Source organism: Dipteris shenzhenensis, chromosome 6 (assembly GCF_047967505.1).
Source record: "Dipteris shenzhenensis isolate YYH24624 ecotype China chromosome 6, Dip_SZ_1.0, whole genome shotgun sequence".
Taxonomy (NCBI): Eukaryota; Viridiplantae; Streptophyta; class Polypodiopsida; order Gleicheniales; family Dipteridaceae; genus Dipteris; species Dipteris shenzhenensis.
Genome location: NC_141601.1, coordinates 17,833,997 through 18,122,354, shown reverse-complemented (window position 1 = coordinate 18,122,354; position 288,358 = coordinate 17,833,997). Strand labels below are relative to the sequence as shown.

The window sequence follows — 288,358 nt, the reverse complement described above, 5'->3', positions numbered from 1 at the left end:
ATGAGACAATATCATATTGCCACCCATCGATAGCATGTGACAAGACAATACCACATAGTGCAAATTTCTTATCCCACCCTAAACTGCAAATTGCAATAAAAAAACAAGAACACATTCATAATACAATGAGACATTCAAAACCCACTATTAGCATCATTTCCACAATTCACGAGTCACTATCCTCATCATGTTCATCATCAATGTCCTCATCTTCAGACCCATGTGAAAGGTGAATATTATTTCCCTCATCTTCATCTGATTCATCCTCCTCGTCACTATCCTCCTTAGATGTTGCACCACTAGTCCCTTCCTCATCCTCTTCTTGGGTTTCGGGATCTGTAACAACGATGGGACTGCTTTAGGTTGGATAGTATCAGGTGGGATATCCCATGTCCATTTTGGAACTTTCTCCTCATATCCCACATCTCCTAATGTTTCCAACATTTTATGATTGGCATAGATGTACACTAACTTCTCAGCCTGATCCTCTAGAAATCTATTTTAGAAAGTACCATGATTGTACTTGTAATGACTCCAGTTTCTTTTTGAGCCCGAGTTTTGTCTGAGAAAGAACCCTCATTGCAATCGAGCATAGAAGCTCACATGTGCCACCATTCATCATCCACCATTTCCAAGCAGATGTAGTTTTTGCCAATGTTGAACATCGCTTAATGCAAACAACCACTCCTTGCATTGATACTTGGCTAACTCGTTACAACAGAAACTCATGGTTTTGGGGATAATACTATTGCACGACCTTATGAAAGTCATGCATAACAATTGGAATCTCTTTGGGCTTCATATTCCACCACTCAGGGTCTAAAAGGTACCCAACAATATGCAAGAGACACTACTACACACGGATCCTATTGCAACGTTTACGTACCGACGTTTAGCGCCCGCTTAGCGTTAATCGTCGGTATGAAAAGCGGGTTTCGTAAATCGTCGCTATATAGCGACTATTGCTGAAAGTCGCTATATAGCGACACTGATACAAAATATTATAGTGACGTTTTTACAGAGAGGTTTTTTTTTTTAATAGGCCTTAAAAGTTAGTTTTTTCCAATGACAAATTTTTTTAAATTTTCATACATGTTTGAGCTCATAGAGAATAAAAAAATGAGAGCATGTACATCAAGCCTTTGAAGCTCATATATTCATGTCCAAGTTTGAGATGAGAAAAATCAAATAAGAGCATTTACATCAACTATTTCATCTTGAGCCAAGTCTAAGGCGCCAAGCAAGTCTATCTCCAACTCTATACCGAGTTGATCTCCTATATCATCATCGTACTCTAGCATCGTATGTTCACCTAAAAGTATTTGATCATCTTCTTCAATAAAGCTTAAGTGTGGTGATTGATCTTGATGATTGTTGTCTTCTTCATCAATATCGTGATCTCCATTCTCCTCCCGTGCGATGTCATTATGCGCATCTTCCTCTTGGCTCATATGATGATCTACATCTTCTTCGCTAGATTCATCAATTGGATCCGGCATTGGTAGTGGCATCTCCATATCCACATCTCGATCTTCAAAAATTTGCTTACTTCGTGGTGCAACTTGGATCACGTACCACCATCTTGGATCAGAATGATCCGGATGAAAAACCACCTATATTGAAGATGGGTGCCAAATGTTGTCAATTATATATATATCAATGGACTTTAAAAACGAAAGCTTCGACTAATTAAATCATAAGTATGCACCTGCTCAGAGTGCTCGGGAAGAACAAAAGTATCACTTTCATCGGTCCAATGTTTGGTGGAGTCTATTGCAAAGAGACCGCTACTATCTTTTCTCACTGTCGCATGGGGACCGTTGTAAGTAGTTCTAAACCATTTTACATCAAGAATGAAAATAGTAAATCGTCTGAAATCAATTTCATAGATGTCGCGTATGGTTCCACAATAATCCAACTGTGAGGAGAGAAGATTGGTATCCGAAGCACTTGCTCGGCTATCTTGTGTGAAGTTAGCCATGACTCCACAATCATACGTGACTCTCTTTGAATCGATGCGTTCCACGCAAAAATGTCGTCCATATGACCATAATGCATTGTACTTTTTGTACTGTAAAAGAGCATCATTAAAACAATGAAGATGCACCTATTTTATAGCATATATTGCCACAAATAATACTTAATTACATCAAGAGATAAGAAACTTACATGCACCATACATCCAGATGATAACTCTCGCTCGTGCTCGTTTATTGTCTCTCCATCACATTCGGCTTTACATAGAGCCAGTTGTAGCCAATCAAGTGACATGTGAGTAGGGAGAAGAGCCAGATCTCGTGGATATGGTTGTGATCACCTGTACATTACTCTAAATCTCGTCGTTGCATTTATTATTTCTGCTTTGGCCACTTCATATCTCTCAATCCACTTCTGCATCTCAGGGCTATTGAGGATACAAAACTTATTGAATTTCTCCGTTTGCTCTTCGCTCATCTTTCTTTCAATCCCTTTTCCTTGGGGAACCTCGCTAATGATGCGATCATCATCCTTGTTGTGCCAAGCTTGCGGCATATCAGGATCCGTGGATGTAAGAAACTCTGTGATATATACTAATGACTCTTGCACAAGCCATCCCTTTGCCATGCTTGCTTCCAGTCTTGCTCTTTGTCTTACAAACCCCTTTAAAGTTTTCATAAACCGCTCGAGAAAAAACATCCATTGATTATGAACGGTACCTGCTATAGCCACCTCATCAGCTATGTGCACAAGCAAGTGGACTTGAGTTGTCATAATAAGGGATCCAAGAGATGATTGATTTGTAACTGACCCCAATAAGGAAGCTCCTGAAAGATCGATAGCCTCTTCATACTAGGAGGAGGTTCCTCTCCATTCGCTCTCCAAGCTTGAATCCAATCACTTGCCTTCAAATATGATGGTGGTGGATCAAGCTGACCTCCACGTGCGAGATGGTCGAGCGGAAGGTATCGAGCATGACCTTCATAAACATTTTTCCTCATATGTTTGGAGTAGTGCGCAAGCGATTTCAGAGCCGGTCCACAAACGGGACAAGCATGGTACCCACTTGTAACAAGTCCTACACGTGTGCATGAATGTGTTAGTACAAGACATGCGTGCAAAAGAGAGTAAAAAAAGCATAATCCCTCATTGTACATGTAAAGACACAACCACGTACCTGCGCACTCTCCATATCCTGGGTAGTCATGCATGGTCCACATCAAGATACCCCTGACCAAAATATCATTGGTATGTCTAGGAGCTCTGGAAATATCAAAGACCTGCACTCCTCTCCATAATATCTGTAACTCCTCTATCAAAGGTGCCATGTACACATCCATGTTTTTTGCCTTGTACTTTCCTGGCACAAGTAGTGCAAGCATGAGGTGTCCCTTTTTTATTGTTAGCCATGGTGGGATATTTTAATTCACCACGACTATGGGCCATGTCGACCAAGATGTCGAGCGTAACTTGAAAGGATTCACGCCGTCCATGGCTAGCCCAAGATGTAAGTTGTGTGGCTTCCTCGCAAAGTTCGGCCACTGATTATCTACGTGCTTCCAAGCTGCACAATCTGCGGGAATCCTCAATGTGTGATCAGTGGACCGATGAGATGCATGCCATGTCATCAACTCTGCTATGGATTTACATCGAAACATGTGTTGTATTCTTGCAATGATGGGAAAGTGTCTTAAGACCTTTACCGATATCCGCTCACCCTACAAGTCATCTCTATATCATTGTTCCCCACACTTTGGACAACTAGCCAAATCTCCATGCTCACAATGAAAGAGAATACAATCATTACGGCAAGCATGGATGGTATCATAATCCATACCCACCATTGTTAGCATCTTTTTCGCTTCATCTCTTGATGCGGGCATGGTATTTGGTGCAGGCAACATCTTCTGGAGCAACCTATGACAAAGACACTATCCAAATGATGATTCTCAAAACAAACAATATCCAAATAATGAGTCAAATTAATGCAAGGGCTAACCTCATTAAGGCCGAGACACTTGTATCCGACCACCCATACTGTACTTGTAGATTCAAGATTGAGAGACAAGCACGTAGTTTAGACATCCTAGCACCCTCGTACAATTGTGTTGATTGCAACTCTCGCATTTTGACCTCAGACTCTGACAACACATGTGCGTGGGATGTAGTGCCCCTAAAAATGGAATCCATCATGTCGACCATACCCTCGTCGTCATCCGAAAGACTATAGTCTTGTTGAAAGTGAGAAGGTATATGTGTACCCTCATCACCCTCCTCATCCTGTTTTAAGATTTCGTGTAAATATAAGATCTTCTATTTCCTGGTATACAATAAGATATACAATAAGATTGCGAACTTAAATAGCTTTGACTTACCGATGATCCATCAACATGTACAACCCCAACCGGGGGTACTGGTTCTGGCTCCTCCCCATACATCCGCAAGTGACGCATGATAATATGACATTGATGTCGTACTTCTTGCTTGCAATGAGTGCAATGACAGTATAACCTCTCCGTAAGCCACTTCGTGCTCCCGGGCGTTGGCGCATCATCGGACGAGCTTCCACTCGTCCCTTCCATCTACACTTATAAAATCACAACATAAGCATGAAGAGGAGATATTGACAATTATAAAATAGCATGTTTGAGCTTCTCTTGAGGCCACATAAAAAAAGTGACAGTAAGCGTCGCTATATAGCGACGCTCTGTTCCGTCGCTATATAGCGACGTTTTTAATTAAAAACGTTGCTATATAGCGACGAATAAGCGTCACTATATAGCGACGCTGTGGGTTAAAACCCGAAACACTAAACGCACGGCGTTTTCTTCAAACTATTCCCTAATCTCTCAAGTAAGCAACCCAAAATCTCCTCCCACCTATTTTCGACGACCTCCCACCTATTCCAAGCAACCTCCCACTCTATTTTCCACTCCTCACCCTTCTCCTACCTCTTGTACTCCCTCTTTATCCTTTTCCCTCTTTGGTTTCTTGAAAGGAAGTTCTTCAAGAGGTGAGTTTGTTTCAACAATGTAGGTTGTTTGTTTGTTAGCTTTAGTTTTGTGAGTGTTTCTTCTTGTATTGCTAAACCTGTAAACTAGTTTTCATGCTTGTTTTGAAAGGATTGAAACAAAAAACGAGATTTCAAGAAAGAAAGAAAACTCACCTCTTTTTTCTGTATTTCTCTTCCTTCTCTTTCTCCTTGTCTCCTCAATCTCCTCCTTTCCTTGTCTCCTCAATCTCCTCCCTTCAAGAAGTTGCTTTTGTAATCTCCTCCTTCCACTAACATCTTATTTGAAAAAATGGGTTGTTTTTACTCTTTTGTAGGGCCAGTCCACTACACCGAGCGGGACATACTATTTCAAGTAAGTGCTTCCTCTTTTTTCCATTTATTATTTCTGTTATTTGCATTGGCCTGTAGCTAGTGCCTTAAGCGCTAGCTGCAGTGATGGGCATAGGAACCCTCTCTTCCCCTCCTACTCTTTCCTTCTTCCCCCTTCTCTTATTCTCCTTTTCCCCCCTTCTCTTTTTTCCCTCTTCTCTTATTCTCTCTTTCCCCCTTCTCTCTTTCCCCTTCTCTCTTTCCTTTCCCTCTTATTCTCTATTTCCTTTCCCTCTTATTCTCTTATGCTTATGCTTCTCTCATTCCCCCTTCTCTCTTTCCCCCTTCTCTATTTCCCCCTTCTCTCATTCGCATAAGCTCATGCTCATGCATGAGCATAAGCATGAGCTTATGCTTATGCTAATGCTTAAGCATAAGCATAAGCTCATGCTTATGCTCATGCATGAGCATGAGCTTATGCTTAAGTTTCCCCCTTCTTTATGCTTCTATTTCCGCATGAGCATAAGCATGAGCTTATGCTTATGCTTATGCTTAATGAGCACGAGCTTATGCTTAATTTTCCGCATAAGCTCATGCTTATGCATGAGCTTATGTGGAAATAGAGAATGAGAGAAGCATAAGCTCATTCTCTATTTCCGCATAAGCTCCTTCTCTTTTTCCACATGAGCATAAGCTCATGCTTATGCTCATGCATGAGCATGAGCTTATGCTTAAGTTTTCGCATAAGCTCATGCTTATGCATGAGCTTATGTAGAAATAGAGAATGAGAGAAGCATAAGCTCATTCTCTATTTCCGCATAAGCTCCTTCTCTTTTTCTGCATGAGCATGAGCTTATGCTTAAGTTTCCGCATAAGCTCATGCTTATGCGTGAGCTTATGCGGAAATAGAGAATGAGAGAAGCTTATGCTCTATTTCCGCATAAGCTCCTTCTCTTTTTCCGCATAAGCTCCTTCTCTTTTTCCGCATGAGCATAAGCATGAGCTTATGCTTATGCTTATGCTTGTGCATAAGCATAAGCATAAGCTCATGCTTATGCTCATGCATGAGCATGAGCTTATGCTTAAGTTTCCGCATAAGCTCATGCTTATGCGTGAGCTTATGCGGAAATAGAGAATGAGAGAAGCTTATGCTTCTCTCATTCTCTATTTCCGCATAAGCTCCTTCTCTTTTTCTGCATGAGCATAAGCATGAGCTTATGCTTATGCTTATGCTTGTGCATAAGCATAGGCATAAGCTCATGCTGATGCTCATGCATGCGCATGAGCTTATGCTTAAGTTTCCGCATAAACTTATGCATATGCATGAGCTTATGCGGAAATAGAGAATGAAAGAAGCTTATGCGGAAACTCATTCTCTATTTCCGCATAAGCTCCTTCTCTTTTTCCGCATGAGCATAAGCATGATCTTATGCTTAAGTTTCGGCATAAGCTCCTTCTCTTTTTCCGCATGAGCATAAGCATAAGCTTATGCTTATGCTTGTGCATAAGCATAAGCATAAGCTCATGCTTATGCTCATGCATGAGCATGAGCTTATGCTTAAGTTTCTGCATAAGCTTATGCTTATGCATGAGCTTATGCGGAAATAGAGAATGAGAGAAGCTTATGCGGAAACTCATTCTCTATTTCCACATAAGCTCCTTCTCTTTTTCCGCATGAGCATAAGCTTATGCTCATGCATGAGCATGAGCTTATGCTTAAGTTTTCGCATAAGCTCATGCTTATGCGGAAATAGAGAATGAGAGAAGCTTATGCGGAAACTCATTCTCTATTTCCGCATAAGCTCCTTCTCTATTTTCGATGCTTATGCTTAAGCATAAGCATAAGCATAAGCTCATGCTTATGCTTATGCTCATGCATGAGCATGAGCTTATGCTTAAGTTTTCGCATAAGCTCATGCTTATGCATGAGCTTATGTGGAAATAGAGAATGAGAGAAGCTTATGCGGAAACTCATTCTCTATTTCCGCATAAGCTCCTTCTCTATTTCCGATGCTTATGCTTATGCTCATGCATGAGCATGAGCTTATGCTTAAGTTTCCGCATAAGCTCATGCTTATGCATGAGCTTATGCGGAAGTAGAGAATGAGAGAAGCTTATGCGGAAACTCATTCTCTATTTCCGCATAAGCTCCTTCTCTATTTTCGATGCTTATGCTTAAGCATAAGCATAAGCATAAGCTCATGCTTATGCTTATGCTCATGCATGAGCATGTGCTTATGCTTAAGTTTTCGCATAAGCTCATGCTTATGCATGAGCTTATGTGGAAATAGAGAATGAGAGAAGCTTATGTGGAAACTCATTCTCTATTTCCTCATAAGCTCCTTCTCTATTTCCGATGCTTATGCTTAAGCATAAGCATAAGCTCATGCTTATGCTCATGCATGAGCATGAGCTTGTGCTTAAGTTTCCGCAGAAGCTTATGCTTATGCATGAGCTTATGCAGAAATAGAGAATGAGAGAAGCATAACCTCATTCTCTATTTCCCACTCTATTTCCCCCTTCTCTCATTTCCCCCTTCTCTCCTTCTTTATTTTCACATAAGCTCATGCTTATGCTTATGCGGAAATAGAGAAGGAGAGAAGCATAATAAAGAATGAGAGAAGCATAAGCATAAGCTTATGCTTCTCTCCTTCTCTGTCTCTGCATAAGCTCATTCTCTATTTCCGCATAAGCTTATGCTTATGCTTCTCTCATTCCCCCTCATCTCTTTCCCCTTCTCTATTTCCCCCTTCTCTCATTCTCTATTTCCTCATTCTCATTCTTTTCTTTTCTTTCCATCTTCTTTCCCTCTTTCCTTTCCCTCTTCTTTCCTTTCCCTCTTCTTTCTTCTTGCCTATGCCTATGCCTATGTTTGTTTTTTTGCTTTCTGTTTTCGTGTTTGTGTCTATGTTAGACATGGGATCACGTCGCTCATCCGACGAGTACGGACAGCCTCACAGGAGGAGAGCTCACGATCTATATGCTCCAGAGGACTTTGATTCCTCTCAGGCGACTACCCCGAGGAATCGACTCCTCTCGGACCTAGCACTACGACTACCCCTGGTCTGACTCCTCTTCCATGTAGCACTGCGACTACCCCTCGGGGAACTCCTTTGCTAGCCACGCATGGCTTTGTCGAGAGGCCCGACGAGTTTGTAGTGCAGATGAGCAATGAGTATTCTTCTCTCTACTCTCTTAGAAGACCTCAGCAATTCCTTCCCCTACACCGACGGGTGGACGTACTGCCCAGCCATCCCCTCGCGCCCCTTCGATCGCGGGATCATCACCTGTGCATGCCTCTCGCAAGGGAAGTAAGAGTAGGATGGGCGGCTCATGTTGTGCTGACTCGGGAGATGTAGACGAGTCAGCACACTCACGCTCCTTTAGGTCTCCACTTGGTCCGGAGACACAGTATTAGTCAGATCCCTTTCCCTCTCCTACTCCCACTGCTACTCCTTGCTCCGGAAGCGCTTGCGTAGCTTCCACTCCTTCAGAATCTGCTACTGTCAGTCCCCCTTACTCATCAGGGGATCTCTCCTATCAAATCACATCTGCCGGAGAGATAATAGAAGATAAAAAGGGCAAAGCAGTGATGGCCGCCATGAGGAGGTTGATGAGTCATCACTTCAAGAGCGGCATAAATACCGATTGGTGGTATCAAGATGCCCAAAAGAAGCAGGCGGTGATCGATGAGTTAAAACAAAGATACCCTAATCCGCCAAAGGTGGAGTTTAATGATGATTATATGCGAGAGCACATGGGTTTGGTCCTGAAGCATCGTAGATCAACCTTGCGTACTTCCATTACAAAGGGGTTGGCTAAACCCAGCTGGGCAGACAAAGCTGATTGGAAGTACTTCAAGAAGAAACATAGGGACCATCCTGAAATGTTCGAGGGTCAGAGGAGGGCTGCGAAGAGACGGCTGGACGTCGTAGGTACTTCGCACTCTCTTCGCACTTTGGTGCAGGCGGATGGTATGCGTTCGAAGCAACCATGGTAAGTCTACTTCTTCCCATTTAATGTATTGTTCTATTTGTTTTACTTACATATTACATGCACTTTAGCTAACTCTAACTCTCGTAAATTGGATCCACAGCAAGCTGTGATGGGTCGTCTTCCTATAGATGCAGAGACGCGACGCGCATTTCGGATAGGAACAAAGCCGTGGATCCTTTGCATCATGTTGTGAATCTGAATTTGTCTACTAATGCAAAACCTTCTCAATTTGGTATGCTAGTTTGTTGAGCAAGAGGCAATGGGAGCGACGGCCGATTGGGCTAAGGTGGCTGCTCGCACGGTATAAGTTTACTCCTACTTGTAATCTCACTTTTTAATTTAAGTTCCAATCTAATTTTTGATTTATATGGTTCACTCTTAGGGTCAAAGCTCAAGCGTCCCATCATCGGAGGCAAGCGATCAACAGGGCCAAGGATCGGACATAGGTGGCGACGACGAGGGAGAAGACGCAGGTGTCGAGGACCAAGGAACAGGCCAACAAGACGAAGATGATTCGGATTGGTAGTAGCATTTTGTATATCCGCTCGTTTGAGCAATTTCGTATTGCCCTTTTGACAGGGTAATTTTGTTACAAACACTGTTGTATATGTCCAACATGTATATGCATTTGTTACTCATCATTTCACAAGAACAATTTTGTATCACCCTACAAGCAAGGGAAATTTTGTTATAAAAAACTTTCTTTTGAAATTACAAAAAAAAAAAAGGATTAGTGGGGCTAAACAGGACCAAAAGAAAGCCCTGTTTAGCCCCACTAACCCTTTTTTTTTACTTCTGTTAATCGTCGCTATATCGCGACGATGAACAGTGTCGCTATATAGCGACGTTTGCCAGTGTCGCTATATAGCGACGCTTTATAGCGACGCTCCTTTTCCGATGCTTTTAGTGACACTTATAGCGACGTTTGCGCCCGTGGAAAAAAAAAGTTTTAATGTAAAAAGCGTCGGTATTTCCATCGAAAAATGGCCTATGCCTTGTAGTGAGATTGTGAGCTTGCTCCCATCAAGGCCTAAACAATTCCCACAATTCCTTGCATTTTGTAGGATTAAATGGGATTCTCTCATTCTATTGGCCTCGACGAGTAGGGGGCTTCCTCGCAATAAGAGCTTGCTCAATACTCCAAAAGCGCATCCATGTTTTTTTGATTGTTGATGCATTTGAGTCCAAAGCCCTAAGTGCATATAATACAAGTTTCATAACATTAGCAGTATCCTCAAACCGTTTCCATAATGTAGGGGATCCCAATGTTTCTTTCAAGTCATGCATTTTCTCCTTTGTTACCCTATCAGTCAACTATGACATCCATCATTCAAATGCATCACAATGAAATGTCTCTATAAGAAAACTCCTATTTTTCACTAGGGATTGCAAAGTGTAGAAGTACATAGCAAATCTTGTGGTTGTTGGCAATTGCAACATGGTAGAACCATCATGAGACATAAAGGTTGATTTGAGACATTGGATGTCTCAAGCCTCACAAACTATCTCTTTGAACCATGGCACTTGTTTATACCAATATTTCAATGAAAGATTTAAAGTTTGCGTGTAACACATATATGCATATAGATTGGTATACTCCCTTTGCAATATTCTACCCATCTTTTTACAACTCTAGGCATTATCCATGACAACATGCACAACCTTTTCAAGGCCTAACTCTCTTATAACCTTTGATAATACACCAGCTATATATGTCCCCAACTTCTTTACATGTGATGCATCAATTGACATGTGGAAGGCCTCCCCACATGGTGATATAACAAACACATTCAATAAAGCATGGTGTTTTATGCTTGTCCACCTGTCTAAGACAATTGTGGATCCAGTGTTATGCAGTTGCTCGAAAAGCTACAATTTACATGCTCTTTCTCTTCTGCATATGCCTTTTCTAACAATGCCATACGAAATGTGTGGTATGAAGGTGGCTTGAAGCCCGTTGGTCCATAGTTAGCAATGCAATTCCATGTAGCTCTCATATCATCATTATCGACCATACCTAGTGGATATCCTGACCACAAGATTGATCTACCAAGAGTCTACCAAGTACATATTGTGCATTCTCCAAATCTTGAATCCAGATGCTCTCAACTATCGTGGGTTGCCTAAAGTTAGGAGTTGCAGTTGTCAATCTAGCTTCACTAGCCATAGGTGGAGATCTATCTTGGATGCTCGTATCCACACAAGGAGTTCTAGCATGCGAGCCTACGACACTTGTACTTCTGTCACCGTGTATGCTTACAAACTCTGCTCCACTTACACCTTGACTTTCCCAAATTGATCTTCTTTGGATTTTTTCAGAAGATTGCAACTTCTCTGTCAAGGTGCGAGCTACTACAATAGCTCCTAGGGCCACTAAATGCTCTTTCTTGAGTCACCAAGCAAGTGACCCCTTATGCGAGGTGGTCCCTAAGACTTTGCATTCCACAATACTTGAATTTCCACTCAATGTAGTCACAAACATTAATGACAAAGCCCCATTTGGACCATGTAACTTACGTTTTTCCCCCTGTGCATGTGGAACACCTCTTTGAGAGGATTGTGATAACTACATAAATCCTCTCCCTGTATCTTAGTTAACAACCTCACAGAGGGGATCAAGCGTTGGGGTAGTGCCTATTTTTGAGATGAGATCCTCTTTTGCAACTCCTTGTTCAACCTCGAGAACATTATCAGGCATATGAATACTGGCATGGGCATGACTCAATGCATCCACGGTTTGCCTAGTCACAACTCGCATCTTGAATATTATGGACAAGCATTTCTAGTTTTAGGCATTTCTGGTTGTGCATTCAAAGTCGCAACATGTGCCCTATTTCTTCTCAAATCATTGCCATCTTGTCTCCCCCTTCTCTCCATGCCTTAGCTTAAGACTCCTCACTAACAATTGCATTCATTGGCACTCATGATCATGGTCCACAAGTTTCCAAAATGCAAGGAGTCAGAGTATAGACCACTCTCAAGAACATACAACAAACACTCACATCCACTATCCCTCGTGTTCATGGTTGACAATTTCCCCAAGATGCAAGGAATAGGAAGAGAAAACCATACCCACAAGTATAATGAATGCTAACACACCCTCCCCCACTTATCCTTACCACTATTCAGATCCAAATCGTGGTTCACTTTCTTTCTAAACTTACCAAAGGGTTTATCGGGATATGAACCACAATCGGATCAAATGACGAGCCTCTACTACCATTTCTACCAATATATAGCACTGGGCTGTGCGGGAAACTGTGAATCTGCAACCCATAATATTGTCGGTACTTAAGATACTACCGGTGGTAATATAGCTAATACCACCAGTAATATAGTATTTCCGCCGGTTTAAATATCGATGGTAATATAAACTACTGGGAGAATTAATATTACCATCGGTAATGTGCTTATTACAACTGTTTATATGAGTACTATCGATGGTATTTTTATCCGGTTTCTCAGTGATTTTTTTCGGTAAACAACGTGATCACGTTGTTTTCACGCTACTTTAAAGTGTAATTAATGAATGGTAATAACCCCTTAATGCAAACGTGAAAACATGAACGTAATCCTTGTGGACTTCTGATCAATTTAGTGGAATGTGGTAGATAAATAGATTGTGTGGGATAGAATTTCAAACAGATTGTGAAATGTTGGATTTCTAATAAATAGATTGTGTGGGATAGTTTTGTAATAATGTGCTTAAGAAAGCCATTTGGCCCATTGGACAACTGCTGCCAACACTCCAAATTTCTTTTTTAATCACACTAATTTAACCATGTAATTTTTAATATTACATTTTGTAATATTTTGTATTATCTGGGAAAGTCTTTGACCAATATTGGGATGAGTTGTTTTTTTGATAGATATGTCCATCAAAAAGGTTATAGGCTTGGCATGTAACACCTATAAAAAAATAGCAAAAGTATAACACAAATAAAAAGTTTCATACCCATAGATACTTATGTGGTTTTTTTTTAAATCCGAGTCATTACCCTGTTCTAATCATCTACTTGCTCACCTTCCTCTCCTCCTTCTTCATCGACCTCTACCCCCTCAACATAGCAAACCACCTTGAGACCTTCACCATTCTCCTCCCCATCATCATCAACAACACCACCTTGAGTCCTTCACCATCCTTAATGGGCATCCCCATTAAAGGGGTGTGATGGAATGTAATGCTCAATCCTTCTTCGATTCCCCAGAATCAGCATCTTGAGGGAAGATGTTGAGAAAAAATTCTCAACATCATGTGATCATATGTGCATAGCACTAACCCAATAGGGTGCTATAAAGGAAAGGGTTATATGCCCTAACCCTAACCCTAACCCTAAAAGGGTTTGTATATATTCTACATTTTCAACTAAACCTAGTGTACAATTAGTCATTTTTGGTGTGCTCTCTAGCTGTGTCCTCTCTCCTCATCTCCACTCATCTCCTCTCCCCTCTTCACATTTTGTCATGGTATCAAAGCATCCTTGCCTTTCGCTAAGGCATCGCAATCTGCGAATGTGAGAGATTGATTGAGAGTTCTCGAGTGATTGTAATTTCATTACATTCTCTTCCATTGAGAGAATTTCCATCCATTTGGTGAGTTATTTCCATCATTTGAGTTAATTCCGTAAGAACACCTTTTCGTTAGGTTTCCTTTTTGGTTTCCCTAGAAATTTTTAGTGCTTCTTTTTTGTCTTCCTTTCTTTCTTGGTTTCCCTAAACACATTGATATGCCCCATAGTTAATCATTTAATTTGGCTTATGACCCTAGTTTACAATAGGGTCACAAGCCAATCTTTTATATCCTTAAACATTATCATCATGTAGAGTATATAGGATTTTTAACTCATTTTTTGGGCATGTATGAATGTGAATACAAATTCGTTATGATGGTATATAAATGTGAATACAAATCCGTTATGATGGTAAATAAATATTACCCAAGCTAGTTGTCCACAATGAAGTATATCATTTTAAAGAATCCACCTTGTACATTGTTGACACCAAAATAAATCATGGAAGAAAAAGTTATTTCCTAAAGCTTGGTTGACTTGCTAATGGGAAAGAGAGACTCAAATTAACTGGTACCTCCTAATTAGTAAATAAATTGCACATTAAAGTCACATTAGAATTAATAGAGATCCATTACATGGAGCAACATGGAGAACCAAGAACACAATTTCTAGAAAGATTACTTTCATCTTCTTATTCTATTGACTTTGCACAAGGAAATTTAGAACAAGGATCCATGCAAAGAAGGTGGGTGATGTCAAAGATTGACTTTCATATCCTTATGCTATTGACTTTGCACATGGAAATTTGGAACAAGATTCATGCAAAGAAGGGGGGTGATGTCAAAGATGCAAGCTTGCTAACAAGGCAGGTTTAAACTTCTGTTGTCAATTGATATTATTGTGTGGGCAACTATCATGGATTTTAGCTTCCTAGGTTGCTATGCTTAAAGAACATTACTTTGGATGATATATGTGGTCACCATTTGTAGCTTGCTAGGACATATAAAAATATTCATATTCAACAGTTGATAAATATTGTTCACTAAGTTATTTACGATTATGTTTTGAAAAGTGATGCATTTTTCTAATCTTGATTACATAGTCAAAAGGAATGACTAAGAACCAAAAAGAATTTTAAAGTAGCTAAATTTTTTATGATGCTATGCTTTAAGGAGGTTGTCAAATATATTCACATTGAAAGGATATATTCTATGTGTGCATTGGGAAAAAATTTGTTTGTATTTTAATAGCTTATGGGTGCCAAATATGATCATTTTTAAAACAATATTTTTATGTAGAAACGTCCTTCTTCAATCAAGGAAAGTAGTTTAAAATATGAGCATTGTCAAAAAACATGGAACGACTTAGAAGGTGTACATGATAATAAGTCCCCTATGTCTTCAAAATACCTTCATGGGGCCAATTAATTAGTGAGACAAAGTAGCAAGATAGGCGAAAGGACAACCTTGAGGGCTAATCAAACTAGGGGCAAGAAAGGGGCTCATGAGGTTCATCATAACACAAGATCGTAATCCTTGTACCATGATGCAATTAGAGGGATTTATCCCTTCCCTACTCATTGTTCTACATCTACTGGTACCCCCTAAATAGATAAAGGAGTTTGTATACATTATTCATAGAGGCTTATCTATATGGGGCACATGGTCTTGGGTTTAGACCTTAGTGACTAAAGATCTTCCACATGATTAAAGAAGTTCTTCCAAAATCTACTAAAATGACTATAGCTATGAAACTTCTCGTCGCCTTTGTGCATTTTGGTGAATTGATTATTGGCCATAAAAATTGTTCATTCCCTCACCTTGTTTTATTTGTGCAAATGTTTTAAATAGGGCAAACAAGAGAGGTTAATCAAAATGAATATGTGTGGACACGTTAATACAAATAGGGATGGGCTAGAACTTAAGTAAGATCAAATATCAGTGCTAAAAATGAAAAAAGGGAAAAGTCATAAGACTCAATCCCTAGTACTTATGCAAAATGGCTTAAGCATTTGGATCTCGTTGGCATTTGTAGCACAACTTTCAAATGAATATTATTTGAAAGGGTTGCAAACCGATTTCGAGCATTAATTTGAACCAAAACAAATCTAACAATGCCCATGGTAATTTCTATATGGAAGTATATGATGCGTTATTTATGTGGCATTATGTCATATACCAAACCTAAGATTCTCAAGGTTAGTTTCATTGAAAGAACTTATTGTAACCAATGATAAATTGTACCAATGACTAGAACATTTTGAATTAAACCTTAATTGAATACTCACCATATAATTTCTCTATATGAGAAAAACCTAAGATGTTCAAGGTTAGTTTCATTGAAATAACTTATTGCAACCGATGCTAAACTGTACCAATGACTTGAACATTTGAATTAAAGCTTAACTAGATACTGTTGGGATATCTCAAGGTGTATGCCTCAGGCACACCTTATGTTTCTATGTGTGAGTGCTAGAGGCACAGTTAGGTGCCCACAAGCTATAATTGCTCTTGCTCTAGGTGATGATTATATACACACCATATCTCTGACTTAGAGTCTCCTTCGGAAGCTTGGCAGAAGCTAGACATGATTTTTGGTGCAAGCTCTCACATCTCTAAACTATCACTTAAAATCTCTTTCTTTGAATTAAAGATGGCAAGTGATACTACTTTAGCAGCTCATGTCAACTATATGCGGAGTCTTATGACTCAATTAGCTTCTATCAACTCTCCTATCACCCCTGATGATGCTATGGCAGTGTTACTTAAGAGTATGCCTGAAGGTTTTGATCACATTGTTAGCACTTTGAAGAATCTTCCCAATCCTAACCTTGAAGGCATTATCTCTGCTCTCCAAGAAGAAGAAAGGCATATGGAGCTAAGGAAAGGCAATGACACTGCTTATGTTATGAAATTCAAGAAGGGCAAGTATACTCCTTGCAATCACTGTGGAAAGACAAATCACCTTTCAAAGGACTGCTTCAAAGTTAATCCATGCAAGCACTGTGGCAAGAACAACCATAATGAGAAGTTTTGCAGAGCCAAAGCAAAGACAGAAAATGCAAATCTACTTACAGTTAATGAGCCTCCACAAGATGAGGCATCCTTTGAAGATTATGCATTTTAAACACATCTCTATGTATGCTCCAGATCTCTCTTTTTATGTCAAGGTACTCAGCCTGAATAGTCCTCCAAAATGAATGAAATAAACTATTGTGTTTTTGTGTGTTTTGTAAACACCTCTGGTCACCTTATGATGTAGGCCATGTGTATGTTTTGCTCCATGGTACCTCCTGCAGACATTGTGTGCATGTACATGCAGGGGAGATAACCATTGGAAGGTCTTTCTGTATCCCTTTTTGTTTACCTTACACCCAAGGGAATCCTTGCTAGCATGAGAACCTAGCCATAGATTAATCCTTGACCACCATGAGATGGCATGAGAAACTATGAGACTAGATGTATCCTTGACATAGCCTGAGGCATTTCCTTGAGGGGGGGTTTGTTGGGATATCTCAAGGTGTATGCCTCAGGCACACCTTATGTTTCTATGTGTGAGTGCTAGAGGCACAGTTAGGTGCCCACAAGCACAGTTAGGTGGTGGAAGAGCCACATAGGATGATTGAGAGAATCTAGGAGCAGATTGAGGAGATGATTGTGGAGCTCTGAAGTCATCAGTGATGTCAGTGAGCATGTATGAGGTGCCTACTTAAGGACCTCACTCTTCTTCATTCTACAAGCAAGCAAGTAATGCAAGTATTCTGAGTTTGTGTCCACTCTTTCCTTTCCTTTCAGCCTTCCAACAGATACTCACCATATAAGTTCTCCATATGATAAAAATGATTATTAATTCCACCTTGTTGATTAATTCAACCACTAATTACATTTTTTTACCCTTTCTATACCAACAAAGCCATTTTTCACTGATTTGTGCATACAAAATTGGTAAAGCACCTTTTTTAAGGAAAACGTGTGCAAGCCACTCATGAGGAATGGATTAAGCTTTAACAACGGGCACATGAGAATTGGATTTCACTTGATTGACTAATTCAACCATCAAGGGTCTTTTTTTAACATTTTCTATACCAAGGGAGCAATTTTTCACTAGTTTAATGAACCCAAGTGAATAAAAGGGATTTGAAATGGGCAACAAGTATGAAAGGCACTCATAATAAACGGGTTTTGGATTGTGGAAAGGCCACATGATTTGGCCATATAGAATGGGCAAGGACCCTTGAGTCATCCAACCAGTGTGCAAAGTCCTTATTACCTTTGGGATTGATTTTGTGGCAAGGAAACACCAACATTGGGTTCCACTTGCCCTCTTATTTAATCGTAATGACCTTTTACACTTTCCATACAAGGAAGCCCTTTTTGAATAGTAAAGAAGTGAGTGTAACTCCCTCATAATAGATGTGATCAATCTTGTGGCAAGGCCACATGACCACTTTATTGCTTGATCCAACCATAAACACGCTTTTTTCACTCATTTGGGTGTATGGCATGGGTAAAGGGCCTCAAGTTGGAAAATGAGTGTAAAGGCCCTTGTATCAGATGGGATTGAGCTTTATGCAAGGACACATGAGCATCAAATTCCACTTGGAATATAGTGTACAAGGCTCGGGGGGGTCACTATGTATAAACCCTCTATATCACGTGCGTTCAAGGCCTATATTTAAAGTCCCTTATCTGTAAAAATTTTCATTAATAAAATGTACCCCTTTTCTATACAAATCTGTAAATTTTTTCCAAAACTATTTTAAATAATCCCTTATGTATATTTATTTCTGTAAATTTTAGAAATAAAAAAAATCCTTTTGTTGAACTCACGTGATAGGGTTACATATGATGAGTGACCCCCCCGAGGTACAAGGCCCTCATAACGAATGAGATTGATCCTTATGCAAGGACACATGAACATCAAATTCAACTTGCTTGTCTAATTCAATTTTCTCACACTTTCTATTCTAAGGAAGCCATTTTCCACTTGTTTGGCTAACTTAAGTAAAGAGAGTCAAATTGAGTTTGCAAGTCCTTTAATTTTTACCATATATACATGATTAATGGCTTAGAATAAATTCTTCTACCGGATATACATGAGTGACAAGAATAGTAAGATTCCAATCCATATCAAGAAGTAATAATTAAGAAGTCACCATATGAGCCCTTGGAAAACTTACCTTTTTTTGGGGGGTGCATAAAGAGGTTATTATATTAGCATGTCAAAATATTTTTACATAATTTCCATCGTATCAAAAAGCCCCTCTAAGGAGGTGATCTACAAATACCAGCACAGTGCTGAATGTAGCCAAAAGCTCTGAAAGAAGAAAGGATACTGCAGAACACATGAGATTCTCTAAGGATAACCACCATCTTGTAAGAGTCAACCTACAAGTAAGAGTCATCTAAACCAACTCCTCTTTCACTTTAGGATAGTCAAACTTACTATGGTAACTGAAGTTCTCCTCATGTTCATCAAGCTCTTTATAAAGCTGTTGCTACATCTGATGAAGGTTCACAAAGTCCCTCTTAAGTCTTCTTTCTCCCTATTTCACCAAGACAAAAGGAGAGCTTTAGCATCAAATTGAATAGAATTCAATTGAATATTATTTCTTTCGTCCCCTCCCCTTAAGGACTTGCACAATCTAAAATGAGTTTTTCTAGTCCTGGTTTGTTAGTAAGATAGATAGAAAATAGAAACCAGATATAAACAGTGGTTTAGCACTAGTTTCCTTCCAACGAGATTAGCTTGGGAGCCCCTCCACTTGGGTAGACTCTTTTTGAATTTTGTGAGAAATCAATCCCACATGTCCATAGTTATGTCAAAGCCCATGGGGATTCCTAGAAGTATGAAAATTTGACCTTTGAGGATCTTTTTGCACCCTAAATTGTCAAGCCCTCCCTAATCCTCTCAACTCAAAGTGGCATACCTAGTTTTGGCATGGTTGATCACTGGCATAGAGGCTTGGCAAAAATGGTTGATCGTTGACACAAGAGACTTCGCAAAATTGTTGAGACACTCTAAACTCACTAATGTGCTGAGCAGTATTAATAGGTGTAAGATTAGTATCATCTACAAACTATTAGTTTACCAACTCTTTCCTTGTAGGTAGCTCAATTCCCTTAATGAGACTCTCTTCCACCCTTTTGTCTAGCATCCAACCTAAGGAATCAACAGCTACAACAAAAAGTAGAGGGTCAAGCAAGATACGTATTAGAATATGAGTCACCTAATCCCATGTCCTAAAGGGCTTGGATCATAGAATTCCAATCGAATCTATCATATATTTTGTCAAAGTCAACCTTCAAGAAACAAATGCCTTGACCCTAATGCTTGGCATGTTCACACCTTTCTATAAGTTTATGATTGCCTGTAAAAGGTGTCTACCATTGATAAAGCCTTTCTTCTCTTTCCTGATCCAATTCTTCATCCTCATCTGGATCCTAAGGGCAAGTGCTTTGGTTGTAACTGCAGTTCAACATTGCCAGGGGTCTCTAGTTCTTGATTTCATGCTTATTTCCTTCTTAAGGAATGAGCTTGATGATTCCAACATTGTGGTGGCTAGGTAAAACTTGAGTCCTAATGCTCTCCTCCTAGACCCTCAGGAGGTAAGGCCCAACTAGATCCCCAATCACTTTATAAAATTCAATGGGAAGGCCATTTTCCCCTTGGGTCTTTCCATCTAGAGATAGAGGAGTTTCCATGCAAGATTTGTCAAAATTCTGCACTGACTTGCTACCTTGCACAAATCCCTCTTTCTTAGCATCATTTGTCTAAACAACAGTAGATAATAGACCGTGGAAGTGAAATTCAATAAAATCTAGATTATCCTGACGATTAGAGGCATGATATGAGGAGTTAATCCTTAACAGAGGAACTCCTGCATATAACTCTCGGGGGGGTCACTCATCATATGTAACCCTATCACGTGAGTTCAACAGAAGGATTTTTTTTATTTCTAAAATTTACAGAAATAAATATACATAAGGGACTATTTAAAATAGTTTTGGAAAAAATTTACAGATTTGTATAGAAAAGGGGTACATTTTATTAATGAAATTTTTTACAGATAAGGGACTTTAAATATAGGCCTTGAACGCACGTGATATAGAGGGTTTATACATAGTGACCCCCCCGAGATATAACTCGACATTACGTAGAAAGGCTTGCCGTGTATTAAAACTCAGTTATACTGAATCAAAAGCCATTTTGTAGATATTTTAGACTATGTATAATGTGCCAAAATACTTTCAAAGCTTTAAAATAGTTTTTGTGTTTTTATGGTTGGATGGTATTCATTGTGCAAGTTCCAAAGAATTGCCACATAGGTGTAGTCACATAGGTGTAGTATAGCTAGCTACTACAGTAGTGTGTGTGAAATATCAACATCAGTATATACAGAGCATGATGTTTCAATGATCATAGTACAGATAGATGCTTACTCAAGAAAGAGTGGGATGTGGGAAAAGGCAAGCCTCCAGATGATTCTACTCGTGTGTATTTTTTATAATTGTTGGAAACATGGTGGAGAGAGAGAGAGAGAGAGAGAGAGAGAGAGAAGAGAGAGAGAGAGAGAGAGAGAGAGAAGGTTAGGGTGTGAGGAAATGATGCTCAAATGAAGACATGACAAAAGGCTTTCATTCATTGATCAAGTATGACAAGACAAGTGAAGTACAAGCCTTATATAGGCTACTCACTCACACACTAGTACCTAGTGCATATGGGATAAGTCCCATGATGACACGTGCAGGCACTAATACATGACTCACACACATAGACTAGTAGTACACATCAACACACTCTTTGGCTATGATATCTCCAACACCCCCCTTCAGAGCAAAGAGTGTGAGACCCAACTATCCAATACCTCCCATGTGATAGTGACTTCTTAGTCAGCTTGCGACCGGCAAGGGCAAACCATCACTTGTCATCCCCCTTACTCTGAACTGGGCAATCAGTACCATCAACCAAAGTAAAAGACAATACATTCATTTGGAGACAACCCAGAACAAAGTACCTCTTATTGAGTCCAAATACATTCACTTTAGAGGGACAACTCAAGGCTGAGAACCTTTATTTGACTCAATACACACACACATAGCATAGGGGCCTAGAAAGCCCAATCTTGGTCAAATGGATCCTCGTCGTCAAGAGAGAGGCCGTGAACCTCAACTCTCTTATAAATCCATCACGTGGATTTCAAGTCAATAGCTAAGCAGATTTGGAGTCACCTCGACACCTTTGGTGGTAATAAAATCACCAACTCTAATAGAGTGATGAGTTGAATGATTATCTAGCCCGATTTCAATCTCTTGTTCAACAACTCTCAAGTTTGAAAAGTGTCCCTGATGTTGAAGATAAGATGGCTGTCCTTATAAAGAGTATGCATGGAATTTCTCACTTTGAGCACACTCTTGAGATCCTTCGTCTTGCCACTACCACGTTTGATGATATAGTGGCACTCCTAATTAAGAAGGACCGTTGCAATAAGGAAGCCGCTCTTGCCTCTCCTGTTGATCATGCATTTGCTTCCACAAGCAAATGGAAGACCAACAAGAACATCATTTGCAGATTTTACAGGAGGAAAGAACACACTGAAGCCCATTGCTTCAAGAAGAAAGCACATGAACAAGAGAAGCATCATGCCAATCTTCTGGCTGAAGACCAAGCTGAACTTGAAGAGTCCTCGGAGGAGATACATGTAGCTATAGCCGGCTAAGCAAAGACCAATGAGGGCAATGGCCTTTGCATTCTGCTGCTTCCAAATCCTTTGGTGTTGTTGATCAAGTAACTCAACTTGGTCATCCTCAACAACATCCCAAACTCCTTCACACATAAGCAACAATTGCATCTTGGTTTGCCACGTGTGAAAGCCTTCCCCCTTGAAATTCTCCATGAGGAGGGAACTTGAAGACAACTAAGTCATGATTGAAGAGGACTTCATGAAGGCGGGCAATAGCCTAAGAAATGCTTGAATAAATGTGACCAGCAACTTGTGAATGTTCTTTGCAAAACAAAACAAAAAACTTGTGAATGGCCTCGGAGGCTCCAAAATGCAATAGCAACCTCCACGTTGCAAGACAACTGAAGAGGTGCTCCTGTAGATAATTGAAGCACTTGGTCGAAGGCTTGAAGGACTCCAAAATACACACGTAGGTCCAAAATGTGTAGGGCGGTTGATGTGGATGGCTAAGCAATAGCTGCAGGTGCTCCAGATGCAAAGGCGGGTCTCAAAATCTGCAAAGCAGCTCAGCAAGGCACTCCAAAGTGCTGGAGCAGGTCACGACAGTAAAAGTCGGCTGGTATATGTATGCTGGAGTGCTGGAAATAGCTCAGAAGTGGCTCTGTTGTTGGAGGCAGTTATGCAATAGCAATAGCACATAAGACGTCAATTTTGGCAATGAAAAGCTCCAAAAATGGCCCTGAAGGTCCACCCGTGCAAGCACAATGAACCGACCAACAAGTAAGGAGGCCGCCTAGACAATGTAGAGCACTCAAGACAGCTCCTAGGAAATCTAGATGGAGGCGGCAGGCTATGAAGACTCTAAGCTGATGCAAACGGGTGCAAGGAGGAGGTGAATAGAGGCAAGATAAGCTGAGAGGAAGAAATAGCTAGAGGCAAAAATGAACAAGGGGCAAAATGGAGCAGGGGTTGAGGTGGCTACAGGCTGCACGAAGAAGGGCTGAAGCAAAATTAGGGTTAGGGCTAGGGTGAAGTAGCAGCTATGGAAGGTGGCTCTGATACCATGTTAGAAACATGGTGGAGAGAGAGAGAGAGAGAGAGAGAGAGAGAGAGAGAGAGAAGATTAGGATGTGAGGAAATGATGCTCAAATGAAGACATGACAAAAGGTTTTCATTCATTCATCAAAAAATAAGTACAAGCCTTATATAGGCTACTCACTCACACACTAGCACCTAGTGCATATGGGATAAGTCCCATGATGACACTTGGCACTCACACATGACTCACACACATAGACTAGTACTAGAGCACCTAGTACTACACACCAACACACTCTTGCTATGATATCTCCAACAATAATGGAGTGCTTGTATAGGGAAAGAGGTGCCTCCTTCCATAGTGTAATAGAAAATATTTATCATATACTAACTTTATAAATAATTCATCATTGGTTCATTTTATACGACTCATTGAAGGGGTATTTGCACTAAAAGAACAAGGTCTTTATGCTTCAATTGCAGAATAACCTGGGAAGGAAACATCTAGAATCCCCTTGCCCTTTAACAAGGGTAGACAAAATGCCTTTGGTAACACAGACAAATAATTACAGGAAGGAGGCATCTACCAAGGGAATAGGGGGTGACCTACCAAGGGAATTGAAAACTTGGAAAGAATCTCTCTATGTAGCAGCTTTTCGAGATGAGGAAATAAGCCCCTCAAGTCTTTCAATTAATGGCAGGGTTTCTTCTATTCTATCTAAACTGTGCATTATCTCTATGAGCAAATCCAATATTCCACCAAGTCCCAGATTATTCTTGCCCAATTGTTTCTCTTTTATATGAAGAGCCCTCTGTGCAAGGGTTAGCGCTTCATCATTTTTTCCCCTTGAATGTAAAATTGAAGCCAATATGTTACAAGCTTCTCCTACAAAATAGAAAGCAAACATTCAATGTTAATACTTCTTATGAGCACCCACATGAAGGAAACAGGATTGCTATCTTACAAGCATTTAAGACTTACCCATTAGTGGATTTTCCATTGGATAATTATTTTCTCGGATGCTAAGAGCTTGGCATGCGAGAGCCTCAGCTTCCACTTGTTTTCCTAGATGATGCAGAGTTGTTGCTAAGAACTCCAAAGGGACTAATGCCTGGGGAGCTAATGGTCCCAAACTTGTGGTAATTAATTTCAAGCTGTGCCTTAGCAATGGTTCACATTTATCAAACTTCTCATCATGAGCATAAGAAGTTGCCAAATTTTGGAGGTGAACCACTAGCCGTGGACTACTAGGTCCAACCACCTTTTCTTTTTCACGCAAATTTTCTTCCCATAGTTCCTGAGCTTTTTCCTTCCTGAAGAAATTCATAGATAAAAAGATGATAGTTACCATGTGCCTTTGTAGAATTAAATCATTTAAAAGCACCTGAAAAATATTGGTTGCAGTATAAGACAAATTCCAAACCTAAATTAAAAAGGGGTATGTTAGGAACTCAGCAACAATCTAAAATGAACTGGAACCAATGTGGCTTCTCCAGCTTTGCTCTTGAAACTTTTATCTCGGCCGATAGAGTTTTTCTCTGAAGCCAAAGAACCTAAACAGACAGTTTGAATAAATATTTCCAAGCTTATTGCATACATTATCGAGATGGAGGATGAGGCTACATCGGAGATTATTCCTTGTAGACCTCATGACCTGCTATGAGAGATGGATTCCTTGATGGATGAAACGGTCTAATCTCTAACTACGGTTAGTGATTAGATAGGGTTTTGTCACTTAGACAAAACCCTCGTCTCTTTCATTGAACTTCACATTAGCTTAGTACACTTCAGGAAATGAATTACGTTCAGCTCACTCTGTCCATTTTGCTCACTATTGCTCTTGCTTCCTTTCTTTCTCACATTTGGTATCCGAGCAGGTCCTTCCTGCCCGTGCTTAAACTGCTCCATCACCCGCAAGCTCGACCTCTAGCTCCTGCTCCTGCTCGTCCGTACAGTCCGTACAACTATACAGATTCCCGTCCATACACCTGCAGTGACATCGTCCGTAGTTCGTCCTTACACCTGCAACAACATCATTCGTACAGCCCGTACCAACTCCCACACACATTTCATACAGTTCCTTCACCGGGCCACCGTCTGTACATCTGTTGTACGCCCGTACAGTTGCTGTGCATCGTCAGTACCTGCAGTTGGCCATACATCTGTGCCTCGCATCCCGTACAGCTACATCTTTCGTCCATACTGCCATACAACTACTCCAGCAAATTCGTCGCGGCCGTACAGCTTGCAGGGACACCTGCATTCCGTACAGTCCATACATCCGTACAGGTGTACAGATTTCAATTGTACAAGCATCCGTACAGTTTGGAGCATTGGTACCTTGAGCAGTTTTCTTTTGCAGGGGCATTTTGGAAAGCGTGCTTTTGACAAGAATTTGTCACATTTGTGCATTTAGCCATTGTTTGGCTCAGCTTTTGGGAGCACATTTGGAGCTTTAGCAGACATTGTAGTTAATATGTAGGTTTTGAAGAGATTTGGAGCTTTTGTAATTAGATTGCAATTTTCTCACACAGGAGGATAAGTTGGATGGCACCAACTACTCCTTGGGACATTTTCATGGTTCGCAATATCTTAGTTGGCAGACATGTTTAGGATTATGTCAATGGAGATGAAGCAAGACCAGATACTACAACTGGAGGCAGGGATAGAGGTCAAAATGCAGCATAAGTAGTTGGAGCTACTGCTCTAGGAGCTCCCACAGTAGAGCAGAAAAGATGGGACTCGAGAGATGCACAAGCTCTTTCAGTGATTTCTCTCTGACAAGAGGTTCATTATACCTCACATTGGATCATGCAAGACATCAATGGTAGCTTAGGAGATACTAGAGAGTATGTTTGCAACAAGAAATGATGCCAGAGTTTCCTTTCTGAAGAGAGAGCTTTCTCATACGCATATGGATGAGGAAGATTCCATGAATTCTCACCTCACAAAGCTTCAAGACTTGAGGGAACAATTGCTGAATATTGATAAAATCATTCCAGATTCATAGATGATTACCACCACTCTGAATTCTCTTCTTGAGTCCTATCTCGGTTTCCAAACCTCACTGAATTTGTCATTGAGGGGAGGTAGTAATCCTCTCTCCTTTCACGAGTTGGTAGGACTTCTATTACAAGAGGAGCAAACACACAGAAATATGGCAACCCGGGCTGGCGAGCATGCCATGCTTTCCAAGTTCAAGCCCAAGGGTGAAGGGAAGCAAAAGTCACATGCCAATCAGCCCGCACATCAACATAGAGCTGATTCAGGACAGTGCTCTTATAGGGCTAAGGGTGATGCAGATAAGCAAAAAAAGAAGGGCAGTTGTCACTATTGCAAGGAGCCAAGTCATTCTATTGGAGAATGCAAGAAGCGCATGGCTAAAGAGAAAAAAAGGGATTCAAGTATGGCTGTGTCAGATGCATCAGCTCCTCATGTTGCAGCCAACTTTGTGGAAGAGCACTATGTCTTTCTGTCTTGCACCTCAGATTTTTTAGTGGGCAGTTTAGATGCTACAGCCACTAATGATGATGACCCTTATGCTTTTTTGACTTGCAGCTATGATCCTTCAAAGGATGCATGCTCTCTCAGTGTCAATGAGACACTGAATACTTGGTATTTTGATAGCGGTTCTTCAAAGCACATGACTTCCAAGAAGAGTCTTTTTGTATCTCTGCATCCTCCACCTACCAAAAAGAAGGTGACTTGTGCAAACAATTCTTCTTATCAGTGTGTGGAGTGGGAGACATTATTCTCACATCCACTGATGGCATAGATTTCAGAATTTCAGATGTACTCTATGTGCCGGGCATAAAGAATAATTTCAGGTTGTTTTTTATGATGATAAGTGCACATTCAGAGACACAGAGAATGACTATGCTTTGATGTTGTCTTGCACTTTGTATCGCGGTCTTTTTCAGCTTGATCTATATGAAAAAAGATTCGATCTTGCATTATCAGTACGCACTCCCACTGCTGCGATGTAGAATGAGGAGTTATGACATGCCAGGTATGGGCACATGAGCTATGGCAGCTTAATCACACTTCAGAGGCATGTTATGTTTGATGCACTACCTCCTTTAAAGTCACCTCCTCCTCATGCATGTGAAGGTTTGGCAAGATGCATAGACTTCATTTCAAGAAGGATGGTGCAGTGAAAGCTACACAAAAATTACAGCTTATTCATAGTGATGTTTGCAGTCCCATGAGGACACCTGCTTTTAGGGGTTATCTTTATTTTGTTACATTCATAGATGACTTCACCAACTACACTTGGGTCTATGGTCTCAAGGAAAAATCAGAAGTGTTTATGCAGTTCAAACAAGCAACCTCCTAGATTTAAACTTTCTGGCAATGCACTTCAGTGCCAAGATAGATGCATTCCTGGCAAGGGAATACACAATAGTCCCACGGAAAGCACCCTCTACATCAAGAAGGATGGGGGGGATATTTTGGTCATCATTCTTTATGTAGATGACATGCTTCTCACAGGGTCTAGTGAGGATATAATTGCAGATCTCAAAGCTAAGTTGAAAGCTGAATTTGACATGACAGATTTGGGCATGTTAAATTTGTATTTGGGGATCTAGTTTATACAAGACAAGCGTGGCATCGTTATGTCTCAATCCAAGTATGTGCAGAACCTCTTGGATAGGTTCAACATGCATGATTGTAAGCCTTTTTCCAATCCCGTGGAGCTAGGGCTAAAGCTTACTATGTATGATGCAAGTGAATCAGTGGATGTCACACTTTACACCCAAGCTATTGGATGCCTCATCTACTTGTGCAATACACGGCCCGATATTCAGTATGCAGTATCTCAAGTGAGCATATATATGCACAGGCCAAAGACAACACATTGGCATGCTGTAAAATGCATCTTCAAATATTTGCAAGGCACAAAGTATTTTAGCTTGATGTTTCCCAGGGGGGGTGACTTGCAGATGCATGCTTATAGTGATTCAGATTGGGCTGGAGACTATGATACCAGGCAGTCCACTAGTGGTAATTGTTTCTTTTTGGGCAACGCTTGCTTTTCTTGGCTGAGCAAGAAGCAATCTACAGCAGATTACACATCCGGGCGTAGCAAGATACCATGGCTAGCACTATCCTCTTCTATGGCACTTGCAGCAGGGGGAAATCAGAGCTGTTGGTATGCACGCACAGAGAGATGGTTTGTAGGACTAGGGCTCCATACGGATAGACTACCTCCTTTCCAGTATAGCATGGATGCTCCTCTCTCTTCCCTCCTATCACACAAGGTCAACCAGGTTATCCGTGAGGATCTACTATAGCTACACACATTCCGAACTTGGTTGGGTCCGAGTGATCTTCTAGTGAAGCTGGGGCTTTTACAGAGATCACTTCCTACATATCACAGCGGAGGGTTTCATTGATCCATCAGGATACAAATAGATTCACTTACCCCACTCACTGAGGATCTCCCTTGGGTAGTTCCATGTCTCTTCACACAGACTTCATATCGAGAGCGGCCGAGCAGAGCAATTACCCAAGGAGAGGTGCATATACACACTGTGTGACATGCAGGACGTTGAGGCAGAGGAGCACTTCATCTTCAGGTGTCCTATTTACTATGAGATCCGAGGGTGTTTCTACTACCTCTTCAGAGATAGTTATGGGATGCTGACCCGTGTCCTCTCCTATCCAAACTAGCGATGCTTGGCTGGTTTCATTCATGAGATACTCAAACACCGCGATAGGATACTCTGAGCATGGAGACATGAGCAGACTTCTCCCTTGACTGATACCTCTCAAAGCTCTATCACGAAATTCTTTCAGCCAGATCACATAGACCCCCTCGAGGTGAGACCTTAACATGACCGTGACCCAGAGCCTGTGAGCCGACAGCTTAGACAAAGGGTTGACTCACAGATCACACTTGGGGACATCCCCTCCTTGTTTGGAGCCCAACCGATGGGGGTCACAGTGGCCTTGGTTAGACATAGAGATATGACCAGGAGATGTACCAGGACTGCACCCTTCAGGGGGTGACAACATTCTATTGCTCACCTCATGCCTCCACTTCCACAGCCTCATCCACCCTGATGTCCTATTGCTGACGATGATGATGATGATGATACAAAGTTCCAGACATCTTCACCAAAGCACTTCCACGTGAGAAGTTTGAGGCATTTTGCAGTGCCCTAAACTTATCTCCTTTTGGTGTTTGATCACCACCTTGTACACAACATTGGCACTGCAGGCGGGTGTTAGAATTATTATTATATTCTAGGCAATGGCCAATGTAATGTAATAAGTGGGTTAGGGACACTTTTCCCTCTTACCCTAACCACAGTACATGATGGCAAAGCAGTCAATGCTTCCCATGTCGAGAAAAGCCAACAGCAAAACACAATAGGGTGTGCAAAACAAAAACCATGGGGACATCCGATCGTTACATGACTGTGGAGCTTTGTGATGATGAGCCTACCACGATGGATTAACACCCACATAACTTGAAAGTTTCCTCAACACCCAAGGCAAAGGAATATATCCATTTCCTTTTGACCCTAGTGGCATCGTGCATGATGAAGTATGTCGTTTTTACAACAAGGGGCCTTGGTGCCTAACCATCACTTACAATTTTGAGGTCAAATCTATTTTTTTGAGGATGGATGGATTGTAATCAAGGACAAGATTGGCCCAAGTTAGTGACAGTTAGGCTAATTTTTCTAGGGGATGTTTAGGCCTAAAGAGGACAAAAAGGAGATATAGTGGAGAGGACTATACAAGTCCACCCCCCACCCTTTGCACTAACTTTTTGATGTGACATCTATCTATCTACTCTCTTTCTTTCTCCCACCTTCCTTCTCCTACTTGCTCTCTCTCTCTCTCTCTCTCTCTCTCTCTCTCTCTCTCTCTACGGAGGGGGTCCCACATAGTTCACTACCTCATAGGATCTCCTACCTTCCCCTCACATACTACTACTTTCTTTGTCTCACCACCACCTCCACGAGTAGATCACACTTATCTGTTTTTTAGAATTTCCACACCACTACCCACATCACACAGTACCTATCATGGCATACACTTTGACCACACACTCAAGCCCGCATACTCTGCTTGCCTCACCGATGACATACATCACATACTGCTCCTCCGTGAGGCTGCCTTACATAACTTTCCACACACCACTCGATCCACACGCCCTCCACCTCTTGATTTAGTACCTTGCAATAGTTGGTACAAAGGCATGTAAGGCTTCATGTGAACACCTCCAATTTGAAACAAAACATCAGCTTCCAAGAGAGACAAAAACGATGTGTGAGTACCACCGCCTAGTTCGCCAGAAGAAGCAAGCCTTCGTCTACCAGAACAAAGAGGAGTTACTAAACATTTTGTTTAGTAACAACTCTAAATACTTTGGCAGAGGTTCCTCGAATGGGGAGCCCCATCCCCTCTCATAGACACCAAAACCTGGCACTCCTACGCATGCATGTTATACGATGTCCCTAACTAGCACCCAACTTCTCACATGTACCACACCCCACTTCATGCACACTTTTAACAGTCGGTGGTGTCAAACACGTAGCTTGGAAGCTAAACAATGGCCGAGCATGAGGGCCTAAGCACTGAGTTCATTGCTTATGGGATAGTTACCCTAGCCAAATCTCTTCAATAAAATAGTTCGCATAGGCTTCCCACATACCTGTACTCTTAACACCATCACACCCATTCACAAGACATCAGATCCCATGATTCCTAAAAGCTACACAACCATTATGATTGGACATGTTATGTCAAAGATCTATGTGTCAGTACTCAAGAAGAGGTTGGCCTAGTTGTAGGGCTTTGCGGTGTCTCCACAAGGCTTTTAACATGGTGCCGTCGGCTCATCAAACACCTACACGAGTCAAGATAGGATCAGGAGATGATCTGGGCAGTCATGGTACATTATGAGAGAGTCTCGGGTAGAGTTCAGACTGGTGCAGGATGGACAGAGGAGTGGCTAGCACTGTCTTCCTCTATGGCTCTATCAGATGCAGGTGACCATCGGTGTTGGTTTGCACACACAGTGAGGTGGCTTGAGTGACTAAGGCTTCACATGGACAGGCTTCCCCCCTTCCAATACAACATTGATGCGCGGTTATCCCCACTACAATATCATGAGGCCAACTAGGTCATACATGAGGATCTTCTACTACTACACACATACCGAACCTGGTTGGAACCAAGTGAGCTCCTAGTGAAACTCCGCTTCTACAGAGATCATTGCCTACGTATCTCAAATGAGACGTTTATTGTGCCACAGGGATATACGCATATTCATTTACCCCATTCATTGAGGATCTCTATTGGGTAGTTTTGAGTCTCGAAACATAGCTCCATATTGAGAGTGGTAGAGTAGACAGTTTACCCAGAGAGAGACCTATATGCACATTATGTGGCCTATAGAAGATTAAGTCCAAGGATCATTTCATACTGAAGATTAAGTCCAAGGATCATTTCATACTCAGGTGTCCAGTGTACTATGAGATCCCCGACTTTATGACATCCCAAATCAGCTAGTCCCTAACCTCTCACATACGCCACGCCCCACATCCTGTAGTCTCTTCACTAGCGGGGGGTAAAGGATGCCGTAATGAAACTTCATAATGGCCGAGCGAAGGATCATGAGGGACAATGCACTCAATTCATTGCATATGGGATCAACCTCCTAGCCCCAATCTTAGCAAAGCTCTTTAATGAAGCTGTTTGTTTGGGGTTTCCATGTAGCTAGACCACTAACAATGCTCACCCATCCACAAGGCAGGGGATCCCATGAGCCCGGAGAACTACAAGACCATTATGATTGCACATGTCATGTCCAAGATTTAGGCATCAGTACTTGATTTCGAGGTCAGCAGTTTTGCGGAGTGTCGAGGACTTAGAACAGCAAGACAGGCTAGATTTTGGCATGATCATGGAACAATGGACCACATTCTCATGCTCAGGTGTATCTTGGAGGAGGCGAGGGCACGGAAGTAGACCGTTTACTATTGCTTTGTGGATTTCCACAAGGCATTTGACACGGTTCAAAGAGCCCACCTCATACAATGCCTACAAAATTTGGGTTATGACCAAGAGATCATTTGGGCTATCATGGCACTTTATGAGAGAGTTTCAGGTAGAGTCCGCCGGGCAGGATCTAGGTGGACAGACAAGATCATGAGCACTATTGGGATCAAACAAGGGTGTCCATTACTCGTCCATTATCACCTACCTTGTTTGGCTTCTACATTGACGAGCTTGAGACAGTGATGCAGACACAAGGGGGGTTGGTTGCTCTCTTGCGGACACTCTGATCTGGATATTTCTTTATGCAAATGACATGGCTCTTCTATCTTCCTCAGTAGTGGGGCCCTAGACACATCTTGATGCACTACAATCCTTTTGTGACTCTCATGATTTGAAGGTCAACCTGGGTAAAACCAAGGTTATGATCTTCAATACAGTGATGCAGACACAAGGGGGGTTGGTTGCTCTCTTGCGGACACTCTGATCTGGATATTTCTTTATGCAAATGACATGGCTCTTCTATCTTCCTCAGTAGTGGGGCCCTAGACACATCTTGATGCACTACAATCCTTTTGTGAGTCTCATGATTTGAAGGTCAACCTGGGTAAAACCAAGGTTATGATCTTCAATACATCTCGAGCCATCATGCGTTAGGAGCAATTCACATTTGATGGGTCATCTATCGAGATAGTTTCATCATACAATTACCTTGGGGTCATCTTCACTATGAGACTTGCTATGCAAGCACACTTGGGTAGAGGACATGCTTCATTGGCCAAACTAGAGAGGGACTGCTTCCGCTCGCACTTTCAGGATCCATGGACCAAGGGGTTACTTTTTGACTCCTTGGTCTGTCCAGCAGGGATGTACAACAGTCCATGTTGGGGGCCAGACTTGTTGGATATAGAGTGGGCCTGTGTGGAGCGGCTATAGATTCTCATGTTATCACGAATGATTCGTGGTAAGCCATCCGTTCCTCACCAAATCATTCAGGATGAGTTTGGGTCACCCCCATTACAGCTAGATGCTACATTTGAGGTCATCACATATTTGTACCGAGTCAAGGAGTATGGGAATTACACCTCTGGGCATAGCAGGCTACCATGGCTAGCATTGTCCTGTTCTATGGCACTTTAATTCCAACTTATAACTTAGTGTTGAGTTTTTCTTTATGATCCAGAATGATCCGTAGTATCGTGGCCGTAGTTTAGAAAACACTCACTTTACTGTCTTGTAGAGATTTGGAGCCACGAAATAACAGCACCATTTCACCATTATTGAATTGGAGATGATGTCTGCATTTATTAGCGGACTGTTGATACCGCTCTTGCACTTTACTCATTTGGTCCCTAACTTGCAGTAGAATATCTTAGATTTCTTGAACAATATGATCAGCTAAGGCCATTGATGTTGTGTGGCTTACACAGACACACTCAAGAAAGGCATTACTTTTGAAGGAAAGTTTCTCCTACCCAAGAAAGCTGGAAATACTTTTGCAAGCCTATTCCATTAAGGATCCTTTGCTACAGCCCATGTTAGGATCAAACTAAATACATGTTCTATGAAGCAATGACAATATGCACACAACAAATATTGGCAAAGGTGACTGTTAAATCAAAAGCTCAAGTGTCCCTGTCTGCACTTCTCTCTATGAATACTCAGAAAAGTAGCTGATCCATCTAGATCTTTCTGGGACAATATGGCAAACAGATACAATACCAATGAAACTTTTCATTAGAATTTACCTTTGCATGTAGATCTCTGTGTCATCTACATTCTTCTCTTCCAAGAGTGTGTGACCAAGGTGTAAGAGGGGAGCAACTAAATCTTCACTTGATGTACCTTTAGAGTTCTCAATTATGAGAATGATGTGCTTATATATGTCTATTCCCTTTTCCCTTTGCCCTAAATCATTATATGCTGAAGCCAGGACCCAATAGAGTACTGCACAGATTGGGGCTGTTTTTACCTGAAGAAAGGGAGTACAAAGGACAGTAAGAAACGTGGTGACAACTCATTAGTTAGGACTCACTGATTTCTCTCTCTCCTTTGAGACCCAAACTGCATGAGATTTAGTCACTGCCCAATAAAACATGTTGGAGGCTTAGTATAAGAAAACCCACCACAGGAAACTCGACACCCCCATTACTTTTAATAAAAAATTCTTAGAGCTTTCATCAGATAAACATGCTCAAAGCAAAATGCCATGTTATGTGACAAGGAGAATTCCTGGAAATCCATCTTCTATGGAACAAGAGAGAAAACTAAGAGCATCGTAGAAGCATTACACTATAGCAGCTTTTGGCTTTCCTTTGTGCTTGATGCACTCGTCAACCACAGAAATCGATGCAAATTCAATTTTTCTGTATACCCAATTGTTGCGACCATGCTAACTGCATACTATGGAGTGTGCTGAATATGCCCTAGGAACAGGCATAGGAATAGCACTTCTAGGTTATCCAACAGCTCAAATAAGCATGCCATCAAAATTTTCATGGTAATCATACAAAAAACATCCTCGAAGTCTTACACATTCATGCTAACAAATCCAAACTTCCAAGGAAAATGCAGCACTACATTTTCTATAAATGACCTCAATTGAGAAAGGCATCCTATGCGACTCGAGAGCACTTTCTTTGAAGAACCACAGTAATTCCAGCTGCCTAGAATGACATCTTTTATTCTTTATCTGAAAAATCAAGCATCTCTTTACCGGAACACAAATTCAAAACTGAAAAGCGCTTCAAAAGCGAGTCTGAAAATATATTCTTCCAAGGGATTTTGAAATAGGCATTTGGTATATTGGGACATCCGTAGACAAAAGATGGATGAGAAAGTTCATGACTATGTGGATAAGTTTCACGATACTTTTTTGACCATTTAAACACTTCAATAAAGGGCAATAATGCAAAACATTTGTCAGACTAAGGTGCACATTCCTGCATCTCAAACTTTTAAGGATGCATTGGAGGACCCTTAACCATTGAAGGTTGAAAGACTGCTCTCTCTAAATTCTGCAAATCATCTTGTGTGATACCAATTGTACCTCTTTGAAGGAATATTGTAGGGGAAAGGTGTCCTTGATTTTGTAGGGGAAAGGTGTCCTTCATTTTGACCATGCTATCTCATGCAAAGTGTCATTAGTTGCTTCATTAACCATGAGCTCTCAATAATGCCTTGAGACGCATGTATTGTAATTTGTATGTTGCAAATTGTCACCAATTGATGCTTCATGGGATACCCCCATCTGAGAAAAAGACGAGCTGTGTCCTGTGCATCTATGGTACCCTTGCATGTAATAAGCATGACAAATTTGCCAAACTTATCCACAATGGTCAGGCACATGGTCTTCTTGGTACCAATCGCTGGTGGAAGGTTTGTAAAAAAATCTATGCTAATCTGCACAAAAGACTGATTTGGAATCTCAAGAGGCTGGAGTAGTTTTGCCAGCTTCTTGTGGAAAACCTTCACTTGTTGGCACACCTAGCAATGAGATACATATTGATGAAATCATTCCGTAAATGTGGCCAGGAGGATTTGCAATGGATCTTCTCAAGAGTGCCTATACCCCTATGTGTCCATCGGCTATGGAATCATCCATATCATAGAGGACGGTGGCACGGTATGGGGGCAACACACAAAGGCATCCTTTGAAGAACAATCACCCATCATGTATAGCATAATCATTGGGTCAGTCATCAAGCATGACTTTGTACCAATGCACCTGAAAATATGGATCAGTATGGTACTGGTACGTTTCGCATCTCTGCTAGAGAGGACTCTTGCACTATGAAGATGGACCTGACCATTACCCATCTATTGAGAGCATCTGCCACGACATTCTCTGGCCCTAATTGATAGTCGATCACGCCACCAAACTGCTGAAAACTCTGGCTTTATCTAGTCTGGTGGTTTGACCACTTAGCAGCTGGCATGGTCTGAAGCCAGGCTTAATGATATGTGTGAGCTGTGAAATCTGAAGCCACTGCGAGGCCTAATGATCTGTGAAAACAGTAAAATCTCGGCCATATAGAAAATGTTTCCATGTCATGAGGGCAATCAACTTGCGTCCCTCAAATACAACTGGGTGGCAGTTCTGCTCCAGGGTGCTCCAATAGCATAGTTGCCGCCTTCAGTTCGTACATCAAAGGGTTGATCCAATTGTGCCAATGCTAGGCATGGAGATGTGGTAACTGCCTCTTTCAACTGGGGCGGAGGCTGATAGAGCTACGAGAGTGAAGGTGATGGCCTACTTTTTGGCCTTCACTCCTCGTAAAAGGTCAACGTACGCATATGGATGCAACTATGGAGTAGACTTCTCTATGAAAAATTCATTATGATCTTTCTACTTAATATAGGGGTGACATTGAAAACCCTCTCTCAATCTAACTTCATGAAAGGGTTTCTCCAAAGAAACCTCATTGAAGCAAGCCATTAAGGTAGTTTTGCCAGCGAAACACCTTTGAAGTAGGTCATCCAAGGTAGTTTTGCTGGCGAAACTACCATGGAAAGCACTTTTAAAAGTGGCATAACTTTCCCATCCAATGTCCAAATATAGTCATTCTTCCCATCCAATGTCCAAATATAGTCATTCAACCAGTCAAATTGATTGAAAATTCCCATTTGAGCACATCTATGGGGTTATGCTTTGGAAAATCTTGCATATATAGTATTAAATATTACATGTATTTTATGAGAGTGATATATAAGTCCAAGTTAATACTTATTTATAGTAATTTAAAATTCTTTAGAAACATATCCATAAATATCTTATTATTTATGCTATTAAAACACTAGAAAGCTCTTGTCATATTGATATAAATGTGTTTAGTAAGTAATTATATATCTACACACACACACGCGTGTGCACATGCACACACACACACACACACACATATAAAATAACTTTTTAAAGGTAATAACAAGGGTACAAAGGATGTCTATGAGTAAGAAAATTTATGTTATGTAAAAATGAATGAGTGACTATTCTGTATATTTTTATGATAAAGGGATCTAGTTTTATTGAAAATAAAAGTGTTAAAACCATGTTTCTTAAAGAATACAAATGGACCTCTTGAAAAACACGCTCGGATAAACATGCTCATAGTTTTGGCTTGTAAAATTGATGCATCTTGTGGAGGCTCTGGTCATCGTTATTGGCACCACTGTAGATTCAGTGCTCCTGCATATTCAGCTTGTGGATATTGCTTTTGGTGCATCCATCCTTAAGGGCACGTATGAGGTCAACAATGATGCGAGGATTCTCAACCTGGAGACGAAGTTGTACAACATGCATATGGATGAGGGGGATTCGGTATAGAGCACATCGCTAAGATTGTCACCAACCTTCGAGTTCTCCAAAGGGCGGTAAATCCGAAATTATGAGCAAATCATTTATTCACAACCACTTAGAAAATTCAAGATAGCAAACAAATAAACTTCCAACACACAATCGAAGAGCTAGAATGCCCCTGGTCCACCAGATTGGCCCCAAAATCATTGGCGCTCCTTGCGGTATTTCTTTAATTATATTTAGTGAGATCAAAATACAGCAAAGCCTCGACTTTGCACAACACCCGAGAGATCAATCAACTAAATACTCAAGCAGCCTTACCGCGGCTCGCAAAGGCATCAAAACCCAATGCAAATTCCACGCCATCTGCTGGCAGAAACCTATGGGCAATCTCGGGCAAGAGTAGGGCATCCAACAACTAAAATACCTAGTATCTGGCAACCTCTGGCTCACCAAACCCTGTTGAACCAAGCCAGCTAGGCAGAAACCAAAAAGGACACAAGCATGGCAGGAAAAATCATCAGCAACACCCCTAGAGAGGAAAAACGCAGCAAAATGATCTCTTCTTAGCACCCCTCTGTCTCCTAGCAGCCCAATCTTAGTAGGCGAATTGAACTAGAAGCTTTCTGGCACCCTAGCAACCTATTCCGCAACCAACCTGCTTGAGAATCCTAGAAGAAACCTGGAAGTGGAGAAATTGATAAGCAGCAAATCTAACAGCCTCGGAAGGCCTCTGCCAGGTGCGATGCGATAGATCCACCTATCAGGGAGCAAGTCGAGCTGCCTCGAAGCTACAAACAGCCCTAGAAAGATGCAAAATCAGTATACATGGACTGGGAAGGTCCTGAGAGAGATGCGAGTGAGTTCTAGGGGCTCTGGAAAGCATAGTTAACAAGTATGCAACAAAAATGGGCTGCTCCCATGTAGAACAAAATTTGTCCGCCTTGGAAGAGTGGATGATGCAATTTCTTGCCCTACAATCACTTTGTCCAAGAATAGCTGCCTTTGCTTGCCTTGCAAGTCTTCTAATTTTTACCCCTCTATAACCCACTTGCCCCTTGCCCTTGGCCCTAGGAATTAATGCACTAGGTTAGCCTTTTAACCACTCTAAGGCTTGGGATATCACACGTAAATTCTAATAACTAGAATCACACCCCCGTGACATACCCCCCTCTTGGAACTAGTAGCAAAGATGGATTCCATACGGTTCTTGAAATCACTAGTGACACTCAGCAGATGGAACATTAGGGGAGAAATGGGGTCTCAAAAGGGCCTCCCATTAGTGTTTCCTAATTTCAAGGAATTAGAGAGAGATTTGAGGTGTACCAATGAGAGTGCTCCTTTGTGTGGGGCAATGGTATGTTGATGTGTACAAAAGGCCATGTTGAGCATTTATGGGTGGGTATACATCTCACCCATGGTCTAGACCTTGATCTTCACTCCTAGCCATTGATCTCATCTACAATCCAAGGGATACATTCAAATTTGGGGTAGAACAATTCTAGCCATAAGATCAAGGTCTAGATCCAAGGGATACCATCAAAGGATAAAGGGATTAAATCTAAACTCTTGAAAAAGGGAAGGATCTAATGGATGCGATCAAAAAAGAAGGGCCATCCATCAAGAAATAGATCCAAGGGTGGAGATGCAAGAAAAAGGCACTAGAATTTGGGCCCTTGATTCCATCAAGATCTAGTAGAGGAGATGGATGCAAAAGGCACTAAAATCTGGGCCATCCGGCAATTGATGAGCCACCACTTGAAGAGTGGCGTAGCTACTGACTGGCGGTACCAGGATGATGAAAAGAAGAAGGCAGTCATCGAGGGATTAAAAAGATAATACCCTAACCCCCCAAACTAAGAGTTCAATGAGGATTACATGCGAGAGCCCATGTGCTGTCTTGAAGCATCGTAGGTCAACCTTGCGAACTTCCATCACAAAAGGGAAGGCTAAACCCAGCTGGGCAGACAAAGCTGACTGGAAGTTTTTGAAAGAGTATAGGGACTAACCCCAAAATTTTGACAGTCACAGGAGGGCTGCGAGGAGACGGTTGGACACCGTAGGTGCTTCACACTTTGGTGCAGGCAGATGGTTGTCATTCGAGGCAAGGGTGGTAAGTCTACTTCTTCTCATTTAATTTATTATTCTATTTGTTTTATTATATATTGCATGCACTTTATCTAACTCTCATAAATTGGGCCCAGAATAAGCTGTGATGGGTCACCTTCCCACAGACAAAGAGACAAGATGCACATTTCGCATAGGAGAGAAGCCGTGGTTTATTGAGATGGAGGCACTGGGCGCGACAATCGATTGGGTTGAGGTGGTAGATCGCACGGTATAAGTATAATAAGCTGCGATGGGTCGCCTTCCCACATAAACAAAGAGACAAGATGCGCATTCCACATAGGGGAGAAGCCATGGTTTATTGAGATGGAGGCACTAGGAGCAACAGTCGATTGGGCTGAGGTGGTTGCTCGCACGGTATAAATCTACTCCTACTTGTAATCTCACTCGTCCAATTTTTTTATTCTTTAAGTTCCAATCTAATTTCCAATCAATATGGTTTCAATCTTAGGGTGTAAGCTTGAACATCCCATCAGCTGAGGTGAGCGATGATGATGAGGAGGCAACTCTCGAGGTATTTGGCTTACATGGCTTCGACGAGGGCCAAGGATCAGGCCAACGTGACGACGATGATGATTTGGATGAGCAATAGTAGTATTAGTATTAGTAGTAGTTTGTATATACTTTGGCATATATATGCTTTTGTATGTCGACTCATTTGAGCGATTTTGTATCACCCTTTTTGAAAGGGAAATTTTGTAACAAACAAGGTTGTATATACTTTGGCATGTATATGCTTCTGTCTCTTGGCTTGTTTGAGCGATTTTCTATCACCCCTTTCACAAGGGAAATTTTGTAAACAAGGTTTGAGAGTTTTATCTCGCATGTGTGCTTGTAAACATTCTTTTGTAATGCAAAAAAAAAAACATTAGTGGGACAAAACAGGGCTTGATGTGGCCGTACTTAGCTCCATTAATGTTTTTTTTTTAGTTCTATTAAGGATTGCTATATAGAGACGCTTTACCAGTGTCGCTATATAGCGATGTTTACTAGAGTCGCTATATAGCAATGCTTATATAGCGACATTTCGATGTTAATAGCGACGTAAATAGCGACCTTTGCGCTCATCAAAAAACACGAGAGGCTTCATTGAGCCCTTATACAGGCATTCACCTCACATTCACTTGCCCTGTGTGGACCTTAGCAAGTATAGCATTGGATCGGGGGCCTTTGTGCCATGGAGTTCACATCTTTTGCCCTTGCGGCCATGGGCACTGTCTAGAACACTGGGACGTGTTGATTATCATGTAAGAGGTAGTGACTTATGATGCCACTTCCCTCCTAATAAGGGGCATTAGGATGAAAGAGGAGATGCAACAAGCTGTGGTTTATGATGGCATTGAGAAGACTGCTTGCACCGTCGTATCAGATGGATGGAAGGATGTCAGCAAGCGACCATTAATTAACGTCATGGTTGTGACGTTCAAAGGGGAGGCTTTCCAACAGTCAATTAATACAAGCGGTGAGGCTAAGATGGGAGAATTCATTGCAGAGCAATTAAGTAGATACATTAAAGAAATTGGTCCTAACAATATTATTCAGTTGATCACTGATAATGCCAAGAATTGTCAAAAGGCTGGGAAAATTATAAATTGCAGATATCAACGTATATGGGCATCGCCATGCTCATGCCACTGTCTAAATTTAGTCTTGGAGGACTGGTACAAAACACCTGAGACAAGCTTCTTCAAAGTTACTATGGATGAGGCACGAAAGGTCGTGTTGTACTTTCTTAACCATGAGCGACTACTAGGCATATTCAAGACTAAACAACCTGCGAGTCACCCGCTAGAGCTTCTAAAGCCAGGTGAGAAGCAATTTAGTCTTGGAGCACTGGTACAAAACACCTGAGACAAGCTTCTTCAAAGTTACTATGGATGAGGCACGAAAGGTCGTGTTGTACTTTCTTAACCATGAGCGACTACTAGGCATATTCAAGACTAAACAACCTGCTAGTCACCCGTTAGAGCTTCTAAAGCCAGGTGAGAAGTTCTTTGGCACAAACTATATAATGATGGAGTGGTTGTTAAAGTAGCAAGCACGGTATCTCAACATACAAGATTTCATATCCTTCCCAATCGGACAATCCAGGCTGTCACACATGCCGATTGGACATGTACCACATGGTACAAGAATGTTATCGGCAGTGTTTATTGATGCCCTAATAATTACCGATGGACCACGGACCGTGTAGGCCAACTGATACCGCACGGTGTTTTCCATCATGGTATCGTGTGGTAAGAGCATGTATCGCACATTGGTATCTGGTCGTCAGCCAGTGTAAAGAACCTCATTTTTTTGCATTTAGGGTGTTAGGACGTGATCTTTAGTCAAAAAGTGTGTATTTTTATCTTTTAAAATGTACTTTTTAAATCCTTGGGAGAGTTGGTGCATGAAATTAAGTTTTTTGTAGATAGATGAATTGATTCCTTGCATCTACATGATAGCAATCAAGTTGTAACATCGATTATGAAGGCAATTCACAATGTACATGCAAAAAAAGGTCGCCTACCACCAACTTTGAGAAAGATGATAATTGATGGTGAGAAAATAAGAATGCACTCATGTTCACATTCTTCTCAATGCTAGTTTCTCACTCGTTTCTCATCAAATCTTCAATAAGGTTGAATGTGGATTTTTGTATGTTGGGCACACACATGAGGATATCGATCAGGTTTTTAGCACAGTCTCAAGAGAGCTTAAATGCAAGGATGTGGAGACAATAGATGACTTGGTAAGAAGATGTGGGAGGCAAGTTGGTGGTCATAAGGAAAGTAAGGTATGTGAGAGGCTGGAAAGAATGTATGATTGGAAGAGCTTCATTCTATCTTACATACAAATGGGTGGTGACGCATTGACATGTCATACCAATCCACACTACTTTCATTTTTATTAAAGGATGAAAAACCAGTAATGCAGTATCCTCATGATACAAAATGAGAACCTGAAGAACCTTACAGTCTCTGAGCTTCAATTCTCAGCGAGGAAATGTATCCAACATGGGCTCCTGTACAAGAATTCAATGAGAGATCTAAATGTGAAATAGAAGGATTAAAAGCATTTATTACATACAAAGAGGAAATAGGCTTCGGAGATATCGTGATTTGAAGCCTACTTGGAGAGAACACACCTCCACTATAATTAACAAGACACACAAATTAATAAAGGACCTTGATAGAATGCGAGGCTCAAAGGATGTTGAGGAAGAATGCAATTTATTTTGGCCAAATGTTCATAACGATTTGTGACCAAATCCAGTATTTGAAAATGAATTTGTATCAAGACTCCCACATCCATATTGTGGACTGAAGAAGAGATCAAAGTTCATGCCACAAGTAGATATAGAGGTTGATTGTTTTGTTGTGGTTCGACCATCGGATGATGAATAAGAGAATGTGAAGTTTTGGGTTGCAAAAGTAATTGACGTGCAAAGAGATGATCAAGGGAGAGCTACAGCATTTACAATGGTGTGCTATGAACCAAAGGGCAGGAAGGAGAATATGGATAACAACACATTGTATACTAATGGTATAACAAAGAATTGGTTCCCAAATGATGAACCGGTCTCGCAAGTTTCAACAAAGACAATCATAGTGTCTTGGCATTCAAGGGCAAAGAAATCAAAGAAGTCCATGGGATATGAGGTAGAAGGAAAAATAAAAATACCGCATCAAAGTATTTAGCATATACATGAATTTTTAAGGATGCTCACCATGGAGGACTTGTAGAAAGAGAGAGTGCAAATGAAGAATTTGTATTTAAGTCCATTGAATGATTGGATACTAGGCAAGAAGCCAATCAATTATTGTGTAGGCTAGGTGTAGTGCTGAGTCATCACCTCCTCTGTCAAATGAGAGTCAATGCAGATGTCACCCGAGGGGCAAGGCTTGGCAAGACAACAGGGAGATAATGCAGATAGCACCTGGCAAGCGACAAGCGATAAGACAATGGGAGGTCAATACAGATGGCACCAAAGGCTCTTTGAGAGCAAAAATTTTGTAAACATATGATATATCATTTTATACAAAGACCCCAGCTACTGAGAGTAGGATTTCTTGTAAACATATGATAGCTATAATTGCTATAATTATTTGGTTCAATACAAAACTTGGGTCTTCTGGCATGTCTTTTTTCTATTAAAAAGCTTTCAATTTGTGCATATTGCAAGTGACAATGTTCTTTACATTAAATATTTAAGTCTCCTTTCATGAATTTATATTATCACCTTAAGGAAAAATGTTAAAAATAATTAAATTAATAAATATCTTAGGAAGAACTTGAATTTCTAAAACAGGATTCTTTTAAACAAAATTCTTGCATGTTAGTGCAAAAGTGTAGATTGAAAAAATAAGATTTTTATGTGAATATGATAGTGCCATAGTGAACTTTTGATTTGGAAAGGATATTTTCACGAAGTAAACTTTTGATTTGGGAAGGATATTTTCACAAAGTAAACTTTTCATTTGGGAAGGATTTTTGGGCTTCGTCCAAAAACAATAGAAAAAGTCCAAAATTAATGAAATAGGTATTTTCATCTTTTTAGGTCACAACTCACCCTTCTTTACTCATTCCTCTCCTATAGCTCCACTATCAAAGCTTCAAGTTAAGCTTGAAACAATGAGCAATGGGTAGATGACGATAGAAGGAAAGTGCAATGCAAAAGCGTACCTTGAACTCTCTTTATAATTCTTACCTTACTTTTTATTGTAAAAATCCTAGTATAAATATTTATTTTAAAGAAATTCAATCCTCTCTTAAGAATTGACTTTTTCTTAACTTATTAATAATTTAAATATACAAAAAACCATGAAAATTATATATATGTATACATAATATTAATTAATTAATTTATGTTTATATTTATATAGTTAAGGTCCATGCATGAGATTAATTTACCATTAGAGTCTTCTAAAATCTCCAAGACTTAATAATGGTGTTAATAAACACCCTTTAGAGTTTTGGAACTTTAAAATCACCAAGACCTAATATTGGTGCCAATAAACACCTTTCAAAGTTTCAGAAAGCAACATCGGTATAATCTCAAAGAACTTTATAAACACCTTGCAATAACTATTACAAAGGTTTTTTAAGATGTGTTTGCATGGAGTGAAGCACACATCTTCAAATGACGCATCTTAATGGAGAGCGAAAGAGAGGGAAAGAAGGAAAAGGAAAGGGAAGGGGGAGAGGGAAAGAGAGGGGGAAGCCTCAGGGAAGGAAAGAAGGTAAGGGAAGAGCGAGGGGAGGACGGAGAGAGAGGGGGGGGGGGGGCAGAGAGGCAAGGGGAGGAGAGGGGAGAGGGAGAGGGAAGAGAGGATAGGGTAGCTCTCTCGCTGCCGTGGTAGCTGCAAAAAAATATTTTTTTTCCTTTTTTTTGCGCAACCCCTTGCATTGCCACGAGGAAGGAAAGAAGGAAAGGGGAAGAGCGAGGGGGGGGGGGGAGAGAGAGAGAGAGAGAGAGAGAGAGGTGGGGGGGAAGGGGTAGGAGAAGAGAGAGGAGAGGAAAGGTGAGGAGAGAAGGGAGGAGAGGTCTCTTGCATTGTTGCGGTAGCAAGCAAGAATTTTAACTAGATAAAAGGAGAGGGTAGGGGTGGGTGATGGGGGGGAGGGGAAAGGGTGGGGCTAAGTTGTGTCCAAGAAAGAAGGGTAGGGGAAGAGAGAGGAGAGAAAAGGGAAAGGGGGAGAGGAAAGGGGAGGAGGGAAGGGAGGAGAGGTCTCTTGGGTTGTCGCGGTAGCAAGCAAAAATTTAATTAGTTAGATAAAAGGAGAGGGTAGGGGTGGGGGAAGGGGAAAGGGCTGAAATGTGAGGCCAGCTTGGCCGAATCTATATGGTGGAGCCGAGCCTTTAGGTGGGAGCCGTTCACCCTCCATGACCTCCTGCGAGCCTGCAGTATGTACAAAAAAGGTATCAAAACGTGGGAGGACATATGGAACTCAAAGGCAACTGGCTGGAGCCTGGTACTCTCTTGAGCATCTCTGCCTCAGGCTCACGCTGAGTCAGGGTGAAGCCGACTTGTTGGCAGCCATCGTGGAGCGTATCCTAGATGACTGGCCAACGAATTGCATAAGCGCAATGGACAGTCGTCAAAATTAGTGGATCATGGGGGGCAGAACTAGGCTCAATCGCATCACGGTGGCAAAGACAATATACAGGAACTTGGCGGTGAAAGAGCCATAGTTCTCGTTTCTCAACAAGAAATGGCATGTGAGAATAGGACTAGATTGGTGGCAAAACAGGTTTAGAGAAATTTGGAAGCACCGTTTAGCAGGGAAAGTGAGCTTCATGTTGTGGAAGATCACAAATCATTGGCTTCCAGTCTGTGGCTCACTTGTGAAGAGGATTCCCATCTCCTCGCTTTGCCCGATGTTGTGTGGTAAGGTTGTGGAAGCCTTGAAGCATCTTTTTTGGTCCTGTCTCTCATTCTAATCACGTGATTTTTAGAAGAAGGTCGTGTGGAAGGCCTCAAGTCTATACATTGTATGGACGAGTAGCTTCACCCCTACTACCGGCTAGGGACCCCTCTCTCTCTCTCTTATATAGACCCATCGGTCTTTCGTAGACTTTAATAAACACTCTCTCTCACTGTCTCTCTCTCTACTATGTTTCAATTACTTCTTCACATTTCTCAACAGCAACCTTGAATAGATGACCAAAATGCTACATTGAAAAACAAAAACATTAATTTTAAAAAGAGAGGTTAAGGTGAAGCTTATATTCTCTCACCCCCTCCATCCACATCGCAATCCGTCATCGTCATGCAATCCGTAGCAACCCGTGGACAAGCAGTGTGAAGACGTTTGTGTTGCAATCCCTGGCCTTGCTGGCCTTGAAGGCGTATCTTGCTGAAGACGTGTGCTGTTATCCCTGGCGATCGATCTCAAGCTCCCATCTTTGAGATGATCATAGCGGCAGATCTCAAGGGCTAATTCCATTTTAATGTCATTGTGCGGCTAACTTGGGGAGCTTCCGTAGTTACATCATCTTAACATCGAATTGTGGGGTTCACACTTCAAAGGGAATAGGAAGCAGGAGGAGGAGCAGGCTACAAAAGCCATTGTTCGAAGTCATTTTTGGCCTGCCTTGTAAAGGTAGGCTATGTTGACAAAAATTTTTGGCCTGCCTTTGTAAAGGTAGGCTATGCCTTTGTAAAGGTAGGCTATGTTTGATTGACAAAGTAAGAATTGAATTAAGAATGTGTTTGATTGAAAAAGAAAGAATTGAATTAAGAAGGTGCCGCGTGCGTGTCTACTCTCCAAGTTTTCGTAGAGTAGAAGGAAGAGAGAAATAACCTAATTTCAAACCCTCGGAAACATTGGCAACGCTCAAAAAGAAGTCATGCTCGCTGTTCTTGCTGATGGTTGATTGATAGTGCTTTAGGGGTGCCACCAACTTTCTATCGTCCACAATTAGAAGAAGAAATGTTCATGTCACGCTTGTTATGAAGAGAACCTTCTAGATGAAGAAACATTCTTGTGTGCGTTGCATCCAAACGGAAAAGAAACCATGCAGGCGGGAACTTAGGAAACGGCAAACACGGCCTGAGGGCTTCAGATTGTGAAGTCGGATTGTGACCTGTCGCTAGAAGAGACCGATCATCACCCAAATAGACCTGAAGAGGTGCCAAAAGGGGCTCGTGAGGCTCCAGTGTCAAGGTACCAAAGAATAATGATTCGTTGCGTTACAGTTCTCTTACTAAGGCTCCACGTTCAATGCTCTGGTTGAGTGATCTGTGTCCATTCGTCCACCCGTGACCCGAATCCTGAGGGCCCAAACGCGTAGTACACTGTTGAATAACTCAACAAAAACTGAAAAGCCTCTTGTAAGACATTAATTAGTACACTGTACTACTGAAGTTTGAACCTCTCTCACGTCAATATTTAACAAATCAACAGACCACGTCACCACTAGAACATCCAGAACTTGGAAAAAGCCGTTTCATTAAATGTACAGTTCTAATGTCCGACTGACTCGCTATCGCAGATTACAACGCGTATGCGTGAAGGTTGGCTAGACAGTTGGCTTGGAACGGTACTCCTGTGCCGCCTACAAATGTCTATACTTTATTCACGAACAAACATCAACACGGAGCTCTTCGCTATTATTGATCTATAAACTTTTGCCATTCACTTGTTCGGGTTCTCTCTAGAACTTTTCACGTACGTTTAATTCTGAAGCAACTATACCTCGATCGACCGTCCATGGCTGCTCATCACCTCCTGCACTACGTTCTTCTCCTCCTCGCGTTTCCAAAGGTCTACGATGCTACCACACTCATTGATTCTATCATTCCTCCTTGGCTTCATGCGTATGGCGAGACTCCCAACATCACCTTGACAGTGTCTTTTGCGGGCACTACGGTTGAAGAGAATGGACAGCTGCTATCGCTCAATCAGACCCGATTCACGCCACGCGTGCAAATCTCTGGTCCAGATGCCGAACCTGGAGCTGGTTATACATTTATCATTGTGGATCCGGATGCGTTCAATCCTAATACTCCTGTCCTAAAAAGCGTCGTACATTACATCGTTTCCAATATTCCGGGCTCAACTCTGACTTCCCAAGGTGAAGCAAACACGTATCTCTAATTAAATTAACTGTTTAAGTGATTCTATCCTTACAACTACGGCTTTCAGCTTAACTTCGACTCTGCGAAGTGCAGGCGCATTAATGTTAACGACATGTTCTCGCCCTTGACTAATCGTAAGTTATGTTGACGCATCCATCACAGATGTGGCAAAAACAGGAACTGTAGTATTGCACTATGTGCCGCCCGCGAAGCCATTGGCGTTTCCAACTCCTTATGGAACTCACCGTTATTACAACCTTCTTTTCAAACAGGTTTCATTACACGACCCTTGCGTACGTTTATGGTATTGTTCGATGTCAATATGTCTGAGTATGCGTTCTTAGTTCTACGATGGTATACTATAACTTTCTGCTGCATTACTCATGTGACAGGAACATCGGCACGAGCCAATCAAGAACATAACTACCTCGTTGCCGTATGCGTTCAGCACCAAGAATTTTACACAGCATTACAACTTGGGTTATCCTGTGGCAGGATTGGTATTTACTATCAACCTCAACGCCTAGACAAGGAAACGGTTGAGGTTTTGTTCACCATGAGAGTCTATAATTGGCCATGAAATTCTGAGAAGTTGAAAATGATGTCAAACTTTCAAGTCATCGGTCTTCATACATTTTCATTTCAAAAAATAATTCGCGCGAAAATGATGTCAAACTTTCAAGTCATCAGTCTTCATACATTTTCATTTCAAAAACAATCCCTAACAAATGGATGACTCTAAAACACACATTTCTTGCCAATACATTATTGCCCATAGAAGCATGCATTCGAGTTGTAGCAAAAGTTGCTAAATATTTTAGCATCACCTTACATCCATCAAAGAATAGTATGCATCCGGGCAAAGGGAGGCATGGCAGACAAAGGCCTACTAAACTATTAATTTATTAAAAGATATTTTACTTGTGCAACATCGAGCTACATATTTTTTTTAGCTTTTAATTTTCAATGTACTTGCATGAATCTGAACTTCATGTGCCAGAGAATGAAATGAAGTCTAAGATCAACAAAAATGGAGAAATATGGAGTTTAAATTTTGATATAATATACAAACACTTTATGTCAGTAATGGTAACTACGCTAATGGATAGTAGATGATATTTAAGGATCAAGGATATGCCAAAATGCAATTGAAAGCAAATGGAGAGAGAGAGGGAGAGAGAGAGCAACTCTGTACAATACAATTCACAAAAGAATGGATAGTTAATATACAAACCCCATTAGGATTTCCATTACTAATCTTGCATAAGCCACTAACTCATATTAATTGATATGTAGTCCATACACACCAATAAGCAATCAATGCTCACCGTTTTTTAGTCAATTTCCCCTGCTTCGATCTACTTATATATCATATTTATTTATGTAATATTTATATACATAGGTGTAAATAGAGCCGCGTTTTATTCAGATAAATAGAGTCGGTTCATCCCAATAACACCCTTCCCAACCAGATTTGTGATTGACAAAGTTAATCTAGATCATGATCTTAGTTATGTAATGTTGTTACATGTTTCTTGTTCTAGCCTCCACCACCTGATAGGACAATACTAGATAGTACTTTGCATTATAATAGTGGATTGTGTAGTGGGATGTGTATTATTTAACATAATATTAGATTGTTTTAGAAAAGTCTATAGGTAGCTATATCATGTGCACTCCTCTCTCTCTCCCTCTCTCACTTCCACTATCATGGTATCAGAGCACCAAGTGTTCCCACTCCCTTCATGAGTGTCAAGCCCTCCTTCGGTGAGGCATGTTCCAATGAGAGAAATTTTTGTCAGAGAGGGTGTAAGCCCTTGTCCATCAAGTCATAAGCCCTCCATTTGAGGCATCTTCTTCATTACACTAGCTCTTCATGTAGAGATTCTTCTCCTCTCTGTTTTGGTTTAGAAATATCAGGAATCTGCTTCCTAGAGCTCGAGATATGGTCTCTTGAGCGATCATGTAATGTATGAGGTTTATTTCATGAGAGATGTGTAAGGTTCTATTTCCAGGAATTTTCCTCCTCAACTCTCTCTCCAAAGGAAGGTAGCAAGAGCTGTATAACAAGGGCTCTAGTCCACGAGCCAATTTTGCAAACAAGAGGCTCAGAAGCTCCCGACCTCTCATCTACATGGCCTTACTCCTATAAGGCAGCCACTCCAACAACAACCTATTTTGTAGAGCTCCTAAGGTTGGCCAACCAAGCTTCCAAGTCAAGCAACACCTTCAACACAGTGCCTGCAGAGTGATGCCTTGGCCAAATTCAGCCATCAACGAGCTTCCTCCTTTGACATGATTGCAGACACACTTAGATACCATGGCTCTTGAGGCGCAGCCCAAGGAGCAAGCAAGTAGCAAAGACTTCCTCTCAACTAGCTCGCTGACCCTGCAATAAAGGCTCCTATGCCATAGCCGCCATACTCTCAGTTGCCATCAATGAAGGAGCGCAACCCAGTCTTCAATGACCTTTCATGCATATCATCCCACGGTCGACCTTCCATGCAAATAGTAGCACTCAATGCAGGTGCAAAGAAATGGCACCACATCTTCTACTAAGCCTCACTACCATAGACTCGTCTCCAAGCACTATGCTTGTGTGGCACTCAGTGCAGTCCTAGCCTCTCCATGTCAACACAGAGTCCACATCAACAATTCCTCCTATGCACTGAGTGCCATACAAGAACACTCTTTGTATTATGCATGTGACCTCCCATTGCCATGTCACCACATGTGCCACATCATTATTTTGGCACTCCCTTGGACAAAGATTTGGCATATATTTCAAATGGCCATAACTTTTGATCTAGAGAACTTTTGCAGTGGTCCAAAAAGAAAAATTGCTTGCCAAATCATGATGTACGTGCTGAGCACCTTAGATTTTCCATCTGACATTTCTACATGTCAACATCATTAAATCTTCATCATCAAAACCATCTCCTAATCCATTGTAGCACACCCAGCACATAAAATGAATCCAAATAGAATTCATTTACTACATTTTGCACTTTGAGGTGTATTCTAGATGTAGACTAGCATCGCCTTAGAGGAGATCCAACTCCACAAAGCCAAGTCATCCATTGCCACATTACCCGATTAGTTCCAAGCGGCATCAGTCCCTTTAGTTCTATCATTGGTGTACACACTCACACATTTGGCGCTAGCTCAATCTCTTGGCATTCGGTAGTTCAACATGTCAATTTGACACTTGTCAGTAATCTTCCTCAGATATGTATAGGATTGTTGCACATTTGCACACACACATGCCATCCATGTAAAGTCACACATTGTTGACTATTTTATGGCATTGGTTCCCACACATATCCAACCATCAGCCTTGTACAACCTCTTGGCTACTACGGACATGCAGTTGTCATCTTCATTTTATAGGCTTGATCTTTGGCATACACATGTTCTCACATGACTTGGTTTTGACCGTTTAGCATAAGCCCCTTAGTGGCAGCTCTATTACGGTGTTCTCATGGGTAGACTCTCTCGCCAATACACAGTTTGGCCTCTTGGACAAAGCACGAGTGCGACCAGGAGGTAGTTCAATAAGAACCCATGTACCTTTAGAGATCAAAGAATCATATTCAGCTTCCACGGCCTCTTGCCATTGACTTTTTTGTGCAGAAGAGATAGCTTCTATATAAGTAGTAGGGTCTTCATGAGCAACCATTGCATGATCAATGATTTCAAAGTCATCAACACAATCATGAGTAGAACCATGTTCAAAATCAATAGGCAGATCAACATAAATATCAACAGTATCATCAGAGGCATGTGTATGTGCAGGATCCAAATCAAAATTGTCAACACATTGCTCTGTAGATGGAGTAGCAGTGATGCCATCAGATGAATGAGTAGTAATGACATCAAAAGTAGAATTAGTATCAAATAGAAAAGGAAAGGCAGAAAGTAAGGACTCAGTGTCCTCTGCATCCTCAGTAGACCATGCCCCTCCCATTAACTGCTCATTGAATATGGCATCACGATTGATTATCACCTTCTTAGAAGAGGGATCATAGAATTTATAACCTTTAGCATTCAGAGATAATCTAGAATGAAGGAGCATACATTGCATAGCATCAAGAGAAGTGCGATTCTTATGCTCTGCACGAGCATTTTGTTGAGGAGAGTATGGAACAGTATCTCAGGGGGGTCACTATGTATAAACCCTCTATACCACGTGCGTTCAAGGAATATTTCTAAAATCCCTTATCTGTGTAAATTTTTCATTAATAGAATGTACCCCTTTTCTATACAAATCTCTAAATTTTTTCCAAAACTATTTTAAATAGTCCCTTATGTATATTTATTTCTGTAAATTTTAGAAATAAAAAATATCCTTTTGTTGGACTCACGTGATAGGGTTACATATGATGAGTGACCCCCCCGAGAACAGTTTATTCACGATGGATGCCACACTCAATGCAATAATCATTAAAAAGATTAGAAATATATTCTCCACCATTGTCACTACGAAGGGTCTTGATCCGAAAACCAATACGAAGTTCTGCAGCAATTTTATATTGCTTGAATACTGATAAGGCCTCTGACTTATGTCGCAAGAGAAATGCAGTTGTATATCTTGACCAACTGTCAATGAAAGTGATGAAATACCTGTAGAAAGACTTGGATGGAGGAAAAGGTCCACATACATTAGTGTGAATAAGATCCAATAAAGCATGTGAATGAGTTGAAGTAGATGCATGAAAGGGTTTTCGATGATGCTTGCTAAGAGCTCAATATTCACATAGGCCCATGTGAGGACAAGTTGGAGATTCATACCATCCACAAGATCATGACGATTTATAGCAAGTAGCTTGGCAAAATCCAAATGAACAAAACGATGATGCCATAGCTTGCAATCCAAATCACCAGGGGCTGTAACCACATTAGCAATATCATCATTTAAGGAAAGTTGAAAGAGGTTACCATTCTGAGGAGCAACTGCTATGGTATGTCCATCTTTTTCAATCTGACACTGTGTGTGGTCAAAGCCAATAAAGAGACCAAGATCAACAAGTTGTGCAACAGAAAGAAGATTTCTCTGAAGATCTGGAACATGGAGAACGCCTCGCAATACTCTTGTTGAAGAAAAAGTGCCAAGATATAAATCTCCAACGCCCATGACTTGACAAGTAGTGTCATCAGCAAGATAAACCAATTTCTTGTGAGGAAGAGCATGATAATTATGTAACCATTGAGATTGATATGTCATATTACCAGTAGCACCAGCATCAACGTTAAAAGTGGAACCATCTCGAACATGAAGTATCGTTTCTAGGGAGACATCATAACATATATGATTTGCCTCTTGATGCATATGGGCATCTTGTTGTTGAGCAGCATATGCTTGAGTACGTTCGCGATCGTAACGCCTCTTATAACACCAAAAGGATGGATGATTTCCGCCACAATATTCACAAGGAGAATTATTGGATAAGCGAGGTTGCTTAGTGGTAACACCATATTCCTTATCATATTTCCGAGCCCAACAATTAGAGATAACATGACCATGCTTATCACAGTAAGAACAATGTTTCTCAGGATATTTGAGACGAGAAGAATTGCCACCTCTATATGGATGACCACCACGTCCATAACTACCACGTCCATATTTGAAGAAAGGAAGCTTGCGAGCAACACAAGCTGTCTCTGAATCTGCATCATCCATGGTTATCATCACAGATTCATGAGGGTCTTTACGACGCTCGCGTCATTGAGCATACTCAATCAAAGAAATACATGTTTGATCAAAATCAATCTCGTTTTTGTTGGAAAGGATGGTAACAATATTATCATATAATGGATCCTGGACTGTGTCAAGAAGATAGGTCACCAATTGATTTCATGGAACAGGTGGACCAGCAGCAGCAAGTTGATCTACGATATTCTTGAATGAGTCAATATGAGTTGTCATAGGAGCTCCAACTTTGTACGGAGTGCTCAAAATATTACGAAGATAAAGAATCTCTGTGACAGATTTCTTCTCAAAAGTAGAAACGAGATATTCCCATATTGCATGAGAAGAAGGAAGGGCAAATACATCCAACATAAGAGAATCATGTAGAGCAAATAAAATATACCCACGAGCTGCTTTATCACGAGAATGCCAATCAACAAAGTCAGATCTCCATTGCTCAAAGAGAAGGCCTTGAGTCACAAGAGCATGATTCGGAGTTGCATCAACAGGTTGGGGTGGACAAACGAGATCACCAAGAACAATATCTGAAAGATTATCACCTTCAAGTATCAATAACATCTTCACTTTCCAACCAGGAAAACCGTGTCCTTGAAATAGAGAAACAGATCGTTGGCCAAAAGGATCGTGTCCTTGAAATAGAGAAACAGATCGTTGGCCAAAAGGAAAGCCATTGACGATTATAGACGTTGCCATCATACTGCGGGAGAATATGTTTGTCAGAGCTCACATCAATAATCAAGAATACAATGGTCGCTCTAAAAATATAAAACTCGAGATACCCCAAAAAAGGATAGAAAGTGGGATGGGAGTATACTAGAAATAGCATGCATGCCAAGAAAGAGCTTTGCTAGTTGATCATGAAAGCACGATATTTTTGAAGAAAAGCAGAACTTGTTGATCATGAAATGGAGGTATTTTTGGCGACAAGCACTATGATCATGCGGATCACGAAACCAATACGTTTATCACGAAGCCACGAGATTCTTGGCGAAAAGCAATACGAGCGTGCTGATCACGAAACCAAGAAAAAAGTAGTCGTCATAAAAACTGACATAACTTTCTGCTCCGGAGTCCGATTAGGGCGTTTAAGTGCTCAGAACGAAGAGCACGACGAGAGCTACATTTGCAAATCAATCTATGATCCATTTGCCACTGATTACTTTCTCAAATTCGCACGAGAATACCTCCAAAAAACCACATCAAGTTAGACATGTCAAAATCGACAAGAGAAAATAAGTGATGAGATACTGAAAGCACTGTGTAATCAAATCAACTAATACTTCCTGTCTTTCTTCATTACAGTGAGCATACAATAGCAAAATCTTTGTAGCTCTGATACCATGTTGAGAGAGAAGAAGAAGAAGAGATGATAGACACACCAAATAGACTCCCAAAGACTCTCAGGGGGGTCACTAGGTATAAATGCTCTATATCACCTACGTTCAAGGCCTATTTCTAAAATCCCTTATCTGTAAATTTTCATTTAATAAAATGTACCCCTTTTCTATACAAATCTGTAAAATTTTCCCGAAATTGTTTTAGATACTCCCTTATGTAAATTAACTTTTGTAAAATTTAGAAATTAAAAATGTCCTTTTGTTGAACTCAAGTGATAGGGTTACATATGATGAGTGACCACCCTCGAGCAACTACTACATCCCACTTCTTATAGGTTTTGACCCAATGATCCTTGAATGCTTCCTCAACCTTGTGATTAGGTATTGCGCACTGCAACACAAAGTATGGGTCATCTTCCTTATTCTCCCAAAGGTAGCAACAACTATAAACTTATCCCCATCTTCTAGATAGTCAGTGAGGTCATGGAAACTCTCCCTAAACTATGGCGAGTCATTGTTTGTCTCTCCATTGTTTGTTACTCCATCTAAAAGTAGAAGGAAAACTTCAACTCACTCCCATGTCCTTACAGTTGCAATGTTCTCATAGTTGTCATGATCCCCTATGATGCACAAATTGCAAAAAACCAGAAAGTCTTCTTGTTTTGATCAGGTGGTTGTTTGAAAATCCCCATATGCTATGCAAACTACAAACTCCTTCAATTTTCTCACAATCGTGCTGGCTTATCCTTCATCCCCTTTCACTTCATGGAACACCCTATGCACTACACTATTCTTAAGGCTTTGTTTATAGTATGTTGAATGCATGCCTATGGAGAGGTTGGCTGTGAGCCATGCTACAACATCATGGGCATCATTGAAATTTTCTTGAGGGCATGTGAATTGGGGTTTAAAAAGAGCTCGCTTTATAATAGCCCCACATCAATCATGTTCACCCTTGCAATGGCTAGACCCAAATAAATCCCACATCATGTCTAGACCGAGACCCAGATAAATTCCACATCATGTCTAGATTGGTCATGGATTTGAACCTTGAGACAAAGTAGAATCCACGAGCTGATTTAAATTGATAGGCAGCACCATCCGACCACACCCAATGTTGTTTTATATTCTTTGCATGGGGATCTTCTTTTTTTAGCCATTCCAAGTAGAAAAGCATGCTGCATAAATAAGGTGTTATGTTCCCTATCATCCAAAATGTGGAAATGGTATGTGCATTACACTAACTTGGACTCCTATGAGTCAGCAAGAAGATTGGCATCAGTCATAGAGGAATTAAGAAATTGACTGTAAGTGATATGCACAGAAATTGTTATTTGCTTGTTGGACTAGTGAGCACTTTGTATCTCATCTTGTTCTTGAAATGAATAATTTTCTTTAAAATCTATGATAGACAATAGTGTCATGGGATGGCAAGGCACATCTTGAACTGCTTATCTGGCCAGTTGGTCATGAAATTATGAAGCACATATTTTGGGGTGGATTGAACCAAGTGACCTATAAGCTCCCTCGACCGAGTGCTCTTATATACGATAGTAGCCATCTCTTTTTATTGGATCCTTCAACATTGATTTTAGAGCAACAGGGTTGTCTTCCCTCATTTCATTTGGATAGACATGAAATTGCCTCTTCTTCAGCTTCAGACTGCAATGCTTGCATGTGCCACGAATACATTTAATGCAGTGCCACTCACGGTCTCCCTTTGGACAGACCATTGGCTCCCATAGCGACCTTAGGCTACAAAACTTGGTCTCCCTTTGCATGGAGAAATGCTCCAACATGACCTACTGATCCCAAGTCATTCATAGCTTGCCGAATTCTATGTGTGTTTTGCAAGCTTACAATGCTCAAAGCTCCTCTCCCCATTTGAAATGTCAGGATTCTAATCCATAGACTTGAGATACAACTCCATTTGATGACCCAACATGTCGGAACAATAGTACATCGAGCCCCATTTATGCACTACTATGAGAAAAACAAAACAAAATATAGTACATGCAAAAATGCAGTCTAATTAAACTAATCAACCTACGGGAAAACATATAATGAATCTAATAATGAAACTAATCAAGCTACTAGAAAAATAAAACAATTTCAACCACCGTGCTAGTTTAGGACAATCATAATTTCAACCACTGGGTCACGTTTAGGATATGGTCATAATTTCAATCCTCAGGATGGTTTAGGACAAGGTCACAATTTTAACCATAGGGATGGTTTAGGACAGTCACAATTTCAACTACCGGGCTAGTTCAACTTGACGATCACAACTTTATATATTAGACAATAACAAGTATATTGCTTTTCTTTTCTAAAATTTACAATTAGAAAATAATAAGATATTGCTTTTCATTTTTGAATTTTCCAATTAGACAATACCAATATATTTCTTTTCATTTCTTTATTTTTGTTTAATAACAATCTCAATCAATAATGACTATATAAACTAGCATCGAGCTGGTTTAGGACAATCACATTCAGTCCAAGCCATCTCGGTCTAGAAATTAAGTGGTATATGACCCAAACAGTAGAAATTCTAATGTGCTAGTTTAGCCTGATGGTCACAACTTCACATATTAGACAATAAAAAGTACATTGATTTTCATTTCTAAATTTCACAATTAGAAAATAACAATATATTGCTTTTCATTTCTGAATTTCACAATGATACAATACCAATATATTGCTTTTCATTTCTTTATTTCTATTCAATCACAATTTCAATCCATAATTGCTGTTTGACTTGAACCATCACCGGGATAGTTTAGAATAATCACATTAAGTCCAAGCCATCCTGATCTAGAAATTAAGAGGTATATGACCCAAACAGTAAGAAATTAAAGTTAACTAATTTAAGCACTAAGAAATACAATTTTTTCAACCATTGAGCTAGTCAACAACTAATTAGTTCAACCACGTTGGTTCAGGACAATCACATAACTGGTGTTTAAGCCAAAATAGCCATGGTTGCATGATGTTCCAACCACTGGGAGGGTTTAGTAAAATAACAATATATTGCTGCTTTGTTGCAAAATATATTGCTATTAATTTATGTTCAACCACGTTAGTTCAAGACAATCACATAACTGGTGTCTAAGCTAAACCATGATGTTCTAACCACTAGGCTGGTTTAGGAAAACCACATTGAGTCCAAGCTAGCGGTGACACAAAGTTGGGGGTAATAAAACGTCACGCACCTCTTCACTTCCTACTACTTCCAATCTTAGTGACAGAGATCTTTATCACTGGCAAAGAAACATTAAAAAGAAGCTTTTATTCCAAGAGACCACACCATACTTTCCTCCCTTTGATGAGAATGGAGATGGTAACATCCCAAGTGATGTTGTACTCAAGCATAGGGAGAAGGAAAGGATTGGTGGAGGCCATAATCTTAGCAAGCCGGTCTACACCAAAGATAAGAGTGGTACGTTGTTGAAAGAAGATCTTGCAGATGGACATGACATGAAATGATATATATTGAGGAGTTTGAAGGGGCTGATTGGGTCTCTAACATCTAATAAAAAAACTAAAGATTTATAATGATGCTCCTTGAAGAGAGCTTCGCAGTAATATAAGTTTTGTCCAAATCAAACCATAGACAACAAGTTATGAGAAAAACACTGACATGGGGTCAAACAACCATGAAAACCACACACTCCTTCTACTGGTCCCTACTTGGGAGAATACTCCTTCCATGCATAGAATTTATCAATGATCTAAAGCCCATAGAGGTCGTCTAGGAGAGGGGAAAGAATGCCCTTCATGGCTTGGGAAACAGGTGGACCATGTGCACACAATGAGTGGCCGAGTAAGCACTTTGAAGACTTTGAAAGGAAGAAAAGAACAATGGAAGGAGAGAAGACTCAAGCGAGGTAATCTGAAGTGACCTTCATTTCCAATAGAGTGAGACTCTACTCAAATACAACTCCATATGCTATACATGCAAGGGAGAAAAAGAGGTCTCATACATACAAGAGGGAGCGGGAGCTCCAAGACTACTCATAGTAAACTAGAGAGATATGGACTCAAGAGTCTACATAAGAGGATATCTACGAGAGAGAGAGAGAGAGAGAGAGAGAGAGAGAGAGAGAGAGAGAGAGAGGAGAGAGAGAGAGAGAGAGATCATGGGAGAGGCTTGAGGAGACTAGAATTATAGCAGCATGAAGTTCAATGGTGGAAAAATGTTGATCAAGGGAGAGGAGGGCTCTTTTTATAGAGATTTTGTCACCCTCCTTCACCCATTTACAATTGTTGCCTATAGATTCCTTTCCCCATCAATCACATAACCTATATTTCACCATCCATGTCCTTTTTGGCTACTCTTACCATGTGTCCCATCAAAAGATGCTCAAAACTCTTAAAATATTGAGAAAGTCAGGAGTCTCCTCACATGGAGCCCATAGGGACCCTCTCTTTTCCATATGTCCACATCCTCCTTATTCCACATAGGAATTCTAGAAGGATTCCTCTTGACTCCACATTCTTCCACACTCCTCCACATGCCTTCCACATGCTTGGCATGTGATTTCTCTTATATTATTGGAACACATGGACATGAGACCCACCTCTTTATATGACTCATTCTTCCTATTTTCTAAAAACCCCATAATATCCCATACAGAAATAACTCTCACCCCATACCAAGGTATTTATCATTCATACACATGTTATTTACAATGATCGATTTTACTCATCCTCTCAATCCCCATACAATATCTTAGAAAATAGAAATAAGTGAGAGCCGCTAGGCTATCACTTGATACTCAAACCCTCATCAAACATAGATAAAAATAATACTAATGCCAAATAAACTATATCAATTTTTGGCATCACACCTTTCTGCTCCTAGCAGATCATCTCTAGTAACAAAGAGGGTTTGTTGGCCCTCAAGGTGGTCGAGCATAGAAGAATTGAAGGCGATACTCATTGGTGCGTCCAGGTATCACCATGCCATCACTCAACATCCTCAAGCTTATAGGTTCTATTAGTGAACTTCGCGCGGTCAAGCTAAAAAAATATGCAGCCTATGTTCAACAACATGTCTTCATTTCCTCAATGGGTTGCATTGCCACATCCTCGTTTACGTTGAAACTATGCATTTTTGTAAATAATGCTTCCATGGTAGCTCGCTCCTTTGGATCATTCCTACAAAGCAAGTTCCCACAGTCAACCAATCTCCCTAATAGCGAAAGTTAGAGAGGGAGAGAGAGAGGAGTGCACATGATATAGTTACTTGTACACTAAGTTGTATTGAACATGAACATGAAGATATACATGTGAACCCCTTAGGGTTAGGGTTAGGGTTTACCACTATTCCTCTAGGGGTATGGTGCAATTTACACCATCCTCAATGAGTCCTCAATGGCCCCTCTTAAATTGCACTTGGTAAGTAGAGGGCATATGTACAATTGGTGGATTTCATTTGGTGCATATGATAGCATCCAAAAATGAAAAGAAAACTGAAAATAATTATAGTATGTGCGTATGTGAGCACAGTGACTGTAGTGGAAGCATGTAGAAGGAGTACAACTAACAATCCTATACATAAGGTGGATTTCTCCCTCTTAGGTTGTGGGTCATCCTTTGACTTTGGGAATAAAACCTAGAAGATAGGCCAAAAGAAAGAAGAAGGAAACACGTAGAAAGTAAAGTCCACCCAAATCAAAGGCTGGTCGATCAAAAGATGACTGCGTGAAGAACAGTGTGTATGGGTGCATGCTAAACATGTCAAGGCTCAACATGTCGAGGCTGAACATGTCATAAGTCACTATGGATTGTCCAGTTGCTCTATAAAAGAGGCATCTGAATCTCAAGCTACTCGATTTAGCCATGAAGAAGTGATCCAATAGGTTGTGATATATGATGGTGCGACCAACCCAAAAGAACTAACAACAATCATGTAAGGTATGCTATAGTAGAACTATAATCTCTGTCAAATGGTGCGATGTAAAGAAGACCACATAGTTAATGTGGATAGAGTGATCAAGGGGTTGCAAATCTGTGGCCGACGAAGGTGTAGGTATGATATTTTTCTCTATTGATGAAGAGGCTCGTACAAATGACAAGGTACGACAACCTGTTGGACCTGTATGCTTAGCTATCATGAGCTGAAGGTCTTCTGATGTGTGCATGGCTAAACATCCATCAACATGGGATGTAACATCTATCATAGGCTCGTCAAGAAGGAGTTGATAGTATAAAGGCCTAGAAGCATGAAATACAATTGAAAAAACATAAGATGTCCCCAAGTACCGAATGCTGATATGAAGGGACTGATCTATAGTCTTGGATCTAACCAGTGACCACTAATCAACATCAGTAAGGAGTGTATATGGCAGCCATAAGTGCATGTTGAAACATTGAGCTATGGCTGAACTTGATAATGTCCACTACACTGGGGCAGGACTGCATTGATGCATAAATATCCTCATGCTGAGGAATGATCTCCTAATCAAAGGTGGTGATAATTGGATCCAAGGGTGGTGTAATGCAACATGACTGAGCCGATGCTGGAATGTCTTATAGATTGATGTGATGATCTGGAAAGCTCATGGAAACTGTGTCTATAGGATGCTCCATGTGTAAGAGGTGAAAGCATTAGGAATCGATGCTAGAATGAAATCACATGGGAGCTGAATGTAAGTGGGTTTATCAAACCAAAACTAAAGCTGATGGTTCTTTTGACAAGTTTAAAGGTCGTCTGGTTGCAAAAGGATACTCACAAATTACAGGAGTTGATTATCATGATATTTTTCACCCGTTGTTCGTAGCACAAGTATTCGGGTGCTCTTGGCTTTTGCTACTCAATTTGATTTGTAGATTCATCAAATGATGTGAAAACTTATTTTCTTAATGGAGATCTTAAAGAGGATATTTATATGGAGCAACCAGAAGGGTTCATACTTCCCAGTCAGGACCATCTTGTTTGTCGCCTTCATCGTGCTCTTTATGGTCTAAAGCAAGCTTCCCATTCTTGGTACATGAAAATTGATCAGTTTCTAACATCTCAAGGTTTCAAATCTTGTTTCTCTGACCCCAACTTATATGCCAAACATGATGGTGCTCTTTTTGTCATTCTTTCCCTTTATGTAGATGACACCATACTTGTTTCCAACAATCTCGATTTCTTGCAACATGTCAAGAAAATCTTATCCTCAGCATTTGATATGGTTGATCTTGGTGACATTCATTCATGTCTTGGTATTCAAGTTCAGCGATCTCGTCATAAAGGAATTTTGCTACTTCGACAAACAAAATTCATTCAAGATGCAGTTCAAAGGTTTGGCTTGACGAATGCTCACTCTGCGACCACTCCTTGTCTTGTGAGCTCTATCAAAAATACTCGATTGACTCATGATGTTGAGGTTTCACATCAACCCTATGCCAATCACATTGGTCTGCAACAAAACGTGTTCTCAAGTGCACTTTTGATTTTGGATTAGTTTATCGACATCATACAGAATCATCTTATGTGATGTCTCTTGATCTTTTGGGATATACAGATGCAAATTGGGCAAGCTCTCACTTCTCTATGTAGTCTATAAGTGGTAATTGCTTCTTGATCAATGGTTGCTTGGTCTCTTGGGCAAGTAAGAAGCAATGTTGTGTTGTTGTTTCTACCACAGAATCTGAGTATGTAGCAGCTTCTCTAGTAGCTCGAGAATTGGTTTGGCTACGACAATTGCTTGCAGATATTGGTCATCCTCCATCATCCAGTACTCCTCTCAGATGCGATAATCAAAGTGCCATAAGTCTGGCTAAAGACTATGTTCAGCATAACAAATCCAAGCATTTTGTTGTTCATTACCATTACGTCAGACATGAAGTGAAGAAAGGGATGATAATGATTGAACATTGTCCCACTTCGCATATGATTGCAGATATTCTCACCAAAGGACTTAGTGAGGCACGCTTCACAGTGCTACGATCAAAACGCTCAAATACTAAGGTTCTCGTTTCAAAACGATCCTAACTTCAAATGAGCTCTCCATTTTATCCAATGTAGCTAAATTTGCAGAATGGGTCTCTGTCATAGCTTGTATTCTATGTTTACGGTCATTCTGCTTTTCCATGGTGTCTTTAAAGCTCTTGTGCTCATGAGATTCTTCAATCAAATTTAGAGGTGGTTGCATTGCTGAAGTAGAAGGGAGTGCCTCCATATTGACTTCATCCATTTCTTCTCCCTCTATTGCCTGTAAACAAATATGAGAGATTAGATTCATTATCCTTAAATTTAAATCTTATTTAAAAAATTGTATTGAGTTGAGAAATAGAGAGTTCGTACCGCTAAGTATTGTCGTAGTGGCCTTTTTTCATAACCCTGCGAGCCATAATTATCAAAGAAGGCATCATCACGTTTCTCTTCATCCACCAACCTCTCTCTGAACGGGTCATGTAAGTCCATCTTCTCATCATCATCAACTGGGACATTATGATCTTCAAGGTAATCATCCATGTCATCAATGTCCTTGTGGTCTATCTCTTTTTCATAGCCTGTGGTTAGATCTGCTTGAAGCTGAAAATAAGCCATGAAATGCTTGTTTTTAATAATATATGTGGAGTTGCCTTTTTTGAGGAGATCCTCAAATAAATATCCCATCCTGCACAAGGTGACCTCCCAACCTGCCGGTAGCAAATTCTCCATCATGGTAAGCAAGAGACTCCCACTTCTTGCAGGACTTCCATAGTTGTTTTTTTGATAATGTATGGACCTGGGAATATCTTGCTCTTCTAGCATCAATCTCAAATTATTTGAATTCCCTCTTATGTCCTTTTGGAAGGAGTGATCAGGGTTGGGACTCCGCATACACAAAAAGAATGATTCAAGAGATTGAATCGCTATGCCACATTCTCTCTTGCCTCTCTTTGCTACATAAACACCACTATAGATCTTCAAATCTGATGAATATGCTCGCTCTAGAGTAACCTGCATGGCTTGTTTGTCTTTTTTATCAACAAAAATGACAATGTTGCAAATTGCCACTTTGCTAATGGTGGTATATCTATTCTATCAATGAACTTATGGATATCATCGCTAGAAACTTCATTGATAAAGAATAGTTGTGGCTTATCCCATGCTGACTCATTCTTGATGAAGTCATCTTCTAAGACTCCCCTGAAGTTCACAAGCTTTCCAGACTCTGCCACAACCTCTACATTGAATTGAAAGCTTTGGTGCATATATGTTGGCATCCTTATCTCGTTGATTAATCTTTCCACATATGCAACAACCTGTTGTGGGATTTCTATTCTCATATAAGAGGTTACTATTTTTGACCCATCTTCATCCTTTTTAATCCACCTATTTGCCCATAGCTTTACCTTGGGTGTTGACAAAGAAGCTATATGCTTGACCACATTATAGTCAATGTTACAATGAGTAAGTGGAATTCGTTTCTCTGACAACAAATACTTAATGGCACTATGCATTGCATCATGCCTCACCTGTACATTGATGCATTCTTCCATGCAGTGGTCTTTGTCTTTTTTTCCAAAAAACCATTCTTTCTTTAAAATTTTTTGTGCTGCCATGGATGCATACTTATCAGGTAAGTACTTTATAGGCCTCCACATCCTTGCCATCAACTCCTTCTTATCCATTACCTTTGACTTTCCAAGGATAAACAAAGGAGCTTCATAGGTCAACTGTCCATGCTCACAAGCAATGCACATTTCAAGCATCTCATTGAACACTTCAACAAGACGAAATATGATAGAAGTGTAGTTGGCATATCTGTCCCTCACCACCTTGTGGCTTGTCATATTTTCTTCTCGCTCTTGAGTTCCCCTAGGCACAACTACACTCAAAGAAGTATAGAAGTTCGTGAGTGTGTCGGCGTCTGCTTTTGTGACCTTTCGCTTCAAATTAGGATTTGGAGAACCAAATGTTGTCCATATAACCCTTGCCTTCTGTAAGACCTCTGATGTTGAGGATATCTTACGCTTTCCATGGACATAATGATTAAGTCTTTTGGACTCAATTAAATACTTGATCTCATGCTTGAATATACAGATTGTTGCAGGATAATAATGGAATGAACTTATCTTTGCAAATTGTTCTGAAGTGAGTCTTTTGACCTCCTTTGCTTCCTTTGTGATCTGATTACAAGCATAAGCCCAATGTTGACCATCAATGGGCTGGAATCTACAATGAAGGAGGAATTCCTTCTTTGCTTCCTTTAGCATATTCTCACCTTGTGCCTCTTCGCCTTGTTCATGTGGAATATTCTTAAGAGTGTCTTTAAAGAATCGACTGAAGGTTTCCTCGAAATGTGTAGGCCTTGTAAATGTTATTTGATCCAGAAAACTATTTTTGATTGGACAAAACATTATTGAGCGTAGGACCACATTGCTTACCACGGGTTTCTTACCATCTCTTAAAGCCTCGTATATTTGCAGTGCATAGGATATATCAAGGCTTCGGCTATTAGTAAAGACAGCTGTAGCTTCCACATCTTTGGCATTCACAAACCACGTCCTTTGACCCCAGATATATCCCACATCATCATCTGTAATTGCTTCATTAAGATGCAGATTAAGATTTTTGATTGATGTGAGTTCATCCTGATCATCTTCAGCCTTGGGTTCTGAGTCTTCTTCATCTTTCTCTTCTTTTAACCATTTTTCATCCACATTATCTCTCTCTACAGTGGGACGATGCCTTTTTTTACTGCTTGGAACCGTGGCTCTTACAGTACTAGCCTTTTGCATTTCATGTCGTGGTTTGCTAGCGAGAGCTTCTAGCATAACTGCAGTGGATCGACCTTGATTAGGAGGGTGCCGTAAAAGGTTATATAAGTCCCTAAAAGTAGAATCTCGGGGATCAGGTGCGCTCAAAGCACTTCCTGGCCACATGATGAACTGGAAAGAAGAAAAAAAGACGATTATTGATGAGCTGAGAAGAAAGGGGAAGGGAAGAGAGGATTACTATCGGAGCACATCTATAGACGTGTCTGATTAGCAAGGGTTTGTAACTATTGTGTGCTATATTGGCTGGAAATAAAGATTGCCCGCTAACACCAACTTTTGTTTAGATACTCCATCTTTTATCGTTTACCATATTGGTCCCACCTCAAGATCAATAACCTGCTTGATCCCATGCATGTCTTTAAGAATGTGGCATCTACCATTTGGGAGCATTTGAATGGGACGCTAGATTCCGTAGGCATAAGGGAGGATCTACGTACCACAGGGAGGATGCGTGAAGCTTGGCCACAAGAGAGACCAAATGGGCATGTTTGTTTACCTCGTGCACCGTGGATGTTATCAAAGCTAGAGATGGCAACGGTGAAGCGCGCTATTACTACAATTCGTACTCCCACTGGATGCGTGAGGTGTTTGAAGGGAGCCTTTACAAAGAGCAAGAAAAGAGGTGTAGAGCAATTATATGGCTTGAAATCTCATGATTGGCACAAGATGCTCCAAGTAAGTATTTTATGTTCATAATATCTTTTTCCTTTCAAATTTGTGAGTGAATAATTATAAGCAACTAATCAACCTCCTCGTGGGTTCAGTTCATACTACCTACTAGCATTTCACATAGTGCATCGAAGGACGTGAAAGATTGTATTTACAAGATGGGCACGCTTGTGAGGTACTTTACATGATACAAAATATGATGCGTATCAATGCTCCATGCAAGTTTGAATGCATATTGCTAATATGCTGTACTTTTTCATTTCTAGGTATGTGAGCTCAAAGGAAATAGATCCCACCACGCTTGAGAATGCTCGAGTTATGTCAGTGGAGGTGGTTTGTTTAGTGGAGGAGACATTTCCACGTTCTATTCTCACAAGCCAACTACATCTTATAGTGCATTTGGTGGATGAGATTGCTATATGCGATACTATACATGCACGATGGTTGTTCTTCCTCGAGTGCTTCATGAAGACCTTGAAGGGCTTCATGAGACAAAATGCAAGACCCGAAGGTAGCATGGCCGAGGGTTGGTTGGTACAAGAGTCACTTGTATATATTTCTGAGCTTCTTGTTGATGTGGATAGCTCTCTCCCACGACCATGGAGAGATGATGAAGACCTAAGGATGACCTCTATTGTGCCTCAAGGGAAAGGACGCAACAAAGTAATAGACACGGAGTTGCATAATAGTATCAATCTCTATTGCAATGCTTAATAGTGATGTGATGAAAAGATAGGTGACAAGATACGAGGATGCAAAGGCAAGAAGACAAGAAGAAAGGGCCCTCTTTCGTACACACCACATATCTCCTTTGTTGCCATACCCTCAGTATCTAAGAGCACTTCCAAAGGATATTCATGTGGATTGGCTACTTGATGAAATGGAGAAAGCAGAGAAAGACGAGGGGATGCATATCACAATGGAAGAATGGGAGTATGCTAGGGGATGCATGAGCAAGGTCGGTATATAGAATGTTATGCATAAGTTAGGAGCTTTCAATAATTTAGATTGCTTATTTAATTGATTTTTTCTTGGTGTAGTGCACTATGTTCAATGCTATATGGTGTGAGGGCAAGCATTTTCGAACACAACAGATTGATGATAAGAGAAACACACAAGATTGCGGCGTCATTGCTAGCTTTGAGGGAGCCAATGGAGCCATGGATGATTATTGTGGCATAATCCAAGATATTATTAAGCTTGACTTTCGACGCTTCTTTGTGTATGTTTTGGATGTAAAGTGGTTTAAGGACGTGGTGGAAAGAGGCCCTAATGCAACAATCAAACGCCATGCAAGTGGCTTTGTAACTATTGACTCCACAAAGTTTTGGCAAAGTAGGAAGGACACACTAGTACCATGTGTTCCAATAATTTAAGAGAGATCACATGCCAAGCCTGTGGAAGGCATGTGGAGGAGTGTGGAAGAATGTGGAGTCAAGAGGAATCCTTCTAGAATTCTATGTGGAATAAGGAGGATGTGGACATATGGAAAAGAGAGGGTCCCTATGGGCTCCATGTGAGGAGACTCTTGACTTTCTCAATATTTTAAGAGTTTTGAGCATCTTTTGATGGGACACATGGCAAGAGTAGCCAAAAAGTACATGGATGGTGAAATATGGGCTTATGTGATTGATGGGGAAAGGAATCTACAGGCAGCAATTGTAAATGGGTGAAGGAGGGTGATAAAATCTCTATAAAAAGAGCCCTCCTCTCCCTTGATCAACATCTCTTCCACCATTGAGCCTCATGCTGCTATAGCTCTAGTCTCCTCAAGTCTCTTCCATGATCTCTCTCTCTCTCTCTCTCTCTCTCTCTCTCTCTCTCTCTCTCTCTCTCTCTCTTAGATATCCTCTTATGTAGACTCTTGAGTAGTCTTGGAGCTCCCACTCCCTCTTGTATGTATGAAACCTCTTTTTCTCCCTTGCATGTATAGCATATGGAGTTGTATTTGAGTAGAGTCTCACTCTATTGGAAATGAAGGCCACTTCAGATTACCTCCCTTGAGTCTTCTCTCCTTCCATTGTTCTTTTCTTCCTTTCAAAATCTTCAAAGTGCTTACTCGGCCACTCATTGTGCGCACATGGTCCACCCATTTTCCAAGCCATGAAGGGCATTCTTTCCTCTCCCTAGACGACCTCTATGGGATTAGGATTGTTGACAAATTCTAAGCATGGAAGGAGTATTCTCCCAAATCGGCACCACTAGAAGGAGTGTGTGGTTTTCATGGCTGTTTGACCCCATGTCAGTGTTTTTCTCATAACTTGTTGCTCTATGGTCTGATTTGGACGAAACTTATATTATGCGAAGCTCTCTTCAAGGAGCATCATTATAAATATTTCATTTTTTATTAGATGTTAGAACAAAAATCTATGACTCTCTGTGTATGACTATGTTTTTTTCAGACAATTTTTACCCCCTTCTAGTAAAATGCCCGTAACTTTTGAACCGCTTCTCTATTTCTTATAAAACATATATCAAAGCGAAGCCCATTTCAAGGTTCATTGCATTACTATATGTGTTTGAATATTTGATATCATGTCTCTACTAAAAGTTATAGGCCTTTGTGTTTGATAACAGTTTGCAGAGTGTTTTGAGATACCTGTAGAGGTCTCTATGAAGGAGGTGCAATGTTTCCCTGGAACCTACCCATCCGACCCAATCAGCCCCTTCAAGCTCCTCAATATATATCATTTCATGTCATGTTCATCTAAAAGATCTTCTTTCAACAACATATCACTCTTCTCTTTGGCGTAGACCGGCTTGCTAAGATTATGGCCTCCACCAATCCTTTCCTTCTCCCTATGCTTGAGTACAACATCACTTGGGATGTTACCATCTCCATTCTCATCAAAGGGAGGAAAGTATGGTAACCGTGTGGTCTCTTGGAATAAAATCTTCTTTTTAATGTTCCTTTGCCAGTGATAAAGATCTCTGTCACTAAGATTGGAAGTAGTAGGAAGTGAAGAGGTGCGTGAAGTTTTATTACTCCCAACTTTGTGTCACAGCTAGCTTGTACTTAATGTGATTTTCCTAAACTAGCCCAATGGTTGGAACATCATGGTTTAGCTCAGACACTAGTTATGTGATTGTCCTGAACTAATGTGGTTGAACATAAATTAATAGCAATATGTTTTGCAATAGAGCAGCAATATATTGTTATTTTACTAAACCCTCCTAGTGGTTGGAACATCATGCAACCATCGCTATTTCAACTTAAACACTAGTTATGTGATTGTCCTGAACTAACGTGGTTGAACTGATTAGTTGTTGACTAGCTCAGTGGTTGAAAAATTTATATTTCTTAGTGCTTAAATTAGTTATCTTTAATTTCTTACTGTTCGGGACATAAACGTCTTAATTTTTAGATCGGGATGGCTTGGACTTAATGTGATTATTCTAAACTATCTTGGTGATGGTTCAAGTCAAAGAGCAATTATGGATTGAAATTGTGATTGAATAGAAATAAAGAAATGAAAAGCAATATATTGGTATTGTATCATTGTGAAATTCAGAAATGAAAAGCAATATATTGTTATTTTCTAATTGTGAAATTTAGAAATGAAAATCAATGTACTTGTTATTGTCTAATATGTGAAGTTGTGGACCATCAGGCTAAACCAGCACATTAGAATTTTCTACTGTTTGGGTCATATACCACTTAATTTCTAGACCGAGATGGTTTGGACTGAATGTGATTGGTGCTAGTTCATACAGCAATTACTGATTGAGATTGTTATTAAACAAAAATAAAGAAATGAAAAGATATATATTGGTACTATCTAATTGGGAAATTCAAAAATGAAAAGCAATATATTATTATTTTCTAATTGTAAAATTTAGAAAAGAAAAGCAATATACTTGTTATTGTCTAATATGTAAAGTTGTGGCCGTCAAGTTGAAGTTGAAATTATGGTTGTCCTAAACCATCCCTATGGTTAAAATTGTGACCTTGTCCTAAACCATCCTGATGATTGAAATTATGACAATATCCTAAACCAGCCCAGTGGTTGAAATTATGATTGTCCTAAACTAGCGCGGTGGTTGAAATTGTTTTATTTTTCTAGTAGCTTGATTAGTTTAATTATTAGATTCATTATATGTAACTATATTAAGCTAATCTAAGGGTTGAAATTCTTTTGTTTTCCTATAGGTTGATTAGTTTAATTAGACCGCATTTTTGCATGATGTTTAATTAAAGGATGTCTAGGTCTACAGATAAATTTCACATCATGTCTACAGGTGGTCTACAGATAAATCCCACATCATGTCTAGACCGAGACCACCTGGTTTGTACAGCATATGGGGCTTTTCAAACAACCACCTGATCAAAACAAGAAAGCTTTCTTGTTTTTTGCAGTTCGTGCATCATAGGCGATCACGACAACTGTGAGAACATTGTAACTGTGAGGACATGGGAGCAAGTTCAAGTTTTCCTTCTACGTTCAGATGGAGTAACAAACAATGGAGAGACAAACAATGACTCGCCATAGTTTAGGGAGAGTTTCCATTACCTCACCGACTATCTAGAAGATGGGGATAAGTTTACAGTTGTTGCTACCTTTGGGAGAACAAGGAAGATGACCCATACTTTGTGTTGCAATGCGCAATACCTAATCACAAGGTTGAGGAAGCATTCAAGGATCATTGGGTAAAAACCTATAAGAAGTGGGATGTAGTAGTTGCTCGAGGGGGGTCACTCATCATATGTAACCCTATCACTTGAGTTCAACATAAGGACATTTTTAATATCTAAATTTTACAAAAGTTAATTTACATAAGGGAGTATTTAAAACAATTTTGGGAAAATTTTACTGATTTGTATAGAAAAGGGGTACATTTTATTAAATGAAAAATTTACAGATAAGGGATTTTAGAAATAGGCCTTGAATGCAGGTGATATAGAGGGTTTATACCTAGTGACCCCCTTGAGAGTAGTTGGCACTTTTTGGTATAAAAAAACATCCAAGAGAGGCCACAATTACATTATGTTACATAAGAGTCCTCAAACTTTTGTGTATTCTCATCTAGTAAGAGCTATTAAGTTCTAGATGCAACTTGTGCCACAACAAAAGAATGGCAAGAGTGTCTTCAAATTGGATTTAGACACGCATGAGCACATCATGGAGTGTCTTGGAGTAGTGGACGAGGATGACTAAGATAGTACTAAGAAAATGTATTCTTACTGCAAGGAAACAGTATTCCACTTATCCTAGAAAATGGAAAATGTATTTGGGACAATGCTTCTTTTAGTAAATCCCAAACAAAAACTGCACTTGTTTTTGTAATTGTTTTAGTAAATCCCAAATGATAAATCCCACGCTTGTTTTTAATATATCCCAAACAACCGTTGTGCTTGTTTTTGTAAATCCCATAGCTAATCCACAAATCCTAAATGAATGAATTGTAGAAGCAAACCACCACGTTGGTGGTAGTTAATATACTAGTGTGCAACTAACCACCATGTTGGCAACCATCTATCTTGCACTACCACCATGCTATCCTAAAATGGATTGTAGTAGTTTGCCATTCTGGCTTGTCGACTGCATCTTTGAAGTACACTAGCTCTTCTATAGCCATGGTGGTGGTCATAAGAGCATAATTAGTGGTTTCAACCTAAATTGCTTTGCCTTTCTGAGCATATGTCAATCTGGCTGGTGGTGTGCTTTCCCTAGTAGACCGTTTGAGTTATGGTGGTTCTTCTTGGGGTACTTTTGGCAATTCTTGCTCTTCTTCATCAACCTTTTCTATAGATGATTGTGTAATTGGTGCATCTATCTCCTGTGTATTTGAGGCTTTCCATTCTAATTCCTCATCAAAGATTACATCTCTGGAGCTAATGACCTTTCAGTTGATGGGATCATACAACTTGTATGCTTTGTTGTCTTCACTATAGCCAACCATGATGCATTTACGTGAAATCGAATCCTTTTTTTTTTTTTTAAAGAAAAAGTCGAATTCAATTTTTTGTGATGGTCGTCATGTATGTGGGTATATGCTATGCAACCAAATATGCAGAGATTCCCAATGCATGGCTTGTGTCTAGTGAAATGCTTCATAAGGTGTCATACCTTGAAGAATCAGTTCGGTCAAAAGCCAATTAAGCAAGAAGTTTGTAGTGGCTATTACTTCTACTGAATACTAATTCGGAAGATGCTTCTCACTGAGCATTGCCCTAGCACTATTTGCTAAAGTACAATTCTTCCTTTCAGCTCTTGCATTCTACTAAGGAGTATCTACATAAGTGAATTGTCTTCGGATGCCGTGACTTCTGTAAAAGTTCATGAATGCTAAAGACATGTATTCACCTCCTCTGTCTGATCACATGACTTTGATCTTTCTGCCTGTCTGGTTTTCTATCATGGCTTTGAATTCTCGAAATCTTGAAAAGACTTCATATTTCTGTTTCCGAAAGTAGACCCAACAATATCTACTATGGTTGTTAATGAAAGTCAAGTAATAAAGTGAACCATTGATGCTATGGGTCTGTGCATAACCCATACATCTGTGTGAATCAAATCAAGAATACCTCATGCTTGAGAGGTAATTCTCCCAAAGTTGGCTCGCTTTTGTTTACCAATGCATGCTTCGCAAACTTTTCCAAGAAATTGAATCTTTGGAATTCCAATTGCCATATTCTAATTTTTTAGCTCTATACTTTAATCTTTCTGCCTGTCTGGTTTTCTACTATGGCTTTAAATTCTTGAAATCTTGAAAAGACTTCAGATTTCTCTTTCAAAAAGTAGACCCAACAATATCTAATGTAGTTGTCGATGAAAGTTAAGTAGTAAAGTGAACCATTGATGCTATGGGTCTATGCATAACCCATACATCTATGTGAATCAAATCAAGAATACCTCATGCTCGAGAGGTGATTCTACCAAAGTTGGCTCGCTTTTGTTTACTGAAGCAACATGCTTTGCAAACTTTTCCTAGAAATTGAAGCTTTGGAATTCCAATTGCCCTATTCTAATTTCTGAGCTCTATCAATATTTTGAAATTGATATGTCCATATCTGTTGTGCCATTTTGTGAAAAGTGGCATTTGTTGTGGGGTTGAGCTGACATGGCATGCAGATCTAGAACTGTAGCTAGCATTTTGAACAAGCATCCTTCCTTTACTGCTTTTCCGACTAGCTGATATCCTCTGGATTTGTCTTTGATAGTGCATTCATCTCTATCAAAGATGACTCGATAGTTGTGTTCCATCATTTAACCTACTAACAAGAGGTTCTTGCTGAGTTTCGAAACATAGAGTACGTCTTTCACCAATCCTTTCGTACCAGTGAAATTGTTCATAGGGACAATGCCTTCCCCTTGAACTAGATTCAGTGTATTATCTATCGTGCAGATGACATTCTTCTATCCTTCTAATGGTTTCATCTCTGTGAACCATTCCTAATGCTTTGTCATATGAGATGATGCGCCACTGTCGATATACCAAGGATCTTGAGCTGGTTGGTCGACTTGACAATTGAATTCCTCTTTTGAATTGCAAGCAATGTCAAGAAACACTATTTCAGTCTTCTACATATCCTGCTTGCAAAACATATTCTTGGGTTCATTGGCATAATGATGATTGTGACTGGAATGTCCACCATGATGATTTCCTCTTCCTTGGAAGTTACCTTGATTGTTGCTGGATTGACCGCCTTGGTCAGACTGTTTCTTGTGGCAATCTCTTTCATAGTGTCCAAACTTATGACAATAGTTGCACTGAATGTTTGACACGTTGATGGATGCATTCCTTTGTCCTTGGAATCTTCTTCGGTTGGAATGATTTTCTCTTTGTTTTGTTGATGCTAATGTTGATGAGGATGATGGTGATGCTGGTTTTGACTTTGATGATGACTTTGTTGCTGATGAGATGACCATTTCACTGGAATAATCTACCTCTACCTCTACCTCTGCCTCTACTTTTATCTGAAGCTGTGAATGCTTGATCATTAGAATGACCTTTGCATGCATGAATAGCTTGCGTCCTGAGTTCTTCACCAAGTAAAATTGACTGGAGCTCTTGCAGTGTTGGAATTTGCTGTTGAATTTATCATATGAGATGATGCACCGCTCTATCAATGTACCAAGGATCTTGATCTAGTTTGTCAACTTGACAATTGAATTCCTCTTTTGAATTGCAAGCAATGTCAAAAAACACTATTTCAGTCTTCTACATATCCTCGCTTTTGCAAAACATATTCTCAGGTTCATTGGCATAATGATTGTGACTAGAATGTCCACCATAATGATTTCCTCTTCCTTGAAAATTCCCTTGATTGTTGTTGGATTGACCTCCTTGGTCATACTATTTCTTGCGGCAATCTCTTTCATAGTGTCCAAACTTATGACAGTAGTTGCACTGAATGTTTGACACATTGGTAGATGCATTCCTTTGTCCTTGGAATCTTCCTCGGTTAGAATGATTTTCTCTTTGTTGTTGATGCTAATGTTGATGAGGATGATGCTGATGCTGATTCTGACTTTAATGATGACTTTGTTTACTGATGATGAGTTTGTTGTTGCTGATGATGACCACTTCACTGGAATGATCTACCTCTACCTCTACCTCTGCTTTTATCTGACGCTGTGAATGCTTGATCATTAGAGTGACCTTTGCATGCATTAATGGCTTGCGTCCTAAGCTCTTCACCAAGTAAAATTGACTGGAGCTCTTCCAGTGTTAGAATTTGTCGCCGTTGAATAGAAATACTCTGGACTAGATTCTCGTATCCCTCTCTTCAGGATGACTTGAACCATTTCAGCTGGATTCATGGTCTCTCCTATTGCTCCGAGTTAATTGTTGTTATCCTTGATCCTGAGTACATAAGCAGGACCGATTTCACTACTATTTCAAAAACTCTGGTTGATCTAGTTTCTCAATGTGAGAATCTTGGAAGTGTTCTTAGACTCATAAAGAGTTGCAAACATGACCCATGCTTATTTTGATGTCTTGATTGTGTTGAGCTATGCTAGCATGACATCTTGCACATTCTGCTGGATCAGATGACATACACTTTGTTGGAGCCGTAGTCGTGTGTTGCAGGGCTGATGGGCAGAAGCTTGAAGGTGCTGCAATCCAGAGGAGCTGTGGGAGGCTGAGAGTCATGATTGTTGGAGAGGCCGCCTGTTGTGTCAAGAGCTGCTGTGGAAGCCTGGTGCTACTAGAGCTTGACGTAGGAGCTGTCTAGTGGAGCTATTACTTGGCTAGAGCAAGTCATTGGTGACATTGGCGGCGCTATGGATGTTTTGAGTTGCTAGGAGTCGGTCGTCTCTGAGTGCATGTGTGTTGGTGGAGGCTACATTATTGTGCCAATTGAAGGAGTCGTGCCCGTGAGGTATTGAGTCTATTGAGGAGATCCTGGGTAAGACCATTGCATGCAGCTCGTCGGTGGTGAGTAGAGCTGTGTGGCGATGGCGATGGCGAGCTCAAGCATGGCTATGCCTTTGGTACTTGTTGGCGCAGCTTGGAGAAGGTTGGAACTTCCGTTTCCTGTGTAGTTGCGAGAGCTGTAGGATAAGCCTTTGTAGTGGAGCTGGTCCGTCACACGTGGAGCCCTTTGCAGTGAAGTGGAGCTTCCCTTTAGAGGTTGATGTGGCTTGGCCATTTGCTAGTCACCCAGGAGATCCCGTTGGAGATGAGGCGTTGTGGCTGTCCGTGAAGAAGTGGCTGGGCAAAGCTTTGCTAGGAGCTGGCTGTTGTAGATAGCAAGGGATCTGTGAATGCTCTTGCTTTGTATCTACCGGAAGGCGAGGCCAAATCTCTCTCACGCATGCATAAAAGAGAAGAATATATCTCTCATGCAATGAAGAAAATATCTAATAAGAATCCTCAAGATATGTAAGGAGATTAACCGAAATCTCTCTATCACCCTAAGGAAATTGATATGGGCGAATACATTGAGTGCAAGAAAAATGATCCATAAAGAGCACGATCAAATTTCACTTCTAGAGGGATGAAGATTAGATCTTGAGGCAAAGCTTGAGGAGAGTGACATTATGGTGAAAATTGAAATGACAACATAGGAGAAGAGAAACATGGAATCATGCATGAAAAGAGTGAAATTATTGAGAATGCCGAATTCCCAAGTGTCAAAGCAATAGATAACAAGATATGAATTTCCAAATTTGGGACCAACTCCGAGTTATTTCTTAGTTCAATTGTCTAGATAAAGAAGAAAATAAAAATGGTACACACTAAGATGCCAATAATCTCACGATTAGAGAGAGATCAAGGCTATTAGCTGTAGAAGTTCTATTGTCTAGATAAGGAAGAAAATAAAAATGCTAGACACTAAGATGCCAATAATCTCACGATTAGAGATAGATCAAGGCTTTAAGTTGTAAAAGTTGGTTAATATCTTAACCCTTTGACTTTGATGCTCCAAGGTATCCAAAGAAATCTGTCAACTACAGCTTAACAAGTTTAAACATGATTGAGTAAAGGGATTCTCTCAATATGCCTCAAGTGATTAAAGTTGCTATAGAACCACCATGATGTTGTGTTGGAATTGAGATAAAGATTGAGACATTTGAATCCAAAATTGTCTCTATATAGGGTCTAAATTTATTAGCAACAAGGAAATAGGTATGAGAAAGATGGAATTGGATTGATAATAATATAGGTATGTGAAACATGAAATAGGCATGAGAAAGATGGAATTGGATTGATAATGATATAATTGCATTGGTGAGTTCAAGATGGTCGAAGCAAGTATAGATAGATGCAACACTAAAGATTTGGCTAAACAAGATGAAGAAATTTTATGTTTCAAAGTTCTTAATGAGAGGAATGAATGAATTAGCATGTATACTAAAGGTCTTTTCACATGCTCTAATAGTCAAATAGAGATGATCCAAAAAGAGGAAGGATTAGATAGGCAAAATGTCTCTAAACCTCTCTTTAATGAATGAAGTTTGCCATCAAGCTTGTCACTCATGTATGCTCTCTGATTAAAAATCTATAAATTCTTTTGGAAATTTTTTATTTGGGTGTATGTATTTGTTATATATGTTACAGCTCATATATGCAACTCATGGTAGAAGGATTTCAAGATGCAGAGTCTTACAACATGGGACAAAGAGAACATGGAAAATCCCTATCCCTAATTCCAATCCTACGAGGTAAGTTTATACATTCTCATGTACTTATGTTCAATACATTATACATTATAGGTTTTTATAGCGTACTGTTCCACTCACTCTCCCCCTTGTCTCCTATTCACTTTCACATGATATCAAAGCCTCGGCACCAATAGGTACTATATGCTTGATGAATGTCAAAAGATGTCATGTGGTGTTTGTGTTGTCTTCCAATGGGGCTTGTTTTTGCACTCCACCTTCGCATGCCTTTTCTTGCCAATGGGAATTGCATGTGTAGCACTCACTACCCATCTCCATCTTCGTCAAGTCACATGAGCTTTTTTTTCATGAGCTCTTTTTTTTCCAAAATTTCATGTGTTGTTTAACTTGCAAGGCTCCAACCTAGCATTGCCTCACTCACAAGTTCTAGAAGGAGTTTAAGAGAAATTTTGGTTCAAGAAACTCATGCTTTTGAAGAAGTTATGACCAATTTTGTATAAAACCTATTTTGAGATTTTGTATATGCTTTATATGATGTTTTGTAAAGGCCTTTCTTTGCCTCCAACTCATTCTATAGACTCTAATTAGCACCTAACATCATCAAAGTATTGAATGTAGTGGTGTCTCCCATCCTCACTACTAAACAAAGTCTCATGTCCCATCATATCCTTCTTGTCTATCACTACAACACAATGCCTTTCTTGTCCATGCACCTTTTGAAAGGAGACTCTAATTTTTCTAGATGCATTTCTTTGGAAGAATTTGGAAAATTTCCTAGTGCTACAAGTTGGAATAATTTGTAGATGCTCGCTTTCCTGGAATTACAAGTGTATCAAATCTGCAAACTTCCCACTAACCCCCAACTATGGCAATCATCTCCTCTATCTCCCAAATGCTCTTTCTTCTTCAACCCGACATGAAAATGAAAATGAAGCACACTCTAATAAAAGAGCTCAACAGGTACTTAATCTAGTCAATGTCAATGTCAAGGACATCATAATCAAATTATCAAGAAAAAGACATTACATTGTACAACATGTAACATAGTAGGTTTATTAAAAGAAGGGCATTTTTTAGTTTGAGTGACTAAGCCTTATATGTCACTTACAAACAAGAAGGTCACTTACAAACAAGAACGATTTTAAAAATACTTTTTAAATATAATTATGGTACATAAATGTATTGAGGGTACTCTTTATTTCAAAGTTACAACATATGCACATATGGAACAAGGGAAATAATTATACAAAAAATATTACATTTTAAATATAGGGTTATTTTAAAATGTCTGCTTCTTACATGGTTTTTTATAGAGTGACCACTCAATGCAAAAAAAAGTCAATAATCATAAGGCTTGAAAATCAACTCAACAATGCAAGGAACTTATTAGGTGATATAGGTCCAAATTAACTTATCTGACTAAAATTATTTCAAACTAATCAATATTAATTGTCTATAAAACAAAGAATAAAAGGCTACTCGGAAGGGTTTAGGAAGGATTACAATTAGTTCTTATGTCTCAATATTCACATGCAAAAAATTCAAAGAATTTAGGAACTATTAGGTGGCTTGATTCAAGTGCATACAGTCATATGTCTAATGCACAAGAATGGTTTTCATGAATGCATCCAAATAAGAATGAAAAAGAAAATATAATCATGGGAGACAAGACCTGGCATAAGATTGAAGGTAATAATTTCATTAACATTTTCTCATTTGTGTTACTTCATCATTCATGAACATCATTTTTTATCCCAAATATCTTGAGAATAATGTCATGATGTTGGTAATAGAAAAAATGACCAATAGAGTCAGATGTATATACCATTGATACATTCCACATTCCACATTACCGGTAGTAATATCAGGAGCATTGGCAACTTGGTCTAGTATTACCACTGTTAGTGATATTAATATTGTTGGTATTACTGATGGTAGTATGGCTTTTTTCGGGTTTCCATGAGTTTCCTACTTACTAAATCATTGCAAGAGATGGAATCACACTTCACTAGATAATATTGTATTCCATAGCTCCTGCACCTAGCATGTTCGGTAAGGTAGACTACCATAATGGTTGCAGAAGTGGTATTAGCCGGAAAAGAAATCAAGACAAGAGGCTAGAGGATAAGTATGGCGACGCTCAAGGGCCATAGAGGAAAGGAGAACGTGAGGGTGAAACGTTATCATGGGAGGGGAAAAGGGATTAGAAGGGGAGGGAATGAAGAGGGAGACTATGGCACAAGGGAAAAGGGAGAGGGGGAAGAGAAGCATGTACATGATGAGAGGAGGAATGTAAAGATGGAGACATCAAGGGAAGAGGGCCATGATTTATTTGAAAGAAAGGGAAGGGGGAAATCAAAGTACTAGCTAGGTGGCTTTATAAGAATGAGCGTGTCTCATCAAGGAATAGCCCCCTCCTTTTATAGCCAAGAGAGGGGGTCTCTCCCAATAAATGCATCCTCCCACATGCATGGTGTGTGTGGAAAAGTCTCCCATGTGGGCTAGGCGATTATGCACTCTCAATTGTGTGCAACAACCTTTGCCTCATTTTTCCACATAAATCAAGCCCCATATCTCAAGTCTATGATACTCCGTTGGTCTCTCCCCAATTTTATAATACGTTCAAACCTCTAGGAGGACAAGTGGAGGGTTGGCACAAGGAATCTTGCCACCTCATCCTACTTTCCCCATTATTTAGCTTGCATTCTTGGACCTTCTATACCTCCCCCACATGGGCCTATCCTATATGGAGGGAATAACCCAATATAATATCCATCTCCACCTATTTTATATTACTTCTCCCATGGACTTTGGGCCATATCTCACTAAATGTAGCCTAGGTGGAGGGGTGGCACATGGAGGAGCCATGCCACCTTACATTTTATAATATTACTACCATGGATTAATGCACTCCATATTTTATTATACTATTGCCACACATACAAACACACACACATATTAATGCCTTTTTCCTTAGATAAATTTATCCATAACAGTGGTCGACTACTCCAATATGTGGTGTATTGGTATAAGGGTTTGCTACGCTTAGCCTGGATGTTTGTATGTTTAATAATTCACTGTATCATTAATCTACTAGAGCAACAAGTTGTGGGCGTTAAAGGTCACTGTGCCTTAACCCCGGTTATGTACAGTACTCAAACACACATATAAATGAATGAAAAAGAAGATTAGGGTGGTTCTGCACCCACCAAAACTTGTGTGGCTCTCTGTCTCTCTCTCTCCTTCTTCCGTTCTTGCTTCCGTTGAGAGCACTCTCAACTGGTATCAGAGCCCGGGTAATCTAGCTGAGCGTGCGTGAATGCTTGGAAGCTTAGCAGCTCTGTGGGAGGAAGGAAAAGCTCTGTGGGAAGCTTTGTGGGCAACTTTACTTGCATCCGAGTGTGTAGAGACCTTGGAGGAACATTTGGAAAAGTCACTTTGGCTTTGCGAAGTGTTTTTGAGAGCCTGTTAAGAGCTTTCAAAGAAAAAGTCGTTTTTTGAGCTTTTCCCTGTTCCGTTCGATGACAGAGACTCCATATTGACTTGTAGAGGCAACTATTGCTTGCTTTTGGTGTCCACATTACTTCAGGAGCTTGGAAACACCTTCATTCTTGAATCCGGGATCATTTCATTGGATTTCTGACTCACTGTGTCAGTTTCTGCGTTTTTACCCGGGTGTTGGAACTCAAGTTTGGAGCAACCATTTACAGATCTGTCAGTTCCGGTGGACTCAGGAGGTCCTAAAACTTCTATGTTGCTCATCATTCGCACTCCGGTGGAGTTTACAAATAGCTCTATTTCCAAAAACGTTTTTCAGTCCGTGTGTTGGACCCAGTGATTGAGACCACGGTTTCCAAAACCGTCTGTCCCATTGCGTTCCGGATGCCCAAAAACCCCTACCTATCAATTCTTGCGTGATTCGGTGGAGGATTTTCAGAGTTATAAATCTCTATGTATTCGATTTCGTCTCTCTGTTATGCATTTTTCATACTAAGGTTTTGAAACCTTAGATTTATGCCACATGGCAGTGGATAAGTATTGACTCCCATTTCTCACTCATCGGTTGGGATTTTGGAGTTCTGGCAGAAGAGAGATATTTGCAGATTTTCTTGCTGAGTCCAATTATGCAATGGCACCCATGTTTTGAGGCATCTCAGGTTCTATTTTCAGTAGCGCTCATTACCGTGGGACTATGATTTCTTGAGCATACCTTATGCAGATCACTCTGGTTGTAGTTTGAGCAGTGTGCGCTCATTCGTGGTGTGCATTGGGTTGCAGTGGATGATTTATAGGCCATTTGGATGCATTGCGGTCCTTATTGGATGCGCTGATAGGCACAAATTGCCTTGTGGGATGCTATTTTTTATGGACGCTTTGCACATGGATGCTATTTTATGCTAAGGGACAGCTTTGAAACATTGCAGGTGATGCATTGATAGTGCTATGCTCTCTTGGATGAGACATTATTGATGCATATGCCAGTGGACAGTGTTTATGCTTGAGTCATTTGGCACTTATTGGCATTTTCTTTTGGGCCAAATTTGCTCATATGGATGCATAGTATATGCACATGCGTCAGATGCATCTTTTGATGCTTTGAGCTTTGAGTTGTTTGTGATATTTCAGTCTATTGTGGCATACACATTTGGGTGCACTTGGTATTTGGTGTGATTCTCTCTTGAGGCACTAGCATTTGGGATTTTGCTTTATTTGCATCATGGCATCCTCTTCCATGTTTGAAAAGGAGTTTTTCAACATTAAAAAGTTTGATGGGACAAACTTTTCTTTGTGGAAAGAACAAATAAGGGATGTGCTTATTCAAAAGAAGCAGATTAAACCCTTGGTAGGGATTGAAGCTAAGCCTGCAAATATGTCTGAGGATGATTGGAATGACTTGGATGCATTAGCAAAGTCTACTATTAGACTTCATCTTGCAGAGTCAGTTTATTTCACAGTAGTAAATGAGCAGACTACGGAAGATTTGTGGAAGAAACTGTGTGCCACTTATGAGAAGGAAACTGCCTCTAATAAAGTTTACCTCATGAAGAGGTTGTTTGAGCTGCAGATGAAGGAAGGGGTCTCCATTGCTTCTCACTTGAATGAATTCAATATTATTTTCAGCGAGCTTCAGGCTCAGAAGATGAATTTTGATGCGGAGACTAAGACAATATTTCTCTTATGCTCATTACCATCCTCATGGGATACCTTCCGTACAGCTGTCAGTAACTCTGCACCTTGTGGAGTACTAAAATTTGATGATGTTGTGGGTAGCTTGTTGGCCGAGGAGATTAGACGGAAGTCTATAAATGGCAACAAGCAGGATGCAGCCTTAAATGTGCAAAGGGGTAGATCACAGCTCAGGGGGAAGTCCCAAGAAAGAGGAAAGTCTCATAGCAAATCCAGGGCACGAAACATTGAGTGTTACCACTATGGCAAGAAGGGCCATATGAAAAAGGATTGCTACAAGCTGAAAAGAGAGCAAAAGGATAAGAAAAAGAATGCAAATTGGGGTGCAAATCAAAAGGAAGAGAGTCCAAGGGAGGACAAAGGAAAAGTGAAGATCGAGGAGATCAATGCAGTCACACATGTTAGTGACAATGATGTTCTCTTCATGTCTACTTTATCTGTAGAGTTGCTTACCACTTCAGATGATGCATATTCCCAGGATTGGATTTTGGATTCTGGTGCTTCATTCCATGTTACTCCCCATAGGGAATGGTTCTCCACTTATGATAGTGGAAAGACAGGTTGTGTGCATCTTGGAAATGACTATGCATGTGACATAGTGGAAGCAGGTGACATAAAGTTTTCTTTTGCAAATGGGTCTGCATTTGTTTTGAAACATGTGAGACATGTGCCTAAGCTGACCAAGAGTCTTATTTCAGTGGGTCAGCTAGATGATGCTGGTTTTCACACCACTTTTGGCTTTCAGAGTTGGAAAATTCAGAAGGACTCTATGCTTTTGGCCAGGGGTGCCAAGTGTGGGACTTTGTATCCCTTACATGTATCAGGGGTATTTGATCATGTTGTTGCAATAACCGAGCAGCCAAGCACTTCTTTGTGGCATTGCAGGTTGGGGCACATGAGCCAGAATGGAATGAAACTCTTATGCCGTTTGGGTTATGTACCGCATTTGAGTTTCTCTGATTTTGAATTTTGTGAGCACTGTCTCTATGGGAAGCAGACTAAATCAGCCCATAAAAGAAGGGGAAAGAAAGAGTTTGAAAAGCTTGATTTGGTGCATTCAGACGTATGTGGTCCCATGCCTACATGGTCATTAGGCGGGGCTGAATACTATGTGACATTCATTGATGATGCAACTAGGAAAGTGTGGGCTTATGCTATAGCTCGGAAGAGTGATATGTTCCAGGTATTTCAGAAATGGCTAGCCTTGGTTGAGAATCAGTCAGGTAGAACGCTTAAATGCCTACGGACTGACAATGGTGGAGAGTATCTCTCTCATGACTTTCAGCATTTCTATGATACACGTGGGATTAAGAGGGAGCTCACATCCCCTCGTACTCTAGAGCAAAATCCAGTTGCAGAAAAGATGAACCGTACCATTCAAGAAAGGTTGCAATGCATGCTTTCCAATGCAAGTCTTTCTGGTGGTTTTTGGGCTGAGGCAATGAAGACTGCAGTGCATGTGATCAATAGATCACCTAGTAAGAGTTTGGATGGTGGTATTCCTGAAGAGGCATGGAGTGGCAAGAAGCCCTCTTACTCTCATTTGCGTATATTTGGGTGTGAGGCATATGCACATGTGCCAAAAGAGCTTCGAAAGAAGCTAGATCCTAAGTCTAGGAAATGCATCTTTCTAGGTTATGGTGAAAGTGGAGAGATGGGCTATCGTCTCTGGGATCCAGAAGCAAAGAAGATCATACGCAGCCATGATGTGGTCTTCAATGAGAAGAAGATGCATAAGGCACCCATGAGGGATGTGGAAATGAGGAGAATCACTTTCCAGGATGTGAATCCACCTGCATATGTTGATAGACAGCAAGCTGTCCATGCACCAAATGTGCAAGAAATGGAACCACCAAGTACTCCTACAGGTATAGAATCAAGGGTAGATGATGGATCATCTATTGGTGGAAATGATGAGCCAAATGTGGCTGATATGCAAGTGGGACAGCAAGCTGAAATGCCCTTGAGAAGATCATCTAGAGTGTCTAGACCGCCTGATAGGTTTGTTCCAGGGGTAGACTATGTGATGCTTACTGATTGCGGGGAGCCTTCTTGCTACAAAGAGGCTATGATGCGTGAGGATCAACGCAAGTGGGAGTATGCTATATGCAATCAGAGTCGAGTTCACTTATGAAGAATAAGACTTGGGACTTGGTTTCTTTGCCACATGGAAAGAAAGCATTGCCATGTAAATGGGTCTACAAAATGAAGGTCACAGGTGATGATGTGCCTAGGTACAAGGCTCGTTTGGTTGCTAAAGGGTTCAAGCAAGAGAAGGGTGTGGACTTTGATGAGATATTCTCTCCGATTGTGAAGATGACCACACTTAGATGCATGCTTGGACTAGTGGCATTAGAGGATATGGAGCTTATGCAGATGGATGTCAAGACAGCTTTCTTGCATGGGGATTTGCATGAGGAAATTTACATGGTGCAGCCGGAAGGCTTTGAAGAAAAGGGCAAAGAGCATTTAGTTTGCAAACTAAAGAAGAGTCTCTATGGTCTTAAGCAAGCACCTAGAGAATGGTATCAGAAGTTTGATGCTTTCATTCGGTCCCAGGGTTTTAGAAGGAGTGAAATTGATCACTGCCTCTACACTAAAAGGGCTAAGGATAATAGCCTAATAATCTTGGCACTATATGTGGATGATATGCTATTGGCTAGCAAGAACACTTATGAGCTAGATGCATTAAAGGCCAAGTTGCATGAGGCCTTTGATATGAAGGATTTGGGACTTGCAGGTCATATTCTTGGTATGCGCATCACGCGTGATCGGAGTAGGAAACTCCTTTGGCTTTCACAAAAAGAGTATGTTACAAAAGTATTACAGCGTTTCAATATGGAGGGGGGGAAGGCAGTGAGTACTCCATTGCCTCCATATGTGAAACTGAGTCATACAGATAGTCCCAAATCAGATGAGGAAAGGGCCATGATGGCCAAGGTTCCTTATGCATCAGCAGTTGGGAGTCTTATGTATGCTATGATAGCTACTAGACCAGACATTGCATTTGCAGTGGGAGTTGTTAGTCGGTATATGGCTAATCCAGGAAAGAGGCATTGGGAGGCAGTTAATTGCATTATGAGGTACATGAAGGGTACCAAGCATTTGCTTTGGTAGAGGAGACATGCGTGTACTTGGGTACACAGATTCAGACTATGCAGGGCATGTGGATAGTAGGAGATCCACTTTTGGTTATGTGTTCACCTTTGTAGGTGGTGCAGTGTCGTGGATGTCTCGCGCACAGAAGTGTGTTGCTTTGTCTACCACAGAGGCTGAGTATGTTGCAGCCACAGAGGGTTGCAAGGAGGCTATATGGCTTGATCGGCTAGTGGGAGATTTGGGGATTCATACAGGTGTACCGACATTGCATAGTGATTCCATGAGTGCTATTCAGCTAGCACAGAATCCAGTCTTTCATGCAAAGACCAAACACATTGAGGTCAGGTACCATTTCATCAGGGAGGTACTTGAGGACAAGCGCATAGAGCTTGTCAAGGTTCATACAGATGATAACCCTGCAGATATGCTGACGAAGAGTCTACCTAGTCAGCGGTTTGAGTATTGTCGTGTATTGATGGGCATTGGATAGTATGCTCACTAGTCGTTCTCTCTTAAAGGCACATTGTCCTTTAAGTGGGAGGTTGTGGGGGTTAAAGGTCACTGTGCCTTAACCTCGGTTATGTACAATACTCAAACACACATATAAATGAATGAAAAAGAAGATTAGGGTGGTTCTGCACCCACCAAAACTTGTGTGGCTCTCTGTCTCTCTCTCTCCTTCTTCCGTTCTTGCTTCCGTTGAGAGCACTTTCACAAGTGGCATAGCTCTTGTGAAGAGAACGTAGCCTGGTTTGAGGAAGTCCGACATCTAAAAACCGAAAGAAATGCAAACCAAGCCAGAGTTGCATAATAAGATCATAGCTCTACGTGCCCAACTAATGAGCCTGGAGGACCTCAACACATGGTTGTAGCAAGAGGCCCACTATGCACGTGCAGCACTGATCAGAGATGCGAGCATGGATGTGCGGTTAGTTGTTTTTCGGCATCCATCTTGTCAACCATATGCCGTGCAACCTCTTCCCTCCGATAGCCCAAACAAATTTTTGTGTCCAATATGCCAGTGTTCGTTTGATAACTCAATTGGCTATTATGCTCTTTCTTGCAGCCACAAATTTCATATTTATTGTCTAGTAGATTATGTGCTGACTAGATCTATTTGTCCACTTTGTAAAGCCCAACTATCAATGGCGTTGTACATGGTGTTGGGCTTAGGACATCTATATCTAGGACCATGACTTTCACCACTTTACAATGTATACATTCTCTATGATGGAAATATATGACTTTGTTTTAAGTTATATGCTCTTTCAAGTTTATATGGTTGCAATTATGAATGAATAAAGTAATAAGTAATTGAAATTTATAGAATAAAGTAGGTTGGAATTAAAGTTTATTGAACTTCCATCCGATTGGCAAACTAGAAATCCTAAAACAATATGTAGGTTTCAATATTTTAAATAAATCCTTCCTAGATTTATTTTTCCTTAGTTAGTTTATGATGGATTGTATGTTATAAAAAATCCCTTCAATAAGCTCATGTATTAACATATATGCCAAGCAATGTTTCACTACTAGAAACCTATATTCTCATTATAGGATATCGAGGTGTTATGAGATTTCCCCTTATTTGATGTCCATGAGAAAATGGCAAATGCATATTTTCTACATAATTGGAATTGAGATGCAATGGGTAATGGAAGAAATAAGCTTGTGAGGAAAATTTTGTAATTGTGGTGATAAGTGAGAAAAAAGTCTTGATTTCACCCAAATGAAAAATGAAATTAATTGTATGTATGTTCCATTCTAAAATATAAAAGAAAAGAGATAACTAGCATATTGTTAAATCTTAAGATGTTGAGAGAATGGACAAATAGTTGAGAATTCTCAATGTTGACCTAGTGTTGGAGCATGGTGTGTGTGTGGGGGAAGGGGGAACACTATCTATGTGTGACATAGCATGTGAGAATATTATTAATTCTCTTCTCTTACATCTTAAGTACTTACATATTTTGCAGCATGCATATCATGTAAGAGAAATACTATTGATTCGATCATGTGACAAACTATATAAAGTAACCTTAAAAGCACAAGCCTTTATTAATTCTCCTATACACATGCTAGCACTATTTTAAAATCCCCCTAGAGCCTGTAACTTTTAACTAGATTTTGAGATGCCCTCATATATTGTACACATCTATGAATTTGCACTTTATATCTTGCATTAAAATGCTTAAACCTAAATGAAAAATCATTTTCTATTTGCCATTGAAAAATAGTTATATGCACTTTCATCACAAGCTCTCTCTCTCTCTCTCTCTCTCTCTCAATTAAAAATAATCTTGAAAGTCATTAAAAAATAATGTTACCAAAGACAAGAAATATCACTTTGCATATGCTTCTTCCGCACGTCATCGCATAGGCTTCTTTTGCCTATGATGGTCAGTGGTATGCCAGTTGCCATGCTCTTGAGCAAAAGAACCCGGTCAAGAGCAATAAAATTAGCATTACCACCCAGAGGACTATGTGATGGTGACAAGGAAGAATCAAATCTTCAAATCTAGAGCTCTAAGCACAAGACATTTACAATGCATGATGAGACAATACCATACTGCCACCCATCGACAACATGCATGATGTGACATAATAAAATCTCTCTCTCTCTCTCTCTCTCTCTCTCTCTCTCTCAATCAATCAAAACTTACCTCAAAATTCATCCAAAAAGAATGTTACCAAAGACAAGAAATATCACTTTGCATATGCTTCTTCCTCACGTCATTGCATAGTAGGCTTCTATTGCATATGATGGTGAGTGATATGCTAGTTGGCGTGCTCTTGAGCAAATGAGCCTGGTCAAGAGCACTACAATTGGAATTACACCCATAGGCCTATGCGATGGCATCAAGGAAGAATCAACTCTTCAAAGCCCAAACACTAAACACAAGATATTTATAATGCATGATGAGACAATATCATATTGCCACCCATCGATAGCATGTGACAAGACAATACCACATAGTGCAAAATTCTTATCCCACCCTAAACTGCAAATTGCAATAAAAAAACAAGAACACATTCATAATACAATGAGACATTCAAAACCCACTGTCAGCATCATTCCCACAATTCATGAGTCACTATCCTCATCATGTTCGTCATCAATGTCCTCATCTTTAGACCCATGTGGAAGGTGAATATTATTTCCCTCATCTTCATCCAATTCATCCTCTTGATCGCTATCCTCGTTAGATGTTGCACCACTAGTCCCTTCTCATCCTCTTCTTGGGTTTCTGGGATCTGCAACAATGATGGGACTGCTTTAGGTTGGATAGCATCAGGTGGGATATCGCATGTCCATTTTGAAACTTTCTCCTCATATCCCACATCTCCTAATGTTTCCAGCATTTTATGATTGGCATAGATGTACACTAACTTCTCAGCCTAATCCTTTAGAAGTCTATTTTAGAAAGTACCATGATTGTACTTGTAATGAATCTAGTTTCTTTCTGAGCCCGAGTTTGTGTTTGAGAAAGAACCCTCATTGCAATTGAGCATAGAAGCTCACATGTGCCACCATTCATCATCCACCATTTCTAAGCAGATGTAGTTTTTGCCAATGCTTGAACATCGCTCAATGCAAACAACCACTCCTTGCATTGATACTTGGCTAACTTGTTACAACAGTTTGCAAACTCATGGTTTTGGGGATAATACTGTTGCACGACCTTATGAAAGTCATGCATAACAATTGGGATCTCTTCGGGCTTCATATTCCACCACTTAGGGTCTAAAAGGTACCCAACAATATGCAAGAGATTGTGAGCTTGCTCCCATCAAGGACTAAACAATTCCCACAATTCCTTGCATTTTGTAGCATTAAATGGTCTTCTCTCATTCTATTGGCCTCGACGAGTAGGGGGATTCCTCGCAATAAGAGCTTGCTCAATACTCCAAAAGTGCATCCATGTTTTTTTTATTGTTGAAGCCTTTGAGTCCAAAGCCCTAAGTGCATATAATACAAGTTTCATAACATTAGTAGTATCCTCAAACCGTTTCCATAATGTAGGGGATCCCAATGTTTCTTTCAGGTCACGCATTTTCTCCTTTGTTACCCTATCAATCAACTATGACATCCATCATTCAAATGCATCACAATGAAATGTCTCTATAAGAAAACTCCTATTTTTCACCAGGGATTGCAAAGTGTAGAAGTATGTAGCAAATCTTGTGGTTGTTGGCAATTGCAACATGGTAGAACCATCATGAGACATAAAGATTGCTTTGAGACATTGCTTTAATCGTATTAACTTCAAGATGTCTCAAGCCTCACAAACTATCTCTTTGAACCATGGCACTTGTTTATACCAATATTTCAGTGAAAGATTTAAAGTTTGCATGTAATACGTATATGCATATAGATTGGTATATTCCCTTTGCAATATTCTACTCGTCTTTTTACAACTCTAGGCATTATCCATGACAACCTGCACAACCTTTTCAAGGCCTAACTCTCTTATAACCTTTGATAATACACCAGCTATATATGTCCCCAACTTCTTTACATGTGAGGCATCAATTAACGTGTGGAAGGCCTCCCCACGCAGTGAAAAGCTACAATTTATGTGCTCTTTCTCTTCTACATATGCCTTTTCTAATAGTGCCATACGAAATGTGTGATATAAAGATGGCTTGAAGCCCACTGGTCCATAGTTAGCAATGCAATTCCATGTAGCTCTCATATCATCATTATCGACCATACCTAGTGGATATCCTGACCGCAAGATTGATCTACCAAGTACATATTGTGCATTCTCCAAATCTTGAATCTAGATGCTCTCAACTATCATGGGTTGCCTAAAGTTAGGAGTTGCAGTTGTCAATCTAACTTCACTAGCCATAGGTGGAGATCTATCTTGGATGCTAGTATCCACACAAGGAGTTCTAGCATGTGAGCCTACAACACTTGTACTCCCATCACTGTGTATGCTTACAGAGACTCTGCTCCACTTACACCTTGACTTTCCCAAATTGATTTTCTTTGGATTTTTTCAAAAGATTGCAACTTCTTTGTCAAGGTGCGAGCTACTATAATAGCTCCGAGGGCCACTGAATGCTCTTTCTTGAGTCACCAAGCAAGTGACCCCTTATGCGAGGTGGTCCCCCAGATTTTGTATTCCATAATACTTGAATTTCCACTCAACGTAGTCACAAACATTAATGACAAAGTCCCATTTGGACCATGTGACTTATGGTTTTCCCCTTGTGCACGTGGAATACCTCTTTGAGAGGATTGTGATAACTACATAAATTCTCTCCCTATATCTTGGTTAACAACCTCACAGAGTGGATCAAGCATTGGGGTAGTGCCTATTTTGGAAATGAGATCCTCTTTTGCAACTCCTTGTTCAACCTCAGGAACATTATCAGGCATATGAATATTGGCATGGGCATGACTCGATGCATCCACAATTTGCCTAGTCATAACTCGCGTCTTGAATATTGTGGACAAATGACTAGCATAAGCATGATAGGTCTCCAATCAGCCAAAGATTCACAAATTTTCTTTTTTGGAAGGAGTTTAACAAGACCTCTCTTCCATGTGTTTCGCATTTTCTGATTTTGTCAAGCAGAGTTCACCATATGTAGCAATGTATGCTTCAAAAGAGGCCAATAATCTAGAAAAAACTCAACTGTAAGACCATCCCATCCTGGAGATTTCCATCTACCATAGGGTTTGATTGCATCTGGCAATTCCCTCTCAATAAAAGGTTCCTCCAATTCCAAAGCTTGAGTAGTGAAAATAATAGGAGAAACATGCTGTAAAAGTGAATTTCTTGCAGACAGAACCTGCTGCAAGGGAGAATCTGCAGAACCAAACTGCTGAGAGAAATGATGGACATAAACAGAAGCAAGCTGTGACCATGATGTGCCTTAGCTTAAGACTCCTCACTAACAATCGCATTCATTGGCACTCATGATCGTGGTCCACAAGTTTCCAAAATGCAAGGAGTCAGAGTATAGACCACTCTCAAGAACATACAACAAACACTCACATCCACTAGCCCTCGTGTTCATGGTCTACAATATCCCCAAGATGCAAGGAATAGGAGGAGAAAACCACACCCACAAGTAAAATGAATGCTGACACACCCTCCCCCACTTAGCCTTACCACTATTTAGATCCAAATCGTGGTTCACTTTCTTTCTAAACTTACCAAAGGGTTTATCGGGATATGAACCACAATCGGATCAAATGACGAGCCTCTAGTACCATTTTCACCAATATATAGCACCGGGCTGTGCGGGAAACTATGAATCTGCAACCCATAATACTGTCGGTACTTGAGATACTATTGGTGGTAATATAGCTAATACCACCGGTAATATAGTATTACTGCCGGTTTAAATACCGGTTACCATCAGTAATGTGCTTATTATGGCCGTTTATATGAGTACTATTGGTGGTATTTTTATCCGGTTTCTCGGTGATTTTTTTCGATAAACATGATGACGTTGTTTTCATGCTACTTTAAAGTGTAATTAATGAATGGTAATAACCCCTTAATGCAAACATGCAAACATGAAACATGAACTTAATCCTTGTGGACTTCTGATCAATTTAGTGGAATGTGGTAGATAAATAGATTGTGTGGGATAGATTTTCAAACAGATTGTGAAATGTTGGATTTCTAATAAATAGATTGTGTGGGATAGTTTTGTAATAATGGGCTTAAGAAAGCCATTCGGCCCGTTGGACAAGTACTGCCAATACTCCAAATTTATTTTTAATCACACTAATTTAACCATGTAATTTTTAATATTACATTTTGTAATATTTTGTATTATCTGGGAAAGTCTTTGACCAATATTGGGATGAGTTGTTTTTTTTATAGATATGTCCATCAAAAAGGCTTGGCATGTAATGCCTATAAAAAAATAGCAAAAGTATAACATAAGTAAAAAGTTTCATACCCATAGATACTTCTGTGGTTTTTTTTGGGATCTGGGTCATTACCCTCTTCTAATCGTCTGCTTTCTCACCTTCCTCTCCACCTTCTTCATCAACCTCTACCCCCTCAACATTAGTAAAACCCACCTTGAGACCTTCATCATTCTCCTCCCCATCATCATCAGTAACATTCACCTTGAGTCCTTCACCATCCTTATTGGACATCCCCATTAAAGGGGTGTGATGGAATGTAATGCTCAATCCTTCTTTGATTCCCCAAAATCATCATCTTGAGGGAAGGTGTTGAGAAACAATTCTCAACATCATGTGATCATAGCATTAACCCAATAGAGTGCTATAAAGGAAAGGGTTAGATGCCCTAACCCTTAAAGGGTTTGTATATATTCTACATTTTCAACTAAATATAGTGAATAGTTAGTCATTTGTGGTGTGCTCTCTAGCTATGTCCTCTCTCCTCATCTCCACTCTTCTCCTCTCCCCTCTTCACATTTTGCCATGGTATCATAGCATCCTTGCCTTTCGCTGAGGCATCATAATCTACAAATGTGAGATATTGATTGAGAGTTCTCGAGTGATTGTAATTTCATTACATTCTCTTCTGTTGAGAGAATTTCCATCCATTTGGTGAGTTATATCCATCATTTGAGTTAATTCCATAAGAACACCTTTTCATTAGGTTTCTTTTTTGGTTTCCCCAGAAATTTTTAGTGCTTCTTTTCTATCTTTCTTTCTTTCTTAGTTTCCCTGAACACATTGATATGCCCCATAGTTAATCGTTAAATTTGGCTTATGACCCTAGTTCACAATAAGGTCACAAGCCAATCTTTTATATCCTTAAACATTATCATCATGTAGAGTATATAGGATTTTTAACTCATTTTTTGGGCATGTATGAATGTGAATACAAATTCGTTATGATGGTAAATAAATGTGAATACAAATCTGTTATGATGGTAAATAAACATTACCCAAGCTAGTTGTCGACAGTGAAGTATATCATTTTAAAGAATCCACCTTGTACATTGTTGACACCAAAATAAATCATGAAAGAAAAAGTTATTTCCTAAAGCTTGGTTGACTTGCTAATGGGAAAGAGACTAAAATTAATTGGTACCTCCTAATTAGTAAATAAATTGCACATTAAAGTCACATTAGAATTAATGGAGATCCATTACATGGAGCAACATGGAGAACCAAGAACACAATTTCTAGAAAGATTACTTTCATCTTCTTATTCTATTGACTTTGCACAAGGAAATTTAGAACAAGGATCCATGCAAAGAAGGTGGGTGATGTCAAAGATGCAAGATTGACTTTCATATCCTTATGCTATTGACTTTGCACAAGGAAATTTGGAACAAGATTCACACAAAGAAGGGGGGTGATGTCAAAGATGCAAGCTTGCTAACAAGGAAGTTTTAAACTTCTTTTGTCAATTGGTAATTTTATTATTGTGTGGGCAACTATCATGGATTTTTGCTTCCTAGGTTGCTATGCTTAAAGAACATTACTTTGGATGATATATGTGGTCACCATTTGTAGCTTGCTAGGACATATAAAAATATTCATATTCAATAGTTGATAAATATTATACACTAAGTTATTTACGATTGAGATTTTGAAATGTGATGCATTTTGCTAATCTAGATTATATAGTCAAAAGGAATGACTAAGAACCAAAAAGAATTTTAAAGTAGCTAAATTTTTTATGATGCTATGCTTTAAGGAGGTTGTCAAATATATTCACATTGAAAGGATATATTCTATGTGTGGATTGAGAAAAAATTTGTTTGGATTTTAATAGCCTATGGGTGCCAAATATGATCATTTTTAAAACAATATTGTTATGTAGAAACATCCTTCTTCAATCAAGGAAAGTAGTTTTAAAAATGAGAATTGTCAAAAAACATGGAACGACTTAGAAGGTGTACATGATAATAAGTCCCCTATGCCTTCAAAATACCTTCATGGGGCCAATTAATTAGTGAGACAAAGTAGCAAGAGAGGGGAAAGGACAACCTTGAGGGCTAGTCAAACTAGGGGCAAGAAAGGGGCTCATGAGGTTCATCATAACACAAGATCATATCCCTCGTACCATGATGCAATTGGAGGAGGGATTTATCCCCTTCCCTACTCATTGTTCTACATCTACTGATACCCCCTAAATAGATAAATGAGTTTGTATACATTATTCATAGAGGCTTATCTATATGGGGCACATGGTCTTGGGTTTAGACCTTAGTGACTAAAGATCTTCCACATGATTAAAGAAGTTCTTCCAAAATCTACTAAAATGACTATAGCTATGAAACTTCTCATCGCCTTTGTGCATTTTAGTGAATTGATTATTGGCCATAAAAATTGTTCATTCCCTCACCTTGTTTAATTTGTGCAAATGTTTTAAATAGGGCAAACAATAGAGGTTAATCAAAATGAATATGTGTGGACATGTTAATACAAATAGGGATGGGCTAGAACTTAAGTAAGATCAAATATCAGCACTAAAAATGAAAAAAGGGAAAAGTCATAAGTACTCTCTTCAAATAAATGATATGACATTATAGCTTGGATGTTATGAAAGACCAATCATGTACTACTTGTGCGAGATTCTCATAAAAGAGTGAATAAAAGAGAACAAGGTTTTGAATGACTATATTATTGGGGCTACAATAAAATTTCTTTGAGAGGCCTCATACTCTCTATGCCTCATACTTTCTTTGAAAGGCCTCATACTCTCTATGCCTTGCATATTCTTGATACTAGTTTCGGTAGAAAAACTAAGCAATATTTTGCACAGGACGTAATTATGAGTATTCACAATTCATGAAACACATTTGCCCAAAACAAAATTTGTCAAGTTTCCCCCTTTTATGGAAGGTGAGCATTTTAAACACAAAGGCAACTCCAATAGATTTCTCTACATATCGTAATCTCGCTAATGTAGGCCAACAGCCTTGTAATGCTTCTTTCTGTTGTTGCGCATATCGTGAATAGATAGTTTAGTTGTACTTTTGGTAAACAAATATTGGGGTACCTTAGACTCAATCCCTGGTACTTATGCAAAATGGCTTAAGCATTTGGATCTCGTTGGCATTTATAGCACAACTTTCAAATGAATATTATTTGAAAGGGTTGCAAACCAATTTCGAGCATTAATTTGAACCAAAACAAATCTAACAATGCCCATGGTAATTTCTATATGGAAGTATAGGATGATGTGTTATTTATGTGGCATTATGTCATATACCAAACCTAAGATTCTCAAGGTTAGTTTCATTGAAAGAACTTATTGTAACCAATGATAAATTAAACCAATGACTAGAACATTTTGAATTAAACCTTAATTGGGTACTCACCATATAATTTCTCTATATGAGAAAAACCTAAGATGCTCAAGGTTAGTTTCATTGAAATAACTTATTGCAACTGATGATAAACTGTACCAATGACTTGAACATTTGAATTAAAGCTTAACTAGATACTCACCATATAAGTTCTCCATATGATAAAAATGATTATTAATTCCACCTTGTTGACTAATTCAACCACTAATTACATTTTTGCCCTTTACCCATGCCGTACACCCAAATGAGTGAAAAAAGCGCGTTTATGGTTGGATCAAGCAATAAAGTGGTCCTGTGGCCTTGCCACAAGATTGATCACATCTATTATGAGGGAGTTACACTCACTTCTTGACTATTCAAAAGTGGCTTCCTTGTATGGAAAGTGTAAAAGTCATTACGGTTAAATAAGAGGGCAAGTGGAACTCAATGTTGGTGTTTCCTTGCCACAAAATCAATCTTAAAGGTAATAAGGGCTTTGCACACTGGTTGGATATGGCCAAATTTGACCTTTGAGGATCTTTTTGCACCCTAAGTTTTCAAGCCCTCCCTGACCCTCTCAACTCAAAGTGGCATACCTAGTTTTGGCATGGTTGATCACTGGCATAGAGGCTTGGCAAAAATGGTTGATCGCTAACACAAGAGACTTCGCAAAATTGTTGAGACACCCTAAACTCACTAATGTGTTGAGCAGCATTGATAGGTGTAAGATTAGTATCATCTTCAAACTGTTGGTTTACCAACTCTTTCCTTGTAGGTAGCTCAATTCCCTTAATGAAACTCTCTTCCACCCTTTTGTCTAGCATCCAACCTAAGGAATCAACAGCTACAACAAAAAGTAGAGGGTCAAGCAAGATATGTATTAGAAAATGAGTCACCTAATCCCATGTCCTAAAGGGCTTGGATCATAGAATTCCAATCCAATCTATCATATTCCTTGTCAAAGTCAATCTTCAAGAAACAAATGCCTTGACCCTAGTGCTTGGCATGTTCACACCTTTCTATAAGTTTATGATTGCCTCTAAAAGGTGTCTACCGTTGATAAAGCCTTTCTTCTCTTTCTTGATCCAATTCTTCATCCTCATCTGGATCCTAAGGGCAAGTGCTTTAGTTGTAACTGCAGTTCAGCATTGCCAAGGGTCTCTAGTTCTTGATTTCATGCTTATTTCCTTCTTAAGGAATGAGCTTTATGATTCCAACATTGTGGTGGCTAGGTAAAACTTGAGTCCTAATGCTCTCCTCCTAGACCCTCAGGAGGTAAGGCCCAACCAGATCCCAAATCACTTTATAAAATTCAATGGGAAGGCCATTTTCCCCGGGGTATTTCCATCTAGAGATAGAGGGGTTTCCATGCAAGATTTGTCAAAATTTTGCACCGACTTGCTACCTTGCACAAATCCCTCTTTCTTAGCATCATTTGTCTAAACAACAGTAGATAATAGACCGTGGAAGTAAAATTCAATAAAATCCAGATTATCCTGACGGTTAGAGGCATGATATGAGGAGTTAAGCCGTAACAGAGGAACTCCTGCATATAACTCGACATTACGTAGAAAGGCTTGCGATGTATTAGGACTCAGTTATGCTGAATCAAAAGCCATTTTGTAGATATTTTAGACTATGTATAATGTGCCAAAATACTTTCAAAGCTTTAAAATAGTTTTTGTGTTTTTATGGTTGGATGGTAGTCATTGTGCAACCAAAGAATTGCCACATAGGTGTAGTATAGCTAGCTACTGCAGTAGTGTGTGAAATATCAACATCAGTATACAGAGCATGATGTTTCAATGATCATAGTGCAGATAGATGCTTACTCGAGAAAGAGTGGGATGTGGGAAAAGGCAGGCCTCCAGATGATTCTACCTATGTAGTTTTTATAATTGTTGGAAACATGGTGGAGAGAGAGAGAGAGAGAGAGAGAGAGAGAGAGAGAGAGAGAGAGAGAAGGTTAGGGTGTGAGGAAATGATGCTCAAATGAAGACATGATAAAAGGCTTTCATTCATTGATCAAGTATGACAAGACAAGTGAAGTACAAGCCTTATATAGGCTACTCACTCACACACTAGTACCTAGTGCATATGGGATAAGTCCCATGATGACACGTGGCACTAACACATGACTCACGCACATAAACTAGTACTAGATCACCTAGTACCACACATCAACACACTCTTTGGCTATGATATCTCCAACACCCCCCTTCAGAGCAAAGAGTGTGAGACCCAACACGCAAGAGTAGACCGATCCCCCCTCCCGTAATATTACAAAGAGCAAGTCCAACTATCCAATACTCCCATGTGATAGTGGCTTCTCAGTCAGCTTGCGACCGGCAAGGGCAAACCATCACTCGTCATCCCCCCTTACTCTGAACTGGGCAGTCAATACCATTAACCAAAGTAAAAGACAATACATTCATTTGGAGACAACCCAGGACAGAGTACCTCTTACTGACTCCAAATACATGCAATTTAGAGGGACAACTCAAGGTTGAGAACCTTTATTTGACTCAACACAAAGCATAGGGGCCTAGAAAGCCCCAACCCTGGTCAAATGGATCCTCGTCGTCATGAGAGAGGCCGTGAACCTCTACTCTCTTATAAATCCATCACGTGGATTTCAAGTCAATAGCTAAGCAGATTTGGAGTCACCTCGAGACCTTTGGTAGTAATAAAACCACCAACTCTAATAGAGTGATGAGTTGAGTGACTATCTAGCCCGGTTTCAATCTCTTGTTCAACAACTCTCAAGTTTGAAAAGTTTCCCTCATGTTGAAGATAAGATGGCCGTCCTTATGAAGAGTATGCATGGAATTTCTCACTTTGAGCATACTCTTGAGATCCTTCGTCTTGCCACTACCACGTTTGATGATATAGTGGCACTCCTAATTAAGAAGGACCGTTGCAATAAGGAAGCCGCTCTTGCCTCTCCTGTTGATCATGCATTTGCTTCCACAAGCAAATGGAAGACCAACAAGAACATCATTTGCGGGTTTTGCAGGAGGAAAGAACACATTGAAGCCCATTGCTTCAAGAAGAAAGCACAAGAACAAGAGAAGCATCATGCCAATCTTCCGGCTGAAGACCAAGCTGAACTTGAAGAGTCCTCGGAGGAGATACATGTAGCTATAGCCGACTAAGCAAAGACCACTGAGAGCAATGGCCTTTGCATTCTGCTACTTTCAAGTCCTTTGGTGTTGTTGATCAAGTAACTCAACCTGGTCATCCTCAACAACATCCCAAACTCCTTCACACATGAGCAACAATTGCATCTTGGTTTGCCACGTGGGAAAGCCTTCCCCCTTGAACTTCTCCACGAGGAGGGAACTTGAAGACAACTAAGTCATGATTGAAGAGGACTTCGTGAAGGCGGGCAGTAGCCTGAGAAATGCTTAAATAAATGTGACCAGCAACTTGTGAATGTTCTTTGCAAAACAAAAAAAAAAAACTTGTGAATGGCCTCGGAGGCTCCAAATTACAATAGCAACCTCCACGTGTGCAAGACCGCCGAAGAGGTGCTCCTATAGATAATTGAAGCAGTTGGTCGAAGGCTTGAAGGACTCCAAACTACACACGTAGGTCCAAAATGTGCAGGGCGGTTGATATGGATGGCTAGGCGATAGCTGCAGGTGCTCCAGATGCAAAGGCGGGTCTCGAAATCTGCATAGCGGCTCAACAAGGCACTCCAAAGTGCTGGAGCAGGTCACCACAGTAAAAGTCGACTGGTATATGTATGCTGGAGTGCTGAAAATAGCTCGGAAGTGGCTCTGTTGGAGGCGGTTATGCAGTAGCAACAGCACATAAGACGTCAATTTTGGCAATGGAAAGCTCCAAAAATGGCCCTGAAGGTCCACTCGTGCAAGCACAATGAACCGACCAACAAGTAAGGAGGCCGCCTAGACAACGTAGAGCACTCAAGACAGCTTCTAGGAAATCCGGATGGAGGCGGCAGGGTATGAAGACTCTAAGCTGATGCAAACGGGTGCAAGGAGGAGGTGAATAGAGGCGAGATAAGCTGAGAGGAAGAAATAGCTAGAGGCAGAAATGAACAAGGGGCAAAATGGAGCAGGGTTGAGGTGGCTGTAGGCTGCACGAAGAAGGGCTGAAGCAAAATTAGGGTTAGGGCTAGTGAAGTGGCAGCTATGGAAGGTGGCTCTGATACCATGTTAGAAACATGGTGGAGAGAGAGAGAGAGAGAGAGAGACAAGATTAGGATGTGAGGAAATGATGCTCAAATGAAGACATGACAAAAGGTTGAGGTGGCTGCAGGCTGCACGAAGAGGGACTGAAGCAGAATTAGGGTTAGGGCTAGGGTGAAGTGGCAGCTATGGAAGGTGGCTCTGATACCATGTTAGAAACATGGTGTAGAGAGAGAGACAGAGAGAGAGAGAGAGAAGATAAGGATGTGAGGAAATGATGCTCAAATGAAGACATGACAAAAGGTTTTCATTCATTCATCAAGTATGAAGTACAAGCCTTATATAGGCTACTCACTCACACACTAGCACCTAGTGCATATGGGATAAGTCCCATGATGACACGTGGCACTCACACATGGCTTACACACATAGACTAGTACTAGATCACCTAGTAGTACACACCAACACACTCTTGCTATGATATCTCCAACAATAATGGAGTGCTTGTATAGGGAAAGAGGTGCCTCCTTCCATAGTGTAATGGAAAATATTTATCATATACTAACTTTATAAATAATTCATCATTGGTTCATTTTACACGACTCATTGAAGGGGTATTTGCACTGAAAGAACAAGGTCTTTATGCTTCAATTGCAGAAGAACCTGGGAAGGAAACATCCAGAATCCCCTTGCCCTTTAACAAGGGCAGACAAAATGCCTTTGGTAACACAGACAAATAATTACAGGAAGGAGGCATCTACCAAGGGAATAGGGGGTGACCTACCAAGGGAATTGAAAACTTGGAAAGAATCTCTTTATGCAGCAGCTTTTCGAGACGAGGAAATAAGCCCCTCAAGTCTTTCAATTAATGGCAGGGTTTCTTCTGTTCTATCTAAACTGTGCATTATCTCTATGAGCAAATCCAATATTCCACCAAGTCCCAGATTATTCTTGCCCAATTGTTTCTCTTTTATATGAAGAGCCCTCTGTGCAAGGCTTAGCGCTTCATCATTTTTTCCCCTTGAATGTAAAATTGAAGCCAATATGTTACAAGCTTCTCCTGCAAAACAGAAAGCAAACTTTCAATGTTAATACTTCTTATGAGCACCTACATGCAGGAAACAGGATTGCTGTCTTACAAGCATTTAAGACTTACCAATTAGTGGATTTTCCATTGGATAATTATTTTCTCGGATGCTAAGAGCTTGGCGTGCGAGAGCCTCAGCTTCCACTTGTTTTCCTAGATGATGCAGAGTTGTTGCTAAGAACTCCAAAGGGACTGATACCTGGGGAGCTAATGGTCCCAAACTTGTGGTAATCAATTTCAAGCTGTGCCTTAGCAATGGTTCACATTTATCAAACTTCTCATCATGAGCATAAGAAGTTGCCAAATTCTGGAGGTGAACCACTAGCCGTGGACTACTAGGTCCGACCACCTTTTCTTTTTCACGCAAATTTTCTTCCCATAGTTCCTGAGCTTCTTCCTTCCTGAAGAAATTCATAGATAAAAAGATGACAGTTACCATGTGCCTTTGCAGAATTAAATCATTTAAAAGCACCTAAAAAATATTGGTTGCAGTATAAGACAAATGCCAAACCTAAATTAAAATTGGGTATGTTAGGAAGTCAGCAACAATCTAAAATGAACTGGAACCAATGTGGCTTCTCCAGCTTTGCTCTTGAAACTCTTATCTCGGCCGGTAGAGTTTGTTTCTCTGAAGCCAAAGAGCCTAAACAGACAGTTTGAATAAATATTTCCAAGCTTCTTGCATACATTTATGGGGTTAATCCAATGCTCAGCACTCTAGACTGATCTTGATGGATAATGTAATTTGCAGGGGATCAGTTTCAGATGTTTCCATGAATAAGAGCACGATATAACAAGAGCAGAAACTTATATATTTTTCTTACATATTTTGCGCTTGGACATTCTATTTAGTGGTCTTTAGGCAGAAAACATTTTAGATAGTACGCTTCCTCCCTAACTCTCCTTAGGAAACTTCCTCTAGCAGCTAATTGCAGAATGCTAGTCTTTTCTAGAAGATCTTTTTCGAAACGTACTTCTATATTTACTTAGCCCCACATGGAAGTTTATTTTGCATTAATTTGAGCCCCTCAATTCATGAAGAGCCTAAAGGCCTATCCTTAAATTCCCATCTTGAAACTCGGGAGTGGTGGTCCCAATAAGATCGTGCATCTCTTTTACCTTTTAGTCCCAGGAGTCCATCATCTCCAAGGAGAAGTGCCTGTCCTATCATTCCCTTTTTTCCGTTTGATTATTACCTTTCATAATTGTGGATGAGGCGTGATACGTTAATGGTTTTAAAGCAATACAAACATCATAGCAGCAGCTAAAGAATGTAGTCCTGGCCATCCTTTCTGCTATGTTCACATCCAAAGACACTTGATGTAGCATAATTTGTGTTACAAAACTGGGTTCCAAGTAAGAATTTATTGGGAAAACCCCAAAATCTAGCAAAAAAGAGTTTGCCAATCACCCCTTAGTCCCCTGCTTATACAATGCAAAGTCTATAGGACCTGTCCTTCTTGGGAACAAGAATAACTCGGGTTACACAAGGGGATGAAGAAGGCTTAATGTAGCCTAAAGAGAGCCATTCTTCAAGCTGTCTTTTAATCTCTTCATTTTCCAAAGGGCTAGACACGTAGAGAGGTCTATGGAGAAAAGATGAGCCTCGTATGTGTCATGTGCATGGTGTACCTAGGGTTGGATAGCAAGTGAACGTGGGTTACGGGATAGCATAGGGCTGAATGGCTATTTTTAGCCAAGATTGCTATATATAGAGATTGATTCATATATAGTGCTCGCTTTATATGGAGGGAGCTATTCATAGCATTGAGCTATCTATAGTGGGTTTCCTTCTATATAGAGGCAGGGCCAGCACTATTGTGTAGTTCAGTTGAGCGCTTGAACCCAGGCCCGGACTGCGGCCATCTACATGGTGGATCATAGGTGGTGTATCGAGGGTTCTCTGGACAGGCTCAGGTGGTATGGTACACCTGGGTAAGATAGGGGCCTATGGATGAGTCGAGCTCTAGCCCACGTGCTCGGGGGTGGTCAAGCGGATCGAGGCGCCTGTGCTATGATTCTAGTTGGCTTGAGCATGAGATTCCAGGTTAGTGATAGCGTCAGATCTTGCGGGGTCGTGTTTCCAACACAAGGTCTGTAGAAAAGATGTCTTCCAGGTACGCTTGTTGAGATTGCTCTTGCAAATATGAATTTCAGTTCATGTATGGGCTAGAACGTTGGCTGATGATGCGCGCTCTTGATTGGGAGAGTTGTGGAAGAAATAGACGTCCATAGGCTGTGTGCTCTCTCTCAATTGCTACGTGTTTGGTAATTGTGATTCCCTGAGAAGGGTAGGCGTTGAGAAGGTTGGACGATATCAGCAAGAGATATGAGGATGGATCGTTTCTGACCTATAACTTCCCACGCTTGGGTTGTTCATGTGATTGGCTGTGTGGGGACACGTGAGAGTGGGCTGGTTAGGGAGTCTAGGTTCTCGTGGATGAGATACCTACCCTGGAGAACTAGATTTGCTGCAGCTGAGAAGTACGAGGAAAGAGAGTGGCTTGTCGAGGAGATCCGGGCATCAAAGACGGGGGCGATATGATTAGGGCAGGCGCTTGGCTTTGGGAAGGAGTGTATGGCCTGATTTTAGCGCGTTTTGGCTATTTTTGGCTGGCTGGAGAAAAGCGGGACCAGATCTATTAAAAGCGAGACTGTTTTTTGGTCACAAAAGCAGATTGTTGTTTTGTTTTTCTCTAGCAAGGAAAGCACTTGCTCTAAATCAAGCACCCACCCTAAATTCGCCTAGCTTTTGATGGCCCTTCCTAGCTATTTATATACCCGGGATTCCTCTCTCTCTCTCTCTCTCTTCAACACTTCAGCGCATGAAGACGAATTTCCCACCCTCTTTCCGTCTGAGATCAGCCTATCAGATTCCGCCATTTTTCTTGCTATCCTCTACCTGCCTTCTTCCTTGACTCCACGCAGCACTAGATTCTCTTTTGCTAGTGTGAAGAGCACGTGTTTGGAGGCGGCTGTTTTTCTTCTAGTCCCTCTCCCGTGCAAGATATTTTCCAGCCATGGAAGGACATCAAAGTAACGAGACACCTACGTTGGATTACTGTTTTATCGAGATGGAGGACGAGGCTACATCGGAGATTATTCCTTGTAGACCTCATGACCTGCTACGAGAGATGGATTCCTTGATGGATGAACTCTGTCACTACTATAAAACCCCTCAGTGCTAGAAATGTGCTGAAGAAGGCTCGTGTTGTTCTAAATGTAGACAACTTGTTTTAGAGTATTTGTACTGCTTCTGAGTTATTGAGAAGCAAGGAAGAAGTTGAAATCCTCAGTTTTGACAAACACCCAATTATTTTTGGCTCGACTGAGATCTGAGGCCTCTACTAATGTCTTTTCAGAGATAGCTTCGGGGCGCTCTCCCGCTTCCTAAGTCCTCTTTATTCCAGACCAGAGATGTTTGGCCGCCTTCATCCATGAGGCAGTCAGACCAATATTGATAGCGCTTACTCAGATCACAAAGACAAGGGTGGGGCACACTGGCATATTCTTCTCAGAGTATGATCACAGAGTTTTTCCATCCGAACGGCACAGTGCACAGGCTATCACCTCGCGGGCCTTTGACACAGGCATGACCCAGAGCCGACGACATGACATATCCGACAGAGAAAGGACACACAAATTACACTTGGAGACCTCCCTTCCATGCTCAGGGTTGGAGTGCGAACGACAGGGGTCACCGTAGCCCTAGTCAGACACGAAACCACTGTCAGGGACCACACCGGACCGCACCCACAAATAGTCGACAACACTCTATGATCTATCTCTGACTTTATACTAGCACTGCCCCACCGGTCACTAGGTCCACCATGATCTTCTTCCTTGAAGGGGGAGGGTCTCGTATCTGCGATATTGGACCGGATCTCATTTTATATTTGGATGACACATGATCAAGTGTGGATGGTCATATTGATGTTCTGTTATGACTCTGTACTATTGATGTTCTTATGGCTATGTCGCATTTAGCAGTTAGCATGGGTGTTGATGCTTGCTTAGTAGCTCCAACCTTTCAGCTTGTTGTATCAGGTTTCTCACAGTCTCATAGATCCATCGGCCTTTCAAAGACTTTAATAAACTCTTCCCCCCCCCCCCTCTCTCTCTCCCCCCCCCCAACCGCCATCTGTAACTCTCCGTACCTCTCTCTCCTCCTATCCGTACAAGCTGTCGCCCGTCAGCAGCAGTGCATCAGCAACAGCTCGTACTTCTCCGTCAGCAGTCCGTACCTCTTCGTACTTCTCTCAACAGTCCGTACCTCTCCGTCGGCAGTCCCTACCTCGCAGCAAACACACTAACCCTAACCCAAGTTGGGTTAAACCCCCGACCCAACCAGGGGGTTCAATAGACAGCCAATTATGGATTGGCCTACCCTCTCCTTCAAGTCTCCCTCAACTCCTTCAACCTCCATCAGGATTCGGTACTCCACAATTGCAGCCATGACACCCCCTCCATATGCACGGAATTACCAACAACAAGACTCAAAACGACCCATCCTTGGGCAACAAGATCAGATTTTTTATCTGCAGCAGGCAGTGAGAGAGCTACAATTGGAACTGGCAGAAATAAAGGCTCGACTTCACATTCAGGAAGGGCCTAGTAAGCAAGCAGTAATTGATGAGGCTGTAAAATCTTGAAAGGATTACCCCCCTACTCCGCAGCTAGTCTCTACATTCAAAGATCTTGTTCACATTGAAGTATAAACTGCTAAGAAGAAAGTGACTGTGGAAGTGGACACCAAAGCAAGTAAGTCTGATATTCAAGCATAGATTAAAGAACACGAAGCTAGATGTGATAATGGACTAAAGATTAGAATAGGGGGACTCCCAGAAGATTGGTACAAAGAGGAGGACACATATAGTGAAATATTGACAAAGATCAAAGCAAGCTTGCCCAACATTGAATGGGTGGATGATGATGAGCAGGATGAGGACGACTCCACGCCAGCTTCTATTATGCACTATAAAGGTCATGCAATCCTTACACTGAAGTCAAAAGATACGTGGATCAAGCTTCTTTGACAATCTTACAAGTTAAAGGGTACCAAAGTATGGATAGCATAGGAGCTTACACAAGCTCAACTCAAGAATAAGGCAACTGAATTAGCTAAAGTCAGGGCTGCTAGAAAGGGTGGAAAATGGACAGTTTACCGTGAAGGCGTAGCCCTAATCAAAGAGTTTAAACCAAAACCAACAGAAACTCAGTCTTAAACTGATGTATGGCTGTTTACACTTTCAGACTATTATGTAGGTACTCTAAAATAATGGGGGTTGCATTTGCACTCCTTGGGAGCTGCCATGTGCCCTCCCTAAAGCAGATGTACTAGAGGGTTTCTTGCTGTCCCATAGACCTTTTGGTCTCTAGTGGACGTTAAGAGACTCTCTCTCTCTCTCTCTCTCTCTCTCTCTCTTTCTAGAAAAAAAGTTTGTATACAAATAAGGTTAGGTCAAGTCCCTCTTGTTAGAATTATAGATATAATTCAGCAGTGACCAATGTAATATAATAAGCTAGTTAGGGGCACTTTTCCCTCTTTAAGAGGTTTTTCCCCCTAACCGCAGTTAGTTCACTAACTATGGTTAGTGACTACTAAGGTTTTGTCACTAGGACAAAACCTTATCTTTCACTCATTGAGTTGTACTCTCACACTCTTCTATTGCAACTCAGCTTTCAGCTTCCAAGCTTCCAGCTCTCACTCTCTCTTGCTCTCTCTCACTCACCATCTCCTCACATTTGGTATCAGAGCGGGTTCAAGAGCTCCGTGCTTCCTGCTCCCTTCAGCTCCTACTCTTTGCCTCTAGCTCCAACCTCCCCGTTCAGCTCCAGCTACAGTCTGCGACACCTCGTCCGTACAATCCGTACGACTGTACGGAATCCTGCCGTACAGTTCCGCCGTATAGCGTACTACTCCGCCGTACAGATCTGCTCGCCGTACATCGTCGTCCGTACTCCATACGCCATACATCATCGTCCGTACAGCGCCGTGCAGATCTGCTCGCCGTACTCCGTCGTCCGTACAGCATCTGTCCTCTGCAATCCGTACATTCATACGGTCATCCGTACAGGTCTTCAGTGCAGAGTTTTATTTCTGCAGGCATTGTTTGCAGACAGCCATTGTTTGGCTCAGTATTCTGGGAGTACATTTGGGGCATTTTGTATGTTGCAGACATTTCAATCCAAGTGTAGTTTCGGAGCTACACTTGGAGCAAAAATTACAGATTTTGTCTGAAATTTGGGGCTTTCAGTTCTGCAGTCCAATTTCTTGAAGAAATTTGGGGATTTTGTGATTACACTGCAATTTTGCAGTAAAATTTGGGGCTTTTGCAGACAAAGCGCAATTCTTGCAACATTTGGGGCTTTTGTTCAATTTGCCCCGTTCGGTTGCAATTTCAGGCCTATTTTGGGGCTTTTGTGTTGGGAGAGCAATTTTTGGAGTATTCAGTTCATACTGCCTTTCTTGGAGTGTTTGAAGCACTTTTGGCAGATTTTGGAGAGTTTTTGATGCTTGGACAGATTTCTGACAGTGCATGTATAGAAATCTAAGTTGCATTTACAGCCCGTGCTTGGCTGTGTTTTTTGGGAGTTGTGCATTTCATTCCCAGTAAGGAAATTCAACTTTGTATCTGCTTCAATCTTTTTCTCAGATATGGCCCATCAAAATCAGAATGAGTTCCAGTTCGGTGGTCTTTCACAGGAAGACAAGTTGGATGGTACCAACTACTCCCTCTGGAGTTTCATGGTACGCAATATTCTGATTTCTCGCAATTTATGGGATTATGTCAATGGGGATGAGATCCGACCAGCAGATATTGCACCTACTACCCCTCCCCAGCAAGGAGGTGGAAGAGGTCGTGCACAGGGTGCAGCTGCAGGGACAAGTTGTTGGTGCAGCTACTGTCACTACTCCAGAGCAGAAGAGATGGGATTCACGGGATGCCTTAGCTTTGTCATGCATCTCTCTTTCAGTAAAAAGATTTATCATTCCGCATATCCGGTCGTGTAAGACCTCCAGGGTAGCGTGGGATATTTTGGAAAGCATGTATGCAGCTCGGAATGATGCAAGGGTATCTTTCTTGAAAAGAGAGTTAGTAATACACATATGGAAGAGGGTGACTCCATGTCAGTCCACCTCACAAAGCTACAGGATCTCAGAGAGCAATTGTTAAACATAGATGAAATTATTTCTAATTCAGAGATGATTACAACCACTCTGAATTCTCTTCCTGAGTCTTATCTCAGCTTTCATACCTCGCTGAACTTATCATTGAGGGGGGGTGCAAATCCTCTCACTTTTCATGAGTTGATAGGACTTCTGCTTCAGGAAGAGCAAACCAGGAAAAATTTGGCTTCACGTGCAAGTGAACAAGCCATGCTCTCAAAATTTAAAGGGACAGGCAAAGACATCAGTAAATCAGCCTTCCAGTGGGTCAGGACAGCCTTCACAAAAGGCTAAAAATGATGCAAGTAAGCCCAAGAAGAAGGGTTTTTGTCACTACTGCAAAAAGCCAGGTCATCACATAGCAGAATGCAGGAAAAGGCTTGCAAAAGAAAAGAAAAACAGCTCAGGTATGGCTGTTTCAGATTCAGCTCCTCATGCATCTGACAGTGGGGATGCTGCAACCAACTTTGTTGGACAGGATTATGCCTTTTTATCTTGCATTTCAGATTCTAGGTTGGCTGTTCCAAATGCTCGGGATAGTACAGCCACTTGCAGTGATGATACATATGCATTTTTAACTTGCAGTTATGACTCTTCTACAGATGCATCTGCTTTCAGTGTCAATGAAACACTGAACACTTGGTATTTTGACAGCGGTGCATCCAAGCACATCATTTCTAGGAAGTGTCTTTTTACTTCCTTGCATCCACCTCCCGTTGGTAAGAAAGTCACTTGTGCCAACAACTCATCATATTCAGTACGTGGCACAGGAGATGTTGAGCTCACAGCCATTGATGGCTTAATTTTCAGACTTTCAGATGTCTTATATGTGCCTGGCATAACCAAAAATCTCCTTTCAGTGTCCACTCTTAACAGAGGTGGATTTCAGGTCATCTTTGAGGATGACAAATGTGCTGTCCGAGACAGGGAAGCTGACTATGCCTTAAGGTTATGTGGTACTCTGCTGTGTGGGCTTTTTCAGCTTGATATTTTTGAGAAAAGAGCAGCCCATGCTCTTGCAGTTTCTACCCCTACAGCTGCCATGCAGAATGCAGAATTATGGCATGCCAGATATGGCCACATGCATTACAACAGCTTGATGACACTTCAGAAGTTTTCCATGGTTGATGCATTGCCACCTCTTGAGATACCTCCTCCACATGCCTGTGAAGGGTGCATTTTAGGCAAGATGCATAGATTCCCCTTCAAGAAGGATGGTTCAGTTAAAGCTGTCCGCAAATTACAGCTTATACACAGTGATGTCTGTGGTCCCATGAGGACTCCATTGTTGGGTGGTCATCTCTACTTCGTTACATTTATTGATGATTACTCCAATTTTACTTGGGTTTATGGTCTGAAACAGAAATCTGAAGTGTTCACGGTGTTTAAACACTTTTCAGCCATGGTTGAAAATGAAACCGGACTCAAGATATAGACATTGCGCACAGATAGAGGTGGGGAATACTTGTCTGCAGAATTTGATGCTTTTCTGAAAGGCAAGGGTATTGTGCATCAGCTCACAGTCAGGCTGACCCCTCAGCAAAATGGCAAAGCTGAGAGGAAAAATAGAACCCTCATGGAGATGGACAAATGTATGCTGAAAAGCAAACACATGCCTCACAAATTCTGGCTAGAGGGTTTGATGTGTGCCAATTACATTTTGAATCGGGCTCCCACTAAGGCTTTACAAACAAAAACTCCTTATGAGATCTAGAATGACAGGAAGCCTTCAGTGAATCACTTCCGAGTCTTTGGATGCCTTGCTTATGCTCATGTGCCAGTTGAATTTAGGCACAAGTTGTCAGATAAAGCCATCAAATGCATATTTGTTGGCTACAGTGCAGAAAGCAAGGGGTACCGTCTCTACAATCCTGCTACACGCAAGATCATAGTAAGTAGAGATGTGATATTTTCTGAAAATTCAGCTCACACTCAGGCTGAATTTCAAATGCCTTCGTCTTCAGAGGATGTCTTTGAGGGGTTGCTACCCATTGCCTTGGGTTCCCCTGCTGATTTTCCTGATGCAAATCAGAATTTACAGCAACCTCCAGATGCTTCAGTTCCGCCACAGGATGTCTTGCCCCCTCCACAGGCAGTGGAACAGGTGGTGGAGCAAGAAATTGCAGACATACATGCAGCAAAAACAGTCCCAAACTGGCTGTTACAGACTCTCAGGTAGAGTAAAATTGATGCTCCGTTATCTGGCAGGACTCGCAGTGCAGCAAGGCACATGGAAGGTGCTAATTCAGTGGAATCAGCATATGCAGGTACTCTCCTTGATGAGGAGGAGCCTGCCACATTCGAAGAGGCAAAGGATAATGTGCATTGGATGAATGCCATGCACGATGAGTTGCAGTCCATTGCAAAAAATCAGACTTGGGATGTTGTAGACTTGCCACAGGGTAAACATGCCATTGGCACACGATGGGTTTTCAAGGTCAAATGGAAGCCAGATGGCTCCATTGACAGATATAAGGCAAGGCTGGTTGCTAAAGGCTATGCTCAGAAAAAGGGCATAGATTATGAGGAGACATTCGCTCCTACATCCCGGATGACCACCATCCGATCAGTTATTGCAATGGCTGCACATTTTGAGTGGAATGTTCATCAGTTGGACATAAAAACAGCCTTCTTAAATGGGGACTTGCTGGAAGAGGTGTATATACCTAGATGAATCCAGGAACAATCCCAAACTCATCCTCTAAAAACACAACATAGTGCAGTTTCAATCTCATGATAGTCACTCACAAGGTTGAAAACCATAAACTCCATCATGCATAGCAGGGACTAGCTACTATGACATCCCCACTGACGTCATCAGCGCCCAACAGTGGGTGTAGACCATAGTATAAAAATATGCTCTCACACATACAAATCCACACACCCACACATACTTGAGCATCCATTTATACAAAGTCTTCGTACTGAGTTTCTGTCGGCACTCCGGAGGTGAAGGGCAGACTCAGCCATGATGAAGGCTAGCACTAAAGGAGAAGGCTAATCAAAAGGTAGTCCGAAATCTCTTCATTCAAGCTACAACTGCTTGTGAAGTCTAAACATTTTCATTTTAGTCTCTCCCCAACGAGCATCTAAATCTAAATATAGCTGATAGGGCAACGCACCATTTAAGATGGAAAGAATTATCACAATACCAGCAGGCCGCAACTTGGACAAAAACTTCACAAGGTGAAATTTGCATGTCCGCTAATACGGCAGAAGCATATACCTAGATGAATCCAGGAACAATCCCAAACTCATCCTCTAAAAACACAACATAGTGCAGTTTCAATCTCATGATAGTCACTCACAAGGTTGAAAACCATAAACTCCATCATGCATAGCAGGGACTAGCTACTATGGCATCCCCACTGACGTCATCAGCGCCCAACAGTGGGTGTAGACCATAGTATAAAAATATGCTCTCACACATACAAATCCACACACCCACACATGCTTGAGCATCCATTTATACAAAGTCTTCGTACTGAGTTTCTGTCGGCACTCCGGAGGTGAAGGGCAGACTCAGCCATGATGAAGGCTAGCACTAAAGGAGAAGGCTAATCAAAAGGTAGTCCAAAATCTCTTCATTCAAGCTACAACTTGCTGGAAGAGGTGTATGTCAAACAACCTCCGGGCTTTGAAATTACAGCAAATGCACTTCAAGTATGCAGGCTCAACAAAGCTTTATATGGGCTGAAACAGGCCCCTCGTGCATGGTATGCCAAGATACATGCCTTTTTGACCAGCAAGGGGCTGCGCAATAGTCCTACTGAGAGCACCCTCTACATCAAGATGGATGGGGGGGAAATTTTAGTCATCCTTCTTTATGTCGATGACTTACTGCTCACAGGGTCCAATGAAGAAAAAATTGCAGATTTCAAAGCTGATTTGCAGACCAACTTTGACATGTCAGATTTGGGGCTGCTTCACTTTTATTTGGGGACCCAGTTCTCTCATGAGAGACGTGGCACTTTTATTTCTCAGTCCAAGTATGTTCAGAAACTCTTGGACAGATTTAACATGCATGAGTGTAAGCCCATAGCCACTCCCATGGAGCCGGGGCTGAAACTCACAATGCATGATGCAGGAGAATCAGTTGATGCCACACTTTACAGTCAGGCTGTTGGATGCCTCATATATCTCTGCAACACTAGACCTGATATTCAGTTTGCAGTATCTCAGGTGAGCAGGTACATGCACAGCCCAAAAACTATGCATTGGCAGGCAGTTAAGCGCATCTTCCGTTATTTGCAGGGCACAAAGTCTTTTGGCTTGCTATTTCCCAGGGGGGGTGACTTGCAGATGCATGCCTACAGTGATTCAGATTGGGCTGGTGATTATGACACTAGGCAGTCCACTAGTGGCAATTGTTTCTTTTTGGGTAAATCTTGCATTTCCTGGCTGAGCAAGAAACAATCTACAGTGGCTACCTCATCGTGTGAAGCTTAGTACAGGGCAGCTTTCACAGCAACAGTTGAATGTGTCTGGCTGTGACGTCTATTTGCTGATCTTCATCTGTCTTTGGAGGGTCCTTCTCCAATTCTCACTGATAGTCAGAGTGCCATTGCAGTGGCAAAGAATCCAATGTTTCATGCTCGCACGAAGCACATTGAGGTTCACTATCACTACGTCAGAGAGAAGTTGCATGCAGGAGAGATCAGTATGATCTTTATGTCCACACATGACAACGTTGCAGATATTTTCACCAAAGCACTACCACGTGAAAAGTTTGAGGCATTTCGTAGTGCCATGAACTTATATCCGTTTGGTGATTGATCAGCCTTGTACATGACATTGGCACTGCAGGGGGGTGTTAGAATTATAGATATAATTCAGCAGTGACCAATGTAATATAATAAGCTAGTTAGGGGCACTTTTCCCTCTTTAAGAGGTTTTTTCCCCTAACCGCAGTTAGTTCACAAACTATGGTTAGTGACTACTAAGGTTTTGTCACCATAGTTTTTTCCATACGTTACCATACGCATACGTCATACGAGTACGGAAGTATGATTGGAGTATGGTTCAGCCCTTGGGGCTGAAACATACGTGACCCTAGTTTTATCCAAAAAATTTCAGAAAAATATAGATTGATCATTGATCATTGTACACATTAAATTGACATAGAGGTATTAAACTGAAACTTGAAACTTGTATAATTGTATTAATTTTAAAGTCATCACTCATGAGTCATGAGTCGTGAATCGTGATTCTTCATTCATGAAAGATTCATGAAAGACTCTAGCCTCCAGAGACCGTAGTCATCTGGATTCTAGATTTTGATACATCATAGATGGAATCATAGATCATAGATCAATAATCAATACTACACCAAAAGGTCCAAAACATCATGATCAAACTTCAAAGGAAGTAGGTACACCGTATTAGTAACTACACCAAAACATGAAAGGCAAAACATCATAAAGAAAAGGCTGCTAGTGTGCCACAGCCTCAAGCTGCATCTTCATTCTCATCCTCTTGCTCATCCTCATCCTCATCATCATCTAATCAATGCCTGCACCCTCCTCATCCTCCTCCTCCTCCTCATCACTATCATCCTCATCTGCCTCGCCATGGAACTCCAAAAGACTAGAGCTGCTTGAAGCTGCAGCAACATCCATCGTTCCTGTAAGTGTAACAATAGGGGCTGCAATGTCTTCTCCCTCTGTATCTGCTTGCCTCGCTAGCAGCCTATCATCATCCTTCTCCTTGTTGATCATTTCTAGGGTCACTTCTATCTTCTCAAATCCCCTTTCCTTGATTTTGGAAATGAGACGCAAATTAGTATGGATGTATACTAATTTCTCGGTATTCTTTGGAAGCAGCCTATTCCTTCTTTTAGTATGGATAAGAGAGAATGTGCTCCAATTCCTCTCACAAGGAGAAGCACATGTGCCTTGCGAGAGCACTCGAAGAGCTAACCGCTGTAAATTTGGTGTGTGAGCCCCAAATGTCTCCCACCATTTCACCCCTTGGTGCATTCTCTTTTCTTTCTTTGCAATCGCACGAGCAAATGTGCCTGACATGGATTTGTAAATATCCAACTCATCACATAAGGTGCCTTGGCTGTCAACATCATACTTGGTGTACCGCTGTATGGCATCCATCCACCCATCGTGCACCTCCTTGTCACTATCTGGATTTTTCTCTCTCCAAATAGGATGGAGAACAAACGCTGCCGCATGCAATGGAGAATGCATCATATTCCACCTGTCAACACATAAGGCTCTAACATCAGCCAGCTTTGAGGATTCAATCCCATCAATAGTTGCCATCTTCTCGACCATCCGATCAGTGAGTTCATATACAAGTCCCATGGTAGCCCCTTCCCTATCAGCCAGGCGAAGGATCTTCAAAATAGGTGCACAAAGCTTCACAATGAGTCTTGCATCTTGCCAAAATGAAGCACCCAATATAATAGAAGACACCTGTTGTGCTTTCACAGTGCGTGACACCTTCTTCTTGCAATACTCATCATTGACAACCATGCGACGCAATCCATTGTATACCCTCTCATCCAACAAGTTTGCTAACATGATAAACATGTAAGCAAACCGTGTTTGTGCTGGCTTCACCAATTCCTTCTTGCTGAATTTTCTATACATTGCTAACACGGTGTGTTTCCGGGTAACAAATGTCACAATCATGTTAGCATGTACCAACACTGGCTTCACCCATGGAAGCTTTCCAATGTCCTCAAACAAGAGGTCAAGGCAATGGCATGTGCATCTAGTATAGAAAATGTGAGGCCACTCTTTCTCCACCAATTCTCCTGCCCGCACACAGTTAGATGCATTGTCCATACACACCTACACCACATTTTCAGCCCCAACATCAAGAATGGCATCTTTCAGTATCCCAAAGATGTACTCCCCTAACTTATACTGCCCACTTGTGTCCACGGACTTCAAGAAGGCTGAACCAAATATGCATGAGACCATAATATTGATTATAGGCCGGCGTCGAGTGTCGGACCAACCATCACAAGTTATGGTGCAGCCATATTTTTTCCACTTATCCCGAAACTGTAGCATCTCTTGATCTATGCATACTGCTTCATTAGTTAGCTCCGTTGTGCGCAAAACATTGTAGGATGGAGGCTTGAAGGTAGGCCCAACTTGGCCAATGGCACGAACCATCTCCAAAAAATAAGGGCTCCTCACCTTCCAATGAGGAATATCCTCTGCAAAGAAAAAACGACGGAGAGCAATGTATGCATCCTTCCGTGCTTGTGACTCCCATGCCTTTTCCAAGGTTCCCTTTGACATCTTCAACTTCTTTTGCTTTGGCTCATATGCACTGCCAGATGCATTTCCACTTGCAGTACCACTCACTGAGGCATCTCCCAAATCAGCCACATCTTCAACAAGCTGTTTTGCAGCAGTTTTTAGGGCCACCTTTGCCTGCAATTTTCGACAAGTATCTTTCACATTTTCAGGAGGAGCGGTACACTTGTCAACCCCCAAGCCTGTGAGCCCAAGAAAATGTGCCCTTATACGGGTCGGTCCTCCATCCCATGAATGAGGGCAATATTTACATTTACAAGTGAATTGGCCCTTCCCCAAAGGCTTTAAGGCCTCTACAAATTCCCATTCTGGTCCTTTTTGTCTTCCCATTTGTAGATCTACAAGCTGCAGATTTGCAAAAGAGGGCAAATAAGGCATTGGGCAAAGGAACAATTTCCAAAGAGGGCTTGAAGTCCTTGCAGGCTGCCCTGTTAGATGGCATCAACTAAAGAGAGAGCACTTGCTGCAAAACAGGAAGAAAAAGCAGCCATTGCATTTACCTTGACACTTGGAGCAGGTAGAGCATAGAGGCAAGCTGCGGGCTGCAACTGTACGGTGACCACTCACCTCCAAAGCAAGTAGAAGAGGGCAAAGGGCTGTCTAAATAGAGGGCAGCAAGGTGCTGAAGAAGAGGGCAAACTGAAGAAGAGTGAAGGGCTGAGGGGACTCGGGAGTCGGGACTGAAGAAGAGGGCAAAGGGCTGCCTAAATAGGCTCTTGAGAAGAGGGCAAAGGGCTGCCTAAATAGAGGGCAGCAAGGTGCTGAAGAAGAGGGCAAAGGGCTGCAGCCTGCCTAAATAGAGGGCAAACGTCTGCCTAAATAGGCTCTTCAGGCAGCAAGGTCGATGTGCAGCCTGCAGGCAGAGAGTCGCTCGACGGTGAACAGTGAATCGTGATTGGAAATTCGTACGTACGGCCTTTCTTGGGATTCGGGAGCCTTCACAAGGATGTCGTACGGATTCGAACATAGCAGCCAAGCAATAATATAAGGTACGCATCCCGATTCCCCCCCCCCCCCAAAAAAGTCACGTACGGAAATCCGTACGGACGTCCGTACGGAAAAAATGACCGTACGCGTACGGATGCAACAGTGTTTGTCACTAGGACAAAACCTTATCTTTCACTCATTGAGTTGTACTCTCACACTCTTCTATTGCAACTCAGCTTTCAGCTTCCAAGCTTCCAGCTCTCACTCTCTCTTGCTCTCTCTCACTCACCATCTCCTCACCCCTCTCCCTACTATATTAACTCAACGGACACTACCTATGTGTTAGAATTATTATTATATTCTAGGCAGTGGCCAATGTAATGTAATAAGTGGGTTAGGGGCACTTTTCTCTCTTAGAGGCTTTTCCCCCTAACCACAGTCTAATCTCTAACTACGGTTAGTGATTAGATAGGGTTTTGTCACTTAGACAAAACCCTCATCTCTTTCATTGAACTTCACTTCAGCTCACTACACTTTGGGGAATGAACTACGTTCAGCTCACTCTCTCCATTTTTGCTCTTGCTTCCTTTCTTTCTCACATTTGGTATCAGAGCAGGTCCTTCCTACCCGCCCCATCGCCCGCAAGCTCGACCTCCAACTCCCACTCCTACTCGTCCGTACAGTCCGTACGACTATACGGATTTCCGTCCATACACCTGCAGCGACGTCGTCCGTACTTTGTCCTTACACCTGCAACAACGTCATCCGTACAGCCTGTACCAGCTCCCGCATGCATTCCGTACAGTTCCTTCGTCGAGCCACCGTCTGTACATCTGTTGCATGCCCGTACATCTGCTGTGCATCATCAGTACCTACAGCTGGCCGTACATCTGCGCCTCGTGTCCTGTACAGCTACATCTTTCGTCCATACTGCCATACAACTGCACCAGCAGATTCGTGGCAGCCATACAGCCTACATTTTCGTACATCTACTCCAGGTCCGTACGAGCTAACGTACAGTCCGTACACCAGATGTTGCACAGTCCATACATCTGCGCCACTATTCCATACAGGGACGCCTGCATTCCGTACAGTCCATACATCCGTACAAGTGTACAGATTTCGACCGTATAGGCATCCGTACAGTTTGGAGCATTGGTACCTTGAGCAGTTTTCTTTTGCAGGGGCATTTTGAAAGGCGCGCTTTTGACAAGCATTTGTTACATTTGTGCATTTAGCCATTGTTTGGCTTAGCTTTTGGGAGCACATTTGGAGCTTTAGCAAACATTGCAGTTAATCTGCAGATTTTGAAGAGATTTGGAGCTTTTGCAATTACACTGCAATTTTGCAGTGAAATTTGGGCTTTTGCAGGTAGAGTGCAATTTGTGCAACATTTGGAGCATTCATGTCATTTTTCCTCTTTTGTATGCAATTTCCCATAAGAAATTGGAGCTTTTGCATTTGGGTTGCAATTTTGTGGGTAAAAAAGCATTTGGAAGTCTACAAGCAATTCTGGACTCAGTACGAGTCAATTTGCAGACTTTTGCTACTTTTTTGCAGATTTTTGGACATTCAGCAGAGCATTGAGGTGCATTCTAAGCCTTGGATAGGGTGTGACAGTATTTGTCATTGTGGGCAGATTTTCTTTGCAGATTTTATTTGTGCATTTGACATCCCAGAAAGGGATTTTACTTTGTCAGTTTGCTGTGCTTTTTGAGTTTATCTGGCATAAATGGCTCAAAACAATCCCAATGAGGTGTTCGGAGTTCTCACACAGGAAGATAAGTTGGATGGCACCAACTACTCCTTGTGGAGTTTCATGGTTCGCAATATCTTAGTTGGCAGACACGTTTGGGATTATGTCAATGGAGATGAAGCAAGACCACATACAGTGGCTACACCTGTCACTCCTACAGGTGGAGGCAAGGGTAGAGGTCAAAATGCAGCACAAGTAGTTGGAGCTGCTGCTCCAGGAGCTCCCACAGCAGAGCAGAAAAGATGGGACTCTAGAGATGCACAAGCTCTTTCAGTGATTTCTCTCTCTGACAAGAGGTTCATTATACCTCACATTCGATCATGCAAGACATCAATGGCAGCTTGGGAGATACTAGAGAGTATGTTTGCAGCAAGAAATGATGCCACAGTTTCCTTTCTGAAGCGAGAGCTTTCTCATACGCATATGGATGAGGAAGATTCCATGAATTCTCACCTCACAAAGCTTCAAGACTTAAGGGAACAATTGCTGAATATTGATAAAATCATTCCAGATTCAGAGATGATTACCACCACTTTGAATTCTCTTCTTGAGTCCTATCTCGGTTTCCACACCTCGCTGAATTTGCCATTGAGGGGAGGCAGTAATCCTCTCTCCTTTCACGAGTTGGTAGGACTTCTATTACAGGAGGAGCAAACACGCAGAAATATGGCAACCCGGGCTGGCGAGCATGCCATGCTTTCCAAGTTCAAGCCCAAGGGTGAAGGGAAGCAAAAGCCACATGCCAATCAGCCCGCACATCAACATAGAGCTGATTCAGGACAGCCCTCTTATAAGGCTAAGGGTGATGCAGATAAGCAGAAAAAGAAGGGCAGTTGTCACTATTGCAAGAAGCCAAGTCATTATATTGGAGAATGCAAGAAGCACATGGCTAAAGAGAAGAAAAGGGATTCAAGTATGGCTGTGTCAGATGCATCAGCTCCTCATGATGGGGGAGATGTTGCAGCCAACTTTGTGGAAGAGCACTATGTCTTTCTGTCTTGCACCTCAGATTTTTTAGTGGGTAGTTTAGATGCTACAGCCACTAATGATGATGACCCTTATGCTTTTTTGACTTGCAGCTATGATCCTTCAAAGGATGCATGCTCTCTCAGTGTCAATGAGACATTGAATACTTGGTATTTTGATAGCGGTGCTTCAAAGCACATCACTTCCAAGAAGAGTCTTTCTGTATCTCTGCATCCTCCACCTACCAAAAAGAAGGTGACTTGTGCAAACAATTCTTCTTATCAGTGTGTGGAGTGGGAGACATTATTCTCACATCCACTGATGGCACAGATTTCAGAATTTCAGATGTACTCTATGTGCCAGGCATAAAGAAGAATTTGCTTTCAGTGTCCTCTCTCAATAAAGGATGATTTCAGGTTGTTTTTTATGATGATAAGTGCGCAGTCAGAGACAAAGAGAATGACTATGCTTTGATGTTGTCTGGCACTTTGTATCGGGGTCTTTTTCAGCTTGATCTATATGGAAAAAGATTCGATCTTGCATTATCAGTAAGCACTCCCACTGCTGCGATGCAGAATGCGGAGTTATGGCATGCCAGGTATGGGCACATGAGCTATGGCAGCTTAATGACACTTCAGAGGCATGTTATGGTTGATGCATTGCCTCCTTTAGAGTCACCTCCTCCTCATGCATGTGAAGGTTGCATCCTTGGCAAGACACATAGACTTCCTTTCAAGAAGGATGGTGCAGTGAAAGCTACACGGAAATTACAGCTTATTCACAGTGATGTTTGCGGTCCCATGAGGACACCTGCTTTTAGGGGTTATCTTTATTTTGTTATATTCATAGATGACTTCACCAACTACGCTTGGGTCTATGGTCTCAAGGAAAAATCAGAAGTGTTTATGCATTTCAAACACTTTGTGGCTATGGTTGAGAATGAGACAGGACTCAAGGTGCAGACACTTCGCACAGATCGAGAAGGAGAGTATATGTCTCATGAGTTTGAGGCATTTTTTAAGAAGAAAGGTATCACGCATCAGCTTATAGTGAGGCTTACACCTCAACAGAATGGCAAAGCTGAGCGAAAGAATCACACTGCTATGGAGATGGTGTTGGGATATCTCAAGGTGTATGCCTCAGGCACACCTTATGTTTCTATGTGTGAGTGCTAGAGGCACAGTTAGGTGCCCACAAGCACAGTTAGGTGGTGGAAAAGCCACATAGGATGATTGAGAGAATCTAGGAGCAGATTGAGGAGATGATTGTGGAGCTCTGAGATCATCAGTGATGTCAGTGAGCTTGTATGAGGTGCCTACTTAAGGACCGCACTTTTCTTCATTCCATAAGCAAGTATTCTGAGTTTGTGTCCACTCTACTCTTTCCTTTCAGTATTCCAACATGGTATCAGAGCCCTTTGATCCCCCTTGAGCCCATTTCTGCCACATCATCATCTTCTTCTTCATCTTCTTCTTCTCCATTTTCCTCTTTCTTCCCAAAATCTTTGAGAGCTTGGTTCTCCATCTACAAACAGCCATTGCCCAAACCCTCTGAGCTGGAAACTCCTCTAGTATGGGCGAACTTCCACCTGCAAGCAATTGAAGAAAAAACGTCTGTGGTGGCTGCCATTCTCCAAACAGCGAATTTCTTCTGTTGCTCAATACTCCCTGCCTACTCCGCCATTGCCTAAGCCCTCTTAGGAGTAGATGGGCAACCTCAAGACGAAGATTTTGAGCCATTTTTCAGGTCATTTGGTTCAGTAACGAGGGAGAAATCGTCAAAACTCAGTTTCAGCCTATAGCAACTCTCCCGGGCAAAAGTGCGCACCATTTCGTCCAACCTCTGTGCTGGACCTTCTCTAGCTTTCTTTTGCTTCAAAAAGCCCTCTTTTCCTTGCTTTGAAGAGTGAGCTACAAGCCCTCCAAGTTCAGCTTTTCAGTTTTGACAGTTTTGGACAAGTTTTTGAAGATGATGCTACATAAAATGCTACTCTAGCATTTCTGGTTTTTTGAAGCTTTCAATAACTTCAGTACAAGTGTGGATTCAGTTTTGTTTTGACTTGCTAGACCTGGTTTTGATTGGAAAGTATTCATTTTAGCCACTTCTATGAAGCATGTAAGTGAAAGCATCATTGTTTGAAATTTGGTCACAAGACTTTGCTACATTAAATGCTTATATTTTGAAGCATTTCAATTGTTATTCTAAGCCCTGTAAGAGAGAAGACACTACCCAATTCTTCGGTTAGAGCCTCTCATGGCTTGCTTATGCAAAATATGTGAAAAGCCAAAACATAAAGCAATGTCTTGTTATGCTACAAAGGATGAAAATGCCAACCTGACTTCCTTGTTGAAGATTGCCAAAACAATGGTTGCCAAAAAGGAAGCAACTACAGAGATCTACCCTCTCATGGAACTTTTATTTGACTCCAAGTACAAGAAAAAGATGAAGGTCAGATACCTAAGATATGCTTCTCTACACAACTATGGAGATGACAAGATAATTGTTCTCTTGAAGGATATGACTTTCAGATCCACTTGTTCTATCATAGTACCATCTTATAAGGCACTAGACACTGCCCATGTGGTAAGACCTTGCCTTGACATGGATATTTTGCCTCCACAAGATGAGGCATCCCATGAAGATTATGCATTTTAAATCATCTCTATGTATGCTCCAGATCTCTCTTTTTATGTCAAGGTACTCAGCCTGGATAGTCCTCCAAAATGAATGAAAATAAACTACTGTGTTTTGTGTGTTTTGTAAACACCTCTGGTCACCTTATGATGTAGGCCATGTGTATGTTTTGTTCCATGGTACCTCCTGCAGACATTGTGTGCATGTACATGCAGGGGAGATAACCATTGAAAGGTCTTTTTGTATCCCTTTTTGTTTACCTTACACCCAAGGAAACCCTTGCTAGCATGAGAACCTAGCCATAGATTTATCCTTGACCACCATGAGATGGCATGAGAAACTATGAGACTAGATGTATCCTTGACATAGCCTGAGGCATTTCCTTGAGGGGGGGTTTGTTGGGATATCTCAAGGTGTATGCCTCAGCCACACCTTATGTTTCTATGTGTGAGTGCTAGAGGCACAGTTAGGTGTCCACAAGCACAGTTAGGTGGTGGAAAAGCCACATAGGATGATTGAGAGAATCTAGGAGCAGATTGAGGAGATGATTGTGGAGCTCTGAGATCATCAGTGATGTCAGTGAGCTTGTATGAGGTGCCTACTTAAGGACCTCACTTTTCTTCATTCCATAAGCAAGTATTCTGAGTTTGTGTCCACTCTACTCTTTCCTTTCAGTATTCCAACAGATGGATAGATGCATGCTTACAAGTAAGTTGCCTCACAGATTTTGGCTTGAAGGCCTCATGTGTGCCAACTATATCTTGAATCGGGCTCTCACAAAGGCTTTGAAGACAAACACTCCCTATGAGGCATGGCATGGGAGAAAGCCTTCAGTGGACGATTTCAGAGTTTTTGGTTGTGTTGCATATGCCCACCTGCCTGTGGAGTTTTGACACAAGTTGTCAAATAAGGCACTTAAATGCAGTTTTGTGGGATATAGTTCACAAAGCAAAGGCTATCGTCTCTACAATCCTGCTACACGCAAGATTTTTGTGAGTAGAGATGTTATATTCTCTGAAAATTCAGCACATACACATGCTGAATTTCAGATTCCAGCTTCTTCAGATGATGTGTTTGAGGGGATGCTTCCTATAGCATTTGGCTCCCCCGCTGAAAATCAGAATTTACAGTAACCTCCTCCTGATCCACATGCCCGATTCAGCCACCGGCTGATTTTGTACCTCCACAGGGTGTGGATGAAGTTGTTAGGCAAGAGATTCAAGAGATACACGCAGCCAAAACTCCCGAATTGGTTGCTACAGACTCTCAGGGAGAGTAGGCTTGAGGGCCCATTGCCTCGCAGGACTCGTAGTGCAGTAAGGCACGCAGGGGGGGCACTTTCAGTTGAGACAGCTTATGCCGGGACTCTTCTTGATGAAGAGGAGCGTGACTCTTTTGAAGAAGCAAAGGATAATGTGCATTGGATGCATGCCATGCACAATGAATTGCAGTCCATAGAGAAAAATCAGACTTGGGATATTGTGGATTTGCCACCAGGTAAGCATGCCATTGGTACCAAGTGGGTTTCCAAGGTGAAAAGGAAGCCAACTGGATCTATTGACCGGTACAAGGCAAGCCTGGTTGCCAAAGGCTATGCATAGAAGAAGGGCATAGATTATGGAGAGACTTTTGCTCCTACATCCCGGATGACCACCATAAGGTCAGTTATTACAATGGCTGCAAATTTTGTTTGGAATGTCCATCAGTTGGACATAAAAACAGCTTTCCTTAATGAGGACTTGCAAGAAGAGATTTATGTCAAGCAACCTCCTGGATTTGAACTTTCTGGCAATGCACTTCAGTGCCAAGATAGATGCATTCCTGGCAAGGGAATACACAATAGTCCCACGAAAAGCACCCTCTACATCAACAAGGATGGAGGGGATATTTTGGTCATCATTCTTTATGTAGATGACATGCTGCTCACAAGGTCTAATGAGAATATAATTGCAGATTTCAAAGCTGAGTTGAAAGGTGAATTTGACATGACAGATTTGGGCATGTTAAATTTTTATTTGGGGATCCAGTTTATACAAGACAAGCGTGGCATCGTTATGTCTCAATCCAAGTATGTGCAGAAGCTCTTGGATAGGCTCGACATGCATGATTGTAAGCCTTTTGCCACTCCCGTGGAGCCGGGGCTGAAGCTTACTATGTATCATGCAGGTGAATCAGTGGATGTCACAATTTACACCCAGGCTATTGGATGCCTCATCTACTTGTGCAATACACGGCCCAATATTCAGTATGCAGTATCTCAAGTGAGCAGATATATGCACAGGCCAAAGACAACACATTGGCAGGCTGTAAAACGCATCTTCAAATATTTGCAAGGCACAAAGTCTTTTGGCTTGATGTTTCCCCGGGGGGGTGACTTGCAGATGCATGCTTACAGTGATTCAGATTGGGCTGGAGACTATGATACCAGGCAGTCCACTAGTGGTAATTGTTTCTTTTTAGGCAACGCTTGCATTTCTTGGCTGAGCAAGAAGCAATCTACAGTGGATTACACATCCGGGCGTAGCAGGATACCATGGCTAGCACTGTCCTCTTCTATGGCACTTGCAGCAGGGGAAATCAGAGGTGTTGGTATGCACGCACAGAGAGATGGTTTGCAAGACTAGGGCTCCACATGGACAGACTACCTCCTTTCCAGAACAGCATGGATGCTCCTCTCTCTCCCCTCCTATCACACGAGGTCAACCAGGTTATCCGTGAGGATCTACTACAGCTACACACATTCCGGACTTGGTTGGGCCCGAGTGATCTTCCAGTGAAGCTCGGCTTCTACAGAGATCACTTCCTACATATCACAACGGAGGGTTTCATTGATCCACCAGGATACACGTAGATTCACTTACCCCACTCGCTGAGGATCTCCCTTGGGTAGTTCCAGGTCTCTTCACACATACTTCGTATCGAGAGCGGCCGAGCAGAGCAGTTACCCAGGGAGAGGTGCATATGCACACTGTGTGACATGCAGGAGGTTGAGACAGAGGAGCACTTCATCTTCACATGTCCTATTTACTATGAGATCCAAGAGCGTTTCTACTGCCTCTTCAGAGATAGTTATGGGATGCTCACCTGTGTCCTCTCCTATCCAAACCAGCGATGCTTGGCTGGTTTCATTCATGAGATACTCAGACACCGCGATAGGATACTCCGAGCACGAAGACAGGAGCAAACTTCTCCCTCGACTGATACCTCTCAAAGCTCTATCACAGAATTCTTTCAGCCAGATCACATAGACCCCCTCGAGGCAAGACCTCGACATGACCGTGACCCGAAGCCTATGACCCGACAGCTCAGACACAGGGTTGACTCACAGATCACACTTGGGGACATCCCCTCCTTGTTTAGGGTTGGAACCCAACCGATGGGGGTCACTGTGGCCTTGGTTAGACGCAGAGCTACGACCAAGAGACGTACCACGACTGCACCCTTGAGGGGGCGACAGCGTTCTATTGCTGACCTCATGCCTCCACTTCCACAGCCTTCATCCACCCTGATGTCCTATTGCTGACGATGATGATGATGATGATACAATGTTGCAGACATCTTCACCAAAGCACTTCCACGTGAGAAGTTTGAGGCATTTCGCAGTGCCCTAAACTTATCTCCTTTTGGTGATTGATCACTACCTTGTACACCACATTGGCACTGCAAGGGGGTGTTAGAATTATTATTTTATTCTAGGCAGTGGCCAATGTAATGTAATAAGTGAATTAGGGACACTTTTCCCTCTTACCCTAACCACGGTCTAATCTCTAACTACAGTTAGTGATTAGATAGGGTTTTGTCACTTAGACAAAACCCTCATCTCTTTCATTGAACTTCACTTCAGTTCAGTACACTTTGGGGAGTGAACTACGTTCAGCTCACTCTCTCCATTTTGCTCACTCTTGCTCTTGCTTCCTTTCTTTCTCACCCTATGTACACTTCATGAGAATGTAATACTAACTATTACAAGTCCAGTTAACAATTACAAGCATGTGGATAGTGAGTCAAAAAGACCCTATTCCCATCCTATGTGGAACACCATTCAACTTAAAAAGGTAACAAGAGTAGTAGCCCTAGTCTAAAAAATAGTGAGGTAGCTCAACTAACCTTCCCACAAGGGTCATAAACTCTGCAACCTCTGTACGTATGTTTTCCATGATAGGATCTTGTTTAGAAAAGTAACTTGATGTATTTAAAATGTTCAAGCCCTTCTGAAACAACTCAATAGCCTTATCATACTCACCTGTTTCATAAAACAAAAGGATTAAAACAAGATACAGAAGGTCAGAGCCCTCCATTTAAACACCTTGTATTGAGGAAGTAGGGACCAAGGTCACCTTTGGAACATTTAACTCTTGCTAGTGCACAAGTAGCAACACCAATGCCTCCACCACTTTTGCTGTCCATTTCTTGCGCAAGCCTCAAAGCTCTGCAAATGCAAAGAAGACAAGAACATTGTCCCAAAAAGGTGCATTAAAATCTTTTGAGTAACAATGTCAAAAAAGGTGGGTAGTTCACAAAGTGCAAGGAAGAAAAAGGACTAGACAATCAAAAATAAAAAGTTGCTGCAAACTAAGATTTTCAAACACGAAAACATCCTCACTGTCTACGGTTAGCTTTGCTCAAAGGATTTGATTTGGTACAATGATATCAAGTCGAGTATCACGAAATTCTCCAATTATTTTCAATTTAATTTCCTTTCAAAAAACGTGCAATCCTCTACTTTTTAAAAGAATAGATGCTCAAAATGCAACTTCAAGCCCATAAAAATATATCAATCGTAACTCGCCTCAAATTTTGAAAAGATTAGAATCAAAAGCGCACAGCATAGACCCAATAAGGATTGGTGTCATCTCATTAAATATGCTTGCCTACCATTAGATATATAATTTATCCAATCTTGCAAGTCTAAAAATCAGCTCTACTCAAAGGATATTTAAATTTTCAAAATTTTCTAAACATCAAAAATAAGTTACTTCTCAAACAAGGATGGAATTGCTAAATTTGCAATCCTAGACCCTATGTGTACTCCGGTATGGACTGCCAGTGATCCTACCATTGGGCAACTTTTTTACAATGGCCTCCTCCGAGGATATCGAGGAGTTGCAAATTTAGTCGATTGTTTTAAAAGGAGAAGCTTGAGGGGAAGGACACAACCTTCTCATGGGATGAGACTAAGACAAGAAGTTCCACAAAACTATTGGAGGTACAATCCATAGCTCTAGAGAGAACAATAAGATGTTTCAAATCCTAGACTTGATAAGGGGCAATTCCATACATTGGATACACCATAGGACTTAAGATTTTGGAGTTTGGATGGCTAGAGCAATTTGTGGGATCTCCCGAGAAGGGGAGGTGTGGCTCCCACCAATTAGTTTCCAACATGGTATCAGATTCATGGTTGTGAATTTGAGAGCTAGGGCCTCAACCGAAGTGTGGCTCGAGGGGGGGTGTTGGAGGTATAATCCACACTTCTAGAGTGAACCAGTAAGTATGTTCAAATCCTAGACTTGCTTGCATCCTGAATATGCACAATCATGGAATCTGAAATACTGAGACAGCCAGTACATAACTTTCCTAGCTCTCTCATGCCAGCCTTTAAATGCCTGCAACTCCTGTTGATTGGGAACATCCATCGCCTTAAGCTTTTGGTGTTTGGATGGCTAGACCAATTTGTGGAGATCTCTAGGTAAACGCACTAAAATGGGAACAAATAGGGATGGGTGAGCTCCTGGGAAGCGGAGGTGTCATTGCCGCCAGTTAGTTTCCAACTGTTGGGATATCTCAAGGTGTATGCCTCAGGCACACCTTATGTTTCTATGTGTGAGTGCTAGAGGCACAGTTAGGTGCCCATAAGCACAGTTAGGTGGTGGAGAGCCACATAGGATGATTGAGAGAATCTAGGAGCAGATTGAGGAGATGATTGTGGAGCTCTGTGGTCATCAGTGATGTCAGTGAGCTTGTATGAGGTGCCTACTTAAGGACCTCACTTTTCTTCATTCCATAAGCAAGTATTCTGAGTTTGTGTCCACTCTACTCTTTCCTTTCAGTATTCCAACATGGTATCAGAGCCATTTGATCCTCCTTGAGCCCATTTTTGCCACATCATCATCTTCTTCCTCTTCTTCTTCTTCACCATCTCTCCCTCTTCTTCCAAAAATTTGCTTAAGCCTGTTCTCCTCCGATTCTCAGCCATTTCCCACGCCCTTCCAGCTGGAGATCCACCTTGTTGGGGCGAACTTCTGGCTGCAAGGAATTGACAAATCTTCGCTTCTGCTCGTCGCCATTACACGAAGGTCGTCAACTGTCTCTTCTGCGTTTTCTCCCAGCACACTTGATCTTTCTCTAATTTCTTTCAGGGGGGGCTGGTCCATACCTAGAGCTACCTTGTGCTGAAATCTGAGCAGCAATGGCTGCATATTGAAGGAGAAAACAGAGAAAAATCAGTCGACTTTGTTGAAGAAGGAGAAGGCGACCTGACGCGTTTTTTCGCCTCTTCTTCCCAGAGGTTCTACTGTGGTATACCAGCTTTCTTTTGCCTCAGAAAGCCCCCTTTCTTTTGCCTTGAAGAGTGAGCTATAAGCCCTCCAAGTTCAGCTCTCTAGTTTTGACAGTTTTGACAAGCTTTTGAAAATGATGCTACGTAAAATGCTACTCTAGCATTTTTGGTCTTTTGAAGTTTTCAATAACTTTAGTACAAGTGTTGCTTCAGTTTTGTTTTGACTTGCTAGACCTGGTTTTGATTGGAAAGTGTTTATTTCACCCACTTCTATGAAGCATGTAAGAAGAAGCATCATTGTTTGAAATCTGGTCACTACTATTTGCTACATCAAGTGCTCATATTTTGGAAGTCTTTCAGTTATTTTTGCCTTGTAAGAGAGATAGACACTGCCCAATATCTGGGTTAGACCCTCTCATGGCTACCATATTTAATCTTGAGAAGTTCAATGGAAAGGGCTTCCATACATGGCAAATGAAGGTGAAATTTGCAGTGATGAGGGAGAACTTATGGGGACTTGTCAAACCGACTCCTACCGCTTCTTCTACGGCCTCCAATGCTGGACAATCCTCAACTCCGACACGACCGGCAAGGGATCCAGCAAGAGAAGAAAAAGCATATGGTATAATTGCTCTTGCTCTAGGTGATGATTATATACACCATATCTCTGACTTAGAGTCTCCTTCGGAAGCTTGGCAGAAGCTAGACATGATTTTTGGTGCAAGCTCTCACATCTCTAAACTATCACTTAAAATCTCTTTCTTTGAATTAAAGATGGCAAGTGATACTACTTTAGCAGCTCATGTCAACTATATGCGGAGTCTTATGACTCAATTAGCTTCTATCAACTCTCCTATCACTCCTGATGATGCTATGGCAGTGTTACTTAAGAGTATGCCTGAAGGATTTGATCACATTGTTAGCACTTTGAAGAATCTTCCCAATCCTAACCTTGAAGGCATTATCTCTGCTCTCCAAGAAGAAGAAAGGCATATGGAGCTCAGGAAAGGCAATGACACTGCTTATGCTGTAAAAGTCCAGAAGGGCAAGTATACTCCTTGCAATCACTGTGGAAAGACAAATCACCTTTCAAAGGACTGCTTCAAAGTTAATCCATGCAAGCACTGTGGCAAGAACAACCAGAATGAGAAGTTTTGCAAAGCCAAAGCAAAGACAGAAAATGCAAATCTACTTACAGTTAATGAGCCTCCACAAGATGAGGCATCCTTTGAAGATTATGCATTTTAAACACATCTCTATGTATGCTCCAGATCTCTCTTTTTATGTCAAGGTACTCAGCCTGAACCTAGCCATAGATTTATCCTTGACCACCATGAGATGGCATGAGAAACTATGAGACTAGATGTATCCTTGACATAGCCTGAGGCATTCCCTTGAGAAGGGTTTGTTGGGATATCTCAAGGTGTATGCCTCAGGCACACCTTATGTTTCTATGTGTGAGTGCTAGAGGCACAGTTAGGTGCCCATAAGCACAGTTAGGTGGTGGAGAGCCACATAGGATGATTGAGAGAATCTAGGAGCAGATTGAGGAGATGATTGTGGAGCTCTGTGGTCATCAGTGATGTCAGTGAGCTTGTATGAGGTGCCTACTTAAGGACCTCACTTTTCTTCATTCCATAAGCAAGTATTCTGAGTTTGTGTCCACTCTACTCTTTCCTTTCAGTATTCCAACACCAACAACCCTAGAATTGAGCATAGGGTGAGTCGAAACCGGCTATACTACTAACTCAACCTCTAACTGTGGTTAGAGGGAAAAACCTTAGAAGGAAAAAGTGGCCCTAACCACCGTAATTAACTCATACATTGGCCATTCCCTTAAATATTACAATATTTCCAACACCCTCTTGCAGTGACAAAGTCCTAGTGTACCAAGTGTGATACTCAATCCAAATGGAAGTAAGCCCAAAGCTTTGTGGAAAGTTTCAAACTTTTCTCTGGACAGGGCCTTCATGAAAAGATCTGCACACGTTCTCATGTGTACAACAGTAGATCAAACTGATCTCTCCTGCATGTAACCTCTCTGACATAACAATAGTGCATCTCAATGTGCTTCGTGCATGCATGAAACGCAAGATTTCGTGCCACCACAATAACACTCTAGTTGTCATTGAGTATAAGAGTAGATGGCTACAAACCACTATGAGGATCTGCATCAATCTCCTAAGCCACACACATTCAACTGTAGTTGTGGAAGCTGCCCTGTATTCGGCTTCACAGGATGGTTTTTGCCACAGTGGATTGTTTCTTGCTAAACCAAGAAATGCATGAATTGCCAATAAAGAAACAATTTCCACTGGTGCAATGTCTAATCACATAATCCCTACCCCAATCTGAATCATGCTATGGATTGAGAGTTGGCTATGGATAGCAGCCCGGGATTGATGATGTGCCGTCCCAAGCATTGCACTCTTACCGTGCCTTACTTGTAACCATCCATAAGGAGATCATCACCCTTAAGGTTCACATAGTTCTTCACATTTGGTAAGGACAGCATAACCGGAGATGCAATGCAAAGACAGCTCGTTGAAGTGCTCATTGATGGTATCATGTAGGGTACATGATGGCAAAGCAGTCAATGCTTCCCATGTCGAGAAAAGCCGACAGCAAAACACAATAGGGTGTGCAAAACAAAAACCATGAGGACATCCGGTCGTTACAGGACTGTGGAGCTTTGTGATGATGAGCCTACCACGATGGATTAACACCCACATAACCCGGAAGTGCCTCAACACCCAAGGAAAAGGAATATATCACATTTCCTTTTGACCCTAGTGGCATCATGCATGATGAAGTATGTCGTTTTCACAGCAAGGGGCCTTGGTGCCTAACCATCACTTGCAATTTTGAGGTCAAATCTATTTTTTTGAGGACGGATGGATTGTAATCAAGGACAAGATTGGCCCAAGTTAGTGAGAGTTAGGCTAATTTTTCTAGGGGATGTTTAGGCCTAAAGAGGACAAAAAGGACATATAGTGGAGAGGGACTATACAAGTCCACCCCCCACCCTTTGCATTGACTTTTTGATGTGACATCTATCTATCTACTCTCTTTCTTTCTCCCACCTTCCTTCTCCTACTTGCTCTCTCTCTCTCTCTCCAGTTGGTTCACCCGACTGGGCCTCCACTTAGACCGGTTGCCTCCTTTTCAGTACAGCCTCGACGCTCCACCATCTCCTCTCTCCCCCACTGACCAGGAGGTCAACCGGCTCATTCGGGCGGATCTGCTCCAGCTCCACACCTGGCGGACATGGTTTCTTCACTCCGAGCTTCCTGTGAAGCTCGACTTCTACCACCGACACTGCCTTCAGATCTCACAGGAGGGCTTCATCACACCTCCAGGTTACACACAACTTCATCTACCACATGCGCTCCGGATCTCCCTCGGTCAGTTTAGGGTCTCGTCACACCGATTACGGATCGAGAGTGGACGCGCAGAGGGTATCCCACGAGAGGACCGCCTTTGCCCACTTTGCGACTTACAGGAGATCGAGTCGGAGGAGCATTTTGCTTTCAGATGTCCTATCTATTATGCCATTCGAGGCCGATACCACTGCCTCTTCCGCAACGGATTCGGCTCCCTCCCACACATGCTACAATTCTCGGATCAGCAGTGCCTAGCCGCTTTCTTACATGAGATGACCCGCCACCGAGATACTTCTCTCCGAGCACGGCGACACGAGCAGCACACACAGCGTGAGGACACCCAGCGGCCTATCACTGACTTCTTTCAGTCACAGGATACCTCTTCTCAGTCTAGCCGACAACGCGGACGTGAGCGAGAGCCAGAGCCACGACAGCTCCGTGACAGACTCACACATCCAGGTCCATGACATCTCGTCTCTGCTCTCGGCCCGCCCCACTGGGGTTACCGTTGCCCTCATCCACAGGGCCACCCGCCGCCCCCGACGATCGAGCTCGACTAGGCCGCGTGACGTCAGAGGCCAATCATCTATCGCAAGGTTTTTTCCGACTTCCCATTTGACGGCCCCTCTATGATTGGTCTCTGACGATCACCACCTGCACATGTATACTGTATCTCCCCCCTCTGCCCCATTTTTGGTGCCCCCCCCTTCTTCTTCTTTGTATCATCTGGAGGTAGACACATTTTTTGTATCAAGACTAGACACATAGTCCTTCATAACCTCTTTTTTGTAGAAACGGTTGGTTGGCCCGTTTTGAGACCACCACCGTTATGCTCATTGTATCAGTTATCTTTAGTCTCATAGACCTTCACGGTCTCCCGAAGACTTTAATAAACTTTCTTTCTTTCTCTCTCTCTCTCTCTCTCTCTCTCTCTCTCTCTCTCTCTCTCTCTATGGAGGGGGTCCCAACATAGTTCACTACCTCATATGATCTCCTACCTTCCCCTCACATACTACTGCTTTCTTTGTCTCACCACCACCTCCAGGAGCAGATCACACTTATCTGAAATTTCCATACCACTACCCACATCACACAGTACCTACCATGGCATACACTTTGACCACACACTCAAGCCCGCATACTCTGCTTGCCTCGCCGACCTGCTCAAAGACATACATCACATACCGCTCCTCCGTGAGGCTGCCTTACATACCTTTCCACACACCACTCGATCTACGAGCCCTCCACCTCTTGGTCTAGTACCCTGCAATAGCTGGTACGAAGGCGTGTAAGGCTTTATGTGAACACCTCCAACTTGAAACCAAACATCAGCTTCCAAGAGAGACAAAAACGATACGTAAGTACCACCGCCTGGTTCACCGGAAGAAGCAGGCCTTCGTCTACCGGAACAAAGAGGAGTTACTAAACATTTTGTTTAGTAACAACTCTAAATACTTCGGCGGAGGTTCCTCGAATGGGGAGCCCCATCGCCTCTCATAGACACCAAAACTTGGCACTCCTACACATGCACGTTATACGATGTCCCTAACGAGCACCCAACTTCTCACATGTACCACACCCCACTTCATGCACACTTTTCACAGCTGGTGGTGTCAAACACGCAGCTTGGAAGCTAAACAATGGCCGAGCATGAGGGCCTAAGCACTGAGTTCATTGCTTATGGGATAGTTACCCTAGCCAAAGCTCTTCAATAAAACAGTTCGCACAGGCTTCCCACATACCTGTACTCTTAACACCATCACACCCATACACAAGACATCAGATCCCATGATTCCTAAAAACTACACGACCATTATGATTGGACATGTTATGTCCAAGATCTATGCGTCAGTACTCAACGAAGAGGTTGGGTGTCTCCGCAAGGCTTTTAACATGGTGCCGTCGACTCATCAAACACCTACAAGAGTCGAGATACGATCAGGAGATGATCTGGGCAGTCATGGCACATTATGAGAGAGTCTTAGGTAGAGTTCGGACTGGTGCAAGATGGACACAGGAGTGGCTAGCACTGTCTTCCTCTATGGCTCTATCAGATGCAGGTGACCAGCGATGTTGGTTTGCACACACAGTGAGGTGGCTTGAGTGACTAAGGCTTCACATGGACAGGCTTCCCCCCTTCCAATACAACATTAATGCGCGGTTATCCCCACTACGATATCATGAGGTCAACTAGGTCATACGTGAGGATCTTCTACTGCTACACACATACCGAACCTGGTTGGAACCGAGTGAGCTCCTAGTGAAACTCCGCTTCTACAGAGATCATTGCCTACATAGCTCAAATGAGAGGTTTATTGTGCCACCGGGATATACGGAGATTCATTTACCCCATTCGTTGAGGGTCTCTGGAAACATAGCTCCATATTGAGAGTGGTAGAGTAGAGGGTTTACCCAAAGAGAGACCTATATGCACATTATGTGGCCTACAGAAGATTAAGTCCAAGGAGCATTTCATACTCAAGTGTCCAGTGTACTATGAGATCCCCTACTTTATGACATCCCAAATCAGCCAGTCCCTGACCTCTCACATATGCCACGCCCCACATCCTGCACCCTCTTCACTAGCGGGGGGTAAAGGATGCCGTAATGAAACTTCATAATGGCCGAGCGAAGGATCATGAGGGACTGTGCACTCAATTCATTGCATATGGGATCAACCTCCTAGCCCAGATCTTAGCAAAGCTCTTTAATGAAGCTGTTTGTTTGGGGTTTCCACGCAGCTAGACCACTACCAATGCTCACCCATCTACAAGGCAGGGGATCCCATGAGCCCGGAGAACTACAGGACCATTATGATTGCACATGTCATGTCCAAGATTTAGGCATCAGTACTTGATTCCGAGGTCAGCAGTTTTGCGGAGTGTCGAGAACTTAGAGCAGTAGGACAGGCCGGATTTCGACGTGATCATGGAACCATGGACCACATTCTCACGCTTAGGTGTATCATCGAGGAGGCGAGGGCATGGAAGCAAAGCGTTTACTGTTACTTTGTGGATTTCCACAAGGCATTTGACATGGTTCCAAGAGCCCACCTCATACAGTGCCTACAAAATTTAGGTTATGACCAAGAGATCATTTGGGTTGTCATGGCACTTTACGAGAGAGTTTCAAGTAGAGTCTGGGCAGGATCTGGGTGGACAGACAAGATCATGAGCACTATTGGGATCAAACAAAGGTGTCCATTATCACCTACCTTGTTTGGCTTCTACATTGATGAGCTTGAGACAGTGATGCAGACACAAGGGGGGTTGGTTGCTCTCTTGTGGACACGCTTATACAAATGACATGGCTCTTCTGTCTTCCTCAACAACGGGGCTCTAGACACATCTTGACGCACTACAATCCTTTTGTGAGTCTCATGATTTGAAGGTCAACCTGGATAAAACCAAGGTTATGATCTTCAATACATCTCGAGCCGTCATGCGTTAGGAGCAGTTCACATTTGATGGGTCACCTATCGAGAGAGTTTCATCATACACTTACCTTGGGGTTATCTTTTCCGAACCCATCTTCACTATGAGACTTGCTATGCAGGCATGCTTGGGCAGAGGATATGCTTCATTGGCCAGACTAGAGAGGCAGTGCTTCCGCTCGCACTTTCAGGATCCACGGGCCAAGGGGTTGCTTTTTGACTCCTTGGTCTGTCCACCGGGGATGTACGGCAGTCCATGTTGGGGGCCAAACTTGTCAGATACAGAGTGGGCCCGTGTGGAGCGGCTCACGTTATCACGAATGATTCGTGGTAAGCCATCCGTTCCTCACCAAATCATTCAGGCTGAGTTTGGGTCACCCTCATTACAGCTAGATGCTGCATTTCAGGTCATCACGTATTTGTACCGAGTCAGGGAGTATGGGGATTACATCTCTGGGCGTAGCAGGCTACCATGGCTAGCATTGTCTTGTTCTATGGCACTTGCAGCACAGCAGGGGGGGACCAGAGGTGCTGGTATGCATGCACAAAGAGATGGTTTGAGCGACTAGGTATAACCTTCTTCAAAAACCAACGTCAAAACATATTTACTCTTCCAAACTCTTGCGCTCAATTTACTCTTTCATAAGCTCTCCCTCACTCCCTCTCTCTCTCTCTACAGATGCACTAGGGCGCGTCGGGCTGGACCACCTCGAAGGTTTTTATTCATGAAGAGAGAAAGCTGTTACAAGAGTTTAGCGTAGACCTGCCTGATACAAAATTCAACGTAAAACCATATTACAAGAGCTTCATGCTCATTTCAAATTGGCAACATGCCACTTGTCTAAAGTCTAGACTAAGTCCTATTACATGCCACTAAGGGCAACTCTGGAGTCTTCGAAGCACTTGGTCACGCGAACCGCCTCCTAGATGCTTGTTAGGCTCCGAAGCACTTAGGGAAATAACCCTTCCTAGTACCTGCAACAATTAATTAAAGCGCACCACCATGGTACCCATTAATTGTTAGCGCTTTGCATGCAAATAACACACTGTGGACTAATTCTAGTCACGGTGGGCGTCCCCACTGAACACATGTGATATAACAAATATATATATAAATATATTTATTCTCTGGTTGACCGGAGTCAACACTCTTGGTTATAACTAAGGGGCTTTGACCAAGGGTCGAGGCGCCTTAATTATAATCAAGTCTCTCTAACCGAAGTTGGCACATCTCGGTTAACCGTAGTTAACGGCCGCACCCGTGAGTGGCCGACAGCACTCTATCACCGATTTCATGTCTCTGTTGCCTCATCCACCCTGATTTCTTGATGGTGATGATGAGATTGATATATAGTCGACCATCGACATGACTATGTTGTACTTAGGACTTAGTATTACCATTCTGCATTTTTTGCATTTTGCATTGGTGTGAATGATCGGTTAGTAGCTCCACCACCACAGCTCGTTTATACCAGGTTTTTCAGTCTCATAGACCCATTGGTCTTCCGAAGACTTTAATAAACTCTCTCTCTCTCTCTCTCTCTCTCTCTCTCTCTCTCGCGCGCACGCGCACGCGCATCTCTAGAGGGGTGGTCCCCTTCACCACTGACTGACACTCAAGTCTAGCATAATTATGCACACATCTTTATGATATCCCAAATGAGCCAACTCCTGACCTCACACATACCCCGGCCCACATCCTGCACACTCTCCACTAGAGGGAGTGTGAAGGATGCCGTGATGAAAGTTCATAATGGCCGAGCGAAAGATCACAAGGGCCTATGCACGAAATTCATTGCATACGGGATTAATCTCCTAGCCCCGATCTTAGCAAAGCTCTTTGATGAAGCTGTATGTTTGGGATTCCCATGCACCTGGTCTCTCTCTCTCTCTCCCTCCGTACTCCCTCCCTCCCTCTAGCGGCCATGGCTACTAGAAGTTTCATTCCTTCTCTCTACCTCTCTCTCTTTCTCTCTCTCTCCCTCTCTCTCCCTCTCTCTCTTTCTCTCTCCCTAATTCTCCCTCCTCTCTTCTCTCTCTCTCTCTCTCTCCCTCTCCCTCCCTACTCTCTCCCTCCCTCTAGTAGCCACAGCCACTAGGAGACCCTCCTCTCTCTTAATCTCTCTCTCCCTCTCTCTGCTCTCTCTTTCTTTCCCTCCCTACTCTTCTCTCTCATTTAAGGAGCCCCTCTTCTCTCTCTAAATCTCTTGTCTCTCTCCCTCTCTCTCTTTCTCTCCCTCCCTACTCTTCTCTCTCATTTCTCATTCTCTCTCTCCTTTTGGCGGCGTCTATTAACAGTATTTCACCCATCCACAAGGCACGGGAGCCCATGAGCCCAGAGAACTATAGGACCATTATGATCGGACATGTCATGTCCAAGATTTATGCATCAGTGCTTGATTTTGAGGTCAAGTCAACTCGTACAGCGAGGGCTCGAAAACAGAGGGTTTATTGTTGCTTTGTGGATTTCCGCAAAGCCTTTGATACGGTTCCGAGAGCCCACCTCATCAAGTGTCTGCAAGACTTGGGTTAAGTGTGCTAAGGAGTAGAAATGAGATCATAAGATAGCAAAGGACAATAATAATTGTATTGTTATGTGTTTAGATTGTGTTATCCATACGCTGAGTCCTCTCTTATATAGAGAGTGAAAAGCCACACATGAAAAGGTGTGTGCTCCAAAGGTATGTGCATGAAGAGGTGTGTACCCCTTGTCAAGAGTTTATAACACAGTAAATTACAATGATACAAGTAGTGGTGTCCTCATCATAAGTATATGCCTCTTGTGAAGGGTTGTCCCGCATGGGAAGAAAGGGCATACCCATCCACAAGTGTCCATCCATCCCACCATCCATAAGTCTAAGGAATTAAGAAAGAAATACGTCACAGATCGTGACATCTAGCAACCTAGATAGCATGCCCTTTGGCAACGGGATATCAATCTGATGCCAAGATCATACCCCCACGTGAGAGCCCCCTTGGGTGCTGTGACTAAGCCTATTGGTTTATTTCAGTTGACCTGGGCTCCAAAAGCCTTGCAATAGACCTCTAGAAGGTACCGCACTTTCTCTAGGCTATCATCCATGCCCTCCACAGACAAGGCATGTCGTCTACAACAGAATAAGAACTCCATGATAAGTGTATGCCATGTCTCTTGAGAAACTCTATGATAAGTGGATGTCGTGTCTCTCGTCGATGCTCCAGAATATGCTCGAGCATAAGGATAATGTAGTCTTCTTCAATTTCTGGAACATAATCACTTGAAGGGAGAACATCTTCATCAACTGGAATATAAGATTTCAACCATGAAATGTAAAAACGTATGATGAATTTTACCCAAAGATGGTGGTAATTCCAACTTATAACTTAGTGTTGAGTTTTTCTTTATGATCCAGAATGATCCGTAGTATCGTGGCCGCAGTTTAGAAAACACTCACTTTACTGTCTTGTAGAGATTTGGAGCCACGAAATAACAGCACCATTTCACCATTATTGAATTGGAGATGATGTCTGTATTTATTGGCGGACTGTTGATACCGCTCTTGCACTTTATTCATTTGGTCCCTAACCTTGCAGTAGAATATCTTAGATTTCTTGAACAATATGATCAGCTAAGGCCATTGATGTTGTGTGGCTTACACAGACACACTCAAGAAAGGCATTACTTTTGAAGGAAAGTTTCTCCTACCCAAAAAAGCTGGAAACACTTTTGCAAGCCTATTCCATTAAGGATCCTTTGCTACAGCCCATGTTAGGATCAAACTAAATACATGTTCTATGAAGCAGTGACAATATGCACACAACAAATATTGGCAAAGGTGACTGTTAAATCAAAAGCTCAAGTGTCCCTGTCTGCACTTCTCTCTATGAATACTCAGAAAAGTAGCTGATCCATCTAGATCTTTCTAGGACAATATGGAAAACAGATACAATACCAATGAAACTTTTCATTAGAATTTACCTTTGCATGTAGACCTCTGCGTCATCTGCATTCTTCTCTTCCAGGAGTGTGTGACCAAGGTGTAAGAGGGGAGCAACTAAATCTTCACTTGATGTACCTTTAGAGTTCTCAATTATGAGAATGATGCGCTTATATATGTCTATTCCCTTTTCCCTTTGCCCTAAATCGTTATATGCTGAAGCCAGCCCCAATAGAGTACTGCACAGATTGGGGCTGTTTTTACCTGAAGAAAGGGAGTACAAAGGACAGTAAGAAACGTGGTGACAACTCATCAGTTAGGACTCACTGATTTCTCTCTCTCCTTTGAGACCCAAACTGCATCAGATTGAGTCACTGCCCAATAAAACATGATGGAGGCTTAGTATAAGAAAACCCACCACAGGAAACTCGACACCCCCATTACTTTTAATTCTCAGAGCTTTCATCAGATAAACATGCTCAAAGCAAAATGCCATGTTATGTGACAAGGAGAATTCCTGGAAATCCATCTTCTATGGAACAAGAGAGAAAACTAAGAGCATCGTAGAAGCATTACACTATAGCAGCTTTTGGCTTTCCTTTGTGCTTGACGCACTCATCAACCACAGAAACTGATGCAAATTCAATTTTTCTGTATACCCACTTGTTGCAACCATGCTAACCGCATACTATGGAGTGTGCTGAATATGCCCTGGGAACAGGCATAGGAACAGCACTTCTAGGTTATCCAACAGCTCAAATAAGCATGCCATCAAAATTTTCATAGTAATCATACAAAAAACATCCTCGAAGCCTTACACATTCATGCTAACAAATCCAAACTTCCAAGGAAAATGCAGCACTACATTTTCTATAAATGACCTCAATTGAGAAAGGCATCCTATGCGACTTGAGAGCACTTTCTTTGAAGAACCAAAGTAATTCCAGCTGCCCAGAATCACATTTTTTATTCTTTATCTGAAAAATCAAGCATCTCTTTGTTGGAACACTGAAAGGAAAGAGTAGAGTGGACACAAAATCAGAATACTTGCTTATAGAATGAAGAAAAGAGAGGTCCTTAAGTAGGCACCTCATACAAGGTCACTGACATCACTGATGACCTCAAAGCTCCACAATCATCTCCTCAATCTGCTCCTAGATTCACTCAATCATCCTATGTGGCTTTTCCACCACCTAACTGTGCTTGTGGACACCTAACTGTGCCTCTAGCACTCACACATAGAAACATAAGGTGTGCCTGAGGCATACACCTTGAGATATCCCAACAAACCCCCCCTCAAGGAAATGCCTCAGGCTATGTCAAGGATTCATCTAGTCTCATAGTTTCTCATGCCATCTCATGGTGGTCATGGATAAATCTATGGCTAGGTTCTCATGCTAGCAAGGGTTTCCTTGGGTGTAAGGTAAACAAAAAAGGGATACAAACAGACCTTCCTATGGTTATCTCCCCTGCATGTACATGCACACAATGTCTGCAGGAGGTACCATGAAACAAAACATACACATGGCCTACATCATAAGGTGACCAGAGGTGTTTACAAAAACACACAAAACACAATAGTTTATTTTCATTCATTTTGGAGGACTATCCAGGCTGAGTACCTTGACATAAAAAGAGAGATCTGGAGCATACATAGAGATGAGTTAAAATGCATAATCTTCATGAAATGCCTCATCTTGTGGAGGCTCATTCACTGTAAGTAGATTTGCATTTTCTGTCTTTGCTTTGGCTCTGCAAAACTTCTCACTATGGTTGTTTTTGCCACAGTGCTTGCATGGATTTACTTTGAAGCAGTCCTTTGAAAAGTGATTTGTCTTTTCACAGTGATTGCAAGGAGTATACTTGCCCTTCTAGAATTTCATAACATAAGCAGTGTCATTGCCTTTCCTTAGCTCCATATGCCTTTCTTCTTCTTGGAGAGCTGAGATATTGCCTTCAAGGTTAGGATTGGGAAGATTCTTCAAAGTGCTAACAATGTGATCAAAACTTTCAGGCATACTCTTAAGTAACACTGCCATAGCATCATCAGGGGTGATAGGAGAGTTGATAGAAGCTAATTGAGTCATAAGACTCCGCATATAGTTGACATGAGCAGCTAAAGTAGTATCACTTGCCATCTTTAATTCAAAGAAAGAGATTTTAAGTGATAGTTTAGATATGTGAGAGCTTGCACCAAAAATCATGTCTAGCTTCTGCCAAGCTTCCGAAGGAGACTCCAAGTCAGAGATATGATGTATGTAATCATCACCCAAAGCTAAAGCAATTATACCATATGATTTTTCTTCTCTTGCTGGATCCCTTGCCGGTCGTGTCCGAGTTGAAGATTGTCCAGCATTTGAGGCCGTAGAAGAAGCGGTAGGAGTAGGTTTGACAAGTCCCCATAAGTTCTTCCGCATCAATGCAAATTTCACCTTCATTTGCCATGTATGGAAGCCCTTTCCATTGAACTTCTCAAGATTATATAAGGTAGCCATGAGAGGGTCTAACCCAGATATTGGGCAGTGTCTATCTCTCTTACAAGGCAAAAATAACTGAAATACTTCCAAAGTATGAGCACTTGATGTAGCAAATAGTAGTGACTAGATTTCAAACAATGATGCTTCTTTTTACATGCTTCATAGAAGTGGATGAAATAAACACTTTCCAATCAAAACCAGGTCTAGCAAGTCAAAACAAAACTGAAGCAACACTTGTAGTGAAGTTATTGAAAACTTCAAAAGACCAGAAATGCTAGAGTAGCATTTTATGTAGCATCATTTTCAAAAGCATGTAAAAACTGTCAAAACTAGAGAGCTGAACTTGGAGGGCTCATAGCACACTCTTCAAAGCAAAAGAAAGGGGGCTTTCTGAGGCAAAAGAAAGCTGGTATACCACAGTAGATCCTCTGGGAAGAAGAGGCGAAAATATGCGTCAGGTCGCCTTCACCTTCTTGAACAAAGTCGACTGGTTTTTCTCTGTTTTCTCCTTCAATATGCAGCCATTGCTGCTCAGATTTCAGCACAAGGTAGCTCTAGGTATGGAGAAGCTTGCCCTGAAAGGAATTAGACAAAGACAGAGCAGGCGCAGAGAAAACGCAGGAAGAAGATTCGACGATCTTCGTGCAATGGCGACCAGCAGAGCTTACATTTCTTCAATTCCTTGCAGCCCGAAATTCGCCCCAACAAGAGGGATCTCCAGCAGGAAGGGCGTGGGAAATGGGTGAGAATTGGAGGAGAACAAGCTCAAGCAAATTTTTGGAAGAAGAGGGAGAGATGGTGAAGAAGAAGAAGAGAAAGAAGATGATGATGTGGCAGAAATGGGCTCAAGGGGGATCAAATGGCTCTGATACCATGTTGGAACACTGAAAGGAAAGAGTAGAGTGGACACAAAATCAGAATCTTATAGAATGAAGAAAAGAGAGGTCCTTAAGTAGGCACCTCATACAAGGTCACTGACATCACTGATGACCTCAAAGCTCCACAATCATCTCCTCAATCTGCTCCTAGATTCACTCAATCATCCTATGTGGCTTTTCCACCACCTAACTGTGCTTGTGGGCACCTAACTGTGCCTCTAGCACTCACACATAGAAACATAAGGTGTGCCTGAGGCATACACCTTGAGATATCCCAACACTCTTTACTGGAACACAAATTCAGAACTGAAAAGCGCTTCAAAAGCGAGTCTGAAAATATATTCTTCCAAGGGATTTTAAAATAGGCATTTGGTGTATTGGGACATCCGTAGACAAAAGATGGATGAGAAAGTTCATGACTATGTGGATAAGTTTCACGATACTTTTTTGACCATTCAAACACTTCAATAAAGGGCAATAATGCAAAACGTTTGTCAGACTAAGGTGCACATTCCTGCATCTCAAACTTTCAAGGATGCATTGGAGGACCCTTAACCATTGAAGGTTGAAAGTGTTGGGGTAAAGGCACATTGCCACCCCTTTATTAAAGTTAAGACATCTATGACTGTCTTAAGACAATCATAGGATAAAACCTAATCGTAATAAAACTAATGAGTTTGTGGTGTGGCTCATCACTTCACACCCGCACATTTGGAGTCCTCTCTCTTTCTCACTCTCTCTCTCTTGCTCTTCTTCCCCCATCAGGCCCTTCAACTGGTATCAGAGCCTACCTCTCCTACTCTCCCTACTCCACAGCAGCTGCTAGCTGCTACAGCGCATCGAGCAGGAAGGGCGGCAGCGCATCGAGCAGGCAGGGCGGCGGCGCATCGAGCAGGGCAAGGCGGCGCAACAGCGCGCCACTTCGCAGGGGGCAGCGCATCATGCAGGCGCAGGCGCAGGCTCCTTTCGCGCGCCGTACATCTGTACGGCCGTACATCTGTACGGCCGTACATCCGTACGGACGGCCCTATGCCGTACAGTACAGACTACCGTACTGTACGCTGACAGGCCCTTCAACTGAGCAGGGAGCTGCTTTCGATTTTTGCAGCAGGGAGGTACATTTTTTTTTCTCGGGATCTGTGTCAGAGGATACTTTTCTCCTTGGATCTGGCTTTTGCACAGGTACAGCAAGTACGAAAGTACAACAGGTACATTTTTTGTTTGGGAAAGAAAGAGAGGAGAAAGAGCACTCTGCTCTTCATTCCTCTTGATTCAGGATCATCTTTCAGTTCACAGAACTGTGTTTTCTTGAAAGTACAGCAAGCACCTTCATTTACCTCGTGCTTAAGGAAAAGAGAACCACAGTGTGTGGTTGATTGCACAGTTATTTTGTTCTGGGAAGGTAATGCCTTGATTTTGCAAGAGGACATATGCTTTTACTGGGTTTGAATCTCAGTTTACAGGTGAGCAGATCATAGGGCTTTTGCCCGGCAGGTGATGCTTTGTATGCCTTGAGGCAGTGTGGTGCCAGAGAGCACACATTTGTCTTGATTTCCGCAGTGTCGAGGTGACATTTTTCTTGCAGGTCACATTTCTTGTGCAACACTCAGAGAACCTCCGTTGAGCCACGCTTGGCCAGGGCGCATCGAGTTTACTCGATCCCTAACTGTCCATCGTTGACAATGCTCAAAAGGTTCCTCATTGAGTGTTTGTACGTTGGGATCTGTGTATGTCATTTCTACACAGGACAGTATATGCATTACACTGTTGGTTGATTTTGTCAGAGAGACTTTCATATTGCATACTACCTCAGTGTTGAGGTGTTTTTCACTTGGTTCAGGTGTCAGATCAAGGGGCTTTTGCCCAGATTTTATTTGATAGCACTTGGGTCACCGACAGAGATCTTCAGATGCATTTTATCCCCTTGGCAGAAGGGTGATTGCTTGGGATTTATCCCATTTTCTGTTGCAGGTTTTGTGACAGGCTGAAGTGTCATTTTTTTTGGGTGTTTGCCAAGTGGTTTATGCATATTAACTCAGTGCAATACCTCATCTGAGGTGGGAGAAGTGATCAGTACAGCCAGTACAGCAGTGTTTGTGCCTTGTCAGCTGATTATGCACTGTTAAGCACTTGTTGAGCAGCTGCAGCATTCTGAAATTACTGTTTATGCCTCTTTGAGCACGGTACAGTGTGTCAGAAGGTACAGTATTTGCAGGGTCATTTACTGTTTTGCTGCAGATTTTCCTGACAGTAAAAAAACAGCACTATTGTGAGTGCTCCTGGCTCTTAATAGAGCAGGTTTTTTCTGAGAAATCAGAATTTTTATTCAGTCTTTTTTACTTCCAGTGAGTCAGATACTTTCCTTATCTGATATGGCATCAGGGGGAAGTGATTCTTCAATTCTGAACATAAAGAAACTGGAAGGAGCACACAATTATGCATTATGGGCAGAACAGTGCTTGAATGTACTTCTATTAAAGAAGATTTCTAAGCCCATAAGGGTGAAGGGTGTCAAGCCATCTGACATGGCAGCTGATGACTGGGAAGAGCTTGATTTGTCCGCAAGGGCAGCTATCATGCTCACTATTTCTGACACTCTTGTGTTCAATGTTCAGGCTGAAAAGACCTCTTATGGTCTATGGCAAAGGCTAGAAGAATTGTATGCCCAAAAGAGCTCAGCCAGTAAGGTTTATTGGTTGAAGAAGCTGGTTGATCTTCGCATGAAGGAAGGTACAGCTATGACCTCACACTTGAGTGAGTTCAATGCCATCTTTACACAGCTGATTGCACAGGGATTGAATCTTGATGAGGAGTTCAAGGCTACTTTCTTACTGTGTACCCTCCCTGAGAGTTGGGACACTTTCAAGACCACCCTGTCAAATTCGAATGTCACTCTTATTTATGCTGATGTAGAGAGCTCTCTCCTTATGGAGGAAATGAGCAGGAAGAATAATGCGAGCAGCAAGTCTTCAAATGCCTTGCAGGTACAGGATAGAGGCAGGACTCAGCAGAAGGGGAGATCTGCTAGTAAGTCCAAATCCCGCAGTCAGTCCCGTGGCAAAAAGGATATTGAATGCTTTTATTGTGGCAAGAAGGGACATGTGAAGTCTAAGTGCTTCGAGTTCATACGGGATCAGAAAGCCAAGAAGGCTGAAACAAAGGATGCAGGCAATGGAAGCAAAGGCAAAGGCAAGGCCAAGGCAAATGACTTGGATGCAGTGAATGTTGCAGCAGAGGACAGTGACAGTGACATACATGATGTTTTATGCTCTTCTGCTGTAATAGCACATGCTTTGGTTATTGATGGCCATGACATGCACACCTGGCTCTTGGATTCAGGTGCTTCTTTTCATGTTACTCCTCATAGGGAGTGGTTTACTTCCTACACAGGTACTCATGGAGTTGTTCATCTTGGGAACAACTATGCATGTCAGATTGCAGGGATTGGCAGTATACAGATAGTATTTCCTGATGGACGCATATTCATGCTTGATGGTGTCCGCCATGTGCCGCAAATCAAGAAAAATCTGATTAGCACTGGCTTATTGGATGACAGTGGTTACCACACCACATTTGGGGATTCCAAATGGGTGATTACTGATGGCCAGGAGGTGGTGGCCAAGGGTTTTAAGAGTGATACCTTGTACCCTCTTTATGTTTCCAGTGTGGGTAATGATGTTGTTGCCATAACCGAGCTGCCAAAGGTTTCATTGTGGCATAGCCGGTTGGGACACATGTCTGTTAAAGGAATGCAAGAACTGTCACGTTTGGGTTATCTGCCGTCTCTTTCTTTTTCAGATTTGCCTACTTGTGATCATTGCATATTTGGCAAGCATTCTGTGACTCCTCATAAGAGGAGAACTCCCCAGAATAGAGCACCACTTGATCTAGTGCACACTGATTTGTGTGAGATGCCACAGTTATCACTAGGGGGTGCAAAATATTTTATTACTTTCATTGATGATGCCACACGCAAAGTGTGGGTCTATTTCTTGAAGCATAAGGGCGATGCCTTAGATGCTTTCAAGAAGTTTGTCGCTCAGGTGGAGAATCGGACAGGTCGCAGGCTGAAATGCCTCAGATCCGATAATGGGGGTGAGTATGTGTCACATGCTTTTGTGCAGTTTTGCCAAGCTAAGAGCATCAAACAGGAACTCACAGCTCCTCATAATGCATCTCAAAATGGTGCAAGTGAGCGGATGAATCGAACTATTCAGGAGAAGGTTCGATGTATGTTGTCTTATGCTACATTACCCCATGGCTTTTGGGCAGAAGCCGTGCAAACAGCAGTTCACATTATTAACAGGTCGCCAAACAAGGCTTTGGAGTTGAAAGTGCCAGAGGAGGTGTGGTCTGGCAAGCCACCTTCATATAAGCACTTACGTGTATTTGGCTGCGAGTGCTTTGCTCATGTACGCAAAGAACTGCGCACCAAACTGGATCCAAAGTCTATCAGATGCATCTTTATGGGTTATGGTGACGAAGGTGAAATGGGGTACAGGTTATGGGATCCCGTTAAACGGAAGATTATACGCAGCAATGATGTCATCTTTAAAGAGGATAGTGTACACAAGGAACCCGTGCAACCTGTGGAATACAGGAGGGTTATTTATGATGATGTTGGACAGCAAAGAATGCCCATTTATATGCAGCAGCAGGCTGCTGCAGATAACCCTGTTCAAGAGGGTATACAGGCTGAAAATCAGCCAGATAACTTTGCCAATGATGCACCACTAGATATGCCAGCAGATGGGGCTGTAGAACAGCCAGATATGGTGGTACAGCCACCCGTCATGCATGAAGAACAGGCTGGACAGCAGCCTAATCCGGAACATTTTGTTAGGAGGAGCACCCGTGTACAACGGCCTCCTGCCAGGTTTGTTCCAGGAGCCAATAATGTGGCTGATTTTATCATGCTAACAGATTGTGGTGAGCCCTTCAAGGAAGCTATGGAAAGAACAGAGAAAAAGAAGTGGGAGAAAGCCATGCAGTCAGAAATGGACTCCCCACTTCAAAATGATACATAAGACTTGGTGCAGTTACCTGCAGGCAGAAAGGTTTTGCCATGCAAGTGGGTTTACAAAGTCAAAGTGGATTCAAATGCTTTACCGAGGTATAAGGCCAGATTGGTTGCCAAGGGATTTAAGCAGGAAAAGGGCATTGACTTTGATGAGATCTTTTCCCCTGTAGTCAAGATGACTACTTTGAGAGCAGTGTTAGCTCTTGTTGCTCATGACGACATGGATTTATGTCAAATGGATGTGAAGACAGCCTTTCTTCACGGAGATCTCCATGATGAGATCTATATGAGTCAGCCAGAGGGATATGCTGTTAAAGGGAAAGAGCAGCTTGTGTGTAAGCTCAAGAGGAGCTTGTATGGACTCAAGCAGGCGCCAAGAGAATGGTACAAGAAGTTTGATGCCTTCATGCAGTCCCAAGGGTATCATAGGTGTGAGACCGATCATTGCTTGTACACCAAACGGGCAAAGGATGGCAGTTTGATGCTACTCATTCTATATGTAGATGACATGCTTATTGCCAGTAAATCTCAGCATGAGATTAGTGCTTTAAAGAAACAACTGCATAAGTCTTTTGACATGAAAGACTTGGGTGATGCAAATCATAAAATGGAGGGGGGGAAGTCTATTAGTACCCTGTTGCCTCCACATTTAAAACTCAGCAGTAAGGACAGCCCAAGATCAGATGATGATAAGGCTGAAATGGCCAAGGTTCCGTATGCATCTGCAGTTGGATCTTTGATGTATGCCATGGTTGCCACCCGTCCGGATATTGCTTTTGCGGTGGGAGTCATCAGCAGGTATATGGCAAATCCAGGCAAGAGGCACTGGGAAGCAGTGAAAGGTGTCTTGAGGTATCTCAAGGGTACCAAAGACTTGTGCATATGCTATGGTAGGCAGGATGCATTGATGCATGGTTTTACAGATTCAGACTATGCAGGGAATGCAGATAACCGGAAGTCTACTACCGGTTATATTTTCACATTTGCAGGAGGTGCTATATCATGGGTGTCTCGGTTGCAGAAATGCATTGCACTGTCAACTACTGAAGCTGAATATGTTGCAGCCACTGAGGCTTGCAAGGAAGCAATATGGCTTACTCGGCTGGTGGGAGACTCGGGCATTACAGGAGATATGCCGGTTTTGCATTGTGACAGTCAGAGTGCTATCATGTTGGCAAAAAATCCGGTCTTTCATCAGAAGACCAAGCACATAGATGTGAAATATCATTTCATCAGGGAGGTACTGGAAGACAAGCGACTTGAGCTTGTGAAAGTGCATACTGATGATAATCCTGCAGATTTGCTCACTAAGAGCTTGCCTACTGAGCGGTTTGCACATTGCCGCCACATCATGGGATTAGGGTGAGACCATTCTTATTTTATGGTCCTGTATACAGTAATTGTATATTGCTGTAATTTTTATTCTTTTCTCCCCTTTAGGCACATTGGCCTTTAGGTGGGAGGTTGTTGGGGTAAAGGCACATTGCCACCCCTTTATTAAAGTTAAGACATCTATGACTGTCTTAAGACAGTCATAGGATAAAACCTAATCCTAATAAAACTAATGAGTTTGTGGTGTGGCTCATCACTTCACACCCGCACATTTGGAGTCCTCTCTCTTTCTCACTCTCTCTCTCTTGCTCTTCTTCCCCCGTCAGGCCCTTCAGAAAGACTGCTCTCTCTAAATTCTGCAAATCATCTTGTGTGATACCAGTTGTACCTCTTTGAAGGAATATTGTAGGGGAAAGGTGTCCCCCATTTTGACCATGCTATCTCGTGCAAAGTGTCATTAGTTGCTTCATTAACCATGAGTTCTCAATAATGCCTTGAGACGCATGTATTGTAATTTGTATGTTGCAAATTGTCACCAATTGGTGCTTCATGGGATACCCCCATCCGAGAAAAAGACGAGCTGTGTCCTGTGCATCTATGGTACCCTTGCATGTAATAAGCATGACAAATTTGCTAAACCTATCCACAATGGTCAGGCACATGGTCTTCTTGGGACCAATCGCTGGTGGAAGGTTTGTAAAAAAATCTATGCTAATCTGCACAAAAGACTGATTCGGAAACTCGAGGCTGGAGTAGTTTTGCCAGCTTCTTGTGGAAAACCTTCACTTGTTGGCACACCTAGCAATGAGATACATATTGATGAAATCATTGCGTAAATGTGGCCAGGAAAATTTGCAATGGATCTTCTCAAGAGTGCCTGTACCCCTATGTGTCCATCGGCTATGGAATCATCCATATCATAGAGGACGGTAGCACGGTATGGGGGCAACACACAAAGGCATCCTTTGAAGAACAATCACCCATCATGTATAGCATAATCGTCGGGTCGGTCATCAAGCATGACTTTGTACCAATGCACCTGAAAATATGGATCAGTATGGTGGAGAGGACTCTTGCACTATGAAGATGGACCTGACCATTACCCATCTACTGAGAGCATCCGCCACGACATTCTCTGGCCTTGATTGATAGTCAACCACGGCACCAAACTGCTGAAAACTCTGGCTCTATCTAGTCTGGTGGTTTAACCACTTAGCAGCTGGCATGGTCTGAAACCACCGCAAGGCTTAATGATATGTGCGAGCTGTGAAATCTGAAGCCACCGCGAGGCCTAATGATCTGTGTGAACAGTAAAATCTCGGTAAAATCTCAGCCATATAAAAAATGTTTCCATGTCGTGAGGGCATGGATGATGGCACATAACTCCTTGTCATAAACTGAGTATCTAGTCTCTGCTGGAATCAGCTTGCGTCCCTCAAATACAACTGGGTGGCAATTATGCTCCAGGGTGCTCCAATAGCATAGTTGCCGCCTTCACATCAAAGGGTTGATCCAATTGTGCCAATGCTAGGCATGGAGCTGTGGTAACTGCCTCTTTCAACTAGGGCGGAGGCTGATAGAGCTGCCAGAGTGAAGGTGATGGCCTGCTTTTTGGCCTTCACTCCCCATAAAAGGTCAATTATGGATTCTGCAATTTTTGCCGAGTCCTTGATATGCTTCTATTCCTGGCAAATGCCCATAAACATCTCAACCTCCTAAGCTATGGTAGGCATCTCCCACTCCACTATATCTTTCACCTTGGGTGGGTCCAGGCGAACACCTATCGGAGTGATGATGTACCCCAACTAGTGTACCTTCTCCAAGAAAAACTGCTTTTCTTGGCATTGATGTACAATTGATTGTCCTTCAGTTGAAGAACCTATTGCACACGTTGCACGGATCCTTCGAAAAAATCAGGAAAACTTCCACTTGTTCTTTCAACTAGTATCTAAGGTGCATGCACCGTTTGTCGTGGCTATTGTGTCATCATAGATACGCACGTAATTCATGGCCAATTGCAAAGAAGTACACTTGTTGTTCTTGACCTAAATAAACCCCCTCAAAGTGAGGTGGAAAACAACCAAGGCCAAGGCTGAAAGTGCCACCTCAACCCTGTAGGAGTCTCAGACAAGAAAGGAAAATCCTTCCATTCCCTGAAGAAAGAAGCCCTCCTAGCTGAGGCTGCCAATAGAGCCCTACCTCAATTGTACAATCCTCTGCACACTCGTCTCCTAGCCTGGGAGTCCAACTTGAATCCAAACCCCTAACTACGAGTCTATCTCTTCCTTCTTCAGCGATTTATACATGCACCCTTTTCACGAATCCTCTCCATCCCGAGTCCCTAGCCCTAGCTGGCAAATTCACAAGCTCTTGCAAGGTACGATAGCAAATTCGAATTTGAGTCATACATGGAGGAAAATCCATCCACACCTTCTATCCACAGAGACTCGTACCTCAGGAGTTGGCTCTGATACTAATTGACACTCTCCGAGCGCTCTTGAGAACCCGGACCTACAAGCAAACACAAGAAACCAACATAGAACAACGATAGGGATGCAGGCATGCTCACCACCCTACCATGACATCCAGGACTAGGATGTCCCCTTCGAGCCACAAGTTGAGGTGCTGGCACACTAGAATATCTCTCAACTAGTCCCTACCAGCCTAGCGTCTCATACCACCAGGTGGCGCCCTCAAGGGCGCTACATCTACTGCTAGGCCTTGGGCTACAGTAGAAAGCAAGTGTGCATCTGCAACATGATTCAAGATCCAGACCAGCAAGGAAGACATAAGCATGCTCTGACTTGCGTGTCTAAAAGCTGAACCCCTGATCTCCTTATATAGGCTCGAGCCCAGTGCTGCTAAAATAGCAAAACCCTAACTAGTCCGTGCCCTTGCAACTCAACCCGAGAATCACCAGCCTCCCCATGCTCTACCTGAGCTAGTCATGTGTGCCTAAAGCACATGTCGGATACGGTCCATGCACATGACACCCTCCCTATGTCAAGAAAGCAAATCTGAAGCTCTCGTACGAATGTAACAAGAAGATAGTCACTCTCTCCTACTCACTACTCTCTAAACTGAAAGAATGATGCACTCAAAACACAAGTGGGCTGTGGAGTGAGTGTGAGAATCAGAGGGAGAGAATATAGCGGGCCTCCGAAGAGGGAAAATAATAACGAAAGAATGTCTAGCCCAAAGGGCTCAATACAATTGTAAAGAACTACTGTGTGGAGGGAGAAGCCTCACGACAAAAGAGAATTAGAGACTATTGTACAGCACTGAACTGGGCTAAGGACTAACTGAAGGAGGGCTGGAAGGAGCTGCTGGGCTGCTGCAGACTCTCCTGCCCTAATCCAAGCTCTAAGGGCTGCTACTGCTGAAGGCTGGAAACCTGTAGGATTGGATGAAGAATGAGGCCAAGAGGCTGCCTTTTATAAGCTTCCTTGGGCCCTAAACTAGCTGACCAGCCTGCTGCAAACCCGCCGATTGGGTGCAGATGTCACCGACCCCTGCTGTTGATGTCACTCGACTGCCATGTGGCAGTCCGGGTCTGCTGACATCAGCGCTGATGTGGTATGTTGATGTGGCACTGCTGTCTGCACTTGCTGTGCACCTGTGGCAATCCACGTGGCTGCTACACAGTGTGCCTGTGGCTACTGCTGATGTGGCTTCCCACATGGCAGCCCTGTGTGGCAGCCTACGTGGCAGCCAGTATGTCCACGGGATGTGAATGCCTGTGACACCAACTCATGTACAAAAGAGGTGTTCAGTGTGCCACCCTCTATCAACACAGTGCTGACTCGCAATCACGCCTCCCTGCTGCTCCTCTGAAGAACCAATCCTTGTGGATCCTTGAGTCTCCTTCAATGTTGTCTTCCTTGCTGCTCCTGAGCACCATGATCCATCTCTTCTACGCTGAGTAGATCTGCTGCTTCGTGTGCTCCTCGTATCAGCAAGAACCTGAGAGCTTCTCCTGCTCCAAATTTCCTCTCCTTAGCATGTAACAGTAGGATGGCTTGCTCCCTGTTCTGGTACACGGGTACAATCTTGGCAATACCACAAACTTTGGTCGCGAGCCCGCTAGTGATCTTGAGCAATCCGGATGCAAACATCATCCAAATGTCCCCCTCACAATCAGTGAACAGCTTGGAGTTCTCCAAGCATCATGCTCCCAAGGTATTTGGCAAGGTCCGCATCCAAATAACCAACCTGAGCAATGAGACCCTAGTGGATGATCCACACAAATTTCCCATATCTCCAAATAAACTCGAATGAGCTCCCATGAACTCTCGAGCAAGTACTCTTCTAGCTTCAGAACACTTTCTTCACTTGTAGATGTTCATGTAAGTGTAGGCCATCTTCTGGTGGTTCTAGTGATGCCCTATAGGCCATGGTATGTGCCTTGTAGGCATAAGTGTAGGCACTTATAGTGTTAGTGGCTTCTCGGCCACATAGGACACTTAGTCCTATGTGACACCTAGGACACTTAGTCCTAGGTCTAGGTACAAGTACTTTGTACTTGTGTATTTTCATCTTATCTAAGTTTTGACGTGATTGCTCTATCGACTCGTCTTGTACCTGCACTCTCTCTCTCTCTTCGTTTCGTACCTTCAGTGGTATCAGAGTAGGTATTGCTCTAGTCTTCCAGCTCTCCTCAGCCCCCGAGTCCTCCATTGCTCATTGGGAGTTTTCTGCCCTGCTGGTCGACACATTCCCAGCCTGTTCGAGGCTCTTCAACTGCTGTCCAAGATCCAGGCGTCCAGCTTCCCAAACCAAAGGTGTAACTGCATTCCCTTCCGTACACTCGTACGGAAGGTCTGGTATCTGCGTCCGTACTACACATCGCCGTACCTGTGCATCGCTTTGCCGTACTGCACGTCCGTACATGCATCGCCGTACCTTCAATAGATTCGCTGTACAAGGTACCTACACCGTACAGTTGTACCTGCATAGGAACTCCGTACAAGCTACTTTCACCGTACAGTTGTATATGCGTAGGAACTCCGTACAAGGTACTTGCACCGTACATGTTCCGTACACGGTACCTGTTTTCGTACGATCTTCCATACATGTATACCTACAGATCAATCGTCAGCAGCTTGTACCAGCTTCCCGTACACATATACATGTAGAACAGCTGATTGTACAGCTTGTACTTGATCTGGGTATTCCGTACAGTTTCACTATAGGTTCCGTACCTGTTTTGGCATTGGCTTGAATCAGGTTCTTGGTCTCACTGCAGTCATCTACAAACATTTGCAGTTTTGGGGCTTTTGCAGGACATTGGCAAATTTGGGGCTTTCATTTCCTTTCATCTCCTTTGATTGCAATTTCTTGCAAGAATATTGGAGTTTTAGGATTAAGTCTGCAATTTCTTGCTTAGATTGCAGTACATTGGGTCAGATTGCAGGACATTAAGTTACATTTGCAGGACATTGGGTCAGATTATCATACATTGGGTCACATTTGCAAAATTTCAGCAAAATTTGGGGCTTTTCTACATTTGCCCTCTTTTTGGCCTCTTTGACCTCAATAAATTTGGGGCTTTTGCCAAATTTGCTGTTTTTGAAGTGAACATTGCCTGTCACAGTCACATTTGGGTCAGATCTGCATTTGCCCTTTGATTTGGGTCAGAAATTTGCAGATATTTGCTGTCATTTTTGGGACAGCCAGATTTTTACAGAGATAGCCTTGAGGCTTTTGGGTTTTCAGGTCTTTTTCAGGGTATCACAATTGCTATGGCTGGGAACAATCAAGATTTATTTGGAGTTCTTCGTGAAGATGATAAGTTGGATAGCACCAACTATCCGATGTGGTCTTATCTCATGAAACATATTCTTGTTGCAAAGCATTTGTGGAATATTGTTTCTGGGGCTGATCTGAGGCCAGCCAATGCTACAGTAGTTGTTTCTACTGTTGGTTCTTCTGCAGGGGGTACTCCTCCTGATGCCTCTTCCTCTAGCACTCCTGCTGCTGCTCTTCCAACTCAAGAACAGTCAAGATGGGATGCAAGAGATACAAATGCACATTCATGCATTGCTTTATCATGCAAGAGAATCATTATTCCACACATCCGGTCTTGCAGGACAGCAAAGGATGCTTGGGATAAATTGGCTTCTCTCTATCAGATACGCAATGAAGCTCGTGTTGCATATTTGAGAAGGCAATTACAGGAAGTGAATATGAATGAAGGTGAGTCAATGGATGCATATTTGACAAAGGTCAAGGACCTCATGGAACAGCTTGCCAACATTGATGAAGTGGTGCCAAATTCACAGCTTGTCAGTACCACATTGAATGGACTGCCAGATACATATCAAGGGTTTGCTACAACCCTTCGATTAGTGGCCATGGGTAATCCAGACCACTATTCTTTTGACCAGCTAGTTACTTTGCTTTTGCAGGAAGAGCAAAGTAGAGCTAACAGACAAGCCATTATTCTTGATCATGCATTTGCTTCACAGCAAACAGGAAGAGGCAAGGCTTCCAAGCCTATGGGCAAGCCAAAATCTGCGCACAGCAGCTGCAATTCCTCCCGTGCATCTAAAAATACAGCAGATAAGGGAAAGAAGAAAAGATGCAACTATTGTCGCAAGCCTGGACATGACATTTTAGAATGCAGGAAGCGCATTGCTTCGGAGAAAAAGAAAGCAGGATTGACAGTTAATGCCTCACATGCCATTGAATCCCATGAGCCAGCAGATGCTTCACATGCACATGCTCTTCAGGATGATTGGGCATGGGCTGTCCATTGCTCATTTGATCCCTCCAAAGCAGATGCACTCTTTACTGCTAATGATGCTCAGTCCTGGTACTTTGATAGAGGTGCTTCCAAGCATGTCACATCTTGCAGACAGTTGTTTCATTCTCTAGCTGATGCACCTCGAGGGGGGACTGTTACATGTGCCAATAATGCTTCATATGCTGTAAAAGGAGTTGGAGATGTGCAGCTCACATCCATTTCCAGCCATCCTATCACTCTGACAAATGTTCTTTTTGTGCCTGGCATTGAAGTCAACTTGATTTCAATTTCAGCAATTGCTAGTTCAGGTTTCAGGGTAATTTTTGATGGCTACAGATGCCTAGTATATGATCTTCATGATGACAATGCCATAGTTCTCACTCGCACTTTGCAAAAAGGGCTTTATCACCTTGATCATCATTCAGCTGCACTTTCTATTGAAGCATTGGCTATTTCAGATTCACAGCTTGCTGAAACTCATCTTTGGCATGAGAGAATGGGCCATCTCAATTATAGACCTCTTGCAAAGCTACATTCACAGCAGATGGCAAATGATGTACCTCAGACTCACACAGTTTCCAAACATGTGTGAGAATTGTCTTTTGGGTAAGATGCATCGATTTCCTTTTCAAAAAAATTGTCCAAAACTCTCACAAAGGAAATTGCAGCTAGTACACAGTGATGTCTGTGGCCCAATGAGGACAAATGCCATTGGGGGGTTTAAGTATTTCATGACTCTCATTGATGATTTCACAAGATATTGCTGGGTATATCCTTTGAAGGCCAAATCTGAAGTTTTCTTATGCTTTCAGAGATGGCTGAATATGGTTGAGAATGAATCAGGATGCAACTTTGTCACCCTCAACACAGATAGGGGGGGGAGTATATGTCAAAAATAACAAACATAAGGAAGACAATAACCAAATACCCGCTGTCCGTGGCAGAGGGGCGAGCTCAGTCCTCGCACCTATCCCCTGGCCAGGCTCCCAGTAGGGTGCAGGTGTCTTCAAAAAGAACAAATAGAAGGCAGAAGGAAGGCAAGAAAAGAGTTAAAGAGGCTATGGTCCACAGATCTACCCCGAAGTGCCTGCCTCAGGATCCATGCCAGCCTCCAAATGCATGCCAAAAACCCTCGAAGTACGTGCCTACCTCAAAACACAGGCCAAAAGTCCGTACAACAACCGTACAAGGGCCGTACAGCAATAAATGCTCCTCAAGGTTCGCACTAGCAACTCGTACAGTAATCAATGCAGCTCGAGAGTCGCGCCAAAAGTCCGTACAGCCTGTACGAAAACCGTACAACTGCTTAAGAATGTGTGCCTCCAACCTTGGCCAGAGTGCAGCAGCAAACCTAGGAGCTAGTAGCAAGAAGCGTGTGCATGGGGCAGCAAATGCTGGCAGGGAGAGCGAGAACATGCAACGAAAATCAGCTCCAAGAGCTTCGACACACTGAGGATGCTCTAGGAGGGTGAGGGAGAGAGTTGGTAGGTTGAGGGGAGCACATGCATTTGCATGCATGCCAGTTGGCCCTTCATTGAAATCCTACCCACCATACCAAGGAAAATGTTGGTTGTCCTTGGGCCCAACTTTATAACCCCTATGCCTTACCCCTAGGACCTAGTGGGTGACCTTAAAAATTGCTCCCAAGGACTTCTACAAAGTCTGTACTTCCTCTAGCCAATCCCTCACGGCCAAACTATTACTAGACTTAACCACGGTTAACTTCGGTTGAGTTACATTAAACTTTACATCACTTTTCACGTCCTTGTGACACATCCCAAGCCCTAGAGTGGTAAAAAGGCTAACCTAGTGCATTAATTCCTATAGCCAAGGGCAAGAGGGAAGGGCAAAAATCAAAAGACTTGCAGGGCAAGCAAAGGCCAGACTTGGACAAAGTGGGTAACGGGTTGTGGGGCAAGAAATTTGATCATCCATTCTTCCAAGGTGGACAGAATTTCGCCGTTTTTGCTGCATACCAATTGTCCGCGCTTTCCAAATCCCCCAGAGCTGACTCGCATCTCTCTCAGGACCTTCCTAGGCCAAGCGCTTACTGATTCCTAGGCCAGGCGCTTACTGGTTTTGCATCTTTCCAAGGCTGTTTGGAGCTCCCAGGCAGCTCTATTTGCTGCCAGACAGGTGGCTCTGTTGCATCACACCTGCGAGATTTGGGGGGGGAAGCTGAGATAAGAGAGAGATAGGGAGAGAGGGAGAGAGAGAGAGGGGGAGAGAGAGAGAGAGAGAGAGACGGGGGGGGGGGGGGGGGGGCACAGGCGGGGGGAGATAATAGGGATAAGTAGGGGATAATAGATGAAAGAGATATCAATTTCACCACCTCCAAGTGTCTTCCAAGATTCTCAAACAGGTTGGTTGCAAAATTTGCATCTGTTCTAAGCAGTTTGGAGCCTCCAGAAGTGGAAGAATTCTCTATTGGAGGTTGCCAGTGTGCCAAAAAGCTTCCAGTTCAATTCGCCTGCCAGGATTGGGCTGCCAGGAGACAAAGGGGTGCCGGGAAGACATCGTTTTGCTGCATTTTTCCTCTCCAAGGGTGTTGCTGATGATTTCACCTCGCAGGCTTGTGTCCTTGTTGGTTTCTGCCTAGTTGGCCTGGTTCAACAAGGTTTGGTTGAGCCAGAGGTTGCCAGATACTAGGTATTTTGGTTGTTGGATGCCCTACTCTTGCCTGAGATTGTCCACAAGTTTTGCCAGAATGGCCGTGGAATTTTCATTGGGTTTTGATGCCTTTGGTAGCCGCGGTAAGGCTGCTTGAGTATTCAGTTGATTGATCTCTCCAGTGTTGTGCAAAGTTGAGCTTTGTTGTATTTTGATGTCACTGAATATAATTAAAGAAATACCACAAGGGGCGCCAACGATTTTGGGGCCAATCTGGTGTCTGGTGAGGACCAGGGGCATTCTAGCTCTCGGATCGTGTGTTGTAATTTTATTTGTTTGCTGTCTTCAATTTTCTAACTAGTTGTAAATAAGTGATTTGTTTATTATTTCGGATTTACCGCTGCTTGGAGAACCCGAGACAATGATTCCATTACAAGGATCCCTTTCTCAAGAGGTGAATCCGTGGTTGTGGCTGGACAAGCAGAGGTAGCTAGAAGTAATTGTAGCCAAGTAAATTCAGCAAATATGTCTCATCGTGAGAGGTCGCAGTCTATTCTGGACTCTGAGCAGGAAGAGTCACTAGAATCTCAAGAACAAGAATCCCTTGGGGATGAATATTCTCAGTATGAGGAGCAAGTTCAGGAACAGCAACCTTTTGGGCAACAAGCTTTCGGACAACAAACTCATGTTCAGTCTGAGCGGGAGGAAGAAGATGAGGGAGATGCCATGTTGAGAGCGCAGTTAGCGAACATGATGGATATGTCTACTCAGCTCACACAGAATCCTCGTATTCAAAAATTTCCTAATCCTCCGAAGAAGGATAAGAAGAAAAAGAAGAAACCACACGGGCAACACGCTGGTGCTCAACCAGGAAATGGACAGCCAAACATTATGCCATAGGTTCCTATGCAACAATCTGTTTTTGGCTCTGGCACTGGGATGAATGATCAAGGCAGTAATTTTCAGTATTTTAATTCCGGACAGCAAGTTTTCCCTCAGTCCACAATGTATCCAGGTAGTTTCAAGGGAGGTTCGGTGTTCCAGGCCATAGTTGGACAGCCTAATGAAGGCCCATATGGGTATGACTGGAAACTTCCCAATTGGGTTTCAGCCTGTTATGCAGGGGTTCCAGGCACAGATGCTTGGAGGGATGCGAGCTGGAATGCCAAACATGATGCAACCTAGCATGCCAAACATGATGCAGGCTTTAATGCCTAATATGATGTATGGAAACATTGGGATGCAGCCAAGGATGCAAGGAGGCATGGGAAATCCTATGGGAATGTTTTGGATGCCACCTATGGGACCCAGAGTGGTCAATCCCTCTAAAGGAAATGGAAAAGGGACACAAAGCATGGGGTAATATGATGCAGCCACCAGTCTATGACAATTTGGCCCTGAGAGGCAAAGCAAAGGAGTTCAAAGAAAGAGGTTGGGGCATTAGTTTTGAAACTCTTAATGGGATGCAGGACAAGTTGAAGGCTCTTACCTTTCTGAATCAATTTTTTGCAGCTTTTCAGGAGGAAAGCTTCCAAGATTGGAAAAGCCGCCACCTTCCTGAAAGGAAACGCTTACAATGGTGGACTAATTTGCTCTTGCAGGGGATAGCACTGGTCACTTGGATTGTATTTAAGCAGGTATTTGCAGCCTCATGGTTGACTACCACTTTTGAGGTGGAGGTGGTGACCGCATCACACAAGCTCGACGCTGAGAATTGTGTCAATTTGGAAGCTTTAAATAGGAAGTTTTGGGCAGCTTTATTGCATGTTAGTTCCCACACATTTGAACCATTGTCAGAACAAATAGAGAAGTACTGTTGGGGTTGCCCAAGGAGATCCGGGACTATTGTACGAAGACAAAGGTGTCAAACATGCTCCAGTTGATTGAAAATGCCAACACGGCATATGCCCTTATGCAGGAGAGGACCACACGGTTCAAAGGACGCAAAACGGAGAAGAGTGGCAAGCCTTTTAAGGCTTCTTTTGTTGCAGGCCAGCGACGCAAGATGAACCAACCTAAGTTCAAGAGGATGGCTTTTGAGGAAAAGGGAGAATGGATGAGGCACAATAATTGTTTTCATTGTAGGGAGGAAGGCCATCAATCTTGGGAATGCCCAAATAAGAAAAGGAAGCAGACTACTGAAGAAAAGGAGCAGCAGAAGAGCGAACGGAAGGGTAAGAAGTCAAAACCAAGTGCGGGACTTGTGCTTGATGTGATTGGTGAGGGGCAAAATGATGATAAGTCACAGTTGTGCATAGCTTGGGGCAAAGTACAGGACCAAACTTATTCAGTCTTCTTTGATCCGGGAGCTCGAGCCAATTTTATCTTGCCAGAACTAGCAGGTAAGTTGGGAATCCTTCCCGAGGAGATGGGGCCGCTTTGTGAAGCTGATATGGCCAACCCCAAGTTCAGCTCTCCTGTCACTCCAAACATTCGAAAGTTGAGGCTACACATTCAGAGCTATGTGGATACAGAGGAGTTCTACATTATGCCCTTGTCTAGATGGATGTTTTGCTAGGTATACCCTCGTGTTACAAGGTGCGGGCTGTCCTGGATACCTTCAATAAGAAGTTGACCTTGACTCATAGGGAAAAGACTCATGTTTTGGATGTAAAATTCAAGGGTGAATCTGTCCCCGTCGTATCAGCTTTGCCACTTCTTCTGTAATGAAAAAGAATATTTCTGCTTACTTGACTTTTGCAACAAGAAACTCAGCCAGAAGACGCTAGGTCTCAGCTTTCTGGAAAAGCACAGGACAGATTTTGAGTTTAAAGATCGCTTTTCTGAGTCTTTGCCAGATGAATTGCCACCGGAAAGACCTGAGGATGATGCCATTGACATAATCCCAGGGAGCAGCCCACCCAACAAGCCGCCATGCAAGGTAAGTGCAGCTCAGCAAGAAGAATTATGAGCCAAGTCAACAACTTGCTTTAAAAAGGGCTTATAAGGCCAAGCTTTTCCCCTTTTTGCTTGCCGGTTTTTGGGTTACAGAAAAAGGATGGATCTTGGAGGATGTGCATATAAAGAAAGTACTTGGAGACAAATTAAACAATACTGAAGACTAACAATGGCTGAAGAAGAAATATATATCACAAACGGAACTCAATACAGGAGAAGATATGAGAGAGAAGCTCTGGAGGAAGCAAACATCAATCCTCCAGGGAAGACAACTGTAGTGGACTTCTACACTAGCTCCTGTCACCACAATGTAAATATCCTAAGTCAAAGTACAGTTGACCATTTATTTGATCATAATTAAAGAGTTTTATATGTGTTAATTACGGTCAAAGAGTTACTTTAATGGTCAAAGGATTGACTACGGTCAAAGATACTTGACTCTAGTCAAGTAAACCTGACTGCGGTCAGAGAGTGTTGACTTCGGTCAACAAGACTTGGCATGCGCCAAGAGGGTTAACCCCGGTTAACCAAGATGTGCCAACTCCGGTTGGAGAGACTTGGCTATAATTAAGGCGCCTTGACCCTTAGTCAAAGCTCTTTAATTATAATCAAGAGTGTTGACTCCGGTCAACCAGAGAAAATATATATATATTTATTTGTATATATATTTATTTAGATGTGCACATGTGTTCAGTGGGGACGCCCACCGTGACTAGGATTAGTCCACAGTGTGTTATTTGCATGCAAAGCGCTAACAATTAATGGGTACCATGGTGGTGCGCTTTAATTAATTGTTGCAGGTACTAGGAAGGATTATTTTTCCTAAGCGAAATGGGAGTCTGACAAGCATCCAGGAAGCGGTTCGTGTGACCGAGAGCTTTGAAGACTCCAGAATGGCCCTTAGAGGCTTGTAATAGGTTTTAGTCTAGATTTTAGACAAGTGGCATGTTGCCAATTTGAATGGGGCTTGAAGCTCTTGTAAAAGAAGAATTCAATTACGGTTGAAGGGAGAGAGACTTACGAGACAGCTTGAAGCTGAACTTTTGTATTGAATTTCTGAAATGAATAAAAGACCTTCGGGGAGGTCCAGCCCGACAATTTGTCCTGGGCCCTAGTGCATCTCTAGAGAGAGAGAGAGAGGGAGAGTTTCTGAGAGTAGAATGCTGTCTGGTTTTTATGAGGCCATAGCTGTTGCGTCAGTTTCGGTTGTATTGGTATCAGAGCAAGGTTTGAATTGTCTTCTATGGCAATCACGATCAGAGAAAACAATTCCTGTGTGACGATCAAGTACGGGTTGTATGCAAAAAGAGAGTATTGCACAGGAAATTGTGACGCAGGTAGAGATTTGGGGGGTGCGAATATGTGGTCAAGCCTCGAGAAGGTGTAGACACGCCCTCACTAGAGACTTACGCATCTGATGAAGAGCTGGATGACGGAGACATCCACGCAGCAACACACCTCTCCGTGGAGTAAAGTTTTCACGTGACGCATACCTTGGCATGCATTTCCGGGTGGTCTCACGACGCTGAATGACCGAAAGGACCTGCAGAGACCTTTCAACGTTGTTTGGAATTTCTAGCAGCGTGGAGGTTTTGCGAAGTTAAATTCGGTGCTAACGACCCCAAAGAAATATTCTCACGCGAGCAGTGACGGTTGCCCAGCGCGGGGTGTAGACTGGTGAACCGCAAGACAAGAGCTTCTAAGGTGTTCGTCATGAAATAGACGCGAGCAACAAAAAGATTCTTCCATGGCTGTTTTTGTGACGCTTCACGGAAGGAGATGCGTCGGTGAACCAGGGGCGTAACGCGCGATGCGTGACGATCTACGAATTCCGTCGCCTGCAACCCCCCCCGGTCTCTGGCCTTAGGCTGACGTGGCGCGGGACACGTGGCGTAGGACACGTGGCAGACCGCGCAACTGCTGACGTGGCGCCTAGCCAGGTGGCAGATGATGTGGCATCCAGCTCAGAGCTGACGTGGCACACTGACACGTGGCAGCCAGGCTGGTAGATCTGTGGTTAGTGTGACCTTGTTCAAGCTAACTGCAGTTAGCTGACCCTGGTTAGGGATTTGGTCAGAGGACAGCCTAACCAGACTGGACTGGTGCAGTTAACCAGTTTGCTTCAGTTAGTGGCCAAGTTACAATCATCTAACCAGACCAGAACAGGACTGATCTGGTTAATGTAACCAGTAGTTACCCATCTGGTTACTGTTCTTTCAAAAAAAAAAAAAAAGAGACAGTTGCAGAGACAGTTTTGGCTATCAATTTTCTCCTGCCTGTCAGTTACTGTCAGAAAAGTAGCAGAAAACCAGGGAAAAGCAGAGAAAACAGAAATTTGCAGAAAAAGGAGTATGCATGCCTTTGAGCAGTAAAAAGAGGGAAAAACAGATGCCTTTTGAAGCCATCTGCAGCAGCCAGGAAAGGGCAATATAGTTGTTGATGCTTTGGCAACTGTGTGGGTATATGCCTTGAACTGACAGCCAGTACTGGCATAGATTGTGAATGCAAAACACCTCTTGTTGAGGTACCTTTTCTGTTGGAAAAGCAAAGGTAGTGTGCATTAGTTACTTGCACAGTGTGAGAAAAAAAAAAATCTGCAGATCTCAGAATATGGATCAATCACCTATCCAGTGGGATTCTCAAGATAGGGATGTCCATCCAAGACAGAGGAATGTGCCACAAACTCAACATGAATTTGAACAAATGGTACGCACTCGTATACAAGAGCTGGAAAATCTAAAAAGGGATCCCAGGGCTCAGCATTTGTTTCCAGCAGAAACTATGCCTAATCCAGTATATGGCATGCCAATGCCAGAGGCACACTCTCGTGTACAGTCTGAGAGAGAGAGATCTCATAGATCTCATAGGAGACGGTCCCATAGTAAAAAGAGATCGAGGCGTCATCACTGATCTCCTAGTCCATCACCGTCTACCTCGAGTTCGACTTCTGTGTCTTCTTCTTCCTTATCAGATAAACCATCCAGGAAAAGAAGGAAACACGAGAAGTCTGGGAAGAGAAAGTCTTCCAAAGCGACCAGGGAATTTAAAGAGGGAGGAAAATCTGTTAAGTTTATGACCTACAATGGACAGTATGGTCATACAGACAAAGCCTTGCAGTTTATCAGACAGTTTGATGCTGCATTCGGTACAGAGAAATTTTCAGAATCCTCCAAGTTAAGAATGGTCAGCCTACACTTAACAGCAACGGCTAGTGCATGGTGGAGTGCACTGACCACAGATGGGTCAGCCCCAAGAAAGTGGAAGGGCTTCAAGAAAGCCTTCTACCAGCAGTTCATGCCTAAACAGTTTAGAGACCATGTTCTTCAAGACTGGGACAGTTTGCACATGGATGCAGGAGATACTGTGGATGGGTACAACCAAAAGTTCTGGGATGCTTATTTGCAGGTTGCACCGTTCAAAAAGATCTCCAAAGGTACCCAGATGAGAAAGTACAGAGCAGGTCTCACTCCAAGAATTCAGGCAGTAGTGAATGCTTTGGGGGCAAAGAATATTCAAGATCTTATGCATTCAGCCTCAGTAGCGAGTCTTGTGCCGCTACAAGATCCATCTACAGTGCCATCCTTGCATGCAGGACGTGCTGATAAAAAGAAAACTGATTTTCAAAAATCAGAAAAGAAAGAGTCCCCTAAGGCTGAAAAGAAAGGGTTTCAGCCTCAGAAGCCGAGGGGTACTCAGTTCTCGAAGACCTATAAGGGCAAATCTCTATTTACCCCTGAACAGATAGCGGAATTCCGTAGAGATGGGAAATGCTTCAGGTGCGGTAAAGAGGGGCATGTGGCTGCCCAGTGCCCAGAAAAGCCTTCAACATCGAAGGGAAAAGAGGCAGAGAAGCCACGAGGACCGCAAAAGCCAATGGCGGGGGGAATTCCTGATATACTGGGTCATGCTTTGAACCCAGAAGAACGAGAATTGCTGCTATCATGGGGCAAAGTTAGAGACCAGCAAGCGCTAATTTTATTTGATCCAGGGGCTACTGATAATTTCATATCAGAGGATCTAGCCCTGAGGCTGGGAATAAAGACGGAAGAGTTAGGCAGGGCTTTGGATGCCGATCAAATGTTTTGTGGGAATCCTGTGCCAGTTACTCCCTTGATAGGGAAGCTCCGTCTTCATATTCAGAGTTATGTGGATCAGGAAGACTTCTTCATTTCTCCACTGAAACATTATGATGTAGTTTTGGGGATGCCTTGGTTTCACCGCAAGGCAGTGAAGTTGACTCTTCCTGAAAGAGTGCTGGAATTTGTACATAGGGGGAAAAATCAGCGTTTGATTGCCAGGAATAAAGGGGATACTATCCCCATTGTATCTGATGTTTCATGCGGTAAAGCAATAAAGTCTGCAATTTCAGCGTACATGGTTTTTCTAAAAGAGAAAGAGAATGTTATGCATGCTGAAATGAATGATGCAGACAAAAATAAGTTCCAGTTTCTTGTAAACTTTAAAGATTGCTTTTCTGATGTTTTGCCAGGGGAGTTACCCCCGGAGAGACCAGAAGATCATCAGATAGAGTTAATGCCTGGTAGTGAGCCACCAAACAGACCCCCTTATAGAGTCAGTGCGACTCAGAGAGAGGAGATTATGGCTCAGGTACAGGACTTGCTGTCCAAAGGGTTGATTCAGCCCAGCTCGTCTCCTTTTTGTTCCCCTGTACTGTTAGTACAGAAGAAAGATGGTTCATTCCGTATGTGCGTCGATTATCGCGCACTGAACAAAATGACCATCAAGAATAGATTCCCTATTCCGCGTATTGATGATGTCTTGGATCAGCTAAATGGAGCTTCAGTTTTCAGCAGGATAGACTTAAAGAGTGGCTACCACCAAGTGAGGATACAGCCTCAGGATGTGCACAAGACAGCATTTCGCACTACATTCGGGTTGTATGAATACTTAGTGATGCCTTTTGGGTTGACAAATGCTCCAGCCACATTCAATAGAATGATGGATCGCATCTTCCGGAAGTACAGGCATTTTACGGGTACTTTCTTTGATGATATCTTAGTTTTTTCTAAGACAGAGGAAGACCACAGAGAACATCTTGCTATAGTGTTTCAAGAGCTGAGAAATCATCAGCTCTATGCCAACAGCAAGAAAAGTGAATTCTTCCTGGAAGAAATCCACTATCTGGGGCATATAATATCCAAGAATGGGATACAAATGGATCCAGCGAAGATCCGTGCCATTCAGGAATGGCCAGAGCTGAAAACTGTGCATGAAGTTTGAAGCTTTTTAGGCTTGTGTTCTTACTACAGAATGTTTATCAGACATTTTGCTGATATCGCAGCTCCATTACATGACCTCACTAAGAAAAATGCAGCCTTCACATGGGGATTATCACAGAAGAAAGCATTCAATACACTCAAGGAAAAGTTGACTACAGAGCCTATTTTGGTAGTTCCGGATCTGTATCAGTCTTTTGATGTGGATTGCGATGCTTGTGGAGAACGTGTTGGGGCTGCATTGCATCAGAATGGTCATGTAGTAGCCTATGAAAGCAGACGACTTCGGGATGCGGAAAGATATTTAGGAATCTATGAGAAAGAGTTATTGGCTGTAATTCATGCCATCCATACATGGAAACATTATCTTTTGGGTGCAGATTTTACTGTCAAAACAGATCACCAAAGTCTGAAATACTTTTTGACTCAGACCAAGCTTTCAGAGAAGCATATGAAATGGGCAAACATGCTGTCAATGTATCATTTTCAGATTGTCCATACCCCAGGCATTCGGAACAGAGTGGCAGATGCCTTGTCCCGAAGACCCCAGGTCAATAATGTAACTATTGCATATCATCAGGACCTGGAAGGCATGAGGGAACAATATGCTCATGATTCTGATTTTGGTGAAATTTTACAGCAGATGCAAGAAGGACAATCTACCAGTCACTATTCCCTGAAAGATGGGTATTTAATGAAAGATGATTGCCTATGCATCACCCAGGAGATGAGGAAAAAGATTTTGGGGGAATGCCATGCACCTCCCTATGCTGGACACAGAGGAATTACAGCAACAACTCTAGCACTAGAGAGGTATTTCTTTTGGCCAGGAATGCGGAAAGATATACATCAGTTTGTTACTGAATGCCTTACGTGTGAAAAAATGAAGTATGATAGACAGAAGGCACCTGGCCTACTTATGCCTCTTCCCGTGCCTCAGGCACCATGGGAAAATATTAACAATGGACTTTATTTTTGATTTGCCGAGATCAAAGTCAGGGAATGATGGGATTTGGACTATCATTGATAGATTCAGCAAGCAAGCTCATTTCATTCCGGTTCGCAAAACCATAAAGGCAGATCATATGGCTAAGCTGTTCATGGCACAAATCTTTAAACATCATGGTATGCCAAGTCCATTGTTAGTGATCGAGATCCCAGAATGACCAGTCTATTCTGGAGAGCTTTATTTGATAACATGGGGACGAATCTGAATTTTTCTTCTTCTTTCCATCCCCAGACAGATGGTCAAAGTGAAGTAGCAAAATCTACCATTTTGGATATGCTAAAATGCTACGTGGGTGACCAGAGTTCAGACTGGGAAAAGTACCTACCCTTAGTAGAGTTTGCTTACAATAATACAGTACATAGCTCTACAGGGAAAGCCCCTTTTGAAGTCATATATGGGAAGGTGATTTTGCCACCTATATTGAGGACTAAAGATGAAATATTTGCAGATGATCAGTTTGTAAGAGACCTCCAGACAGCTTTCAGCCAAGTCCGGACAGCAATTGAAAGGTCTCAAGAGAAACATAAAAGGGCTGCAGATAAACATAGGAGACAACTAGATCTCAAGGAAGGGCACTGGATACTTTTGAGGTTTGAAAAAGCTAGGCTCCGCAAGTTTAAAGGCAAACAGAAAGTGTATGCAAAGTTATCTCCCAGATATTATGGCCCTTTTAGGGTTACAGAGAGAATAAATGAGGTTGCATACAGATTAGCATTGCCAGAGCATTGGAGGATTCACAATGCATTCCATGTGAGTCTTCTAAAGAAATTTCAGGGACCAGAGCCTACAGAACCAGTATCAGAAGATCCACCAGAAGTGGATGAGCTGGAGGAAGTCCTTCAGCCAGAGTAAATTGTGTACCATACTGTACGTAAAGGCCCTCAGGGTAAGGAATTTTGCAGGTATCTTGTAAAATTCAAGACGGCATTAGATGCCAAGTGGATGGACGAAGACATGTTATCCGATCATCCACAGCTTTTGGATGTTTACAAGGAAGCTTTTCAGTTGAGGTCAACTGAATAGAAGCCGAGGGGATGTCACCACAATGTAAATATCCTAAGTCAAAGTACAGTTGACCATTTATTTGATCATAATTAAAGAGTTTTATATGTGTTAATTACGGTCAAAGAGTTATTTTAATGGTCAAAGGATTGACTACGGTCAAAGATACTTGACTCTAGTCAAGTAACCCTGACTGCGGTCAGAGAGTGTTGACTTCGGTCAACAAGACTTGGCATGCGCCAAGAGGGTTAACCCCGGTTAACCAAGATGTGCCAACTCCGGTTGGAGAGACTTGGCTATAATTAAGGCGCCTTGACCCTTAGTCAAAGCTCTTTAATTATAATCAAGAGTGTTGACTCCGGTCAACCAGAGAAAATATATATATATTTATTTGTATATATATTTATTTAGATGTGCACGTGTTCAGTGGGGACGCCCACCGTGACTAGGATTAGTCCACAGTGTGTTATTTGCATGCAAAGCGCTAACAATTAATGGGTACCATGGTGGTGCGCTTTAATTAATTGTTGCAGGTACTAGGAAGGATTATTTTTCCTAAGCGAAATGGGAGTCTGACAAGCATCCAGGAAGCGGTTCGTGTGACCGAGAGCTTTGAAGACTCCAGAATGGCCCTTAGAGGCTTGTAATAGGTTTTAGTCTAGATTTTAGACAAGTGGCATGTTGCCAATTTGAATGGGGCTTGAAGCTCTTGTAAAAGAAGAATTCAATTACGGTTGAAGGGAGAGAGACTTACGAGACAGCTTGAAGCTGAACTTTTGTATTGAATTTCTGAAATGAATAAAAGACCTTCGGGGGAGTCCAGCCCGACAATTTGTCCTGGGCCCTAGTGCATCTCTAGAGAGAGAGAGAGAGGGAGAGTTTCTGAGAGTAGAATGCTGTCTGGTTTTTATGAGGCCATAGCTGTTGCGTCAGTTTCGGTTGTAGCTCCACAAGTTGGAACTGAACCAAATCTGAGACAGCAAACTGATGCAAGAGTTGCTGCAGATTTGGAATAGAAAGAACATAATCTGGAGCAGAAGTTGGGGACAGATCTGGAGCAGAAGTTGGGGGCAGATCTGGAGCAGAAATGGGGCAGATCTGGAGCAGAAATGGGGCAGATCTGAAGCAGAAAGGAAGGTAGAAGAGGAGGCAGCAGAGGAGGCAGCCAGGAGGCAGAAATGGAGGCAGCAGAGGAGGCAGCCAGGAGGCAGAAGTGGGGGGCAGCAGAGGAGGCAGCCAGGAGGCAGAAGTGGAGGCAGCAGCGGAGACAGCCAGGGGGCAGAAGAGGCTCAGGGTGTGCAGGTACCTCTGGAGCTTGAAGTGGTGAAGAGTACCTAGTCCCCCCCCCTTTGAATAGGAGGGGCTAGTCGGTCAACCGGTCTGGTCGGCCAGCTGGTTGACCCAGATCTGACCGACCTGGTCAGATATTGACCAACCAGGTCAATCTGGTCGGCCAGAAAGGGGCCTTTTTTGGCCTCCGATCCGGGGCTTGTGACAGGGCTTTGGTTGTGGAATTTGCCCCCGATCCGGGGCTCTTTGACAGGGCTTTGGTTGTGGGATTTTGTCCGGGTTTTCATTGTTGATTTCTGTCCTGACGGAGAGTCACCTGTGGTGTTTTTACCTGTAAGTGATCAGACCTTTGCGCCAGTATGACCTTTGATTATCCTGTCCTCTAGAATTGGAGATTGCCTGGCTTAACACCCCCTCTCAATGTCCAATGTAGGCGGGAGAAGCAAAGAGGTGTTCCATGAGTGATCTATCTTCTTCATCAGCCTTTTTTTTTGTTTTTTTTTTTTTTGGAATAAAGGGGTTTTCATTTAGATAAAGATGCCTACAAAGTAGGTTTTCATCTTCACTAAATGCCCAGATGATGGTACAAAAAAGAAGTATTTGAAGGAGTGCCCTTGCAGGGGATTTGTTCACTTCCTTAAGTATACAAAAAACTGCTAAGAAGAAGGAGGCGGTATACCAATCCCCAACCGTGGGCTGAGATGCTCAAGAGTAGGGCGATTAACCGGCTTGGTAAGAATACCAGCATGATTATCGGCAGCTGAAACATAGATCAATCGAATAGCACCTAATTCCACTTGCTCGCAAGTAAAATGAAAGTGAACACCGACATGTTTGGTGCGGTTGGAAAAAATGGGACTGCCGGCGAGAGCGATGGCACTTTTGTTGTCGACGTAGAGGATCGTTGGTTCAGTACAAGGAAAGTGTAGCACTGCCAAAAACTGTCGGGGATATATGGCCTCTGTGGTACAATCATACAAGGCCCGGTATTCAGCCTCAGTAGAAGAGCCAGCAACAGTTTCTTGTTTACGGCTAGACCAAGAAACAGGTGCCGAGCCAAACAAGAAAATATAGCCGCCATGAGAATGACGATTGTCCGGGTCGCCAGCCCAGTCGGAATCAGTGTATCCCTATAGTGTTAGTCCTGGTCTGAAATGTAAACCATAAGAGTAAGTACCACGTATGAACCGCAAGATACGAATACATGCATGCCAATGAGTGAGCTTGGGGTTATTAAAATACTGACTGAGAATGGAAACTGAGTAAGCAAGATCCGGACGAGTGTGAAGGAGCCAGAGGAGTTTGCCAACAACCTGACGGTAGAGATGTTCATCAAAGGGAGGAGACTCCAAGTCTTTTGAGAGCTTGACTATGGGATCTAAGGGAGTGGCAGCGAGCTTAGGCTCATGGGGAATGATCTGATCAAGGAGTTGAAGAGCATATTTCTGTTAAGAAACAAAAATACCACCAGAATGTTGAACAACTTCCATGCCTAAGAAATAGGAGAGAAGACCGAGATCAGTCATTTCAAAAGTGGTGCTTAGTTGAGTTTTAATGAATTGAAGTGTAGTGGGAGTAGAGCCTAAAAGCAAAAGATCATATACGTAGAGTAAGATAAAGCAGACCCCCTCTGACGATTGAATATAAATTTGGATCAAAAGGAGTGGAATGAAAACCATTAGTTTTGAGGAAGGTGTATATCCTGTGGAACCATGATCGAGGTGCTTGTTTAAGCCCATAAAGAGCTTTGTGAAGACGGAATACCTTATTTTCATGGCCAGGAGGAGAAAAACCAGGTGGGGGAGTCACATAGACTTCTTCATCAAGGTAGCCATTGAGAAAGGCACTCTTGAAATCCATCTGATAGATAGACCAGCGATGATGAGCAGCTAGGGCGAGAAGAAGGCGAAAGGAAGTTAATCAAGCAGTAGGGGCAAAGGTTTCCTCATAATCGATACCATGTTTTTGGCGAAATCCTTGCACTACTAAGCGAGCTTTGTACTTGTCCAGTGTTCCATCGGCTTTGAGTTTTGTTCGGAAGATCCACTTTGTTCCGATGACCTTTTTGTGAGTGGGTCAATTGACCAAAATCCAGGTCTGATTGCGATCAATACTCTCAAGCTCCTGTTCCATGGCACGATGCCACGCAGGATTTTGAACTGCTTCCTGCCAAGTGGCAAGTTCAAAATGTATGATATAGGCCGTGGTAAAAATGGAGGCGGTGGTAGTGGAAGAAGTTGTTCGAGTAGAGCGGCGAGGACCGGGAGGAAGCTCTACGGGAATAATCCCGGAATCCTTCATAGTTTCGCGATACCAGCGTGGCAGCGGGTCCTGAGGAGAAGCAATGGGTGGTGAGAGAGAGGTTTCGGGAGGAGAGGAAGAAATTTCGGGTGGAGAATTGTCGGAGGGAACAGGAGTAGATACGTCATCAGTAGAGAGAATAGAGGAATTTTTTAGAACATCTCTTTCATCGAAGACCACATCTCGGCGAACCAAAACTTTGTTTGTGCGAGGATCAAATAATCGATAAGCTTTGGTGTACGCGCGGCATCCAAAGATGCAAATATGAGAAATAGAAGGTCGGTAGCCATAGAAGGCCTCAAAAGGCGTCATGTTCGGGATGGGCTAAGTAGGGCAGCGATTAAGGATATAGACAGAAGTATTCACAGCTTCTGGCCAGAGACGTTCAGGCAACTCGGCTGCAAAAAGCATGGAACGGGCCATGTTCATGACTGTGCGTTGTCTCCGTTCGACACGAGCATTTTGGGAAGGCGAATTTGGAGATGTAAGATGGCATTGGATACCATGCTCGTGAAGGAATTGAGTGAATTCATGGGAAATGAATTCACCACCATTATCACTACGAGCAATCCCACCGTTTGGTTCATAACCAATCGAGCCCAAGTAGCAAAGAAAGAAAAAGTGTCGGATTTCTCTTTCATGAAAAACACCCATTGATATCGAGAGTAATCATCCACCATTAAGAAGAAATATTGTGAACCATTGAGTGAAGGAACAGGAGATTTGCCACTAATATCGAGATGAATTTCACTGGCTCGAGAAGTGGAATGAGAAGGAAAAGGAGTTCGGCTTTGTTTGCCTAATTGGCAGGGACGACAAATATCTTTGGCTCGCAATAATTTAGGTAGGCCATCAACTAGATGATCCCGAGACATTTCATATAAAGAGTCATAGGACAAATGTTCCAGACGATAATGCCATAATCGTTCTGTGTCAGTTGGATCTTTCAGGGTAGCAATACCATAAAGCCGATGAAACTCAGAACCGGTATGGGAGGGAGTCGCAAGACATTGAGTTATGAAGTACAGACCATTAGGTTGGGCGTCGCCTCGAGCTAGGAGGAGTCCCGAGGTCTCATCTATGATGTCAACATGCATCTTTGTAAATAGCACTGTGCGACCAAGAAGGCAAAGTTGATGAACGGAAAGAAGATTGACCCCTAATTAGGGGACATAAAACACTTGATCCAATTGAGCAAGATTGGGGCCTTTGTCAGTATCAAAAGTTATTGAACCAACACCATGTATAGTAGCAACAGAGTTATTGCCACAACGGACTCCCCCTGTTGCCGGTTGGCGAGAAATGAAGAGATCATGATGAGGAGTCATATGATGAGTGGCTCCACTATCCACAATCCAAGAAGATTTAGAGCCACATGGAAGAGTATGAAAAGCTGACCCAGATAAGGAAGGGGAGGAGTCAAGCTCGGTGATATGGATCAAGGCTTGAGAAGTGAAGTCTAGAGAATCTCCAGTGGACCAGTCAGACAGACCTTCAGGAGTTATAAAAGGAGGAGATGCAGTGAAATGATTAGTGACATGGCCCTGGGGTCTCCAAAGACCAGTGTTCGGAGGAGGAGGACCACTCCTAGGACGCCAACGAGGTGGCTGAGGAGTCGTGGTAGGGGGCTGTGGAGTCCAACGGGGTGGTTGAGGAGTCGTGGTAGGGGGCTGAGGAAGAATGCCTTTGGTTTTGGAGCGACATTCATCATCAATATGCCCAACTCTCTGGCAATGCTGATAAAACCTATTCTTTTTGGGAAGGGTGTGCCAGGCGGGTTTACTACTAGAGGAGTTATTGGAGTTAGGAGTAGGAGAGGGCTTCCCGGAGCTGGGTTGATCTTTTTGAATCCCGAAGAGAAGAGCCCCCTCTGAAGCAGGAATGCTATGTTTTTGGTGGACCTGAGAGTAAAGACGAGCATAACGCAAAAGTTGACATTCGAACTCATAAAAAGTAGGAAGAGAAGGTTGAGAAATGATTTGTTGCATAAAACTGAAATACTTCGGCGGAAGTTTGTTTAAAAAGAAAGTAACTTGGTCATCCTTGGATTTGGGAGGACCAGTTGTGGCAAATTCAGCAACTAACCGCCGGTAATCTACTAGTTTAACCTTGAGATCATCGTCAGCAAGGATCTGGAATTGTTGGAGATCATGGTCAAGATTGATGCGACGAGTACGATCTCGAGCTGCATAGCGGTCAGTGAGATGTGCCCATCGCTCAGAGGCAAGATCAAAATGCTGTAATTGAGAGTGAAATTCAGGTAAAAGACCTTGCATGATTTCGACAATGGCAGTGGCATTATGATGTCGCCACGAGCGAACTACTGAGGAGGATAAACATGAGGATCAGGTGGCGATTCAGTACCTTGAACGAGTTCCCATAGGTCTTGAGAATCAAGCACATGGCGCATGAGATTTGACCATGTGGTATAATTAGACCCGTTAAAACGAGTCATATCAGTGAAAGCATGTTTGGCTGTTGCAGAGACAGGGTGAGGGGAAGAAAGAGAATGATAGGGAGAAGCAACCGGTGGAGGCATAAGAGAATTTAGAACAGGAGCGGAGTGAGAAGAAGGGAGAGGCGGCACCACTGGAGGAATAAAAGAATTTGGAAAAGGTCCTGAAGGGGAGGGATGAATATGAGAGGCGGGATATGACATGAGAGGTGAAAAAGAGGCAGCGGGAGAGATAGAGGGAAATAAACTATAGGAATCCAGTGGCATGGGAGGAGGAGGAGGATGAGAAGCCACTAGAGGAAAGATGGCAGCGGAAGATATGAGAGGGATGGGAGGGAGGGAAGAATGTGAACCGAAAGCAAACTCATTGTCAGACGCATTTCTCCTTTCTCGTCTGCGCGTGTTCACATGCATGTATGGATCTGTGTCCTCGTGATTACTCGTTCCTATGCCTTGCATAACAGATGGAGTTGCACTAAGGGAATAGGGCAACATACCTTGCACTGATTCTTGTGGGATACGCACTGTCGAATAACCCAATGTTCTCATGCCGGCCTGTCCTCTTTCGTCAGGGTATACTTGTTCTTCGTCGGCACCGAACTTGAGATGTTGCTCAGCTTCTTCTGAGTTGAATAGAGGTCCTTGTTGACGTATCAGAGAGAACCGTGGAGAGGTAGAGGCACGAGGTGTGCGGGTACCCGCTTCAAGTTCCTTCCATTTCTGGAATTCAGCAAATTCTTTAAAGAGTTTGGAGAGGTATTCATCACCTTCAATCCTTGCAGACTCTCTCTCGACATATGACGAAGGTGGTGGTTGAATAGAGGTCGATTCAGGCTGAGATCGCTTCGGGGAAGAGGGAGAAGACATTTTCAAGTGATGATTTATCTTCCAAGCTTTCCAGATCAAGGCTTAGGTGTCGATTGGCACACCTGGCTCTGATACCATATAAAGAAAGTACTTGGAGACAAATAAAACAATACTGAAGACTAATAATGGCTGAAGAAGAAATATATATCACAAACGGAACTCAGTACAGGAGAAGATATGAGAGAGAAGCTCTGGAGGAAGCAAACATCAATCCTCCAGGGAAGACAACTGTAGTGGACTTCTGCACTAGCTCCACAAGTTGGAACTGAACCAAATCTGAGACAGCAAACTGATGCAAGAGTTGCTGCAGATTTGGAATAGAAAGAACATAATCTGGAGAGATCTGGAGCAGAAGTTGGGGGCAGATCTGGAGCAGAAGTTGGGGGCAGATCTGGAGCAGAAATGGGGCAGATCTGAAGCAGAAAGGAAGGCAGATCTAGAGCAGAAATGGGGCAGATCTGAAGCAGAAAGGAAGGCAGAAGAGGAGGCAGCAGAGGAGGCAGCCAGGAGGCAGAAATGGAGGCAGCAGAGGAGGCAGCCAGGAGGCAGAAGTGGGGGGCAGCAGAGGAGGCAGCCAGGAGGCAGAAGTGGAGGCAGCAGCGGAGACAGCCAGGGGGCAGAAGAGGCTCAGGGTGTGCAGGTACCTCTGGAGCTTGAAGTGGTGAAGAGTACCTAGGCGCCCCCCCCTCTAAATAGGGAGGGGCTAGTCGGTCAACCAGTCTGGTCGGCCAGCTGGTTGACCCAGATCTGACCAACCTGGTCAGATATTGACCGACCAGGTCAATCTGGTCGGCCAGATCTGGTCGGCCAGAAAGGGGCCTTTTTTGGCCTCCGATCCGGGGCTCTGTGACAGGGCTTTGGTTGTGGAATTTGCCCCCGATCCGGGGCTCTTTGACAGGGCTTTGGTTGTGGAATTTTGTCCGGGTTTTCATTGTTGATTTGTGTCCTGACGGAGAGTCACCTGTGGTGTTTTTACCTGTAAGTGATCGGACCTTTGCGCCAGTATGACCTTTTATTATCCTGTCCTCTAGAATTGGAGATTGCCTGGCTTAACAGTGCATTGACTACCATGCACTCAAAAAGATCACCATCGAGAACCGGTTTCCATTTCCTCGTATCGATGATATTCTAGACAGATTGGAGGGATCTACTATGTTCAGTCAAATCAACTTGAAGAGCGGATACTATCAAATTCACATCTGACCAGAAGATGTGTACCAAACCGCTTTTCTGACCAGCTTTGGTTTGTATGAGTATCTTGTTGTGCCATTTGGTTTGACTAATGCTCCAGCTACGTTCAATTAGATGATGGGCAGGATTTTTCGAGAACACGGGGCTTTTGTCGGTACGTTCTTTGATGACATTATCGTGTTCTCAAAGAATGAGGAGGAGCACAAGAAACATCTGGCTATTGTGTTTGAAGAGCTACGAAAACATCAGCTGGTTATTAATGCAAAGAAGAGTGAATTCTTCATGACAGAGATTCATTTTCTGAGGGACATATTGTCGAAGGATGGAGTCAGGATGGATTTGGCCAAGGTGGAAGCAATCCGATTGTGGCTAATACTCAAGAATTGTAGGCTATGGCAAGCAATGGAAGCTCAAAATGAAGGGGAGAAGACCAAAAACGAGATGCTGTAGTGGAGGCTCAAGAGAGAGCCAACATAACAAAACTCTAGGGCAAAGTGCCCTAACTGAACTATAAGTGTCCTAAGTGATACATGTACTAACTTGTACCAACTGACCTAATTGACTATAACTAGGCCTACAAGGCACATACCAAGGAATGAATGGCACCTATGGATAGCCCATAGAATGGCCTACAAAACCCCCCTCCACGTATGAGCTGAAGTATCTTGGACAAGACTCAGGAGTGATACATGTACTAACGTGTACCAACTAACCTAATTGACTATAACTAGGCCTACAAGGCACATACCAAGGAATGAGTGGCACCTATGGATAGCCCATAGAATGGCCTACAAGACCCCCCTCCATGTATGGGCTGAAGTATCTTGGACAAGACTCAGGATACCTGAATATCTAATGTCATGGTTGCACATGTCCATCCTGTAGGGATATAGCAACCTATGAGTATACAGAGTACAACAGATCAAGTCCCAAAAGGTAATAAGTTTAAAGCTTGCCAAAAAGCTTCAAACTTAGGTCGAGGAAGAGCTTTCGTACAAAGATCTGCCAAGTTGTCTTCCATGGGAACATAAGACAACTATCACCTGCTGATAATCTCTCTCTGACATAGCGATATTGAGCCTCAATATGCTTTGTGCGAGCATGGAAAACTGGATTCCATGCAACAACCAAAGCACTCTGACTATCAGTGAAGATGACGGTAGGAGCAGTCTGACAAGTAACTTCCCGGCCAAACACACTCCATTGTAGCTGTAAAAGCTCCTCTGTACTCAGCTTCACAGCTAGAAGTAGCAACTGTAGTCTGCTTCTTGCTGTCCCAAGAGATGCATGAAGTACCAAGCATAAAACTATTGCCACTATGTGACACACTGGTGTCCGAATAGCCAGCCCAATCATTATCAGTGAATCCATGCATAACAAGTGAAGAATCGGCCTCATAAAAAAGGCCCAAATGCTGAGTGCCTTTGAGATACCTAAAGACACGCTTCACAGCCTGCCAATGGTGCGTAGAGGGGCTGTGCATATATTTGCTCAACTGTGAGACAGCATACTGAAGATCGGGTTTAGTATGTCATAAGTAAATCAAACAACCAACTGCCTGCTGATAGAGAGTGACATCACATATACCACTGCCATCCTCAGATGACAAGTGAAAACCACGCTCTAATGGTGTGGATACTGGCTTGCAATCCTCAAACTGAAAATTCTGCAAATGCTGTCTAATATAGTTCGATTGTGACATCAAAATGCCCCCCTCACTGCTAGCAAATTGAATGCCCAAATAGTAATGCAAAAGCCAAGATCAGACATAACAAATGTATTCTGCAAGTCAAGCTTAAAAGCTGTAATTTGCTCAGCATGTGTCCCAATCACAAGCATGTCATCCACAGAGAGTACTAAAATCAGCAAATCTGTCCCCCTCTTGCAAAAGTAAAGAGTAGCCTCAATAGGGTTGTTCTGAAAGCCACGTGTAAGCACAGGACCATGTATTCTGGAATACCAAGCCTGGGGTGCCTGCTTCAATCCATAGAGGGCTTTCTTTAAGCAGCATACCTTACTTTCAGAACCTTCAACCTCAAAGCCAAGAGGTTGGGAAACATAAACCTCTTCCTACAAATGCCCACGAAGGAAAGCTATCTTGATATCAAGCTTATGTACCTCCCAATTGTGGCTGCAAATGATCAACAGATGGAGAAGGAGCAACCTCAGATGTGACATCATCATGAGCATCTAATGGAAACAAAGGCATCAAGCTGTCAAAGAGATCTAGAGCATGGGCTGTTTTTTACAGTCCAGCAAAGGCATAGAAGAGGATTCATCAAAGACAACATCCCTACTAATCGATAAAAAATGGGATCATGTGGTTACTTGTGATTGGAGTATAACTGATTACGAACCATTAAGCCATGAGCTCAAAAAAGGACTTAACCACATACCGGTTAAAAAGCCTTGTATACGTGATGCTCATAAAGCACTTGAACAAGCTTGGAAAAATTTGTGCTACATACTTGGCATTTCCCTACAGGCTACTTTAAAATCTTTCAGAAAATTCTCTTATGATTGGCTATGGAACCAATACAAAAAGTTACCCAACCATAAGAAATTTATGAAAGATGTATGGGGTGATAAATATTTTTCAGGGAAATTTAAGAACTCTCAAGGATCATTTTTTCATGCATGGTATTGACAAGGCTTCTAATAACATTGCATTGGTGTGTCGAAAATTTGCTCGTGACTCGGCCTTCGAAAGACTTAATGATGGAGATTTCGAATTAGTAAATACATTAAATTTAGAAGTGGAAATTGAAACCGAACTCCAGGCATTTTCTATAACACCTCTATCCACTAAATTACCATTTATTATGGGTATATACAAAGCCCATAAGAACAATTTTAGATGGATTACCAATGCTGCTGGTTGCACTTACACTTGCCCGTGCAGGGCTGGTAGAGCTTATAGCCCTTGCTCTCTGAACCATACCCAATGAAAATGCATTTCACAGCATTATAATCTAACTTTGTGCGTGTCTGAGAAGGCACATGTGCATATGCCAAGCATCCAAAAGTCCTCATGAGAGAAATCATGGGCTTATGACTTGTCCAAGCCTCATGAGGTGTAATGGTCTTCAATGCCTTGGTGGGACATCTATTCAAAATGTAATTTGCACACATAACGGCATCCAATCATAACTTGTTTGTCTTTCAACATACACTTGGCCATCTCCATGACTGATTCTGTTGAGTGTAAGCCACAACGCATTGATGATGTATGCCACATGAGGCCAAAAAATCAGCAAATTCCTTTGACATATATTCACCCCCCTGTCTGTATTAATGTGGTCAATTTTCAGCCCACTTTCATTCTCAACCAAGGCAATAAAATGCTTGAAGCATGCAAAAACTTCAGATTTGGATTTCAAAGCAAAAATCCAAGTATACCTGGTGAATTCATCAATGAATGTGACAAAATAACAGAATCCCCCAAGAGCTGCAACCCGCATGGGTCCACAAACATCACTATGCATCACTATGAACCAAATACAACTTGCGTGAAGCACCAACTCTCCCATCCTTGGGAAATGCAAAACGGTGCATCTTACCAAGCAAGCAAGATTCACAAACATGCTTTGAAGGCATATGCATTTTTTAAAGATCAATAACCATACCATCCGCGCCAAAGTTGAGGTGTCCAAACCTCTCATGCCACAAACGGGTATCTACCATGGTAGAACAATCAAAAGCATAGGCATCTGCATCTGCAAGTCTAGCATCATCCAACCATCTATCATAGGCATCAAGTCAATATAGCCCTCTACTCAATGTCCCAGTCAACACCATGGTAAAGGCATGTGTAACATCATAAACCGCACACCGAACACCATCAAGAGAACCTGATAGCCACAAGTAGCTATGACTAGACTAAGTGTTCTAAGTGATACATGTACTAACTATACCAACTAACCTAACTGATTGTAACTAGGCCTACAAGGCACATACCAAGGAATGAGTGGCACCTATAGAATAGCCCATAGATTGGCCTACAAGAATGTTCATAAAGTGCGGGGCTTTTTGGGTTTATGCTCCTACTACAAATGGTTCATCATGTACTTTGTTGAGATTGCTTCACTGTTGCACGATCTACAAAACAAAGGGGTGCCTTTTCGATGGACTAAGAAGGAGAACTCAGCTTTTGAACAGCTGAAGGAAAAAGTTATGCTCCGATCCCATGCTGATCTTACCTGATCTCAGAAAACCCTTTGTTGTTGAGTGCAATGCTTGTGGCAACAGCATAGGAGGTGTTTTGATGCAATACGGTTGGGTAGTAGCCTATGAGAGCAGGGCAGTACAGCCAGCTGAGCAAAATTTGCAGTTTTTATGGGAAAGAAATGCTTGCTGTAATTCATGCTTTGTCCACATGGAAGCACTATTTGTTGGGTATATATACAAACAGATCATTCTTACTTGCGCTACTTTCTTACTCGGAGGAAACTATCTGAGAAGCATATGAGGTGGGCAAACTTCTTGTCTATGTTCCATTTTCAGATTGTTCATGTTGCAGGCAAGAAGAATGTTGTGGCTGATGTCGTGCCTGATGCAGTTTCCAGGAAACCTCAAGTTTTAGCAGTGACTATTGCTTATCATAGCGAGTTGGATGCTATAAAGGAGCAATGTGCTGAAGATGATTACTTTGCAAGGATATTTGATCAACTTATGGATGGGCAAAAGCATGATTATTATACTCTTAAAAAAAGCTTCCTTTTGATGCATGGATGCTTGTGCGTCACAAAGCAGTTGAGGCCAAAGGTACTTATGGAAATTCATGTATGCAGGGCATAGAGGTATTGATGCCACGCTGAAGGCTATTGAGCACTTCTTTTACTAGCCAGCTTTGAGACCGGATGTTTGTCATGTGCACGGATTGGTATCTGACGTGTACTAGGTACACAGGACTAGCTCAGGTTAGCCTGGGGAGGCTTAGAGCTAGGCAGGCTTGATTCTCGGGTTGAGTGGCAAGGGTACGAACTATTTATAGGTCTTCGCTATTTTTGGCGCTCGGGGCCCGAGTCTATAAAAGGGGCCCAGGGGGTTCAATTCTCAGTGAGCAGTTGGGAGCAAGTTTCGTTCCCAGATGCTAGGTCTGATCTTGGATTGAGTCGCAGACGCGCACCTGCATCTTGGCGTAGCCCAAGGCCCAGTGGCAGATCCAGGGCTTCACAGCGCCACCTGGTGGTATGGGACACCAGGCTGGTTTGGATCTGATTGGGAGTTTGTGCCAGTAGCTCAGCTCGTGGCTCGGAGGGGACATCTCCTGATTCGGGATCACATCCCGTAGATGTCATGGTTGGGTGGTGAGCAGCCTGCTCAATCTCTCACGTGGTGTGTGTTTGTTTTGCAGATCAGAGGTTTCAGGAGTGCTGGGATGTGTCAATTGGTATCAGAGCCAGCTCCTGAGGTAGGAACTTCTGATGCGAGAATTTTTGACGAATTTTTCCTCTAGGTATGCCCTAAAATTCGAAATTTGTTGCTGCAAATTCTGCGTGGTTCCTGGGTTATCAGGGGTGGACAGTTGGTAGGGAAAAGGTAGAAGAATGGAGGGAGAGTTTCGAAATTCCTGAAGGGGGCTGAGAGAGAAGGCTGTAGGAAGCAGGAGTGAGAGCAGAGAAGAAGGAAAGAGAGGTGAGGGACCTGACAAGGGCTGCGAGGGAGGCAGAGTTTGGGATGCCAAGGCTGTACGGAAATTCGGCGAGGCCAGGGAGAGGCGAGATGTGCAGGAACAGGGTGCGGCCAGCCTGCGATGAGGGTTGCTTTTTTCGAAAAAAGCACCCCCTCCAAAGCTGGGAGGGTTGGCCTATTTTGGAAGCAGGGCTTCCTAATTAGGCTGCCCTGCTCCCTATATAGATGGGCAGGGTACCAGCCCAGCCATAGCCTTGCAAACCGCCTAGCTGCGCCATCGTGTTGCGTGCCAGCCCTGCACCAGCCATCCATACAGCGCCTGCGCTAGCCATCCGTACAGCGCCTGTGCCAGCCATCCGTACCTGCGTCATCAATCGCTGTACAGCCACATCAACTGCTGTACGGCCTCCGTCCGCTGCTGTACGGCCTGCATCAGCAGCCGTACGGCTTACCTCAGCAGCCGTACGGCTTACGTCAGCAGACCGTACAGCCACGTCAGCAGTCCGTACGCTGCGGAATTCTGTACGCTGCATCCGGCAGCGGGTTCAGCCAGATTCCGGATTTTTTGCGCCTCCGGTTCGCCAGTTTTCAGCATCTCTTGGGACGGTTTTCCTCTGCTCCATTCTCCTTTCCGCTTCGATTCAGTCAGTTATTTCTCTCAGTTTATATTCAAATCAGATTTCAGTTATGTCTGATTCTGCAAATCCCGAGTTCACCATGGGAGAGCAGGATTTGGATTATACTCCTGTGGGAGAGAAGGATCAGGGTCTTTATGATGACCTGATTACGAAAAAGGCCTTCAGTGAATTCACCACTGCTCTGGATGGAAAATTCGAGCAGGTTAATGCAAATCAAACGGGGTTGACACAGCAACTCCGAGGGATTCAGGCGACTCTCACTCTTCTAGCTAGCACTGTGCAGGCACTCACGCATGTGGATGCCATGGCTTCAGTGCTAGGCCCGAATATAACTCCAGACCCTTTTCCGGGAGATCAAAAGTCTCGAACGAAGGAGGTAGTTGACACTTGGTTACACAAGTGGCAGGTACACTTTCAGTTCCACCCATACCCAGATGAGAAGAAAATCCAGCTTGCAGCGGGTTTCATGTCAGGTAAAGCGTTGCTATGGTGGAAGGAACTCCAGCCTAAGCCAGATACATGGACCGATTTCGAAGGGGTCTTCAGGAAGGAGTTCCTGAAGAAGGAGGACGATTATGATATCGTTGGCAAGCTTAAAGCCCTCAATATGTCAAAGCTAAACTTGTCCTTTGAAGTTTATCTTCAAAGATTTCGGGATCTGCAGACCAGGGCCACAAAGATGGATCCAGTGACCTTGTTAGGTTTCTTTGTGGATGATTTGCCAGATTCATACAAGTTGCAAATCAAGAACAACAAATGCACAACGTTGCAGGAGGCCATGAATTATGCGCGCATTTATGATGATACCATGGCCGGTGCCAAAGCAACTACAGTTTCCGACACGAGTGGAAAGAATAAACGCAAGTTCTTTCAGCCTACGACTGTAACTGGGGAGACAAAGTCTACGGACAACGCCTCCAAGAAAAACTTGACTCAAGCAAAGAATGGTAAAGCCCGTTTCCTTCGTACTTTGAGGCTCAAGAAAGAAGGACGTTGCTTCTATTGCGAGGAGCGGGGCCACACCAAGAATGAGTGTCCAAAGCGCAAGAACCAAAAGTTGGTGCTTGGACCGAAGCTCCAGGCGGCTACAGGTACCAAAGCCAAGGGAGCGAACCAAGTCTCGATGACAGGTATTTCTGTAAATGTCATTACCTGCCCACTTTCTTGTAATTGCACTTTCAATACTTCGTTGTTTGGTTCCCATGATCTTTTCCGAGTTTATGGAGAAGTTATGGACCAACAGGTTCACATTCTCTTTGATCCGGGCAGCTCTCACAATTTTGTTAATTACAAATTTGTGCAGAAGATGGGGCTGTGCAGAAGATGGCGGCTTTGCTGGTGGCGCCGCTGGTAGCCTTGGCGCTAGCGTCGCCGGTGGCCTTGGCCGCTGGCGTTGCTGGTAGCCTTGACGCTGGTGACTGCGCTGGCTGCTGGCTGCTGGCGACGGACAGCCTCGTCGGCTCTAGCGCTGCCTTGGCTGCTGGCGTTGCTAAGACCCACGTTTGGGCACACACAAGAAAAAGGCCAAAAAAACAGCCAGGCAGCTGCAGAATAGGCAGAAGGGAAAGTGTGTAGCAGAATAGGCAGAAGGGAGAGTGTGCAGCTCCAAGCTTTGATACCAGTTGTGGAAGGGGGGAGTGGGAGCACACCGTCACACACAAGCAGGATAAACACAAGAAGTGTGGGGATAAAACGTATGTGTGTACCTCCCCTAGCACACAGTCAACCTTTTATATGAAAGGATAAGGTTACAACACTAAGTATGGTGTACTTAGTGTACTTAACAAATAAAGTACTAAGTGTACTAACTGTACTTGGGTGGCCATAGAGCCTTTACCCCAACAATGTCATGGTTGGGTGGTGAGCAGCCTGCTCAGTCTCTCACGTGGTGTGTGTTTGTTTTGCAGATCAGAGGTTTCAGGAGTGCTGGGATGTGTCAATGTTGAGGCATTTGTCAGGACATGCATCAATTGTCAGAAGGTTAAGTTTAATAGGCAGAAGGCGCCTAGGTTGCTACGTCCCCTGGTTTATTCCGGATAGACCGTGGCAAGTCATAGCCATGGACTTTATTTTTTATCTTCCTCGTACACCAAGTGGTCATGATGGCATTTGGACCATAATTTGCACGTTTAGCAAACAGGCCCACTTCATTCCAGTGAGGAAGAAGATCTCAGCGGATCAGATGGCAAAGTTGTTTCTATATAACATCTTCAAGTATCATGGTATGCCGCAATCGATCATCAGTGACAGGGATCCCCAAAGGACGAGCCTTTTCTGGAGGAGACTATAAGAAAATATGGATACCACTCTTAAGTTCTCATGGTCTTTCCATCCACAGACAAAAGGATAGTCGAAGGAGGCTAACTCCACAGATTTGGATCTTTTAAAGTGCTATGTTTCAAAGCATAAGGCAAAATGGGAGCAGTATTTGCCACTCGTAGAGTTTGCTTACAACAATACAACACATACTGCTACACGTAAAGCACCTTTCGAGATTGTGGAAGGTGGAAGGAAAGTTCCACCCATTTTGCACACCAAGGATAAGATCTTTGAAGCTTATCGGTACATGGAGAATTTAGATGAGGCTTATAGAAAAGTGAAGTTGGCTCTTCAGAGGACTCGAGAGAAGTAAAAGAGAGCGGGTGATTGCCTTAGATGCGAGCTGGTTTTTAAAGAAGGTGATTGGGTTCTCTTGCGCTTTCAGAAAGCAAGACTCAGGAACAAGAAAAGTAAGGAAAGGTTGTACACTAAGCTGAATACGTGTAAAGTCTTGCAGAAGATAAATGATGTAGCTTACAGGCTGAAGCTACCGGATCACTAGAAGATACATAATGCCTTCCATGTGAGCTTGTTGAAACCGTCTAGGGTGATGAGAGGAATAGCCTCCATGTGAGCTTGTTTTATTGGCACATATTGAACGAAAGGTTAAAGGTAGAGTTTCCCATCGCTACCTGGTTAAATTTCAGAATTATCCAGCGTTGGATGCGAGGTGGATGGAAGAGGGTGAACTTGTAGAAGCACCTAAGGTATTGCAGCTCTACCTACATGCATTTCAGTTAGAGCCGACTACGGTTATGGCTCATTTACGCTCAACAAAGCATAGGTCTGGAGCATTGTCTGGGCTCAAGAGGGGGGTAGCGCTTCCACTCCTTTGATTGACACAGCTCATCAGATATCATGAGGTCGCTTGGTGAAACCGATTGTCTCACCCGAGGTACTGGTTGCTGACAGTATTTCTGCCGCAGGGCCTATGATCAATGTACTAGTCACTGTAGGATTGGATGTATATGATTAGTTATGTGCACCTCTATCACATCATATATCTGCTGGTTTCTTTTTGGACACATATCCCTGTTGGCCTTTTTGGAGATATCTGATGGTCGTTACGGAACAATCTGTTGGTCTTTCCAGAGACATCTAATAAAGCATGTATTTGCTGTACTTTGGCTTTGTAATGCTGTCTTTGCATTATTGAATATACAGGTACTTGTAAGAAAATATTGGAAGAGGTAGAGTCTGCCATGTTTTGGCTTTTTCTTATTTTTGTACTTGTAATTTTCAGAATTTACCACATGCTGTCACTTGGACAGCAAGTGAGGACACTAGCGGGGTTCCAAGAGGGGGGTATGTCACGGGGGTGTGATTCTAATTATTAGGATTTACGTGTGACATCCCAAGCCTTAGAGTGGTTAAAAGGCTAACCTAGTGCATTAATTCCTAGGGGCAAGTGGGTTAGAGAGGGGTAAAAATTAGAAGACCTGCAAGGCAAGCAAAGGCAGCTATTCTTGGACAAAGTGGATTGTGGGGCAAGAAATTGCATCATCCACTCTTCCAAAGCGGACAAATTTCGTTCTACATGGGAGCAGCCCGTTTTTGCTGCATACCTGTTAACTGTGCTTTCCAGAGCCCCTAGAACTCACTCGCATCTCTCTCAGGACCTTCCCAGTCCATGTGTACTAATTTTGCATCTTTCCAGGGCTGTTTGTAGCTCCGAGGCAGCTCTACTTGCTCCCTGATAGGTGGATCTGTTGCATCGCACCTGGCAGAGGCCTTCTGAGGCTGTTAGATTTGCTGCTTATCAATTTCGCCACTTCCAGGTGTCTTCCAGGATTCTAAAAACAGGTTGGTTGCGGAATTCGCATCTGTTCTAAGCAGTTTGGAGCCTCCAGAAGTGGGTGAATTCTCTATTGGAGGTTGCCAGGGTGCCAGAAAGCTTCCAGTTCGATTCGCCTACCAGGATTGGGCTGCCAGGAGACAGAGGGGTGCCAAGAAGAGATCGTTTTGCTGCGTTTTTCCTCTCCAGGGGTGTTGCTGATGATTTTTCCTGCCATGCTTGTGTCCTTTTTGGTTTCTGCCTAGCTGGCTTGGTTCAACAGGGTTTGGTGAGCCAAAGGTTGCCAGATACTAGGTATTTTAGTTGTTGGATGCCCTACTCTTGCCTAAGATTGCCCACAGGTTTCTGTCAGATGGCCGTGGAATTTGCCTTGGGTTTTGATGCCTTTGCGAGCCGCGGTAAGGCTGCTTGAGTATTTGGTTGATTGATCTCTCGGGTGTTGTGCAAAGTCGAGGCTTTGCTGTATTTTGATCTCACTAAATATAATTAAAGAAATACCGCAAGGAGCGCCAACGATTTTGGGGCAAGTCTGTTGGACCAGGGGCATTCTAGCTCTTCGATTGTGTGTTGGAAGTTTATTTGCTTGCTATCTTGAATTTTCTAAGTGGTTGTGAATAAATGATTTGCTCATAATTTCGGATTTACCGCCCTTTGGAGAACCCAAAGGCTGGTGACAATCTTAGTGATGTGCTCTATACCGAATCCCCCTCATCCATATGCATGTTGTACAACTCCGTCTCGAGGTTGAGAATCCTCGCATCATTGTTGACCTCATATGTGCCCTTAAGGATGGATGCACCAAAAGCAATATCCACAAGCTGAATCTGCAGGAGCATTGAATCTACAGTGGCACTAATAACGATGACCAGAGCCTCCACAGGATGCGTCAATTTTACAAGCAAAAACTATGAGCATGTTTCTTTAAGAAACATGGTTTTTACACTTTTATTTTCAATAGAACTAGATCCCTTTATCATAAAAATATACAGGATAGTCACTCATTCATTTTTACATAACATAAATTTTCTTATTCATAGACATCATTTGTACCCTTGTTATTACCTTTAAAAAGTAATTTTATGTGTGTGTGTGTGTGTGTGTGTGTGTGTGTGTGTGTGTGTGTGTGTGTGCACGCACGCGCATGTGTGTGAGTGTAGATATATAATTACTTACTAAACACATTTATATCAATATGACAAGAGCTTTCTAGTGTTTTAATAGCATAAATAACAAGATATTTATGGATATGTTTCTAAAGAATTTTAAATTACTATAAATAAGTATTAACTTGGACTTATATATCACTCTCATAAAATACATGTAATATTTAATACTATATATGCAAGATTTTCCAAAATATAACCCCATAGATGTGCTCAAATGGGATTTTTCGATCAATTTGACTGGTTGAATGACTATATTTAGACATTGTTTATATATATATATATATATATATATATATATATATATATACCTTTGTAAGACTAGAATAAGTCTTACAAAATTATGCCACTTTTAAAAGTGCTGTCCATGGTAGTTTCGCCAGCAAAACTACCTTGGACGACCTACTTCAAAGGTGTTTCGCTGGCGAAACTACCTTAATGGCTTGCTTCAATGAGGTTTCTTTGGAGAAACCCTTTCATGAAGTTAGATTGAGAGAGGGTTTTCAATGTCACCCCTATATTAAGTAGAAGGATCATAAGGGAATTTTCATAGAGAAGTCTACTCCATAGAAATTCATAGAGAAGTCTACTCCATAGTTGCATCCGTACGCGTACGGACGTTTTTTCCGTACGTGTTTCGTACGGCCGTACGTGTTTCGTACGGCCGTACGTACGGGCGTCTGTACGGCTTTCCGTACTATTTTAATTTTTTTTTCAGGGTTTTGTTTTTTGGGTGTGGTTTGGTTTTTTTGTTGTGTGTGTGTGTGGGGGGGGGGGGGGGGGTTGTTTTGCTTGGGAGGAAGGATCGATTTTGTGCCTGGCCAAAACCTTGGAAAACACATTTTTAGCACTATTCTAATCCGTACGTTGCTAATCCGTACTCCGTACACTATTGGCCAACTTTGGCTGTGGTTGGCCTCAAGGATGGTCTCAAGGAGGAGAAGGATGAGGAGGAGGATGGCACTGATGCAGATGATGATGAGGATGAGGATGAGCAAGAGAATGAGGATGAGGATGAGGATGAGGATGCAGGCTGCAGCTTGAGGCTTGAGCCTCATCGGTTGTGAATCGTGATGCATTTCAATTTTCAGCTTTATTTCCGGGCTGTGGCAGCCTTTTCTTCTATGATGTTTTGCCTTTGATGTTTTGGTGTAGTACCTACTTCCAAGTTTCTACTACCTACTACCTTTGATCATGATGTTTGGTGTAGTATTGATCTATCATTGACACTATGTATCAGAATCCAGATTCCAATTTCCAAATGACTCTGGTCTCTAGAGAAAGTTTGTAGCTCTATGTCAATGTAATGTGTACAATGTATATCTTTCTTAATGCTTTTGAGTAAAATTAGGGTCACGTATGTTTCTACCCTAGGGGCTGAACCATACTCCAATCATACTTCCATACTCGTATGACGTATGCGTATGGTAACATATGGAAAAAACTATGGTCTACTCTACATGTGGGTTTCTTCAAAAGCCATCCCATTATGTTACTCACAATTCCCAAAGATTCATGTAAATATTTGTGTATAAAATAGGCATTGCTATAATATTTTGCATATTTCTAAGTGAAACTATGTTTTGTTCCGATCTATTTTTGCCATACTTTTACCTAGTTGGAAGCTTTTTTTTTCCTTCGCTCGCACGCTCGGAAGATTTTGCTCAGAAAATGCTCGCCCCCACCTCTGCATCACTCGTCACCCAGTCTCTCACTGCTACAGGATCCACAAGTGTCGTAACTACAGTTATCGTCGCAATGGCCGCACTAGTGGTGGGTTGTGACATTACTCCACTCCTGTAGTGATCTCCCCAAAGTGGCTCTGGACCTTGATTTTTGACAAGTGATGATTTTAACCATCAAGCTTGCCCTCTGTTCCAAAGTTTGGAATGGGATACCTTACAACCATGATGAGAAAATGAAAGGACTAAGAATTTCGTAGTCATCCTCCTTCTAGCAAGGGCACATGTCATGTAGACGTAGAAATCGATTTCTACAAGATCTCTTTTCCGAAGGTTCTTGCCTTCAAGCGCCCACCACTTGTGAATCTCCCTCAGGGCTCTAATACAATGTTAGAAAAGATAGAGTGGGAGAAGTCGCCCGCTTATGCCAACGCTCACCACACACAACAGAAGCTCAAAACACATAGAGAGAGCCCAGGAACTCAAACACTGGTATATTCAAGTCCAACTTCCTTTCCTTAGTGTGTACTGTGTAAATGTGCAAACCATACATGGACAATGCACAAGAGAAAGGTGTAGATCCAGCAAAATATATATGTCCAATGTGGACCAAATCATATATAAAATAAGTGTTCAGTGTGCCACCCTCTATCAATAGAGTGCTGACTAGATGTGGACCCCTACAACTCAAAGACTGTTCTCCTACCTTTGCATTGCTCTCCTAGAGCTTATGTGGGCCTGGTAAGATGTGCCCACAATCACGCCTCCCTGCTGCTCCTCTGGACAGCTAATCCTAAGGCACTTCTTGCTATGGATCCTTGACCTCCCTGCTGCTGTGAAGGCAGCCCAAATTGAGGCACAAGCCTCCTTCAATCTTGTCTTCCTTTGGTGCTCCTGTGCACCACGATCCAGCACTTCTACGCCATGTAGATATGCTCCTTCGTGTGCTCCTGGGATCTGCAAGAACCTGAGAAGTGCTGCTGTTGCAAATCGCCTCTCCTAGGCATCCAACAGTAGGCTAGCCTGCTCCCTGAAGTGGCCTGAAATGCCCAAGACTTGAACTCTATGAATTTCCACAAATACCTCAGCCAAGGGGGCTTTTATAGGGGGCTGGAGGCCCCACAGTCTGGCCGACCTAATAGGTCAGCCAACTGACCTGGAGCCAGCCCACCAGTCAGCCAACGGACTGGCCCTACCAGCCAACCCAGTACATTGACTGCCAACCTGGTTGGGCCCAATGGCATCTGCTCTAGCAGATTCACGTGTCAACTGCTCCTGTCTGCCATGTGTCTGCCATGTGTCTGCAGGTGTTCCTGCTCAGACCCGACCTGTGGAACACTCCAGAATTGGCCACCTGACTGCCGCATAGCTGCCTAACATATGTGACCCTGTTTAACTCTCCTCAGACCACCAGGTCACCTGTAATTGGCTCCCACTGACTACGCAGATCTCTGCTGCTGATTGCAGCCTCCAATACCAGCAAGGTAAAATATCCATCCCTGCCCACATGACAGCCTTGATGTCCATGTGGCAGCCCTGATTTCTTCCTAATCATGTGCTGATTCTCCTCCCCCATGCTCTCCTCATTTGGGGGCTTACAGATGGGGAGGTAACTACCTAAACTCCACAATAGGCACGCTTTCAAAACAACAAAATGCTCAAGGCGGAATAAGACTAGTTCTGACGCCTACATGTGCACAGAAAGCCTCAAAAAGGTGCACCAATTCAGAATTGGTAAGGCATATCTGTCAGAAAAGATAATGCATGCTTTACACACTTTTTTTTTTTTTGGGTAAAGAACCTTTCATTAAGAAGAATGTACATTCATACATGTCCCAAACTGAGACAGCTACTACTCATAAGCTAGAAGAAGCTGAAAAGAAAACACATATAATAACTGCCCTAGAGAAGAACAGCTAGTACAACAAAACTAAAAACAGTGAAAGAACACTTCTAGCTGGGCCGCGGGAAGATCTTCCATGTAATGTGTGCATGATTTACACACACACACTTGGGGGGGGAAATTCACTTCGACTACGCAAGTGTCTTTCAAGGCACGTCTGACGACAAGTGTCAATGAAGCTAAAAGTGTTTCTCCTATGTTAGAATTTGAAGATTTCAATCCCCTAGATGAATTTGGACAACAAATGCTAATCACTTTGAGTACTTATTTTGGCCATATTATGACATAGTATGAAAAAGTTGTGTATATTTTGCTGAATGCCCCCCCATTGGAGGGACAACACCATGGCATGCTGTCTCAAACTCTCCAGCAGCATGCTGTCCCTTCCATAGGGGAAGTTTAAGACAGGTGGGGGAGTTTCAGACAGCATGCCACTGTGTTGTCCCTCCCATGGGAAGAGTTCACCCAAATATGCACAACTTTCTCATATGATGACATAATATGGCAAATATGTACTCAGAAAAGTTGGCATATGTCATCCAAATTGATGTAGAGGGTTAAAATCTTCAAATTCTAACACATGCAGGACCTGTGCACATATTTCCTACTGTGCTGAAACCCCTCCATGGGGAGAACAAGGAATCCTAAAAAATAAAATAACTCTAGGTTTATAAAAAGTTGACATACAAAACTCCCAAACTCACTTTAAAAAATATTGCTATGAAGATAGACTCAGGATGTCAACCACTTGCATAGTAGTTTAAAGCCTACCTCTAGGCCAGCACATCAATCTACAAAATGAGATCTGTTTTGGAAAATCCTTGGGCTTTCAAGGACCTAACAACAACAAAATTTTGAAAAAGTTTAAAGCATCTAGGCATTGACATTACTAATATTTCAGCAAACTAAGTGTTATTGCAAGTTTCCAAGACGGCTGATGAGATATTTCTCATGTATGAGCATGCATCTTCATTACGTTGAAAGCTTGGGGAGCAAGTATGTTTTCAAGCATGCAAGAGTTTAGTATATAAGTTCTTGAGAATGGATATCTCACAATTTGGTTGTTCTCCACAAGTTTCAAAAATTGTGTACAACCTCTGGAAATTCAAACTGAAGAATAGTTAGTCACAAGAGGTTGTGGAAGGTACTGGAAGTCCAGGAAAAAGACCACCAAACACAGATGTCACGAAACAAGATGATTGGAACACCAAGGATGGAGGTGATATGTCTACCATTGGTTTATTATCGCAGTGCACATTGTGAGCACAAAGAACGTTCAAGAGGCATGGGACTCGCTTCTGTTTAAGTATGAAGCTTCAAACACCAGAAGGATCTTATATCTTAGAAATCAACTACGAGACTTCAAACGCAGCATGCTCATAGAGTTGATAACCACAACAAAGGAGATTTCATCTCTAGGTGAGAGAATTGAATTCTATAATTTGATACCTACTATTTTGAATAGCTTTCATCCCCTTAGAGGAACTTGTTACTAGCCTAGCTTTGAGTACAAGCATGAACAATATCTTTTGATGAATTACATGGATTTCTTCAGAAGGAGCATAGCTTCAACATCTTTAAGACCATGATAATAAATATACCTTTGTAAGACTAGAATATATCCAATCGTACAAATTCAGATTTTTGTACTTCTAAAGCCGTAAATTCTACAATGAAAATTTTAGCTGTTGGGGCTTCTTCACCCGCGTAAGATCTTTCGATATAGTTGAACAGCTGATCACCACTTGGACAAAAATTCAAAGAATTTGCATGTTCGCTAGGTGATACCTTTGTAAGACCAGAATATATCCAATCATACAAATTCAGATTTTCGTTGTCCGAAAGTCCTAAATTCTATAATGAAAATTTTAGTTGTTGGGGCTTCTGCACCCGCGTAAGCTATTTCGATATAGTTGAACAGTTGCTCACCACTTGGATGAAAATTCAAAAAATTTTCATGTCCGCTAAGGCGATAAAAAAATATACGTTTGATAATAGAAATGAAAACACATTTGGATCAAACAAGAGAAGTAGAGCAAGAAGGGTGAAACCAGAAGAACAATTACAAAGGCAGCAAAGCAAGAGCGAAGAAGTGAAAAATGATAGCAGCTTTACCACTGACCATAGGATGTGTTATTACCACAGATAACCACGACATTTCACTAGAGCTGGTCCAAAGAGAAAGAAAGATGGAAAGAGAACTCATTAGACACCATTTCCAAAGAAGTTTCAAAACAATACTGCATGTATTGACTTTAGAGTAAAGAGAAACTGTAACGTATCCAATAGACTTCTCATGAAATTTTGAACATAGTTCAGATGTCAAGGCTGCTGGTCCAAGAAACAACTGCACAATTGCCATAGGGGAAAAAATCCAAAGGTGCTCACTAATTCTTTGAAATTAAAGACAGACAGCTTACCCAAAAGGGATTCTTGAATGTTGAGACTTCTGGTATAACAAGATAATGAATCTTCTTTGTAACCAAGGTCTAAATATACATTGCCCATGTGTTCAAAAAGGATATCAACCAAGGGCTCATGCAGTTCCACCTTTAACAAAATGTCCCTCATCTGTATACAAAGCAGGCAAGCTATTTAAAAATCATGAAAATAGTTAAAAAAGAAACCTCAAAGGGATACCAAGACAATTTTTAGTTTGAAATTCATAATATATCCAGATTGACAATACACATATTACTCCACACGACTTTCAGCTAACCAACCAGTGGTATGCCTCCATATTCTGAGCATGGAGCAAAGTGAAGGCCTGTTATAACTGAGTGAACACTATATTGACTAAGATTGGAAATTTCAGACAGAGGCCGTGCTTGAGAATTTGAAACTCAAGAAAACACCTGCACCATAATTCTATGAATGGGGAAGAACAACAGACATGAACAATGGCAAGAGACCTTTTATCCAAAAATAAATCAGACCTGGTTGAGCATTTGTTCAGCTGCCTCTACATCCTGTAAACTCATAGACAACTGAATCAAAATATTAAGCATTGCCGCTTGCTCCACCCCTTCAATGCCCTGGTCTATTTGTTCCATCAGGGCCTCATAGTTTGCCTCTACAAGATCCATGGCTGTTTCTTCATCTCCTTTCTCTATCATGCTCTCCACTTTCGTTTGAAGATCATCTAACTGATCCATAAATTCACCAAGATCCTTTACCCGTTCCATCACCCTACTCTTGAATGCAGAGTACCTGCAAATGTCATACAAATTATTAAATCTAAAGGGATGATCGACATGCACTGTTTAAACCAACCAAGCCTTACTGAGCTCTATGATAAACACCTGAATCCCATTACTCCTTCGCTATATGGATTCTTTTGTATACGTTCTAGATTTTTATCGTGCAAGTGTCTGTTATGTCTGTCTTGATTTCCACTTCCCTTGAAATAATAAATCTGAACAGTGGAGTGCTGGTTTCCAAGGACCGCAACATAACTAATGCTTTTATACTTTGCAATTGGACAATTTACCACGCTCACAAAGATCCCAGATTAGAATTTTGAAAGTGCTCTCTGGAATTGTGTTAGCAGCTAAACCATAGAGTGTGATGGACAACAACTTATATAAGCATGCAAAATGCCTCATCTTAATATCAAAGGGCAGAATAGGCCATCTACAAAGACCACATTTTCTTCCTCGAATATTTCAGTGAGTACAAATTATATCACCCCACTTGAGGTCAAAAAACAGACAAATAAACCAAGGAAGCTTGGCATTACACACCCAATTCCTTTTGATTCCTTTGCTTCTCCGTCTCGATCCTCTGTAGGAGACAGGATAGAAAGTTCATTTTGTTGGTCAGCCACATCCTGTATTTGTTGATCAAAGTCGTCCAGTGTATCTGTGCTGTTAATAAGGTCATGTCTGGCAGCAGCCGCATACGCAAATCTCCTACAATACCACACAAGAAAGATTATTTAAAAATGGACACCACAATTTAGCAAACCAATCCACTATCAATGTGTCAAATGTGGACAAAAAACCCTTGCAAGTGCCATTTCTGAGATCATTGAGCTTATAGCTACATGACAAATATCTACCAGTCCTCTATCAATCTGTCAAAAGTAGAAAGAAGCCCCTTGGAAGTGCCAACTATGAGATGGTTTAATTAAGGAGTACATGATAAGTATATGATCAATCCATGCAATAAAGAGATGTCAAAAAAAATGCTAAGGCTGAGTAAACATGTGTGTGCGAGCGCGCGCGCCTCTCTCTCTCTCTCTCACGGATGATATGCAGCAAGCCATCTGTACCTCATCAGATCATTCAGGCTGAGTTCGGGGCATCACCACTGCAATTAGATGCCACATTCCAGACTATCACTTATCTCTACCACGTGCACGTGTACTGCTAATGTACCACAGGGCAACGCAGGCTACCTTGGTTGGCACTAGCATCTTCTATGGCATTAACAGCTCAGGGTGATCAGAGATGTTGGTATGCACGCACATGCAGGTGGTTTGAGAGATTGGGTTTTCATATAAACAAGCTGCCACCCTTCCAGTACAGCATTGACACTCCATTTGTCCCATTCCGAGGCAATGAATTCAAACCCAATCATCCAAGAGGATCTTCTACAGCTAGGACCTGGTTAGCACAGGCAGAGCTCCCTGTGAAGCTCAGTTTCTATCGGGACCACTGCTTGCACATTTCAACGGAGGGTTTCATCACCCCACCGGGGTACACCCAGATCCACCTACCACATTCACTCAAGATTGCCCTTGGACAGTTACGTGTCACACCGACTCCGTATCGAGAGCGGGCGTGCAAAAGGGATACCCACGGAGAGTCGTATATGCACATTGTGTAAGCGCCATGAGGTGGAGTCAGAGGAGCACTTCTTTTTCCGTTGTCCAGTCTACTATGAGATTCGTGGACGATACCATTGCCTTTTCAAGGACAGATTCGAGGGCCTCTCCAAACTCATTCTATACCCAGACCAAAGATGCCTGGCAGCTTTTATTCACGAGGCAGTCCAACATAGAGATTGTCTCATCAAATCGAGGAGACAGGAATAGGGGACTATGCCCGGCCCATTCCCAGAGTACGATCACAGAGTTCTTCTAGGTAAAGCAAGTCGCTATTACAGCCACGGTTAGCAGGAGAGGCAGACTACTTGACGAGAAGGCAAGGCTGTCTACAGGGTCGACATCAGCTCTAGTAAGGTGTACCTCACAAACAGTGTTCACAACACAGTCATTGTCAAGGAGCTGGACACCCTAATTTTGTCATACCCACAAATACCTTCAACTGGCAGCTCTCGCCTCAAATTATAGCTCAAACGGTGATTGCGACGTCCCAAATGACTCTCCAACGACAGACCGTCATAAACAACGCCTCCTGATGTGACCGAATCTCTACACCCGTCGCCGCCTCTACACCCCCGTCGCTTGCCTCCATCACTTGCCATGTCAGCAAGCGTTAGGTCCCTTGCCACATCAGCCTCTTGGGATATTTTATTTTATTTTAAGAAAACCTGGCTGCTTTTTCCTTCCATTGTTCCTCACTATTCTGCTCAGTCTGCCTCCCATCCACCCACAATTCCTCCCACTCAGCTCTCACCCCTCCCCACCATTGCTCAGCCCCAACTCTCCTCTCCCACATTGCCATGGCTGCTGAAGTACAGCCCAAAACATCTCTTCTGATCACATGCATGGTGTGCTGCAACCCACAGCCTAGGTTAGGGCCCACAGACCCACCTAGGTCGCAAATTCTACAACAAAGACCAAAGAAGAGAGAATATGGGGAAAGGCGAAACGGGGAAAGACCAAGACAAAGCCACAGATGGAGGCGAAAGCCATAAAGCAAATAAGGATCGACGACATAATAAAGATAGCATTGCGGTTCACAAGGGGACCACATCCACTTCTATTTTGACATCGGCTTCACCCACAATCACGACCTCTCCTAGTCCTTCGCCTAGTACCACTGTGTTGACACTGACCTCACCGCTGACATTGGCAGCCTCGACTACAAGGATATCTATGGGATCACCCTCAGAATCATTAGTAACCTCGACATCGACTCAAATCTCGTCTATCAGGGCCCCTGATCCCTTACTATCACCAAGGGGTTCTCACTCAGGATCGTAACAGTACTCCCTATCCTTCCCCTCACCTATCTTTCTTAGTCAGCCACCCTTTCAGCATGCATCTGGGACAACCTCCCACTCATCTACACATCTCACTTGCCTCCAAGTGCCCACTATTCAGCCCCATCCCTCCACATTTGTACCAGACCCCTTTCAGATTCAGATTCCACGAGGACCAGGTTATGCCAGGGCTGACATACCCAATGCTTGGGAGTCCCTTTTAGTGGAGGTCCATAGCATACGCCTCCAAGAGGTGGAGCTGACACGCTTCACACAGGAGCAGATCCGCTTCGCTCAAAAGTAGGCCCATGTAATGCAGGAGCAAGGGCCGCTTTTTTCCAGGAGCTCAGCCAGGATATTAAACACCTGAGGGGGGGAGATGACCACCCTGAAGGGGGCTACAAGGGGTACGTTGTCACCATTTGGGACTTCTCCTAAAAAAATAAAGAGTAATCTTTATTAGAATTGACTCCGATCAAAGAATGGTGAAGTTGGTTAACCAAGAATAAGTTTTATTGTTTTTACTTTTGCCTTGCATTGGTAAAAAAGAGAATTGTGGGGACGCCCACAAGGGACTAGAAATAGTCCAAGAACTAGAATGCATGCACTAGACTAACCTCTAATACGTTAAAGTGTTGGTATTTGTTTGTGGTATTGTGTAGGACCAAGAGGAGTGAAAAAGGCCCTAGAATTAAGGGAAAAGTGCAAAAAGGCCCTAGAAGAGGTAGAGCTGACACGCTTCACACAAGAGCGGGCCTGCTTCGCTCAGGAGTAGGCCCGTGTCAGACAAGAGCAAGCTGCTCTTTTCCAGAAGCTCAGCCAAGATATCACACCTAAGGGGGGAGATGACCACCCTGAAGGGGGCCACAGGGGTACGTTGTCACCATTTGGGACTTCTCCTAAGAAAATAAAGAGTAATCTTTATTAGAATTGACACCGGTCAAAGAATGGTGAAGTTGGTAAACCAAAAATAAGTTTTATTGTTTTTACTTTTGCCCTCAATTGGTTAAAAAGAGAACTATGGGACGCCCGCAACCGACTGGAAATAGTCAAAGAATTAGAATGCATGGATTGGACTAAAGTGTAGGTATTTGTTTGTGGTATTGTGTAGGACCAAGAGGAGTGCAAAAAGGCCCTAGAATTAAGGAAAAAGTGCAAAAAGCAAGTCCTACAAAGCAAAAAGCACCAAGAATGTGAGCGCCTACTTTAAGGAGGACCCCACAAAGAAAATCCAGCGCACTTTTTGATAAAAGCCTCCTTAAGCTGATTTTAGGGAAAGCTCAGCTTTCTGAGAAAAGTATGTCTAATTTAGGCTTAGAAAAAACCTAAAAGCTAGCCCCAGCTTATTAGAAATCTCTTGCTTTCGGGTTGGAGGCTAAGTCTATAAACAAAGAGCCTCAGAGCTCTAGATCATTAAGATTGTACTCAGTCCATAATCTTGTGAGAGCCAGTTGTACAAAGCCTTACTCTATTCCAATAACGACCTTCGGGGGGGTCCAGCCCTTATTTCTAGGCCCTAGTGCTGTGTATTGCTCCTTACCCTTCTCTCCCAGCACTCTATTTTGATGACGATTTGATTCCCACAACTTCAGCACGTTTCCCAAGGAGTGTATGGAACTTCCAGCGCCAACCATCTTGACCTGGATACTACGATTTGATCCAGAAGTCCTACATCTATTGCGATTTGACTGTCGGGCTATCTGTATGTTAGAAATCGGCCAACAGAGGGTACACACAGCGGAAGACTGATAGAATAGCCCAGGAGCTCACATAGTGTGTGGGGGGGTGGAATCACAAACTTCTTTACTTAATGTGCATCACATAGACATGCAGACTCATCAATAGACAATGATCCAGCCAGGTATAGAAACCACCAAAACAATATATTTCCGTCCAAAGCTGTGGACACAATACAAAAGAATAGGTCTAAAGTCCCACCAAAGCATGGTCCTTTGATCTTACCACAAGGTACTTCTAATATCTGCCGGATATCTCTAGACTTGAGCCTATGTGCCCCACCTTGAGCGTATGTAGACTCTCCGTCCAGATACCCTAGAAGACAGCCAAGGTCCAGCCCCTAGGGAGCTCAATTTGCAGCACACCTCCATGACGGACCTTCAACTACCAATCCATGGTTATAAGACACGTTAAGACACGACACGTTAGACACGCTTCAGACACGAGTGTCTAAAGTGCCTTAAAGATAAGACACGTAAGACACGTCATTGTAATAATAAATATTTAATTAATATATGTATAAGTATACAAGTGTACAACTTGCTAGCATAGCTAGTTGCTTGATTCTAGAAGTACAATAAGCTACACTTAAACAATGCAAGAAGTAACAATGCAAGACTCACTACTCAAGAGCTTGCAAGTTAAGAGTCACGACTCAAGAGCTTGCAAGTCATGACTCACAATTTTTAAGATTTAACAACATCATTAATCAATACACATAAATATCATGGCAACACTCTGTCAATCACACGTGACATGAATGCAATATGCATCTCGATACATATAATGGAAAGGAAACTTTTGACTCTCAAGATTCATCCTAAATCCGAATCTGCGAGGTCACTGCGACTACTGGATCCGAGGTCACCATCAATGATAGCATGGTTAAGTCAAACTCGATGTTTGTTGTTACACCCAACCCACTTAAAAAAACAAGAGTGTCTAACGGTGTCTTAAGGTAAGACACGTGTCTTAAGTGTCTTATGGTAAGACACGAGTGTCTTAACAACCATGTGTAACCAATCTTATGAGACACCTCAGCCCAAGACCAGCATTCCGTCCTTCTAACTTTGCATAGTAATCGACTTCCACCTCTAGGGTAGCGTGGCTGAGTCTCTCTCCTCGTGCTCGTTGCTCCTGTTGGGTTGATGCTTCTGCTAGTCTCCTTCGGGCATTGAACTCCGGTTCTGAGACCACTTCAATTCTCATGGCAAGATGTAGCCAATTCCTTTGCCTCATGAACTCTTCCCGCCTAGCCACGTATCTTCGTCTTCTTTATGAGCGTGTGTCAACGACGATTGACTAAGGTAGAAAGTATCCGAGTAGCTATCCGAATACTTTGCACACACTTGTAGTAGCCCATGCTTCCTAGCAACTGTTTCACTTCATCACTGGTCATCATGAACCTTACTTACCTCAGCACTAAGCTTACTACCTTGGTTCTCTAGATCTCCTGGACTAGCAACTCGTCCACTTGCAATTCAATGACCTCGCCCAAGCAGGATCGCCAAAATGTTGATGCTTCGGTTCACTCACCCTTGACTAACTCAAACGTGCTCGGTGTTAACCTTGTGCAGTGCCCAGCGAAGATGCTCTCTCTTAACAATCTTAAGTACAACGTGTTCAGGTGATAGAACATATGACAACATTATAAGACTGGGTGCAATTCATCATAAAGGACAAGAGTATAAACAACAAAAATCAACTTATGTTGACCTACTGTATACAACCAAGCCGATTTGTCTTGCAATGAACCTCATCTTCCTAACCTAGCAAGCTTAGGTGAGAGGAATAGAACGCGGCACACTGCTCTCTTGTTCTCTTCTCTCCTCTCCCATTTTACAACCGCATCTTTTCTAACTACGCAAAACCGCCTTCTAAGAGCAGTAGCGCTCAATGTGTCATGCCACTACTTGCAATTGGTGGATCTACAGCAATATCCTGCATCTTAACTGCAAAACGGTGCTCGGTCCAAAACGTTCTACCACTTCCAAGTAAGTTGACACTCGATGACTGCACTTCAACACCGAGGGCTGACACAGATTTCAAGACTAAATTGTAGGAGGCATTTGAAATGTGTAATTTAATGCTACAATATTCCTTGGCATTCAATTTGTGCAAGATGTCACATGCACCCCTACGCTTGGGTGCAAAGTGACACACTGGCTACATCGACAAGTGCGTAATAGTTCCCTAATAGGAGTTTTTGTTGTATGCAGTGACCCCTTTGTGAGCCCTTGTCCAGCGACAATCAAGCACAAGCTACGTAGGTCAGTCTCTCAGCCTTAGGTCAAGTCGGAAGATCAGTCCTTGTTCACTAGTACCCACTGGAGAACCGTAGGGTGGTGTTTCCGTCTTAGGTTTAGGGATAGGTATAGGTTCAGCCTAGGATAGGAGCCCTTCTGGGCCCCCTTAGGGCTGGAACAAGTGAAGAGAATGGTAGGGGAAGGGCTGCTTTTATAGGCTACCCTATACCCCTCCCTAGGCTGCCATTTATGGGACCTAGGGCTGCCTTTATGGGGCCAAGGGACGAGCCAACCAGCCCCAAAAGCCCTATAAATGGGGGGCCTCCAGGCCCTCTTTCCTCATTGAGTTCCCCCCCTCCTTCAGCCTCCTACAGCCCCTCAGCCCCCTCTGAACAGCCTGACGCTCACCCCCAGAGGCCATCTGACCAGCCTCAGCCTTTGGCATCAGTTCAGCCCTCTGGGAAGGTGTTCCCGCAGCGGATCAGATGGGGAGTCGGGACAGCGAACGGAGTAAGGTTTGGGGTTTGTTTCAGCAGCTCTTTTCAGTTATCTCTTACAGTTTTACACAGCTCATTCTAAGCTCTTTATTTCAGTCATCTCTCAGCTCTCTTATACAATCTATAACTCCTAGTTTTCACTCTCTCACTCACGCAGTAACCTTGCATTCCGGTGGACAGCACAAGCCTCTCCCTTGCCTTGCAGAAGCATCCTACATCATCAGTGTGGACAGCATCAAGGTCTCGATATTGGTTGGCATTCCTCTCAGGTCTTTGGCTCTGCTCTACGTGTGCATAGTGAGCTCTTTAGAAGCGTGTTCCATGCTCTTTCGAAGAGTGTTCTTTGTATATCTCAGTTCTCCAAGTATGAAGCAAATTCTCCCCTCATTGGGAGAGGGGGCCCTCACTAGGTACAAGGACCCAATCGGTTGTCGACTCTACTCTCTCACTATCCTCATCTCCTTTCTCTCTCTATGGTGTACAACGCTAATTCCTCGCTAAAGGTTTAAAGCAAGTCTTGCTGTGAATTACACGATCAGATTACCGTTGCATGTTACGCAAGACAACAAAGGCATTGGCCTATTGCAGTCCAAGTACATTGGGAAACTCCTTGAATGGTTCAGATTTCGGAATCGCAAGCCCATTTCAATTCCCATGGAGGCACGGTTTAAGCCATCCGTGCATGATGACAATGAACCCTTTGATGCCACTAATTACAGCCAGGCTGTGGGATGCCTAATTAACTTGTGTAATATGCGGCCTTCAGTATCTAGGCGGGTAGGTTTATGCACAGCCCAAAGACTTCACATTGGCAACCTATGAGGTAAGGTCGGGTCTATCGAGTCGTGTGCTATGGGTCTCTACTATGACTGGTCCCCTGCTCTCCCTAGCTCGAGTTACCGGCGGAGAAATATTCAGTGATCGTCCTCTGACTAGACTCTGACAGTCCTTCTTGCGCTCTCCTCTAATTGGGCTCTGATGGTCCTTCATGTCCTTTGACTGGGATCTAACGGTCCTTCCTACCTTCATGTGCTTCTCCTTTGTGCTCGGATAAGCTGATCTCTCTGTCTCTGGGCCTCAAGGACAAAAGTGGCCAAATGTTGCTGATCAAGATGTGCCAAGAACTCTTTGAGTGGGCCAAAACCACTGCTGAATAGATAGTGATGTCGTCCACTGATCCCATAGTATACAGGGTTACTGAATGCAAAACGCTCCTCTGTCTCTATCTCCTACATATTACATAAAGTGCAAATCCATCTCTCAAGGTGGAATGACCCATGCCCGTCCTGGGTATCCTATGAGAAGATACACAGAACTGCCCCATCAAGTCCTCAGGGCATGTGGAGATGGATCGGAGCGTAGCCTCATCCCCATTGGGCGGACAAGCGAGTAAAAGAGAAGAAACTTGGTTCGGGGTCTTGAATATGTGAGTGAAAACACTAATCCTCGAGTTTGGCTGGTGTGGCATACCCTCTACTCAAATGGTACTGCATGGCTAGTCGCATCGTGAAGATGGGGCCTGACAAGAGGACCCCCCAAGTATGTATAGGATGTAGCAACCTCCGAAGGAGCCCCGTCAAAGGTAAACTGCTCTCGGTGTGCAGCTATTTGGGATGTGTTGAAGATCATGACCTTGGTTTTACCCAAGTTGACCTTCAAATCATGTATCTCGCAAAAAAACTAGCATGCATACAAGTGCCACTGAACACCCTCTACTGATGAGGAGAATTAGAACGTCATCGAGGCCAAACAAGGTCGGTGATAATGGACAACCTTGTTTGACCCCAATCATGCTCATGATCTCCTCTATCCATCCAATCCATGTCCTGACTCTGCCTGATGCCACACATATAATGTCCGGACTTCCCGGATGATGTCCTAACTGTACCCTAGATCAAAGTAGTCGTATAAATAGTCGAGCCTATGGTACAGTTTGCGGAAATCCACGAAGCAAGAATAAACTCATGGCTTCTATACTTGGGCCTCCTCAATGACAGCTCTTAGTGTAAAGATGCGGTCCAATATAGCATGAACTATCCAAAAGCCTGCCTAACCACTCAGTCTAAATAGCTCACTCCGCAAACTGGCTCACATGTGCGTCAAGTGCTGATGCATAACCTTTGATTTAACATGTTCGATCCTCTAGTTTTGCGGACTCATTGGATCCCTTGCCCTTTGGATAGAGGTGATAGTGTTAAGGGACCAAATGTCGGAGAATCCGATGCAAACCGCATAAATCTTCGACATAACATGTCCGATCATAACGGCCCTCTAGTTTTCCAGAATCATGAGATCCCCTACCTTCTAGATAGAGGGTGTTAAGAGCCCAAGTGTGGGGAATCTGATGCAAACAGCTTCGTTGAATAACTTTGCCAAGACCAGGGCCAAGGTACTACTCCCATGTGCAATGTACGGACATTGCAGCCCAGAAGTGCCCTAATGGAGAGTTTTGGGCTTTTGGAAGCCCGGGCTGGCTGTTTTGGACAGCCAGCAAGTTCTCCCTCATAGCTTCTCCATTTTGGGCCATTCCTCCCTCCCTCTTTCCTCATCTCTTGCTTTTTTCTTCCTGCACGTGCTTGCGCTGCGCGCCCAAAATCCTTGCTTCTTCATTCCCACCTCTCTCTAGAGCCCTTTGCTCCTTCTGAGCCTAGGGTGGCTGCTGACTTTGGATTTAAACTCCCATCTTAACAGTCCCATCTTGTCCCCTTTCTCCTCTCCTATTCTTCCCTTGATCGCATTCTCTCGTATCCGTTGGAATAGCTGGTACGATGATGAGTGTAGGCCAAGCATCACCTTCTTGCGGATTAGAGAACAAGAGCGACTTCATCCACAAACACCTGCTAAACAATTTTGTTTAAGTACTAACTCCAAGGATTTTTGGCGAAAGTTTGTTGAGCGGAGGCCAAATCCCCTCTCATTGACCCGATCATTTGGCACACTTATGCATTCACCCTTATGACATCCCCTATCAGCCTATACTAGACCTCCCACATTTACCTCGCCCCACCTCTTACTCACTCTTCACCACTGGTGATATCAAACACGCAACTTTCAAGCTACATAATGGCCTAGCCAAAGATCATGAGGGGGCTATGTATTGGGTACAAAGGATGAGACCAATACTGCCTGAGAGTGAGGTGAGTTGAAAGAGGGAAGGAGGACAAAAGCAAAAATAGCCTGCGGCAATGATTTCTGGGAGCATGGATTCCCAGATGTTCTGTCTACAGACAGCACATTTCGCTGAAATGTTTCTGCCTGAAACGTTATGTTGTGTTTTGTCAGCTCAAAACACGTTTTTTGGTCAAGCTGTCTCATCCACACTTCTAAAGAGCGAGAAGGTCAAAACGGATTTCCTTATACAACTAGTGGACAGCTGAGTTGTACTTCCTCTTTCAAACCTAATCAGGAACTCCACTTTTTTGCCCAAGAGAAGGAAAAAATAGGTCAGATTTCCATGAATATTTGGTTTCTCTCCCTACTCCGTAGTCCGTAGGCTTCAGCCCTTCCATATGGAAGACATCCTCTTCACACATTGCTAGAGACATGACCTTTTAAACTACTGCGGGGTAAGTGTCTCTGAAATAAAACGTCAACAGTTAAGACATCTAGGAGACCTTTTAAATTAGTGAGGGCCAAGTGTGTCTCACATACAAGGTCTCACAGACTCATTAGAGTTAAGACATCTAGATGATTCATGGCCTGCAAGTGTGTGTAACCTTGCACCATGGCAATCTATAAGACTCACACTTTTATTTAGGTAGACCTCTCTCACTCTCCACACAACCTTTGGAATGCTTGTCACGGTAACTCTAAAGAGGCCCAAGATTGATCCCCACAAGGCATGATGTGAAAATTCACTTCCCCCTAGGATAGCCTCTTACAGCCTGCTTTGGGGTCTCTCTTCTTTGGATTGCAACTCCCATAAGGTTTCTTTGACCACCATAGTCGAGATTTGTGCAACCATGAAAAAGAAATATATTTTTGCTATCATTGCATATGGTCTGCCTTCTGCGTAACCAGAGTTATTGTCACATTACAAAAAGATCATCTTCCCATTAAATTAAAAACTACAATCCAAAGGCCTTCAAGACCAAGTTTGGGCTCTGAACCAAAGGGTAAAGACATAGAACACTAGAAAATAAGGAATGTAGAGAGTACCTGTTTGAAATTTGTCCTTCCAAAACATTGCCACCACCACAGGTTGTTACGGCTGGCCCATACAGTTGAGCTATGGCAAGCTTCTTAGGCCAATGCCTTCGAGAGCAACTTAGAGTTGGAGGTTGTGACTCCTTTCCTATGGAAACAGGAATATATGAACCGTATCCTTTCAAGCAATCCCTGCCAAACAGCAAGCTGTCTCGGTAAGCATCAATTTTTCCCTGTACTAAAATAAGGATCTTGAGGTCTGAACATACAGAAGACAATTGTAGAATGGCCAATCCCGCAGTTAAAACTGTGGTTTACCTGTTGTTTGCCTCGGTCCAATGAGGCAAGGCGCAGGGAGATAGCGCCATCACTCCACATAAGCTAACAACCATCAATAAGAATACATATTTTTTGTTTCAGCTCATGCATCAAGGTTCCCCTTGCTTATACCGAGAAATACTGCACCAGGCCCAAGATAAACTATGGAATTACCAAGATTCTGGGAATGTGGCCAACAGAAGCAATCGCTTCTCCAACCCAAAAGCATGTCCTGACCAACAGCCTAACGACAACGGCAATAAGGCTGCGATGTTCGACCCAAAAAGGATCTCTTCTCTAGTTCTTCTCTCCCACCTCTTCTGTAGTTCTCTCCCACCAAAGTATAACTTACATTGAAGCTGTGATTCGCTTAATCTCAACCGACGAATTATTGCTTCGACGAAAGGACACGTATCGTGTGCGACAACAAACAGCTTCTGCAAAGCTGCAAGCTACGTGGGGATTGCTGTTTTGCTTCTTGGGTAGTATTATGGTCGCAACTTCGAATGCTTCCAAGCTTGCAAATCGTAAGTATCCAACTCTCGAAACTAGGTTGCGGTAGGCAGCCTTTCAACTTAGCACATGGGAAGAAATAGGATGGGAATGGGAAAAGGTGGTCCCAAGTGGTCCCATGCATATTTCTATCCTATTCCCATCCCACCATGTGCTAACAAAAAATAAAGAACCAGGAATGGGTTTAGGAGGAAGAGGACACATGGCATCATTTCATGTGTTTAGGAGGTGGGGACCACTTGGGGACAAGGATACATGTCGTCCTTGCATGTTTTCGAATCCCTAAAAAAGGGGAACCCATTCTGGCTGCCACGGTCTAAAGGCCATGGTTTAGGATGGGAGAAAAAGTGGCTACTCCCATTCTAAATCCATCCCAGACCACTTGGTGTAGGATGGGAGTAATGATGACAAAAAGATTCCCATCCTAAACCCATGCTAGCCCCATCCATGTGCTAAGGCCTTAACTCCAAATTGGACCTGAATCCTCACTATTATCCAATTGGAGTTTCAGTAGCGAGCTTTGTCCAACAATTACCCAATCAAGTGATGGCAAGAAAGAAAATATGCAATTATCTCCCTCCTTATATAATAGATTTGTGGGAAGAATGAATAAAAAAGTATGCTTTTGGGTCAAATTTGAAAGGAGTGTTTTAGTCCTTTAGATCAATCTAAAATCAAGGGCCTAAATTTATACACGTGGCTTAAGGAGAGCTCACAAAAGTTTTGCTTTTCTAGAAAGCACGTTTCAAACCCTTGGATCTTCATAAAGATCAACGCCTATAATCACAATACATGGCTTAACGAGGGCTTAGAAAAGGAAAACTTCCTTCTAGGCTGCCTACCGTAAAGAGATCATCTGGAGGTTCCTAAGCATTCTACATTTGGATGACTTGGTTAGTGATGTTTTTTGGCCCTGCAAGGGTCCTAAGGGATGACATTGGATGATGTTTTTTGGCCCTGCAAGGGTCCTAAGGGATGACTTGGTTAGTGAGGGTCTTTACAGACCGCCCATGTCCCCGCCCGCCAAGCTTTGTTGTAGGGGCATGCTACCACATTTAGAAAGCTTATTGGATCCTTTAAAAAAGGAGGGTGGACAAAGTTGGGTAGCCAAGACCCCCCGCCCAAGAGCATGGGCGGGGGTTTACATTGTTGAACGCATTTATTGCTTAGGGGCTGGTGGGGCTTGAACCTCCCATACCTTGCCACATCTTCATGGCAGTGTGTAATGATCCCCGCCCGCCATGGAGGAAAAAATAGTAACTTGGGCGAGCGGAGGCTTGGTCTGTAAAGACCCTGAGTTGCTAATCATTTGGACATTGGATAATGTTTTTTTGTCCTGCAAGGGTCCTAAGGGATGACTTGGTTAGTGAGTTGCTAATTAGGGCCATAGTTTTGAAGTTAGTTCATTTGGTCAATTTGACCTTGCAAATTATGGTTAGTATGAGGCTTAAATGTGGGTTAATAGAAGTTTAAGGGCTTCTAATGTGTTTAAGGTTTAAGGTTTTTGTTTGCTTGTGGAGGTCCTAAATGTTTTTTTGTCTTTTATCCTAAAGCTTTTGTCTTTTGTTAGGTATCTATCTCTAACAATGGAGGCTCTCTTTCTCTCTTGTATGACACCACATTTATATTACTTTTGCCAAAATAGGCACTTGACCCTACTTTTATTAACTGGCCCATCCACCACACATACACAGATACACCTTTTCACCTCTTTTGTCTCCTCTCTTTCGCTCACTTACCTTTCCCAATATTCCTTCACCTTCACTTGCCTTTTCTATTTTCCTTTCCTTCCAATTTACACCAATTGTTTCCTTTCACAAGTTTATTCGAAATATTTATCGAGCTACTTACACTTGGACTTATAATGACACTCCAAAAGGCAGGGCCATAGTGGGATCCCCACCTTTTTCTTTTGCACAAGTAGCATGACCCCTCTACGACGGGCTAGAGACCGTGCTCCATCTCAAGGTGAGATCATAATTTTAAGAGAATTCAATTTCAAATTTTAAGACCCATTCATCTCTTCACTTTGTCTTGTGAGCCCATAAATTTAGTATCAATCTCATTGTGGTGCTACTCACGAAATAGAGGAAGCAAAAATTTGAATTGACCTTTATCTCTCTCTCTCTCTCTCTCTCTCTCTCTCTGTGAATGGATCTTCAGCTTCTCCTCTTGGCCTAGGCAATAAATTGAAAAATTCATGTGACAAAAAATGTCCATAATTAAAACACGAATCACATACCAATATGGAAAGCCCGTAATTGAAGGTATAGTGTCCATAAACAAAATGGAGCTTACATGAGAGGGGTTCGTAAAACTTGAAATTTTATTCAATATATTTTAAGATCCCACCTTGAGACCCAACGAAGCGGGTCTCTAACCCAGCATAGACGGGTCATGCTACTTTAGCTGACTATTCAAAGGCCTCTTCAATATGACTCTTCTCTCCTCTCTCTCCTCCTCCTCCTCCTCCTCCTCCTCTCTCTCTCCCTCTATGTGTGTGTGTGTGTGTGTTTGTGTGTGTGTGTGTGTGTGTGTACACACACACACACACAAAATATTGTATTATAAATCTATCCTTCTCTCTCTTACTTCCCCCCCCTCTCTCTCTCTCTCTCTCTGTCTCTGTGTGTGTGTGTGTGTGTGTGTGTGTGTATTATCTTATATATATTATAGTAAGATAATGTGTGTGTGTGTGTTTTATATATATATATATATATATATTTATATATTTATATATTTATATATATAAAGTATAGCATACATGTATATTATATTGTATTCTCTCTCTCTCTCTCTCTCTCTCTCTCTCTCTCTCTCTCTCTCTCTCTCTCTCTCTCTGCATTTACTCCACGTTTCAACAACAGCAACCTTTACTCCACATGTCAACAACGCGCAAGTCTCATGCAACAAATCTCTCTCTCTTTGTCCACATGTCATGGCCTGCAAGTAGATCCATTGCCACATCATCTAGTCCCTGAAGTTGCACAGTCCATGAATTTTTGACACATCATCTGGTCTGTGCATTCTTGTGCAATTCGAGACGCCAATTTTAGCCATGCAATCATGGTCTTCATGCCGACTACAGTGGCTACTTTGCTGGCTCAACTGCCGCCCTCGATTGCATGACGCGCCACATCAACCAAGTACCTTCTCCATTTTTCACGGTCAGACTGCAACAATGCGTAGTTTGCACTACTCCACACCACGTCATCGGTATGCACAATGCCACATTGTCACGATGCGCCTCTGTCCCTCTACACTTGTCACCATGTGTCCGTCCCCTCTGACTATCCCATCCCCCCTCCCCCCCTTTCTGTGTCACTCTCTGGTCTCCTGTATGTAATCTCTTCCAGTACCACTCAAGCTTGCTTCTAAGACGTTTTTTTTTCATAGTTGACAAATTTTATTTTATTTTCCACACAAACACCATTCACACACCCATGGGCAACTAGGAGGGGCCAACTGCCTCTGACATAAAGTGACATGTAGCAGAGGAGCTTCCCAAGGGAGTCAAATGTGGTGACATAGCTCAGGTGAGCGGACACCCAAACCACCTGAGGTGCTGCATTGCCAATGGTTTAGTGACTGTTCCATACTCTTTTTATTGCCTTCATTAATGATCCACATGTGCCCTTATTTAGCTATTGGCATTTGAGTCCTTTGCATATTAGATTGATCACTCCAAACCATACATTTATATTAATAGTACCTTAATATCTTGACTATACTTTGGAGTGGTTAATTTTTGAAAAACCCCACATGGATTCTCAATTATCTTTTTACACTCTAAAGACATAGCAACCATGCCATATGTGAATGGTTGAGGGAAAACCTGGTTCTTAGCAGGTAGCAAACTTGGTTCTCCCCTCTACAACACTCATCTTAATCATATGAACTACAAACACTATACAAATGACAAACAATAATGGAGCCAAAGGACACCCTTGTCTCATAGACATATAAAGTTTGGAGTGATCTGCTACTCCTCCATTAAGACACAGGACTGCCAAAGCATATCCAAATCGAGTCCCACTATCTTACCAAACCTAGGCCAACAAAACCCCAACCTTAGTTGAGATGCATTCCTATCATAGCCTTGATCAAAGTCAAATCCCAATAGAATACACATGTGCCCGTCTTTGTAGCATAATCCAAAGCTGAAGAAACATTTAAATTTTCAAAGATATACCTTGCTTTGATCAACCCACTTTAATCCCTATTAGCCACCTCTATGCAAATCTCTCTAATTCTACAAGCCAAAGCCTTTGCAATAATTACTTTCAGCTATTCTACTTTTTTGGAACACCTTGATGAGCCCAACGTCAACATCCTCAGTCAATGTACCCCTCAGCATTGAAGTATTAACCATTTTCAAAAAATCATTATTAATCACACTCTAAATGGCAACATGAACTTCAGCAATCAAATCATAAGGTCCTAGAAACTTATCATTCTCTAAGCTATCCAAATCATCCTGCAGCACCTTTTCAGAGAAAGGTCTTTCCAAGCTAGTTCTTTGAACTTCTAAACCCTTGGCATTAAGTCCTTCTGCATATCTTCCAACCTTCCCTTCTAGCTTGCATCTTGAATGGCACCCCTGATCTCCCACAATACTAGCCGATTCCCTTTAAAAACATCAGCAATATGCCAAAATTCATATACCAAATTACCTTTCAAATCCACTACCCGATCAATGGATGTAATTACTTGTTTCATTGTCGTTGATTGAAATGAAAAATTGGATTGGAAATCTACCAAGGAAAGTCATAGCAATTGACTTTGAATCCTAGCCATCTCTGCTCTTTCCAACTCCTCAACTTCCCAAGCTTCTTCTAATTTGACTAGAATCTTTAAGTGGAAAGCTTCATAAGCATAAGGCGCCTTTTTGGTTGAAAGCTGTTTGGTGATTGTTAAGTTTTAACAAGTCGTACTCATCATTTTTTGCTGTAGTGCTCTCTTCTTGCAAGATTCAATTGAGATCATTGTGCACTGGCAAGGTTGCTGCTGATGCTCGAAGCTTCTGAGTGTGCATATCTCCTAAATAATTTCACATGTTTTTAACTTAGATATTCAAGTTTTGTAAGTGATGTCCCTTTGGTTGTGGAAGAATTATCTTATGACTCGAACGTCGTGACGATGTCATTGGGTTTTTTTCCATTACCCGTGTTGTGTTTCTATTATATTCTTTACCATAGGCAGCCTAGAAGGAAGTTTTCCTTTTCTAAGTCCTCGTTAAGCCATGTGTCGTGATTATAGGCATTGATCTTTATGAAGATCCAAGGGTTTGAAATGTGCTTTCTAGAAAAGCAAAACTTTTGTGAGCTTTCCTTAAGCCACGTGTACAAATTTAGGCCCTTGATTTTAGATTGATCTAAAGGACTAAAACACTCCTTCCAAATTTGACCCAAAAGCATACTTTTTTATTCATTCTTTCCACAAATCTATTATATAAGGAGGGAGATAATTGCATATTTTCTTTCTTGCCATCACTTGGTTGTGTAATTCTTGGACAAAGCTCACGACCTTGCTACTCAAACTCCAATTGGATAATAGTGAGGATTCAGGTCCAATTTGGAGTTAGAGCCATGAAGGAAAGGCTGCCTACCGCAACCTAGTTTTGAAATTTAATCATAATTACTAAGCATGCTCATAGTTAAATTCATAGGAACATCTTGGGCATGAGCTGACAATGTTCATTATTATAGGTGCCTTGCAGTAAGATTTCAAAAGTGGGAGTTGATAGTCATTCTCATTTAAGCATGTCAATATAGTATTCTTCTATGAATATAGTAACACTTTACTTATGCGTGACAAATTTGAAAGTGTGTAGCACTCTAAATCATTTGAGAAGTATGGGGGTGCACCCAAAGGATAGTATCGAGATGGGATTTTGAAAACTGAATAAACTGTCATTGGGAAGGAACAACTAGCATAGACTCTTGACCCTTTCTACACATGATATATCTGCATATGTTTTTTGTGAAGCAGATACACTTATTCTTGGTCTACTTATTCTCCATAGAGTTACTTTGGGTGTACTTGTTCAAGGTTTCAAATAAACTTATATCTGCTCCATACTTCGAGATGGAGGTTCGTTGCCCCAGATCAAGGATTGCATATTGTGATTACATGTCGTGATGATGTATTCCACACATTCACAGATACAATCATGCCTTTACGCTATCAGGTGGCCTTGACTTGGAAACTGGATACATACCATCAGTAGTAGGAACACTACCGGTGGTATCCTAGTACCGATGATAGTTCTCATACTATTGTCGGTAGTTTTACACAATAATACCGACAATAGTATGAACAAAACCGCCGAACCGCCGGTATTTTTACTACCGTTGGTAGTTAAAGGATTACCGCCAATAGTAGTAGCACTACCAGCAGTATTGTGTTGCTTACTGTTGGTAATACTATTACTACTAGTGGTAATCCTTTAACTACCGGCAGTAGTATTACCGCCCCAAAATATATGCCAACTGCTCGTTTTGTTTTCACTAACAATGGATTGAGAAGAGGTAAAAATCCTCCTCTCTCCAAGTCTTGGCTGAGGGGCCTGTCCAGGAAGTGGTTCCTGGTCTTACATCCTGAATAAGATGGGGGCTAGTTGGAACCATGACTTGGAACTAGGTTTCCTTGGCCCGGCACGTAAAGGGGGGGGGTAATCAAAATTTTTAAGAAATTATCTTGCATTTTTTGCATGTATGCATTGAAAGAATCATTTGTTGCATGCGTGCAGTGAAAGAATAATTTGTTGCATGTGTGCATTGAAAGAATCATTTGTTGCATGCATGCATTGAAAGAATCATTTGTTGCATGCGTGTTGTGAAAGAATAATTTGTTGCATGCATGCATTGAAAGAATCATTTGTTGCATGCATGCATTGAAAGCAATTAACATATTTGCTTGATTTTTTGTCAAGAAAACTAAATATTTTGATCTTCTCTCGAAAACAAGAGACTCTCTATGTGAAGATGTGGCATACGCCATATATGAGATCGATTGACATGTTGCTTCATTTTTGTTTTTTCTCAAAACAATCTACATATCAAGAAATCTTGAGATTCGATTTTTTTTTCTAAAAGAAAGAGACTTTCTATGCAAGGATGTGGCACATATCATTTATTGCAGAACAATTGACCTATACTTGATTTTGTGTTTTTTCCCAAACTTGAATATATCTTGTAAGCAAGGATTTATAATTATAGAATCACAGAAATTTTTACACACACCGAAATCTCCTGAGCTTGTGCCTCAGAGAACAAAGGGTAAGAGCAAGAAATCCATCCATAATTGCTACTTTAAGAGAAAAATTGTTTTGTGCATTAACATTGAATCAGTTTACGATTCTAATCCCCCCTTCATTCCAACAATTACACTAATTGTAACAGAGAAAAAGATAGTAATATATTAGTATTCTACTATAGAAATAGAATAGTACTATATTAGTACTCTACTATAGAAATAGAATAGTATTATATTAGTATTCTACTATACTAGTATTGAATAAAAATAGATAGTAACCCACTAGTCTACCCTTAGCCTATGACTCTTTTATACCTACCATTAATTAATGCAATACCCTTACAAATACTACCCATTCCTAGCCGTCCTAGGACCTAATGCACTTGTGCACATTTTATTACATTAGGTTGGCCAATTTACAAATTTACAACCATAGGGTAATCACCACAATCACTAGCATGATCCACCAAGATCTAATACAATAACCATGTCATGACATATAGTGTCTAATAATTATAATATGCTAGATGAAGAAGATATGAAAAACTCTATAAGATGTTACATTAAATTTCATAATTTACTATACTTTTTCTAAAAACTAATTTAAAAAAATTTTCAATTCAAAAGTACTCATAAAAATGAATTTGGAGAGCACATCAGTCCAAAATTAATGAAATGCACACCTCTTTGCATATTCTAAGCATATCTCTTGACATGCAATTATTATGAGTGTCCTATATTCTGCTTCTATTGAAGATAAATAAGTTGATTATTTTTTTAACAATAGTGTTCTAAGCATATAGTCTCACATGCAATGGTTATGAGTGCACTATATTCTACATCTGTTGAAGACAAATAAGTAGTTAATTGTTTTTTTGACCACTATAACCTCTTCCTCTCCCCCAAGACCACATATTCCTCACATATCAATTGAATTTCCAATGGAAGGTGTCATCAATCTGAGTTCTCCCGACCTAACACAAGCTCTGGTGGAGTGAAGCCTACTTCTTTTGGACCCGCACCTTGCTTACCTTATCCCTTGGTACCAGGGTTTTATGGTTGATGATATGGAGTCGACCCATCATATTCTTGCTTTCTATTGATGCTCAGGTTCTCAGGGCTCCCCAAGGGGTACATGTCTATTCTCCACTCCATTTCAACATGGTGCTAGAACCGCCACCATAGACGACCATGTCAGTGGTTGCAGATGATACAGTCTCCAAACTTAGATTGTATGGAGAGCCTAGAGACTCTTTCGAAGAAGCTCTTTTTAGAGACACTGGATGGTGGAGAGTTCTAATAGTGTGTTGGAATTCCAGGTCTGCCAAGGTAGTGCTTACGGTACAGGTAGATGGGTGAAACATCAATTGAATCAAAGGGCTTTTGCTAATTTCCTCCCAGCCATGGTTTCACAGTGATCTTCATCTCGTTGAGTATCCTTTCCTTTTACATCACCTTGAAGACCTCTCTCTGGAAACCTCCCCCTAGCCATTTGCTTACAAAGTGGCCTCCTCTTTTGGAGCCATGTGTCCCACAAGGGACCTTACCTTTCTAGCCCCCTCATGGTCTCCCCTTTGCACCTCTTATCTAATGTCTAGGTCTGGGTGTGACCCTAGACCCAAACCCTCTAGGCCTCATAGTATGCAAGCACTGTCAAGCCCTCTGGTTTCCCGCCTAACCACAATCACAATACATGGTTCTAGGATTGACGTAACATTCCCTTCCCCTTAAGAATGGTTTACGTCCTCGAAAAAAAAATTGGGAAACCTCCTCTGGAGATTGCTAACCCTTTCCCATATTGAACTCTCTTCAGATCTATCTTGCCACTTAACTAGACATTCTTGCCATATTGTGTGTCGTGTTGTTTTTTCTTATCTATCTAAAATTCTTTCTGGTTCATGTGGTAAAGATGCAGGTTCAATGAGTTCAACTAGGACTTCATTTCCAATGAGATTATCATCATCTCCTAACTTTCTTTTTAGCCTACTAACATGAAAAACTGGATGTAATCTACATCTCTCAGGTAAGGCTAATTTGTAAGTAAGTTCTCCAATTCTCTTAAGTATTGTGAGTGGTCCCCAATACCTACTAGGAGACAAGTTCAGACATTTACCTGTCTTTCGAGATTCTAAAGATTCAGGTATCTTAAGGTAGACTTCCTCATTTACTTCAAACTCCAACTTTCTACGGTGGGGGTTTGCATAACTTCGTGCTCTATATTGTGCTCTTCTTATGCTATCTTTAGCTAACTTAAGCATTTGATTCATATCTTCAAGAGTCTTTGGCTGCTTGAACCTTCTCTTTTTCGAGTCCCACTATCATTGGGGCTCTTGGTTGAAATCCATACATCATCATGAATGGACTAATACCTATAGCTGAATGTTTGGCACTATTATATGCAAATTCTAATTTGGGCAGATACTATTCCCAATTAGTTTGCTGTTTACTTACATATGCTCGAAGCATATCCTCAATGATCTGATTAACCCTTTCAGTTTGACCATCACTCTATGGATGATGATTCGCGGTGCTCATATTCAATGAAGTTTCCAACCTCTTAAACACAGCCCTCCAAAAATGGCTGTTAAATTTGCTATCCCGATCACTAACAATACCAGCTGGTAGCCCATACAGTCTATAGATATGCTCCACAAATAGCCTAGCTAGTTCTAGAGTTTAACATCTTCACTGACAGGAATAAAATGAGCCATCTTGGTCAACTGATCCACAATTACCCACACAGAGTTGTGCCCCCTCTGTGTTCTAGGTAACCCCACAATGAAATCCATGGAGATGCTTCCCCGTTTGCCAGATGGAATCTCCAATGGGTGTAGGAGACCTCCTACCTTAGGTGTTTAGCCTTATTGACCTGGCATTTTTGGCACTTCAATACATAATCTTGGATGTCCTTACCTATTCCAGGCCAAAAGAATTGTCTTTTCAGAAGCACATATGTCTTCTGAATTCCCAGGTGTCTAGCACTCGGACTATCATGACATTCAAAAAGGATTTGGCGCCTAATGTCATTATCATCTGGGACACATACTCTACCCTTGTAGAGTAGGTAACCATCTTCAATAGTATATTTTTTCCACTTGAGTCCTTTATCACCAACCTGTGGTGTGTTGCCATTTCCATGCGACTCCTCGGTGAAAGCCTCTCGATTAGTTGGATCCCTATTTTTAATTGCTTTCCATATTTCAGAGAAGTGAGGATCAAACTCACATTTCCCCTTTAAGGACTCTAGGAAATCATTTTGAAATTGAGTAAAACTCAATTCATTAACAATTGGCATTTGGCTAAGAGAGTCTACTACCACATTGAACTTCCCTTTCCTAGATAGCTTTTTAACCTTTAAGCTCTAGTTGATTACAAATCCACTTAATGCTCTCCTGATCAAATGATCTCACATTTTGTACCATATAAGTAGTGCCTCCACTTTTTTAAAGCATAGACTATAGCATATAGTTCCTTCTCATATGCCGAGTAATTCCGTTGGGCACGATCTAACTTTTTGCTTTCAAAAGCCACTAGTCAACCTTTTTGTATAAGTACCACCCCAACAGCAAAATAACTTGCATTTGTCTCAACTATAAATGGTTCATTGGGATCCACTACTTTTAAGATAGGAGCTACCGCTATAGCTACCTTTAATTTTTCAAAACTTCTCTTTTGAGGTTCATCCCATATGAAGGTACTTCCCTTTCCCTTAAGCTGGTCTGTCATCGGAACAACAACCCTAGCATAATCCTGGATGAATCTCCTGTAGAATCTTGACAAACCTAAGAATATATGTAATTCTTCTAGATTTGTAGGATGTGGCCATTCCAATATGGCCCTTACTTTATCAAGGTCCATACAAACCCCTTCTTGGGATATTATATGTCCCAAGTATTTCACTTCTTTTGCAAAGAATTCACATTTAGATTCTTTAGCAAAGAGTGAATTATCTCTAAGCAGTTGGAACACTTTTCGCAAATGTTCCAAATGCTTTTTTCTAGTTTTACTATAAATAAGGATATTGTCTAAAAATACTACAACAAATTTCCCTATATATGGTCTTAAGACACTCTTCATAAGTGTCATGAAAGTTGCTGGAGCATTTATTAATCCAAATGGCATTACTTTTGATAATGCCCATACCTAGTATGAAATGGTGTCTTAGGGACATGCTCTTCCCTAATTCGTACTTGGTGATATCCTGATCTTAAATCAATTTTAGTAAAGTATTTTGCCCCTTGCAATTGATCAAAGAGCTTATCAATGCAAGGCATAGGATACTTATTTTTTATGGTGATTTTATTTAGTGCTCGGTAATCTATGCATAGATGCATAGTACCATCCTTTTTCTTTACCAGTAAAACTAGTGCAGACCAAGGTGAGCTACTTGTTTGGATTTGGCCCTTCCTAAGATATTCGGTTAACTATCTTTCGACCTCACGTTCCTCTGTTTGACTAAGCCTATACGGGGGTTTACAAACAAGGGTAGATCCAGGAATTAAATCTATTTTACGATCTACTTCTCTCTCAGGAGGTAAAACATCAGGTAAATCAAGCGAAAAAACATCTTTAAATTCAAATATTAAATCATTGAAAGAAGATTTATACTTTTTAATATTATAAAAAACAACATTACTTCTTTCCGATGCAGAAGACATAAAATCACCAATAAAAGTAAGTTCACAAAGATATACCTCGCATTCTTCTTGGTGTAGTAGTCATTCCAATTACATCGAACAAATAAGAGGTGAGTTAGGCACATCATGTTCTCCTTGAAACCCTCTTTTTCAAACATAATGAAGCTATTAACATAACTCCTCTATAAGCTATGCCCAAGACTATACATCCATTCTTGACCAAGCACTACATCTGTTCTGTTGAGATGCATGATTTAGAAATCTAAGACTGATAACCTTGAATATCCACCTCTACACCATGTATCATGGTGTCCCCAACTTTTTTATCACTACCCTTTGCCAAAGAGACCACATATTTATAAGCACTAGGACTCTTAGGCAATTTTAATTTCTTAACTACCGAGTAGCTCAAGAAATTATGTGTTGCACTATCATCGACCATCACTCTTACTCTTCGCCCCTTAATTTTTCCATGCATCCTCATTAAATCATAAGGACCAAAGATGGGCTGCCACATTGCCGATGATGGACAACACATGTGGGTGCTATCCTCATGATAGACCTCTACCTCAATGTACTTTTCAGTAGCATTAAGCGGCAACACTTGCACCACATGCACTCATTTTTGTGGAGGTCTATTTGGGGCTTTAGCTCCTGCTGGTTTATTTTTAGGGTAGTTCCAAGCAACATGGTCTTTGCCCAAACATTTGAAGCAAAGATTTTCTTGCATGGCTCTTTCATAATCCTCTTTCTTCAAGAGAGTATAAATTTGTGCTTGAGGTTTCTTAGGTGGTGCCTGAGGAATTTCCTTCTTAAAGTGCCCCTTCCTTTTCAAATTGGAAAATTTATTGAACTTTGGAACAAAACCTGTTTGCTCTGAGTTCCAACTCTGAATTTCCCCATCGTATCATCATATATTTGGCCATACTTAATGGCTTTCTCGAAGGTTTTAGGAGAATTTCTTTTCACCTCAACCTTATAAGTGTCTTTGAGACCTCTCACGAAACCCCTTATCTTTTGGAATTCATCAATTCCCTTCAACTTAAGGACTACCTCCCTATAGTTTGCTATGTACTGGACTAGAGTGTTTTTACCCATAGTGCAATTGTTGTCCCAAGCCTCCCATGCTCTTTCTAATTCATTTTTCGATAAAAACTCTTTTAGGAAGGCTTGTTCAAACTCAGTCCAATACCTAGGAATTCTATCACTCTCCTTGAGGCTCATCCACCATTTATAGGCTTTATTTCCAAGGGAAAGACTTGCTTCCACGACTTGATTTTCAGGAGGTGTATTCCTGAGTCAGTGGAAGTCTCGCCACTTTTGCAAGAACATATTAATCGCATCTTTATTACGCTCCTTTTCATCCCCATTGAAAATTGGTGGTTTTAAGTCTTTAAGGATGTTCGAGGTTTCTCTCAGTTGAGCTGGACCTCTCAACGTGATTAGGAGGAATCGGTGATTTTTTAGTAATAGATACCGATTGAGAATCGGATATCTTAGTTATAGCTTCAGCTAGGGTTTTAGTGTTTGTGTTTCTATATTTTGCATTCGAGTTTCAAGTTTAGTGAATTCCGTATACGGAATTCCATAATCACCGTAATCTATATCCTCCACTTCCACATTATCCTCTTGAGTTTCAGTTCGTACCTCCTCGTGTGTTTCCTCTCCAACTATTGCTTTTCCCTGCCCTTCCCTCGACCTCCCTAATCACATCATCCCTTTCTGGAGTTGTCATTTTCAAAACGTATATTTTCTAGAAATTATAAAGCGAAACACTTTATGTTAGAGAGAAAAATGTAATGCCCACTTCCCTAATATTTGTTCAAGGCATTGGATTTGTCTTTGAAGTCAACGTTGCCTCTCACGCTTTTAATTCCTGATCTCTCTCCCTGATCCAGCTCTTCTTTATACTCTTTGCTTCGAACTTCTCGACCCGTTCTTCAATCTTCTTTGAGTTTGGCAAGGCTAAGGAGATTGGAAAGAAGAAGGGGGTGAAAGGACTTTGAAAAGAGAGGGGGGTTTTAAACTTTAGAGAGGGGTAGAAAAAGCTGTTGAGTTGGCTTTTTCTAAGGTTTTGAAAACCTTAGATTATGTGCCTTTACAAAGCCTTTCTGTCTGTGCAGCGAACAGATGAAGGCTCTGAATTTTGAATTCCTCTTCTAAGAAGTCGTCTCAAACCTAAAGGAATTCAATACGTTTCATCATGAAGAAATTCGATGCATTCACTAGTGACCATTTTGTAAGCCTACCCTGTCCCTGACTATCTGAATAGCAGAAGCTGCGCCACTGCATTCCATAAGCCTATGCTGCCCCTGAGTCATAACTATCTGAATAGTAGAAGACTACTAGAAGTTGCGTCACTGTGTGAAGGCTGACAATCATAGTTTCAGAGACGACGCCTGCAACTATGGGGCGTAAGGCAAAAGCTAGCCTTGGTCAGACGCTCATTAAGCAGCAGCAGTCCCATAAAGCTCAACAGGCCGCACCCCTCCATGCAAAGCTTTTCATAATTACACCTTTCGTACCCTGCTCGCCCTCCGAGAATTGTACACTAGTGCTCAATCGAGCTAGCGCTCATCCCCCCACAAATGATATGCTTCCCTTAACAACAAATCCTAGTGGGCTTCTCACGCTGCTCTATGATCATGCCACAAGATCATTGGGGTCCTCGTGGTCTCCACAACATTCCCAAGAGTCTCTCAAAAACGGCTCTGATACCAATGAAACATCAACTGAATCAAAGGGCTTCTGTTAATTTCCTCCCAGCCACGGTTTCACAGTGATCTTCATCTCATGAGTATCCTTTTCTTTCACATCACCTTGAAGATCTCTCTCTGGAAACCTCCACCTAGCCCAATACTTGCAAAGTGGCCTCTTTTGTGCCATGTGTCCCACAAGGGACCTTACCCTTCTAGCCCCCTCATGGGCTCCCCTTTGCACCTCTTATCTAATGTCTAGGTTTGGGCGTGACCCTAGACCCAAACCCTCTAGGCCTCATAGTATGCAAGCACCGTCAAACCACAATCACAATACATGGTTTCGGGATTATTGTTGATGTAACAATGGGACACCTGGCCAGGGATTGTAGGAGGGGCCAATAAATTCAAATGCAAATCCTTTAGCTTCCTTATACTCCATCAATCACCCCTCTCTTTTCCTCTCTCCACTTCCCTCATCACAACGTCATCAAACATGCATCTCCTTATTGAGGCTACACTTGCAGTTTGTGGATCCTACTCAAATTCTTTGCCTTCCTTATACACTCCCCTTCACCCCTCTTTTGTCCTCTCTTGACTTCGTTGGTAACATCTCATCTTCCCACTCTCTCCTCCCCCATCCCCTCCCCCCCTCAAACACCATATTAGTGATTCTCGATGTTTTGGGAAAATAAATGGAGAGAGAGAACCTTATAGTCTCCCATTTTAGGATCCCTTCTTCATATTCTTCTCATCTATTTGGCCCATCTTCATTTAACAACACGATACACAATGCTCAGATAAGGGTAGATAAGAAAATTTTCATTATATGGGTATACATGAAATATATATAAAATTGATACAAAAGTGTCGAATCCGTCAGGTAGTCTAAGCTCTGAGGTCAGGGTCTACTTACGTGCCACCATCCAAATAAACCATCTGTTAAAAGAATATAGCTTAATTTGAGAAAATAGGTAACACCTGTGCTTCCTAGCTTGTTATCGCTTTACCTAGAAATAAAGACATCGCTATAGATTCTAAATAATTTTGAAAATTTTAGAAAATTCGTAAGGGGGGTAACCCATGCCCTCCATATCCCTGAATTGTAATTAAGGGCCAAAAAAATTAATTGAATTAAAGATGGGGATAATCCACACCCATGATCGGCATTAAAAATTAGTATAGAGAGTGAAAATTTTTAAAATTTTAAATTAATAAATGCAAGTAGATTATTAAATATTTATGAGATCAAAAATTAAAAAAATATTGCAGGAGGGTAATCCACATCCCTAAATGGAAATTAAGAGCCAAACAATATCATTGAATTAAAGATGGGGGATTAATCTACACCCATGAATGGCAATTGAGGAATAAAAACTTAATAATCAAAGTTAATGCCTATGTTTAAGAAAGCTGAAAAGAAACTAAGCAGTAAGGGTGATAATTGCATGTGAAAGAATTAATCAAGGAAATTTAACATAATTTGAATTTAGATAGATTGAAAAAATAAAAATATAGTTCTTGCTCTACAAGGAGGGTTTGTAGCATAAATTCAACCAAGGATTCATATGCAAGAGCAAAAAAAAGTTTTTAACTATGTGGATAGTTCACCACGATCTTGAAAAAATGCAATTAGTTTTAGTAAGGATGGGGAATGAGGCGAATTAAGCTAAGGTATTGGGCATTTGAAATGAGGGACATGGGATCAAGCTTAGGTATTGGGCATTTAATCAATGTGCGTATTCTGAAAAAATCATCTCCAAAAGCTTCTGGCTCCTTCGACTCACCGCCTCTGGCCTTCCACCTCACCTTTCTCTCTCTCTCTCTCTCTCTCTCTCTCTCTCTCACGCGCACGTCTGCCTCTAATATGTTTCATCTACTGTCCCTCTTAATTTTCATCCCTAAGCTTAATCTTCATTTTCCAAGGTCCCTCCCTTGGGACATATCATTCTACATGCAGCAACTCCTATGAACCGTGACGGGAATTTTGTGTGTAAAATTAGGGATGCGATTGAAGTGATTCATCAAGAAAATCATGAATAGATTGGATGCAGCAATTTTTTGAATTAGAGAGACCCATTGTGGATAGAACCATTTTTAAAAAAATCCCTTTATGTTAGTTTGAAATGGTCTATTAACTGACAATGTGGTGATATAATTTTTTCAAAGAGTTATGCTCCAACTAAATTAAAGAATTATGCAATTAAACTCTATGTGAATAGAATAAAATGGTTTGAAATAGCTTGTCCTTTGTTACCAAGTGTGAACCTTTTACCCATCACAATACCAAGTGTGTGACGTCTCATTTCTTGGAGCTTATAAAAGGGAGACTAAATAATTTTTCATTTCTTGAAACAGTTTTTTAGATTAATTTGAATGTTCTTGGAGCTTATAAGTGAGGAGTCGAAGATATTGTCTTTATTACATCATGTTAAGTTTTCTTTGTGAATGACTATCTTGTTTAAGTCATTTTTCCTAGGATATTGTAATGAGGTACAGAGAAATGATATTGTAATGAGGTTCTCTCTCTCTCTCTCTCTCTCTATCTATCTATGTGTATGTGTATAACATATGCATAAAAAAAGTACCAATATGGATACATACTTTTCCTTTTGATGCATAGATCCACACCTTGCTTGAGCTTAAGGTAGAGTATGAGCTTTCATGCATAAAAACTTAAGTGGTGCTTCTTGGATGTAACAGTATGGCTTATTGCCTTACCTTTTAATGCAAAGATCCATATTTTGTTTGAGCTCAAAGGTACAAAATGAGGATAAAGAGTTATTCGTGGAAAGGTCATAAAGAGGGAGATGGGAAAAAGTTCTTTCGAAGATCAAAGAAGAAAACTATCTTGTCGTTGATTGCAATATGTTAGTAGGGCTTTTTTAAGACAAAAGAGTGAAGGCATCCTTGCCATAGTTTTCATGGCTTATATTGGTTGGCATGGGCCTAATTATTGAAATGGAAAACATCGCCCTTGGATTTATGGAGAGCATCCTCTTTTAGTAAGAATTTACTTATCAATTGAGTTAAAAAACAATTTACCATAGCATACCACTCTTGGATTTATAGATCATGTGTAGAAAGGGTCAAGAGTCTGTGCCAGCTGTTTCTTGTCAGCGACAGTTTTTCAGTGACATGATTTTTTCGGTGCACCTCCAGGGTAATGTCCTTCTCAAATGATCTGGATCAGTACTACACACTTGCAAAATGCATTTTGTCAAGCACAAGTAGAGTGTCACTAGATTCTTAGAAGAAAATTCAGGTACTGTATTGACACGCTTAAATCAGTATGACTAGCAGCTCGTGGATTAGCTATGCATTAAAAGCTCTAGCTATGACTTTTGAAATCTATTGAACAGGGTCAGCTTATGCCCAAGATGTTCCTATAAATTCAACTACGAGCATGCTTAGTAATTACCATTAAGCTCATGCCCAAGCTGTTCCTATCAATTAAACTACGAGCATGCTTAGTAATTACAAGTAAGTCTGTAAGAAGCTTCAAGTCTTTCACGGGTTATGGAAAGAAACCCAACGTCCCAGTCATAAGAATTCTTATACAACACCAAGGGACTACTCTTATCAGGAGTACTCAACCTGTTAAGTCACTTTCAAAACCTGAATGAAATTGAAAATATGTGAAATTATTTAGCAGCTATGCACACTCGATGTTTGGAAGAAGCTTCGAGCATAAGCAGCAACATTGTCATGCACAATGATCTCAGGTGAATCTTGCAAGAGAGAGCAACAGAGCAGAAAATGACAAGTACAGAGACTTGTTAAAATAAGAAAGTAGTCGTTACAACTTAGCAACAAAGTCTCAACCAAAAAGGTGCCTTATGCTTATGAAGCCTTCCTATGGCTATCTATGCATCTAACAAAGCTCATTAAACATGCTTCACATGTGGTCAAAGCATAAAGACATACACTGTTTAAGCCTCGCTTCTATAATTCCGAGCATAACAATTTATACTTTGTTGCACACTGTGAACTGAATAGCCCTTTGGATTCCTAAAGAGAAACGCTTCCAAAAATTGTGTGTCTACACGGATCCTCCACTTACAGTGGAAAAGGGGGGACGGATCTTCAAGCTCGGCCCTACATAAAAACCACTTAGTTGTCGTTGATAGCATATCAGTAACCACCAGTGTCGGCAAAAATCACCACCATAGGAGCAATCGTCTTGAGCTCAAAAGTCACGGCTACCTGGAAACAAGCAAACAAGCAAACACCATTCACTCAACCTCTCGATCATAAGCACTTGGCCATTCTTCTTCAAACCTTCTTACAAGCAACGGGCCCTGTGTTTTCAGAGATTTGCTGAAAATAATTCACAGTGTTTCTGTTCACACCATTCATTTGAAATTTTCTTTTAAAAGATTGACGTCAAGTTTCTCGTGTGTTCAGCAGTGATCTAAGAATCTTATCCGGACTTAACGGCGGACCTATCTGTGGAAGAGCAAATATGACGCACATAGAAAGAAATTGCGCTTACCCGACGAGCCAAAGTAGTAATCATCAATGGCTTCCTTGGCAAGACGATCTGCATCCCGGTTTTCATTTCGCGGGACGTGCTCAATATCAAACCATCGAAACTGGTCGGCCAGCTCAGAGGCCGTGCCATGGAGTCCGCGCAAGTTGTTGCTCCTGACTTCCCAGGTCCCGGCAACTTGGTTAACAACAAGCCGGGAATCTCCGACGGCGCGGAGGTGACGGGCATCGTGATCGAGGGCAGCCTCTAAACCACGGATGAGGGCGGAGTATTCAGCGAAGTTGTTAGTGAGGGGGCAGCCGAGGTAGTCAGAGCAGTATTGAACGAGGGAACCGGAGGGCGAATAGAGGAGGAAACCAATGGCAGAGGGGCCGGGGTTGGGGCGAGAGGCACCGTCGAACTCGAGGACCCAAGGACGAGAAGGAGAGGAACGCATGGCTGATAGATAGACAGAAGGTGGAGGTGACAAACAAATGAACGGAGAAGAAGAAGACGAAGAAGCACCTTCAGCTGTAGCGATATCGTTACGTAAATAGAAAGTGCTCCTTACCGTCATTCCCCACGAGAATGTACAATCCCGTGACTCTAGTCTCGTCGAGATCCCAGGGTTAGCCACCCACTTTCTCCCCTCTTGACTCACTCTCATGCCTCCCCACGCCTCTCGACCCATCATGCCGCTTAGAGAACTTCCCCGTGTGCCCCGCCAGTCGCACTGTAGGAGCCTGCCTCACTATAGCAGAACAAATTTGTAGCCCCATGGCTAGCAAAACTCAGCGATGCGGTTCTGGTGGCAGTGGACTGCTAGTCTAGTGGCCTGGATTTCTCAAACTCCAGCCTATAGACTCGTTCGACTGGCAAAATGGGCATTTATTGGTGAAACTCTACACTTTTGGCTGGAGCGCAAGGCATCTGCAATGTGGTGGAGACCTGCAAAGAAGGTTCCACCCACTGCAGCCTGTCACATTTGCCCACCAGCAGCAGACAGGCGGGGATGGAATGAAGCTAAAGCTTCCCCTGTTGAACTGACAGCCTTCCCTCTTGAATTGGTGAGGCGGGGAGGCCCTCTTACACATTGGTCGAGAGCTTGCCCACTTGCTCTGAAAAATGCACTTCACCAAGGGCCGTACCCCAGGGGGCACGAATTGGCCTGGACGGATAATATTCCCCGCCCAATCAACCAGGCGAGGGAATTGTTCTTAAAAAAAATTAATGTGCCTTGCTCGAGGTGGGACTAGAACCCAAAATTTAATCCGCCTTGCTCGAGGTGGGACTAGAATGCACAACCTCGTACCACATAATGTTAGGCTTGTCCTTGCAATGTGTATGCATCACTACCCACCACATAAGATATCAATATGGGCAAGTGGCATTTAGATGTGTAACCACCGTGAATCTCTAGAGTCCAATCAAGCCCCTTACCTTTCATGTAAAAAGTGGCCACTTCCATAATCCATTTTTATCGATCGCTACTGCTCCACACAATGCCGGGAAGCACATGACTCTAGTGATATGTTGAAGGGTGCACAGGACACGCAGCACATTGGATACTGGAGGTTGAACAATCATTGCATGATGATGATGCAACAACGGCATCAAAGCACAGTTTGAGGATAGTTGATGGCAATTTTGCACCCCTTCTCTAGCCCTGCACATGGGGGAATGAAGCCGAATCACACTTTTCGATTGGAAAGTGCAGCTTGTGACCATTGGTCGCTCGCCGTGGGAAAATGCTCCCCCGACCCATTATCTCATACGTCAAGCACTTAGTCAAAGGAAAATGCATCTGAGCCATTAGATCAAGTCCATTTCATAATGGTGATTTAAGAGGTAATTGCGGGTTGTAGTAAATGTCAAAGATCGTGTCTCCATAGGTCTCCATCAAACTAGTAATCCTTGACAATCTAAAATCTGCTGAAGTCACCTTGGGTAAAAGTCGCACACGGCATTTGCTGCTCATTATTTTCCCCTCGGTGAAGGGTGTCCTCCAACCAAATTCCTACTCCTCGTCTCGTTTTTTCACTTAGTGGCTCCACCAATTCAACTCATTGTATTTTGGTTTTTTAGTCTCATAGACCCTTGTGTGATGTCTCTTGTGGCAACTCGCCACTGGGCGGGCTCCAACATAGACATCAGCAACAATGAGCTTGCAACTACCGTGGGAGAGACTAAGAAGGCAACAAAAAGTATTCTAGCCATCCTCGTACTCGATGAAGGATATGAGAATCTAGTCCAAAGTACTACTATTCACAAGCAAGTTTTGTCACTTGAAGAAACTTAGGACTTGGGCCATTCAATCAAGGAAAGGCCAATCCATAAAGCAAGCATTTGCAACTTGAAACAGAGGTAGAGGCAGAGGTAGAGAATCTTCAAAGAAGTGGACATCAACATCTCAACATTAAGGATTGGCCTAGTGGTAATTGCGCATACACTTGCACAAATAGTTTAGGGTTCCATCTCCCTAATCTGTCCTTAAGAATTTACCTTGAAAGGTTTACTCAACCCAAGGTAGTGAAATGGGATATCCCAAATCTCTTACTCAAACCAAGTGGGTATGTGGAAAATCAATTAGCTTGCTGATGATGTAACTCATGATGCTTGGCGACACATTGTGAGTGTTGTGAGAAGAATAGGATTGATCTCCCGATTCTCTTTAGTGTCCAAATGGCGGGTATCTCTCACAAGGGATTCCGCGAGGTTTTTGTCTAATCTGATGGCCTATTGGCAGTACATATGGGTGGCGGTTATCCTTGTAGTATTGGGAATTTGTAACATGCAGATGTTCAACAATGGGTGAAATCTTGGATGCTCCAGGAGGATATGCTCGTTTCCAATGTGAAGATGATGCTCACAAACCTTACTCAGCTAAATCGTGATTTGACAAGTTGGTTAGTGATTGGATACTTGTAGTGCATCAAAACCTTACATTGAGTTTGTTTGTTACTTGCAAGCGCAAGCCATAGGCAAAACGCCCCTTGTAGTAGCTGGCCAATTTTTTTAATTGTTTTTTTATGTGGTAACCTCCCCATAATATAAGTTGGACTCTTTATTTTTATTTGTATTTTTAAAATGTTAACCTTGGACTAAGATCATTAAAATGATGATGGTGCTTTTACACTAAAAAGCTATCATACCCGACGAACTTTGGGGCTTTTTCTATCCAAAGATGGCTATAGCCCACATCATAGGGTCCACCAGCCCGGGTTACATTGCAATTTCAACTTTGAATTTAACTCTACCAAGAATAATAAATCAGCCATTAGACTCATTTAAACTAGTCTGGTAGAAATATTTCTTAGGCATGTTCTCGCCGCACCACCTAATTATTCACACTCCAACTCAAGGAGGCAATACAACTTGAAGTCCTCTGTGGAGGATCATGGCCACTAAGTTCATTTACTCCACATGTAGTGAGAATGGGTCCCAAATTGCCACAGGCAATCAAGTAGGCCTTTCTAAAATCCCATAGCTAACTCCATATGCAGAATCCTTTCCTGCTTAGAGTTTGTGCATGAGCCACATCTAGTAGTGCTAAAGGTTTGCCCTGAGTCATTCGTAATGGCCCAACTCCACTGGATGTTCTCATAGACACTTGCATCTGCATGACAAACCACCTCTCCCTTTCCATAACATAAGATATTTGCAGGACTTTCATGCATCTACTAACCCTGCTGCATGATTTGACCTAGCAATCTTCAAAGGATACCATGAACAATTATTATCATACCAGGACAAATCTTTCCACCACCCCACCCCACAGCTCCTACCACTTTTTGCAAACCATTTAACTATGCCAACCGACATGGACTAACATTCAAAATTATGCTATGATAGCCACTTAACTAATAGAGAAATATTTCAAATCCTAACATTGGGGAGACCTAGCCCCACTCTCAAATTTGGCACCTTCATGGAATCCCAAGGAACATAATGTAAACGTCTCCTTCCCCCATCTTCTTCACATGAAAGGTAGTTTTTCAATCTCCAACCAATGGCTACACTTGAAATTCCAAATTGATGTCACATACCCAATGGTAGATGCCAGAACCTGTGAATCACCAACACTCGTGCATTTCAAACCTTGCTCATGCTATGCAAGCCTCGGATCTTCTACTAAGCTTTTCCTTAAACTAGTCAAACCTTTGTCTAAGGGACAAATGCAACCTTAAAGGAGCACCCAAATCGCGGATCACTTGACCTCTGTGCATCCATATGACCAGCAGTTGCTCAACCCACTTGGAAGGAGAACCAAGCTCCACCTAAAAAACAAATGTCGTAGTCCAGCTACAAACTGATCATTAGAAAGGTTAAGAATTTTAATTAGTTAGATGTGGAGATCTGATCATTAGTGTTATTAGTTAGATGTGGAGGCATGATCATTAATGTTAATTAGTTAGATGTGGAGATATGATCATTAGTGTTAGTTTAAACTTGATTGGACTTTGAGGGATCCCTTAGTCATGAAGGATGATACAACCTCTTAGTCATGAAAGGTGATATGCCAAAATCATTTGAATTGAATTATTTTGCCTTGAATAAAATTTTGGAAGTATGCATAAAAGTGATTTCACGCATCAAGCCATATCCAATACATACTAATTTGTGGTGGATCAATTTGACATTGGTACATTGAAATGATGTTGTCAGAAATGCCCTTTCAAGATATCACATTTTTTGGGGCTTTTAGATACTTGAAGTCCTGGAGTGTTCTAAACAATAATTGTACAATGTTATACATATGATTAAGTACATTGAAATGATTTTGTCAGAAATTCCCTTTCAAGATATCACATTTTTTGGGGCTTTTAGATACTTGAAGTCCTGGAGTGTTCTAAACAATAATTATACAATGTTATACATATGATTAAGGCTTTTAGATACTTGAAGTCCTGGAGTGTTCTAAACATTAAGGCTTTTAGACACTTGAAGTCCTGGAGTGTTCTAAACAATAATTATACAATGTTATACATATGATTATTAAGGCTTTTAGACACTTGAAGTCCTGGAGTGTTCTAAACAATAACTATACAATGTTATACATATGATTAATCATATGTATAACATTGTATAGTTATTGTTTAGAACACTCCAGGACTTCAAGTGTCAAAATCATATGTATAACATTGTATAGTTATTGTTTAGAACACTCCAGGACTTCAAGTGTCTATAAAAGCCCCAAAAAATGTGATATCTTGAAAGGGCATTTCTAACAAAATCATTTCAATGTACCAATGTCAAATCATATGTATAACATTGTATAATTATTGTTTAGAACACTCCAGGACTTCAAGTATCTAAAAGCCCCAAAAAATGTGATATCTTGAAAGGGCATTTCTAACAAAATCATTTCAATGTACCAATGTCAAATTGATCCACCACAAAATAGTTTGTATTGGATATGGCTTGATGCATGAAATCACTATGCATACTTCCAAACTTTTAGTTAGGCCACAATAATTCAAGTCACATCACCCTTCATATGTTAGGGTTTCCATCATAAAGAATGTATACATATATTTCCATCATAAAGAGAACTTATAACTTCATTCAATGTCATGGTCTTAGATACAACTATCCTAAGCCCAACACCATGTACAATGCCATTAAAGTTGGGCTTTACAAAGTGGACAAATTGATCTAGTTGGCAAGTAATCTACTAGACAATAAAGATGAAATTTATGGCCACAAGGTAGAGAGTAATAGCCAGTACAATTATCAAACAAACATTGGCATATTGGGCACAAGAAATTGTATGGGCTATCAAAGGGAAGGGGTTGCATGACATAAGGTTGTGAGGATGGATGCCAATTGCATCTCCAATTAGTGCTGCACGTGCTTCATGGGCCTCTTATCGCAACTGCGTGTTGAGTCCTCTACGCTCTTCAATTGGGCACGTAGAGCAATAATCTCATCCTGCAGCTCTAGCTCGATTCACAATCTTTTAGTTTCTAGGCATTGGACCTGCTCGAACTGTCTACCATGCTCTCTTTGCGGAGTTGCACCACTTATTGCTCCAGTGGGCCACACGCACCCTTCAATGCCCTGGACAATTGTCATTGGGTGATCGTCACTTCTATATACGCTTGTCCTTGTGAGAAGAGGTATCCACCTATATAGCCTTAATGAAGTGTGCGTACAAGAATTTGGCAAAGTAATTTGCTACTTCATTATGGTGTGGGTCCTTACCATATACCTCAATGTAGATTTGCTTAGCATTTTGCCAAATCCGTTTGTCTCGGCAACGGTTTCCTCTTCCAAAGCCTGAGGTTGCCTCTTCATCGGCCTCTAAGGGCTAGATTGCCAAGAGCTCTTGTTTGGAGACTAGCTTGTTTACTTCTTTCCATTGCATGCCTGCAAAACCAATGCCCATGGTGTTCATTTCTAGTTCGTCATAGATACTTATTGACAATATATTTAGACAGAAATTGAATTATTAAACATATAGACCTCTAAGTTGAGCATACATGAATGTACGTGCAATAGTCTCTGGCACATGCTCGGGCGCTGCGTTGGCAACCCTGCATAGGTGCTCAAATTGTAACCATTAATGCTTGCCTCTTCAGCCTCCTCTTGCATCAATGGACGCTTTCTTACTCTTCTAGAGACTTCCTCCTCCCTATGCGAAGGAGGAGTATCCTCTCCTTATGACATTTTCGAATAGTGTAGTTCGGATAGTGTAGTATAGATAAATGCTCAGAGTGCAATAGTATGCAAAGTCTACATGCATCAAATTCAACATTTGTGAGTTTATCTTATGTGAGATAGGACACAAGATGCAAATGTCATGTGCAATATGCTTGATGAAAGATGAAGATGTTACATAGGCTATGCAAAAATGTACATGTTGCAATCTTTCCGTAATATAAATGGTCGTACATCCACAACATAAATGGCATCTTTTCGAATTATAAATGCTTTCAAGCCCAATAATTTTGTTTTTGAACAAGAAGTTTATTACGATAAGTTTGACAGACACATGGTGTCCCAAAAATATTACAAGGCAAAAAATGTGGCTTATCTTCCAAAACCATCCACAAGTGCATGGATGATATGGAGGATATTCTTACAAAAGACATTGATTCGAGCAATATCTTCCTTCTCCAATTTAGCTTGAACTTCCCCGCTTGTTGTGGCCATTAGATCCACTCCTCCTCTTAGAACATGGTGGAAGCAGCGTGTGAACCTGCCCTGGTCCATTGGCAGAATTTGAAGGAACTACAACAAGCTACTGCCATTCAAGTATGGCATGATGGTCCATTGGCAGAATTTGAAGGAACTGCAACAAGCTACTGCCATTCAAGTATGGCATGATGGTCCACAATGGCTCTTCCCGGGTTGCTGCGATCACACGTACATGGACTGGGTGTAAAATCTGCATGAGTTGTTCTCTCCTTGCTTCTCATGTACGCATCCCAATATTTCCCTTGTACTTCTTTCTTACATATTCCACGTGATATGGCAACCCTGCAGCTCCTAACAACCGCACTTTAAAAACAATTCCATAGGATCCTGAGCCAATTTTCTCACCAACTTGGATCTCGCTCTTCATGACATAGGCCAAGATTGACACTCTGTCTATGTTACTAGCCACGTGCTGTGCCCTTTGAACCTTATCACCTCTCAATGGTTGAGAGGGTATAGAGGCTGGTTGCTCTTCACCTGCAGCCAAGGACGTAGCTTGCCCATAAGCTGTTGCAGCCTTCTTTTCCCAGCTCTTAGCCATTATGACACGGCGATTTGATGCAACGACCTTACTCTTGTTCTTGGCCCATACACTCATCCATTGTGTTAATTTAAAGACATCAACAAAGCATGGCATCTGTCTCCCATTGACCTGGCTCACAAGGTCATCATGACCTTCAGACTGCAAACTGGTCTTAACATCATCAAGAATCCTCCTCTTTATAGTGCTAACTCCCTCGAAACTAGATAGGGTTGACTCCATCTCACTCTCCTCCATGTTGCACACCCAAATAAAAAAGGCATCCCGAATGCTTCTCATCACTCTCTTGCACTCGCCCTTACTTAGCTCTTCCCTTACTTTTTGCTTAATGTGAGCAGTTGAGGCCATGCTTGTGATTAGATCTTGCTGTGTGTGTGCAGAAAGCTTTCTCACTTGACACTAGCAAATAGTTGCAGTTGCCACATAATAGTGAGCAGGCAGGCATCTGACAATAACTCCCACCCTATGTATTCGTAAGTTTTTTAATTACATGAAATGCAAATGAGTTATCATGCTGCATGCATTAATGTAAAAGTTTGAAGATAAATAACTTTCAATGCAACAAATGAAGGGACATGATCCCAAGAGGCGTACCCTTGCACACCCCCCAAAACTCTACAAATGTTGCATATACCTCTAGAATGTTGCATATACCTCTAGAACAATATTTGACTGACAAGAAGGGAAGAGTATTCAGAATCCATGAGGAAACTAACGTCGTTTTGGAATTAGAAAAAGTACATAGAGCAATGTCCAAATTTTATCGAACGATGACCAAAGGTCCAGTATGAATTCACTAGTTCAAACATACAATTGGATTTCTTTCAACTTTGTTATTGCATGAATTATTAAATAAAATAATGCAAATTAAGTATGAAATAATAAAAGGTCAAAATATTGAAAGCATTGCTCTCAATAAAGAGGGATCTACACTTTAATGTTATTAAAAAAGAACCTATATATTAGGTGATGTTAGACAATGGCACTTAGTGGCTTGTAGCCTTTTGAATTCCAAAAGAAGTTCACAATGTCTTGGAGTAATTTTTTTCCCCTTTTCTTGAAGTAGCATTTGTCATAGTGCAGCATATAGAATATCATCAATGATCTTTAAATCAAGGGAATAACCTATTTTTTGAACAAATGGGAGAAGTAACTATAGAATCGCATTTAGCAGCATTGTATTTAGTGGCAGTCAAAGTCTTATATGGATTTGAATGTGGTCCAAAATACACAACATTGTTGTCTTTTTTGCTTGATTGAGAAAGAATAGAGGATGCAAAAATTTATAGGTGGAAAAAAAAAGAGTCATGTTATTTCAACAAAGCGCAAGAGGATTGAAAATCTATAGTTTTAATCCTAATGGGAAGATCTATATCCAAAGTCTTAGATTTAATGTATGTTATACATATAGGTGCCTAATGAGGAAGGATCAAGCAAAATCTTCAAAAAAGTGAAGATACACTACATGAGATGGGGATGCATGATGGCATTTTCAATTGCCTTTCCATTGTCTTTTGGATTTATGCTAGGTACAAAATATTCTTATAGGTTTCCCTTGTATAGCACCTAGAAGCTTTCATAGCCATATACATATTTTCATAAGATAGTTTATCACATACACATTTTATTATCAATATTGAAATATTCTTGCTTATTGCTTGACTGTATATGGAACAATTACTAAGCAACTATCTAAAACTAGTCATTAATTTTGCCTATTTGTCTCAACTCTAATCTACATTATAAAATCCCATAAGGTGTGGTCTTTGGCTTGTATCTTTTAGATATTAAAATTCATTCTCTAATGTACCATTGAGATGTATTCTTACATGGGTTTTCCATGAATTGATTGACCAAGCCCATTGCATAATTGTCTTTGGTCTAGCTACAATCAGATAAATCAAGTGCCCACTGCTTCTCAATACAATTAGTATCCCGAAACTATTCCCTGTAAATCTAAATGTGACATGTTTCAATTGAAGTGATAACAAGTTTGCATTTTGTCATATCAAACTATTTAAATATTTGATCTATGCATCTTCTTGGGTTGAAAAATATATATCTCTTGATTTGTTGATATCAACATCCAAAATATAGTGCAATTCCCCTCTCATATCGAATTGCCTAAATAAATATGCCTTGAATGTTCTATCATCTCCAGACTATTGCATGTTATAATTAGATAATTGACCTAGATTTCAATGATTCTTAGGTCTTTATCTTTCAATCCATGCTCATGTTCACTTTTGAAATCCTTTGAATTGAAGTGGAGACGCATGTTATAATTAGATAATTGACCTAGATTTCAATAATTCTTAGGTCTTTATCTTTCAATCCTTGCTCATGTTCACTTTTGAAATCATTTGAATTGAAGTATCAGTTATCACTCTTGTTGTACCAAGCTCTTGGAGTGTGTTTCAAACTAGAAAGTGCTTTCTTAAGTTTGCATGCCATATGTTCTTTTCCTCTCACCCCAAATCTTGGTGGCTTTTTGACATTCATTTGATGAACATGCAAGTCTAGAGTACATGTAGTCCTTGAAATACTAGATCCATTTAGGGGAATCCTATAAGTTACAAAACTTATGCAACTACACTAGTGCTTGATGCTTGAAATACCAAGCAATTTTTGGTGATGCAGAAGGGAAAATTGATTACATTAATCAAATGATATGAGGGAAGAGTTCTCGAAACTAATTCATAGAAAAGATTGCTTGCCTCAATTGCATTAATAGGATGATGTGAGGGAGGAGTTCTCAAAACTAATTCAAGGAAAAGAGCCTACCTCCATTGTATTCTCCTTAGCCCACCATCCTAAGTAGTTGAGAATCTGTAGGTTATGCCCTCCTTCTTGGGATGCATTGCAACAGTAGGATTTGAAGATAACATTGGATCAAGGGTTGAATCCACACCTTTTGTTAAAACTTTTTACATTCAAAGACTAGGCTTGCTACAAAATATGCATGATAGTTGTGAAACAAAAACTATTATAAATTCTTTTGGTCATCCCTATGATTTCTATAAAGACTTAGCAAACATAATTTATATAAAGGGTGAGGTGGTAATTACGTTTCTAAATAGGGATGAAAATAGTGCTCATGTGAGTGGGATTTAGGAAACCATAGCAAGAAATAGGCAAAACTTTATGTAATTTACAACTTTATGCCTTAACTCAGTGTGAATCATACTTTTAATAATATGGTCATTACTAATGTTACAATTACTCATAATGATCCTTACATGAGGCATGCCATCCATGTTGACCACCTCTCCTACTAAATTAGGAAATGAAGGAAGAGGAGGGACTTAACTCACCACCCAAAAAGTGGCTCCAATGGTGGGAAGAATCCAATAGACTCGAGGTAGCCCAATAAACTGAATGAAAAGAGAAGTATCATCCCAATATTCCTTCACCAGATCAAATCCCAAGGTAAAAGAATGGATAAAAAAGATTTTAATGCTAAAGGCTAGAGGGCTAGCCACTATAACTACAAAGGAAGTCTCTAGGGAATCGACAACAGAAGATACCTTTGCCCAAAACTTGAACATCTTATAAGTGTGTAGAGAGGTAAGAAAGAAGGGATGTGTTGTTCCTCTCTCCACATTTGTAGCAATTCACTGACTTCCTTTCTTGGATACACTCAAGATTTGAAGGCATATTGGTTCTATGATCCAGATGCAAAGACTATAGTGGCCAATTGACACATGGTATTTGCAAAACAACCACACTTAGTGGAGGAACGAGGTCCATCTACTCTATTGTCAACACCCAAACAAATAATGCACCAAGTGCCCCATCCACCTGTCATATTTCCTCTCAAGGACGAGGAATTTTTGGAGAAAATGAAGACTATCACATGCCACAGTTGTTATTGCACTACAGGAAGAGCCACATCCAAAGTGGGCATAATAGCTCTTTGATGAGTGCAATCTACTATATGAGATGCCAAAATCTTTAATAGATGGACCATGTAGATGAAGGAGAATAGTGAGTCAAAGAAGAGCATCTGATGTCACTATCAACATGGCCTTGATGGTGGTTGAGATCATGACAATAGTGAAGGAGCCAGTCACATTTTGCAAAGCCTTAGTAAATCCAAAGTGGAAAGCCATGATGCACTCTACATATGATATCATCATCAAGAACAACATCTGAGAGCTGGTTGACCAATTACCGAGTAAGAAGGTAATCTATACCAAATGGTTTTGGAAAGCTAAGGCAAATGGTCAAATGAAAACATACAATTCTAGGTTGGCTGTGTAAGGGTTTTCACAGGCTGAGGGTTTGAAATGGTGAAGGAGCCAATCACCTTTGGCAAAGCCTTATTATATCAAAAAAGGAAAGCCATGATGTAATCTATGTATGATAGCCTACTCAAATCCCAACGCATTTCATGGTGGATTTTGTGATGTGGATCAAGGCACGCCATGTTGCACACAGGCCTGCATAGTGCGCAACGCAAGCAGAGACGACAGAAACTACACGAAGGGGGGGGATAATTATTAGAAGCTCTTATTAGAAATTAACTCAAAGAGAATGGGATAGCAGGGAGCCCCCTAGTAATCTTGTTGTCTCTTTGTGTCCTCGACGATGTCATGCTGATGTCAACAAGCTACAACATGGCAGGTCCGTATAGTCAAAGGATCACTACTCTGATACCACTTGTCACGAACTGATTGGAGAATGCACATGTATGAAAGAATGATGCATAATGTGAGAAGCATTGGCTCTCCAAAATGGGGTGGAAGGAGTGCCCACGTGAGTATATTTTTGCTATTAACAACTAGAATGCTCATGCAATCCACATATCACATATGAATGCCTAATGGCTCATGCTCACACTCTATGCATATGAGAGGTCACAACCTCTCATGTCTCTTGGGATCCATCCCTTGGGCATACCCCATTATTCTACCCTTAGCCTATGACACTTTATGCCTACCATTTATTAATGCATACCCATGCATTCCTAGCCATTCCTATCCTAGGACCTAGATGTGTGAGTGCTCCATTTATATTAATCAATTAACATATCCAATACATTGTCAATATGGCATTTAGCCATTTAAACCTACCTAGCCTACCTTCTAATTATTACAATTGATCATCTAGCCTAATACATTCTAGGCTTAAAAATCATTTCATGACACAGCACGACACATATTTTCATATTTATATGTGCATATTTTTGAGTTTGACATGCATTGTTTCATATTTTAAGATCTAGACACAAGTAGAGACACCATTTTTATATGTTTAGATTACATGGTTCTACTTTTGACATGCATTATTTCAATTTGCATGTATGCCCTTCTATATGTTTTATATACTAACTTGTCCTTTTTTTTCATAGATTTCTAAAACCTACGTGTACTTCACAGTGAGAAAGCTACTAGAGGTTGAATGTCTTGAGCATGAGGTCATGTTCTTTAAAGGCCAACATAGAAAGTAAATTTTTCATTAAGAATAGTTTAAGGACATGTCTTTGGAATGAAAATGTTACTTCTTATATTTGCAAGTCCTCGTGGATCCTCGGCATTGCCTCATCCATCTCTGGTTTCTTCATTGTTGATACAAAGATTGTATTTATGTAAAATTCATGAATGAGTGCAATAGAGCTACAAAAAATACTTCTTCCAAATTTCACTCTCTAGTTGAGTTGATTTACCATGCACACATCTAATTGTCTTCAATTTTCATATGAAGTTTTAAAAAAAATGAATAGCCAACTTTTATTTCACTAGTAGTCAACCCCAAGAAGAATAGACCTTGTAAAAATTTTGGCTAATTAGAAGGGCATACTGCTCATAGCCCACAAGTTAGAGATGAACATAAGAAAATAGCAAGAACACCTAGAATACAAGTGCCAAACAATGAGTCAGGCTTGGACACTACCATACTAAGATCCAAAAGAAGGGTTTTCATCTCCATCAATATCACACAAACTCTGAACCCAAAAAAAATGCACAATGAAAAACTAGCAAATTATGAGTTATCTAGACTGCCATCGACACCACAAACCTAAGATAAGGCCAACAACCCATCAAAGTCAAGGGGAGATGCCTAGTCGCATCAAAAGAGCTAAATTTCCCGTTGCCTTCATTGAAAACCAAGCCATCAAACCAAAATGTACAGCAATCTCGAGATGCTTCTAGACATGCCTTACCCCAGGACATTCCCAAAATGATGTTTTACTTGCTCCTGGGTAGTCTCCAATAGTGACTCGCATGTTGTGGGGATCTTGCAGGAATGCCGATGGAGTACTCCTCCAATCTACTCTAGGTGGAGAGCAATGCATGCAAATGTCATCCACTAGTGTCACTCTAGCGATTCCCGCTTGTTGCGATCATGAATCCATAAGGAGAAGAAGAGGGAGGGGAGAGGGAAGTGGACAACCATAGTCTATCTAATTCAACAACTCACATCTTAGTATCACCCTATACCTTGACTAACAGAGCATTGCCACTGATCAACAGAAGTAGGATTCCCTACTATAGCAGACAAATCTCCTGAAAACTTATGCGATATGTGAAAACTCCGTGACAATGTTCCCTTGGGCATCTTGAATTCTAGCCACCGACTCCCTCTGCAACTTTCTCTTGGCTGACTATAAAAATAGTTTAGAGTGGCAATTTCCAAATTCTAGCCAAAGTTCCCTTCTCAAAACATGAGAGTGCTCCACTTTCTCCAACTCAACTAATTTTATGGCGGCTTCAACTTCCACAAGAAGAGTAGTGGCATAGCAATCTTTTGGGGCTGACTTAATGGCAAGATTTAAGCTTTCCTTCTTGGTGACAAACTTCCATGAAGGATCTAGTTGCACTCCTTCCATCTTCTAAGGATCCATAGAACGATCTTGCTTCGCACACTCTTTCTGATCATCCCACATGCAACATGCAATTCCAAGTCCTTGCTCCAAATGATGAGCCCAATCTTCTGGAGGCACAGTCTTGTAAAGATCTTTCGAATTGGGCTACATGTCACCTGAGGCAACTTGTCTCTTCTCTAGATGAGAAGATGGTACCTCACTCGGGCTAGATTCAGCATCACCATGAACCAACTTGGTATTTTGAGGTCTTTCACAACATAATGACCCGTTTTCTTATAGAGGAAACATTGCATTTGGAAAAGGCCCAAATCACATTGGTTCAGCTTATCGCCATTCGAAAAAGCCAACTCAACCAAATTAAGCACTATTTGGCTACAATCCCAAAGGATCCATGGCTTTCTAACCCCGAACTCTTTCCTCGCCGAGGGTGGAATAAGCAAGATCTCCCCCAAAGTAGAAGCTAATGTCTCAAGACCACTACCTAGCCATACAGGCAGGCAGAGGAACTCAACCTACATCAAGCAATTATGATAGGGAAACTTGTCAACATAAAAAATGGGACTCCATGGCACAACCTAACAACAGCTCCTGTAAAAAAAAAAGAACGCCCGACCATTCATTTCGTATAGCTTCCGAAGTACAACATAGGAGAAAGAAACCTCTACCAACAAACTTAGCCACAAAAGTTGAAGAGGGTAGATCACAATTGTACACAAGAAACTGATTAAGCTCATCGATGTCACTCTCCTTGTAAAGAAAAGATAGAGAGCTCCTCTTGATAGCCTTACCAACTAGAGCTTAACAACTTCCAGAGGGATCTCACCCCCAATCTAGGAGTCCCCTCCTCTCATCCACCTCTAGCTCGCCAGGCCACAACTCCTACTTAAGCTTCATGATCTTCAAGGGATGTGAAACCACTCAAGAGCTTGTGAATTAGAGCCTCAGCATATGACAGAGTGACATTCGATTTATCCTCCTATCCGTCCACCGACTTCATCTTCACGTTGGTAGTTCTATCTGCACATTCCACCGCCTTGTATGCCCCCTCGACTAGTCTCGTCCTAATTCTAGCAGTCGGATCACTCATAAGCTTCTTCTTGAGATCTACATGAGTCATTTGCACACATGTCTCTTGCACCCCCTACTAGATAACTCATCCTAATTTGATAACAATGAACCTTGCATGCGTAGCTCTCAAGAATGCTCTCCACCGAGAAGATGCCAAGAGAAAAAACATCGTCTCTAGCTTGTTGACAAAATCTTCGTATAAAGTTACCAATGCATTACTTGTTAGCCTTTTGGATGTGGGGTAAAGCAACCCCATCATGCCTAGAGCAAGCATCTATAATTTGCAAGTGTAGGGTATTTGAAGAAGCATCTATAGAAGAAGTTATCTAGTTGATGATGGAAATTGCAAGTTTAGTGTGTGAATCTTATCATTATTAACGTGCCAAGGTTCAAGCTTGCATACAAGACTGAGTATAGAGTAGTTATGCATCTTATATGCTTTGGTGCATTGATGGCACCATTCTCATTGGCTTAAGCACATGCAACAGAGATGGTCGCACAATGTAGAGTGTTCCATAGGAAACACTTTTCTCAGAAAATCACAAAACTTGGCGTTTTTAATTTTTGAAAGGGTTTGCAAAATGTTCACCTAAAATATATCTAAATTGACTAAGATTTACTTTAGTAGCCATCTGGCAGGATATCATCTTCACCTTGCGCACCATTTGGGAGCATGGTACTCCAAGCTCAAGAGTGACTGTCGAGAGGCGAGAGCACTTCTGTCAGACATGGCCGGCAGGAGTTTTCTACGCCCTTTTCGTGAGGGGGTATTCATTGGGCATACTGACCACCAACATGGTTACTAGCTCTTGTTTCGGAGTCTCTATAGGTGGTGTACTGTGAGATTTAGAAACGGATGGTTGCTCTTATAGCTGGCAACCACTTCTTAGATTTTCATCGACAGCTCCTATTGGAAGCTAGTTGTAGGGTTTTTCAAGCATTAATAGAATCTACTTCTTCTTGCCAAAAAAAAACAAGGTGAATCGTATTCAATGGGTCTGCTCAACGAGGAGGAGAGAAACAAGGAAGAGTGCATGACCAAAAAAGAATGACGCTAACTACTACTAAGAAAAGCTAGCCAATCAAAAAATTAACGAACAACAATTAAAAAATTACCTAATTTCATGTCTGTTGGATCGATTTCATTACGAAGACCTCCCCTTCTACGAGGGCAGGCCAAAAAGGTGAATAATAATAAATCATTCATAAGGCCTGCCGGAGATCCAAATAACAAAAGAGGGCGGAGATGATGAATTGAAAGGGATGAGAGAGAGAGAGAGAGAGAGAGAGAGAGAGAGAGAGAGAGAGAGAGAGAGAGAGAGAGAGAGAGAGAGAGAGAGAGAGAGAGAGAGAGAGAGAGAGAGAGGCCCTAAAAATGTGGGACACATAGAGGCCCTGAAAATGTGGAGGAGAAAAATAGCAAATAAAGTTGAATACATTCAAGAGGCCTGCCCAACCGGAGTAAGGCGCATGGAATTTAGGAAATAATTTAATAAATAGCGAATTTCGCTTCTCCAACCTAGCCTGGTGTCAATAAGGCATCCACGATCCACGTGGAAGGCCAAAAAGGCCATTTTCACTTTTGAATCTCCTTAGCCTTCACTTAGCCTCTTTGTGGGAGGCCAAAAATTGCCTAAAATTTTGGGGACAAAAAATTTGTGAGAAAGTGCACAATAAATCCAAGAGCAAAGCATAAAAAGCAAATGCAAGCTTGTAAGGTTGGTGTGCCACCTTTGGGTGTGTGGGAAGCAACAACAAGGTGTGTTGCTTCATATATCCAAGGAACACTGTCTCTCTTCTCATGATCATGGCATCTTCCTCTGCTTCTCCTTTCCTCGATCGCCTTCGCCCTTCCCCAGCATCTACCACTGCTTCCTCCTCTTCTTCCAATCATCACCTCTGGAATGACATCGACCTTGCTGAAAGGTTTTTTCTTCATTCTCTCTCCCTTTTCCCAAGCACCGTTGCAAAACTTTTGATTCATTGTACTTTTCTCTGTAAAAATCAAGGCCTTGTCATTCTCTCTCCAATCACAAGTACAAAACTTTGGATTCGTTGTATTTTTCTCTGTAAAAATCAAGGCTTTGTGCCTGGGGAATGCCCCAATTTTGCTCTTTCTTTGTATCCCTAGCGACTGGCTTCATCACGATGAACTGTCAAATCGCCAGAAGAACATCTATCTGAGACGACTTTTTCTGGGTTGTTTGCCGATTCCGCAGGTACTTGGTTTGTTCACAGTTTGAGGAAGCGGCAGCATTAGCCTCAACCGTTCTAAGGAAACTGGGTCTTGATGATACCATTACGCACCCACTACATCTTGCTTCCCAGGGGACGGACGATAGAGCGGAATCAAACGAGGTCGACGACATGATAGAGTCAGCAGCAATGGTGTTAATTCAAGCGTACAGCGAAACCAGCAGGTCGGCTTGTCTTCTCCATCAACATCATTTCCCAGTGAAATTTCAAAGATGATCAGGTCGTCCTCTGAATGCTGCTTGCTATTCTAAAAAGGCCAAAGAAAACTACATGCAGCAAGATTTTCAGCCTGGGATGCTTAATGTACATTGAATATATCAAAGTACTTTAATAGAACGGATGTGACAAGTCACTCCATGTTTTGATGAGCATAAACTAAATCTCTCTCTCTCTCTCTCTCTCTCTTTCTCTCCTCTCTCAATCCCAATGTAACGCATCAACAAATAGGCAAGATAACCTGCTGTAGATCTGGTGCAAGGCCTTCCTGCAGGGCTGACATGGCTGTACAGCAGTGTGTACGGTGCTGCTGGACAGTTCCTTCAATGATATGGCGGCCTGCGTGGCTCCTTTGGTGCTAATGGGCTGCTGCTATGGTCCACGTGTGTGGATCTAACCCTGGCTCAGGGTTTGGCGGCCCTTAAGTCTTCCCTGTGGTTGTCACGCCCTCACAGGATCTAATCCTACGGGAACCATGGTCTACAACACCGCAACTATGGCCCTGGCACTCCCTCTATAGCTGCAAGGAAGAGTGCTCGCCAAGGAAAGTAGACAAGCGCCAAGAGAAGCGAAAAAGCAATCTTACTCCCACGGATAGCACTCTAGCCTGTCATTTGCTTGCCTGTCCGTAGCGTGCACATGAGATACTCCCCTTCCTCAAAGAGCTCACTCCTGAGCTCATAAAGACTAGTCAACTTGCTAGAAACAACTCACTATTGGTCGAAACCAATAGGCTCAAGGACAATCCTACCAAGAGTTCGACCTGCTCAAAAACATCACATGAGCATGAAGTCCTTGTCAAAAAACAAAATCTTTGTCACATGAACGAACTGGCAACTCTACTCTGACAATGATACCAATACCTAAGGTAGGCACATGCTACCATTACCCAAGGTAAGCAACAATTGTTCTAAAGAGTTGTGCCAAAAATATATGTCATCTCACTCGCTTGCTTTAATCTTAATGGGCTGATTGCAAGTCCACAAGGCTCACGGTTCATTGTTTGGTTTTCCTTTATGGCATCCTTGGAAACAGCTTATGAAAGAATTCAGCAGCAGTAGTAGAAGGTTGTAAATCTGTTATTGTTTTAAAAGGAGACACTCGAATTTGGATTATAGACACTTTGGGCCTTCGATGAGGCTTTCTTTCAGACCATGTTTTTGATGATGCAAGTATTTCAATCTTGTGGGTTAATCTGTGATCATTCTACAGTCTAGTCTATGACAATTCTTGCTCCAAGGGCTCCCCTTAGGTTAACTTGATGAATTCGGTATGTGATTTGAGCTGTGATCATTCTACAGTGTAGTCTATGCCAGGTTCTTGCTCCAAGACTAAGTTATCACAAATTAGTCCCCTTCGATGAACTTGATGATCTGCATACAACAAAAAAACCCCTTGTTGTTGCGTATTTTACAATCTGACGCAAAAAAAAAAAGCTTGTGGCACTTTCAAAAGAGAATGATTCAAGTTAGTGAGTATAGTTTCATCAAGGAACTAGCTTCCATATATTGTATTAGTATTGAGAAGTTATGTTGGCAAGAACTTGGGACTCTTTGTTCTGACAAATAGGCTACTACCTCTCCACAAACTAGCAATAAAAAAGTAAAAGTGACTGTAAAAATAGTTTCGAGTATAGTTTCATCAAGAGGCAAAGTCCTATTTTCAATAAGATTCTTCATTTTCTTTGGCAATGAGAACTGAAATTGTAAATATTTTTTCCTTCTGCATCTCAATTTGGCTTGGCGTTCATCTAAAGAGTTAATTTAAAACATGTGTGTACTAAGTTCCAAACATGAAAATTTCGAATGCCTGTTTCTACTTTCCTTTGCTGTTCATTGTTGCAAATTTTTTACAGCTGTAAACCTGTCAGCAATGCTATAATTTATTTGTATACGTTTTGTGCAGATCAAGCGAGATTTTTGAGGTGTTGGAGACTGCCTTTGGTTGTGTTGCAGATGTTCCACCGTCTATTTTCTTGGCTGGGTAAAGTTTTACTGAAATAGCTGCATGCGTGTTTTTGAGAAGCCTAACAACTGCCCAAGGATAGTGCTTAGCATTTGTGTGCATTAAGTGGAGTGTGTTCTTCATTGGTGGGCCCAAGTGCCACATCATCAAGCATTCAGAAACTTGTAACTAGACTAGGACTCGAAGGTTTGAGGTAGGACAATTTTAGAAGTTTTCCTTGTAGCAATTTATTTTTTTTCAAAGAATCTTGTAGCAATTTCTAAAGGAAGATGGATAGCAACATACACTCAACTGATATGGTCTACACCCACTGTTGGGTGCTGATGACGTCAGTGGAGATGTCATAGTAGCTAGTCCCTGCTATGCGTGATGGAGTTTATGGTTTTCAATCTTATGAGTGACTATCGTGAGATTGAAACTGCACTATGTTGTGTTTTTAGAGGATGAGTTTGGGAATGTTCCTAGATTCATCTAGGTATATACACTGGACTGATATGTCTCTTTATCAGCTGATACGATTGAGGTGAATGGGTTTAAGTGATGTATGTATGGAGGTGTGGGTGTATACATACATACATATGTGTATACATATACGTTTGTATTTATTTATCTACACACACACACACACACACACACACACACACACACACATATATATATATATATATATAGAGAGAGAGAGAGAGAGAGAGAGAGGGAGAGCATGCATGGCAGTACATGTGCCATAATGACTCAATGAGGTCTAGCCAACTCTCACGAGCATGCGAGTACGTGCAGCTTCTAGAAATGTGACTAGTTTGTGCTTCAATCAAGACCCTAGATTGTGCTTGTATACATGGCTGCAGGTCGTATTGACGAGTCTCGAGGAGTGATTTTGCATCCATCTGATGAGAGTGAGTGTGGAAGCATTGTTGGAAACAAATGCATACGCCTTTCCTAATCTAGCTTTTTTTTTGGCAAAGCAGAATCACAATCTGTTAGAAATGATCACAACAGAGGGTATCCTGCAGAGAGAGTGCCCCAGGAATTACATGCGGAAGTGTTTAACTACGGAATCCTAAACTTCTTTCCTTATGTGTACTTCAAAAACATGTGTGTGCGCGCGCGTGTGTGCAAGCCAGTATCCAAGAGAGATACAGCATCCTATGGTGGGGAGGTGACCAACCCTATTCCAATACTTCCTCTCACCACCACATCTTGGCCCAATGCCAACCTATTGATGTCCCATGTTGTAGCAATCATTGCGGTGTCGATGTTGCTTCCTGGCTTTTCATCTAGTGGCTCTTGCTCCACCAAGTCTGGTTCCGCATAAGCACACGTCCCTGTACATAGGTCCATCTTTTGGCACCACCTCCTTCAATCACGTTTCCGCCTTCGAAGTCAAGCACTCCAAGTACCAGCATCCTTCTACTGTTCCCCATATGATGGGTGAACAGCCTGAAGTACTCTTGGCACCCTGCTTTCAGGGTCTGTTTCAATCTGTCCTCCATTTGGCAAGGTCTGCAACCAAATAACATACTCGGGAAATCAAATTCCAAGCACACATTCAGACCTTAAGTAACCATGTGTAGTTTGTGATGTCCCCCACTAGGTCACAACATCATCTGACTCTGAGTCCATAGGCCTTGTCAAAGAATCCCCCTCTATGTCAGTAATACCAGCCAAGCACCCAGATGGCTCCAAGCACTCATCATTGTCCATCACCTTCACAAAGGTTTCTGACTCGGGAGATGCCACCAAGAAAAGCTCCTTTGTGACCACCACATTGGATTTGACGACTCTGACTTTTAGCTGGCCCCCTTCTTTTGATTTGCAATCCTTAGCAAAATATCCTAGCTCATCACAGTAGAAGCATTTCTTCTCTTTCTTCCTCTTCTTCTTGTTTTCTTCATTTGAAGAGACTTACCCTTACCTTTGCCTTTGCTCTTGTCCTAAGCTATAAGGCTTTATCACTTGTTCTATCTAATTTCTTCTCTTGAGCAATGGTACTAGCTCCTCGAACATCACTGGCGCCGCTCTCTATCTTGCAATCATTGTAGTCACAAAACTAGTGTAGCTCCTGGGAAGCATGCCCTGTAGGCCATCTCTTGGTGGTTCTAGTGATGCCCTATAGACCATGGTGTGTGCCTTGTAGGCATAAATATAGGCACTTGTAGTGTTAGTGCCTTTTAGGCCACATAGGACACTTAGTCCTATGTGACACCTAGGACACTTAGTCCTAGGTCTAGGTACAAGTACCTTGTACTTTTTTTTTTCTATTATCCTAGTTGACGTGACGGCAAACTCTATCGACTCTTTGTATTCTCTCTTTTGCCCATTCGATCCTACAGTGGTACCAAAGCTAGGCTCGACTCGTCTTCCTGCCCCCGGACTCCATGTTGTCTCTGTCCGTACTGGGTGATGTACTTGCATCGTACAGATCCGTACTTGCCATCGTACTTGCATAGTACAACTCTCGTATTTGTGCCACCGTATGTTAGACTCCGTACACAATACTTGTTACGTACTTGTGCCGTACTTGTCCGTTTCGTACCAGAGCCACTGTACATGCGCCGCCATACAGATCAGTACATGCATCGTTGTACTGACCGTTGTACTACACTATGTACATCTTTCGTACTTGCACGTGGGAGCCTCCGTACAACTGCCATACTTCAGGGTTTTGTACAACGGACACTATACTTCTTCCGTATGATCGTACAGGCGTACACCGTACATCGTACGGTGTACTTGATCCGTACAGTCACTGTACATTGTACTTGATTTCAATCACGTTTCCGCCTTCGAGGTCAAGCACTCCATGTACCGGCATCCTTCTACTGTCCCCCATATGATGGGTGAACAGCCTGAAGTACTCTTGGCACCCTGCTTTCAGGATCTGTTTCAACCTGTCCTCCATTTGGCAAGGTCTGCAACCAAATAACATACTCGGGAAATCAAATTCCAAGCACACATCCAGACCTTAAGTAACCATGTGTAGTTTGTGATGTCCCCCACTAGGTCACAACATCATCTGACTTTGAGTCCATAGGCCTTGTCAAAGAATCCCCCTCTATGTCAGTAATACCAGCCAAGCACCCAGATGTATCCAAGCACTCATCATTGTCCATCACCTTCACAAAGGTTTCTGACGCGGGAGATGCCACCAAGAAAAGCTCCTCTGTGACCACCACATTGGATTTGACGACTCTGACTTTGAGCTGGCCCCCTTCTTCTGATTTGCAATCCTTAGCAAAATATCCTAGCTCATCACAGTAAAAGCATTTTTCTCTTTCTTCCTCTTCTTCTTGTTTTCTTCATTTGAAGAGACTTATCCTTACCTTTGCCTTTGCTCTTGTCCTAAGCTATAAGGCTTTATCACTTGTTCTATCTAATTTCTTCTCCTGAGCAATGATACTAGCTCCTCGAACATCACTGGCGCTGCTCTCTGTCTTGCAATCATTGTAGTCACAAAACTAGTGTAGCTCCTGGGAAGCATGCCCTGTAGGCCATCTCTTGGTGGTTCTAGTGATGCCCTATAGACCATGGTGTGTGCCTTGTAGGCATAAATATAGGCACTTGTAGTGTTAGTGCCTTTTAGGCCACATAGGACACTTAGTCCTAGGTCTAGGTACAAGTACCTTGTACTTTTTTTTTCTATTATCTTAGTTGACGTGACGGCAGACTCTATTGACTCTTTGTATTCTCTCTTTTTCCCATTCGATCCTACAGTGGTATCAGAGCTAGGCTCGACTCGTCTTCCTGCCCGTGGACTCCATGTTGTACCTGTCCGTACTGGGTGTTGTACCTGTGTCGTACAGATCCGTACTTGCCATCGTACTTACGTAGTACAACTCTCGTATTTGTGCCATCGTATGTTGGACTCCATACACAATACTTGTTACGTACTTGTGTCGTACTTGTCCGTTTCGTACCAAAGCCACCGTACATGCGTCGCCATACAGATCAGTACATGCATCGCCGTACTGACCGTTGTACTACACTACGTACATCTTTCGTACTTGCACGTGGGAGCCTCCGTACAACCGTCATACTTCAGGGTTTTGTACAACGGCGTACAAGGTCATATTCAGGACATAGGTATTTTTTGGGGCTTCCAGTTCTTTTCACCTTCTTTGGTTGCAATTTCTTGCAAGAACATTGGGGCTTTGGAGTTTGGTTTGCAATTTCTTGTTTGTTTGTAGTACATTGGGTCAGATTGCAGGACATTGAGTCACTTTTGTAGGACATCGAGTCAGATTATCATACATTGGGTCAAATTTCAGCAAATTTTGGGGCTTTTCTGCATTTGCCCTCTTTTTGGCCTATTTGCCCTCATTAAATTTGGGGCTTTTGCCAAATTTGTTGTTTTTGCAGTGAACATTGCCTACCACAGTCACATTTGGGTCAGATCTGCATTTGTTTTTTGATTTGGGTTGGAAATTTGCAGATATTTGCTGTCATTTTTTGGACAGCCAGCTCTTTGCAGTGATAGCCTTGAGGCTTCTGGGTTTTCAGGTCTTTTTCAGGGTATCACATTTGCTATGGCTGGGAACAATCAAGATCTATTTGGCGTTCTTCGTGAAGATGATAAGTTGGATGGCACCAGCTATCCGCTGTGGTCTTATCTCATGAAACATATTCTTGTTGCAAAGCATCTGTGGAATATTGTTTCTGGGGTTGATCTGAGGCCAGCCAATGCTACAGTGGTTGCCTCTACTGCTGGTCCCTCTACAGGGGGTACTCCTCTTGATGCCTCATCCTCTAGCGCTCCTGTTGTTGCTCTTCCAACTCAAGAACAGTCAAGATGGGATGCAAGAGATGCAAATGCACATTCATGTATTGCTTTATCATGCAAGAGAATCATTATTCCACACATCCGGTCTTGCAGGACAGCAAAGGATGCTTGGGATAAATTGGCTTCTCTCTATCAGATTCGCAATGAAGCTCGTGTTGCATATTTGAGAAGGCAATTACAGGAAGTCAGTATGAATGAAGGTGACTCTATGGATGCATACCTGACAAAGGTCAAGGACCTCATGGAACAACTTGCCAACATTGATGAGGTGGTGCCAAATTCACAGCTTGTCAGTACCACATTGAATGGACTGCCAGATACATATCAAGGGTTTGCTACAACCCTTCGATTAGTGGCCATGGGTAATCCAGACCACTATTCTTTTGATCAGCTAGTTACTTTGCTTTTGCAGGAAGAGCAAATTCGAGCTAATAGACAGGCCATTATTCCTGATCATGCATTTGCTTCACAGCAGACAGGAAGAGGCAAGGCTTCCAAGCCTATGGGCAAGCCAAAATCTGCACATAGCAGCTGCAATTCCTCCCATGCATCGAAAAATACAGCAGATAAGTCGAAGAAGAAAAGATGCAACTATTGTTGCAAGCTTGGACATGACATTTCAGAATGCAGGAAGCACATTGCTTCAAAGAAAAAGAAAGCAGGATTTACAGTTAATGCCTCACATGCTATTGAATCCCATGAGCCAGCAGATGCTTCACATGCTCTCCAGGATGATTGGGCATGGGCTGTCCATTGCTCATTTGACCCCTCCAAAGCTGATGCACTCTTTACTACTAATGATGCTCAGTCTTGGTATTTTGATAGTGGTTCTTCCAAGCACGTCACATCTTGCAGACAGTTGTTTTATTCTTTAGCTGATGCACCTTGAGGGGGGACTGTCACATGTGCTAATAATGCTTCATATGCTGTAAAATGAATTGGAGATGTGCAGCTCACATCTATTTCAAGTCATCCTGTCACTTTGACAAATGTTCTCTTTGTGCCTGGAATTGAAGTCAACTTGATCTCAATTTCAGCAATTGCTACTTAAGGTTTGAGAGTGATTTATGATGGCTACAGATGCCTAGTTTATGATCTTTGTGATGACAATGCCATAGTTCTCACTGGCACCTTGCAAAAGGAGCTTTATCACCTTGATCATCACTCAGCTGCACTTTCTATTGAAGCATTTGCTATTTCAGATTCACAGCTTGCTGAAACTCATCTTTGGCATGAGAGAATGGGTCATCTCAAGCCAAAGACCCTCAAGTGCTTATAGGAAAGAGGTTTTCCTGTCCAAAGCTCCTCTGGCACTCTGCCATCTAGTCTTTTATTTGGTGACCTATTGATGAGGTGTACTGCTGTTTTTACAGCTTCAGCTCAAAAACCATGAGGTAAAGCAGCATGTGACATCATAGAGTGAGACTTCTCCTGTATGGTTCTATTCATACGCTCTGCAGTGCCATTTTGCGCTGGACTGTAAGGAGCAGTGAGTTCTCTTTTAATACCTCTAGCATCACAAAATGCATTGAATGCATTAGACATATACTCCCCACCGTTATCTGACCGCAAAGCCTTCAGTGTTCTGCCTGTTTGGTTCTCAACCATAGCAAGCCATTTCTGGAACACTGGAAAGACATCACTCTTCAATCGAAGAGGATACACCCACACCTTCCTTGTGGAATCATCTATAAATGTGACAGTACCGTGCACCTCCAAGTGAAGGACTAGGCATCTCACACACGTCTGTATGCACAAGCTCAAGTTGAGCATCTTTATGTCCTAATCTCCTTTTATGAGGACACTGTAACTGTCTACCATATATGCAGTGCTCACAAAACTTTAAATCAGAAAATTTAAGAGACGGTAAGTAGCCAAGGCGAGCCAATTGCTCCATTCCACTTATGCTCATATGTTCCATCCGGCTATGCCACATAGAAATATTCGGCAGCTCGGTGGCATGAATATCAGCATGATTACATACTTTAGCATGAAGAGTATACATTGTGTCAACCTTAGAGCCTCTGGCAACAACCAGGGCACCTTTGGTGACCTTCCAGAAACCATGACCAAAGCTGGTCACAAAACCTTCGTCATCCAACATGCCAGTAGAAATCAGATTTTTCTTGACTTCGGGTACATGCCTAACATTGTGAAGCATAAGCTGAGTACCATCAACAAATACAAGCCTGACATCTCCAACACCAACAATACTGCATGCATGATTATCCCCTAGAAAAACGACTCCATTACTGCCTGCTGCATATCTTACAAACAATTCTTTGTAAGGTGTAACATGGAATGAGGCACCTGAGTCAATGATCCAAGAGTGCATGTCTGCAAAATCTCCTGCATGGAGAGAATGAGCATCCAAAGTGGAGAGAAATAGAACCTCTCCCTCACTGTCATAACCGTGTGTAGAATGAAGCTCTTCAATCTTCACACTGCTCTTGCCATTGCTTACTGGTACAATTGCTTTTGCATCTGACGCATCAGTGTTTTTGGCTTTGTCTCTCTTATCATTTTTCAGTTTAAAGCACTGCTTTTTAGTATGTCCCTTTTTGCCACAGTAGTAGCACTCAACATCTTTGTTGGAGCGGGACTTGCTCCTCCCTTTTCCCCTTTCCTAAGATTTGCCTCTTTGCTGACTTCTCCCCCTTGCATTTAAGGCATTGTTAGGCTTTACTGCATCTTGAGCTTTCAGCTTCTGCTCTTCTTGCAAAATCAACCCTGTGATATCTGAAAAACTTATGAAAGTGTTTGCATTTGTTATAGTATGGTGAATGTATCCCAACTTTCAGGAAGAGAGATCAAGAGTGCCATACCCTTGGTTTCCTCATCCACCACATATTTTTGATTTGCAAGTTGAGTGACAATTGAATTAAACTCATTGAGATGTGCATCCATGGAGGTCCCTTCCTTCATCTTCAGATTGAAGAACTTGCGCAGCCAATATATCTTTGTGGCTATACTCTGCTGCTCATATGTGTCCTGTAGCTTTTTCCACACACCCCAGGCTGTTTTTTCACCATCCACATTCCAAACAACACTCTCATGGAGTGACAATTCAATTATGGACTTTGTTGACAGATCAGCTAGTGCCCAAGCATCATCAGATGTGCCAGTGGGCTTCACACCTTTGTGTATAATAGGAGCATGAAACTGCCTGAGAATTAGCACATTCAGGACCATCTTTTTCCACATTGGGTAGTTAGCAGCACCCTGCAACTTTTTAATATTGAGAAGAGAAGATTCCGAGGATGAAGCCATTACAATCAGCAAGAAATATAACCCACACTTGGGTGCCTGACTCCCTGCAAACTAAGTGCACAGATGCACTTGTAGTTGTGCTCAAAAGTTAATTCCTGCAATTTTCTCCCACTTAACAGTAAATACTGTCTGTTTCCTGCCGGCTGCAGATCCAGAAAAGCAATACTTAATGCATTAATTGATGCTCTGTAGTACAGTACAGCAGTACCTTGATTTGACACAATGTATGTCCCTGCTGTAACAGTGAAAACAGCACTGTTTTATGCACTTTAAACTTCAGTAAAATGACTGTTTACAGTCCAAAAATTGACTCCGGACAGTACCCGACTGTACTTTCTAGTACAGCAACAGAAATTGACTGTATAACTGTCCAAAACTGTCAGAATTAGACTTTCTCTTGCCTCTATAACTGTGTTACACAGTTTAGAACTTGAATGAGGCAAAAGCCTCTTGACTGGAAGCCAATTTTGAGGATTTTAGTGCATACACCGCTTTCCCAAAGCTCCACTGATCACATAAAGCATCTAGGTGTTTCCCCCAACACTGATATGCATAACAATGTCAAAAGCCCCAAATTTGACTAAAGTCAAACTTGGTCAAAATTGACCAAATCTGTAACAAATGTGAATGTACTTTCAGCAACAAATTACAGCATTTGTCCCACGCACAATAGCATCAAAAGCCCCTTGAATTGACAGCACATTCCGTGCATTAACACAGTATATGGCATCAATCTGCTATTGCTCACAAGGCATGTGACTGCACGTCCATTGACTTGCATCCAATAGCATATGCTGCATGTGTCTACACAGATCTGACCAATGCATACATAGTGCCAACACTGTGTACAATCATTGGCCAAGTGATAAGACCTGTCTCGAAATCAGGGCGAAGACGCTTGGCGGGAGGCGGGAAATGTGCGTTTGCTTCGCAAGATCAGGTAGGAGACGATGATGGCGGAGCTGCTGGCGCATGTGGCACTGGTAGCGCCGCTGCTGGCGCCTATGGCGCTGGTAGCGCCGCTGCTGCTGGCGCCTGGCGGCTTTGCTGGTGGCGCCGCTGGTGTCACTGGTGGCTGCTGGCCGCTGGCGTCGCTGGTAGCTGCTAGCCGTTGGCGTCGCTGGTAGCCTTGGCTGCTGGCGTCGTCGGTGGCCTTGGCGCTGGCGACGAACAGCCTCGAAGGCTGCTAGCGCTAGCAGCTGAAGGCGCTGCTGACAGCGCTGTCTGTAGGCTACCGCTGCTGTCGCCGTTGCCTAGCGATGGCAGTGCTGCTGACTGCCTAGCGATGGCTGTGGCGCTGCCTTGGCTGCTGGTAAGACCCACGTTTTGGGCACCCACACGAATAGGCAGCTGCTAGATAGGCGAGGATAGGGAGAGTGGCTCTGATACCAGTTTTGGAAGGGGAGAGTGAGAGCACACCGACACACACAAGCAGGATAAGACACAAGAAGTGTGGGGATAAAACGTATGTGTGTACCTCCCCTAGCACACAGTCAACCTTTTATATAAGGTTACAACACTAAGTACGGTGTACTCAGTGTACTTAACAAATAAAGTACTAAGTGTACTAGGGCAATGGAAAAGAAAGTGCTTCTCTGACTCCACCTCATGGCACTCACACAATGTGTAGATGCGATTCTCCCTTGTTATCTCCTGTGCACGCCCGCTCTCGATACGAAGCGGGTGCGATGACACATGTAAGTGCCCAAGGGCAATCTAGAGTGAATGTGGTAGGTGGATCTGGGTGTATCTTGGTGGAATGATGAAACCCTTTGCTAAAATGTGCAAGCAGTGGTCCTGATAGAAGCTGAGCTTCTCAGGGAGCTCTACCTGTGCTAGCCATGTCTTGAATGTGTGTAGCTATAGGTGATCCTCCCAGATGATTGGGTTGAATTTGTTGCCCCAGAACGGGATATATGGAGCATCATTGCTGTACTGAAGGGTGGCAAAAAAGCTAGGCTACTTGGTTGGCGATGCCACTAGTGATGGGAGTAGTTGTGATCACTCTACACTCGTTGCCCATGAGCTGCTCGAAGTGGATCTGTTTTTGGAGGTGATTGGCGAGCTGATGTACGGGCAGACCACTGTTGTTTGTACGAACTGTTACCAGCGTGATGGTAGTGGAGAAGATGTCTTTTTGCTGGTTTACATTAGCTTGAGAATGAGCTTCCTTTGATGCCTCAGAATGGCTATGCATTCACAAGCGCTTTTCAAACATGGCTCTTGGCTGTGAACTGTTTTTTTTTGGAGAGTAAATACAGGCAGAGAAATGCACGGTTGTTGTTATAAGAGAAATGCAGCTGTGGTTTCTTTTCCCCTTTTTTTTGCTTATGATCTTTTGGGAGTTGAGTGTTCCTATTAGATTGCTCCTAGTCAACCTTGTGTGAGTTTGTCTTGAGTCTTGTACATAGATACCTTGCTCTGGAACCTGATGCATTAGCTCTTCCTCCATGAGCTCTACACTGTTATCTAATCCCGTTGGAGACCCTGCTTCAGTTTGCCTCGTAGATGCAGTTGAGAAATGAATGATGATTTTATCTCTTGAGCTTGGGCCAGAGGTATTTGGTGTTTTCTTTGATGGTTTTCACAGAGGTTGTGCTATCCCTGGGTCATGGTGATTATTGGTCTCTGCTTTTGCGTGTGGTAGATGAAGAGTGGATGCTTGTGACGCTTCCTGATGAAGATCTTCCTGAGTGTATCCATCGTATGGAGTTTTGTGATGAAGATGATCTCAACTAAGTGGGTGTTTGTATTACTCGAGTGTGGGGCATCTTTGAGTGCTTACTTGTGTTGGGGTAAAGGCACTATGGCCACCCAAGTACAGTAGTCTACTATGAGATTCGTGGACGATACCATTGCCTTTTCAAAGACAGGTTCGAGGGCCTCTCCAGACGACACCTATACCCAAACCAGATGCTTGGCATCTTTTATTCACGAGTCAGTTCGACATAGAGATCGTCTTATCAGATCGAGGAGATAGGAGCAGGGGACCGTGCCCGGCCCCATCCCAGAGTACTATCACAGAGTTCTTCCAAGTAGAGCAAGTTGCTGTCACGATTAGCAGGAGAGGCAAAGACCCTGAGACCGAGACGCGACACACCAGGCAAAGGAGAGACTCACAGATCACACTCACTGACATCTCCTCTCTCTTCAGGCCTGGGAGGTAGCCGACCGAGGTTACAATGGCGCTCGTCAGCATCGTGTAGCGGCCAGGAGGACACGACAAGTTACTCATCCAAATAGCAGACATAGATCCATTACTGGCTTCCTGTCTGCACTACCTAGTCTGCCGTCGGGTGTATCTTGATGTTCTATATACCTATTGTATTGTATTGGATCAGCACATGAGGATGATGATGCCAGGATGGCAATTTAGATTTTTTGGTGGACATGTACTATGATATCCCTAACTATGTCTACACACTTTTCTAGCATGGGTTAGGATGCTCGCTTAGTAGCTCCACCCTTTTGCTCACTGTATAAGGTTTTTCTTCAGTCTCATAAACCCATCGGTCTTTACCAGACTTTCATAAACTTTCTTTCTTTCTCTTGGATCATTATCTATTTACTAGCTTGCTCACACACACACACACACATGCTTGGATCATTGTCTATTTACTGTCTATTTACTGGCTTGCACACACACACACACACACACACATGCTTGGATCATTCTTTCTTTCTCTTAGATCATTGTCTATTTACTATCTATTTACTGGCTTGCACACACACACACATGTTTGTGAAGTACACATAAGGAAAGAAGTTATGGATTTTGTAGTCAAACACTTCGTATGTAATTCTTAGGATGCTTTATCAGCCTTCCGCTGCAAGATACCTTTTGTCAAGATCATTTCTAACGGGGTAACAGCACCCTCATTGGAAGTTCACAAGACGTGGAGCTTGAAGGCAAGGACCTTGCTAAAGGACGACCTTGATTCGTTGCTCGCGAGAATCTACTTCAACGTCCAAGGGATTGTGCGAGAAGGAGGGAGGCTTAGGTTCAGACAAGTGTATGACACTCTTACTCCCTCTTTTCAGTTCATTGTCATGGCCAACAGATATCAGATTCCTAATTTTGGTGACATGGACAAGCTTAATGGGACCAATTACCCATTGTGGAAGATGAAGATCGGGAACCATTTAGTGTTGAGGGAGCCTTGGGAGATTGCGATGGGCAGAGAGTTGATGCGTCAACCCACCGTGACTCCAATGACAACTACATCGTTTGTGACTACATAGGCAGATCCTCTTTTGGTGAGAGCTTTGTAGATAAGGGATGCAAAGGCATTGGCTATCATTGTGGGCACCACGGCGGATGCAGTACTTCGTCAGCTACTACAAACGGTAGACACGATGGCTAGGCTATTGTTGGGCATGCTCCCCAAGAGCTACACTAGTTTTGTGACTATAATGATTGCAAGACAAAGAGCGGCACCAGTGATGTTCGAGGAGCTAGTACCATTGCTCGAGAGAAGAAATAAGATGGAACAAGTGATAAAGCCCTTATAGCTTAGGACAAGAGCAAAGGCGAAGGTAAGGGTAAGACTACACAGGCAGATCCTCTTTTGGTGAGAGCTTTGTAGATACGGGATGCGAAGGCATTCGCTGTTGTTGTGGACACCACAGCGGATGCAGTACTTCCTCAGCTACAAATAGTGGACAAGATGACTAGGCTATTGTTGGGCATGTAGGATCGAATGGGCAAAAGAGAGAATACAAGGAGTCGATAGAGTCTGCCATCACATCAACTAAGATAATAGAAAAAAGAGGTACAAGGTACTTGTACCTAGACCTAGGACTAAGTGTCCTAGGTGTCACATAGGACTAAGTGTCCTATGTGGCCTAAAAGGCACTAACACTACAAGTGCCTATATTTATGCCTACAAGGCACATACCATGGTCTATAGGGCATCACTAGAACCCCCAGGAGATGGCCTACAAACCCCCCTCCATGGGATGGGCTGAAGTATTCTGGAAACGTCTTAGAATACTTGGTATTTTTTGGTCATGGTGACACATGTTCATCAAAAAGGATATAGCCACCTACGAATGTACAAGGGATGTCAGATCATGTAACAAAGGGAACCAAGTGTAAAGCCTGTTGAAAGACTTCGAACTTGGGACGAGTAAGTGCCTTTGTAAACATATCTGCTATGTTGTCCTCTGTGGGAAGATAGGACAACTCTATGTCTCCTGCTGACAACCGCTCCCGGACATAATGATAGTGAACTTCAATATGCTTGGTACGCGCAATGGCCAAAGCACTCTGGCTATGAGTGTAGACAATAATGGAGGATGTCTGGCGAATACCAAGATCTGTAAGAAACTATCGAAGCCAAACACACTCTACTATAGCAGTAAAAGCTGCCCTGTACTCAGCCTCATAGCTAGATCTGGCAACTGTTGGTTGCTTCTTGCTGAGCCAAGAGATACATGGATTGCCAAGCAAAAAACAATTGCCAATATGTGACACTCTGGTGTCAGAACATCCTGCCCAGTCACTATCTTTGTAAGCATGCATGGTAAGTGAAACTTGATCACCATAGAAGAGGGCTAAATCCTAAGTGCCTCTGAGATATCTGAAGACTCTCTTCACTGCCTGCCAATGCTGTGAATTGGACATGTGCATGAATCTGCTGAGCTGAGATACTGCATACTGTAAGTTAGGTCTGGTGTGACATAAATAAATAAGGCATCCAACAGCCTGCTGATAAAGAGTGATATCACATGGTGGGCTTCCATCATGAGCTGAGAATTTGAAGCCAGGGTCCACTAGAGTAGAGATTGGCTTGCAATCCTCGAACTGAAAACGATCAAGGAGCTGTCCAATATACTTGGAGCTGAGACATCATGATACCCCCCTCAACATGAGCAAACTGAATGCCCAAATAATAGTGGAGCGGTCCCATGTCTGACATTTCAAAAACCTGCTGCAAATCAGCCTTGAAAGCTGCAATATGCTGAGTATTTGCGCCCGTTATGAGCATATCATCCACATATAAAATCAGCACTAAAAAATCAGATCCACTCCCACAGACATAAAGAGTGGGTTCTATGGGGCTATTCTGAAAACCAAGAGATAGTAAGTGTGAATGAATTTTGGCATACCATGCCCTGGGTGCCTGCTTCAAACCATAAAGGGCTTTTCTAAGCCGGCATACCTTGTTTTCAGAATTAACAACCTCAAAGCCAGGAGGTTGTGTGACATAGACTTCTTCCTGTAGATCCCCATGAAGAAAAGCAGTCTTGATGTCAAGTTGGTGCACTTGCCAATGATGATGGGCTGCAATGGCAATGACACATCTAATGGTAGTAATCCTGGATGTGGGAGCAAATGTCTCCTCAAAGTCAATGCCTTGTTGTTGGGCATACCCTTTGGCAACAAGACGGGCTTTGTATCGATCTATGCTGCCATCAGATTTCCTTTTTAATTTGTAGACCCACCGGGTACCAATGGCATGCTTGCCGGGAGGGGGATCTACTAATTCCCATGTGTTATTTTTAGCAATGGATTGTAACTCAGCTTTCATTGCATCCATCCACTCTTTGCTGTCAAAAGCATCTTTATGGCACAAAGGCTCTTCATTGCAAGCTGTAGCAAGGAGTGCAAACTTAGGAAAGTGACCATGCATCTGTCTATTCCCTGATCGTGTCCGGGCAGCAAAAGGCTGATCTTGTTTGCTGTCCCTCAATGTATCAAGAAGTCATCTGGGAACTTGCCTTTGCTGTCTATTGACAGCTCTTTCTTCAACGACTGCATCATGAATAGTGGGATCATTTTGTGTTGGAAGAGAAACCTGCAAATCAGCATGGGGTAGTGGCTGATCATTGCTGGTTGGAGGGCCTCCAAGAGGCTCATGTTGCTGGTCAAAGTCCTCTTCTGATGATGGTAGAGGTAACCAAGATTCAAAGGCATCAAACATGTCAACATCTGGCTTAGCTTTGCAGTCCACAAGAGGAGAAGCTGAATGTTCAGCGAAGATTACATCTCTACTGACAATAACCTTCCCAGTATTTGGTTGATATAACCGATACCCTCTGCTCTCCTGGCCGTAACCAATAAATATGCATTTAATTGCCTTGTCATCAAGCTTATGTCTTAGCTGAGATGGTACATGAACATGTGCAAGAGACCCAAAAACTCTCATGTGTGAAAGTGAAGGCTTCCTGCCTTTCCATGCTTCATAAGGTGTAACAGTCTTCAATGCCCGTGTAGGTGATCTATTCAGCACATGGTTGGCACACATCACTGCATCAAGCCAAAAGACTTGGCCTTAAGCATGCATCTGGCCATCTCCATTGTGGACCTGTTTTTCCTTTCAGAAACACGATTCTGCTGAGGAGTGTAAGGAGTAGTGCATGAGTGAATAATGCCCCGTGAAGACAGAAATGCATCAAACTCCTTAGACATATACTCTTCCCCCTTATCTGTGTTGAGGGCGACAAGCTTGCATCCTGATTCATTCTCAACGATATTCAGCCACCTCTGAAAGCATAAGAAAACTTCAGATTTGGCTTTTAAAGGATATATCCAGCAATATCTTGTGAAATCATCAATGAGAGTCATGAAATATTTGTACCCCCCAATGGCATTTGTCCTCATTGGGCCACAGACATCACTGTGCACTAGCTGCAATTTCCTTTGTGAAAGTTTTGGACAATTCTTTAGAAAAAGAAACCGATGCATCTTACCCAAAAGACAACCCTCACACACATGTTTTGAAACTGTGTGAATTTGAGGTACATCATTTGCCGTACGTGCATATACGCAGAGAAGATCGCAGCAAGCTTGATCCTAAGTCTCTTAAATGCATTTTTCTTGGATATGGTGACAGTGGTGAGATGGCTTACCGCCTATGGGATCCTGTGAATAAGAAGCTAATACGCAGCAATGATGTCTTATTTGATGAGTCATGTATGTTTAAGGCAGCAGATAAGCCTTCTGATGCTTCAGAGGTTGACATTGATGACTCGGGGCATCCTGTACAATTCAGGCAGGCTGCAAATCAGCCACAACAGCAGCGTAATCAGCCAATGCATGATGCTGCAGCAGGTCCAAATGGACAGCCCGCAGTGGCGGAAGATGTACTACGGGACATGCCACCTTTGGAAGACCTCCCAGGCATAATTCTGCAGCCTGATCTACTAGAACAGCAACCTGTTTTAGGTGAGCAGCAAGTTGGACAGCAAGACCAATGGGTCCGAAGGTCCACTCGACAAATGAAACCGCCAGACAGATTTGTTCCAGGAGCAGATTTTATTATGCTTACAGATTGTGGAGAACCTTCCTGTTACAAGGAAGCCGTGCAAATGCATGATAAAAGGCTATGGGAACTAGCCATGAAGTTTGAAATGGACAGTCTCCATAAAAATGGTACTTGGGAATTGGTGCAGTTGCCTAAGGGCATGAAAGTACTGCCATGCAAGTGGGTGTATAGATTGAAAGTCACACTTGGAGCTAAGCCAAGGTATAAAGCCAGGTTGGTTGCCAAGGGATTTAAGCAGGAGTATGGTGTCGATTTTGATGAGATCTTTTCTCCAGTGGGGTTAAGATGACCACACTCAGGATTGTACTTGCTTTGGTTGCTTGTGAGAATTTGGAATTATGCCAAATGGATGTGAAGACAGCCTTTCTTCACGGTGATCTTTATGAGGAGATCTACATGCAGCAGCCAGAAGGATTTGCAGTCAAGGGCAAGGAGTCACTTGTATGCAAGCTTAAAAAGAGCCTTTACGGGCTGAAACAGGCACCAAGGGAATGGTATAAGAAATTTGATACCTTCATGAAGTCCCAAGGTTTCAGGAGAAGTGATGACGATCACTGCTTATATACCAAAAGGGCTGCAAATGGCAGCTTAATCATTCTCATTTTATATGTGGATGACATGCTTATTGCTGGTAGAGCTCGTAAGGAGCTTGATGACCTTAAGAAAAGATTACATGAGGCCTTTGATATGAAGGACCTTGGTGATGCAAATCACATACTGGGAATGCGGATACGGAGAGACAGGGGACAGCGTTTGTTGTATTTGTCTCAGACCGAATATATTGGCAAAGTATTGCACAGGTTTCATATGGAGGGGGGGAAGACCCTTAGTTCTCCATTGCCTCCGTATGTGAAACTCAATGCAATGGACAGCCCACACTCAGATGCTGATAGGGCTGAAATGGCCAAGATTCCGTATGCTTCAGCTTGTGGCAGTCTCATGTATGCCATGGTTGCTACCAGACCTGATATTGCGTTTGCAGTGGGAGTGGTTAGCAGGTATATGGCAAACCCAGGCAAGAAGCATTGGAATGCAGTGAAAGGTATCATGAGATACCTGAAGGGCACACAGGAGTTGTGCATATGCTTTGGCAAGCGAGATGCAAAGGTGCATGGTTATGTGGATTCAGATTTTGCTGGTCATCCAGATAACCGGAAGTCTACTACCGGTTACGTTTATACATTCACTGGAGGTGCAGTGTCATGGATGTCAAGGATGCAGCAGTGCATAGCCTTGTCTACCACGGAAGCTGAATATATTGCAGCCACAGAGGCATGCAAGGAGGCCTTATGGTTATCTCGGCTAGTGGGAGATTTGGGCATTACAGGTGATATTCCATTGTTGCATTGTGACAGTCAGAGTGCTATTCAGTTGGCACACAATCCTGTCTTTCATGCAAAGACAAAGCACATTGATGTGAAGTATCACTTCATCAGGGAGGTAATAGATGATAAGCTGATTCAGCTTGTCAAGATTCACACAGATGATAATCCAGCAGATCTGTTGACAAAAGGCTTGCCTGCAGAGCGGTTTGCACATTGCCGACAGTTGATGGGTATAGGTTGAGCCTCATTTATTTTACTTGAGGGCATATTGCCTTTAAGTGGGAGATTGTTGGGGTAAAGGCACTATGGCCACCCAAGTACAGTTAGTACACTTAGTACTTTATTTGTTAAGTACACTAAGTACACCGTACTTAGTGTTGTAACCTTATCCTTTCATATAAAAGGTTGACTGTGTGCTAGGGGAGGTACACACATACATTTTATCCCCACACTTCTTGTGTCTTATCCTGCTTGTGTGTGTCGGTGTGCTCTCACTCTCCCCTTCCAAAACTTGTGTGCTTTTGCCTTCTCATATTTTCACCCATCACCGTGGAACTGAAGTTCCTAGAACAACTCAAGAGACATGCAATTGATGTAAATACTATCAATCCCTCACTAAGGTACACTTCTCTGAATCTTGGCTGTCCTTAAGATGTAGGAAATGATTTCCACAAGCTCGAACTAAGATTTCGTTTTGAAAGTTTTTCACCTCCAAGATCCATGCACTTCTGAATCTTCCTCAAGGCTTGGATAGAAAACAGAGACGGAGGTTGCTTGCTGTAGCCAACACTCATGCAGAGTGGAAGAATGTGAATAGTAACATAGCCCAAGAAACACAGTCTAAATTCAAATCTCTCTCCTTTTCTTTGTGCACGTCCACAAGCATGAACTAAGATTTCCTTCCAAAGTTCTCACCTCTAAGATCCATGCAATTGTGAATCTTCCTCAAGGCTCTAACTCCATGTTAGAAAACAAAGATGGATGTTGCTTGCTGTAGCCAACACTTCCGCATAGTGAAAGAATGTGAATATAACGGTAGCCCAAGAAACACACAGTGCTAAATTCAAATCTCTCTACTTTTCTTTGTGCACACAGACGTAGATAGAGATAGATGCAGACACAAATATTGAACCATGCACAGTAGAGTAGAAATGTTAAACATGTATTGCTCCAAAGATGGACAATACCTTACATAGAAGGTTTGCTTAGTGTGCCACCATCTAGTAGATAGGGTACTATATATATATCTAGATGAATCCAAACTCACTCCCAAGAACAGCCCAAACTCTCTCCTGTCACCTTAGCTTCAGCCCGTCACCTCAGCTTCAGCCTCGTCACCCGTCACCTCAGCCTCGTCACCGTCCATCGTCAACTCCACCAGCGCCGCCAACACCGCACCAGTTAATCTAACCTAGGTTTACTTTGACCTAACCGAACCTTGACATAGGTTAACCCAACCAGGGTTAACCCCTAGTTGGGCTGAACCCCCAGCCTACCTAGGGGGTTAGCTCAGCTAGGGGGCAGCAAAAGATAGCAACTCCTCGAAGTCCCCCCCCTCAACCCCAATCATTTTAGGCAATAGGTCCAGATACGCCACCGTTGCAGCTATGACACCCTCTCCGTATGCATATACATACCTACGAGGATGTCTGGACCGACTCATCATTGGGCACCATGAACAGATTTTTTATCTACAAGAGCATGTAAGAGAGTTAGAAGGACCTGGCAAGCATGCAGTCATCGATGAGGTTGTAAAATCTTACAAGGCTTCCCCCCCTACCCCTCAGCTAGTCTCCACAGTCAAAGACCTAGTTCACAACCTAGTTCACACTGAAGTACAGACCGCAAAGAAGGAAGTGATTGTGGAGTTTGATGCAAAGGTTAACAAGGCTGACATTCAGGAAGAGATTAAAGAACATGCAGCTAGGCATGATAACGCTTTGAAGATTAGAATAGGGGGACTCCCCGAAGGATGGTGCAAAGAGGAGGACTCTTTCAGCAACACCTTAGCACATATCAAAGCAACTATGCCTAATATTGATTGGACAGTTGATAAGGATGATGCTCTTGATGATGACGATGAACCTAGAGCAACTCGTATCTTACAATCTAAAGGTCATGCTATCATTATGCTTAACTCACGAGATCTACGAGTCAAGCTTCTCTGACAATCCTACAAGCTGAAAGGAACTAAGATATGGATAGCTGAAGAACTTACACGAGATCAATTGAAAAATAAGGTAGCGGAATTAGCTAAGGTCAAGGCTGCAAGGAATGATGGAAAATGGGCAGTGTACCGTGAGGGCGTAGCACTCTTTAAAGAGTTTAAATCCAAGCCAAAAGACTCTCAGTCTTAAACTGATGTATGGCTGATTATGTTTCTTTCCAAGTCATAATGTAAGTACTCTAAATAAATGGAGCTGCTTTATGCACTCCTTGGGAGCTACCCTCCCTAAGCTGATGTACTAATTGGTTTTCATGTTGTCCCATAGACTTCTTGGTCTTCCGTGGATGTTAATAGACTTTCTTTCTTCTCTAAAAACACAACATAGTGCAGTTTCAATCTCGTGATAGTCACTCATAAGGTTGAACTAACTACTATGACATCCCCACTGATGTCATCAGTGCCCAACAGTGGGTGTAGACCATAGTATAAACATAAGCTCTCACACATACAAATCCACACACCCACAGATACTTGAGCATCCATTTATACAATGTCTACGTACTGAGTTTCTGTCAGCACTCCGGAGGTGAAGGGCAGACTCAGCCATGATGAAGGATAGGGTTGGACCCCTGGCGCCTCAAAACTGTCTTCTACCTTCTAGTGACACGTCCAAAAATCCGTTAGCCTGCATGCTCCTATTCAACTTCAGTGGGCTGCTTCGATGCTGCACAAACAGGTCTCCTTGCTGCTCTGCAAAGCAGCCAATGGTGAGACACTATACACCCTCTCCTTGACCACCCTGCTGCTCTAGATTCAGCCCAGGTGTGAGACACAAGGTGAGCTTGATCCTTGGCCTCCTTGCTGCTCTGGTATGTACGCAAACATGAGGTACTGCATGAATAATGATTGCCCCATCCAAGGGTCAATCTATATGGTTAGAGCCTTGCTGAGCTAGCCGACCATCTACAGACTGGCTGACCAGTCTGTCAGCCAACCTGTGACTGGCCAGACCTAGTCCAGTCTTGCCCCTGAACAGCGAATCAGTCTGCCATGTGGCAGACTCTGCCTGACCCGGCTGACTGCCCTACTAACCAGACGACCTACAGCAGTCTACTTACCTGCTTGGCCATGTGGTAGGCACCTATCGTCCCACCTTCTCTTGTCCTGCTGATCAACGATTGTTGATTGCACCTATCTACTACAGACATGCATCTACCCCTTTCTCTGCCGGCCTGCTTCTACAGGCTCTACGGCCAATTCAAGGGCCTGACCAAAGCCTTTCTGAACCCTTCACCTGCACCTCATTGCAGCCTCCGTGCCAGGCCCTAATGCTACCTAACAGTTAATCGCAGGGACCAGATTGTGTTGGAATACAGTTGGTCACCTCCCCATCTGTAAGCCCTCATATGAGGGGAGCAAAGGGGGGAGGACCATAGGATGATTTGGCTGCCACATGGGCACAACTTTGACTGCCATGTGGTAGCATGCTCAAAGTAAAACACAGAGAAACGGGGCTCCCACATGGGCCGCACATCGGCTGCCATGTGGGCAAGAGGACCAGAGAATTACTTGGCAAATGGGAGCTACCATGGTGGACAGCAACGGTACGGAGGTGCCATGTGGCTGTCTACACATGGAGAAGGCCTAATTGTGCAGGGATTACGCAGCAGATGACGTTAGCAGCAGTACAGAACAGGCGCGATGACATCAACAGGTATACAGAGGGGCCCTGCAGGATGCAGAACAGCAGATCCAAGTAGGCGCGGGGTTGGAGGTGATTTGGGCCCTCAACTGGGGCCTAGAACAGGCCAGGACAGAGGCAGATATGCCTAGGCCACTGGCTGGATGACATGTGGCAGGCAGGGCCTGCAAACCCTCAAGAGCACCTGGTCGGTTAACAGACCAGGGTGGGTCGTCTCACTAGGCTGCTGGGGCAGCCATAAAGACCATGTTGGGCCACCAGTTTAGGGGCATTCAGCCCCGATAGAAGGGGGCCTCCTTATTCATCCACTAGAGCAGGTTGGCCCCAAGTGGATCGGTGAGAGGGGGTGCTGGGATTATTGTGGTCACCACCCCAAGTCATGTAGGTGTTGAATCACAAAACCCATGGTATTGAATCAAATGGGCTCTTGAAATCTGCTAAGCAGCAACATGAGTTCTTCTCATGGTGATTCTCCTTCTTCGCAAAGGCCCAAAGAGTGGATATATAATTCAAGGTCAATGGTTTGATTTGAAGCATGCATGTCCTTTAGTTCGTAGACCAATTGCCTTTGCATATTCGCCAATACGAATTTCTAGCCCTTGAAATAAGTTCTCCCTCTTTGCTGGTATAGAATGTGGATTTCTTTTCATTGCATTACACCCAAGCCATCTGCTTGAAATCATCATACAAGTGACATGATCTAGTTGACATCTATCGCATGTGTCAGAGTGCACTAACTATAGCAGAGCCTTGGCTCTAAATGTGACGTCCTTCAAGAAAACCTCCTAGTGCTGCTTGCCCTCTGTGCAAGTTTGGCATACTTCTGAAGTGTCTACTATGTGTGGAAGTCCATCCCACCATGCCAATCCTCTATGTTTCTGAAAGAGTCCCAAAACTGTTTTGGCCAAATCTTCATGGCATGTCGCTTGCCTCCATCATGGACCAGCAAAGGAGCCGATCTTGTACAATCCATCTTTCTCTACTCATTGTGCTAATATTAACCTTTCCTTTGTCCTTATGCTGGATGAGAGCCTCTTGTCGTCGAATTTGCCTTCATCTTGTTCCTCGTTATTTGACTAACGAAAGCAAATTCTCTGGAACATGAGGCATAGAGAGAAGATTAGAAAGTACCTATCTATTCCTGAGTTGGTAGTAAATGAAATGCTGCCAATTCCTTTAATTGAGCACTTCCTTTTTTTGCAGCCTTCACTAATGACTATGAGCAAGCCCTTTTTATTGGACATGTGCTTTGAAGCTGTGAGAAGTGCAGCGGAAATGAACAGAAGAGAGAGAGAGAGAGAGATAGAAGGCCTCACACACACACCACACTGAGAAGGAGAGAGAGGAGAGAAAGGCACAGAAGAACTGCAAGTGATCTTTGGAGAAAACCCTGCTATAACTAGGGGAAACCACGGAATCAACGGGCTGCTCGAGAGCTCAGAACAAACAGCTCAACAACCAAGTGGAAGGGAGCACAAGCGAGTGGATGAACTGCTCCACTACCCTGCTCCACAAGTGCACAACAGGGCTGGCTAAGCTCCTCTACCAGGCCCTCCAAGAGATGATGAAATGAGGGCTAAGGGGGGACCTATAAATAGCCCCCAGCCCCTCCCTAGTCGGCTGCTAGGCTAGGCCGACCCCTGATGGTAGGTGGGCTGACTGCAGCACCTAGGGCTGGGCACACAGCCCTATAAAAGGGCACACCCCTCTATGCCTAGGGGGGGACGACTCAGCCCAAGTAGGACCGACCAGTACACGTGGGCCGACCCCCTGCTAGGGCTGCATATGGCCCTATAAAGAGGGCACACCTCCCCCCAAAATAGGGGCTGTCTCTAGCCAAGGTGGCCGACCTGCAGGTCGGCCCACCTTCTGCTCTCCAGCCCTCACGTGGGGCGCCTCTAAGGGCACATCCAAGCAGCCCTTGAGGGCAGAACTGGTCACACTCCTCCACACCCCTCCTGGGAACCTCCATGGCCTCCATGGCGATGTGCAAGAGGCCCTGGACAGCCACTCTAACCTACTCTCATGAGGGGCGGGCACACCCACAAAACAGGCCCTCACTCTCTACGCTATCCTCACTCACTAGACAGGCACACCCACAAGCAAGGCCCTCTCTCTAGGTGACATCAGGAGATGTTGCACTCCAACAAGCATCATTATCAGCATAGTAATCGCCCTTATGTCTTGTTGTTGCGTGAACGAAGCAATCGTCAATGACTGAAATAGATTCTCTTTTGTTACATTGGTTGACTCTGACTCTGACTTTGACTCCTCCTTGGTCTTATCCTCCTCTTTCTTATTGCTTTGGTCCACCTTTTTCATTCTACAACCTTTTCTATGTGACTAGGCTTCTCATACTAGAAATACATATTTTCTTCTCCTTCTTTGTGCACGCGTGCAGCACGCGTGCACGAGAGAGGGAGAGAGAAAGAGATGTATTAACGTCTACAAGAGGCCTCGCGGGCCTATGAGACAAAGTGCAAAACCAAAAGGTAACTCATACAAGCCACTAGGGGCTGAAGCAAAGGGTTCACTAAGACCCTTGCTGAAAGCTAAAGTGCTAAACTAGTGAACAAAATACTAGAGTAGCAAAATAACAGAAGAGTGTCAGGTGCTCAGGGCTAGCACTCCTAGTACATGCTCAGGTTCCACATATCTAAGTAACCTGGTGGTTCTCTGATGAGATGTGAGGAGCTCTCATATTTGTGTCTGTCGAGTCGTCTCACGACGTGGGGGAGGGCGTGGTCTCCTCGATCTCTGGATCCTCCGGTGGGCTACGTCAAGGGTGATGCCTCGTCTTTGGCGGTCGCCTCTAAGAAGGGCTGAGATAGACCATATCTCGATCGTGCGAGAGAGAGAGAGAGAGAGAGAGAGAGAGAGAGAGAGAGAGAGAGAGAGAGAGAGAGAGAGAACCTTGATAGCCTTTATTGTTTCTTGCAGTGTATGTTTGCAGATGTCAGCAGGTCTTTTTCCTGATGCTCAATCGGCCATTGAAAAATTTCTGCAACATTGGACTTCTACATCAGTGAATGGACAATGTTGCATCTTGAAGCTTGCAGAAAAACAAAAGCATCAACCGGGTTTTCTTAAGGTGGAGAATTACATGGAAATTTCTGAAATATATTGCATTCAAGTACTTGCAAAAGGCCTTAGGAGGCTGGAGGCTGCACGACAATGGGCTAGTGAAGCGGACATTCCAGCAGACAGAAAACAGGTACCAATCTTCACATGATTACCTGTCTTTTGTTGGCTATCTTGTTGTCACGAGGAGACAAGCAATTGACATGCCATTTTGTAAAAATTACAATCGTAAGCGTAGTTGTTGTTCTATAACAAGCTATATTCATCTGATGACCTGTGTTTGTAACTGTTTTGATACCCAACTCTTCGAATTTATTAGAGATTATTTTGTCATGGCTAAGGAGCCCTATATTTGAGTTCAAATGAATGTTGAAGCTGCCTAGATAGATACAGGTTGATTGTAATGCCAAGTCTTTCCAACTGTACTTGCTACAGAATCAGGATGGAGAGATACATTTTGATCATGCCATACTAGGTGAATGTTTTCAAAATCTGACTCATGGGGACTTATATAACACTGGTTTACATAGAAATTTATTCAAGCTTCCAAGTTATCGGATATTATTTTGTCAGGGCTGACCACCTCTATGTCTGAGTTCATATGAATGTTGAACTTGCCTAGATAGATGATGACTATATGCAAGATTTTCTCAACTGTTGTGGTATGCAACTCGTTGGAACAATGTATCACTTAAATGTTATTGAAATTTGACCATGAGAACTTATTTACTGCTGCTTAGTTTTAGAAATTCCTATCAATCTTCCATGGCCGTTTTGATGAAGGATGCTATTATGCATCATCGTTTTCAGTACTTTAAGCGCCCCCACAACGCTATTCATTGTGGGGATGCATACTAAAAGGTTTTATTATCATTCAAAGTACACCCTTTGGTGAGGGCTTTGCTTGATGCATGCTAAAATCTCTGAAATTTGTAGGCCTTGATCTTTCGTGGCAGGATATAATCGAAAAGTTGGAAAGGATTTCCTTGATGCAAGACACAAAAAGGAGTACAGGCTCAATTAGCCAGTGCAAAATGACGGAATGTAGGTCAACAAGAGCATGTTCTGACTTGCTGGCCAGGTCGGTAGTTTCAGAAGTGGGAGAACAAGTTGATGAGAATAAGATTAAGAAAAGGACACCCAAGGACTTTGATTCACAGGCCTTAAAGAGTGTACCTCCTTTCTTCCCACTTATGGGGCTGCTTTCAAGGTTTATGACTCCTTCTGTTGGTGACTCGTTATATGCTTCGAGGAGGCAGAAGTTGCTGACAATAATGTCGCAAAGAAAGATGTTTTTTAATGGAGCAGCAACAATTTTCCTTATTTGTGTAGTTTACAAACAGAGGCACAAGCTTAAAGGGTACTCTCTCTCTCTCTCTCTCTCTCTCTCTCTCTGTGGTTAAGCTTTTCCCCATTTATGTCCACATTGATTGATATGCATGCTTGCTGAAAATGTTCATGCACAAACATATGATGCAGAGAGCAAGAAATTTATAGCTTCTCATTGTAGCTCTCAGGTCTGCAAATAAGTTTTACCTGATTTGTCTGTTATGGATATATCTGCAATTGCATTTTTGAGAAACATGGAAGAATGCGTTGGCAGAGTTGCTTTGCAACTTGATAAATTACTTTTCTTTGAATCACGGGTACCCTGAAAGCTTAAAGAGATAATTGACGTTGTGTATAAAAGATCAATAATGGCAAATCAGTTTTTTGTTTGAGGTATAGTCTCTATGTGTGTGATACTACTCGAGCCTTGGATCAGACTACTGTCTGGATCAGATATTCTGTCAATGTGAAATATTGAGGGAGTGGCACACATGAAAGGAGAGAGTCAGGGACTTCTACTGTTCAAGTGCTTCTCTGGGCTTTGAAAGAATCATCAAGGAATACATTAGAGGATACAAAGAGTTTGACTGTTGACCTGCCCTAGCTTGCAGCAGTACTACTGGAAGTAGAAGTCCTGGATCTGAAAATTGCTTTGCAGGACCCCATTAGGCACATTCTTGCTCGCATCCATGTACCTGGCCTCATGAGTTTTCAAGCTATCCATTTGAAGAGTATTGAGCAACATCTTTGGCTGCAAAGCATTCATATATTTTGCAGAACAGCTGCTATGCCTTTGACCACATCCGCTGGTTGATGAATGGAGAAAGATCTGCACTGTCCCCATATCTTGGTTCATTTTAATATTCTACCTAACACTCTTGCATTGATGCTAAAACTGTCACTTGAAGTCAACAAATGTGAGTCTGGACTGTTGGTCAATCTCAGATGGTGTGGCATTAGGCTTAATCATGCCAACAAATATAAGATGTCTAGTCAGATGGTGTTAGGATTGGCATATTCTGACTCACGAGTGACTAATTAATGAGAGGTGTCTCATGTTTGATGAGCATGGAGGGAAGGTCCCTTAATGTGATCTATGCCTCAGTCCTCTAGCGAGTCCGACGTATCTCTGGCTTCCCCTTGCATATTATATGCTCTCAGATCTATAGTATCATACACTTCGATGGCTTTATTGACATTGCAAAATTGTACTTTTTAGCTTTGAGTTTTCGAAGATGTCTTTAAAAGTCTAATGCTCAAATGGAAAGTTTAGAGCTGCTTAAAGTGTTTTTCTTTTCATAATTTGGTATATTTCCATATGAATTGATGATGTGTCATATGATGTGGCATTCCAGTTCCTGTTCCCCCATTTCTCCTTCCGAGAACATTTCCGGTCTGGCACCCGAGTTTCCAAAACACTCCCACTCCCTGGTAAATATGGTGCAAGGATCTGTATTGCAAGAAGAGTGTTGTTGCAAGTTTTTGTGCCGCTATTTCAGCAAGCCAGATTGGCTGAAAACCATCTTTAAGATTGGCCAAGCTCTAGTTCAGAGGCCTAGATTTATTTGAACTCATGTCAATTGGTAGTAATTTCACACCAAAATGGGAGTTGGAAGACACTCTCCTTTGAATGGTGAAATGGTGCTGTGGAAAGCTCAAAGGATCGAGCGGGACTTTGTTTGCTATGGCTAGAGAGATGGAGACACATCGTAGATGCCACCCACCAAGAAAGACCTTGCCGTCCAAATTATTTCATGACCTGAGGTCATACTTTTGATGGGTTAAGGTGTGAGAAGTGCAGCAGAAATGGAAATGGAGAGAGAAAGAGAGAAAGAGAGCATGCCTCACACACCCCACATTGAGAGGGAGAGAAAGACACAAGAAAACTGCAATTGATCTTTGGCAAAAGTGTTGGAAAGGTCACCTCCCCATCTGTAAGGCCCCAAATGAGGAGAGCATGGGGGAGGTAGACCAGGGGATATTGGGGCTGCCACATGGGCAGCACATGAGCTGCCATGTGGGCAGCACACAGCAAAAGGTAGAGGCTGCCACATGGGCAGCACACAGGCTGCCATGTGGGCAGCTATCCAGACAAGGCCAATGGGCTAACAAGAAGAGTACTTGGCAAGTTGTGGAGCTCCTGATGTGAAAGCAGTACGGAGCAGACATGTGGACATCAGGGACCTGCAGCAGCCTGATTGCGCAGGGATTTCCAGCAAGGACAGATGGCGCTTCAGTAGGGAAAAGGTACGGGGTGCATATGTGGCTGTACGGGGCTGGTTTAGGCCTGGCAGAAGGCAAGGATGCTGCAGCAGAGAGGCGCAACCATGGCGCTGCAAACAGGGCAGGCTGGAGCCTGCAGGAAGGCCCGCAATAGGGCACATATGGCCTGGGCCAGTGGCGCAGTGCCACGTGGCCAGGCGGGTCCAGATGGGCCAGAGTGAGCCAACCAGGTTGGTTGGCCAGCCAATCTAGCAGACAGGGGCCAGCAAGAAGGCAAACCCTGGGCCTATCCATAGGAGGTGAAGGTGACCCTGAACGAGCTGCAGACTGAGCTTGAGTAGCAGCCCACCTAGGCTGGTTTCCAGACAGCAAGGTGGAGAAGATCTTTGGACAGAAAGTCTACTTACGCTCGAGGTGGAGCACGCGGGCTCGAGTCTAAAGATAGCCACCAGCTAGGAGTACCTTGTGGTAAGATCAGAGGACCACACCATTGGTGGGACTCTGGATCTATCTCTTTTTTATTGTGCCCATAGCTTTGGACGGAAATATATTATTTTGGTGCTTTCTCTATCTGGCTGGTTTATTGTCTATTGATGAGTCTGCACACCTATGCTATGCACATTAGTTTAAGAAGTTTGTGATTCCACACCCCACACCACACTGTGTGAGCTCCTGGGCAATTCTATCAGTCTTCTGCTGTGCGTACCCTCTGTTGGTCAATTTCTATAAAAAAGCCCCGCTACAACTGCGGGAAAACCTCTGCACAACGAGCTGCTCAAGCCGTGAACACTGCTCAACAACCTCCACAACTGAACTGAACAAAGATGGAAGAACTGCTCTAGAAGACGCCTGGAAGAACTGCTCCAGGTGATGCACAAGGAGCTGTCTACATGTGGAAGAACTGCTCCACTAGATGATGAAAACAAGGATGAAAGGGGGCCTATATATAGGCAGCCTCCCTCTCCCTAGTCGGCTGATGTAGAAGGGGAGCTGACCCCTTGTTGTAGGGGCCGACCTGTCTAGGTGGGGCGACCCACCTCTAGGACTGCCCACAGCCCTATAAAGAGGGCTCACCCCCAGCTATGGGGGCTGCTCTCCAGCCAAGGTGGCCGACCTGCAGGTCAGCCCACCCGTTTCTCCAAAGCTTGCATCTAGGGCCTATAAGAGGCGCCTCCAAGAGCTGTCCCGTGGGAGCACAACAGGACTGACATACCCGCACAGATCCGCACCCCTCTCGGGATCCTCCATGGCAATCGTGGCATCACATGGATCAGCAAGAGGCACTGGATAGCCACACAGTCCTACCCTCTATCCTACTCGGTCCTCATGGGGGGGCGGGCACACCCTCCCTTCGTGCAAAGATGGTTATGAGTGGAATGCAGTGAGTGTGTATGCTCCTCAGAGCCCCTTAGAGAGGATGAGATGATCTTGAGGCAGAACGATGTCTGCTCTGCAAGAATTCCTCCATCGATTTGCTACTCGTGAGGTTTTGATTAAACATACTGCCACCTGAGTTAGTGGGAACAACTCTTCATGGCTCGTGGCTCTACCTGAAAGCCTGCCTCAATCAATGACTCCCTTCCCCTTGCACCTGATGGGCAGGTCCGGCTGTCACAAACAAGCAAGCAATCCTCCATATGGATCCGAAAAGCCGGCTGGTAGTGCCAGGTCATAACATCTAGACAAAATACATACTGTCAACATACTGCCACCTGAGTTAGTACCTGAAAGCTTGCCTCAATCAATGACTCCCTTCCCCTTGCACCTGATGGGTAGGTCCGGCTGCCACAAACAAGCAAGCAATCCTCCATATGGATTTGGAAAGCCGGTTGGCAGCGCCTGCCTCGTGCTACTATAAGGCAGGAGTATGCGTCGTTGTGGCAGTAACATTGGCCAACTAGTTACTATCCCCCTCACCGTTCTTTCGGGGACACTACCACCAATAGTGACCTTTTTATCCACATCGATTACATGTACGGGATGCCTTTCTTGTTCCTCAGTTGTCAACTGCTTTCCACCTTTTTGCTCAGTGGCCAAAGTCTTAGGTTGACTCTCATAGGTATGATCTACAAAGCGCTCCTCCTGGTCAAGCGCCATCAAGACCTATTCCTCCCAGGTCAACTCATTCATCCTGCCAGTGGTGATCAAGGACGAATAGAAGGCCCCATACTGAGAGGATAACTAGGACAATAGGGTTATGGCCATGTCCTTTCTTATGATTATCCTTATGAACTCTATGGGTTGCCTGGCTCAATATCTTTCATGATACAGTATGAAAGTAACTAGTAGCTCATGTGTCATAATTGACACAGGTGAGGGTTTTTGCTTTCGTGTATCTTGATTAAGAATAAGATTTCGAGAACAAGTAACTCCTGTGTTGATTTTGACATAGGTGAGGGTCCACATTCATAGGGTGAAAAGTGTTGATACTCACGTGTTAGATACAGTGTGAGGTTTTTTTTGAAAATTGGAAGTTTAGGTGAATGTTTGCAGTGCCTTGATTTGCTTTTGGCAAGGTTGCTAGGTTAGTACGTCTCTTGAGCTTTAGGCCTCTATCAAATTAACACTTGTGTCTTTTATGTTGTTTACCTCAAGAAGGATCGACATTTGTATGCAATTAGGCTTCAAAAGTTTGTCAAAGCAATGCAAACAGGTTTAAGGAACGATCTCAGTAAAAAATTATGAGTTTCAGCATCTCCTGAATGTATGCAGACAAACCTGGTTGAGAAAGCAGGACCTATGAGGCTGCTTAATAAGTGATCAAATAAGGAAATAAGTGATCAAACAAAGAAATAAGTAATCAAAAAGGAAATATCTAATGTTTAGCTGCTGGCCGTATTTTAAAAAAGCAATGCTTTTATATAGAGAGTGTAGAGATGCTTAGCAGTCTTAAGGCTTGAGATTTTCCATTCTTTACTCTTTTAGCTCCCACACTGTAACCTTGCTTGAGTCTGCTAATCGTTCAAAATCTGAGACTGGCAAAACTGAATCAAGCGGGTTTGCCAGATGAGCATTGTCTGAAATAATGGCTCCCGATTTTGTCATGGACAAATTTGGCACACAGTTTACTTTCAGTTTCAGTGTCATGTATGCTCAAGTTTCACGCGTCTGTAGGTCACATATGAACGTGTTACACCCACACACACACCCCACTCTGCATGCACACATAAGGATGTATGTATAAAATGGCGGGGGGGGGGGGGGGGGGGGAGGGAGAGAGAGAGAGAGAGAGAGAGAGAGATTTTATCTTGTGTGATACTGGATGTGTACTCTCTTAATTTTTGCATCTGTTTATTCTAAAATGACATGTGGTGTTGGTCTTGCTCTATAACCCACATATGCAACTATGGTTGCAAGAAGTTTTTATTCATTTTACATCTTCTTGCCACAGGCTGCTTCGAAATTTTGGCTGGGTGCTAAGGAACCTTTGGCATACAATTCATGTGGGTTTCATTGACCTCTGGCAATTGGCATTCAATGTCCAACTCAATCCGCTAGCAGCTGTACAACCATTGTCTTATGGTATTACAAGGTGATTGAGCATGTGAATGTATTCATGTTGAAGGCGCAAGGTGCTGTTATTTCAAAAGAAGTCCAAACTGGTGCCCTTGCAAACGTGGGGGAATTGCACCAAGAGTTTAAAAGATGCATCTACATCAGATGCAAACATGTATATAGGATCGACAGCCTAATGCTCTGTGTGTGTGTGTGTGTTTTCTCTCTCAACTCTTTCTAAATCTGCTTGCAAGCTTGAATAAGTGGATGAAAGGCACAACATTTTTGTTCAACTATACATAAATCCACGTGGGGAATCTTCTTGAGTGGAGATCGCCAACCAGATTGCAACTGATATCAACATAGTCAGAAGTAAACAGTTGAAGGATGAGCTTTTATTTTGGCTATGTTAATGTGATCAACTGTCACATACGTTTGTATATGAAGCCTCGCATCTGTTTACCAGATTCGACTGCCATACTCCATACAAGTGAATCTCTAAGTCGAGCTAATGTTGGGTTTTACAGCTTTAGCTTTCACAAAAGTGCAAGATGTTTTTCTTTTTGTAGAATCGTGTCTTGAAAGATTGAAGGCGAATCTGTGACTTTAAAGGCCTTACTTGTATAGAAAACCTGTGGGGCACGATTTTCAGCATTGCAAATAAGTAGACTTGAAGCCTTTGTAAGAGTTAAAGAGATTTGAACTATTGAAAGCTTTGTGTAAATTCTACAATTTTTTATCCTGACATTTTTTTTCAAGGAATGGGTTATTGGGAGCCATGGGAAGTTGATTATCTTTCAAATTAAAAAAGGAAAGAGGCTGAATTGATGATGCTTGTAGTTTCATATTTTATTGAAAGCTTTGTGTAAATTCTACAATTTTTTATCCTGACATTGTATTTCAAGGAATGGGTTATTGGGAGCCACGGGAAGTTGATTATCTTTCAAATTAAAAAAGGAAAGAGGCTGAATTGATGATGCTTGTAGTTTCATATTTTTTGTGGAATTGGGGAGCATTAGCGAGGTGATAGTTCCATCTTCAAGCTTTCATTTTGTGGTGGATGAGAAGTGTACTTCTTGAGCATTAGAGGAGGGAGGCTTATAGCCCTTTATATTCTTTTATTTTCATTTGTACATTATGCAATGGGGATATTTAAACCCCATTACCATTGCCACATGGTGCTCCATGCCTTGAGCACTATTTGCCTTGTTTTTTATGTATTTTGACTATTTTAATGTGACAATGGACCTAATGAAATGACATGGGCTCCGAGGTCATCATTCCCTACATGCTACATGTCTAGGCTACGCGGATGTAGACTCTCACCTAGCCACCCTAGCTTCCTTCCTCTTGGGGCTTATCCCTTCATATTCCTTCATCTTCATTTGTACTTTATGCATGGGGGATCTATTTTACCTACTACCACTAGTCTTTAAATACTTTAAAGACTTCTTGAGGGCCATTAGCTCCTATTTTATGTAATTTTCACGCACATTTGACATTGGGTTGTGAAACGCGAGCATATGCCCCAACCATTGTGATTAGTGTTCCAATTGCATTTGAGGCTAGATTGTATGCCAAGCTTAAGCTAGAAAGTGATATCCACGCATGGTCATTTGTTGCTTGATTTGCATGGCTTTGATGTAGCTATCAATTATGAATTTTAGATAAGTTCTATGTCAATGAAAGCAATAATGAGTAGCATCTCAATGTATAAAGTATACTCACCATTAGACAAAGCACAGGCGAACTATAAACCTCTTGTCATCATTTGTTGTCTTCTTCAAGGTAGGGTACTTTTTTACCATGAGTGTGAGATTGTATTAATGATTTCTTTATATTTTCATTACTATCAATCTATATCCAAGTATTTAATAGTTTAATTGTTGGGATAATGCTCATTAATTCTTAGGATAATACATAGCTAGTTTTATTATCCTAGAATTATTTTAGAATGTGGCATTAGCTGTATTAGGGTGCTTAAAGTTATGGTGCAATATGAAACCTAACAATATACCTCCAAAAGCATGTAATTATGTCATGTCACTCTCAAATTCAACTTAGAGTTGGTTTAGCATTTTATTATAAACCACTGAAATTTTCTACTTTTGTGTGGCAATTTATTCTTATGATTCTAACACAATTTTCCTTCAAATGGTATCATTGCCACCCCTTAGAAGCAATATTGTGTTAAGTTTGTGTATTGTGAACCTTCAAAGAAGAAGAATTTGCAAGAATGTACAAAGCAACATGTGGTTATATTTCTAGTCTACTATAGGCTTCACATAACTTGAGGTGCAACCAAGATAGTTCCATGCACTTAAGGAGATTGTTATGGTCTCAAATCAATTACATGTATCTTGACGAGGAAATTCATTAGCTTGTAAATGCTTCTTTGTGAACGACAATGGTAGTTACCCAAGGGTTGAGAAGAGAGCAAAGATATGTGGGAAGGAACGAAAGTTGCGAGGAGGGGTTGAGGGTTATGAAGGGAGAGAGACTAAGAGGGGGGTCGCATGTGATAGAGGGAGGATAGGGGGACCATGAAGTATGAGTGGAATCGAGAGAGAACTTCGGGAATAATGATAATGACAATAACTGAAGTGCATTATCCATCATTGAGGAGCAACAATCCCACCACAGTGTAAGCATTTTGTCAAAGACTTTGTCATGTGGCACCTCAGTGATTGTGCATGGCAACCCCACCATTGTCAATTGCTCAAGATGTGTATGCAATGTCCCATCACATTCAAAAATTGAGGGGCATCTGTGTCCCGTCTACTTATAATGGTCTTGCAGAAGCTATGCTAATCCTCCTTATATGGACATCCGTGTACTGTTTACTTATAATGGTCTTGCAGAAGCTCTACTTATAATGGACATCTGTGTACAATCTACTTATAATGGTCTTGCAGAAGCTCTACTTATAATAGACATTTGTGTACCGTCTACTTATAATGGACATCTATGTACCGTCTACTTATAATGGTCTTGCAGAAGCACTACCAGTCCTCCTTTTATTGAAAATTTTTGCATTTACTTTATGTCAAAATATGTTGCTAGCATGATCTTCATGTTTACAAAGTATTCTTTATGTGCACACATTGTTGTTTGTGGAGAAATGGAGTCTCTATCCATTCGTAAATTTCAAGGCATCAAGAAATCACAATATAAAGAAAAGGCAACTTACTCCAAGAATTCAAGGCATGGTGGTGTTATCACTTGCAACAATGCACTACACAAAATGTTTTATTGGTTTTATGTTTGTTAGGCCGGACTCTCAAGAGTGAGAAGGTGAAGGATTCAAGAATTGCATTAAAAGAGGTTTATCTCGTGAGACGAAGACAAAGAGATGTGCTACTTAGAAGATATCCACAAGGAGTTGAGGGCTGTACTTTGGTTGCAACATAGAATCAGACAAGGGAGCTGATGGGTCCATAGAGAACCCAAAGCTACTCAATGATTGTAAAATGTCCTTTGATGAATAAAGTGAACATTATTGGAATCAATCACTTGATCCAAAATTTGCAAAGATGTGTTTATGTAAATGAGTTTGGAATTGTGTGTGTGTGTGTGGAGGACTTCCCACAAAAAAAAAAAGTGTGTGTGTGGAGAGCGTGAGAGATGAGACAATGACCCTTCCGGGGATTGGAAATCCTTGGACTTGATATCCTTCTCGGGGGACTAAAAATCCTTAAAGAGGACTTGAAATCCTTGAAGACAGGGAACTGGAAATCCTTCTCAGGGGACTGAAAATCCTTCTTAGGGGACTTGAAATCCTTCTCGGGGGACTAAAAATCCTTAAAGAGGACTTCAAATCCTTGAAGAAGACAGGGGACTTGAAATCCTTCTCAGGGGACTGAAAATCCTTGAAGAAGAGAGGGGACTTGAAATCTTTCTTAGGGGACTATAGGCTGCTCGAGTTTAAGCATCAAGGGGAGAAAACTGCCTTGCACCCCTGCCTCTTCTTTCCTCACTTTCCTTTTGTCTATTCAACTTTCCATTTTCCTCTACCTATTTATGTCGCTTGATTTTCTTTTTTAGTTTTGCACTACAAATTTTCCCATCTGGTCGTTTGAGCTTTGGTTTTTCCCTGTTTGGAGCTCTTTCGTCTAAGAACAGTCGCTCATTCTTGCTTTTTGCTTGATCCGATTTTTCTCATTTCCCCTTTTCTATCAAAGCTCTAATTTTCTTACCTAAGGTTCATCCTATTAAGGTCTTTTGGGTTCTCTACCCTTCAAGTTACCCTTACACTGTGTCGTGTGTTTTTTGCCTTTTTCCTTAGGGTTTCTTCTTGGCACTGATCTTTCGTCTTGTTGCCCCTCGATTATTCAGTGGGATTTTTCTTATCCAGGCAAGAATCTATGGCCTCCTCTACTATTAAATATGGTTTTTCTCAGGATCCCAAACGTCGACATATCAATGTTTCGAGTGATAATATGGAAACTGAGAATCCGGCTTCTCATGCAAGCTTAGATGAGCAATGTGTTTATGATGTACTATATGAAGATTTTCAACACACTCGTATGACCTGGGATAGACAGTACCAGCTTTCACCTATAAGATTGCTTTGCCCTCTATTGTATCTCCAGTTTAAATGTATTCAGAGAATGCAATTATCATATTCTTCCCAAGAAAGATGCCTTCATTGGATGATGTTGCAAAATGCTCTATTGATATAGCATGTTCATGTGGTGGAGCGTGTGTATTTTGCTGCACCTGGATTTTATGAAGTGCTCCTCACCGAGCCTAAACATCAGAATGTCTTACTTGAGGCATTACCATTGATGTTTGGCACACAGATGGTACATGTTTGAGCGTGGTCTCCTGCCAAAGATTATCCAAGTATTATCCAACATAGTGGCCTAGTGTGGGTGGAGGTGGTCAACCTACCTGAATACAAGCAAAAAGATCTCTTTTTATTGCTACCTCTGTTGGTAAAGTGGTTTTCCCTCCTTGTCTGATAGGGAGTCGGAATAGATTTGCATTTTTATGAGACACAAAGAAGCCTACTATACCTTCTACTGGTATTGAGGCTGAAAAAGTGAATATGGGAGCTAAATATTTTAAACTTTAATAGAGAGTATTTGTAGATGCATGCTACAGGTGTCACAAATTTGGCCATGTCTCTACAAAATGCCCTCTTTTATTGCATTGCCCTCCCCCAGTGGCACTTTTGCAACCTAACTTATCCCTGCCAATAAAGTGACTACTGTGGTGCAGAATGGGAAAGGAAAAGGTAAAATTGGTACTACATCTCCTGCTTTGCCTCAGCCTCAACACATGCACAATGTCAAAGAAAATAATCAAGCAAAGGGAAAGAGAAAGGTACAACCAGATGGAGGACATGACTCTAAAACACCAGCATCAGCTTCTATGAGGTCTCCAATATCAAAAGCATGGGATGAGTGTGAGGTTGCATCTGGTTCAACCTCTACCTCCAGTGATGTTATTGGCCTAGTATGGTTTTGTGTCAAGAAGGCAGATACATGTGCCAAATGTACAAAGCAAGATGTGCTAATAATGCAGGTTGATATTACTAAAGCTTCTAATAGTGTGGAGTAGATTACATTGCTCAAGTAATAGAAAGATTGGGTTTTCGTTCTAGAATGTGAAATGCTATCTTTTGTTTGTATAAAAATAGTGGTACTCAATGCATGATTGGTGGTGATCTCTCCCACCTATGGATGTTGGGTAGATCAGTGCAACAAGGACGCCCTCTCAATGCTTTACTTTATGCCATTGCTACTCTTCCATTATTGTTATACATGGACATACTTACAAATGAGGGAAGTTTACATGGGATGCAATTACCAAATGGGCAACATTTTGTGGCTCAAGCATATGCAGATGACTCTTCTTTCTTTCTATGTAACACTCAATTAGAGACGTGCTCCATCATGGAGAATTTGGATGGAATGGATGCTTGGTTACATATTAAGTTTCAAAAATCAAAGCTCTTGCCTCTAACTGCCAAAGATTAGCATGATCTATTGTGGGTAGGTCACATTGGGGAAGCAAGACAAATAGTACGACACTTGGGATATGCAATTGGCTGTTGTATATCTTTAAAGAAGGAAACCTCTCCGGTGATGCAACGTATCCAACAAAAGCTACATTACTAGAATCTCTGGCCATTGCATGTGTGTCTGCGCATCATACAAGCAATCATCATGGCTACTTTCCACTTATAGCATGGGATAAGAAAACATTGGATGCTTCCATGCCATAAGTAATGGAGTACTTTGGAAAACAAGAAAATATAAGAAAGCTCTCTACCTCCTAAAAGTTGAGCTAGTTTGTTCTCCAAAAATACATTTGATGCTCAAAAAGCTACCATGATACTTACTTTTGCATCTCAGAAGGAGCCATGGACACAAATGCTTGTTGGAATATGCACTAAGCTTTGTACACATGCTTTTGGTAATCAAGAGGTCACTTTCTGGGACTTTATTATGGGATATTTTCAAGGAAACATCCTTGTCAGTCCTTTCTCTCGCTGATTTATTGTTGATTGACAAGTTATCTTGCAATACATTTGTTTGTCTAGACTTCCACTATATATGGGAAATAGTATGGCATTGGAAAGTATACATTGTAGTAGTAGTCTTTCCTACACCTCTTGCTATGGTAGAGTGCCGCAAGGCATATTTTCTTGTGTCCAAAGGTGTCAAATATGTGCAGGATGTCATTCAAAATGATGGTTTTTCGTGTCCTTTCCTGTAGCAAATACACGTTATACTCTGGCATGATATATGGTAGAAGCTAGACTTAATTTAGCCATTCCTCTCATCTTCAAGTGCAAGATCGACGGGAGGATTGGAAACCAAAAAGATGAGAGACTGGTTGCTAGAACCTTTCGATGATGAAATTGACTGCCGTCGCGAGAGCTTATTGGCTACCCACTATGGATACAATATCATGCCGATAAGCTTTGGCCATTGAATAAACCTCTCAAATCGTGGACAACATCCCTGCATACCATATGGAATAATGGGCTTCCTATTAACCAAAAGGTTTTAATGTGGCGGTGTCTTTTGGGGTTACTACCAATGGGGACCACACTGACCCACCGCCGTATTGCACCTACGCATTGCTCTTCTCCTAGAGAAACAATCTCCATCTCTTGTGGGCTTTTCAGCTATTAAGAATCTCCTTGCGACCCTATCCGATAGCCTTCATATTTGCTTCCCTTCGCATAGTTTTCCTAAGCACTTTTGGATATTCAAAAGATTCCACTCCTCTCTTGCTAACTACAACCTTTTTTTCTTGTGGGCTAAATTTATTACATACTAGACCATCTGGCATTATAGAAATCATCTCATTTCCTCTCATGCCCCATTAGATACCTATGCATTCCTGAAGCGCTCTTTGTATACATCCCTACATCATGCTTTTCATATGGGTGAGACATTTCTCTGCATATTTTAGAAGTGTTTTTCCACTGCTTCTAAGATGCCACACTTGGTGGTGGCGATTTGTAAATTGAATCAATGGTTTCCCCAAAAAAAAAAGTTTGTGTGTGTGTGTGCGCGCGCGCACATGCCTATGCATGCATCTATGCATGCACATGTACACGCATATATGCACATGTGTGCATGCATGACTTACTTAAAGAGGGGCTAAAAAAGATGCTTTTAAACTTTCTTTATAAGTCAAATTAAACACAAATTTCACTCTGAGTTCCTATAGCAAGAACTAAGACACTACTAGACCAAAGCCTTCCAATGCAACCCTTGCACCCCTTACTAGGATAGCACAAGTAGTAGCTCATCCTTCTTCTTCCCAACCTTCTTCCTCCTAGCCTTCATCCTCTAATACCATGCCATCTTCTAAGCCTACTTAACCATATCCTCATAGCCCCCCTCCAATGTCCCCTCTTGCATCCTCATCTCTATCCCCTCCACCTTCCATCAAAAGAAACCCTTGTTCATCTCTGGACCCCAACAATCCACAAAATACTACTACATCTAATATACAGGATCTTGGCTCAATCCATCCCTCTACCACCCGTTGACAATACTTTTATAGGTTTGGATGACACCCTGAATCTATAGGCAAATACCCTTATCATCAAGAAGAGGCTCGCAAGTCCACCATAGTACTAGTTACTATACTTGGAGGTTCCTTCATTGCTTCCATTAGAGAACTAGATGTAGTCAAGTACTAAGAGCCAGTTCTAGCACTTGTAGCCCAAGTAGCTTTCCTTGTTATAATTTATATTTGAGTGCATTCAAAATTAACTCTTGTATATTTTAAATTTCTTGTCACATTGTTAATAGTATTTTAAATAAAATTTAGCACCATATTAATGCTTATACGTGTCCTATTTCAAGAATTTAAAAATGAGTACAAAGGAGGTCAATGTTAATAGATGATGCACAAGGAGGCGCTTGGCTTTGGGAAGGAGCGTATGGCCTGATTTTAGCAAGGAAAGCACTTGCTCTAAATCAAGCACCCACCCTAAATTCGCCTAGCTTGTGATGGCCCTTCCTGGCTATTTATATACCCGGGATTCCTCTCTCTCTCTCTCTCTCCCACTTCAGCACTTCAGCGCATGAAGGCGAATTTCCCACCCTCTTTCCGCCATCTTTCTTGCTGTCCTCTACCCACCGTCTTCCCTGATTCCACGCAGCAACAGATTCTCTTTTGCTAGTGTGAAGAGCACGTGTTTGGACGCAGCTGTTTTTCTTCTAGTCCCTCTCCCGTGAGAGATATTTTCCAGCCATGGAAGGACATCGAAGTAATGAAACACCTACGTTGAATTACTGTTTTATTGAGATGGAGGACGAGGCTACATCAGAGATTATTCCTCGTAGACCTCATGACATGGAGTATCCACGTGATGTGAATGTGGATTTTGTATGTTAGGGGCCCGATTTGGAATCAGAGTTGAATCATGCTAAGGCATAGGGGATCCTAGGTGAACAAAGAGTTCTATAAGGAAGGAGAGTTTAGGCACTTCCAATGTCATTCCAATAGGTGATGATACAGTATTAGGGATCCACTTAGCCTTCAATAAGTATCTAAATTGTGTCCATCAAAATTTGTAAGAAACACATTGTTTCTTTGATCAAGAAATTCTAAAAGTAGGTACTCTCAATTGAAGCTTGTAGATATAAGACACAATACTTTGGCTTCTATCCTAATTCAAGAGTTTATAAAGGTGAAAGTGATTGTGCCTAACAACCAATAAATTTCCATGACCTTCATCTTATAGGGTGTCTATTCATGAGATATTGAACCATCATGTGGATTGGATGGACAAATATCACCTCTCTGAATCAAGAAAGGGAAAATGAGGTAAGCATAAGAGAGCCATCATAGCGGATAGAGAAACTAGACCTACTCGGCCTCATCAACACCACAAGCACATAGCCACTTGGTCCAGCTAGCAAACTCGGCCATTCCTTGTGTCCGAGAGCTGTAATGATCCAACAACTACAGGGCTCAAATTGAATGCATGCTTGAGGAGATCAAAACACTACATGCTTGTGTCCAAATGTTAGAGATTGAGAACTCAAATATGTAACACCGGTGATAAAATTTGACTCATTTAATTTTATCGAATTCCCTCATTTAGACAACCAAATTGTAGGATCAAGAAATTAAGTAATTGTAGGCACATGACCTATATCAACTACTCCTTGAGAGTATCTTCTATTACATTGTGAACATATTCAATTTTTTGTTCTAGACATGATATTTATCAAATGTCATTTTATAAACATGCT

At 42.3% G+C, this 288,358-nt stretch overlaps 3 protein-coding genes, 1 long non-coding RNA gene and 2 pseudogenes across 4 annotated transcripts; 2 read left to right on the top strand and 4 right to left on the bottom strand.

Annotated features, from left to right (window-relative positions):
- Positions 1-19,036: 19,036 nt before the first annotated feature.
- On the bottom strand, positions 19,037-24,605 carry LOC147900882 (uncharacterized). The gene is made up of 3 exons (XR_015541238.1): positions 24,510-24,605; positions 24,138-24,413; positions 19,037-19,351 (listed from the first exon to the last, which is right to left on the bottom strand). It is a non-coding gene; the product is annotated as an uncharacterized LOC147900882 (long non-coding RNA).
- A 23,560-nt stretch (positions 24,606-48,165) lies between these two features.
- Positions 48,166-49,060, top strand: LOC147900881 (protein BROTHER of FT and TFL 1-like). Its single transcript, XM_087376388.1, has 3 exons — positions 48,166-48,529; positions 48,696-48,826; positions 48,926-49,060. The coding sequence occupies exons 1-3, from the start codon at positions 48,166-48,168 to the stop codon at positions 49,058-49,060; spliced, it is 630 nt and encodes a 209-aa protein (XP_087232514.1).
- Positions 49,061-51,972: 2,912 nt separating this feature from the next.
- Positions 51,973-93,512, bottom strand: LOC147900880 (uncharacterized; annotated as a pseudogene).
- Positions 93,513-101,358: 7,846 nt separating this feature from the next.
- Positions 101,359-222,064, bottom strand: LOC147900878 (Tetratricopeptide repeat (TPR)-like superfamily protein). Its single transcript, XM_087376387.1, has 12 exons — positions 221,993-222,064; positions 207,689-207,788; positions 207,511-207,580; positions 207,031-207,210; positions 196,025-196,192; positions 195,218-195,491; positions 194,702-194,852; positions 139,877-140,099; positions 126,941-127,032; positions 126,711-126,846; positions 101,936-102,267; positions 101,359-101,839 (listed from the first exon to the last, which is right to left on the bottom strand). Exons 1-12 carry the CDS (start codon positions 222,062-222,064, stop codon positions 101,595-101,597), a joined length of 2,043 nt encoding a protein of 680 aa, XP_087232513.1. The 3' UTR covers positions 101,359-101,594.
- On the bottom strand, positions 114,486-116,650 carry LOC147900879 (uncharacterized; annotated as a pseudogene).
- A 22,201-nt stretch (positions 222,065-244,265) lies between the features above and the next one.
- APEM9 (3-phosphoinositide-dependent protein kinase-1) lies at positions 244,266-279,320 on the top strand. Its single transcript, XM_087375836.1, has 6 exons — positions 244,266-244,474; positions 244,768-244,968; positions 246,926-247,003; positions 271,437-271,710; positions 272,534-272,937; positions 278,521-279,320. The coding sequence occupies exons 1-6, from the start codon at positions 244,350-244,352 to the stop codon at positions 278,663-278,665; spliced, it is 1,227 nt and encodes a 408-aa protein (XP_087231962.1). The 5' UTR covers positions 244,266-244,349; the 3' UTR covers positions 278,666-279,320.
- The last annotated feature ends 9,038 nt before the right edge of the window (positions 279,321-288,358 follow it).

Bases quoted from the DNA above. Each gene is read 5' to 3' on its own strand.
- LOC147900881 (XM_087376388.1), top strand. From the start codon at position 48,166: ATGGCTGCTCATCACCTCCTGCACTACGTTCTTCTCCTCCTCGCGTTT. The intron at 48,530-48,695 runs GTGAAGCAAACA...CATCCATCACAG, and splicing joins CTCAACTCTGACTTCCCAAG to ATGTGGCAAAAACAGGAACT. The intron at 48,827-48,925 runs GTACGTTTATGG...CTCATGTGACAG, and splicing joins TTTCATTACACGACCCTTGC to GAACATCGGCACGAGCCAAT.
- LOC147900878 (XM_087376387.1), bottom strand. From the start codon at position 222,064: ATGACTCAGGGGCAGCATAGGCTTATGGAATGCAGTGGCGCAGCTTCT. The intron at 207,211-207,510 runs GTAATTCCATAG...GCTGTTTGGCAG, and splicing joins GCCACATTCCCAGAATCTTG to GGATTGCTTGAAAGGATACG. The intron at 140,100-194,701 runs GTAAGCTGTCTG...CCCTTTCTTCAG, and splicing joins CATTCAAGAATCCCTTTTGG to GTAAAAACAGCCCCAATCTG.
- APEM9 (XM_087375836.1), top strand. From the start codon at position 244,350: ATGATCATGGCATCTTCCTCTGCTTCTCCTTTCCTCGATCGCCTTCGC. The intron at 247,004-271,436 runs GTAAAGTTTTAC...TGTTTCTTGCAG, and splicing joins CCGTCTATTTTCTTGGCTGG to TGTATGTTTGCAGATGTCAG. The intron at 272,938-278,520 runs GTACTCTCTCTC...TTCTTGCCACAG, and splicing joins CAGAGGCACAAGCTTAAAGG to GCTGCTTCGAAATTTTGGCT.